The 288,358-nt window shown below is 43.8% G+C and overlaps 2 protein-coding genes and 2 non-coding genes across 6 annotated transcripts; all 4 read right to left on the bottom strand.

The window, feature by feature from the left end:
* Positions 1 to 68,088: 68,088 nt before the first annotated feature.
* LOC144687082 (NUAK family SNF1-like kinase 1) lies at positions 68,089 to 217,152 on the bottom strand. 2 transcript variants are annotated; one of them, XM_078552844.1, is made up of 8 exons: positions 216,945 to 217,152; positions 144,450 to 144,570; positions 134,052 to 134,203; positions 88,009 to 88,074; positions 74,073 to 74,192; positions 72,856 to 72,988; positions 70,144 to 70,222; positions 68,089 to 68,329 (listed from the first exon to the last, which is right to left on the bottom strand). In XM_078552844.1, coding segments are annotated over exons 1-8 (822 nt in total). In that variant the 5' UTR covers positions 217,095 to 217,152; the 3' UTR covers positions 68,089 to 68,328. The 2 variants fall into 2 exon arrangements, with proteins under 2 accessions (XP_078408970.1, XP_078408969.1); XM_078552843.1 differs by lacking the exon at positions 68,089 to 68,329 and having other exon boundaries at positions 69,126 to 70,222.
* A 20,843-nt stretch (positions 217,153 to 237,995) lies between these two features.
* On the bottom strand, positions 237,996 to 252,281 carry LOC144687511 (solute carrier family 25 member 3-like). 2 transcript variants are annotated; one of them, XM_078553743.1, is made up of 7 exons: positions 252,025 to 252,281; positions 251,216 to 251,346; positions 248,937 to 249,116; positions 247,574 to 247,755; positions 242,378 to 242,550; positions 239,293 to 239,403; positions 237,996 to 239,206 (listed from the first exon to the last, which is right to left on the bottom strand). In XM_078553743.1, the coding sequence occupies exons 1-7, from the start codon at positions 252,188 to 252,190 to the stop codon at positions 239,049 to 239,051; spliced, it is 1,101 nt and encodes a 366-aa protein (XP_078409869.1). In that variant the 5' UTR covers positions 252,191 to 252,281; the 3' UTR covers positions 237,996 to 239,048. The 2 variants fall into 2 exon arrangements, with proteins under 2 accessions (XP_078409869.1, XP_078409870.1); XM_078553744.1 differs by lacking the exon at positions 251,216 to 251,346 and adding an exon at positions 250,874 to 250,998 and having other exon boundaries at positions 252,025 to 252,279.
* On the bottom strand, positions 238,338 to 238,587 carry LOC144688162 (small nucleolar RNA SNORA53). The gene has a single exon (XR_013578362.1). It is a non-coding gene; the product is annotated as a small nucleolar RNA SNORA53 (small nucleolar RNA).
* Positions 247,288 to 247,536, bottom strand: LOC144688161 (small nucleolar RNA SNORA53). The gene has a single exon (XR_013578361.1). It is a non-coding gene; the product is annotated as a small nucleolar RNA SNORA53 (small nucleolar RNA).
* Positions 252,282 to 288,358: the final 36,077 nt, after the last annotated feature.

Here is a 288,358-nt window from a genome sequence, read left to right as displayed (position 1 = left end):
AAAAGCAGGATCATGTTATTTGTGTCGCATTCAGATGGATTCTGTATTATTGAAGAGTTTTACTATCAGTTCTTCTACATCATAGAATGATCCTGTACAGGGTTAAAGCTATCCAGCCCATTCTGCCTGTTCTGGTTATTTAAACAAACTGTCCAATGAATTCTACTTTTCCCATAATCCTGCAACTTGATCCTTTTCAATTATTTATCCAGTTCCCTTCCAGTTCCAACATTCTTGCAGAGTATAACAACTCATTAAGTCTAAAATATTTCCAAATTATCCATGAAGAATTATAATTTGCAGAAGTCTTTTTATGAAGAATATATTTTTGTTTAAACAGTGAGTACTGATGACTTTGAGAGAGCTGATTTGGAGAAGTTACTGGACCTGACAGAATGTGAGAGCTGAATTAGCATTCAGAGATGTTGACAGGTATGTTTTTGGCCCAGTTTTTCTCCAGATTTATAGTGTGAGATGCTCCCAGGCTAGTGCCATGGAAAAGGTATCCAGTTAAGAAACCTTGTCTCATTACTCCCCACATTACAACAATGACTACTTTTTAAGATAAAAGTACTTCCTCTCTGAGGCTGTGCATTGATGTATTGTGGCAACAGCTGAATTAATATGCCCGGTGGAAACTACACAGTCAGTGATAAGGTGAATTCAGTGTGTGGGTTTAGTGAGCTCCCTCACGCTGGCTTCTAGGAGTTAGGTCTCCTGATATTAAAGGAATTATTAGTTTTTTAAATACAATGAGCAGCAATGGAGAAAATCAAGGAATATGAAGCAAATCTTAATCCTTAATTCAAGGGTTATTTGTGAAAGATTTACGGAAATAAACAATTACAGAAAGCACAAAGCTAATCATTATGGTGTAATAACTTGGATATTTCAATTTTAAAAAAAGTCCCATATTTAACAGTCATCAATAAGCAGTCAAAAATCAAATGTATCCATCAATGATCAGGATTTCTCTGGGCTGAATCTTCAGTACTCAGAGAATGAAGAAAGTGACGGGAGAGTAGGCATGGAATTGGATGTTGATGACAGGCTCCAGAGTCTTAACAAGCAACAAGGAGCTGGTAAATTGGATGTAAGTTTGAGGGTGGGCTTTTACGAAGTGCAGTGATTATCAACCCTGTGAACCTGTTCCGCCACTTAGTGAGATCATATTTGATCTGCAACCTGACTCCATATACACATGCCTTTGTTCCAGATCTCTTAATACCTTTGGATAACAAAAATGATCAATCTCAGATTTAAAATTAAGAATTGATTGAGCATCAGTTGCTTTTTGTGGAAGACTTCTTACCACAAACTTCTTACCACCCTTTGTGTGTGGAAGTGTTTCCTAATTTCACTCCTGAAAGGCCTGGCTGTAATTTGCAGCCTATTACCCCTTGTCTTAGATTTCCTAACCAGCAGAAACAGTTTCACTTTATCCACCACATCTGTTTCCCCTGATATCTTGAAAACTTTGATCAAATTACGCCCTTGCCTTCTAAATTTCAGGGACTATAACCCTAATCTGTCTAATCGCTCTTTGTACTTTAACTCTTGGAGCCCAGGTATCATTCTAGTAAATGTAGGCTGCACGCTCTCCAAGGCCAATGTATCCTTCATGAGATATAGTGCCTACAGCTGCTCACAGTTACTCCAGGTATGATAGAACCAGGGCTTTGTATAACTGTCAAATGTGTTACAATTATGAGGTTTATGAAATTATTATATTTTGGACTGTAGTTTTAAATTTAGGGTAAATGAAGGGATTATGTGATCTGTTCTGCAGTCTGCTTGACAAGCCTAGGTGGAGTGATTGTTAGAGATTAAAGGAAGGCTTAGAATGCTTTGCTGAGGAGAAGGTGCATCATATTTACGCTTGGAGACAATAACAGCAGTCTGAGTTCACAACAAGTAGATGCTGAGTCTCCCAAAATCCCAGAAAGGTGTTGTTGGTATCAGGTTGTCAACAGTTATGCTGTAAACTCCAATTAATTCTCAGATGAAAGGAAGCTGGAACCATGAATAGCTAATTAGCAAATCTACCTGGATGCAAGGTTAATATATTTCACGTTGTCATGGAGAAGAGGACAGAGGAAGCCATTTTTGAGATCACATTACAGAATTTCCTCAAAACCAATGAATGTCACAGACAGACAACAGAGGTTTTGTGTGGTAATCAGAGAGAGAAGGACGTTTGGCTTTGCAAGCTATTATAGCCAGATGTGGGAGGGAGATAGCCTCCAGTCGAAGAGATGCATCCTGCAGCCATCTAAGAATTCTGGGAGATTCATCCTGCTGTGGCAGGCTAGGGCTGGGGGCTGTAGGGGGAGGAGATCGAGAAAGGAAGGAGAGTCATTGGAATAGGTAGGTTTAAGGTGGTGGGTTTAAGGAACTCTCAGAAAACTGAGGAAAGCACCTGGAGATGGTCACTCGAAGTTACTACTCAGGGAAATAGGGATATGGGAACCCATTGGAAGCTAGGAGCAACTGTGAACTTGCTATAAAGACTGTAATTCCAAGGAGAATGCAATGTGAGATAAATATAAAAGGGGAATGTTCCTCTCTGTAGTTTAAAGCAAACGTTGCCTACACAAAGAAAATTGTGTTTAGTCAATAGAGCTTTTAGTAATTTGTTACAGTAATAGTTTTAGAACATGAAATCTTGTTATATCATTCTTTTAGCTAGTAACTAGAAGTTCAAATCTCTTTTTAAATGTTATTGGTCTCTATGGAGATTGTGACATATGACTTCTACCCCTTGAATTCTATTCCTCTAGATCTAAAGGCCGGCATTCCATTAAGCTTTTTGATTATTTTTTGTACATAATGACTTATGTACATGGACCACCAAGTCCCTTCTGATCTTCGCTGTTTCTAGCTTTTCACCGTTTAGAAAGTATCCTGTGTAAAGTAGATGACCTCATATTTGCCTACATTGAAATCCATTTGCCTCAATTTTGTCCATTCGCTTGATCTATCAATTTTTCTTCATAATTTTATGCTTCCATCTGCACTTGTACAATAATGATTATCTTTGTGTCATCAGCAAATATGGATGTCTGGCTTTCTATCCCATCATCTTAAGTTAATGAATACAGTGAATAACTGAGGCCCCAACACAGATTCTTGTGGTACACCACTTGTCGCATCTTGCCATTTAGAGTGCATGCCTATTATCCCTACTCTCTACCAAAAGCAAAATACTGCGGGTGCTGGGAATCTTAAATAAAAAGAAACAAATACTGTGTGGAGAAAGAAACAGATCAGTTCTGATGAAAAGTCATGACTGAAACATTGGCCTAGATCTTTGCAAAGTTTTCTGCACCCCAACTATATTATGCATTTTCAGCAGGGACTTCCGATCCCAACTGCAGCTACGTGGGCCAGTGCAGCCTCTCCAGGGGAATACCAGCAAGCGTAGAGAAAGACAAATTAAGAGAGGATACACCCACTTTTTACGATAGTAGCTGCTGTATTCAGGTAAGTTTTTAAAGGACTCAAGCCATTAATGAGTGGGTGGACAATGGGGTATTTGGGTCGGGGGGGATCGTCGGGTCGCGCAGGTGGGTAGTTGGCTCGGATTGGCAGGGATAGTCGGGTGGGTGGGTTAGTCGAGTTGCATCAAGGGGGAAGTTAGGTTGGAGGGGGTGGTGGAGAGAGAGTTGGGTTGGGAGGTCGGTTGTGGTGCTCAGTTCCGTTATATGGTTACACTAGAAATTAAACTGTGTAAAGTTTCCAAGATATGTATCTGGGTATCTAGCCCAAATCTCTGATGCTGAAACCAGTATAAGAAACATTCACATAATGTCCTGGGGAGTGCAAGTCAGCCCATCGGAATTTTAAACTTCTCTAGGCAATTACAGTGCTTGTGTGTTCGCCAGGAATTCCAGAGTCCTGATGCACAACCAGACTTGAATCAAGATTTTGCTACACTGGACTCTGGAAGATTTGGGCCATTAACTCCGTTTCTCTCTCCACAGATGCTGCTTGACCTGTTGAGTATTTCCAGCATTTTCTGTTTTTATCCCTATCCTGTCTCCTGCTGCTCAACCAATTTCCAAACCAGGTCAGTAATTTACCGGGACACCCTGGTCCACTCCTCCATCACCCCCTACTCCTCAACCCCCACTTATGGCACCTCCCCATGCCCACGCAGAAGATGCAACACCTGCCCCTTCACTTCCTCTCTCCTCACCGTCCAAGGGCCCAAACACTCCTTTCAAGTGAAGCAGCATTTCACTTGCATTTCCCCTAACTTAGTCTACTGCATTCGTTGCTCCCAATGCGGTCTCCTCTACATTGGAGAGACCAAACGCAAACTGGGTGACCGTTTTGCGGAACACCTGCGGTCTGTCCGCAAGAAAGACCCAAACCTCCCTGTCGCTTGCCATTTTAACACTCCACCCTGTTCTCTTGCCCACATGTCTGTCCTTGGCTTGCTGCATTGTTCCAGTGAAGCCCAACGCAAACTGGAGGAACAGCACCTCATCTTCCGACTAGGCACTTTACAGCCTTCCGGGCTGAATATTGAATTCAACAACTTTAGATCTTAAACTCCCCCTCCCCCCATCCCCACCCTGTTTCTCCTCCCCCCCACCCCCCCCCACCGCCTTTTTTTTCAATAATTTATATAGATTCTTCTTTCCCCACCTATTTCCATTATTTTTAAATCTAAAACTAAAACCTCGTTAGTCTTTCCACCCCACCCCCACTAGAGCTGTACTTTGAATATCCTGTCTTCCATTCTTAATTAGCACTTTTCTTAGACAAATATCACCACCTTCAACACCTCTTTGACCCTTTTGTCTGTGACATCTTTTGATTATCTGCTCATCTCCACAATCACCACACCCTCAATGTCTCTCTCTCTCTCCCCCCCCACCCCACGCCCCACCCACCTTAAACCAGTTTATATTTCTCCCTTCTTCTAACTATGCTTCAGTTCTGCCGAAGGGCCATGAAGGCTCGAAACGTTAACTGATTTCTTCTCCGCCGATGCTGCCAGACCTGCTGAGTTTTTCCAGGTAATTCTGTTTTTGTTTTGGATTTCCAGCATCCGCAGTAGCTTTTAGCTTTTTGTTTTGATGACAGACTTCACCATTTACGCTGTTCAAGGTTGCTTTTTCCCATGTATTGGGATCTAACTTGCAAGCTCTGAGGTTAGCTTTCAGATTGTCATTATATCTAGGTTTGGGACATCTTTTGGTGCAGGTTCCCATGTTCAGCTGGCTGTAGAGTACTGCCTTTGGTGTACGGGAAGTGTACATGCAAACCACATGACCGACCCATCAAAACGGAGCTCTGATGATACCAGATTTGCAGCACTTTGCAAGAACCCCTGTTCTCCCACCTCAAGTAGCAAATAGATCTCAGGCAGCAAAGATGGAATGCTTCTATGTGCTTTGTGATGCTGGTAGGTTGTCCAAGTCTCCCATCCATGCAGAAGTAATGTAAGAACTACTGCCTGGTAGACTTTGATCTTTATTCTAAGACAAACTCTATGTTCTTTCCAAAGTCTGTTAGTGACCCGCCAAACTCTGAGCTTGCTTTTGTTAGGCAATGGTCGATTTTGTCATCTAGCGTTGTGTTATTGGAGAGAATACTACTGAATGGAGGTGTGTATTGTTGATAGTGACTATGGGGTCTTGGAGAATATGGCTGGGGTAGATTGATACAACATCTCTGTTATCTTCAAACTTATAGAACCATAGAAATTTTATGGCACAGAAAGAGACCATTCAGCCCATCATATATGCGCTAGCCAAAAAATAAAGAACTAGCCGCCCATTCTAATCCCACCTTCCAGCACCTGGTCCATATCCTTGCAGATTACAGCACTTCAAGTGCAGATCCAGGTTGAGTTGAGGGTTTCTGTCTCCACCACCAGACCAGGCAGTGAATTCCAAATACCCACCACCCTCCGGGTGAAGAAGTTTTTCCTCATGTCCCCTCTAATCCTTCTACCAATCACCTTAAATCTGTGCCCCCTGGTAATTGACATCTCTGCTAGGGAAACAGGGCATCCTGTCTCCTCTATCTAGGCCCCTCATAAGCTTTTACACTTCAATCAGGTCACCCCTCAGCCTCCTCAGTTCCAAGGCAACTAACCCCAGCCTGCCAAACTTTCCTCATAGCTGAAATTTTCAAGCCCTGGCAACATTTTTGTAAATCTCCTCTGTACTCTCTCCAGAGCAATTACATCCTTCCTGTAATGTGGTGACCAGAACTGTACACAAAATTCCAACTATGGCCTAACCAGCATTTTATACAATTCCATCATTACATCCCTGCTTTTGTATTCTATACCTTGTCCAATAAAGGAAAGCATTCCATATGCTTTCTTTTCCACCTTATCCACCTGTCCTGCCATCTTCAGGGACCTGTGGGCATGCACTCCAAGGTCCCTCACTTCCTCTACCCCTCCCAATGTCCTCCCATTTATTGTGTATTCCCTAGCTTTGTTTGCCCTTCACAATTTAAAAACAAATTATTGTCAGGCCAAAATGTTCTGAGGCCAGAGCAAAGCGATCAACAAGGACATTCAGCTATGTGCTTGAGAGCACACTCAGTAGCTGCTCATTAAACTTTGTGCAAGCCTTGAGCCTTAGCAAGTTGAACAGGTTGCTCTCTGTCCAGAATTGAAAGTGTATTCCTGTGACAAGATATTTGAGTGTGTACTGGAGCATGACCAAGAAGTATATGGCAAACAGAGCTGGGGCCAATACACACCCTTAGTTGCTGCTGTGGGTGACAGAAAAGGCATCCAATGATACCACTTTGCATCACACTGGCCATCATGCCATTGTGGTGCAATGAACAAATGACGTTGATCATCTTTTCAGGGCAACAACTTTTGTACAGAATCTTCCAAGGCCTTTCCGGTTTATTGTATCAAAAGGCTTGGTCAGGTCAACAAGCACCATTTGGAGGCCCTTATTCTGTGGACAGGACTTTTCTTGAATTTGATGTGCTGCAAAGTTTGATGTCCATTGTTCCCCCGTCCTGCATGGAAGCCACATTGTGATTCTAGGTACACGGAGTCAATGAAGTGAGTAACAATCCAATCTTGCACCTTGCAAGAATTTTCCCTGCTGTTGAAAGAAGTGATATTCCACGATGATTTCTGTTTGTAGAGAGAGGTTTCTGAGATATCCTTGTAGCCTTGGGGCACTGCACCCTGGTTTGCAGAAAAGATGAGTGACTTTCCTAACCAGTCTGTACTTGGATATGTTGGATGGGATGCCATCAGCTCCTGGCGACTTGCCCATGGAAAGGTGCCTTATGGCCTTTGTGACTTCCGCCTGAGAAGGATTGAGAGCAAGCTCTTCCAGAGTGCAGCGCTGTGAAAGTGACTCAGTGGCATCGTTGCACACTATGGATTATTGGTTCAGGAGATTGCTGAAGTGCTGTGCACGATAAGAGAGAATCTCATGCATATTTGTTAGGAGCTGATTTCCATCTCCTGGGTGTCACACCATTGGTTTTGGGACCACAGACTGACTGCAGATCATCTTGTAGAGCCTTCAGGTCATTTTATCAACAGCTACTTGAGACTCATCAGCCTTGTTTTCCCACTATCAGTTCTTCATCCCTCAAAGTTGGACCTGCAGCATGTGTTTTGCGTGATGGCATTTGGCGTTCCTTGCTGGTGATTTCTTGTCAGATATGCAAGATCCGTAAGCGTTGTGCACTTTGCCTAGAAACTTGTCAATGTCTTGGTCATTGTCGTCAAACAAGTCTTTTCCAGTGTTTTTATTATGCCAGTGTTTGGATCTGGGGTGTACCTGTGTTGCTTTCAGTTTTTGTGCTTTCCAGAAGATTCTGTCCATGATGGTTAGGTCAAACGTGCTGCACTTGAGAGAAGGAACTGGCCATTGAATTTTGATTTGTCAATACTGTGGTGTCCTACTACTCCTCTCCATGTATTTCAGTCTGAGCTCACTCAGCCATTGAAATTGCTAAGAATAATGAGTTTGTCCTCATGGGTGGTACTCTCATTATCTTGCTGGGGTCATCATAGAATGCTTCTTTAACCTCATCTGTGTTTGTCATTGTTGGAGCGCAGGCACCAATGAGCTGTCCTAGCCAAGCTGTTCCAGTACAGCTATAACACTGGCATCTACCTGACAATGTGGAAAATTGCCCAGGTATGTCCTGTACACAAAAAGCAGGACAAATCCAACCCAGGCAATTACCGCCCTATCAGTCTACTCTCGATCATCAGCGAAAGTGCTATCAAGCGGCACTTGTTCAGAAATTACCTGCTCACTGATGCTCAGTTTGGGTTCTGCTAAGGGCCACTCAGCTCCTGATCCCATTATAGCCTTGGTCCAAACATGGACAAAAGAGCTGAGCTAAGGAGGTGAGGTGGGAGTGACTGCCCTTGACATCAAGGCAGCATTGGACAAAGTGTGGCATCAAGGAGCCCTAGCAAAACTGGAGTCAGTAGAAATTGGGGGTAAAACTCTTTGCTGGTTGGAGTCATACCTAGCACAAAGGAAGATGGTTGTAGTTGTTGGAAGTCCATCATCTCAGTCCCAGCACATCACTTTAAATGTTCCTCAGGGTAGTGTCCTAGGCCTAACCATCTTCAGCTGCTTTCCTTCCCACTGTCAGGGGGCTAAGACCTCCCACACTCTATACTTTTATAATATAGATAAATCCTCGTGGCTAATTCTTAAAATTTAAAAAAGTAGGCAAATACCCTTTTTAAAATGGCTGAAGCAATGTCTGTCTGTGACCCTTAAACAATACTGCCACCTTGTTATCTCTAAAGAGACCCCAAAACCCCCCTGTGGGTTACAGAGACCAAATTCAAAGGGAATTCAAAGGCCATCCACATTCCATAAGCCAGGCCTGGCCAACTGGAGCTGATTCATCTCCTAGGGCAAAGGACCTCTCAACCTCCTGTTCAAGACTTAATGGTTGGAACATTAACAATCTCATGGACCCAGACAAAGGGATACACACCCTTTGTCAAAGCCAGAGTGGAGATGTGGAAGTCATGTAACATGAACCCCTAGCTGACGGAATCCGTAACATTGCCTTGTTGTGGTAAGAAACCTGAGTCTGCCATTTTTCTGTCTATCTAGCAGCAGTAAAGAAAAGGGGGTCTGTTCAAACTGAATACCTGGCCCCACCTACACTGTTATAATTGGAACTTCTGTACCATTGCCTACAAGACTGGGTTTATTGTGGAAGTCAACTCTACTGGAAAACTAAATTATCCAGCATCAGTTCAGCTTGCTGACCTCTTGTGAAGGAATACACCATTGGACTTTAATTCTGGACTCTGGACACAAGTGAAACAATAATTATTTTCTCTGTGGTCTTTGCCCTGTAAATCTTTCTTTCTCTATCCTCCTTTTACTGTATGAGTGCACAGGGGGCTATGTAGTGACACCCCTCCCTCGTTTTTAGTTTGTGAAAATAAACTAACCCTTTGAGTTCATCCTATCTTGAGTTTGCTGTGCAGTTATTAATAGAAAATTGGATCACAGCAAAACTGAAGGGCTGCAAAACACACCACCACTAACAAAGGGGAAAGCAAATCAAAACCCCTTTCTGTTTATGGATGGAGGAGAAATCAGGACTGTTTAAATTAACCTCCGTCCTGTCCGTAACACCTCCATCATAAAGTCAGAAGTGGGGATGTTTGCTGATGATTACACAATGTTCAGCATTTGCGACAACTCTGATACTGAAGCAGTCCGTGTATTTGTTTGTATGTATTTTTGTATATCCATGTGCAGCAAGACCTGGACAACATTCAGGCTTGGGCTGATGAGTGGCAAGTTACATTCACGCAATGTAACAATGGCCACATAATTGCCAGGCAATGACCATCTTGAACAAGAGAGAATCCAATCATTTCACCTTGACATACAATGGCATTACCATCGCTAAATCCCCCACTATCAACATCCTGGGGATTACCATTGACCAGAAACTGAACTCGACCAGTCATATAAGTACAAAAGAGCAGGTCAGAGGCTGGGAATTCTGTGGTGAGTAACTCACCTCCTGACTCCCCAAAGTCTGTCCACCATCTACAAGGCACAAGTCAGGAATGTGATGGAATACTCTCCACTTGCCTGGATAAATGCAGCTCCAGCAACACTCAAGAAGCTCAACACTATCCAGGATAAAGCAACCCACTTTATCGGTACCCTATCCACAAACATTCACTTCTTTCACCACCGATGCACAGTGGCAGCAGCCTGTACCAGCTACAAGATGCACTGCAGCAACTCACCAAGGATACTTCAATAGCACCTTCCAAACCCACAACCTCTACCACCCAGAAGGACAACGGCAGCAGATACATGGGAACACCACCATCAAGCCACACAACACCTTGACCTGGAACTAAATCGCTGCTCCTTCATTGTTACTAGGTTGAAATCCTAGAACTCCCTCCCTAGCAGCATTGTGGGTGTGCCTACACACATGACTGTAGTGGCTCAAGAAGGCAGCTCACCACCACCTTCTCAAGGGCAATTAGGGATGGGCAATAAATGCTGGCCTAGCTAGCGACGCACACACCTGTGAATGAATAATGAAAAAAAATGCTGGTTACTGGCAAGACTTAAACAAAGAACCATGAGTCGATCACTCATTCCCATAGGGAGCGAGTGAAGCTTGTGTGCTAGTTCTATTGAATGACAAAGCCCACGCTTGACTGTGGAAGCTGGTCCTTGGACATGCCAATCCAATAAAATGTGTAGCCTGCACCAACCTCATCAAGTTGAGACTCCTCGGCGTGTCTTGTTTCGCTTAAAGCAGCTATGTTGATGTTGTACCTGTCTAGCATTCTACATATGAGGGCTGTTCTGTGATCTGGTCTTGTATTATTGGCTAGAAATGTTCTGACATTGCATGAGCAAGTTTTATGTGACGACTAGCAGTCTTGTTCTTTCCATTCACCATGGTTGAAATGTATGGGCAGCCAGGAGTGGTAACCTGATGTGCAGGGAGAATGGACTGTGTTTAGGGTTCCTTTTCTTCCGATTCCCCAGATTGGTGAGGGCACTTTAAGCTGACATATATCTTGCTGGTTAACTGATATCTGGGGAGTTTTGAAATCAGAGTTAACTTCTCCTAGGTAGATTGCCAATTAAGACTGATGAGCCCTAAGAACATGGAGCTGTCTGGTTTAAAGGTGCCAAACATCCGTCTTCACATCTCTGCCCACAGTTAAACAGAGATCAGCATATGAAGCCGGGCAGTAGGAGTTTGGTTAGGAATGGCTATTTGAGACGCTGACAATATGGGACTTTTTGTGGATGGAGGCGGTTCAAAGGAGGTTTACTAGATTGATACCTGGAATGAGTGGGTTGCCTTATGAGGAAAGGTTGGACAGACTGCTCTTGTTTCCACTGGAGTTTAGAAGAGTGAGGGGTGATTTGATTGTAGTATACAAGATCCTGAACAGCCTTGACAAGGTGAATGTGGAAAGGATGTTTCCTCTTGTGGGTGAGTCCAGAATTAGGGGGCACTGTTTTAAAATTAGGTGTTGCTCTTTTAGGACAAAGATGAGGAGAAATTTTTTGAGGATGGTGGAGGCGGGGTCATTGAATATTTTTGAGGCAGGGGTAGATAGATTCTTGTTAGGAAAGGGAATCAAAGGTTATCGGGGTTAGATGGGAATGTGGAAATCGAAACACAAGATCAGCCATGATCTTATTGAATGGTGGAGCAGGCTCGAGGGGCTGAATGGTCTACTCCTGTTCCTATTATGTTCTTACTCTCTTTATAATTCCTGTCCTTCGTATTCCTTTGAGCCCCGTTTGAGATGCTCTTCATCCACAAAAAAATGTATGTACATTAATAAGAACATAAAAATAGGAGCAGGGGTAGGCAATTCTGCTCCTGGAGCCCGCTCTGCCAGTCAAAACAATCATGACTGAACTAATTGTGGCCTTAACTCCACTTTCCCGCCTGTCCCTCATAACGTTGTTGTTCAAAAATCTGTCCAACTCAGCCTTGAATATATTCAATGACTCAGCCTCTATTGCTCTCTAGGGAAGAGAATTCCAAAGATTAATAACCTCCTTAGAGAAGAAATAGGAATCCCTTTATTTTTAAACTGTGCCCCCGGTTCGGGATTCCCCCATAAGGGGAAGCATCCTCTCAGCATCTATCCTGCCAAGCCACCTCAGAATCTTGTTTCAATCTCCTCTCGCACTTTTAGGCTCCAATGAGATTAGGTTCAACCTTTCCTTGTAGGACAGGGGGAGATGCTGTTCATGGGATGTGAGCGCCGCTGGCTAGGCCAGCATTTATTGGCCATCCCTACTTGCCCTTGAGAAGGTGGTGGTGAGCTGCCTTCTTGAACTGTGGCAGTCCATGTGATATAGGTTACATTGCTGTTAGGGAAGGAGTTCCAGGATTTTGATCCAGTGACAGTGAAAGAATGGTGATATATTTCCAAGTCAGTATGGTGAATGGTTTGGAGGGGAACATCTAGGTGGTGGTGTTCCCATTTGCCTTCTGTTCTTGTCTTTCTAGATGGTAGTGGTCTTGGGTTTGGAAGGTGCTGTCTAAGGAGCCTTGGTGAGTTCCTGCAGTTACATCTTGCAGATGGTACGCACTGCTGCCATTGTGCGTCAGTGGTGGAGGGAGTGAATGTTTGTGGGTGGAGTGCCAATCAAGCGGGCTGCTTTGTCCTGGATGGTATCAAGCTTCTTGTGTTGTTGGAGCTGCACTAATCTGGGCAATTGGAAAGTATTCCATCACACTCCTGACTTGTACCTTGTAGATGGTAGACAGTCTTTGGGGAGTCAGGAGGTGAGTACCCGCCACACAATTCCTAGCCTCTGACCTGCTGTTGTCGCCACAGTATTTATATGGCTGGTCCAGTTCGGTTTCTGGTCAATGGTAACCCCCCCAGTATGTTGATGGTGGGGGATTCAGCGATGATAATGCCATTGGATGTCAAGGAACGATGGTTAGATTCTCTCTTGTTGAAGATGGTCATTGCCCGGCACTTGTGTGGCGCGAACGTTACTTGTCACTTGTCAGCCTGAGCCTGGATGTTGTCCAGGTCTTGCTGCATTTGGACATGGATTGCTTCAGTATCCGAGGAGTCAAAAATGGTGCTGAATATTGTGCAATCATCAGCAAACATCCTCACTTCTAACCTTATGGCAGGAAGGTCAATGATGTAGCAGCTGGAGATGGTTGGGCCTAGGATATTATCATGAGGAACTCCTGCAGTGATGTTCTGGGACTGAGATGATTGACTTCCAACAACCACAACCATCTTCCTTTGTGTTAGGTATAGCTCTAATGCCAGTATATCTCTCCTTGAGTAAGGAGACCAAAAACGTGCACAGTACTCTAGGTATGGTCTCACCAATATAAAAACAAAAAGCTAAAAGATACTGCGGATGCTGGAAATCCAAAACAAAAACAGAATTACCTGCTGAGTTTTTCCAGGTAATTCTGTTTTTGCTATGGTCTCACCAATGCCTGGTACTGTTATCACAAAACTTCCCAACTTTGATATTCCCAACTCCTTGCAGTAAAGGCCAACATTCCATTTGCCTTTCTAATTGCTTGCTGCACCTGTATGCTAATATTTTGAGATTCATGTACAAGGATCCATAGCCATAGCTTTCTGCAATGTCTCTGCATTTAATTAATATTGTGCTTTTTTATTCTTCTTGTCAAAGTGGATAACCTCACATTTTCCCATATTATACTCCATCTGCCAAAGTTTTGCCCACTCATTTAACCTATCTATATCCCTTTGCAGATTCTTTGTATCCTCCTCACATGCTTTCTTACCCATCTTTGTATTGTCAGCAAATTTGGTTACAATACAGTTAGTCCCTTCATCCAAGTCATTAATATAGATTCTAAATAGTTGAGGCCCCAGCACTGATCCCTGTGGTACTTCATTAGTTACAGTTTGTTATCTTAAAATTACTCATTTATCCTGACTGTCTGTTTCCTGTTAGCAAATTCTCTATCCATGCTAATATATTACCCCCAACACAATGAGCTCTTATATTGTGTGATTCCCTTTTAAGTGGCACCTTGTTGAATGCCTTTTGGAAATCCAATGTCAGGAAGATATAATAATTCTCATAATGTTATTGGAATTTATTGTAAAGTAGCGGTATCTGTGTCTGTATTTTTGTGTGACTTAATTGGAATAAAAGCAGCTGGTCTGAAGGCTTTGATGTGGTAGAAGATGAGCTAGGTTTGAAATGTTAAGTAAGCATAAGTGTCAAAGGAACATTTACATTTTTAAATAAACCAGACTAGATTGTTTTCAAAGGAAGGATTAAATGTGTCACCTAGCCAGGTGAAGTTCAGAAAGTGTGTTTATTTTTCCCAAAGATTACTGGTAAAACTTAGTACTGTGAGAGATTTTTACTATCAGAAAGGTAAAGTCCAAAGACATAGTGAAACAATGGGAATTGGCATTCAAAGGGGAAAATATATATAAAGGAGGGAAGGCTGTGTGTAAGGGTAGGCATTTTGAGATCTAACCAGTGTGAAAAGCCTTCAGCACCTATGCCTCAAGCTGCTGTCTACAAAGAACTGAAGTTAAGGATACTCCCTATGAATTCAATTGGTTTAAGAGTATTATGTGTCACCTTTTAAAATCTATGTGTCTCACTCTTGCCTTAATGAAAGTGTAACTGGGAGTCAGATTAATTAGGGGATTTAGAATTTATTATAGTAGTAATTTTTAGACATATGTATGTGCTTAAAATAATTTCCCTTATTAATAAATGTTTAATCTAGTTTTGTAAAAACCTATAAGACTTGGTGGTCTTATTACTACTGAATTCAAGGTACATATCTCGAAATTTATACAAATTGAAAAACAAATTGTTTCAAGTTTCCCTTTGGGTTTTGAACAACTCAGCATTTACCATCGGCTGTGCCATAATATCCAAATGCATTACACCTACTGGTTCCCCTTTATCCACTTTACTTGTTAATCCTCAAAGAACTCTGATAATTTTGCCAGACACAATGTCCCATTCACAAAGCCATGTTGACTCTGCCTGATTGTATTTTGATTTTCTAACTATCCTGCTACTATCTCCTTAATGGATTTACGCATTTTCCCAATGACAGCTGTTAGACTCACTGGCCTAGAGATTCCTGCTTTATATCTCCCTCCTTTCTTGAATAAAGGTGTTACATTTGCAGTTTTCCAAGCTGCTGCGACCTTTCCAGAATCTAAGGAATTTTGGAATACCACAACCAAAGCATCCACTATCTCTGCAGCCACTTCTTTTAAGACCCTAGGATGCAGCCCATCAGGATCAGGGGACTTGTCGCCTTTGGTCCCATTAGTTTTCCCAGTATCTTTTCTCTAGTGATCGTGATTGTTTTAAGTTCCCCCTCCCTTTTGCCCTTTGATTTTCTACTATTTTTGAGATGCTTTTTTGTGTTTTCTACTGTGAAGACAGATACAAAATATTTGTTCAAGGTCTCTATCATTTCCTTGTTTGCCAGTATTAATTCCCCCATCTCACCCTCAAAGGAGCAAAACTCAATTCAGCAACTCTTCCTTTTTACAAACTTGGAGAAACTTTCAATGCTTGTTTTTTACATTTCATGCTAGTTTTCTCTCATACTCTAATTTCCCTCTCAATTTTTTTATATTCCTTTGCTGGTTTTTAAGTGGAGCAGTTTGATTTTCTGTGTTTTTAAACAATTCTTTCATGGGATGTGGGCTTCGCTGGCTGGGCCAGCATTTATTGCCCATCCCTAATTGCCCTTGAGAAGGTGGTGGTGAGCTACCTTCTAGAACTGCTGCAGTCCATGTGGTGTAGGTGCACTGACAGTGCTGTTAGAAAGGGAGTTCCAGGATTTTGACCCAGCGACAGTGAAGGAATGGCGATATATTTCCAAGTCAAGATGGTGAGTGACTTGGTGGGGAACATCCAGGTGGTGGTGTTCTCATCTATCTGCTGCCCTTGTCCTTCTAGATGGTAGTGGTCGTGGGTTTGGAAGGTGCTGTCTAAGGAACTTTGGTGAATTCCTGCAGTGCAACTTGTAGATGGTACACACTGCTGCTACTGTGCGTTGGTGGTGGAGGGAGTGAATGTTTGTGGATGTGGTGCCAATCAAGTGGGCTACTTTGTCCTGGATGGTGTCAAGCTTCTTGAGTGTTGTGGGAGCTGCACTCATCCAGGCAAGTGGGGATTATTCCATCACACTCCAGACTTTTGATATTACAGACAAAAAGTCGTGACTTAGGTGTAGTCTTCAAGTGAAATAGGATTAAAAGGTTTAGGTAACTTGAGGCAGATTGTGCAGATGTAATTCAGATTTTGAGTGAAGATCAGTCCTAGAGTTACCAAAGGAAGCTTTCAGTCATGCCACTTGCTGCAACTGTCAGCTGTGGCTCAGTTAGTAGCATTTTCACATCTGAGTCACAAGGTCCTGGGTTCAACTGCCACTCCAGGACATGAGCACAAAAATCAAGACTGACACTTCGGTTGAGACATAAAACCAAGGCCGCACCTGCCTGCTTGGGAATGTAAAAGATCCCATGGGATTATTTAGAAGAACTGGGAAGTTCTCTCTGGTGTCATGGTCAACCAACATTAGTATCACATGCTGTTCATGGGAGTTTTCTGTACAAATTGGTTGCTACGTTTCCTACGTTACGACAGTGATGATACTTCAAACAGTGTTTCTTTGTAAAGCACTTTGAGACATCTAGTAGTCGTGAAAAGCACAACATAAATTCAAATCATTTTTAATGCAGACCTGGAGTCTGCTTCTCCACTAGTGGCTGCTAAAATTACGAGTGCTCTTATTTTTTATATCAGGGCTATACCTGACTGCTAATAGAGACATTTAAAACACAGGATGTGCACAAATGCAGCAGGCACATCGTCCCCTTCATTAATTCTAAATTAAAGGCACAACCCCAAAACCACCTTATAAAACCTCACATTTGCAACTCAGGTATGGGTGGCAATGACTTAAGGTGGAGCTGGAAGCCGTGCTCCAGGTGCTCCTCTGCACTCTCTTTAGGAAGCCCTGTTTAGGCTGCTGTAGAACTGGAAACACTAGTTGGAACTTGCACGGCACATGCTCCACCTGGATTTTCACACATTTCACAGAAGGGGCCTAAAATGAGCCTGGATCTTGCCAGTTAGCAACGTCAGCTTTGTTAGGACTGTATTTTTGTTGCTGTGTACAGACCTGAGGTGTAAAAATTTAATTTACATAGTGGGTCTGATTCACCATCCCCCAAGTAATGCCCCAACTGACCTTCACAGTGTGAGTTACCCTGGAGACCCCTTCCTCGAGCCAAAGCAAGGCGAATCTTCCAGCTTTATTTAAACCCTCATGACCATGGTCTCTTCAATCTAAGCTCAAGCTCCCATCTGCATTTTGTGTGGTGAACATGTAGAGACTTGAAACCTATCTCTCTGCTCTCGGATTTTTGCAGACTGACCCTGCCTGTGAGGTTCTGTGATATTTAAGAAAACCTGCAACCTGATCCTACAGTGGGACCTGGCATGCAAAAGTTATTTGGACACACTGGGGTAAAAATAAGTATGATTTCACCCATTTTTTGCCGGAAATTGGCGCAATGTCTGCCAACTTCTGGGTGCAAAGTTGTGCACCTAAGCAGTGCTGGTTCATGGCCATGTTAGTGTTCACAATATTAGGCAATCCTGGTAGTCATTTGAAACCAGCATTTGATCAGCTTAAAAATGCAAAAATGATTCTGTGCCCGCTTTAGACCCTTCCTGTAAAAGACATGAAAATCTAGGTGGAGCATATGCTGGAGAAGTTGAAATTAGTGTTTTCAGTTCTATAGCAGTCTAAAGAGAGTATGGAGGAGCAAATTGCTCCTTTTAGCTCCACAGTATCACCTTAAACCACTGCTACCCAGACATGGGTTATATATGCGGGGTTCTATAAGATTGTTATGCTTTGGGACTGTCCCTTAAATTTAGGGTTAATAGGGGAATAAAGGGGACCAAGTCATCTGTTCTGAATTCTGCTCACAACAAGCCTGGATGTCTTGCTTATTAAAGGTTAAAGGAAGGCCCAGGTTTGCTGCAGGAAGAATGTGCAAGATATTCAACCTGTAAACAATGACCCAAGTAGCTGTGTTGATGGTGAATAGACTGCTAGTCTGAGTCCCAGGGAGGTAATAGGAATGTCAGGTTTTGTAAATAGTTATACTTTAAACTGTCTATTTAATTCCAAGATAGGATGGAGTTGGGGCATCTAAAAGATAGCTAATTAACATTTCTACAAGACCCATGTGATTCATGTTGCAATGGAGATAGGCTTTGAGAGGGGAAGAGTTCATAGGAAGCTATTGTAGGATCGAGTTGCAGATGTTCCTAAATATCCTGAACCTCACAGACGGGGTCAGTCTGCAAAAACCCAAGAGCAGAGAGATAGGCAGCAAGTCTTTATTGTTCACCATGCAAAATGCAGGTGGGAGCTTGTGCTTGGATTGAAGAGACAATGGTCATAAGGGTTTAAGCAAAACTGGAAGATTCGCCTCTCTTTAGCTTGAGGGAGGGATCTCCAGGATAATAGATAAGGTTAGTTGGGAAATTGGGAGTTATCTGACTGGAAAAGTAAAAAGGAGGTAAGAATCACTTAGGACTGGTTCCTGGAGAATGAGGTGTCCACTAAGGGACAGAGTAAAGTATAACCATAAGGGGAGATTTTCAGCCATTTTAAATGTTAAATGGAGGAACTTTTCTGTAGTTTAAAGTATAAGTTGCCAACTGAAATAGTGTTTAGTGAACATTGCTTTTAGTTTGTGTGTTATAATGGAAGCTTTACTACTTGAAATCTTGTCGTATGATCCTTTCAGCCATTCAAAGGAAGGTCAAATTTCTTTTTAACACCTAATCCTCCTGCATCTCATTCCTATTGGTGCTTGTGGTGTAAAATCAGGGCATGTTTTTCCCTATGTTGCGAGAACCTTTCGTCTCCATCCTCTTGTTTTTCATTTGCTCACCAATTGTAACGTTCCTTCACAATTTACCTACGATAATGTCCCCAGGTTTCATCCACCCGATTACTGACAGTTCCTCTCACTGAGTCACTCCCAGTCACCATGTTTCTGCTGCTTCGACTGACTCTGTAGGAGGTGGCGAACCCAATGCCCACCCTATTCCTTTCCTCCATCATCTCGCCCAGCCCTGTGACCTTGCCCACCCCACCCAAATCCCCTGTCATCTTCCTGTCTCTCCACCCCAGCCCCTATTTCCTGACCCCTATTCCCTTCCTTATTTCCCCCTCCCAAACCCCAATCTCCAAATCCTCAATTTCTAATCTCCCTTTCTTCCTCTGTCACCTTTGCCCAAACCCCCAGTCCCCTGACACTTTTTCTCCCTCCACATAATGCCCCAAGCCATTCCTTCATTACCAACACACTAACAGTGTCCATCTCCATCTTCTGAAACACCCCCAAGTGCCCACCTCCTGCCCCCAGCACAACCCTGCACCCATGTCCTCTCCCTTCTCTTTGGCTGTGTATCCTTCATGAGTTGGTTCTATCTGTGATCACCCCTAAACAGGTGCTGACTCTCTGCCAGGGCTGGAGGGTGGATGTTGCCACACAAAACTTAAAAGACACAGTTCTTCCACGCTGGGAGAGGCAGCAACCTGAGATTCATGTCACAGCACACCACAGGCTGGATGAAACTGTTCTGTGGGCTGCAGTCCTGTGCCTGTATTAATAATGAGTGAATAGCTTTTAGCAGCTTATGAAAGAATGAGCCAACATCCTTGTGGCCAGCATCAAGAGATGTTGCCTTCGAGAAATAGCCCCTAACACCGGTGGAGCTTAACTTATTTCTTCTGATTTCTGCCTACCTGTGGCTATAATCTCAACTTCTTTATACTATTTCTGGGCTGCAGTAACCTTGCACTAATCTCCAGACCACGATATTCAGAACCCAACCCATATTTTCAGAACTGTATCTCTATCCAGATGACCCTCTCATCAAAATATTTGTCCCTCTGCTTCCACCTTATGGTCTCAAGTTGCCCAGAAAACCATTGGTAGGGTTAGCAAAGCATAAAAAGCACCTACTTACCAAACAATGTTATTGAGTCTCCATAATAGATAGTGATAATGATTTGCTGGCTCTGTTGAAATGTTAATGCCTTTCTCTCGCCACACACAATGCCTGCACTGTTTCTAGCATTTTCTGCTTTTATCTTATTTCTAGAAATTCAATTTTAGTTTGGATGCACTTGGTGTTAGGAAATAGATAGTTTAAGTAAGTTATATTGGTATTTGTGGATGTTAGGAATGAGTTTTAGCTCTCAAGTTCAAGGTTGATTTGTATTTCTGTATCTGTGTGGTAAGAAAGGTCAAATGGAGTTTTAGTTTCACTTTTTAAAAGGGTGTTTGCATTTCTAATGAGGAGTTTTACAACTCCTATAAAGAGAAGGTGAACATACAAGGATAGAGGGATTGGACTGTTGCCTAGCAACAGGGGGCCAGAGAGGCAGGTCCCTCCCAAGGGAGACACACACAAGAAGAGAAACAACAGTTTGTTTTGGAAACTGTTGGAGTTCAGTTGACTTGAAGACAGATGTGAAGCAGAAACAGACTAGAAGGGACAGATAGTAGTCCCAAGCTAAGAAAAACCCCAAAAATCCAGGTGAGTAGAAGAGAGGAAAGTCCAAAGAAGACCTTCTAGTCAAAGGAAGGACAGGAACCTTGGAAAAGGTTCTGTTAATGAAGGTAAGAGTGAGGGGCAGAGAGAGAGGCTCCAAACTTCAGATGTAAAGAGACAAAAGCTGCAGAAAGCAGATTTAAAGCGAGAACAGCTTCCAAAGAGAAAACTGAAGGTCTGTAACTCTCTGTTATGGGCATGTGAAGCAGTGGTGTACTGTTGATGGCTAAGTCAGAGACAGTATGGAAGACAGCTTGAATGCATGATGTGACTCAGGGAATAGGAATATCAGAAGGAGAGTTTGAAACTCTGGAGGTGAGCCCTTGCGGAAGGCATCTGAGAGAAAGTGTCAGCTTGGGAGAAGATTCCAAGGTGAGGTCTTGGAGAGTGGAGATTAGAAACCCTCGTGTGAAGGACAGAATTCGGTGAGACTGGTTGGCTCACGGCGTGACAAGAGTCTGGGGGTGTGTTGAGGAGAGATCCATAGCAACTGTTTGAGGTGGCAGCTGTCACTTGGTTTCAGAGTGCGGTGTGTCTGACCACAGGGTGCCATAGGTTTACATGGACTGTGTATTTACTGTAACATTAAAGTATAAGAAAGCTTTTGTAACTTGTGCTATCCTTGCAAATCAGTACATATCTGTAAAGGTATAGTTGTGGGTGAAAGGAGTATTGTAATATAGTTAATCTTTTCTTGTTGAATAAATGTTTTATTCTTTTGTTGAAAGTTCATCAGCTGATTCCAGTGACTCTGTTCAGTGGCTACTCTCCACGTGTCTAAACAAACAAATAAAAGTTAGGATTTATCAAGCTAGGTTCCACTCTGGGATCAGGCTTGTCCAGGGGTAACCTCAGCTGGGATAGTAACATTTGGGTCTCATTTTTCATCTCCATCTGTGTTGAGGGAAAAGAGGAGAGGTTAGAATGAACTGCTCAGGAGCAGAGTTTACATGACTTTTCATCATAGGAGTGGCATGAAGGTTTTGTGATCCTGTTTGCTTTTGTTAATGTACAGTTGAATAGGAAAAGGTGAAGAGCAGAAGTCATAATGGACCAATGGAGAAACCCTCGTGTGAAGGACAGAATTCGGTGAGACTTGTTGGCTCATGGCATGAGCTTGGACTGCCTTCTATGTTCCCCGGTGTCTGCAAAGCTCCCTCCTTTTGGAGGTGGCACATCTCTGGTTTGAGGGCCAATTGACTCTCGCCAGTCACGCTTGGCGATTATGGATTGTACTTTAAATAGAATGTAATAAGTGCAAATTATGTTCGGGTACTGAGGGGCAGTAATGGACAGGAAATTATAATTGAATGCTTATAGACAATTAGATTCAATGTGAGATTGCGCTGAGGTTCTGAGTGAGGGAACAATCCATGGCGAAGGCTGGGAAATGTTGGGCAGTGATAGTCAGCAGCATCAAGTACTTTAATGAAAGTGATGGGAGATTACTGCACATTCCAGAAAATTGCAGCTTGAATCCTCTTGGGTTCTCTGCCCTGGTGCCATAGAAATTTACAGTCCAGATGAAGGCCATTCTTGCTTGTACTGGCATATTGAAAGGACAGTCCTGTTTAGCCCCACATCCCGGTTTTTCGTCCATAATCTTATAAACTCTTCCTCCTCAAGTACCTGTTTAACTCCCTTTTAAAAATATTTATAGAATTTGCTTCCATCACCTTTCCAGATCCTATCAAGAAGTGTAAAAAATTCCTCATCTCTCCTCTAGAGTTTTTGCTAAAGATTTTTAATTTATCACCTCTGGTTGTTGACTCACTGTTCGGTAATTCTTGTCTATTTACTAACCCTGGTTATCTTAAGAATCTCTATTAGGTCACTTCTCAACTTTCTCGCTTCTAAGAAGAGCAGTCCTACTTTTCCAAACTGTCTTCAAAAGTGAAGTTCCATATTCTTTGTAACATCCTGGTAAACTGCTTTTTTCAAATTTGTTCATAGGATGAGCACGTCACTGGCAAAGCGAGCATTTATTGCTCATCCCTAATTGTTCTTGAGTGCTTGTCCACAGTATTGTTAGGAAGGGAGTTGTAGGATTTTGACCCAGCGGCAGTGAAGGAATAACGATATAGTTCCTAGTCAGGATGGTGTGTGGCTTGGAGGGAACTTGCAGGTGGTGGTGCTCCCATGCATCTGCTGCCCATGTCCTTCTAGGCTTTAGAAGTCATGGGTTAGCAAGTTGCTGTCAAACGAGGATTGGCAAGTTGCTGCAGCACATTTTGTGGATGGTACACACTGCTGCCAATGTGTGCTAGTGGTTGAGGAAGTGAATGTTTAAGGTGGTGGATGGGGTACTTTGTCCTGGATGCTGTCAAGCTTAGAGCTGCACTCATCCAGGCAAGTGCAGGGTACTCAGTTACACTTCTGATTTGTGACTTGTAGATAGTGGACAGGCTTTTGGGGAGTGAAGTGGTGAGTTGCTCACTGCAGAAGTCCCAGCCTCAGATCTACTCTTGTAGCTGCAACATTTATGTGGCTAGTTCAGTTAAGTTTCTAGTCATCAATAACCCAGGCTGTTGATGGTGGGGTATTCAGCGATGGTAATATAGAAGGGTGATGGTTAGATTCTCTCTTGTTGGAGATGGTAATTGCCTGGCACTTGTATGGCATGAATGTTACTTGCCACATATCAGTCCATGCCTGAATGTTATCCAGGTCTTGCTGCAGGCACACACTTCAGTATCTGAGAAGTCGCAAATGGTATTGAGCACTAGAATCTTCAGTGAATATCCCCACTTGTTACCTTATGGTGAAAGTTATTGGTGAAGCAGCTGAAGATGGTTGGGCCTAGGACACTACCCTGAGGAGCTGCTGCAGCGATGTCCTGGGACTGCGATGATTGACAACCACAACCATCTTAGTTTATGAGAGTTATGACTGCAGTCAGTAATGTTTTCCCCCTGATTCCCGTTGATTTCAAGGGCCCCTTGATACCACATTGGCAGATGCTGCCTTGATGTCAAGGGTAGTCACTATCACCTCATCTCTGGAATTCAGCCATTTTATCCATGTTTGGACCAAGGCTGTAATGAGGCCAGGAGCCAAGTGGACCTGGCGGAACGCAAATTGAACATCAGTGAACAGGTTATTGTTGTGTAAGTGCCACTTGATAGCACAGTCAATCATACCTTCAACACTTTGCTGATGATTGAGAGTAGATTGATGGGGCAGTAATTGGATTTGTCCTGCTTTTTGTGGATAGGACATAGCTGGGGATTTTCCACATTGTTGGGTAGTTGTCAGTATTGTAGTTGCACCCATTCGGAGTTCCAAAAAAGAATCATATTCAACCCGAAACATTAACTTCTCTTTCCACAGATGCTGCCAGCACTTTCTGTTTTTATTTCAGATTTCCAGGATCTGCAGTATTTTGCTTTTAGCTCATATGCTTTTTTAACCTCCTTAACTACTTGCCCTGCCTCCTTTAAGGATTTGTGTAAATGGATACCCAAGTGTCTCTGCTCATTTGCACCTTTCAAAATCGTGTAATTTATAGTATACTAACTTTCTATACTGGTCTTCCCAAAGTTCATCACTTCACATTTCTCTGCATTGAACTTCAACTGTGATGCTTCTACCCATTTCATCATCATGTCTGCCAATCTGGAGTCTACAGCTATCCTCATTACTACTGATTTTGCCAAGTTTTGAATCATCTGCAACCTTTATAATATGGCTACACGTCAGTCTAGGTCATTTATAAAAATTAAAAAGTGTAAATGACTGAAAATTGGGAATGCCACTGCAAACTCACCTCCCAGCCTGAAAAACATCCATCCACCACTCAATTTTGTATCCATACCAGCACTTGCCCATTAGTTCCATGGGTTTCCATTTTCTCAATAAACCTTCTTTGTGGCACTTTGTTAATAGCTTCCAAAAGTCTATATATACATCTAGTTCTACCTTGATCAACCTTCATTGTTATCTCATCGAAGAATTCAATCACGTTAGTCAGACGTGATTTTCCTTAACAAATCCATCTTGGATTTCCTTGATTAACCTATGCCTTTCCAAATGAAATAAAAAAGGAGAAAATGCTGGGAGAAATAGAGTTAACATTTCAGGTCAAAGACATTTCTTCAGAACCTTGACCTGAAACGTTAACTCTGTTTCTCTCCCCACAGGTGCTGTTGAGTATTTCCAGTGTTTTCTGTTTTTATTTCAGCTCCTCAGCATCCACAGTATTTTACTTTTGCCTTTTCAAATTAAAGTATATTTTGTCACATATAATAGTTGCCAATGACTTCCCCACAAGCTGAGTGGTCTGGAGTTTCCTGGTTTATTCCTCTCCCCTTTCGACAATGGTGGTTTAACATTAGCAGCCCTCCAGTCCCTGGCACTGCTGCTGTATCGAATGAGGATTGAAAGGTTGTAACCAATTACTATGCTATTAATACCTTTGCTTCTTTCAGTAACCTAGGACGCATTCCATCTGAATCATGTGACTTATCAACTTCCTGTATTGCTTATCTTTTTAATACATCTTCTTTATCTATTAGTGTCCTATCCATAACTTCCCTCTCTGTAAACATTTTCATGCACTGAACTGTTATGTGTGGGGTCATAGAGTTGACACTGTTCTGGTCACCTCATACAATGACTCCTAAGCTGCTCCCTTTGGGGACATGAGCAGTGTCTCCTTCCTCTGCTTAATCTCATGCAGAAGTCCATCTACAGTTTGAATCTTGGGGCTCTCTGCTCTCCTGTAGACTTTCTGCGCATTAAGTACAAATTTTTTCAAGCTGCTGTAGAGGGGCTGCCTTACATGGGGCAAACTCCCAATAAGAGGTGGCCAAAATGCCAGCAGTGACAGGCAAACCCCATAATGTACATTGGGCCTGTTCACTTCACCATACTTTCATTGTTCGGAGCTGAAAAGTTTAGACTTTATAGCTGGAGTTTATCTTCCCTTTTTTTGTGGACCTGAACTTGCAAATCCTCCACCAAGGCCATTGTTGTATAATTATGGTAATTGCAATGTCAGTATCACTCCATCTGAGATGTAGCATTTTGTTCACTTTGTGTAAAAGTCTTGCTGTCAGAAACTCATGAAACTTTGTTTTTATTTCCTCCATGTGTGTTATTGCGGTGGATAGGCCAGAAGAATCGACATCCGAGGATGAGAAAAGGAGGTACTGCATTATGCTTTTTCTTCACTTGTAACCTAATGCAACATGAGTTATCTGACAGGAATAATTGCTACACAATTAATATCACAAAAATTTAGTATAATCTTCAAGGTGACGGTTGCATTCTGGAGTCAGCACATTAGTGATTCTTCATACATTCAGCTCTGGAATACCAATATAAACTACCATTGGCCTCTTGCATAGAAATTGCCACTCATCCATAAATTTGCATCACTGTGTTGCCATCTTCAGATTTCTTCTCCCCTGCCCAGCCTGATCCCGCAGCACCTTTAACTGAATAAGGCCCTATTCTGAACTGCACAAGTAGTCTCTTTCTGCCTCCTTGGTAGCATGCTTGATGTACTGTTGTCTACACACTTTAGATCAGGAGATGGTCAATACCGTAAGTGTTAAGAGACATGTGTTCTCTCTAGATTGTGGTTGCAAGTTCTTACCTTATCTCTCATCCTAGTCACTGGAATATCCCTCTGGCGGGGCTCTGAACCAAGGGTGAGTACTGTTCCTGCCTGGGAAACAGTGAATCGTAATGAGAAAATAATTTTACAGTGAATTATTTTCAATATAATTTTGCTTAGCATGGCAAAATATGCCAATGTCAGATACTAACAGATTTAAATGTTACTGATGTCTGTTTTAAGTCAAAGAAAACACGAGAGGAAGTCAGTAACTTAGGGTGCCTTCACACTACAGAGTGTTGGTGCAAAATATAAATGGAGCCTGAGTGAAGAACGAGGAGAAAGATTCCTGAGAGGAAATAGTCTTGCTTTGAAATATTTTGGGACAGTTTTTCTAGATTAAACATGCTATATAAATACTAGTTGATGGTTTGCTTCAGTCAGTTTAGACCTTGATGCATAATTTAAACACTCAAGTTCAGCATCTCTGCAAAGCCCAAACTGTTTCACACTGAAACTAAATTGCAGGTTCAACCTGCTTGATTGAGCCTTGATGACCTAGGAGGTTCTATCACCATAATAACAGCTTTGAAAAGATGGCAGCAGCAAGTATGTTGGTACAAGTAAGTTCAGTTATAGCATTTTGACTGTGCATTTTGACCTCATCTTCCGACTCGGCACTTTCCAGCCTTCCGGACTGAATATTGAGTGCAACAATTTTAGATCATGAACTCTCTTCTCCATCCCCACCCCCTTTCTGATTTTTCTCCCTCCCTTTTGTATTTCCCAATAATTTATATAGATTTTTCTTTTCCCACCTATTTCCATTATTTTTAAATGTATTTCCATCCATTGTTTTATCTCTATCTTTTAGCCTTTTTCGATTCCTTCACTCCACCCCACCCCCACTAGGGCTATCTGTACCTTGCTTGTCCTGCTTTCTACCCTTAATTAGCACATTCCTTTAGATAATATCACCACCTTCAACAGCTCTTTGTCCTTTTGTCTTTGACATCTTTTGGTTATCTCTACCTATCTCTGGCCCTCTATCCAGCCCTCTTGTTCCAACTCCCCCCTTAAACCAGCTTATATTTCACCCCTTTTCTATTTTTCCTTAATTCTGTTGAAGAGTCATGTGGACTCGAAACGTTAACTGCGCTCCCTTCCACAGATGCTGCCAGACCTGCTGAGTTTTTCCAGGTATTTTTTTTTTTTCGATTTCCAGCATCCGCAGTTTTTTGCTTTTATCTTAGTGTTTAATTGACTGCCACTTCTCTTCAAGGAATGCCTACCTTGAAGAAGTTTTGTCCATCTCTCCGTCAGGATTTTTGTATCTCTCTTTTGCCTTGTTCACCTTCATTGCTTTCCATTTCTCTCCTGGTGTTTGACAAGGTGTTTACTAAAACCTGCTTTCACAGCCATATTTCCTTTTTCAGTGACTGTCTCCGTCTCCAGCTTACCCCACGTGGATTTCAACTGAAGTTCCATCCCTCATATTTCGAACCCACCCAGGATTACAGGTATCTCCGGGACATACAACGCCACTCGGACTGCTGTTCTCATTGCATTCTGAGATCCACACTTAGTGCCATGCGCCACCATATGAACACACTCGACCTCTCCCTCCAGCAGCACCGCCGCACCCTTTTTCAAAGCTGCGCGTGCCCCAGTTTCATTTTATTCTTCGTCTCATCTGACGCCTCAACAAGAAACTTTGTCTCTTTCTTTCAGGTGCAAAGGAACGCAAGCTCCAACAACTCATCGACACCAACACCCATCCAGGACTCTCCACCCCTGCCTGTCCCTCTGTCACCATCCCATCTTCTAATCCCAGCCCCGGCCATGTATTCACCATACCACCTGACCTTCCCCTCTCCGACACTGAACGTTCAGTACGCAGCAAAGGACTTAGTTTCATACCCTTAGACCCTCATCTCAATGCATTTCGGGCTCGACACGATGCTGAACTCTTCTTCCGCCGCCTTCGCCTCCGTGCTCACTTCGTTGGGCAGCAGTCCTCTCCCCATTCAACGGATCCTTTTACCCACCTCCAATATTCTCCCTCCACCTGGACCCCTCCCTCTGGATTCTTACCTTCTCTTGATCTTTTCATTGAGAACTGTCGGCGTGACATTAGTCGTCTCAATTTCTCTGCTCCTCTCACCCATTCTAACCTGTTTCTCTCTGAACTTGCTGCACTCCATTCTCTCAGGTCCAACCCTGACATTGTCATCAAACCTGCTGACAAGGGTGGTGCTGTTGTTGTCTGCTGCACTGACTTCTACCTCACAGAGGCTGAGCGTCAACTCGCAGACACTTCCTCCTACCTCTCCCTGGACCATGACCCCACTACTGAACATCAAGCCATTGTTTCCAGGACTGTTACTGACCTCATCTCCTCTGGAGATCTTCCTTCCACACCTTCCAACCTCATAGTCGCCCAACCTCGAACAGCCCGCTTCTACCTCCTACCCAAAATCCACAAACAGGACTGTCCCGGCAGACCGATCGTGTCAGCCTGTTCCTGCCCCACGGAACTCATTTCTCGCTATCTTGACTCCATTCTCTCTCCCCTTGTCCAGTCCCTTCCCACCAACATCCATGATTCCTCTGACACCCTACATCATATCAGCAATTTCCAGTTCCCTGGCACCAACCGCCTCCCCTTCACCATGGACGTCCAATCCCTCTACACCTCCATCCCCCACCGGGATTGTCTGATGGCTCTCCGCTTCTTCCTCGAACAGAGGCCCGAACAATCCCCATCCACCACTACTCTCCTCCGTCTGGCTGAACTTGTTCTCACACTGAACAATTTCTCCTTAAACTCCTCTCACTTGCTCCAAATAAAAGGTGTGGCTATGGGTACCCTCATGGACTCCACCTATGCCTGTCTCTTTATGGGGTATGTGGAACATTCCTTGTTCCAGTCCTACTCCGGCCCCCTCCCACAACTCTTTCTCCGGTACATCGATCATTACTTCGGTGCTGCTTCATGCTCTCGTCTGGACCTGGAAAATTTTTATTAATTTTGCTTCCAATCTCCACCCCTCCATCATTTTCACATGGTCTATCTCTGACACTTCCCTTCCCTTCCTTAACCTCTCTGTCTCAATTTCTGGTGATAGACTGTCCACCAATATCCATTACAAGCCTACCGACTCCCACAGCTACCTCGACTACAGCTCCTCACACCCCGCTTCCTGTAAGGACTCCATCCCATTCTCTCAATTCCTTCGCCTCCGTCGCATCAGTTCTGATGATGCCACTTTCAAAAACAATGCCTCTGACGTGTCCTCCTTCTTCGTTAACCGAGGTTTTCTACCCACGGTGGTTGACAGGGCCCTCAACCGTGTCCCACCCGTCTCCCGCTCATCCGCCCTCATACCTTCTTCTCCCTCCCAGAAACATGATAGGGTCCTCCTTGTCCTCACTTATCACCCCACCAGCCTCCGCATTCAAAGGATCATCCTCCGCCATTTCCGCCAACTCCAGCATGATGCCACCACCAAACACATCTTACCTTCACCCCCCCGCCCCGGCGGCATTCCGTAGGGATCGTTCCCTCCGTGATACCCTGGTTCACTCCTCCATCACCCCCTACACCTCAACCCCCTCCCATGGCACCTTCCCATGCAACCGCAGAAGATGCAACACCTGCCCCTTTACTTCCCCTTTCCTCACCGTCCAAGGGCCCAAACACTCCTTTCAAGTGAAGCAGCATTTCACTTGCACTTCCCTGAACTTAGTCTACTGCATTCGTTGCTCCCAATGTGGTTTCCTCTGCATTGGAGAAACCAAACGCAGACTGGGTGACCGCTTTGCAGAACACCTTCGTTCTGTCTGCAAGCATTACCCAGACCTTCCTATCGCTTGCCATTTCAACACTCCACCCTGCTCTCATGCCCACATGTCCGTCCTTGGCCTGCTGCATTGTTCCAGTGAAGCTCAATGCAAACTGGTGGAACAGCACCTCATCTTCCGACTCGGCACTTGACAGCCTTGCGGACTGAATATTGTGTTCAACAATTTTAGATCATGAACTCTCTCCTCCATCCCCACCCCCTTTCCATTTCTTCCCCCACGTTTTTGTTTTTTCCCAATAAATTATATAGATTTTTCTTTTCCCACCTATTTCCATTATTTTTAAATGTATTTCCATCCATTGTTTTATCTCTATCTTTTAGCCTTTTTCGATTCCTTCACTCTACCCCACCCCCACTAGGGCTATCTGAACCTTGCTTGTCCTGCTTTCTACCCTTAATTAGCACATTCCTTTAGATAATATCACCACCTTCAACAGCTCTTTGTCCTTTTGTCTTTGACATCTTTTGGTTATCTCCACCTATCTCTGGCCCTCTATCCAGCTCTGTTGTCCCAACCACCCCCCCCACCCCCCCCCCCCCCCCCCCCCTCCACTTAAACCAGCTTATATTTCACCCCTTTTCTATTTTTCCTTAATTCTGTTGAAGAGTCATGCGGACTCAAAACGTTAACTGTTCTCCCTTCCACAGATGCTGCCAGACCTGCTGAGTTTTTCCAGGTTTTTTTTTTTTCGATTTCCAGCAACCGCAGTTTTTTGCTTTTATCTCAGTTTTATTAAAGTCTGTATATTCACGATCTCACTGGAGACCAGGGCCAATCTTTTTCAGAAATTCAGTAATTTGGTTAATTTCAGATAAATAAACTTTAAACATTTGCTACTGCCCAATGGGGAGCGAGGCCCATGTTGCCCCATTTACTTGATGGGAGCAAGGATCCGAGATAGGCTGCGGGTTCAGTCATTTGCTCAACATTTCATCCAGTGGTGTTTTAAACTGAAACTGTCTGTTTAGAGTGAAAATAGTAGCTGATTTCTGTGCTTTAGCAATAAAGCTTTTTTAAAAAGTTCTCTTCCATTGTGCTGAGGAAAGTTCCACTTAACTGAAGATGATTTATTTTAACAGTGGTTTCAATATAACTGAAGTTGAATCTGATGAAATTTTGCTCCTACAATGTGCTGCCTGGATCTGAAACATATTGTTTTAGAAGTTAAGCCAACACTCTCAAGCTAATGTAAATATTGTATTAACAAATAATGCTTTGTATTATGAGAAATTGTTACAAAGGTCTCCCCCCACCCCCGCCGCTCCCGAACCGAAATGTTTGACTGCCAGATCCTTGCATGCTGGAAATGCTATTTGATCTTTAAAATTCATTCTTGCTTTCTTTCACATGCCTGTGTGTAAATTGATTCTATATAAACATGTAATACTGACTGTTATTAGATATAATTACAGGTGTGTACAGAACCAAATAAAATTGCTTCATTCTTGATAATCACTGAATAAGTTTGTTTTTTAGGGTATGGAGTTATTACTGCATTCATCAAATTAAATTCTTCATCATTGCTCCAATTTCCAACTTTGTTTGAATCATTAGTTTTGAAATTTGTTTCACTTTCAAAATCTTTTTTTGCAAGGTTTTGAAGGCAATTTTTATTTGCCAGTGTAACTAATGTTTGTTAAATCATTCAAATCAAAGGAACCAAAACTGTTTAAACAGTGGATATTAGTTTAGTTTGTAGAATGGTTTCATGACAGTTTCCTGGAACAAAATATTGTGGAACAGATTAGGGATAAAGCTATTTTCATCTAGTATTTGGCAATCAGGCAGGATGGTTAGTATTCTCAAAGTAAAAGATCCGCCTGGAAAAAGTGATAATACAATTAAATCCCCTACTAAGTTTGAAAGTGACATAATCCAGTTGCAAAGAATCTTGAACTTAAACAAAGTCAATTACATAGGTATGAGGGGAAACTGGCTGAGGTTGATTGGGTGACTTTACTGAAAAGTAATGCAGTAAATAAATGTTCATTGTTCATAAAAAACATTCCACTGTAAAACAGAAGCTCAGCAAGAAAGATCCACTCGTGGCTTACAAAGGTAGCAAAGTATTAGATAAAAAGAAGAGGCTTATAATGTTGCAAAGAATACTAGCAAATCTGAGGATTAGGAGTGTTTTAGAAAATAGCAAAGGGCCATCAAAAAGTTGATTAAAAAGGAAAAAATAGAATATGAGAATTAACTAGCCAGAAATATAACAACAGTTTGTAAGGGCCTTTTTTACAAGAAAGGAGAAGTGTAGCTAAAGTAAACATTGGTCTCTTAGAAGCAGAGTCAGGAGAAATTATTATGGGGAATGAGGAATGGCAGAGACATTGAACAAATATTTTGTGTCTGTCTTCACAGTAGAAGGCACAAATTACACATCTGAAATAGAGGGTAACCTTGGGGCTAATATGGAGAAACTTAAGGGACCAAAATCTGACAAATCCCCAGGACCTGATGACCTACATCCTGGGGTTCTAAAAGAGATAGCAGCAGAGATAGTGGATGCACTGATTGATTTTCCAAAATTCACTAGATTCTAGAATGATCCCAACAAGTTAGCAAATGTAACTCGGCTGTTCAAGAAAAGAGGGAGAAAGAAAACAGAGAACTAGAGGCCAGTTAGCCTGACATCAATTGTTGGGAATATGCTGCAATCTCTTATTAAGGAAGTTTTAACAAAGCACTTAGAAAATCACAGTATGATCAGACAAGGTCAACATCGTTTTATGAAAGGGAATTTATGTTTGACAAATTTATTAGAATTTTTTGAGCATGTAACTAGTAGTGTAGATAGAGGGAAACCAGTGGATGTGGAATACTGGGGTTTCCAAAAGCAAATTAATAAAAGCTTACTCAGCAAGATACGGGTTTATGGAGTTGGGGGCGATATATTCACTTGGATAGAGGATTGATTAATGGACAGGAAGCAAAGACTATGGATAAATGGGACATTTTCCAGTTGGCAGGCTATGACTAGGAGTGCTGCAAGGGTCAGTGTTGAGCCTCAGCTATTTACAATTTATATTAATAGTTTTGATGAAGAGGCCAAAAGTAATCTAAGTTTGCTGATAATACAAAGCTAGGTCAGAATGTAAGTTGTGAAGAAGACACACATCGGCAGCTTTTCATCTTGTCAGACAATGATTTGTGCCCTGGTGGTCAACTCTGTATTAAACACATCATCTGTTGTTGTTTAGGAGCCCCACTCTAGCATGGCAGGCTCAGCCGCATTTGCTGCAGATGAAGACCATGGGCGTAAAAGGTGCAAGATTTGCTGGCCTCTCTTTTCTCTGGGCTTCCTTCTCATCCAGCTGAGTTTTCAGTTTTGCCTCTCCTATTCCAATGCCCCTCTAAACAGCCTGCCTCCAGAGGTCATGGCCGTTGGCAACTGTCTTCCAGTTGTCTGTGTCAATGTGCGCTATCTTCATGTCTCAATTGCAGGTGTCCTTGTAACGGAGGTATAGACACCCAGGAGGTCATGGCCAATGGCCAGTTCACCATACAGAAGGTATTTGGGTATACAGCTGTCATCCATCTGATGAATCTGTCTGAGTCAGTGCAGAGATTGTTGGTTTAGGAATGAGTGTTTACTGATAAAATTAGCATGTCCCAGGATCTTCAATTTGATGACTTTGTGCTGTCAGAGATGCTGAGGATACATCTGAGAAAGGGAAGATGGAAACTTTTCACCTGCCTAGCATATATTGTGCAGGCCTTACCTTTGTGGAGGAGTGCGCTGGGGATTCAGGCTTGGTAGATTCGCAGTTTGATGTTCTCAGTCAGGTTGCTGTTGTTTCTCACTCTCTTACTCCGCTTGCATATTACAGCTACAGCTTTTGTGATACGTGTGTTGATTTCAGCGTCAAGTTAACAGATTGCTGGTGACTGTGGAGCCTAGATATGTGAAGCTATCAACAACCTCCATCGTCACACTGTCACTGATTGATGGTGATATGGCAACATCATGGACCATGGCAATTCTTTCTAATGCTGATGGTTAAACCAAACTCTATAGGCTTTAGTGTGTCTGTCCATTTGCCACTCAATGTGTTCCTCAATATGGAATGCTAGTATGGCATCATCAGCGTAGAGCAACACTCTGATGAAGACTTGGGTGCACCTTTGTCTTGGATCTCAGACGGGCAAGGCTGAACAGCTTTCAGTCAGTTCTGGCATGTAAGAAGTTGCCCTCCTGTCGATGAACTAAAAGCATATGACAACAGCAAAGAGATGCATATGCCAAGAAGTGTTGGTGCTAGAACTCTGCTTTGTTTGACCCCACTGCTGATCACAAAGAGTTCCAATGTTACCCCGTTATAGCTGACCTTACCCAACATGGTCATGTTGTCATGGAAAGAGGAGATCACACTAAGCAGCTTCTGCGGGCAGCCAATTTTCTTCAGCTTAAATAGACTGCCTCTGTGCATATGAGTGGGTGAAAGAAGGATCCTGTGGCAGTATCCAACACCTAGAAGAGAGGGCGAAAGGGAGACCCGGGGCGGTAACCACCATCTAAAAGGGTGGGTGAAAATAGGACCCAGAGGCGGTAACCACCACCTAGAAGAGTGGGTGAAAAGAGGACCCAGAGGCAGTAACCACCACCTGGAAGGGCAAGGGGACCCAAAGACAGTAAGCAACATCTAGAAGCGTGGGTGAAAAGTGAACCCAGAGGCAATAACCACCACCTGGAAGAGAGTCCAGTCCAGTCCAGACTCCAGAGCAGGTGCATTCTGAGAGAAATCAAAGTGTGACATCACTGGAAAACAGATAAATGATTGGTTGGTGAATATTTTGCTTGTTTATCTTCAAGAGTCTTGTAATTTATTAGTAATTGTAAGGTTTTATTAGTTGTAGTAAGGTTTACTGGCAGTAGTAAAGGTTATTGGGAGTAGCAGTGTTTATTATAAATTAATTAAGAATATATTAATTAATTAATTAACACATTATAAAAATGGCTTTGCAGGTGATGTGTTACAGTTCCTGGACACTGGACTGATCCAAGGCAAGTATGTCTGTAGTAAGTATCTGCAGCTTGAGAAACTTCGGCTCAGAGTCATTGAGCTGGAGGCCAAGCTGCAGATATTGCGATGCATCAGGGAGTGGGGAAGTTACCATGATACTTTGTACCAGGAGGCAGCCACACTCCTAAGGTCTTCTGATTTGGTCAGTCGTCAGGGATAGGAGGGTGTGACTATGAGTGAGGCAGGTATGGGGACCCAGAAGATAGAAGTGGAGGAACCTCAGCCTTTACAATTTTCCAGCAGGTTCTGCCAGCCTGTAAGGCTGAAAGTGGTGGCTGCAAGGTGGATGAGCAAACTGACCATGGTATGGGAATTCATTCAAGAGAGGGGAGTTAATAGGAATGTAGTTGTAGTTGGGGACAGTATAGTCAGGGAGATTGATGCAGTCCTCTGCAGCCCAGAGAGGGAGTCCAGATGGCTGTGTTGCCTGCCTGGTGCCAGGGTTTGTGACATCTGATAATGTGCAATGAGACAGGATTAATTAACAACCTCATGGTGCAAGTGCCCAGGTAGCAGTGATCATAATATGATTGAATTTCACATTCAGTTTGAAGGAGAGAGGAGTGAATTTAAGACTAGTGTTTTAAACTTAAATAAGGCCAATTACAAGGGCATGAAGACAGAGCTGGCTAGAGTGAACTGGGAAATTAGGTTAAGTGATAGGTCAGTAGAGATGCAGTATGTGGCAGACATTTAAGGAGATATTTCAGGATAAGATACATTCCAGGGAGAAAAAAAAGCTTTAAGGGAAGGATGGACCATCTGTGGCTAACTAAAGAAGTTAAAGATAGTATCAAATTGAAAGAAAAATCATATAATTCCTCAAAGATGAGTGGCAGGTCAGAAGATTGGACAGAATATTAAGAACAGCAAAGAATGACTAAAAGATTAATAAGGAGTGGGAAATTAGAGGATGAGAGAGAGCTAGCTAGAAATATAAAAACAAAGTAAGAGTTTCTATAGATATTTAAAAAGGAAAAAGAGTAAGTAAAGTGAACGTTGGTCCTCTACAGAATGACTCTGTGGAATTAGTAATGGAAAATAAGGAAATGGGGTTGAATTGAACAGATAATTTGTGGCTGTCTTCACTGTAGAGAATACAAATATTTGTGGATCAGGAAGTGAAAGGAAGGGAAGGGCTTAAAACAATTACAATTACCATGGTAAGCACACTGATAAAATTATTAGCTCTAAAAGCTGACAAGTCCCCAGGTCCTGATGGACTTCATGCTAGGGTCTTAAAAGAAGTAGCTACTGAGATAGTAGATGCTTTGGTTTTAATCATCCAAAATTCCCTAGAATATGGAAAGGTCCCAACAGATTAGAGAATAGGAAATGTTATTCCTCTATTCATAATATGAGGGAGACAGAAAGCAGGAAACTACAGGCCAGTTAGCTTAGCATTTGTCGTAGGGAAAATGCATCTATTATTAAGGAGGTTATAGCAGGGCACTTAGAAAATCAAGCCGAGTCAACATGGTTTTGTGAAAGGGAAATCATGTTTGACTAATTTATTGGAGCTCTTTGAGGAAGTAACACACAACATGGATAAAGGAGAACCTGTGAAAGTGCTGAACTTAGATTTCCAGAAGGCATTTACCAAGGTGCCACATCAAAGGTTACTACACAAAATAAGAGTTCATGGTGTAGGGGGTAACATATTAGCCTGGATAGAGGATTGGCTAGCTAACAGGAAGCAGAGAGTAGGGATAAATGGGTCTTTTTTGTTTTGGCAAGATGTGATGAGTGGAGTGCGACAGGGATCAGTGCTGGGGCCTCAACTGTTTACAATTTACATCAATGACTTGGATGAAAGGACCGAATTTATGGTTGCTACTTTCCTGATAACACAAAGATAGGTAGGAAAGTAAGTTATGAAGAGGACAAAAGGAGTCTGCGAAGGGGCACAGATTAATTGAGTGGGCAAAAAAATTGGCAGATGGAGTATAAAGTGGGAAAATATGAACTTGTCCACTTTGGCAGGAAGAATAGAAAAACAACAAATCATTTAAATATAGAGAAATTGCAGAACTCTTCTAATCACTCTAAGTGATTAGAAAGGCAAATGGAAAGTTGTTGTTTATTGCAAGGGGAATGGAATATAAAAATAGGGAGGTTTTGCTACAGTTGTACAGGGCTTTGGTGAGACCACATTTGGAGTACTGTGTAGTTTTGGTTGTCTTATTTAGGAAGGATATAAATGTGTTCGAAGTAGTTTAGAGAAGGTTCACTCAACTGATAGATGAAATGTTATCTTACAAAAAATGTTGGACAGGCTGGGCCTGTATCCATTGGAGTTTAGAAGATTGAGAGGTGATCTTATTGAAAGACATAAGATTCTGAGAGGACTTGACAGGCTGGATGCTGAAAGGATGTCTCCCCTTGTGGGAGAGACTAGAACTAGGGGACACAGTTTAAAAATAAGGGCTCTCCCATTTAAGACAGGGATGAAAATAAATTTTTTTCTGAGGGTTGTGAATCTTTGGACCTATCGTCCCCAGAGAGTGATGGAGGCAGGGTCAATGAATATTTTTAAGGCAGAGGTAGATAGATTCTTGATTAACAAGGGAGTCAAAGGTTATTGGGGGTAGGCAGGATATGGAGTTGAGACCACAATCGGTTCAGCCACAATCTTATTGAATGGTGGAGTAGGCGCGAGGGAACGAATGGCCTACTCCTCCTAATTTGTATGCTTGTATGGTCGATTGCCTTGGTGAGATCAATGAAGGCAACATATAGTGGTCTACAGCATTTCTCTTGCAGTTGCCAGACTGCGAAGATCGTGTCAATTGTGGATCTTCCAGTCCTGAAATCATATTGGGATTCAGGGTAGATGAATTCAGCCACGATCTACAGTCTAGGGCAACACAGGCAAATTCTTTTGCCATGACGCTCAGCAAGGAAATGCCTATATAGTTATTGCAATTGCTGTGGTAGCCCTTGTTCTTGTACAGGATCACAATCTTTGCATCATACATATCCTTGGGCACTGCCCACCCCCCTTCCCTCCAACTGAGACAGAGAATATTGTGCAGATTCTGCAGGAGTACCGGTTTCCTGTGCTTAATGAGTTCAGATGGTACAACACCAGTACCTGGTGCTTTGCTCATGGCAAGCAAGTCAATAGCTTTGCTGAGGTCCTTCACTGTGGTTTTGATATCCAGCTCTGCAATGACAGGCAGGCTCTCTGTGGTGTCCAGAGCTTCCTTGGTGACCATGTTCTCCCTAGAGTACAACTCAAGGTAGTGTTCCACCTATCTGTCCAACTGTCATCGCAGTTGGTGATGACCTCCCTGCCATCTTTCTCAATAGAGCTGTTTTCTTTGCTGATGGGTTTGTTGCCTTTTTGATCCCATCGGAAACCCTATATTCTGGCAAAGTTGTAACCAGTAGTCGTTGGTGCACTGCTTAGTCTGTTGGCCTTTACTTCAAGCAGCTCTTAGTGCATTCAGAGTCTTCTCACTTGGATCTCTCTTGTAATTAATGACAGCGTATTGCTTGACTTCAGTGATAGGTTCCATTACAGTAATGTCAGCATTCTTCTGCTCTGGTTTCCCACATGTGGAGTGTGCAATATTTTAGATGGTGTCTTGAAATATGTTCTATTTTGTTTCTGCATTCTTGGCAGGGAATGTCACAGAGCGCCTGTTCAATCGAGCACAGGAAATGCTGTCTCTTATCTGGTTAGGTAGTATGGATGATGTTGATACAAGGATGGCACTTCTGCTTTGAATAAAAAAACTTCAAGGATTGCATCCTCACCCTAGTGTACACCAGGGAGTGATCTGTATCAGTCACCTCTGTGGTAGCTGTGAGAGTCGAGAATGCTGTTGAGAGAGTTCTGCCTGGTGATGATCATGTCCAGTTGCTGCCAATGTTCTGATCTAGGATACCTTGTGGCATGGTTTGTTCTGAAAGGTGTTAGTTACACAAAGCTCATGGTAGCAGCAAAGCTCAAGTAGCCTCTCTGTCCGTTTTCATTTATCTTTTTCATGCCATGAAATCCAGGGCAGAAGGGCCATGCCTCGTGGTCTGTGCCCTCTCTTGCATTGAAATCCCCCAGTAGGTGAAGATGTTCTGTCTTGGGATTCTGTTGATAGCAGTATCAAGGTCCCTGAAGAACTGGTCTTTCACCTCTGTAGTGGACCACAGCATTTGGAGCAGAGGTACTCATGAAGTTAACTGGCACTGTTTGAGTTGAGAGGCATTCAGAGGGAATACCTTCCAAGCCATTTGGGCGGAGTTCTATCATTGAGATTGGCAAGTTCTTTACCGCAAAGCCTACACCCTGCTCTCACATTTCCTCTGAACCCTTCTGCAGGATGAATGTATAACGTTTTTCCTTCGGTGATCCGCTCTCGCATGCCTCTTCTTGTGCAGGGAGGCTATGTCAATGTTCAGCCTATCAAGTTCCATATCAATCACACCCATCTTGCACATGTTATCAACCATCTGCAAGTCGCTTGTCAGTCCTATGCAGGTGATCCTGATCTCCTAGCTTGCCAGTTGAAGAGTTGGCATCTTTCTTTTTTTGCTGGTGTGATGAATTCGGTCCACTTGTTGAGCAGAGATTCTGAGCTCCAACACTCATTGAAGCAGATGGACCATGGCAGATCACCACCTTACTAGTCAGGGGTCACTGACTTGAGATGGGTGGTGGCTGACCAGTGGGACATAGTGGCCCTTCCCAGTGTCAGAGCCTGTAGCATCCATTCTTTTCACCAATTGAATTGGGTTTATCACTCGTAACTGCTCCCATGTTGTGTTAAAACTCTGCAGCAAAACTGGAGTGTCCTCTCCAGGATGCAAACCTGGGAAAAAATTATGAAGACCTTGGGTTGTCCAAATGTCAGCACCCCCTCTCAATCACCTATTTGGGTCCAAAGGAATCTAAAGCACTATGTTTGACATGATTGTGGCAGTTGCCAGAAAGATGACATATTTAGACATGGGGCTTTTGGGCCCCACTCCAGATTTTATGTCAGCCTTAGCTTAGCTTCCCTTAGCCTTCAACTGCATCAGAGTATCCACAAGGCAGTGGAGCTATTCACCCATAGCTGGGAGTTTGGTTCATGAGCGCCATGGAATATCCACATGCCGGTGGGCCTGCATGCTGCATGTCTGGGGGCTAAACCTTCTCCAAGTTCTTGAGAATCTTTAGCCTGGGGCCACTAGGGACCAATTTCTGTGTGCCACCACAAGGAGGGACAACAGAGTACTTGTTGAAGGAGTGGCTATGTACTGACAGAGGAAGACTTATGTATTTGACACTCCTTTTCACATTGCTGCTAACCAGCAGTGTCGGCTGAACATGAGAAGCAAACTAACACACAAAAAGTGAAAAGCATGCTCATTCTTCACCCACACACTGGACACATCGCAACAACCTGTTGGGCACATGGAAGACTCAAAGAGGCTGAAAAGAGATATAGATGGGTTAAATGAGTTGGCAACAATGTGGCAGATGGAGTATAATGTGGAAATGGGAGGCAATTGACTTTGGTAGTAAGAATAAAAAAAAGAATTATTTAAAAACGTGGAACTTCAATGATCAGAGGGAGCTGTGGGTACTCTTTCAACAAAGTTAGCATGCAGACAGCAAAGAGTTAAGGCAAATGCTATGTTGGCTTGTATAGCCAAGTTATTGAAGTACAAGATATAAGCGAACAGGGCTTTGTTGAGACCACACCTGGAGTAGTGTGTGTAGTTTTGGTCTCTTTGAGAAAGATCTTTAAGAAAGGGTATACTAGCATTGGAGGCAGTACAGTGAATGTTCATTAGATTGGTCCCTAGGTTGAGAAGATTGCCCTCTGATGAGAGGCTAAGTAAATTGGGTGCATATTCTCTAGACTTTAGAAGAATGAGAGGTGATCTCACTGAAATATACAAAATTCTGTAAGGATAACATAAAAGCAAAATACTGTGGATGCTGGAATCCTGAAATAAAAACAAAGTGCTGGAAAAACCCAGCAGCACCTGTGGAAAGAGAAACAGAATTAACGTTTCTACTCCAATGGACTCCTTCAGAACTGAAGAGTAGTAGAAATGTGATGGGTTTTATGCTGTTGGAAAAGGGGGAGGGTCAGGTGGAGCAAAAACGGAAGGTCAGGGATCAGTCCGAGAGCAAGGGACATTAAATTATAAAGATGTCATGGAACAAAAGGCAGAGAGAGTGGGAATGGTAGTAATAAAGGAGCAAAACATTGGTAAAGAGTTGGTGTTAATAGCAGAAATAAAGGTCAGTGCTATCTGAAAGCAAAACATGAGAACAAGATACAGACTGGCACTAGGGAGAAAAAGTGCTGAAGGGACTTGGTAGGGTACGCACTGAGAGGTTGTGTCCCTTGGCTGGGAAATCTATAACATGGGAGCATAGTCCTCGTGATAAGGGGTTGATTATTTAAGACTGAGATGAAGAGATATTTCTTCATTCAAAGTGTTGTGAATCTTTTAGATTCTCTACCCCAGGGTGTTATGAATGTTCCATTGTTGAATATATTTGAGGCTGAGAGAGACAGATGCTTTGTGTCTCAGGTTCAAGGCTTATGGGGGCGTGGGTAGGAAAGTGGAGTTGAGACCAATGATCAGCTATGATTTTATTAGTGGAACGGGCTCAATGAATCATATGGCCTACTCCTCCTATTTCTTATGTTCTTAAATAGACCCTGTACTTGCAACAGTTAAAAGAGTACCCAGATAATCCAAGTCTTTTATTCTTCATTGTAAAGGTATTATTGCTTAATCCATTTAGTCCTGCTTTGAAGATAACCTCTTTGGCATTCTTTTAGCTTTAGCATTGGTATAAATCTCATCTATGTGTTTAGAATTGATTGTTATAGATATGCTACAAAAAAAAAGAGTAACTTCCATTTGTCAGCCTCCTCCACACCTGAAAGATGCTCTCTCAGCCTCTTCCAACATTTATATAGAATGAAAGACGAGGAGAAGCGGTTCAACAAAATAACACCGCATCAAGAGATTATTTATTCATTCATGGGATGTGGGTGTCGCTGGCTAGTAAATCAGGAGTCTAAGATTAGTAAAATTGAAGTTGCTGGGATTAAAGGGCCTGTGGCAGCTTGCATACAAAATTGGTCAAGGGACGGAGAGTAGTGGTACACAGTTGTTTTTCAGACTGGGGGGATGAATATAGTGGTGGTCCCCGGGATCAGCATTAGGACCACTGCTGTTAGAAATGATATCTTTAAGAATGTTACAGAATTATTATAGAATTAACAGGCAAAGTATGTGACCACCTAAAGAAGATTGTTTTTTTTTGGGGAAAGAGACAGAAACAGTTCCTCGCAGCCAGGGATTGAGGTAAAGCAAAGATAGCGACCAAGGAGACTGATGTTCCCAATAGGACCACACAGTGGCCTCAAGAAACTGTAGACATTCCTGAACTGATAGCAAGGAGTCTTGTGGTGGCACCTTGTATACCTTCATCTGTACAAGTGTCTAGCAGAAGTTAACAAATGGAACCCAGAGTGAAAGACGAGGCAAAGTTGATGGACAGGGGAGGTTACACCTTGGATACCTGTCATTTATTGGTCAGATGGGATCGAACAAGGGGTAATCCACCAGCCCCTAGAAATAAAGTAAAAAAATAAAGGTGCTTGGAGGGGAAACAGCCTTCATCAGACAGATGGAGGAGAAGAAGATGAACAACAAGGAAAAGTACTTCCTAACGTTTAAGAGCAGAAGGGGCTGCTGCCACCATCCAACAGCCACAGAGACCAACACTCTGCATCACCTATCTGTTTGGCCTTTAGGATTGAAAAACCACTGTTTTTTCTGCCTATTTAGTTTATGTATTATATGAAATTTGACTTGGGTATATAAGGCACACTTTCAATGTTTGAAAATGACACAAAGCTCAAATGTAGTAAACGTTAAGGAAGATAGTAACAAACTTTCGGAAGACATAGACTGGTGAAGTGGGAAGACACATGATAAATAAAATTTAACAGAAAAATGTGCTGTGATGCAGCTTGATAGAAAGAATAGAGAGGTAATATAAACTAAACTACAATTTGAAAGTGAGTGCAGGAACCAAGAGCCCTAGGAGTGTGCATTCACAAATTGAAGGTGGCAGGATAAGTTGAAAAGACTGTTAAAAATGCATATGGGAGACTAAGCCTCATAAATAAAGGCATTGAGTACAAAAGCCGGGAAGTTATTCTGAACCGTTGTAAAGCTCTGATTATAAAATATAACCCCAGCTAGAATATTGGGCTGAATTTTAAGATCCTTACGTGCTAGAATAGGATTGGGGGGAATCCCATATTGCACAGGAAGCCCAGAAGTAAATGTTGTGCTTTTACCAGTGGTTTTTTTACCCCAGGCACTTCATTACCAAATGGTTCTGCTGCGCTGTAACACTTCAGTGATCCTGTTTACAGGGAGAAGGCAGGAAAATGGCACTAGTGGATAGACTATCTACAAATATTCATTACAAGCCCACCAACACCCACAATTGCCTCAACTAAAGCTCCTCACACCATTTCCTGTAATGACTCCATTCCATTCTTCTAGTTTCTCCGTCTCCGTCACATCAGTTTTGATGACGCTACCTTCCACATCAGCACTTCTGACATGTCTTCCTTTTTCCTCAATTGAGGATTCTTGGTTGACCAAGACAACTGTGCCTGATCCATCTCCCGCACCTCTGCCCTCACCCCTTCCCCTCCCTCCCAGAACCATGATAGAGTTCCCCTTGTCCTCACTTTCCACTACCCCAGCTTCCGCATTCAAAGGATTATCTTCCACCATTTCCGCCAACTCCGGCCTGATGCCACAACCAAACACGTCTTTCCCTCTGTCAGCATTCCGAAGGAACCATTCCCTCTGTGACACCCTGGTCCATTTCTCTAGCATCCCCAACACCTCATCCCCTTTCCATGTAATCGCAGTAGGTGTAACACCTGCCCCTTTACCTCCTCCCTCTCCACTGTCCAAGGCCCCAAACTATCCTTCCAGGGTGAAGCAGTGATTTGCTTATACTTCTTTAAATTTAGCCTACTACATTTGCTGCTCACAAATGTGGTCTTCTCGACACTGGGGAGACTAAACACAAATTGAATGACCGCTTTGCAGAAAACGTCCGTTCAGTCCGCAAGCATGACCTTGATCTTCCAGTTGCTTGCCATTTCAATTCATCACCTTGCTCTCTCGCTCACATTTCTGTCCTTGGCTTGCTGCGCTGTTCCAGTGAAGCCCAAAGCAAGCTTGTAAAACAGTTCCTCATCTTCCAATTAAGTACTTTACAGCCTTCTGGACTCAACATTGACTTCAACAACTTCAGACCATGAACTCTGCCCTCCTATTGCCAGTCTGCATCTTGTTCTCATGTTTTGCTTTCAGACATTGCTGACCTTTATTCTGCTACTAGCACCTACTCTGGACCAATGTAATAATGATAATGCTACCATTATTACTCTCTTTGTCTTTTGTTCCATGACATCTTTGTCATTTTATCTCCTCCACACTCTCACCTATCCCTGACCTTCCCTTTTGTTCCACCTGATGCTCCGCCCTTTATAAACAGCATAAAACCCATCACATCTCTTCAGTTCCAAAGAAGAGTCATATTGGACTCGAAATGTTAACTGTTTCTCTCTCCAGCTGAATTTTTCTGGCATTTTCTGTTTTTATATAAAATCTGAGGTGTTCTGCTCCCACATTCAAATCCAATGAATTGACAGAATGGAGTGCACATGTTCAAAGGCTACACCACATTTCTGTGGGCCCACAGGTAGGTACTTTTTCCTCCTGATGGGAGGAAGAAGCCTCCCAATGAGATCAAGTGTGGCTAGAGGTAGTGGAGGAAGCAAGTGTGTGGTGCCACGCTCGTGGATTCAATGCTGAATGCTGTTTAATGACCTAAGGGTGGTAAAGGTGAGTACAATGGCACATTCAACTACCTCCTGATCTGTGTAACACACTAACCCTTCGTTCTGGTTTCTCACGTCTATTCCAGCACATCACTCCTCACACCAACTTACTTTGTAGGAACACCCATCCTTCTCTGTCTATGCACTTCCTCTCAACCCCATCTGTCCATCCACCACTGACGTCATCCTCATCTTTATGTAATGTTATGCCTCTCCCTTATTGTCACCTTCAATGAATGCTCTCCATCCTCTGCTCAACACATGCAATTCCTCGTACTTATGTGCCTCATAAAACATGAGGGAGGGGCTGAGAACTGGAGCTAGTACTCCAGCCATCTTGCAACTAACAATTGCGGAGGGGTAGATCCTGGATATCACTCGAGTCTTGGTGCGCTTGATTGTTGGAGATGGGGCCTCCTAATGACCTGGTGATGGAATTAAATATCACACAGTCACATGGCATACAACATGTTGATGCCAACTTTTAGAGAAACATAGTCACGTGCGTAATGATTGCTTAAACACTCTTATGTTGGCCGGTCTAATACATGCCTTTAATCTCCCATAGGACCTTCAAGCATCCTGCAAGAGTTGGTGCAGGAGGACGACATTGACTTCTCATGGGAAGTTACTCACTCCAAGGGTGCATTGTCACAGTACTTGTGCAGATCGTGCATCAGCTCAGATACTCACTTCCATGAGGCCTAGTACGGAAAATGGTTGGGTTTTCATTGATGAATTACATAATCATAAGAAAGCAAGTGTTGCCAGTGGAGATAGGGACAGCAATGGAGGGAGCTGGATACTCCAAGCTCTGCTCAGCTGGACCTCAAGAACCATGAACAAAGGGGGTACTTCAGGTGTAGCAGCAAAGAGTGTACAATGTACCGGCAGATGTTCCAACTGCAGTGTTTGCTGGAGTCTGCCTCAAGCTAGAGTGGTATGATGTTGCAGGCCTTTCTGATGATGTCTTTGTCCATGGAATAGGAAATATCAAATGCGACAATCAAACAAGTGCACCCAGGCCAATGCCAATGGCTTGCACAATATGAATGCCACCTTAAATAGGATTCATGATACCCTAACCTTGGCTATTCATTGCCCCACTGATCTGCAGCAAAGTGCTCTCAGGGAAGTGTGGCTGGCACAGGGGTCATGGAAGTGGGAAGTCAGCTCAAAGACTTCCACCTTTCAATTATTGGTCCCACCTCCTCGGTCAGTACCGCACATGCTGCCCTGTACATTAACAGCCAATCCTGCCACTGTCCAGGTGGAGCAGCTTTTGACATGGCCCTGATGGGCTCCAAGACCCAGGGGATGTCAGCCAAGAACATCTTAGCAGTCAGAGCAGGGATATGAGCCCCTATTTACTTGCAGGACTCGTACCACACCAGTGTTCAGTAGAGGCAAACTACATATGAAAAAGGAATTAGGAGCAGTAGGCCACTCGGCCCCTTTAGCCTGCTCTGCCATTCAATAAGATTGTGGCTGATCTGCTGTAACCTCAACTTCACATTCCCACCGACCCCCAATAACCTTTCACCCCCTTGCTTATCAAGAATCTATTTAGCTCTGCCTTAAAAATATTCAAAGACACTCTTCCTCAAAAGGCTTTGGAAGCAGAGATCGTCTGAGAGAAAAATTTTCTTCTCCTCTCTTAAATGGACACAACCCCTTATTTTTAAACAGTGACCCCTAGTTCTAGATTCTCGCACAAGAGGAAACATCCTTTCCACTTGACCCTGTCAAGACCCCACGAGATCTTATATGTTTCCATTAAGTCACCTCTTATTCTTCTAAACTCCAGTGGATACAGATGGGGATCTATTTATACGCCGAGTATAAAAATGAACTGTGGGCTTGGAGGTCACTATCTTTGTCATTCACCACATAGGGTCTGCTCTGTGTGGATGTGTCTTAAACTACCGCACATTTTTGCAACACAGCCCAAATCGCCCGTTCTATCCCTTGTGCTCAGTTGTAAGGTACCGGTAAGTAAAACATCCATTTGAGGATGAAAACATCCATTTGTGGGGTGAAAAATTGAGGCTGACTATGAATGAGACTATTGGATGTCTTGGCTGAAAAGGACATAGACTTATAGGCCAAGCATGTGCAAAAACGTGATTGTTTGGGCCGAAAATATCTTATACACCGGGTTGACTTATATGCTGTGATCTATGGTAATCAATATAAGATAGTCACCAAGAAATCAAATAAGGAATTCTGGAAAAGTTTCATTACCCAGCGAGTGATGAGAATGTGGAACTCACTACCACAGGGAGTGGCTGAGGTGAATAGTATGAGATGCATTTAGGGGGAAGCTGGATAAATAGCACTTAACTTCTGGAAGCTGTTGTAAAAATAGCTTTCATCATCTGATTAAACAATAAACAACCTGTTGTCTCCTTTAAGAGTTGTTGGAGGAAAATTTATTTGGGCATTTATTGCCCATACCTAATTGGCCTTGAGAAGGTGGCGGTGAGCTGTTGCCTTGAACTGCTGCAGTCCCTGTGGTGTAGGTATAGCCACAGTGCTGTTAGGGAGGGAGTTCCAGGATTTTGACCCAGCGACAGTGAAGGAATGGCGATATATTTCCTAGTCAGGAAGGTGAGTGGCTTGGAGGGGAACTTCCAGGTGATGGTGTTCCCATGTATCTGCTTGCACTTGTCCTTCTAGATGGTAGCGGTCATGGGTTTGGAAGGTGCTGCTTAAGGAACCTTGATGAGTTCCTGCAGTGCACCTTGTAGATGGTATACACTGCTGGCATTGTTTGTTTGTTGGTTCAGGGAGTGAATGTTTGTGGAAGCAGTGCCAATCAAGAGGACCGCCTTGTTCTGGATGGTGTCAATTTCCTTGAGTGTTGTTGGAACTGCACTCATCCAGGCAAATAGAGAGTATTCCATCACACTCCTGACTTGTGCTTTGTAGATGGCAGACTGGCTTTGGGGAGTCAGGAGGTGAGTACTCGCCGCAGGATTCCTAGCCTCTGATCTGTTCTTGTAGCCACAGTATTTATATGGCTAGCCCAGTTCAGTTTCTGGTTAATGGTAACCCCCAGGATGTTGACAGTGGGGGGTTCAGTGATGGTAATGTCATTGAATGTCAAGGGGAGATGGTTAGACCCCCTCTTGTTGGAGATGGTCATTGCCTGGCACTTGTGTGGTATAAATGTTACTTGCCACTGGCCAGCCCATGACTGGAGATTTCCCAGGTCTTGCTGCATTTGGACATGGACTGCTTCAGTATCTGAGGAATCGAGAATGGTGCTGAACATTGTGCAATCATGAGCGAACATCCCCACTTCTGACCTTATGATGGAAGGAAGGTCAGAAAGCAGCTGAGATGATTGACCTCCAACAACCACACCCACCTTCCTTTGTGCTAGGCATTACTCAAACCAGCAGAGAGTTTTCCCCCTGATTCCCATTGACTCCAGTTTTGCTAGGGCTCCTTGATGTCACATCCTGTCAAATGCTGCCTTGATGTCAAGAGCAGTCACTCTCACCTCACCTCGGGAGTTCAGCTCTTTTGTGCATGTTTGAACCAAGGCTGTAATGAGGGCAGGAGCTGAGTGGCCCTGGTGGAACCCAAACTGAGCGTCAGTGAGCAGGTTATTGCTAAGCAAGTGCTGCTTGATTGCACGGTTGACGACCCCTTCCATCACTTTACTGATGATTGAGAGTAGACTGATGGGACAGTAATTGGCTGGGTTGGATTTGTCCTGCTCTTTGTGTACAGGACATACCTGGGCAATCTTCCACCTAGCCGGGTAGATGCCAGTGTTGTAGCTGTACTGGAACAAATTGGTTAGGGACGCGGCAAGTTCTAGAGCTCAAGTCTTCAGTATTATTGCCGGAATATTGTCAGGGCCCATAGCCTTTGCAGTATCCATGGCCTTCAGCCGTTTTTTGATATCACGGGGAGTGAATCGAATTGGCTGAAGACTAGCATTTGTGATGGATCATCCAGTCGGCACTTCTGGCTGAAGATTGTTGCTAATGCCTTATTTTTTGCGCTGATGTGCTGGACTCCCCCATCATTGAGAATGGGGATATTTGTGGAGCCTCCTCCACCAGTGAGTTGCTTAATTGTCCACCATCATTCACAATTGGATGTGGCAGGACTGCAGAGCTTAGATCTGATCCCTTGGTTGCGGAATTGTTTAGCTCAGTTGATCACTTGCTGCTTACGCTGTTTGGCACACAAGTAGTCCTGTGTTGTAGCTTCACCAGGTTGATACCTCATTTTTAGGTGTGCCTGGTGCTGCTCCTGGCATGCCCTCCTGCACTCTTCATTGAACCCCTGGCTTGTTGGTGATGGTAGAGTGTGAGATATACCAGCCATGAGGTTACAGGTTGTGGCTGAGTACAATTCTGCTGCTGCTGATGGCCCACAGCGCCTTGTGAATGTCCAGTCTTGAGTTGCTAGATTTTTCGAAATCTATTCCATTTAGCACACGTGGTGGTGCCACACAACACTATGGAAGGTATCCTCAATGTGAAGACGGGACTTTATCTCCAAAAGGACTGTGCGGTGGTCACTCCTTCTGATACCATCATGGGCAGATGCAGGTTGGTGAGGATGAGGTCAAGTATGTTTTTCCCTCTTGTTGGTTCCCTCACCAATTGCCACAGTCCCAGTCTAGCAGCTATGTCCTTTAGGACTCAGCCAGTTCGGTCTGTGGTGATGCTATTGAGCCACTCTTGGTGATGGACCCAGAGTACATTCAGTGCCCTTGCCACCCTCAGTGTTTCCTCCCACGTGGTGTTTGACTTGGAGGAGTACTGATTCATCTGCTAAGGGGGGTGCGGTACATGGTAATCAGCAGAATTGCCCATGTTTGACTATGATGACACTTCATGGGGTCTGGAGTCAATGTTGAGTACTCCCAGGGCAGCTCCCTCCCAACTGTATACCATTGTGCTGCCACTTCTGCTGGGTCTGTCTTGTCCCACCAGCAGGTATGGTGATGGTAGTGTCTGGGACATGATCTGTAAGTATGGCTAGCTCTCCCAATTTTGCCACAAGCCTCCAGATGTTAATAAGGAGGACTTTACAGGGTCGACATGGCTGGGTTTGCCGTTGTCGTTTCCGGTGCCGAGGTTGATCGATCTGGTATCATTCCTTTTTACTTACTATGTAGCAATTTGACACAACTGAGTGCCTTGCTAGGCCATTTCAGAGTCCACCATATTGCTGCAGATCTGGAATCACATGGAGGCCAAATCATGGTGAGGACAGCAGATTTCCTTCTCTAAAGGACATTAGTGAACCAGATGGGATGTTAATGACAATCTACACTAGTTTCATAGTCATCATTAGACTTTTAATTACAGATTTTTACTGAATTCATATTCCACCATCTGCAATGGTGGGATTCAAACCGGGTCTCTGGATTACCAGTCCAGTGACAATACCACTACGCCACCGCCTCCTTCATTGTACTTGAAGGCACCCCACAATGGGCTTATTATATCGAGCCTTAAGCATGCCAGTGACCTACAGCGCTGCTTGGGGTGCAGTGGGCCTTGATGTATTAGACCAGTTCTGGGGTTTTGTGATAGGGTCATGAACATTACCATAGAGGATAGCCCTTGTTCCCAATCAGCCTGTTACAGTGAGATTCATCACTGTCTTAAGACAAAGGAGTTGTGATGACAGGATAATATTACACGAAAGGTTAATGTGTCTGGCATTTCAAATAAGTAGCTCATTAAGGAAGTGAAACCCTCTCATCAAGAGAGAAAAACTGGACAGCTGTGACCTTCCTAAAGCAGAGGCAGGTAACTGATTGGCAGTGACCATTCAGCCTGGAGTAGGTATTAAGTGTCGCAGTGATTATCACTGTATAGATTATCACTGCAACTCAGTTTCCCTCAAATCTGGGTCTGGGGCAGGCAACTGACATGATCCATGATCTCTAAGGCATTGACACCTTGACAAGTGCGGATAGGAGCGGCTGGGTTGGCAGACAGAGTAGCTGAGTTAATAACAGAAAATGCTAGAAACGTTCAGATGCAGCAGTGTCTGTGGAGAGAGAAACAGAGTTAATGTTTCAGATCCATGACCTTTCATCAGAACTAGAAAAAGTTAGAGATGTAACAGATTTTAACCAAGTGCAGAGACGGAAAAGGTGGGGAGGAGGAAAGAACACAAGAGAAGGGCTGTAATAGGGTGAAAGACAGGAGATTTTAAATGACAAAAAGGATGACGGTGCAATGGAAATTAATCAGATAAAGATAGATTCACAGGAGGTGTAAATATAAAAATGCAAAATCATTAGCAAAAGACACTGTTCAAAAACAAAAAAAAAGGAAAGCAGAGATTTGACCTGAAATTGATTAACTTGATACTGAATCTGGAAGACTCTAAAGTGACCAACTGAAAAAGTGGCCTGGGTACCTGTGGGTCAATGTCTATGGTATCTCACCATCATGGCATCTTTCAGTGCTTCCTCCTGATCCTCCTCAAACTGGTAGGGAGAAATGACACAGAGAAAGATTTTTTGAGGGTGAGGCAATCTCCAAAATTGCAGTGAGCAGCCAGCTCCTTCTCAAGTTCACATCAAAATGTTATTGATCAGGAAACAGGAACAAAGAAGCTGAATGTGCGCATGGTTCAGCTCCACTAGTAATGGTGTAATATTTTGGCAATGGGGAGGAATATTAATGGGGAATTCAGTGATACTAATGCAAAAATGTAAAATATTTCTGGACTAGCAAGATTCAGTGCTGATCCTCCCCACCCAATCATCCTTTGTGTAATTTCCAGAAGCTGCCAGGAACAAAGATAAGGGTCTACTTCCTGATGATGCAACCTTCCATACCAGTGCTTCTGAAATGGTTTCTCTTTCCCCTCACCATGGTTAACTGGGCCCTCGACCCTGTCTGTTTCACTTCCCCCAGACCTCCATCCCAGAGCCATGATGGGGTTCCTCTTGGCCTCACCTTCCACCTCACCGACCTCTGTATTCAACAGATCATACCCCACCGTTTCTGCCACCAGTGTGATTCCACCACCAAACAGATCTTCCCAACCCCCCCCTTTAGCAGTCCAAAGGGACTGATCCCTCAGTGACATCATAGTGTACTCCTCGATCATCCCAAACAGCCCCTCCCCTTCCCATAGCACCTTTCCATTAAAGTGCAGGAGATGCAAGATCTGCCCTTTCGCCTCCTCCCTTCTCTTCATCCAGAAGGAACAGTGATTTACGCATATTTCTTTCAAATTAGTTTACTGTATTTGCTGCTCATGGAGTGGTCTCTTCAGTGAGGAGACCAAACGTAGATTGAATGATGAATTTACAGGACAGCTCCATTGTATGATCCAAGCTAATCAGTACTTCTGTTTAACTTATTCATCCATCCTACTATGTTCAAACTTGCTGATAGCCTCTATTCTAATCCTGTGTCCTTCATTTTAGTTACAAGGTCAGGTTGGAAAAGCTGGGCTTGTTCTCCTTGGAGCAAAGGAGATTAGGGGGAGATTTGATAGAAGTGTACAAGATTATGACAGGTTTATAAAGGTAGACAAAGAAAACTTAGCAACATAGGATTTAGGAGCAGGAGTAGGCCATTTAGCCCTTCGAGCCTGCTCCAATATTCAATAAGATCGTGGCTGATCTGGATGTGTTTTCAATGTCACTTTCCTGTCTGCCCCCCCATAACCCTTGAATCCATCTATCAAAAATCTGTTTAACTCTGCCTCGAATAGATTCAATGATCCAGCCTCCACTGCTTCTGGGGAGCAGAATTCCACAGACTAACAACCCTTAGGGGAGGCTTTTCCCCTCGTCGGGCGGGCCCAGGAATGGCCGTGAGACCAACTGCCGCCTATGATCGAGCTCCGACTGCGATTTCACGCAGGCTGGCCAATAAAAGGCCAGCCAGCGTGAAAAGCCGCTAAGAGACTCAGCGCTGCCAGGGTGGAGGCAGAGGAATGCAAGCGCTGACGTGTGCACATGCATGGCGGAGCACGCATTGACAGCTCCCTGAAGGCACAGAGCTGCCTCAGGGAGCTGACAGATTTTAAATACAAAAAAACTTTTTACATATGAGATAAACATTTCCCTACATGTGATTCAGTCACATGAAGAGGGACATGTAAAAAAAATGTCAAAAACATTTTTTTTTAATAAGATTTGGAAATCTCATCCCACCCGTGGATGAGATTTCGTTAAAAATGCAAAGGCCACCTGGCCTGTTCGCCCACCCGCCAACCGAACGGTTGAGTGGGTAGCGAAAAATGTAGCTTAATTAATTACTTAAGGGCCTTAATAGGCCTCTTAATTGTCAGCAGGCATGCTGCCGCCTCTTGCATACCCCCGCCGACCAAAAGATCGTGAGAGTGCGCAATGACGTCGGGTTGCTCGCCTAGGCTTTCTTGAGTCAAAGAAAGAGTAAGTTTATTAGTTACTAAAAACTTTAGAAAAAATAACAAAAATGCAACACACACACATACACATACAGATCAGAAATGAGAAGTTGAGTCCAGAAATAAAAGCTAAAAAAGATATACAAATCTTTCACTTGTCCATGAGGAGTAGATGACAAAATATTGCGGCCTTTAATTTGGGTGATCCTGGTAGAGCTGGCTCTGGCAGTTGAGCAATTGAGCTGAAGGAGTTGTCCTGTTTGCTTTTTGTCTGTGACTTTGTTGACTTGTCTCCAGCCAGAGAGAGACTTTTTTTTTACCTGAAAGCTGCAGGGATGCCTAGTTGATGTTCTTCAGCTGTGACCTTCACAGCGCACACCAGAACTAGTACACACAGACCAGGTTTGCAGCTGGCTTTTTAACCCCTTTTCTTGTGTATTCCTGGAAGGGAAAAAACAAACATGTCTTTCACCCAGAATCTGCTTTCTTTTGACCAAACCATTTCCATATTCTGAGATATAACTCAACAGGAAATGGTTTCTGCTGAGAATAGTATTCAGTCTCCATTGTCTCCACAATCGCAGGAGATTAAAGTTCAGTTTTTTGCATTGCATCTCTCCCTTTCAAGTGTCTCTGTCTGAAATAGGCCTTGACACCTTTTAGGTACAGCATTCCATTCTCTCTGGACTAGTCAGGCAAGTATAATTCACATAGGCATTTTCCAGCAGTGATTACTTTCCATTCTCGGCCAGCTTTTGCTTGTAGGTCATTTTAAAAAACACGTCTTCCTTAAAAAAAAAGTTCAATGCACCCGTAAGTAATTTGGGCTGTGATCTGCTTTCATGCCATTTCCCCCCCGAGCAAGACAAATGAAATGAGATTCATTCTCATTTCATTTCAAAGGCAGGAAAAAAAATTAAATATAAAACAATAAACACTCACTCAGTCACTCACTCATTCATTCATTCATCTAACCTTGGTCAATATTATCTCTTCAGTTCTAACCGGGTCACTTTAAGTTCTGGACAGGGTGTCTGCAATCACATTTGATTTCCTGGCAATGTGGGTGACTTTCAGGTGGTACAGTTGGAGAAACAAACTCCAGTGGAATTACCTGGCATTCTGTGCCTTAAACTTTTCCACAAAGGTTAACGGGTTGTGGTCACGATAGACTGTAGTCTCTCCATATCAATTTAGAACATGTATCTCAAAGTTTTTGAGAGCCAGTAATAAACCGAGGGTTTTCTTCTCCACTGTGGAGCACTGTTTCTGATGTTTGTTTAGTTTTTTGGAGAAGTACCCAGTTGGTGTCTCGATCCCTGATTTGTCTTCCTGGAGCAGGACAGTCCCTACCCCAATGCCATTTGCATCAACAGTTACTTTAAATGCTTGGCTAAAGTTCAGAGTTGCAAGCACAGGCTCGCCTATTAAAATGGCTTTCAGCTTTTCGAAAGCTGTCTGGCACATATCAGCCCATACTACCTTTGCTTTTTTCTGTAGTAGGTCTGTCAGTGGGGTGGCTACTGTGCTGAAGTTTGGGATGAACGTGTGGGAGAACTCGCATATCCCCAAGAACCTCATGATTTCTTGTTTCCTTCTGGGAATGGGGAACCATTCTACAGCTTGTACCTTTGCAGCCTTGGGCAGTAATTGTCTTTGACCCACTACGTGTCCTAGATAGGTCATCTAAGCCTTAGTGAACTCGCTCTTTGTGAGATTGACCACTAGGTCAGCTGACTGTACTTTCTGGAAAAGGGCTTCTAGTTGCTCTAAGTGAGTTTCCCAGGTGATTGCCTCAGTACACTACGCAATTGGATAAGCCCGCCATTACCTGGTTTATCAGCCTTTGAAAGCTGGCTGGGGCATTTCGGAGTCCAAATGGCATGACTTGACACTGGAATAACCCATCCGGAGTTATGAAGGAGGAGATTTCCTTCACTTGGACAGTCAATGGAACCTGCCAGTATCCCTTGTGTAAATCTCTCTTTGTAATGTAGGCTGCTTTACCTACCCTATCTATGCAATCTTCCAGCCGGGGTATCGGGTAGGAGTCGGCTCTGGTCACTGCATTAACTTTTGGTAGTCAATGCAGAACCTTCTGGAGCTGTCCGGCTTGGGCACAAGCACAGCTGGGCAGCTCCAGCTATTGTTACTAGGCTGTATTGGTGCTGCAGCATGTAGTTAATCTCCTCCCGAACCTGGGCCAGCTTTCCTGGGCCTAAACAATAGGGATGTTGCCTTTTGGGAGGGGCCTCGCCCACATCCACTTCATGTAGAACTAGTGTGGTGCAGCCTGGTTTGTCTCTGCATAAGCCTTTAAATGCAGTGAGCAGCCTCGACGAGACTGCTCACTGTTCTACACTTAGGTGGGTGACTAAGGAGTCTAAGTTCACTAGTATCTGTGTTGGTTAGCTGGATAGCAGGAGGTTCAATGTGGTCCTCACCCACGTCTTCCTCCAATTCACCTCCACTGCTACCTGCATCCTCTAGGTCGGTGGCAATGGGCAGACTGTTACCTGCTTGTCCCCTTCTCGGCTGTGATGTTGATTTATCATGTTGACCTAACAGCTGTTGCTTTTTTCCCCAATCTGGGGACTGAATTAGATAGCTTACTTCCCTAAGCGTCTTTGCTACTCTGTATGGGCCACTGAACCGAACTTTTAAGAGTTCACCTGGTATTGGTAGGATAAGGGCAGCAGATAAATGGGAACACCATGATGATAAAGATATACTGGTAGCCCCTTTTTGTTTTGGGCAGTGGCCTCACACAGTCCACTAACAGCTTGCTAAATGGTTCCCCAAAAGCCGGCTCGGGAATCAGAGGTGCAGGTTTTATTGCCACAACCTTGCAGGTGTGGCAGGTTCTGCAAAACCTTACAACATCCCTGTGGATGTGTGGCCAGTAAAAATGCTGGCTGATGCGGGCTTGGGTTTTGCATATACCGACATGGCCAGCCATCAGAATTTTGTAAGCTGGCCGTAATATTTCCCTACAGTACCTCTGTGGCACCACTACCTGGTGGATCACTGTCCACTCCTCATTTGCAGGTCTGTGAGGGGGTCTCCATTTCCTCATTAGCACCTCATTTTTAATGTAGTAGCATTCAGTCTCAGCTTCAGTGTGTGCAATCTGAGCTAATGTTTTTAACAGCTTGCTGGGCCGCTACCAAGGAAGATCTATTTATTATTTATTTATTGGATTGCTCTGCAGAGAACCGGCATGGACTTGATAGGCCAAATGGCCTATTTCTGAGCTGTAATGAATCTGTCTCTAGCTCTCCAGTTCCAATGAAATGTGATTGACCTGAAATAACATAGCTTTTCTCTCCACAGATGCTGTTTCACTTCCTGAGTATTTCCAGTATTTTCTGCTTTTATTTCAGATTTCCAGCATCTGCAGTATTTTGCTTTTGTATTGATGAAAGGTAGGACTGGTTAACTTAGATGGTTAAGAGTTCAATAATACTGCCTGCTTGAATTCAGTTCCTGTTTTGGCTAAGGTAGTTCCTGGGGCCTGCCTTGTTTACTTGCCCAATGTGATATTATGGCATCATTGCGCCTTGATTAGCTTGGACACAGAGGATGACACATGAAGCGATGGAGAGATTCAAGGAAAGTCTAACCCTGTTTGTACTGACCTCCATGAAATTGTCAAACTCCACTAGAATGCAGTGTTCACATTTAATCCTAATGTTAGCACCGCCATCAGTCCAAACCCTCCATCTCTGCATTTTCTATTTGTGTTTAATGTATTTACAACCTTTTGGCAAGTTGCATTGGATATTGTGAATGAAGCCTCCCAAGAATTTATTATAAAATTGTTTATTTGTTTGCTAAACATTCATTTATTAAAATTGTGAAAATATAGATATAGTTATTAAAAGCTCCACCTTATCTTAACTGATGCCCTCAGGCAGTATTACTTCTTCAATGAGTCACTATAAAGTGCTGATAATGTACATGTGCTTCTGTCTATCAGTGCCTCTGGAGTTCAGCACATTAAAGTGCAAACGTCCGGTTCTTTCACCTCTTTGACTCTCCTGTGTGATTAAGACGGCAGGTATGTGTAGAACCAGACCGTGTCTGGAGCCTCTAAAGATTTCTCCAGTCTCTTGGCACGTCAAGGGAGGACTGCAAGCAAATGTGATTGTTCCACCAAGATGGGTCTGTCCTAATACAGTCACGCCTTGTTCGCAGTCCTTTCATTGGGAAACTGCTCCATACCCCTACTCCATGGGGTTATTCTGATTTAAGGCATTGTTATCCTTGTGAATTGGCACAGTCTTAAAGACAGCTAGCAGGCCCCAATAGCTACTTAAAATTTAGAATGCTCCTGGGACATCAACAAGTCCACCTTGACTTTATATAGCACCTTTAACAGAAAAAAAAACTCAAAGCACTTTGCAGAGGCATAATTAAAAAACAGAAACCGAACCAAAGAAGGAAATATTAAAAAGGATGACCAAAATCTTGGTTAAAGAAGTGAGATTTAAGAAGAGAAATGGGTGGTGAAGAGGAGGGGATAATTCCAGAGTGTAGGGCTTGGGTAGCTGAAGGCATAGCTGTCAATAAATCGGGAGGATGCTCAAGAGGCCAGAACTGGAGAAAGTCAGAAATCTCAGAGAATTGAAGGGTATGAGGAGATTACAGAGATCAAGAGGGACAAGGGATGGGGGATTTGAAAACAAGACTGAGAATTTCAAATTTGAAGCTTTGCTGGGCTGGAAGCCAAAGTGAGCACAGGGGTGAATGGTGAATGGGACTTGGTGCGATATAGGTAGCAGAGTTTTGGATCAACTCAGATTTATAGAGAGTGGAAGACAGGATGCCAGTCAGGAGAGCATTGGAATAGTCAAGTCTGGAGGTGAAAGTGGCATTGTTGAAGGCTTCAGCAGCAGATGAGCTGAGGCAGGGGTGGAGATAGACAATGTTATGAAGGTGGAAGGGCAACCTTGGTGATGGACAAAGGATTCAAAGAAAGTAACATAAGGGATATCAAAGGGATCTCAAAGCTAACAGACAAAGATTTTATAAATATTTTAAGAAAAAGAGAGTAGAATGTGGGGCTAATAAAGCCAGATACAGATTATACTGTAAGGCAATGGTAGACCCATTAAATGATTAGTTTGTACCTTTTCTCATGACAGAGGGGGAGGTACAAGGAAACCGGAAAATAAGCCAAGGGAAGGATGTTATGGGATTTAATATATGTTCAAATATGATGATGGAGAAACTAATGAGAGTAAAAACAGACAAATCTCCATGACCTGGGGTTTCCATTCCAGGGTACTCATCAAAACAGGTGAGGAAATTACAAATATGAGCGATGAGGAGGGAGTTAAGAGGCTTCAAGGCAATTTACACAGGTTCAGTGAGTGGGCAAATACATGGCAGATGAAGTATAACGTGGTTTAGTGTGAAAGGGTTTAATTACCTACTCCTCCTATTTTCTATGCTTCTAAATGTGTGTTCATTGTAATTTTCCAAAGAATCAGGAATTGCACTTTGGTAGGAAAAACAGAGTGGCAGAGTATTATTTAAATGGTGATAGATTGGGAAATGTTGATGTACAAATGGACCTGGATGTCCTTGTATACCAATCACTGAAAGCAAGCATGCAGGTACAGCAAGCAGTTAAGGTGACAAATGGTATGTTGGCCTTCATTGTGACAGAATTTGAGTACAGGAGCAAGGATGTCTTACTACAGCTGCACTGGGCTTTGGTGAGTATTGGAGTATTATGTGCAGTTTTGGTCTCCTATCTGAGAAAGGATATACTTGCCATAGAGGGAGTGCAGCGAAGGTTTGCCACACTGATTCCTGGGATGGCAGGATTGTCGTATCAGGAGAGATTAGGATGACTAGGCCTGTATTCACTGGAGTTTAGAAGAATGAGAGGAGATCTCGTTGAAACATACAGAAGTCTGACAGGGATGGACAGACTGGATGCAGGGATGATATTTCCTCTAGTTGAGGAGTATAGAACAAGGAGTCACATTCCCAGGATTATGCGGTAGGCCATTTAGGATTGAGATGAGGAGAAACTTCTTCACTCAAGAGGGTGGTGAACCTATGGAATTCTCTACCACAGAAGGCCATGGAGGCCAAGTCACTGAATATGTTTAAGACAGAAATAGATTTCTGGACTCTAAAGGCATCAAGGGGTATGTGGAGAGCGCAGGAGTACGGCATTGAGACAGAGGATCAGCCATGATCATCCTGAATGGTAGAGCAGGCTGAAAGGGTTTAATTACCTATTCCTCCTATTTTCTATGTTTCTAAATGTGTGTTCATTGTAATTTTCCAAAGAATCAAGAATTGCATCTTTGGGTCAAAAAATTAAAAATCTCGCTCTTGTTTAAGAAAAGAAGGATAAAGAGATAGACTTGCTAGTTTAACTTCAGCTGTGAGGAAATTACTGGAATCTGTCATCAGTGACAGAGTACTTGTGCACTTGGACAATGATTTTTTAAAATTCATTCTCATGATATTCCATCACACTCCTGACTTATAGATAGCGGACAGGCTTTGGGGAGTCAGGAGGTGAGTTCCTCACTGTAGAATTGCCGGCTCTGACCCTTTGTAGCCACAGCATTTACTCTTCTCATTAGAATCATAGAATTATAGAATGGTTACAGTTTAGAAGGGGCCATTCAGTCCATCATGTCAGTACCAGCTCTCTGTAACAGCAGCACAGCTAGTCCCACATTCTGCCCTTTCTCTGTAGTCCTGTATATTGTTTCTCCTCAGGTACTTACCCAATTCCCTTTTGAAAGTCACATCGAATCTGCCTCCATCACACTCTCATTCAGTGCATTCCAGATCACAGCCACTCGCTGCTTAAAAAAACTATCCCTCATGTCGCCATTGGCTCTTTTGCTAATCACTTTAAATCTGCGTCCTCTGGGTTTTAACCTGTCCATGGGAACAGTTTCTCCCTATCTACCCTGTTCAGACCCCTCATGATTTTGAACACCTCTATCAAATTTCCTCTCAACCTTTTCTTTAAGGAGAATAGCCCTAGCTTCCCCAGTCTATCCACATAACTGAAGTCCCTTAACCCTGGAACCATTCTCGTAAATCTTTTCTGTACCATTTCTAAAGCTTCAGATCCTTCCTAAAGTGTGATGCCCAGAATTGAACACACTACTATAGGCCATGAGGCCAGTGTTTTATAGAGGTTCGTCATAACTTCATTGCTTTTGTTCTCTAGGCATCTATTTATAAAGCCCAGGATCCTGTATGCTGCGTTAAATACTTCTTAAACCTGTCCTGTTACCTTCAATGATTTGTGCACATACACTCACAGTTCCCTCTATTCTTGCACCCCCACTTTAGAATTATATCTTTTATTTTATATTGCCTCTCCTCATTCTTCCTACCAAAATGAATCACTTCACACTTCTCTGCGTTGAGTTCCATCTGCCATTTGTCCACCCGTTCCATCAGCCTATCCATGCAGTCCTCAGGTCTATCACTATCACGAGAACACAAAAGATAGGGGAGGGAATAGATCATGCGGCCATCGAGCCTGCTCTGCCATTCAATGTGATCATGGCTGATCTTCTGCCTTCACTCCACTTTCCTGCCTGCTCCCCATATCCCTTGATTCCCTGAGAGACCAAAAGTCTGTCTATCCCAGCCTTAAATGTATTCAATGATGGAGCATCCACAGCCCTCTGGGGTAGAGAATTCTAAAGATTCACAATCCTTTGAGTGAAGAGATTTCGCCTCATCTCAGTCCTAAATGATCGGCCCCTTATCCTGAGACTGTGTGCCACTTGTTCTAGTGGAAACAACCTCTCAATATCTACTCTGTCAAGCCCCCTCAAAATCTTGAATGTTTCAATATCACTCTTCTAAACCCTTCTATCCTCCTCACAGTTCACAATACTTTCAAGATTTGTGTCATATGCAAATTTTGAAATTGTGCCCCGTACACCCAATTCTCAGTCTTTCATATGGATCAAAAAAAGCGGTGGTGGGGGAGTTGGGGGGGGGGGGGGGGGGTGTGTGTGTGTGTGTGTGTTTGTGTGTTTGTGTGTGTGTGTGTGTGTGGTTTGCTAGTGCTGTTGGTGGGGGTTTAAATTAATTTGGTAGGGTGATGGGATATGAAATGGAGGTATAGGGGGCGATTTACAGACATGTATAAAAGAAAAACCAAGTCAGTCTGGAAGGCAGAGCATACACAGTCAGGTTAAGGCACAAGGGAGCATGGCAAGGCTGGATGGCATCTATTTTAATGCAAAAAGTCTTGCGAGTAAGGCAGATGAGCTGAGGATGTTGATTAACAGATGGGAATGAGATATCATTGCTATCACAGAGACATGGTTGAGGGAGGGGCAGGACTGGTAGCTCAATATTCTGGGGTATAGGATCTTCAGGTAAGACAGGGTGGTGGGGGGGGCAATGGCAGGGGGTGTTGTAAAAGAGGAGGTGGTGTTGCAATATTGATCAAGAAGTCAATTACAGCAATAAGGAGAGATGATATCTTAGGAGATTCCTCAAGTGAATTCATATGAGTAGAACATAAAAACAAAAAGGAGGCAATCATGTTGCTGGGAGTGTACTATAGACTCCCAAACAGTCAGGGAGAGACAGAAGGGCAGATACGTAGGCAAATCTCAGAGAAGTGTAAACATAATAGGGTAATAATAGCAAGGGATTTCAACTTCCCTAGTATTAACTGGGATAGACAAAGTGTGAAAGGTTTAGAGGTGGCAGAATTCTTAAAATTTATCCAGGAGAGCTTTTTAAGCCAGCATGCAGAAAGTTCTACAAGAGAGGGGACGGTGCTGGACCTAGTTTTAGGGAACGAAGCCGGGCAAGTAATAAAAGTGTCAGTGGGGGAGCATTTCAGTGATGGTGACCATAACTCAGTAAGATTTAAGGTAGTTATGGGAAAGGACAAAGGTGGCCAGAAATAAAGGTTTTGAATTGGGGGAAGGCTGGTTTTAATATGATAATACAGGATCTGGCCAAAGTGGACTGGGAGCAGTACGAAAATGTATATCAGAGCAGTGGGAGTCATTCAAAAAGGAAATAGAGAGAATGCAGGGCCAACTTGTTCCCATAAAGGTGAAGAGTGGGACCAACAAGTCCAGAGATGTTGAGAAATGTACGTGATTGGATAAGGAAAAAAAGGGAAGCTCATGGTAGATACCGAGGGCTCAAAACAGTGGAAGCCCTAGAGGAGTATAAAAAATGCAGGAGGTTACTTAAAAAAGAAATTAGGAGAGTGAAGATGGAACATGAAAAAACACTGGCGGGTAAAATAAAGGAAAATCCAAAAGTGTTTTATAAGTATAGTAGGGATAAGGGGATGACCAGGGGAAGAGTAGGGCCCATTAGGGACCAAAGTGGCAATCTGTGTGAGGAGCCGGAAGACGTGGTTAGGTTTTAAATGAATACTTTGTAACTGTGTTCACAGATCTATGGAGAAGGATGATGTAAGTATAGAAAGGGAGAAGGACTGTGATATATTTGAACAAATTAGCATTGAGAGGGAGGAGGTATTAGTGGTTTTAGCAGGCTTAAAAGTGGATAAATCCCCAGGTCCCAGGCTGCTATGGGAGGCAAGGGAGGAGATTGCATGGGCCCTGACATTAATTTTCAAATCCTCCCAGGCTACAGGAGAGGTGCCAGAGGACTGGAGGAGAGATAATGTGGTACCATTATTCAAGAAGGGTGGTAGGGATAAACCAGGGACCTAGAGGCCAGTGTGTCTAACATCAGTGGTAGGGAAATTTTTGGAAAAAACTCTGAGGGACAGAATTAATCTCCACTTGGAGAGGCAAAGTTTAATCAAGAATAGTCAGCATGGCTTTGTCAGGGGGCGATCATGTCTAACAAATTTGATTGAATTTTTTGAGGGGATGACTAGGAGTGTAGATGAGGGTAGTGTAGTTGATGTAGTCTACATGGGCTTCAGTAAGGCTTTTGACAAGGTCCCGTTTGAGTGACTGGTCAAGATGGTAAGAGCCCATGGGATCCAGGGCGATTTGGCAAATTTGATCCAAAACTGGCTTAGTGGCAGGAGGCAGAGGGTGAGGGCAGAAAGTTGTTTTTGTGACTGGAAGCCTGTGTCCAGTGGCATACCGCAGAGTTTGGTGCTGGGTCCCTTGCTGTTTGTAGGGTACATTAATGATGTAGACATGAAGGTAGGAGGTATGATCAGAAGATTCGCAGATGACACGAAAATTGGTGCTGTGGTAAACAGTGAGGAGGAAAGCCTTAGATTACAGGACGATATAGATGGGCTGGTAAGATGGGCAGAACAGTCCCAAATGGAATTTAATCCTGAAAAGTGTGAGGTGTTGCATTTTGGGAGGACTAAAAAGGCAAGGGAGTACACGATGAATGGTAGGACCCTAGGAAGTATAAAGGATCAGAGGGTCTTTGGTGTGCTTGCCCATAGATCCTTGAAGGCAGCAGGAGAGGTAGATAAGGTGGTTAAGAAGGCATATGGGACACTTGCCTTTATTAGTCGAGGCATTGAATACAAGGGCCGGGAGGTTATGATGGAGCTGTATAAAGCGTTGGTTAGGCCACATCTGGTGTACTGTGTGCTGCTCTGGTAGCCACACTATAAGAAGGATGTGATTGCACTGGAGAAGGTGCAGAGGAGATTCACCAGGATGTTGCCTGGGCTGGAGTGTTTCAGCTATGGGGAGAGACTAGATAGGGTGGGGTTGTTTTCCTTAGAGCTGAGAAGGCTGAGGAGGGACCTGATTGAGGTGTGCAAAATTATGAAGGGCATAGATAGGAATAAACCTTTCCTCTTAGCGGAGGGGTCAATAACTAGGGGGCATAGGTTTAAGGTAAGGGGCAGGAGGTTTAGAGGGGACTTGTGGAAAAAATATTTCACCCAGAGGGTGGGGAGAGTCTGGAACTCACTACCTGAAAGGGTGGTAAAGGCAGAAACCCTCACAACATTTAAGAAGTATTTAGATGAACACTTGAAATGCCAAAGCGTACAAGGCTACGGGCCAAGTGCTGGAAAATGGGATTAGAGTAGATAGGGGCTTGATGACCAGCACAGACACGAAGGGCCTCTTTCCAGGCTGTAAAACTCTATGGCAAGAATTTTCCCCCACTCGCCGGCGCGGAATGACATCGGGCATAACTCCCGACGTATTTAACTCCATAACTCATTTGCATCTTCAGGTCGGCGGGGGCGCAGCCAAGTCAGCTGCACCAACCTGTTATCGGCCTATTGAGGCCATTCAAAAAACAATTAAAGCGATTAGTGGACCTGCCCGTCCAACCTTAAGGTTGGTGGGCAGGTCGGGAGCGCTGGCGGCCACCTGAAAAAGCAAGAAACCTCATCCATGGGCGGGATGAGGTTTCATGACTGAATTAAAAAAATTAAGATTCACTTTTACTTAAAGTTATGTCCATGTCCCCTCATGTGACAATGTCACGAGTTGGGACATGGATGGTAAATGAAATTTTCGAAAGAATAACTTTTTCACTTTGGGAGCCAATCTCCCTGAGCCAGCGGCCTTAATTGGCCCGCCCATGAAAAATGGCATCTGAGGGCCGCCCACCCACGTCCGCTCCCGCACTTCCCCCACCCTCAACGGGGGAAAATTTTGCCCTATGACTCTATAAACGTTCCCCCAGTCTGAAAATCTATCAGCACAACTTTGTTGTCTAGGCTGTTACTTTCCCTTTTATTCTACAGGCTTCAACTTTGCTATCATGTGGCAATTTATCAAATGCCTTTCTGAAGTCCTTATACACCACATCAACCTCATTTATCCTTTGTTACTTTAGTAAAAGAAAACAAGTTAATTAAACATCATTTGCCCTTATCAAATCCATGCTGGTTTTCCTTAATTAATCTACATTTGTCCAAGTGACTGTTAATTTTGTCCTGGATTATCATCTCTAAAAGCTTTCCCACTACCAACGTTAAACTGACCAGTCTCTTTGTTGAAGGGTTTATCCTTACACCCTTGTTCAAACAAAAAGTGTAACATTTGTAATTCTCCAGTTCTCTAGCACCCCTGTATCTAAGGAAGATTGGAAAATTATGGCCAGTGCTTCTACAATATCAACCTTCCCATTGATGATTGAGCTGATGGCTGAGATTCCATATCAGGTGATCCAGAACTCTCAGGATGTTTAAGAAATATCATTCCCACATTGTTCTGATTGTCCTATTTAGGATGGAAATGATGCAGTGCCTGATTTTACAATGTAGTTGGAAGTGGTTACTGTACAGCTCAGCACTGTAGAAAGCAAATCTACTGAAAAACTTCTACTTATGCATAATTTCAAACAAATAAAATCAGAAATGACTTTATTCAGCTTAATATTTGATTCAAACTTAAATTAATTTAATTAGGCTAGGCAGATAACAGTCTCCTCTGTAACATTCAGAGGAAAGTTTATCAGGCTGAAACGGTAGCCAGGATTTTTTGGCTCCAACGTAGGGATGCGGCGGGCCAGCCAAAGGTTCATTGACATTCGGTGGACCGGAAGATCTTGGCTGTGGGTGGGGATGGAGAATCCTGGCCATTAACTCTGTTTCTCTCCCCACAGATGCTACCAGACTGGCTGAGTATTTCCAGCACTTTCTGTTTTTATTTCAGATTTCCAACATCAGTATTTTGATGCTGTTTCACCAGTTAAATGATGATTGGGATTGGTGTGTTGATTATAGAGTGGAACTATCATATATTTGCTGATGTTCGTACTCCATTTACTGTCCTATCAACAATCGGATGAATGGACATTTGTGGCTCTTGATTTTTTAATCTGTTTTTGGGATGTTAGCATCACTGACTAGGTCAGCATTTGATGTCCGTCCCTAATTGCCCTTGAGAAGATGGTGATGAGTCACTGCCTTGAACCACTGCAGTCCATGTGGTGTAGAATAGGAGGGGAACACTCTACAATTACACCTTCAAACTTCTGAAAGTATTATCAAATGCACATTAGAGGAATGAGATGTAGTCTATTTCTGAGCCAAGTGTAGGCTAGGATGAGGAAAATATCCATGAAAACTCAGCTCCTCATAAAATCTCAACTGGGAAAGGAAGCCCCTATCTTTACCGTGTCTAGATCTAAATGTGACTCAAGTCTCATACTCACAGCAACTAAGCAAGGGTGATAAACATCGCCTTGCTTTTGTCACCCACATCCTGTGAGCAAGTTTAAACAAGTGACCAGTTGATCTGCTCTTTGAGGGTTGATTGAGGGCTAAGTGTTGGCTGTGACATAAGCAAATAACCAGCACCCAGATACAGCAGTACAATGACGAGGATGTTTGTAATTTCTCACTGATATGTTATGGGTATGAGTGTATCATGCTTTACCTCTGTGTCGATGGATTGTAAGGATTAATTAAAGACATAACTCAGAGTTTTGATTGTCCCAGCAAGAACATGACCAAGTAACTAGGCATTCAGGGTTTAAATTGGAGTTGAGGCAATTACTTCCTACAAACTGCTGCCAGAGAATGAGAGCCAAACTCTTCCTCCTATAATGAAATAAAAGTAAAATTCTGTGGATGCTGGAAATCTGACACAAAAACAGAAAATGCTGGAAAAACTCAGCAGGTCTAACGGCATCTGTGGAGAGAAAGACAGAGTTAACGTTTCGAGTCTGTATGACTTTTCAGAGTTAAAAAGCTCTGAAGAAGAGTCACAGGGACTCGAAACGTTAACTGTCTTTCTCTCCACAGATGCTGTTAGACCTGCTGAATTTTTCCAGAATTTTCTGTTTTTGCTCCTGCCCCTTCTACCTTTGTTCAACTGGATGAAAAGTGGTGATTCAGAATGTGTCAAAGTCCAAAACCTGCAATCAGCACTTGGTAACACCTCCTCTGAAAGAAATCTAAATAGTTTTGTTCAGATTTACATCTGTCTAGTGAAAAATAAATGTTTAATCAGATCGACATCAAAGAACTATTACCCTGCTCTCATGCCCACATGTCTGTCCTTGGCCTGCTGCAATGTTCCAGTGAAGTTCAACGCAAACTGGAGGAACAGCACCTCATCTTCCGATTAGGTACTTTACAGCCTTCTGGACTGAATATTGAGTTCAACAACTTTAGATCATGAACTTTCTCCTCCATCCCCACCCCCTTTCTGATCCCCCTTTTCCAATAATTTATATAGATTTTTCTTCTCCCACCTATTTCCATTATTTTTAAATGTATTTCCATCCATTGCTTTATCTCTACCTTTTAGCCTATTTCGATCTCTTCCCCACCCCATCCCCACTAGGGCTATCTGTCCCTTGCTCGTCTTGCTTTCTACCCTTAATGTCCCCATTAGCACATTTCTTAGCTAATATCACCACCGTCAACACTTCTTTGTCCTTTTGTCTGTGACATCTTTTGGCAATCTCCACCTATCACTGGCCCTCTATCCAGCTCTACCTGTCCCACCTCCCCTTAAACCAGTTTATATTTTACCTCTTTCCTATTTTTCCTTAGTTCTGATGAAGAGTCATTCTGACTCGAAACGTTAACTGTGTTCCTCTCTGCAGATTCTGTCAGACCCGCTGAATTTTTCCAGGTATTTTTGATTTTGTTCAACTATTTTCCTGGATTCGAAACATACATATGCCTTTGTCTCGGGGGAATTGTAAATTCATTATTACTCCTGATTTAGTAAAGCACAGATTACAGAGCACAGGGAATGGTCACATGATGAACTGATATCATTTGTTTTGCAAAGGAAACAGACATTGCCTTTCATTCATAACTAGATTTAATGCATTGAAATCGTAAGTGACAGTTCTGGTGTTATTACTTTTCCTTAGTCAATTATAACTGTAGAGACTGAGGCCAGGATTTTCCGGCCCTGTTGTGGGTGGGACCCGCTGTGGGTGAGGCGATGTCCCAGCCAGAAGTCCATTGGCTTGTGGCGGGACCGGAAGATCGTGGCGGCAGGTGGGTGCGGAAAACCCCGCTGAGTGTTTTCCTAGTGACATCCTCTGCAGAAACAGACAAATTAAAGGGATTAGCCACTGTAAACTCTGATTTAGGATTAAAACATTGGCACAGATTTCTCATTTGATACAATATATTACATCTCACAAAAGGCTGAGACACCAATAAATAAAAAGCACACTGAAGCACTTAACATCACATCCAACAGGAATATTATCGAGTCAAGTTTCATATAGGAATAACAAGATATTAATGAGATTCTCCACATGCTGATTCCTGGCTGACTGGTTTCAGTTTATGAATATACACATGAAGTGCCTTGTTCATTCTCTTATTAATTACAATATCTTTAGTCATCTACCAGGAGTTTCACCCTTTTCAAATCTTATTACAGTAGATACATCTATATTGTTCTCCAGTCTTTTGTGGTTTCAGCTGCTCCCAACACTAGAGAGAGCATTTGTTAAAAGAAGAAGTTTATATGAACCATATCCCAATAACCAGTATAACCAGTTGTTGGTTTCAAGAGCATAATTCTGTCAGTCCAATTCTTGTCCAAACCTTGAAGAGTTCCTCACATAACTCAATATTCAAAACACTTCTTTATAATCACCAGACTTTGCTCACATCGACAAATCCACTTGGTTTTCAGATCCTGCTACTGGCATTGATCTTCCAACCTCCTCCCTCCTCACACACATACTGCACAGAATGGACTCTATCAGTGCTGCTGCAGGGATTCTTCGCTACCTCAAATAGAAACACTAACACTGAGAAACCAGTTAATTTAATAGGTCTGATGGTTAACCCATGCACTCAGCTGGCTCTCACACACACTTCTCAGTCCAACTTGCTACTTATTTCTAGAGCTTTCTTGTAGACCTGAGTGAAATTATCCAAGTCTGTGAGCAGTGAGGAGCTGCTGTCCACCAGCTGTTGGTGGAAACACTTCATGTGGCAAATCTGTGGGTGATTCCTGAGATCCTCAAAGTCCTCGAGATGCAACAGGTTTTCTGCAGATACGCAGCTGCGAATCGGCCTGTCCTCTGGTAAATAATGCAGGTGAAACAATTCTTTGGAAAGGAGGCTGCACTCATTTTTTGTGGTGGGTGTGTGGTCGCAACCTTCAGCCCCCATCATCTGCTCTGCTGATTCTGTAAGCCCTGGTGATAAAGTGGTTGACTGAGTGTTAACATCACAAGCTGAAAACCTGCCAGCGTGCTTCAGAATTCCTTTCTTTCGATATGTAATTATGCCAGGGCCCTTCAATTCTGCAACATGTTTAGTTGAGGAGCTGGAGTTGGTACTAGCATCACCAACTTGGTGCAGGAACTCCGAGGATTCACTGTGTTCCGGTGAGGAGTAGTAGCCGGACTCTCTCTGCTGTGTTTTCTTCAGGATTCCCTTTTTCGGCGTCACAATGGAGTGTTCTGCAGCTTGTGTGGACAGAGGAGTTGGTTCAGTCTTCCCACTGGCTCCAGCAGATGGACCATCCCTGTCAAGTTCATGCTCCAACACTCCTACCACAGCCCCTGTACTGTGAGAGCGATAGTCACTGTTAATCTTTAAAATTCCTTTGGGCCTTTTCAAAATGCACTTGGCTGGAGTGTTAGTGGACACTCCTTCATGCAGACTGGATGCAATGTCATTCCCTTTCTTGGATTTCTTCACAGATTGGACTGCTGGCATCCCTTTATATTTATAATGCTTGACTGGGCATTTTACCTTTGACTCTCCCTCTGACTGTAAACAGCGTGAGTGATGTTGCCGATCGATAAACTGAGCGAGGAGTGGAGAGTCCGAGCTTGCAGCTGGATCACAGTCACACACACTCACTTGGTAACCCCAGTTCACCCACCAGTGATTAGCAATGTCCTCGATTGTGGCTCGGTGTTCTGGATTCACCATCAGCATCCACCTGATGAGGCCACGGGCATCTGTCACAGACAAGGAGCAGGTAGTTATTTAGATCATTGTTCTACAGTTTCACTAGTTACAGGGCTGCTCTTGGGTTTTTCTTAATTGGTCACTGTGTATGTCCTACTTTTGTGCTCTGACATTCATCAGTACAAATGGCCTCAGTCACTTTATCCCTTTGATGTGTTAAACACTCCTGTCCTGCCTGAGAGTATAGGTATACAAGGAAGAATAGCCATAGGAAGTTTTTAAAATATAGAGCCATATTGGCTTTGTCAGAGGGAGGTCATGCCTAACAAACTTGATTGAATTTTTTGAGGAGGTGACCACGTGTGTAGATGAGGGTAGTGTAGTTGATGTAGTTTATATGGATTTCAGCAAAGCCTTTGACAAGGTCCCACATGGGAGACTTATAAAGAAGGCAAATGCACATGGGATACAGAGTAATTTGATAAGGTGGATTCAAAATTGGCTTAGTAGTAGGAGGCAGAGGGTGATGACAGAAGGATGCTTTAGTGACTGGAAGCCCGTGTCCAGTAGCGTACCACAGGGCTCAGTCCCCTATTATTTGTCATTTATATAAACAACATAGATGACTATGTGGGGAGTAGGATTAGTAAGTTTGCGGATGACACAAAGATTGGCCGGTGGTTAACAGTGAGGGTGAGTGTCTTGGGCTACAGGGAGATATAGACGGGATGGTCAAATGGGCAGATAAGTGGCAGATGGAATTTAACCCTGAAAAGTGTGAGGTGATACACGTTGGAAGGAGTAATTTGACAAGGAAGTATTCAATGAACAGCATGACACTAGGAAGTTCTGAGGAACAAAGGGACCTTGGCGTGTGTGTCAATAGATCTCTGAAGGCAGAGGGGCACTTTTAGTTAGTGAGGTGGTGAAAAAGGTATATGGGACACTTGCCTTTATCAATCGAGGCTTGAATTACAAAAGTAGGGAGGTCATGTTGGAGTTGTGTAGAACCTTGGTGAGGCCAAGCTGGAGTGTGCAGTTCTGGTCGCCACATTATAGGAAGGATGTGATTGCACTGGAGGGGGTGCAGAGGAGATTCACCAGGATGTTGCCTGGGATGAAACATTTAAGTTATGAAGAGAGGCTGGATAGACTTAGGTTGTTTTCGATGGAGCAGAGAAGACTGAGGGGTGACCTAATCGAGGTGTACAAGATTATGAGGGGCATGGACAGGGTGGATAGGGAGCAGCTGTTCCCCTTAGTTGAAGGGTCAGTCACAAGGGGCCATAAGTTCAAGGTGAGGGGCAAGAGGTTTAGGGGGGATGTGAGGAAAAACTTTTTTACCCAGAGGGTGGAGACGGTCTGGAATGCACTGCCTGGGAGGGTGGTGGAGGTGGGTTGCCTCACATCGTTTAAGAAGTACCTGGATGAGCACTTGGCATGTCATAACATTCAAGGCTATGGGCCAAGTGCTGGTAAATGGGATTAGGTAAGTAGGTCAGGTGTTTCTCACGTGTCAGTGCAGACTCAATGGGCCGAAGGGCCTCTTCTGCACTGTGATTCTGTGATTCTATTCTACAATGGCTTAACAGGCCTGGAGCATGAGAACAAAATCATCTTGGAGGAGAGGTAAGGAGTATCATGAGTGTGTTGTAAATCAGTCAATTGACTGTAGGGAGGCAGCTGCATGAATAAGCTTGTGTTCTGGATGTACTGGGAAGAGGTGAAAAGGAACCCAAACTGGGTCCACCAAGGCCTCTCAGCTCCCCCAGAAGTTCCCGCTTAGACAGGACACAAGTCCCCTTTAAGCTACATGTGTGCGTGGCCTTGTAAAAAAAATTAAAGGGCTCGTCCACTTAAACGAATAGACTGCAAACATCAAAAAAAAATTTGATGGGGTGTTGATCTCAGCCCCAGGACATCGCTGCAGGAGTTCCTCAGAGTAGTGTCTGAGATCCAACCATCTTCAGCTGCTACATCAACGACCTTCCTTCCATCATAAGGTCAGAAGTGGGGATGAATGCACAATGTTCAGCACCATTTGCAACTCCTCACATACTGAAGTCATCCGTGCCCACATGTGGCAAGGTTGGACAAGGTTTGGCCTGACAAGTGGCAAGTAACATTGTGGCACACAAGTGCCAGGCAATGACCATCTCCAACAAGAGAGCATCTAACCATCGCTCCTTGACATTACCATCATTATCTCAAGTCTCTTCTCATAAATATAGTTTTCCATTCCTAGCACTTTAGGAATCCTGAGGGTATGGAAGGAGCTATATAAATGCAATTTCTTTCTCTCTTTTATTTTGATAAATATATATAATAGGAAAAGGGAGCACATTTAAGGGCTAAAGCCATCCCCATACTCCCCCGAAAGACTATTTCTGACCAGCCCCAACCCTGCCATTAATCCCCCTGCCATTTCTGACACCTGTTTACTCTGACTCTGTTTCCTGCACTCTATCTACTCATTACACCAGCGTTTTTCAAAATGGTTTGGTGGTACACCTTTCAGTCACTCTCTGAAAACCCCTGGTCACCAATACTGCATTCTGATTATCCATCCAGTCACCTCCTCAGAAACACTTTAACTCAAATTATGGATTCTAAATGGTTCCACAATTGGCATTAGGCTTAGCAATATAATTTTAATAGCATCTTCATATCAAGACCCCCATACCTGATGGTGGAGTGGGTTCACGGTAATCCCCACTGCTAATCTGCCTGACGAGGTTTCTGTGGTCGCAACCATCAAATGGCATAGTCCCATAAACCAGAGTGTAGAGCAGCACACCAAGGGCCCAGCTGTCTACCTTTGATAGGAAGGGAGAGAAACACACAATTACATACACCATGCAGCTACATATAACAGACTGTGACAGCTTCCACAGACACACAAGCTCACAAACATTTCTAGATTGAAAATCCTGCAGTATTAAGCACATATATAACCAGTGGAGCTCCTGGCTTGTTGTTTGCATTGTAATGGTGCTTTGAGATTGAGCTATTGTCCTGTGTGACTAGTCATTACTGACCTATCTCCCACAAACTCTGTATTGTGGTTCATCTGGCATCTGTCCACCTGAGTCTGATGTTACATTCTTCATGTACAGTTTTTCAATCTAGAGCTTTGGGAACATAGCCTATGCACGTTTATTATAAAAACTGATAAAAAGAAAGATACTTCCATAAATCCCTCACACTAAAGATGCTGTAATACCTTTCTCAAATCAAATCTCAAGGATAATTCAGTAGCACCGCCGTGATTGTGACAACTTCTAACGGTGTTTTCACTGTTGAAAGCTCCAAAATTCCTTCCCATTCACCCCTGTTGGTCAGTTTATTGCTCAATCTGGTGCAGCAGGGTAGAAGTAGGAATCCTCACTACCTCTCTCTACTAGTCTACACAATCCATTTCTTTATCAAATTGTTTGGACTAACTGAATGAGTCACAGTAAACCATTACCTGTTCCATTCGCATGGTTGGTGTTACATTGACTAGACAGGCCTTCCAGCAATACTTAAAATGTAATTACAAAGAATTCCAAAATTATAATTAAAAGACCCTTAAATCAACTGACTGAGAATTAAAAACAAGTGACTGCCAATAAATTAAAAATGTCAAATGTTTCATCAGCGAATATCTATTCCATAAGAACAGAAGGACATTTTTCTTATTCTCTGACACTAACCCGGCAACACACTGGTAAATTCTCCAGCCTCTGGCCCTAACCCAGCAATACACTGGTTAATTCTCCAGCCTCTGGCCCTAACCCGGTAATACACTGGTTAATTCTCCAGCCTCTGGCCCTAACCCGGTAATACACTGGTTAATTCTCCAGCCTCTGGCCCTAACCCGGCAATGCTCTGTTTAATTCTCTAGCTTCTGGCACTAACCTCTGGCCCATGATACGGACGACCATTGACAATTTCTGGTGAAGCATACAGCGGGCTTCCGCAGAATGTTTGCAAAAATTTGTCCTTCTGGTAGAGACTAGAAAGTCCAAAGTCTGCAATCTGTAGACGAATCACATAGGGTCAGAATGTTCATAAACACTAATATATAAAAGCTATGCTGTAATTGCACCACAGAGGAACCCTTTCCTGCAATCAGTACATTTGCTGGTATTGCAACAGATGGTGGAGGTGGTATCGCAGAAGGTGTTGAAGGGGGTATCCCAGGGGGTGTTTTTTTTACTCATGGGATGTGGGCTTTGCTGGCTGGGCCAGCATTTATTGCTTATCCCTAATTGCCCTTGAGAAGGTGGTGGTGAGCTGCCTTCTTGAACCGCTTCAGTCCATGTGGTGTAGGTACACCCACAACGCTGTTAAGAAGGGAGTTCCTGGGATTTTGACCTAGCGACAGTGAAGGAATAGTGATATATTTCCAAGTCAGGATGGTGAGTGACTTGGATTGGAACTTCCAGGTGGTGGTGTTCCCATCTATCTGCTGCCCTAGTCCTTCTGGATGGTAGTGGTCGTGGGTTTGGAATGTGCTGTCGAGGGAGCCTTGGTGACTTCCTGCACCGCATCTTGTCGATCGTATACATTGCTGCTACTATGCGTCGGTGGTGGAGGGAGTGCATGTTTGTGGATGTGGTGCCAATCATGCGGGTTGCTTTTTCTGGATGGTGTCAAGCTTCTTGAGTGTTGTGGGAGCTGCACTCATCCAGGCAAGTGGGCAGTATTCCATCACATTCCTGACGCGTGTCTTGTGGACAGGCTTTGGGGAGTCAGGAGGTGAGTTACTCATTGCATGATTCCTAGCCTCTGACCTGCTCTTATAGCCACAGTATTTAAATGGGTAGTCTAGTTCAGTTTCTGGTCAATGGTAACCCCCAAGATGTTGATGGTGGGGGATTCAGTGATGGTAATGCCATTAAAACATCAAGGGGCGATGGTTGGATTCTCTCTTGTTGGAGATGGTCATTGCCTGACACTTGTGTGGTGTGAATGTTACTTGCCACTTGTTAGCCTAAGCCTGGATATTGTCCAGGTCTTGCTGCATTTGGACATGGACTGCTTCAGTATCTGAGGAATCACGAATGGTGCTGAACATTGTGCAATCATCAGCGAACATCCCCACTTCTGACCTTATGATGGAAGGAAGGTCTTTGATGAAGCAGCTGAAGATGGTTGGACCAAGGACACTCCTGCAGTGATGTCCTGGAGCTGAGATGACTGACCTCCGACATCCACAACCATCTTCCTTTGTGCTAGGTATGACTCCAACTAGCAGAGAGTTTTCCCCCTGATTCCCATTGACTCCAGTTTTGTCTAGGCTCCTTGATGCCACATCTGGTCAAATACTGCCTTGATGTCAAGGGCAGACACTCTCACCTCACCTCGGGAGTTTAGCTCTTTTGTCCATGTTTGAACCAAGGCTGTAATGAGGTCAGGAGCTGAGTGGCCCTGGTGGAACCCAAACTGGGTGCCAGTGAGCAGGTTATTGCTAAGCAAGTGCCACTTGATAGCACTGTTGATGACCCCTTCCATTACTTTACTGATGATCGAGAGTAGACTGATAGGGCGGTAATTGGCCAGGTTGGATTTGTCCTATATTTTGTGATCGGGAAATAGCTGGACAATTTTTCACATAGCTGGGTAGATGCCAGTGTTGTAGCTGTACTGGAGCAGCTTGGCTAGGGGCACGGCAAGTTCTGGAGCACAAGTCTTCAGTACTATTGCCAGAATATTGTCAGGCTCCATAGCCTGTGTAGTATCCAGTGCCTTCTGCTGTTTCTTGATATCACATGGAGTGAAATGATGCTGGAGACCTCCAGAGGAGTTCGAGATGGATCATCCACTCGGTAGTTCTGGCTGAAGATTGTTGCAAATGCTTCAGCCTTATCTTTTGCACTGATGTGCTGGGCTCCTCCATCATTGAAGATGGGATATTTGTGGAGCCTCCTCCTTCAGTGAGTTGTTTAATTGACAACCACCATTCACAACTGGATGTGGCAGGATTGCAGAGCTTAGATCTGATCCTTTGGTTGTGGGATCGCTTAGCCCTGTCTATAACTTGTTGCTTACGCTGTTTGCCACGCAAGTAGTCCTGTGTTGTAGCTTCACCAGATTGACACCTTATTTTTAGGTATGCCCGGTGCTGCTCCTGGCATGCTCTCCTGCACTCTTCATTGAACCAGGGTTGATCCCCTGGCTTGATGGTAATGATGGAGTGGGGGAATACGCTGGGCCATGAGGTTACAGATTGTGTTTGAGTCCAATTCTGCTGCAGCTGATGGCCCACAGTGCCCCATGGATACCCAGCCATGAGTTGCTAGATATGTTCGAAATCTATCCCATTTAGCACAGTGGTAGTGCCACACAACACGATCAAGAGTATCCTCAATGTGAAGCTGGGACTTCGTCTCCACTACGACTATGCGGTGGTCATTCCTACCGATACTGTCATGGACAGATGCATCTGCGGCAGGCAGGTTGGTGAGGGTGACGTCAAGTATGTTTTTCCCTCTTGTTGGTTCCCTCACCACCTGTCACAGACCCAGTCTAGCAGCTATGTCGTTTAGGACTGGACCAGCTTGGTCAATAATGGTGCTACCGAGCCACTCTTGGTGATGGACATTGAAGTCCCCCACCCAGAGTAAATTCTGTTCTGTTCCCTTGCACAGTGCTTCCTCCAACATGTTCAACATGGAGGAGCACTGATTTATCAGCTGAGTGGTAATTAGCAGGAGGTTTCCTTGCCCATGTTTAACCTGATGCCATGAGACTTCATGAGGACTCCCAGGGCAACTCCCTCCCGACTGTATACAACTGTGCCGCCAGAGCACAGTGGTATATAGGGGTACATGGGTATCGCAGAGGGTGTTGGAGGGGGTATCGTAGAGGGTGTTGGAGGGGGTATCACAGAGGGTGTTGGAGGGGGTATCGCAGAGGGTGTTGGAGGGGGTATCGCAGAGGGTGTTGGAGGGGGTATCGCAGAGGGTGTTGGAGGGGGTATCGCAGAGGGTGTTGGAGGGGGTATCGCAGAGGGCGTTGGAGGGGGTATCGCAGAGTGTGTTGGAGGGGGTATCGCAGAGGGCGTTGGAGGAGGTATCGCAGAGAGCGTTGGAGGGGGTATCGCAGAGGGCGTTGGAGGGGGTATCGCAGAGGGCGTTGGAGGGGGTATCGCAGGAGAGGACATATTTTATTACATTTTCATTTTTTATATTAATTTTTTTATATCTCTTCATCTCCCTGAGGCAGCTCTGTGCCTCAGGGAGATTATGCAACATTCACTCGCGCACGTGTGAAGTTCGCGCTCAGCTGGCTTGCACTCACTCCATCCCCCTCCCCCGACCCCGCACAGGCAGCGCTTAATGCTGCCGCTAAATTGCGGTGTGGTGCCGAAATGCGGGCGATGGTCGGCTTTCCGACCGCCCCCACCGAACACCCCCACCAAGGGCAAAATTCTGCCCAGTGTGTTTATTTATTCCAAAGGTTACTGGTAAAACTTAGTGCTATGACAGATTTTTATTATCAGGAAGGTAAAGTTCAAAGACATAGTGAAACAATAAGTATTTGCATTCAAAGGGGAAAATATGTATAAAGGAGCGGGGGCTGTGTATAAGGGAAAGCAGTCTAAGATGCAACAAGTGTGAAATGCCTTCAGCTGGTATGTACCAAACTGCTGCCTCCAGGCACTGAAGTTAAGAGAACTCGCTTTGAATTCGACTGTTCAGGATTTACTTTGCCTGGGTCTTTTAAAACCTATGAGGACGATTTTCTGCTTGTTGGACGGGCGCAGTGGGCGGGTCTGGGAGTGGCCGCGCAACAGTCCGCTGCCTGCGATCGGGCCCCAACCGCGATTTCACGTTGGCTGACCAATTAAGGCCAGCCAGCATGAATCGCGCACTGAAATGCTTGGCACTGCCTGGTTGGGGGGGGAGACGAAGGCGAGTGCGAAAGTCAGCGCAAGCATGCGGGTGCACTCAGTGAAAGCCCCCTGATGGCATAGCTGCTTCAGGGAGCTAAAGATTTCTTAACATTAAAAATAAAGATTTTAAAATTAACGTAAGCATGTCCCCTCATGTGACCCTGTCACATGAGCAGGGACATCTTAAAATTAAGATTTAAAAATTTTTATTTTATTTTCAATTAACATTGGAAACCTCATTCTGCCCATGGATGGGGTTTCCTCAAAGATCCAAAGGCCGCTTGGCCTTTTCCCCAACCCGCCAACCGTAAGGTTGGACTGGCAGGGAAAAATTCACTTTAATTAATGTATTAATAGGCTTAACAGCCATCTTAATTGTCGGCGGGCATGCTGTCCACTCCCGCGCATGCCTGCCTACCGAAATGTCGCACAAGTGCGCGATGACGTCGGGACACTCGCCTGATGTCGTTGTGCATTATTTCATGCTCGTGCATGTCGGATGCACGTCTGCACGCCGAGTTGAAAATCCAGCCCTATGTGTTTTACTGTTGTCTTAACGAAGGCGTAACTGGGAATCAGATTAACTAGGGGATTTAAAAGTTATTGTAGCAGTAATTTGTATACTTTTGTATGTGCTAACAATCTTTTCTTTTATTAATAAATGTTTAATTTAGTTTTATAGAAATCTCTTAAGACTCGGTGGTCTTATTATTACTGATTTCAAAGCCCGCATCTTGAAACATACAAATTGACAATTAGTTGTTACAGTTGTTTCAAGTTGCCCTCTGGGATTTGAACAGCTCAGCATTTACCATCTGCTGTGCCGTAACAATAGTAAAGAAGATATTAACACAGGGAAGAGTGGGGCAGCTTAGACCAAGACACCGGAACCATCGGGCCTATGAGTTAACCATTTCCATGCGATTTATTTTTAACAGACAAGAACCCGCTCTGGTGTCTCCCTGGTGCCAGGGTAAATGATATCACGGAGGGTGTGCAGGATATTCTGCAAGGGGGTAGGGATTGAGCCAGGAGTATGGTACATGTTAATACCAATGAGATGGAGAGAGCAGTAATTGAGGTCCTATAGTCAGATTTTCAGGAACGAGGGAGGAAGTTAAAAAGTAGAAGGTTGAAGGTAGCAATGTATAGATTATTCCTGGTGCCACATGCTAGTGAGTAGAAATAGGAAAATAGGGAGGATCAATGCCTGGCTTGATGCATGGTGCAGGAGGGAAGACTTCAGATTCCTGAAGCATTGGGACCAGTTTTGGGGAAGGAGGTACCTATTCAAAAGGGATGGGTTGCAGGTCAATAGGACTGGGATCAATGTCTTCACAGGGAGATTCACTAATGTGGTTGGGGAGGGTTTGAACTAAATTGGCAGCAGTGTGAGCACCAGCAATATAGATGTAGAACAGAGGAATGAGGTGCATAAAGGAGTGAGTGTGTTGGATCGTACTAGAGAAGGGAGTGGTGCCATAGGAGCGGACTAAGAAGGACTATGAGGAAAAACAAAGACAGGTTTGTAATGCATGTGAGCAAACAGACAAATATTGTAATGGTGGAATAAGGTTGGTGAGCTACAAGCACAAATAATCACGTGGAAACATAATGTTGTGGCAATAACAGAAACATGGTTTAAAATGGTGAAGATTGGGCGCTTAACGTTCAAGGATATAAAATGTTCAAAAAAGATAGAGATGGGAAAAAGGGAGATAGGTGGTAATACTGATTCGGGAGACATTGTAGTGTTGGAAAAAGAGGATGTCTTTGACAGGGCAAGGACAGAGTCCATTTGGTAAGAGTTGAGAAGCAAAAAGGGTATGATCACACAATTGGGAGGATTCTATAGGCTTCCAAATAATGAGAGAGATAGAGAAGTAAATCTATAGGGAAATCACAGAGATTTGCAAGAACTATAGAGTGGTGATACTGGGGACTTGATCTAAATATTGATTGGGATAATGATGCAGTAAAGGGAAAGGATCAGGGTTGCAGCGGGGAGATTGTGCTGAAATGTGTTCAGGATAACTTCCTTAATCAGTATGTTGGTCCAATTAGAAATGAGGGCTTGCTGGATCTGGTCCTGGGGAATGAGGTGGGCCAAGTGGACCAAGTGTCTGTGGGGGAACATTGTGTAAAAGTGTATCCCAAAGTTTAGATTAGAAATGGAGAAGATCAAGGAACAATCCAAAGTGGGACATCTAAATAGGAAGAGGGTTAACTTCAATGGGATGACACAAGATCCAGCAAGGGTAAAAAGGAACCAAAGACTGACAGGAAAAACTGTAACAGAACAATGGTAAAGAGGGTGTTTCAGGTACAGGCTAGGTGCATTCCAATAAGGGTGAAGATAGGGGAACCAAAGCCGGGGCTCCTTGGATGATGAGGGAGATAGAGAATATAATGAAACAAAAAAGAGGTTTTATAATGCACGTCAGGTGAATTTTTCAAGTGAGAACCAGGCCAAATACAATAAGTTGAGAGAGGAAGTGGTGGAAGCAGGTACGATAGTGGTCTTTAAGAGGCAGCTTGACAAGTACATGAATAGGATGGGAATATAGGGATACGGACCCCGGAAGTGCAAAATGTTTTAGTTTGACAGGCAATATGATCGGCGCAGGCTTGGAGGGCCGAAGGGCCTGTTCCTGTGCTGTACTTTTCTTTGTTCTTTGTTCTTTGTTGAAATGAAGAGGAAAATATGACTGGCAGAGAGAGAGTATGCGAATAGAATGGTAGTTAACATGTAAAACACAAAAATCTTCTACCAGCATGTAAATATTAAGTGGATAGTGAAAGGTGGAGTGGGTCCTACTAGGAACAAAGAGGGTGATTTATGTTTAGAGGCTCAGGGCAAGGCTAGAATAATTAATGAGTACTTTGTATCAGTATTTACTAAGGAAGAGGAACGTAACAGAATATCGGTAGGAGCAGAGAGAGTTGAGATAATAGATAGTAGAGTTAAAATTAACAGGCAGGAGGTACTGGAAAGGCTGGCCATGTTTAGAGTGGATAAGTCACCTGATCTAGATGACTTATATCTCAGGTTGCTGAAGGCGTAGACACTTATGTGAAACCCTTATTCAATAAAGGGTGTAAAGCTATTCCTAGTAACTACAGGCCAGTCAGTTTAACATCAATAGTGGGTAAGGTTTTAAAAAAAAGTGTTTGTGTTAAGCAAGAAGAGCCAGCATGGACTTGTAATAGACAGATCCTACTTGACCAGTTTACTTGAATTTTTTGATGAAGTAACAAAGCAGGTTGATGAGGGGAATGTTGTCTGTATGGATTTTAAGAAAGCTTTTAACAAAGTGATAAGATCTGATAAGAACACATGGTGTAGAGGGGGTAACACGTTAGCATGGATAGAGGATTGCTTAGCTAACAGGAAGCAGAGAGTAGGGATAAATAGGTCATTTTTGGGTTGGCAAACTGTAACTAGTGGTGTGCCACAGATGTGCTGGGGCCTCAGCTATTAACTATTTATATCAATGATTTGGCTGAAGGGACCGAATGTATATTTACTAAACTTGCTGATGACACAAAGATCGGTAGGAAAGTAAGTTGTGAAGAGGACATAAGGATGTCCTTAAGGATGCAAAGTGATTTGGATAAGTGGGCAAAAATTTGGTGGATGGAGTATAATGTGGGAAAATGTGAACTTTTCCACTTTGGCAGGAAGAAGAGAAAAGCAGCACATTATTTAAATGCAGAGAGATTGCAAAACTCTGAGGTATAGAAGGATTTGGACAGTTTATACCTGTATCCACTGGAATTCAGAAGAATGAGAGGTGATCTTATTGAAACATTTAAGATCCTGAGGGGACTTGACATGGTGGATGATGAAAGGATGTTTCCCCTAGGACTAGGGGAAAAATAAGGGCTCTCCCATTTAAGATGGAGATGAGGAGAATTTTTTTCTCTAAGGGTCATGAGTCTGTGGAATTCTCTTCCCCAGACAGCGGTGGAGGCTGGGTCAACGAATATGTTTAAGGCTGAAATAGATAGATAGATTCTTGACTGACAAAGGAGTCAAAAGTTATAGGGGGTAGGCAGGAAAGTAGGGTTGAGGCCACAATCAGATCATCCATGATCTTATAAAATGATGGAGCAGGCTCGAAGGGCCAAAAGGCCCATTCCTGCTCCTCATCACATGTTCATATGTAAGCACCATATAAAAGACTGGTTATAAAAAAAGACCCATGGAATGGGAAGGTCAGTGTCAGCTTAGGTTAAAAATTGGCTTAAGGACAGAAAACAGCGAGATGAGGTTAATGGGTTTTTTTTTCAGACTGGAGGAGGACAGTGGTGTTCCCCAAGGGTTGGTGCTAGGACCACTGCTCTTTTTATGTATACAAATAAATATATAAAATTGGAATAGAGTAAAATTTCAAAATCTGCCAATGATTCCAAACTTAGAGGAATGGCAAACAATGAGAATGATACCAATCAACTACAACAGGACATTGATAGGCAAGCAGAGTGGAACAGACAGGTGGCAGATGGAATCTAATATACAGAAGTATTTACCAGAAAGTATAGCAAGAGAAGAAGAAGACTTAATGGAAGAGCTCTAAAGAGTGTGCAGAGGCAGAGGGACTTGGGGGTTCATGTGCATCAATCTTCGATGGTGGCAGGATATGTTGAGAGTGTGATTAGCAAAGCACATGGGATCTTGTGTTTCATAAATAGAGACATTGAGTACAAAAGCCAGTTAGCCTAACATCGGTCATTGAGAAAATGCTAGAATTTAATTATTAAGGAGGTAGTAGTAGGATATTTACAAAATCATACTTCAACCAGGCAAAATCAATATAGTTTTATAAAAGGGAAATCATGTTTGACAAAAAAATGATTAGAGTTCTTTGAGGATGTAGCAAGCAGGGTGGATAAAAGAGAACCAGTAGATGTGGTGAATTTGGATTTCCAAGAGGCAGCCGATAAGGATCCACGTAAGAGGTTATTGCACAAGAAAAGAGCCCATGGGGTTGGGGTGATAAATGAACATAGGTGGAGGATTAGCTAACTAACAGGAAAGAGAGAGCCAGGATAAATGAGTCATTTTCAGGATAACAAACTGTAAATCGTGGAGTGCCACAGGGATCAGTGCCAAGGCCTCAACTATTTACAATCTATGTTAATGACTTGGCTGAATGGACTCAGTGTATTATAGCTGATGATAGGTAGGAAGCAAGTTGTGAGGAGGACACAAAGGGATATAGATAGGTTAAGTGGGTGGGCAAAAAATTGGCAGCATGAGCATAATGTGGTAAAATGTGAGGTTGTCCCTTTTGGTAGTACAGTTCAGTGCTGGTCAGAAGGTCATGGTGAGAAACCAACAAAGCAATAAGGAGAAGTATGTGATTGGAGTTGTTGTAAAGAGACTAGGTGCATTCACATAACTAGTGAAGATTTGAGACTCCGTCAGTGTCATGTCAATCATTTGCTTGAAAGAGAAAATCTGACAAAGGGAGAGCATGATAAACCTCCTGGAGTCAAAATTCTTCCTACAGCCCAAAATGAAAATCTAAAAGAAAGTGAAATTCAAAAAGAACCTAAAAGTTTTCTGATATCACAGAATCCACTGGTGGAGCAAAGTGAATCAGGATCTTTGACTAAACCAAATCAACCAATGTCACGGTCCCAACCACTAAGTGGAGTTGGTAGTCAAAGTCCAGGTTCAGGTTTGACACAGCCAAATGATGATATTTTTGTTAAAGGCATAACAAATGGTGTTAAGGAAAAATAATTAAAAAATATATATATGTAAATCACTCTGGCAGTATCAGTCATATTTGTTTTGGTTGTTATTACAGTAAAAACAAATATGCAACCCAAACTGTCAAGTACTGTTGATAGTAGTTTAGTCATATTGTATTTTGGAAAATTATATGCATGTACCATTTTACATTTTGATGAATAAGTTGTTATTTTTTAAGTGGGGAGGAAGTGTAGTGTAGTCTCTCCTTCCGTCTCTCTTGGGGAAGTGTAAATGAAGTTAGTCAATATTGACTGCCTGCAGTGGAGCATGTGTTAGTCTTACTCAGCAATAGACAACAGACAGATTTTTGATCTACAATGGAGTTGAGGGTTATGGGGGGTTGGGGTGTGGTGTGCAGATAGGAAAGTGGAATTAAGGCCACCATCAGATCAGCCATTATCTTATCAAATGGCAGAGCAGGCTCGAGGGGCCAAATTGCCTAGTCCTGCTCCTAATTCTTACGTTCTTATGTGATTATGTGGGCATTATTAAGGAATGAGGGATCCTGCCGACAAGGGGTTAAAGGAATAAGAGATACTGCACTAATAGTTGGAGACTTGGGCTGTCTGTCAATGGAGGAACTTGGCACCACTTGTGTCCAATCCTGAACTTTTATCTTATGTCAGAGTTGCAGAGTATCACAGAATGACATTGAATTTGGATTAATAAACGAAACGTATTAATAAACTTCACAATGTCCTTCAGGCAGTGGGACTATGGTGTTTAAAGCAGCAGGATTTTATTACCAGCTCTGAGGAAATAACTATTTATATTGCCTCTCCATCTATTCCCCAGAGCCTGCTGATGCTTATTACAACAGGCATTAAACTTGACAAAATAATTCACGGAGAGTCACATGACTTCATGTTCTTGGCACTTCAACATGTGGTTTAATGACATTAATTTAAACACTTCCCAGTGAGGTTTCCTTGCAACCTTTCATCTCGTACTGAGATGTGGACTGACACTCCAGTGCAGTACTGAGGCAGTGCTGCTCTGTCAGAGGTGCTGTATGTTGTAAAGCATTTTGATATTTTGTGTATTTCTGTGATGCTGTAAGGCCTCTCTTTGTTTCTTTTTAAAAGTATTATCTTTATACTTGTGTTAAAATGTAACCAGTTGTGAGGTGGACCAATGTCCTGAGCTCAGAACCCGGAGGTAGGAACATGGAGTGTGAAGGACATCGGATGAAGGGAGAAGATTTTTGACTGAAGACATCAGCCCTGAGGCTTATATGGAACTTTTAAAAACATAATAAGGACTGGGCAAGGATAAACACACACACACACACGCACACACACAGAGACACAGACGTGTCAGGACATGTCACTGGGGCGGTGTCTAACCACCAGACACCCTGATTACAGAAACTGACCTGGACAATGGTCTCTCGGGGACTTCTCCTTTCCTCCTGCCTTGCCAAGATACAGAAACCACATCCATTGCTGACATGTACCTGGAGACACCCCTCTGAGAGCAGGAAATGACCACATGCAGGTTGTCTTTGCATGGCCAGAGTGGGATTGATAATCCCATCAGATGACTCGATTTAAGACATTACCTTACTTGCCGAGAGACCAGGGTCAGAAAGGGGAATAAAGCCAAAGCTCTCAAGGACACTGGGGCTGCAGCTGGGAAGTGTGACTTGGTCAGTCACTGGAAGTCGTGTGGAAGAATTCATTCAGCGGACTGACCACCCGGGGACGAGCTCCTGCACACGGTTCTTACTAAGCAACTGGTGTAAGTATACACTATTGCTTAGTGGGTTAATAAACGTTTTCTACATAAGGTGGAAATTGTTTTGTGTTGTGATACCAAGTACTGGGTGAGGATCTTAGAGGGTAGTGGGACCCCCTGATTAAGAGTCTTGCACTTTCTAATGAGATGTTAAACCAAGGCTCCCTCGAGCCTCTCAGGTGGATGTAATAGATCCTTGAACACTATTTCAAATAAGGGACGGGAAGCTATTCTCTGTGTCCTGACCATATCTCTCAACCGACACCACCAGAATGGATTAGCTGGACATGACCTTATTGCTCTTTTTGGGAGCTTGCTGTGCACTATTTGGGTATCATGTTCCAATGTATCGCACTGAGGACTACACTGAAGTTTCTCCCAGGGATACTGCAATACAAAGAACAAAGAAAAGTACAGCACAGGAACAGGCCCTTCGGCCCTCCAAGCCTGTGCCGATCATATTGCCCATCAGCTAAAATATTTTGCACTTCCGGGTCCATATCCCTCTATTCCCATCCTATTCATGTATTTGTCAAGCTGCCTCTTAAACGCCACTATCGTACCTGCTTCCACCACCTCCTCTGGCAGCGAATTCCAGACACTTACTACCCTCTGCGTAAAAAACTTGCCCCGCACATCTCCTCTATAGTTTTCTCCTCTCACCTTAAATCTATGTCCCCTAGTAATTGACTCTTCCACCCTGGGAAAAAGCTTCTGACTATCTACTCTGTCCATGCCACTCATAATTTTGTAAACGTCTATCAAGTTGCCCCTCAATCTCTGTCGCTCTAGTGAGAACAATCCGAGTTTCTCCAACCTCTCCTCATAGCTAATAACCTCCAGACCGGGCAGTATCCTGGTAAACCTCCTCTGCACCCTCTCCAACGCCTCCATATCCTTCTGGTAATGTGGCGAGCAGAATTGCACGCAATATTCCAAGTGTGGCCTAACCAAGGTTCTATACAGCTGCAGCATGACTTCCCAGCTTTTATACTCAATACCCCTGCCAATGAAGGCAAGCATGCCATATGCCTTCCTGACTACCTTATCCACCTACGTTGCCACTTTCAGTGACCTGTGGACCTGTACACCCAGATCCCTCTGCCTGTCAATGCACTTAAGGGTTCTGCCATTTACTGTATAATTCCTGCCTGTATTAGACCTTCCAAAATGCATTACCTCGCATTTGTCCGGATTAAACTCCATCTGCCATTTCTCCGCCCAAGTCTCCAACCGATCTATATCCCGTTGTATCCTTTGACAATCCTCTTCACTATCTGCAACTCCTCCAACCTTAGTGTCGTCTGCAAACTTACTAATTAGCCCAGTTATATTTTCCTCCAAATCATTTATGTGTACTACAAACAGCAAAGGTCCCAGCACTGATCCCTGCGGAACTCCACTAGTCACAGCTCTCCATTCAGAAAAGCACCCTTCCACTGCTACACTCTGTCTTTTATGACCATGCCAATTCTGTATCCATCTAGCCAGCTCACCTCTGACCCTGTGCAACTTTACCTTCTGTATCAGTCTGCCATGAGGGACTTTGTCAAAGGCCTTACTGAAATCCATGTATATAACATCCACTGCCCTTCCATCGTTGATCATCTTTGTCACTTCCTCGAAAAACTCCATCAAGTTAGTGAGACACGACCTCCCCTTCACAAAACCATGCTGCCTCTCACTAATACGCCTATTTGCTTCCAAATGGTAGTAAATCCTGTCACGAAGAATCTTCTCCAATAATTTCCCTACCACTGTCGTAAGGCTCACCGGCCTGTAATATTTGATGAAAGTCTTGTACAGCAATACCCTCAAAAGGGCAGCATAAAGTGACAAGTAAATCTATTTTCTCATTTATCGACAGTAAAACAGGATCAAATGAAGCCATAGCCTTAGTCTTTCTTTTTGTTAATTTCCCCCCTTTTCTATAATTCCACAGGCCTTGCCCCAAGCAAGCACCTGGCAAGCTGGAGATTGAGCATCAGCAGCTGATGCCATGATGGCAGGTGTCAAATGTCAGCCCACAAGTTCACTGTCAGCAGAACTCACTAGAACAGGTACAAGATGTCTAGCTGAGTGTGACTGCTCTGTCCTAACGCCCCAGCACAGCCCTGGCTGAAATCAACTGATCCAGCTCTAAGCTAGAATCAAACCTGCCTAGGTCTGCCTGCAGACCCCAGCACAACATCAATTCTGAAGCGGTCACTCTGAATTAATGAAGGTTTCTTGATGCAAAAATACATATTCCCTTCATTCTACACTACGAACAGAAAGGATTCTGGAGGTAAAAAAGGGAACAGCAATCAACAGTTCATTGCACTATGTTCAACATTTCAGTTAATATAACTTTCAGCACACAAAGAATATAAGCTGCTTTCAAAATGGCTACTGCAGAATAATAGTTCCAGTGAAATAGTCAGACTTTTGTTGTTGTTTAGAGTAAATCATACCTTAATGTTATAATTTTCATCCAGCAAAATGTTTTCTAATTTCAGATCTCTGTGAACGACTCCATTCTGTAACACAAAGATAGAAAGACCAGTCATCAGTTCAAGTACCATCTACCACCTCCTTCCTCTCAGCACCTCACTGTCCACATACTTACACAACACAGTTCTGTTTCTGTGGTGTACAATCTATGTATTTCTTTGCAGGTAGGGTGCAATACGTTCTTTTTAATTAAGGAAAAAGCAGTGTTATGATGATCTGGGATGCACTGCCTGAAAGGGTGGTGGAAGCAGATTCAATAGTAACTTCCACAAGGGAATTGGATGAATACATAAAAGGAAAAAAAAGAGATCGTGAGGAAAGATTAAAAGAGACTAATTGGATAGCTATAGGATGGGCTGAATGGGCTCCTTCAAGCTGTGCAATTTGCTGAAAGCCTTGACAATTTGTGTCGTGCTTGATTTAAATGGGCTTGTCCAACAGCATTGTGAAACAAGGCTGACTGATTTGGGAAAATTGCGTCTTTGCGAGGAATCAGACCAGTTATACTCTATTCAGAGTGAGGTGAGTGAGGGATTTCTAACTCTGTTTATCTGTGATAGGAGACTGAAAATGGAGGACCTAGTGACATACTTCCTTTAAATTTCTGCAATTTGATGTTAATACTAAAACTGTTATACATAAAAAATTAACTTAGGCTACTTGTGTGGAAATGAAACTATACAGCAGATGTAATTACTGCAAAAGCAATGATGTTATTAGTAGTGCCGCATTTATACATCTGAAACAAAATATCACTAACAAGTGAAAATCAGGCGAAGTGTCTACAGTCAGTCGGGGCTGCAGACTGGGCTCTATGGCAGGTGATTAGTGCAGCCAGATATGAGTGCAGAATGAAGGATACATTTGGTACACTCCTCGTTAAGTACACTCAATTAAGACAATTCTGTTCAGTCCAAAGAGCCTGAAAGAAGGTGAGATTATGTATAGAAAGAGACGTGATTTAATTATCCTTCCGCCGCTTATTACACTAAACAGTAGGGGAAAATTTTCAAAAATACTTTAAAAATGTTGAACATGCTGCAGTGTTCAGAGAGATTGCAGTCGTGTTGCTGTATATCATCGTTCAGAGAGACTGCAGTGTAGTGTTGCTATATATCATTGTTCAGTGAGGTGCAGTGTAGTGTTACTATATATCAGGGTTCAATGTAATCGCAGTGTAGTGTTACTATATATCAGTCTTCAGTGTAATCGCAGTGCATTGTTACTATATATCAGTGTTCAGTGTAATCGCAGTGTAGTGTTATTATATATCAGTGTTCCGCGAAATCGTAGTGTGGTGTTACTATATATCACTATTCAGTGAGAGCGCAGTACAGTGTTACTATATATCAGTGTTCAGAGAGATCGCAGTGTAGTATTAATATATATCAGTGTTCAGTGCGATCACAATGCATTGTTGCATTATATCAGTGTTCAGTGTAATCGCAGTGTAGTGTTATTGTATATCAGTGTTCCGCGAAATCGTAGTGTGGTGTTACTATATATCACTATTCAGTGAGAGCGCAGTACAGTGTTACTATATATCAGTGTTCAGACAGATCGCAGTGTAGTATTAATATATATCAGTGTTCAGTGCGATCACAATGCATTGTTGCATTATATCAGTGTTCAGTGAGATCGCAGTGTAGTGTTATATATTAGTGTTCAGTGAGATCGTAGTGTGGTATTACTATATATCAATGTACAGTGAGATCACTGTGTAGTGTTACTATATATCAGTGTTCACTGAGTGCGCATTGTGGTGTTGCTATATATCAGTGTTCAGTGAGTGCGCAGTGTAGTGTTACTAAATGTAAGCGTTCAGAGAGATCGCAGTATAGTATTACTATATCTCAGTGTTCAGTGCAATCGCAATGCAGTGTTACAGTATATCAGTGTTCAGTGAGTGAGCAGTGTGGTATTACTATATATCAGTGTTCAGTGAGATCACAATGCAGTGTTACAATATATCAGTGTTCAGTGAGATTGCAATGCAGTGTTACAATAAATCAGTGTTCAGTGAGATCGCAATGCAATGTTATAATATATCAGTGTTCAGTGAGTGCGCAGTGTAGTGTTACTATATATCAATGTTCAATGTAATCGCAGTGTAGTATTACTACATATCAGTGTTCAGTGTAATTGCATTATGGTGTTACTATACATCAGTGTTCAGCGTAATCGCAGTGTAGTGTTATTATATATCAGTGTTCAGTGAGATCGTAGTGTGGTGTTAATATATATCAGTGTTCAGTGAGATCGCAGTGTAGTGTTACTATATATAAGCATTCAGAGATATCGCACTGTAGTATTACTATACATCAGTGTTCAGTGCGATTGCAATTCAGTGTTACATTATATCAGTGTTCAGTGAGTGCGCAGTGTGGTATTGCTATATATCAATGTACAGTGAGATCGCAGTGTAGTGTTACTATATATCAGTGTTCAGCATAATCGCAATGCAGTGTTACAATATATCAGTGTTGAGTGAGATCGCAATGCAGTGTTACAATATATCAGTGTTGAGTGAGATCGCAATGTAGTGTTACAATATATCAGTGTTCAGTGAGAGCGCACTGCAGAGTTAAAATATATCAGTGTTCAGTGAGTGCACAGTGCAGTGTTACTATAGATCAGTGTTCAGTGAGATTGCAGCATAGTGTTACTATATATCAGTGTTCACTGAGATCCCAGTGTAGTGTTACTATATCTCAGTGTTCAGTGTAATTGCAGTGTAGTGTTACAATATATCAGTGTTCACTGAGATCGCAGTGTAGTGTTACTATATATCAGTGTTCAGAGAGATTGCAGTGTAGTGTTACTATATATCAATGTTCAATGTAATCGCAGTGTAGTGTTACTTTATATCAGTGTTCAGAGAGATCGCAGTGTAGTGTTACTATATATCAGCGTTCACTGAGATCGCAGTGTAGTGTTACTATATCTCAGTGTTCAGTGTAATTGCAGTGTAGGGTTACTATATATCAGTGTTCAGCGTAATCGCAATGCAGTGTTACTATATCTCAGAGTTCAGTGTAATCGCAGTGTAGTATTACTACATATCACTGTTCAGTGAGATCACAATGCAGTGTTACAATATATCAGTTATCAGTGAGATCGCAATGCAGTGTTATAATATATCAGTGTTCACTGAGATCGCAGTGTAGTGTTACTATATATCAGTGTTCAGAGAGATTGCAGTGTAGTGTTACTATATATCAATGTTCAATGAAATCGCAGTGTAGTGTTACTATATATCAGTGTTCAGTGACATCGTAATGCAGTGTTACAATATATCAGTGTTCAGTGAGCGCGCAGTGTAGTGTGATTATATATCAGTGTTCAGTGAGACTGCAGCATAGTGTTACTACATATCAGTGTTCCCTGAGATCGCAGTGTAGTGTTACTTTATATCAGTGTTCAGTGAGATCGCAGTATAGTGTTACTATATATCAGTGTTACTATATATCAGCGTTCAGAGAGATCGCTGTGTAGTATTAACATATATCTGTTTTCAGTGCGATGACAATGCATTGTTACCTTATATCAGCGTTCAGTGAGATCGCAGTGTAGTATTACTATATATCAGTGTTCAGTGACATCGTAGTGTGGTGTTAATATATATCAGTGTTCAGTTTACTCGCAGTCTAGTGTTATTATATATCAGTGTTCAGTGAGATCGTACTGTGGTGTCACTATATATCAGTATTCAGTGAGTGCAGGGTGTGGTGCTACTATCTATCAGTGTTCAGTGAGATTGCAGTGTAATGTTACGATATATCAGTGTTCTGTGTAATCGAAGTGCAGTGTTACTACATATCTGTGTTCAGTGTAAACGCAATGCAGTGTTACTATATATCAGTGTTCAGTGAGATCGCAATGCAGTGTTACTATATATCAGTGTTCAGTGAGATCGCAGTGTATTGTTACTATATATCAGTGTTCAGTGAAATCGCAGTGTAGTATTATTATGCATCAGTGTTCAGCGAGATCGTAATCTGGTGTTACTAAATATCAGTGTTCAGTGAGATGGCGGTGTAGTGTTACTACATATCAGTGTTCAGTGAACGCGCAGTGTAGTGTTACTATATATCAGTGTTCAGAGAGATCACGGTATAGTATTACTATATATCAGTGTTCAGTGCGATCGCAATGCAATGTTACATTATATCAGAATTCAGTGAGTGCGCAGCGTGGTATTACTATATATCAGTGTACAGTGAGATCGCAGTGTAGTGTTACTATATATGCGTGAACTGTGCAATCGCAATGCAGTGTTAGAATATATCAGTGTTGAGTGAGATCGCAATGCAGTGTTACAATATATCAGTGTTCAGTGATTGCGCAGTGTAGTGTTACTATATATCAGTGTTCAGTTAGATCGCAATGCACTGTTACAATAAATCAGTGTTCACTGAGATCTCAGTGTAGTGTTACTATATATCAGTGTTCAGAGAGATCGCAGGGTAGTTTTACTATATATCAGTGTTCAGTCTAATCGCAATGCAGCGTTACTCTATATCAGCGTTCAGAGAGATCACATTGTTGTGTTACTATATATCAGTGAACTGTGTAATCGCAATGCAGTGTTACAATATATCAGTGTTGAGTGAGATTGCAATGCAGTGTTACAATATATCAGTGTTGAGTTAGATCGCAATGCACTGTTACAATATATCGGTGTTCCGTGAGTATACAGTGTAGTGTTACTAAACATCAGTGTTCAGTGAGATTGCAGCTTAGTGTTACTATATATCAGTGTTCGGTGAAATAGCATTGTAGTGTTACTATATATCAGTGTTCAGTGTATTGGCAGTGTAGTATTACTATGTATCAGTGTTCAGAGAGATCGCACTATAGTATTGCTATATATCAGTGTTCAGTGCGATCGCAATGCAGTGTTACATTATATTAGCATTCAGTGAGTGTGCAGTGTGATATTACGATATATCAGTGTTCAGTGAGATTGCAATGCACTGTTACAATATAACAGTGTTCAGTGAGTGCAAAGTGTAGTGTTCCTATATATCCGTATTCAGTAAACGCAGTGCAGTGTTACTATATATCGGTGTTCAGTGAGATCACAATGCAGTGTTACAATATATCATTGTTCAGTGATTGCGCAGTGTAGTCTTACTATCTATCAGTGTTCAGTGAGATCGCAGTGTATTGTTACAGAGTGCTGTTACTATCTATCAGTGTTCAGTGAAATGGCAGTGTAGTATAATTATATATCAGTTTTCAGCGCGATCGTAGTGTGCTGTTACTATATATCAGTGTTCTGTGTAATCGTAGTGTAGTTTTATTATATATCAGTGTTCAGTGAGATTGCAGTGTAGTGTTACTATATATCAGTGTTCAGTGTAATCGCAGTGTAGTGTTACTATATATCAGTGTTCAGTGTAATCACAGTGTAGTGTTACTATATATCAGTGTTCAGTGTAATCGCAGTGTAGTGTTACTATATATCAGTGTTCAGTGTAATCGCAGTGTAGTGTTACTATATATCAGTGTTCAGTGTAATCGTAGTGTAGTGTTACTATATATCAGTGTTCAGTGTAATCGCAGTGTAGTGTTACTATATATCAGTGTTCAGTGAGATTGCAGTGTAGTGTTACTATATATCAGTGTTCAGTGTAATCGCAGTGTAGTGTTACTATATATCAGTGTTCAGTGTAATCGCAGTGTAGTGTTACTATATATCAGTGTTCAGTGTAATCGCAGTGTAGTGTTACTATATATCAGTGTTCAGTGTAATCGCAGTGTAGTGTTACTATATATCCGTGTTCAGTGTAATCGCAGTGTAGTGTTACTATATATCAGTGTTCAGTGTAATCGCAGTGTAGTGTTACTATATATCAGTGTTCAGTGTAATCGCAGTGTAGTGTTACTATATATCAGTGTTCAGTGTAATCGCAGTGTAGTGTTACTATATATCAGTGTTCAGTGTAATCGCAGTGTAGTGTTACTATATATCCGTGTTCAGTGTAATCGCAGTGTAGTGTTACTATATATCAGTGTTCAGTGTAATCGCAGTGTAGTGTTACTATATATCAGTGTTCAGTGTAATCGCAGTGTAGTGTTACTATATATCAGTGTTCAGTGTAATCGCAGTGTAGTGTTACTATATATCAGTGTTCAGTGTAATCGCAGTGTAGTGTTACTATATATCAGTGTTCAGTGTAATCGCAGTGTAGTGTTACTATATATCAGTGTTCAGTGTAATCGCAGTGTAGTGTTACTATATATCAGTGTTCAGTGTAATCGCAGTGTAGTGTTACTATATATCAGTGTTCAGTGTAATCGCAGTGTAGTGTTACTATATATCCGTGTTCAGTGTAATCGCAGTGTAGTGTTACTATATATCAGTGTTCAGTGTAATCGCAGTATAGTGTTACTATATATCAGTGTTCAATGTAATCGCAGTGTAGTGTTACTATATATCAGTGTTCAGTGTAATCGCAGTGTAGTGTTACTATATATCAGTGTTCTGTGTAATCGTAGTGTAGTTTTATTATATATCAGTGTTCAGTGAGATTGCAGTGTAGTGTTACTATATATCAGTGTTCAGTGTAATCGCAGTGTAGTGTTACTATATATCAGTGTTCAGTGTAATCGCAGTGTAGTGTTACTATATATCAGTGTTCAGTGAGATTGCAGTGTAGTGTTACTATATATCAGTGTTCAGTGTAATCGCAGTGTAGTGTTACTATATATCAGTGTTCAGTGTAATCGCAGTGTAGTGTTACTATATATCAGTGTTCAGTGTAATCGCAGTGTAGTGTTACTATATATCAGTGTTCAGTGTAATCGCAGTGTAGTGTTACTATATATCAGTGTTCAGTGTAATCGCAGTGTAGTGTTACTATATATCAGTGTTCAGTGTAATCGCAGTGTAGTGTTACTATATATCAGTGTTCAGTGTAATCGCAGTGTAGTGTTACTATATATCAGTGTTCAGTGTAATCGCAGTGTAGTGTTACTATATATCAGTGTTCAGTGTAATCGCAGTGTAGTGTTACTATATATCAGTGTTCAGTGTAATCGCAGTGTAGTGTTACTATATATCAGTGTTCAGTGTAATCGCAGTGTAGTGTTACTATATATCAGTGTTCAGTGTAATCGCAGTGTAGTTTTACTTTTTATCAGTGATCAGAGAGATTGCAGTGTGGTGTTACCACATATCAGTGTTCTGTGTAATCGTAGTGTAGTTTTATTATATATCAGTGTTCAGTGAGATTGCAGTGTAGTGTTACTATATATCAGTGTTCAGTGTAATCGCAGTGTAGTGTTACTATATATCAGTGTTCAGTGTAATCGCAGTGTAGTGTTACTATATATCAGTGTTCAGTGTAATCGCAGTGTAGTGTTACTATATATCAGTGTTCAGTGTAATCGCAGTGTAGTGTTACTATATATCCGTGTTCAGTGTAATCGCAGTGTAGTGTTACTATATATCAGTGTTCAGTGTAATCGCAGTGTGGTGTTACTATATATCAGTGTTCAGTGTAATCGCAGTGTAGTGTTACTATATATCAGTGTTCAGTGTAATCGCAGTGTAGTGTTACTATATATCAGTGTTCAGTGTAATCGCAGTATAGTGTTACTATATATCAGTGTTCAGTGCAATCGCAGTGTAGTGTTACTATATATCCGTGTTCAGTGTAATCGCAGTGTAGTGTTACTATATATCAGTGTTCAGTGTAATCGCAGTGTAGTGTTACTATATATCCGTGTTCAGTGTAATCGCAGTGTAGTGTTACTATATATCAGTGTTCAGTGTAATCGTAGTGTAGTGTTACTATATATCAGTGTTCAGTGTAATCGCAGTGTAGTGTTACTATATATCAGTGTTCAGTGAGATTGCAGTGTAGTGTTACTATATATCAGTGTTCAGTGTAATCGCAGTGTAGTGTTACTATATATCAGTGTTCAGTGTAATCGCAGTGTAGTGTTACTATATATCAGTGTTCAGTGTAATCGCAGTGTAGTGTTACTATATATCAGTGTTCAGTGTAATCGCAGTGTAGTGTTACTATATATCCGTGTTCAGTGTAATCGCAGTGTAGTGTTACTATATATCAGTGTTCAGTGTAATCGCAGTATAGTGTTACTATATATCAGTGTTCAATGTAATCGCAGTGTAGTGTTACTATATATCAGTGTTCAGTGTAATCGCAGTGTAGTGTTACTATATATCAGTGTTCAGTGTAATCGCAGTGTAGTGTTACTATATATCCGTGTTCAGTGTAATCGCAGTGTAGTGTTACTATATATCAGTGTTCAGTGTAATCGCAGTGTAGTGTTACTATATATCAGTGTTCAGTGTAATCGCAGTGTAGTGTTACTATATATCAGTGTTCAGTGTAATCGCAGTGTAGTGTTACTATATATCAGTGTTCAGTGTAATCGCAGTGTAGTGTTACTATATATCAGTGTTCAGTGTAATCGCAGTGTAGTGTTACTATATATCAGTGTTCAGTGTAATCGCAGTGTAGTGTTACTATATATCAGTGTTCAGTGTAATCGCAGTGTAGTGTTACTATATATCAGTGTTCAGTGTAATCGCAGTGTAGTGTTACTATATATCAGTGTTCAGTGTAATCGCAGTGTAGTGTTACTATATATCAGTGTTCAGTGTAATCGCAGTGTAGTGTTACTATATATCAGTGTTCAGTGTAATCGCAGTGTAGTGTTACTATATATCAGTGTTCAGTGTAATCGCAGTGTAGTTTTATTATATATCAGTGTTCAGTGTAATCGCAGTGTAGTGTTACTATATATCCGTGTTCAGTGTAATCGCAGTGTAGTGTTACTATATATCAGTGTTCAGTGTAATCGCCGTGTAGTGTTACTATATATCCGTGTTCAGTGTAATCGCAGTGTAGTGTTACTATATATCAGTGTTCAGTGTAATCGCAGTGTAGTGTTACTATATTATCAGTGTTCAGTGTAATCGCAGTGTAGTGTTACTATATATCAGTGTTCAGTGTAATCGCAGTGTAGTGTTACTATATATCAGTGTTCAGTGTAATCGCAGTGTAGTGTTACTATATATCAGTGTTCAGTGTAATCGCAGTGTAGTGTTACTATATATCAGTGTTCAGTGTAATCGCAGTGTAGTGTTACTATATATCCGTGTTCAGTGTAATCGCAGTGTAGTGTTACTATATATCAGTGTTCAGTGTAATCGCAGTATAGTGTTACTATATATCAGTGTTCAATGTAATCGCAGTGTAGTGTTACTATATATCAGTGTTCAGTGTAATCGCAGTGTAGTGTTACTATATATCAGTGTTCTGTGTAATCGTAGTGTAGTTTTATTATATATCAGTGTTCAGTGAGATTGCAGTGTAGTGTTACTATATATCAGTGTTCAGTGTAATCGCAGTGTAGTGTTACTATATATCAGTGTTCAGTGTAATCGCAGTGTAGTGTTACTATATATCAGTGTTCAGTGAGATTGCAGTGTAGTGTTACTATATATCAGTGTTCAGTGTAATCGCAGTGTAGTGTTACTATATATCAGTGTTCAGTGTAATCGCAGTGTAGTGTTACTATATATCAGTGTTCAGTGTAATCGCAGTGTAGTGTTACTATATATCAGTGTTCAGTGTAATCGCAGTGTAGTGTTACTATATATCAGTGTTCAGTGTAATCGCAGTGTAGTGTTACTATATATCAGTGTTCAGTGTAATCGCAGTGTAGTGTTACTATATATCAGTGTTCAGTGTAATCGCAGTGTAGTGTTACTATATATCAGTGTTCAGTGTAATCGCAGTGTAGTGTTACTATATATCAGTGTTCAGTGTAATCGCAGTGTAGTGTTACTATATATCAGTGTTCAGTGTAATCGCAGTGTAGTGTTACTATATATCAGTGTTCAGTGTAATCGCAGTGTAGTGTTACTATATATCAGTGTTCAGTGTAATCGCAGTGTAGTTTTACTTTTTATCAGTGATCAGAGAGATTGCAGTGTGGTGTTACCACATATCAGTGTTCTGTGTAATCGTAGTGTAGTTTTATTATATATCAGTGTTCAGTGAGATTGCAGTGTAGTGTTACTATATATCAGTGTTCAGTGTAATCGCAGTGTAGTGTTACTATATATCAGTGTTCAGTGTAATCGCAGTGTAGTGTTACTATATATCAGTGTTCAGTGTAATCGCAGTGTAGTGTTACTATATATCAGTGTTCAGTGTAATCGCAGTGTAGTGTTACTATATATCCGTGTTCAGTGTAATCGCAGTGTAGTGTTACTATATATCAGTGTTCAGTGTAATCGCAGTGTGGTGTTACTATATATCAGTGTTCAGTGTAATCGCAGTGTAGTGTTACTATATATCAGTGTTCAGTGTAATCGCAGTGTAGTGTTACTATATATCAGTGTTCAGTGTAATCGCAGTGTAGTGTTACTATATATCAGTGTTCAGTGCAATCGCAGTGTAGTGTTACTATATATCCGTGTTCAGTGTAATCGCAGTGTAGTGTTACTATATATCAGTGTTCAGTGTAATCGCAGTGTAGTGTTACTATATATCCGTGTTCAGTGTAATCGCAGTGTAGTGTTACTATATATCAGTGTTCAGTGTAATCGTAGTGTAGTGTTACTATATATCAGTGTTCAGTGTAATCGCAGTGTAGTGTTACTATATATCAGTGTTCAGTGAGATTGCAGTGTAGTGTTACTATATATCAGTGTTCAGTGTAATCGCAGTGTAGTGTTACTATATATCAGTGTTCAGTGTAATCGCAGTGTAGTGTTACTATATATCAGTGTTCAGTGTAATCGCAGTGTAGTGTTACTATATATCAGTGTTCAGTGTAATCGCAGTGTAGTGTTACTATATATCCGTGTTCAGTGTAATCGCAGTGTAGTGTTACTATATATCAGTGTTCAGTGTAATCGCAGTATAGTGTTACTATATATCAGTGTTCAATGTAATCGCAGTGTAGTGTTACTATATATCAGTGTTCAGTGTAATCGCAGTGTAGTGTTACTATATATCAGTGTTCAGTGTAATCGCAGTGTAGTGTTACTATATATCCGTGTTCAGTGTAATCGCAGTGTAGTGTTACTATATATCAGTGTTCAGTGTAATCGCAGTGTAGTGTTACTATATATCAGTGTTCAGTGTAATCGCAGTGTAGTGTTACTATATATCAGTGTTCAGTGTAATCGCAGTGTAGTGTTACTATATATCAGTGTTCAGTGTAATCGCAGTGTAGTGTTACTATATATCAGTGTTCAGTGTAATCACAGTGTAGTGTTACTATATATCAGTGTTCAGTGTAATCGCAGTGTAGTGTTACTATATATCAGTGTTCAGTGTAATCGCAGTGTAGTGTTACTATATATCAGTGTTCAGTGTAATCGCAGTGTAGTGTTACTATATATCAGTGTTCAGTGTAATCGCAGTGTAGTGTTACTATATATCCGTGTTCAGTGTAATCGCAGTGTAGTGTTACTATATATCAGTGTTCAGTGTAATCGCAGTGTAGTGTTACTATATATCAGTGTTCAGTGTAATCGCAGTGTAGTTTTATTATATATCAGTGTTCAGTGTAATCGCAGTGTAGTGTTACTATATATCCGTGTTCAGTGTAATCGCAGTGTAGTGTTACTATATATCAGTGTTCAGTGTAATCGCCGTGTAGTGTTACTATATATCCGTGTTCAGTGTAATCGCAGTGTAGTGTTACTATATATCAGTGTTCAGTGTAATCGCAGTGTAGTGTTACTATATATCAGTGTTCAGTGTAATCGCAGTGTAGTGTTACTATATATCAGTGTTCAGTGTAATCGCAGTGTAGTGTTACTATATATCAGTGTTCAGTGTAATCGCAGTGTAGTGTTACTATATATCAGTGCTCAGTGTAATCGCAGTGTGGTGTTACTATATATCAGTGTTCAGTGTAATCGCAGTGTAGTGTTACTATATATCAGTGTTCAGTGTAATCGCAGTGTAGTGTTACTATATATCAGTGTTCAGTGTAATCGCAGTGTAGTGTTACTATATATCAGTGTTCAGTGTAATCGCAGTGTAGTGTTACTATATATCCGTGTTCAGTGTAATCGCAGTGTAGTGTTACTATATATCCGTGTTCAGTGTAATCGTAGTGTGGTGTCACTACATATCAGTATTCAGCGAGTACAGGGTGTGGTGTTACTATCTATCAGTGTTCAGTGAGATTGCAGTGTAATTTTACGATATATCAGTGTTCTGTGTAATCGCAGTGCAGTGTTAATACATAACAGTGTTCAGTGTAAATGCAATGCAGTGTTACTATATATCAGTGTTCAGTGTAAATGCAATGCAGTGTTACTATATATCAGTGTTCAGTGCGATCGCAATGCAGTGTTACATTATATCAGAATTCAGTGAGTGCGCAGTGTGGTATTACTTTATATCAGTGTACAGTAAGATCGCAGTGTAGTGTTACTATATATGAGTGAACTGTGCAATCGCAATGCAGTGTTATAATATATCAGTGTTGAGTGAGATCGCAATGCAGTGTTACAATATATCAGTGTTCAGTGAGTGTACTGAGTGTACCACACTACAATATCGTTGAACACTGATATATAATAACACCACGCTGCAATCTCACTGAACACTAATATATAGTAACACCACACTACGATCTCACTGAACACTGATATGTAGTAATACTACAATGCGATCTCTCTGAACACTGACATCTCATAACACGACACTGCGATCTCACTGAACACTGATATATAGTAACAATGCACTTCGATCTCGCTGAAAACTGATACATAATTATACTACACAGCCATTTCATTGAACACTGATAGATAGTAAAACCACTCTGTAACAATACACTGCAATCTCACTGAACACTGATAGATAGTAAGACTACACTGTGCAATCACTGAACACTGATATATTGTAACACTGCAATTCGATCGCACTGAACACTGATATATAGTAATACTATACTGCAATCTCTCTGAACACTGATATATAGTAACACTACAATGCTATTTCACTGAACACTGATATATAGTAACGCTACACTGCAATAACAGTGAACACTGATATATAATAACACTAAACTGCAATCTCACTGAACACTGATATATAGTGCGGTATTACTATATATCAACGTTCAGTGAGATCGAAGAGCATTGTTACTACATATCAGTGTTCAGTGTAATTGCAGTGTACTGTTATTATATATCAGTGTTCAACGAGATCGTAGTGTAGTGTTACTATATATCAGTGTTCAGTAAAATCGCATTGTAGTGATACTATATATCAGTGTTCAGAGAGATCGCAGTATAGTATTACTATATATCAGTGTTCAGTGCGATCGCAATGCAGTGTTACATTATATTAGCATTCAGTGAGTGCGCAGTGTGCTATTACTGTGTATCAGTGTTCAGCGAGATCGCGTTGCAGTGTTACAATATATCAGTGTTCAGTGAGTGCGCAATGTGGTGTTATTATACATCAGTGCTCAGTGAGTGCGCAGCGTAGTTTTACCATATATCAGTGTTTAGTGTAATCGCAGTGTAGTATTACTATATATCAGTGTTCATGGTAATCGCAGTGTAGTGTTACTATATATCAGTGTTCAGTGTAATCGCAGTGTAGTTTTATTATATATCAGTGTTCAGTGTAATCGCAGTGTAGTGTTACTATATATCCGTGTTCAGTGTAATCGCAGTGTAGTGTTACTATATATCAGTGTTCAGTGTAATCGCCGTGTAGTGTTACTATATATCCGTGTTCAGTGTAATCGCAGTGTAGTGTTACTATATATCAGTGTTCAGTGTAATCGCAGTGTAGTGTTACTATATATCAGTGTTCAGTGTAATCGCAGTGTAGTGTTACTATATATCAGTGTTCAGTGTAATCGCAGTGTAGTGTTACTATATATCAGTGTTCAGTGTAATCGCAGTGTAGTGTTACTATATATCAGTGCTCAGTGTAATCGCAGTGTGGTGTTACTATATATCAGTGTTCAGTGTAATCGCAGTGTAGTGTTACTATATATCAGTGTTCAGTGTAATCGCAGTGTAGTGTTACTATATATCAGTGTTCAGTGTAATCGCAGTGTAGTGTTACTATATATCAGTGTTCAGTGTAATCGCAGTGTAGTGTTACTATATATCCGTGTTCAGTGTAATCGCAGTGTAGTGTTACTATATATCCGTGTTCAGTGTAATCGTAGTGTGGTGTCACTACATATCAGTATTCAGCGAGTACAGGGTGTGGTGTTACTATCTATCAGTGTTCAGTGAGATTGCAGTGTAATTTTACGATATATCAGTGTTCTGTGTAATCGCAGTGCAGTGTTAATACATAACAGTGTTCAGTGTAAATGCAATGCAGTGTTACTATATATCAGTGTTCAGTGTAAATGCAATGCAGTGTTACTATATATCAGTGTTCAGTGCGATCGCAATGCAGTGTTACATTATATCAGAATTCAGTGAGTGCGCAGTGTGGTATTACTTTATATCAGTGTACAGTAAGATCGCAGTGTAGTGTTACTATATATGAGTGAACTGTGCAATCGCAATGCAGTGTTATAATATATCAGTGTTGAGTGAGATCGCAATGCAGTGTTACAATATATCAGTGTTCAGTGAGTGTACTGAGTGTACCACACTACAATATCGTTGAACACTGATATATAATAACACCACGCTGCAATCTCACTGAACACTAATATATAGTAACACCACACTACGATCTCACTGAACACTGATATGTAGTAATACTACAATGCGATCTCTCTGAACACTGACATCTCATAACACGACACTGCGATCTCACTGAACACTGATATATAGTAACAATGCACTTCGATCTCGCTGAAAACTGATACATAATTATACTACACAGCCATTTCATTGAACACTGATAGATAGTAAAACCACTCTGTAACAATACACTGCAATCTCACTGAACACTGATAGATAGTAAGACTACACTGTGCAATCACTGAACACTGATATATTGTAACACTGCAATTCGATCGCACTGAACACTGATATATAGTAATACTATACTGCAATCTCTCTGAACACTGATATATAGTAACACTACAATGCTATTTCACTGAACACTGATATATAGTAACGCTACACTGCAATAACAGTGAACACTGATATATAATAACACTAAACTGCAATCTCACTGAACACTGATATATAGTGCGGTATTACTATATATCAACGTTCAGTGAGATCGAAGAGCATTGTTACTACATATCAGTGTTCAGTGTAATTGCAGTGTACTGTTATTATATATCAGTGTTCAACGAGATCGTAGTGTAGTGTTACTATATATCAGTGTTCAGTAAAATCGCATTGTAGTGATACTATATATCAGTGTTCAGAGAGATCGCAGTATAGTATTACTATATATCAGTGTTCAGTGCGATCGCAATGCAGTGTTACATTATATTAGCATTCAGTGAGTGCGCAGTGTGCTATTACTGTGTATCAGTGTTCAGCGAGATCGCGTTGCAGTGTTACAATATATCAGTGTTCAGTGAGTGCGCAATGTGGTGTTATTATACATCAGTGCTCAGTGAGTGCGCAGCGTAGTTTTACCATATATCAGTGTTTAGTGTAATCGCAGTGTAGTATTACTATATATCAGTGTTCATGGTAATCGCAGTGTAGTGTTACTATATATCAATGTTCAGTGTAATCGCAATGCAGTGTTACAATATATCAGGGTTCTGCGAGATTGCAGCACAGTGTTACTATATATCAGTGTTCAGTGTAATCGCAGTGCAGTGTTACTATATATCAGTGTTCAGTGATTGCGTAATGCAGTGTTACTATAGATAAAAACAAAAAGCTAAAAGCTACTGCGGATGCTGGAAATCCAAAACAAAAACAGAATTACCTGGAAAAACTCAGCAGGTCTGGCAGCATTGGTGGAGAAGAAATCAGTTAACGTTTTGAGCCTTCACGACCCTTCGGCAGAACTGAAGCATAGTTAGGAGAAGGAGAAATATAAGCTGGTTTAAGGTGGGGGGGCGGGGGGAGAGAGAAGTTGAGGGTGTGGTGATTGTGGAGATAAGCAAGCAGTGATAGGAGCAGATAATCAAAAGATGTCACAGACAAAAGGATCAAAGAGGTGTTGAAGGTGGTGATATTTGTCTAAGAAAAGTGCTAATTAAGAATAGAATCGACACCAACACCCATCTGGGACCCTCCACCCCTGCTTGTCCCTCCGTCCCCACCCCATCTTCCAATCCCAGTCCCAGCCGCGTATTCACTATACCCCCTGACCTTCCCCTCTCCGATGCTGAACGTTCAGTGCTCAGCAAAGGACTTAGTTTCATACCCTTACGCCCTCATCTCAATGAATTTCGGGCTCGGCATGATGCTGAACTCTTCTTCCGCCGTCTTCGTCTCTGTGCTCACTTCTTTGGGCAGGAGTCCTCTCCCCGTTCAACGGATCCTTTTACCCACCTCCAATATTCTCCCTTCACTTGGACCCCTCCCTCTGGATTCTTACCTTCTCTTGATCTTTTCATTGAGAACTGTCGGCGTGACATTAGCCATCTCAATTTCTCTGCTCCTCTCAACCATTCTAATCTGTCTCTCTCTGAACTCACTGCACTCCGTTCTCTCAGGTCCAACCCCAACATTGTCATCAAACCCGCTGACAAGGGTGGTACTGTTGTTGTCTGGCGCATTGACCTCTACCTCGCGGAGGCTGAGCGTCAACTCGCAGACACTTCCTCCTACCTCTCCCTGGACCATGACCCCACCACAGAACATCAAGCCATTGTTTCCAGGACTGTCACTGACCTCATCTCCTCTGGAGATCTTTCTTCCACAGCTTCCAACTTGATAGTCACCCAACCTCGGATGGCCCGCTTCTACCTCCTACCCAAAATCCACAAACAGAACTGTCCTGGCAGACCGATCGTGTCAGCCTGTTCCTGCCCCACGGAACTCATTTCTCGTTATCTTGACTCCCTTCTCTCTCCCCTTGTCCAGTCCCTTCCCACCTACATCCGTGATTCCTCTGACACCTTACGTCACATCAACAATTTCCAGTTCCCTGGCCCCAACCGCTTCCTCTTCACCATGGATGTCCAATCCCTCTACACCTCCATCCCCCACCAGGATGGTCTGAGGGCCCATAGCTTCTTCCTTGAACAGAGGCCCCAACAATCCCCATCCACCACTACTCTCCTCCGTCTGGCTGAACTTGTTCTCACACTGAACAATTTCTCCTTTAACTACTCTCACTTCCTCCAAATAAAAGGTGTGGCTATGGGTACCCGCATGGGCCCCAGCTATGCCTGTCTCTTTATGGGGTATGTGGAACATTCCTTGTTCCATTCCTATTCCGGCCCCCTCCCACAACTCTTTCTCCGGTACATCGATGATTACTTCGGTGCTGCTTCATGCTCTCGTCGGGACCTGGAAAAATTTATTAATTTTGCTTCCAATCTCCACCCCTCCATCATTTTCACATGGTCCATCTCTGACACTTCTCTTCCCTTCCTTGACCTCTCTGTCTCAATTTCTGATGATAGACTGTCCACCAATATCCATTACAAGCCTACCGACTCCCACAGCTACCTCGACTACAGCTCCTCACACCCCGCTTCCTGTAAAGACTCCATCCCATTCTCTCAGTTCCTTCGCCTCCGTCGCATCTGTTCTGATGACGCTACCTTCAAAAACAGCTCCTCTGACATGTCCTCCTTCTTCCTTAACCGAGGTTTTCCATCCACGGTCGTTGACAGGGCCCTCAACCGTGTCCGGCCCATATCCCGCACATCCTCCCTCACGCCTTCTCCTCCTTCCCAGAAACATGATAGGGTCCCCCTTGTCCTCACTTATCACCCCACCAGCCTCCGCATTCAAAGGATCATCCTCCGCCATTTCCGCCAACTCCAGCATGATGCCACCACCAAACACATCTTCCCTTCACCCCCCCTGACGGCATTCTGTAGGGATCGTTCCCTCCGGGACACCCTGGTCCATTCCTCCATCACCCCCTACTCCTCAACCCCCACCTATGGCACCTCCCCATGCCCACGCAGAAGATGCAACACCTTCCCCTTCACTTCCTCTCTCCTCACCGTCCAAGGGCCCCAAACACTCCTTTCAAGTGAAGCAGCATTTCACTTGCATTTCCCCTAACTTAGTCTACTGCATTCGTTGCTCCCAATACGGTCTCCTCTACATTGGGGAGACCAAACACAAACTGAGCGACCGTTTTGCAGAACACCTGCGGTCTGTCCGCAAGAAAGACCCAAACCTCCCTGTCGCTTGCCATTTTAACACTCCACCCTGTTCTCTTGCCCACATGTCTGTCCTTGGCTTGCTGCATTGTTCCAGTGAAGCCCAACGCAAACTGGAGGAACAGCACCTCATCTTCCGACTAGGCACTTTACAGCCTTCCGGGCTGAATATTGAATTCAACAACTTTAGATCTTAAACTCCCCCTCCCCCCATCCCCACCCCGTTTCTCCCCCCTCCCCTTTTTTTTCAATAATTTATATAGATTCTTCTTTCCCCACCTATTTCCATTATTTTTAAATCTAAAACTAAAACCTTGTTAGTCTTTCCACCCCACCCCCACTAGAGCTGTACCTTGAGTATTCTGTCTTCCATTCTTAATTAGCACTTTTCTTAGACAAATATCACCACCTTTCAACACCTCTTTGATCCTTTTGTCTGTGACATCTTTTGATTATCTGCTCCTATCACTGCTTGCTTATCTCCACAATCACCACACCCTCAACTTCTCTCTCCCTCCCCGCCCCCCCACCTTAAACCAGCTTATATTTCTCCTTTCTCCTAACTATGCTTCAGTTCTGCCGAAGGGTCGTGAAGGCTCGAAACGTTAACTGATTTCTTCTCCAACGTTGCTGCCAGACCTGCTGAGTTTTTCCAGGTAATTCTGTTTTTGCAGTGTTACTATATATCATTGTTCAGTGAGATCACAGTGTAGTGTTACTATATATGAGTGTCCAGTGTAATCGCAGTGCCGTGTTACTACAAGTCAGTGTTCAGCGTAAACGCAATGCAGTGTTACTATATATCAGTGTTCAGTGAGATCGCAGTGTAGTATTACAATATATATCAGTGTTCGGTGTAATCGCAATGCAGTGGTATTATATATCAGTGTTCAATGAGATGGCAATGCAGAGTTAGAATGTATCAGTGTTCAGTGAATGCGCAGTGTAGTGTTACTCTATATCAGCATCCAGTGTAATCGCAGTGCAGTGTTACTATATATCCATGTTCAGTGAATGCGCAATGTGGTGTTACTATATAGCAGCGATCAGTGTAATTGCAGTGTGGTTTTACTTTTTTTCAGTGTTCAGTGAGATCGACGTGCATTGTTACTACATATCAGTGTTCAGTGAGATCGCAGTGTCGTGTTACGAGATGTCAGTGTTCAGAGAGATCGCAGTGTAGTATTACTACATATCAGTGTTCAGTGAGATCGTAGTGTGGTGTTACTATATATTAGTGTTCAGTGAAATTGCAGTGCATTGTTACTATATATCAGTGTTCAGTGTTATCGCAGTGTAGTATTACTATATATCAGTGTTCAGTGAGATTGCAGTGTGGTGTTATTATATATCAGTGTTCAACGATATTGTAGTGTCGTGTTACTTTTCATCAGTGTTCAGTGTAATTGCAGTGCGGTATTACTATATATCAGCGTTCAGTGAGATCGAAGAGCATTGTTACTACATATCACTGTTCAGTGTAATCGCAGTGTAGTGTTGTTACATATCAGTGTTCAATGAGATCGTAGTGTGGTGTTACTATATATCAGTGTTCAGTAAAATCACATTGTAGTGTTACTATATATCAGTGTTCAGTGAGATCGTAGTGTGGTGTTACTATATATCAGTGTTCAGTGTAATCGCAGTGTAGTGTTACTATATATCAGTGTTCAGTGTATTGGCAGTGTAGTGTTACTATATATCAGTGTTCAGAGAGATCGCAGTATAGTATTACTATAGATCAGTGTTCAGTGCGATCGGAATGCAGTGTTACATTATATCAGCATTCAGTGAGTGCGCAGTGTAGTGTTACTATATATCAGTGTTCAGTGAGTGCTCAGTGTGGTGTTACTATCTATCAGTGTTCAGTTTAATCGCAGTGTAGTATTATTATGTATCAGTGTACAGTGAGATCGTAGTGTGGTGTTTCTATATATCAGTGTTCAGTGTAATCGTAGTGTAGTTTTATTATATATCAGTGTTCAGTGAGATTGCAGTGTCGTGTTACTACATATCAGTGTTCAGTGGAATTACAGTGTGGTTTTACTATATATCAGTGATCAGAGAGATCGCAGTGTAGTGTTACTATATATCAAGTGTTCAGTGTAATCGCAGTGCAGTATTACTATATATCAGTGTTCAGCGTAAACGCAATGTAGTGTTACTATATATCAGTGTTCAGTCTAATCGCATTATAGTGTTACTATATATCAGTGTTCACCGTAATCACAATTCAGTGTTTCTAAATATCAGTGTTCAGTGAGAACGCAATGCAGTGTTACTATGTATCAGTGTTCAGTGAGATTGCAGCACATTCTTACTATATACCAGTGTTCAGTGTAATCACAGTGTAGTATTATTATATATCAGTGTTCAGTGAGATCATAGTGTGGTGTTACTATATATCAGAGTTCAGTGTAATCGCAGTGTAGTATTATTTTATATCAGTGTTCAGTGAGATCGCCGTGTAGTATTATTATATATCAGTGTTCAGTGAGATCGCAGTGTGGTGTTACTATATATCAGTGTTCAGTGAGATCGTAGTGTGGTGTTACTATATATCAGCGTTCAGTGAAGTCGTAATGTGGTGTTACTATATATCAGTGTTCAGTGTAATTGCAGTGCGGTGTTACAATATTTCAGCATTCAGTGAGATCGAAGAGCATTGTTACTACATATCGGTGTTCAGTATAATTGCAGTGTAGTGTTATTATATATCAGTGTTCAGTGAGATCGCAGTGTAGTATTTCTATGTATCAGTGTTCTGTGTAATCGCAGTGTAGTGCTACTATATATCACTGTTCAGTGAGATCGCAATCCAGTGTTACAATATATTAGTGTTCAGTGAGTGCGCAATGCACTGTTACAATATATCAGTGTTCAGTGGGTGCGCAGTGTAGTGTTACTACATATCAGTGTTCAGTGAGATCGCAATCCAGTGTTACAATATATTAGTGTTCAGTGAGTGCGCAATGCAGTGTTACTATATATCAGTGTTCAGTGAGATCGCAATGCAGTGTTACAATATATCAGTGTTCAGTGGGTGCGGAGTGTAGTGTTACTATATATCAGTGTTCAGTGAGATTGCAGCATAGTGTTACAATATATCAGTGTTCACTGAGATCGCAGTGTAGTGTTACTATATATCAGTGTTCAGTGAGTGCGCAATGTGGTTTTACTATATATCAGTGTTCAGTGAGTGCACAGTGTAGTATTACTATATATCAGTGTTCAGTGTAATCGCTGTGTAGTGTTACTCTATATCAGGGTTCAGTGTAATCGCAATGCAGTGTTACAAACAATCAGTGTTGAGTGAGATCGCAATGCAGTGTTACAATATATCAGTGTTCAGTTAGATCGCAATGCACTGTTGCAATATATCTGTGTTCAGTGAGATAACAGTGTAGTGTTACTATATATCAGTGTTCACTGAGATCGCAGTGTAGTGTTACTATATATCAGTGTTCAGTGAGTGCGCAATGTGGTTTTACTATATATCAGTGTTCAGTGAGTGCACAGTGTAGTGTTACTATATATCAGTGTTCAGTGTAATCGCTGTGTAGTGTTACTCTATATCAGGGTTCAGTGTAATCGCAATGCAGTGTTACAAACAATCAGTGTTGAGTGAGATCGCAATGCAGTGTTACAATATATCAGTGTTCAGTGAGTGCGCAATGTGGTGTCATTATACATCAGTGCTCAGTGACTGCGCAGCGTAGTTTTACCATATATCAGTGTTTAGTGTAATCGCAGTGTAGTATTACTATATATCAGTGTTCATGGTAATCGCAGTGTAGTGTTACTATATATCAATGTTCAGTGTAATCGCAATGCAGTGTTACAATATATCAGAGTTCTGCGAGATTGCAGCACAGTGTTACTATATATCAGTGTTCAGTAAGATCGGAGTGTCTTATTACTATACATCAGTGTTCAGTGTAATCGCAGTGCAGTGTTACTATATATCGGTGTTCAGTGTAATTGCAGTGCTGTGTTACTACATAGCAGTGTTCAGTGTAAACGCAATGCAGTGTTACTATATATCATTGTTCAGTGAGATCGCAGTGTAGTGTTACTATATATGAGTGTCCATTGTAATCGCAGTGCCGTGTTACTACAAGTCAGTGTTCAGCGTAAACGCAATGCAGTGTTACTATATATCAGTGTTCAGTGAGATGGCAATGCAGAGTTAGAATGTATCAGTGTTCAGTGAACGCGCAGTGTAGTGTTACTATATATCAGTGTTCAGTGAGATCGAAGTGCATTGTTACTACATATCAGTGTTCAGTGAGATCGTAGTGTGGTGTTAATATATATTAGTGTTCAGTGAAATTGCAGTGCATTGTTACTATATATCAGTGTTCAGTGTAATCGCAGAGTAGTATTACGATATATCAGTGTTCAATGAGATCGCAGTGTAGTGTTACTATATATCAGTGTCCAGTGTAATCGCAGTGTAGTGTTACTATATATCAGTGTTCAGCGTAAACGCATTGCAGTGTTACTATATATCAGAGTTCAGTGAGATCGCAGTGTAGTATTACTTTTTATCGGTGTTCAGTGAGATCACAATGCAGTGTTATTATATATCAGTGTTCAGTGTAATCACAGTGTAGTATTACTATATATCAGTGTTCAGTGAGATTGCAGTGTGGTGTTATTATATATCAGTGTTCAATGATATTGTAGTGTGGTGTTACTTTTCATCAGTGTTCAGTGTAATTGCAGTGTGGTATTACTATACATCAGCGTTCAGTGCGATCGAAGAGCATTGTTACTACATATCACTGTTCAGTGTAATCGCAGTGTAGTGTTATTACATATCCGTGTTCAATGAGATCGTAGTGTGGTGTTACTATATATCAGTGTTCAGTAAAATCGCATTGTAGTGTTACTATATATCAGTGTTCAGTGAGTGCACAGTGTAGTGTTACTATATATCAGTGTTCAGCATAATTGCAATGCACTGTTACAATATATCAGTGTTCAGTGAGTGCGCAATGTGGTGTTCCTATATATCAGTGTTTTGCGTAATTGCAATGCAGTTTTACTATATATCAGTGTTCAGTGAGATCGCAATGAAGTGTTACAATGTATCAGTGTTCAGTGAGCGTGCAGGTAAGTGTTATTATATATCAGTGTTCATTGAGATTGCAGCACAGTGTTCCTATATATCAGTGTTCAGTAAGATTGCAGTGTAGCATTACTATATATCAGTGTTCAGTGAGATCGTAGTGTGGTGTTACTAGATATCAGTGTTCGGTGAAATCGCAGTATAGTGTTACTATATATCAGTGTTCAGTGTAATCGCAGTGTAGCTTTACTATATATCAGGGATCAGAGTGATCGCAGTGTAATGTTACTATATATCAATGTTCAGTGTAATCGCAGTGTAGTGTTACAATTGATCAGTTTTCAGCGTAAACGCAATGCAGTGTTACTATATATCAGTGTTCAGTGAGATCGCAGTGTAGGATTACTATATATCAGTGTTCAGTGTAATCGCAGTGTAGTGTTACTATATATCGGTATTCAGTGAGATCGCAATGCATTGTTACAATATATCAGTGTTCAGTGATTGCGCAATGCAGTGTTACTATATATCAGTGTTCAGTGAGTGCGCAACGTGGTGTTACTATATATCAGTGTTCAGTGAGTGCGCAGTGTAGTGTTACTATATATCAGTGTTCAGTGAGTGCGCAGTGTAGTGTTACTATATATCAGTGTTCAGTGTATTGGCAGTGTAGTGTTACTATATATCAGTGTTCAGAGAGATCGCAGTATAGTATTACTATAGATCAGTGTTCAGTGCGATCACAATGCAGTGTTACATTTTAATAGCATTCAGTGAGTGCGCAGTGTAGTGTTACTATATATCAGTGTTCAGTGAGTGCGCAATGCAGTGTTACTATACATCAGTGTTCAGTGAGATCGCAATGCAGTGTTACAATATATCAGTGTTCAGTGAGTGCACAGTGTAGTGTTACTATATACCAGTGTTCAGTGAGATTCCAGCAAAGTGTTACTATATATCCGTGTTCACTGAGATCGCAGTGTAGTGTTACTATATATCAGTGTTCAGTGTAATCACATTGTAGTGTTACTATATATCAGTGTTCAGCGTAATCACAATGCAGTGTTACTAATCAGTGTTCAGTGAGAACGCGATGCAGTGTTACTATGTATCAGTGTTCAGTGAGATTGCAGCACAGTCTTACTATATATCAGTGTTCAGAGTAATCACAGTGTAGTATTATTATATATCAGTGTTCAGTGAGATCATAGTGTGGTGTTACTATATATCAGAGTTCAGTGAGATCTCAGTGTAGTGTTACTATACATCAGTGTTCAGAGAGATCGCAGTGTAGTGTTACTCTCTAGCAGGGTTCAGTGTAATCGCAATGCCGTGTTACAATATATCAGTGTTGAGTGAGATCGCAATGCAGTGTTACAATATATCAGTGTTCAGTTAGATGGCAATGCACTGTTACAATATATCAGTGTTCAGTGTGATCTCAGTGTAGTGTTACTATATATCAGTGTTCAGAGAGTTGGCAGTGTGGTGTTACTATACATCAGTGTTCAGTGAGTGCACAGTCTGGTGTTACTATCTATCAGTGTTCAGTGAGATTGCAGCACACTGTTCCTATATATCAGTGTTCAATAAGATTGCAGAGTAGCATTACTATATATCAGTGTTCAGTGAGATCGTAGTGTGGTGTTACTATACATCAGTGTTCAGTGAAATCACAGTGTAGTGTTACTATATATCAGTGTTCAGAGAGATCGCAGTATAGTATTACTATATATCAGTGTTCAGTGCGATCGCAATGCAGTGTTACATTAAATCAGCAGTCAGTGAGTGCGTAGTGTGGTATTACTATATATCAGTGTACAGTGAGATCGCAGTGTAGTCTTACTATATATCAGTGTTGAGTGGGTGGGCAATGTGGTGTTACTATATATCGATGTTCAGTGAGTGTGCAGCGTAGTGTTACTATATATCAGTGTTCAGTGAGTGCACAGTGTGGTGTTACTATCTGTCAATGTTCAGTGTAATCGCAGTGTAGTTTTATTATATATTAGTGTTCCTAGAGATTGCAGTGCAGTATTACTATATATCAGTGTTCATTTTAATCGCAGTGTAGTGTTACTATATATCTGTGTTCAGTGAGATCTCAATGCAGAGTTACAATATATCTGTGTTCAATGATTGCGCAATGTGGTGTTACTATATATCAGTGCTCAGTGTAATCAGTGTGGTGTTACTATATATCAGTGTTCAGTGAGTGTGCAGTGTAGTGTTACTATATATCAGTGTTCAGTGAGATCGCATTGTAGTATTACTATATATCAGTGTTCAGTGTAATCGCAATGCAGTGTTACTATATATCAGTGTTCAGTGAGATCGCATTGTAGTATTACTATATATCAGTTATCAGTGAGATCGCAATGCAGTGTAACTATATATCAGTGTTCAGTGAGTGCGCAGTGTGCTGTTGATATATATCAGTGTTCAATGAGATCGCAATGCATTGTTACTATATATCAGTGTACAGTGAGTGCACAGTGTGTTGTTGCTATATGTCAGCGTTCAGTGAGATCGCAGTGCATTTTTACTATATATCAGTGTTCAGTGTAATCGCACTGTAGTGTTACTATGTATCAGTGTTCAGTGAGATCGCAGTGTAGTGTTACTATATATCAGTGTTCAGTGATATCGAAGTGCAATGTTACTCTATATCAGTGTTCAGTGTAATCGCAGTGTAGCATTATTATATATCAGTTTTCAGTGAGATCGTTGTGTGGTGTTACTATATGTCAGTGTTCAGTGAGATCGTAGTGTGGTGTTACTATATATCAGTGTTCAGTGAGATCGTTGTGTGGTGTTACCATATGTCAGTGTTCAGTGTAATCAGTGCGGTGTTACTATATATCAGTGTTAAGTGAGTGCGCAGTGTAGTGTTACTATATATCCGTGTTCAGTGAGATGGCAGTGTAGTGTTACTATATATCAGTGTTCAGTGAGATCGTTGTGTGGTGTTACCATATGTCAGTGTTCAGTGTAATCAGTGCGGTGTTACTATATATCAGTGTTAAGTGAGTGCGCAGTGTAGTGTTACTATATATCCGTGTTCAGTGAGATGGCAGTGTAGTGTTACTATATATCCGTGTTCAGTGAGATGGCAGTGTAGTGTTACTATATATCAGTGTTCAGTGAGATGGCAGTGTAGTGTTACTATATATCCGTGTTCAGTGAGATGGCAGTGTAGTGTTACTATATATCAGTGTTCAATGAGTGCGCAGTGTAGTGTTACTATATATCAGTGTTCAGTGTAATCACAGTGTGGTGTTACTATATATCAGTGTTCAGTGAGTGCGCAGTGTAGTGTTACGATATATCAGTGTTCAGTGTAATCACAGAGTGGTGTTACTATATATCAGTGTTCAGTGAGTGCGCAGTGTAGTGTTACGATATATCAGTGTTCAGTGTAATCACAGTGTAGTGTTACTATATATCAGTGTTCTGTGTAATCGCAATGCAGTGTTTCTATATATCAGTGTTCAGTGAGATCGCAGTGTAGTATTACTATATATCAGTTTTCAGTGAGATCGCAATGCAGAGTTACTATATATCAGTTTTAAAAACAAAAAGCTACTGCGGATGCTGGAAATCCAAAACAAAAACAGAATTATCTGAAAAAACTCAGCAGGTCTGGCAGCATCTGCGGAGAAGAAAAGAGTTGACATTTCGAGTCCTCATGACCCTTGAACAGAACAGTTCTGTTGAAGGGTCATGAGGACTCGAAACGTCAACTCTTTTCTTCTCCGCCGATGCTGCCAGACCTGCTGAGTTTTTCCAGATAATTCTGTTTTTGATTTACTATATATCAGTGTTCATTGAGTGCGCAGTGTACTGTTACTATATATCAGTGTTCAGTGAGTGCGCAGTGTGGTGTACTATATATCAGTATCAGTGAGATCGCAATGCAGTGTCACAACATCAGAGTTCAGTGAGTGCGCAGTGTAGTGTTACTGTATATCAGTGTTCAGAAAGATCGCAGTGTAATATTACTATATATCAGTGTTCAGTGAGATCGCAATGCAGTGTTACTACATATCAGTGTTCAGTGAGTGCGCAGTGTGGTATTACTATATATCAGTGTACAGTGAGATTGTCGTGTAGTGTTACTATATATCAGTGTTCTGTGTAATCGCAGTGTAGTGTTAATATATATCAGTGTTCAGTGAGATCGCAATCCAGTGTTATAAAATATTAGTGTTCAGTGAGTGCGCAATGCAGTGTTACTATATATCAGTGTTCAGTGAGGTCGTAGTCTGGTTTTACTATATATCAGTGCTCAGTATAATCAGTGTGGTGTTACTATATATCAGTGTTCAGTGTAATCGTAATGCAGTGTTGCTATATATTAGTGTTCAGTGTAATCACAATGCAGTGTTACTATATATCAGTGTTCAGTGAGATCGCATTGTAGTATTATTATATATCAGTGTTCTGTGTAATCGCAGTGTAGTTTTACTTTATATCAGTTTTCAGTGAGACCGCAATGCAGTGTTACTATATATCAGTGTTCAGTGTAATCGCAATGCAGTGTTGCTATATATCAGTGCTCTGTGTAATCGCAGTGTAGTGTTACTATATATCAGTGTTCAGTGAGATTGCAATCCAGTGTTACAATATATTAGTGTTCAGTGAGTGCGCAATGCCGTGTTGCTATATATCAGTGTTCAGTGAGATCGCAATCCAGTGTTACAATATATTAGAGTTCAGTGAGTGCGCAATGCCGTGTTACTATATATCAGTGTTCAGTGAGATTGCAGCATAGTGTTACAATATATCAGTGTTCACTGAGATCGCAGTGTAGTGTTACTATATATCAGTGTTCAGTGATTGCGCAATGTGGTTTTACTATATATCAGTGTTGAGTGAGTGCACAGTGTAGTGTTACTATATATCAGTGTTCAGTGTAATCGCAGTGTAGTGTTACTCTATATCAGGGTTCAGTGTAATCGCAATGCCGTGTTACAATATATCAGTGTTGAGTGAGATCGCAATGCAGTGTTACAATATATCAGTGTTCAGAGAGATCGCAGTATAGTATTACTATATATCAGTGTTCAGTGCGATCACAATGCAGTGTTACATTAAATCAGCATTCAGTGAGTGCGCAGTGTGGTATTACTACATATCAGTGTACAGTGAGAGCGCAGTGTAGTCTTACTATATATCAGTGTTGAGTGAGTGGGCAATGTGGTGTTACTATATATCGATGTTCAGTGAGTGCGCAGCGTAGTGTTACTATATATCATTGTTCAGTGAGTGCATAGTGTGGTGTTACTATCTGTCAATGTTCAGTGTAATCGCAGTGTAGTTTTATTATATATTAGTGTTCCTAGAGGTTGCAGTGCAGTATTACTATATATCAGTGTTCATTTTAATCGCAGTGTAGTGTTACTATATATCTGTGTTCAGTGAGATCTCAATGCAGTGTTACAATATATCTGTGTTCAATGATTGCGCAGTGTAGTGTTACTATATATCAGTGTTCAGTGTAATCACAGTGTGGCGTTACTATATATCAGTGTTCAGTGAGTGCGCAGTGTAGTGTTACGATATATCAGTGTTCAGTGTAATCACAGTGTGGTGTTACTATATATCAGTGATCAGTGTAATCGCAGTGTAGTGTTACTATATATCAGTGTTCTGTGTAATCGCAATGCAGTGTTACTATATATCAGTGTTCAGTGAGATCGCAGTGTAGTATTACTATATATTAGTTTTCAGTAGATCGCAATGCAGTATTACTATATATCAGTTTTAAAAACAAAAAACTACTGCGGATGCTGGAAATCCAAAACAAAAACAGAATTAACTGAAAAAACTCAGCAGGTCTGGCAGCATCGGCGGAGAAGAAAAGAGTTGACATTTCAAGTCCTCATGACCCTTGAACAGAACAGTTCTGTTGAAGGGTCATGAGGACTCGAAACGTCAACTCTTTTCTTCTCCGCCGATGCTGCCAGACCTGCTGAGTTTTTCCAGATAATTCTGTTTTTGATTTACTATATATCAGTGTTCACTGAGTGCGCAGTATACTGTTACTATATATCAGTGTTCAGTGAGTGTGCAGTGTGGTGTTACTATATATCAGTGTCAGTGAGATCGCAAGGCAGTGTCACAACATCAGTGTTCAATGAGTGCGCAGTGTAGTGTTACTGTATATCAGTATTCAGAGAGATCGCAGTGTAATATTACTATATATCAGTGTTCAGTGAGATCGCAATGCGGTGTTACTATATATCCGTGTTCAGTGAGTGCGCAGTGTGGTATTACTATATATCAGTGTACAGTGAGATTGTCGTGTAGTGTTACTATATATCAGTGTTCAGTGTAATAGTAATGCAGTGTTGCTATATATTAGTGTTCAGTGTAATCGCAATGCAGTGTTACTATATATCAGTGTTCAGTGAGATCGCATTGTAGTATTACTATATGTCAGTGTTCTGTGTAATCGCAGTGTAATGTTACTATATATCAGTTTTCAGTGAGGCCACAATACAGTGTTACTATATATCAGTGTTCAGTGTAATCGCAATGCAGTGTTGCTATATATCAGTGCTCTGTGTAATCGCAGTGTAGTGTTACTATATATCAGTGTTCAGTGAGATTGCAATGCAGTGTTACAATATATTAGTGTTCAGCGAGTGTGCAGTGCCGTGTTACTACATATCAGTGTTCAGTGAGCTCGCAATGCAGTGTTACAATATATCAGTGTTCAGTGAGTGCGCAGTGTAGTGTTACTATATATCAGTGTTCAGTGAGATTGCAGCATAGTGTTACAATATATCAGTGTTCACTGAGATCGCAGTGTAGTGTTACTATATATCAGTGTTCAGTGTAATCGCAATGCCGTGTTACAATATATCAGTGTTGAGTGAGATCGCAATGCAGTGTTACAATATATCAGTGTTCAGTTAGATGGCAATGAACTGTTACAATATATCAGTGTTCAGTGAGATAACAGTGTAGTGTTACTATATATCAGTGTTCAATGTGATCTCAGTGTAGTGTTACTATATATCAGTGTTCAGAGAGATTGCAGAGTAGCATTACTATATATCAGTGTTCAGTGAGATCGTAGTGTGGTGTTACTATATGTCAGTGTTCAGAGAGATCGCAGTATAGTATTACTATATATCAGTGTTCAGTGCGATCGCAATGCAGTGTTACATTAAATCAGCAGTCAGTGAGTGCGCAGTGTGGTATTACTATATATCAGTGTACAGTGAGATCGCAGTGTAGTCTTACTATATATCAGTGTTGAGTGAGTGGGCAATGTGGTGTTACTATATATCGATGTTCAGTGAATGCGCAGCGTAGTGTTACTATATATCAGTGTTCAGTGAGTGCATAGTGTGGTGTTACTATCTGTCAATGTTCAGTGTAGTTTTATTATATATTAGTGTTCCTAGAGATTGCAGTGCAGTATTACTATATATCAGTGTTCATTTTAATCGCAGTGTAGTGTTACTATATATCGGTGTTCAGTGAGATCTCAATGCAGTGTTACAATATATCTGTGTTCAATGATTGCACAATGTGGTGTTACTATATATCAGTGTTCAGTGAGTGCGCAGTGTAGTATGACTATATATCAGTGTTCAGTGAGAACGCTGTGCAGTGTTACTATATATCAGTGTTCAGTGTAATCGCAATGCAGTGTTACTATATATCAGTGTTGAGTGAGATTGCAATGCAGTGTTACAATATATCAGTGTTCAGTTAGATCGCAATGCAGTGTTACAATATATCAGTGTTCAGTTAGATTGCAATGCACTGTTACAATATATCAGTGTTCAGTGAGATAATAGTGTAGTGTCACTATATATCAGTGTTCACTGAGATCTCAGTGTAGTGTTCCTATGTATCAGTGTTCAGAGAGATCGCAGTGTAGTGTTACTATATATCAGTGTTCAGTGTAATCGCAGTGTAGAGTTACTAGATATCAGTGTCCACTGTAATCGCAGTGTAGTGCTACTATATATCAGTGTTCGGTGAGTGCGCAATGTGGTGTTACTATATATCAGTGTTCAGTGAGTGTGCGGTGTAGTGTTACTATATATCAGTGTTCACTGTAATCGCAGTGCAGTGTTACTATATATCAGTGTTCAGTGCAATCGCAGTGTAGTGTTAATATATATCGGTGTTTAGTGAGATCGCAATGCAGTGTTACAATAAATCAGTGTTCAGTGAGTGCGCAATGTGGTGTTACTATATATCAGTGCCCAGTGAGTGCACAGTGTAGTGTTACTATATATCAGTGTTCAGTGAGTGGGCAACGTGGTGTTACTATATATCGATGTTCAGCGACTGCGCAGTGTAGTGTTACTATATATCAGTGTTCAGTGTAATTGCAGTGTAGTTTTATTATAATTAGTGTTCAGTGAGATTGCAGTGTAGTGTTACTATATATCAGTGTTCAGTGTAATCGCATTGTAGTTTTACTCTGTATCAGTGATCATTGAGATCGCAGTGTAATTTTAGTATATATCAGTGTTCAGTGTAATCGCAGTGCAGTGTTACTATATATCAGTGTTCATTGTAATCGCAGTGTAGTGTTACTATATATCGGTGTTTAGTGAGATCTCAATGCAGTGTTACAATATATCTGTGTTCAATGATTGCGCAATGTGGTATTACTATATATCAGTGTTCAGTGAGTGTGCAGTGTAATATGACTATATATCAGTGTTCACTGAGATCTCAGTGTAGTGTTTCTATACATCAGTGTTCAGACAGATCGCAGTGTAGTGTTACTATTTATCAGTGTGCAGTGTAATCGCAGTGTAGTGTTACTATATATCAGTGTTCAGCGTAATCGCAACTCAGTGTTACTATATATCAATGTTCAGTGAGATCGCAATGCAGTGTTACAATATATCAGTGTTCAGTGAGTGCGCAATGTGGTGTTCCTATATATCAGTGTTCAGTGAGTGCGCAGTGTAGTATTACTATATATCAGTGTTCAGTGTAATCGCAGTGCAGTGTTACTATATATCAGTGTTCAGTGTAATCACAGTGTAGTGTTAATATATATCAGTGTTTAGTGAGATCGCAATGCAGTGTTACAATATATCAGTGTTCAGTGATTGCGCAATGCAGTGTTACTATATATCAGTATCCAGTATAATTGCAGTGTAGTGTTACTATATATCAGTGTTCAATGAGATTGCAATGCCGTGTTACAATATATCAGTGTTCAGTGAGTGCGCAACGTGGTGTTACTATATATCAGTGTTCAGTGAGTGCGCAGTGTAGTGTTACTATATATCAGTGTTCAGAGAGATCGCAGTATAGTATTACTATAGATCAGTGTTCAGTGCGATCGCAATGCAGTGTTACATTTTAATAGCATTCAGTGAGTGCGCAGTGTAGTGTTACCATATATCAGTGTTCAGTGAGTGCGCAATGCAGTGTTACTATACATCAGTGTTCAGTGAGATCGCAATGCAGTGTTACAATATATCAGTGTTCAGTGAGTGCACAGTGTAGTGTTACTATATATCAGTGTTCAGTGAGTGCGCAACGTGGTGTTACTATATATCAGTGTTCAGTGAGTGCGCAGTGTAGTGTTACTATATATCAGTGTTCAGAGAGATCGCAGTATAGTATTACTATAGATCAGTGTTCAGTGCGATCGCAATGCAGTGTTACATTTTAATAGCATTCAGTGAGTGCGCAGTGTAGTGTTACTATATATCAGTGTTCAGTGAGTGCGCAATGCAGTGTTACTATACATCAGTGTTCAGTCAGATCGCAATGCAGTGTTACAATATATCAGTGTTCAGTGAGTGCGCAGTGTAGTGTTACTATATATCAGTGTTCAGTGAGTGCGCAATGCAGTGTTACTATACATCAGTGTTCAGTGAGATCGCAATGCAGTGTTACAATATATCAGTGTTCAGTGAGTGCACAGTGTAGTGTTACTATATACCAGTGTTCAGTGAGATTCCAGCAAAGTGTTACTATATATCCGTGTTCACTGAGATCGCAGTGTAGTGTTACTATATATCAGTGTTCAGTGTAATCACATTGTAGTGTTACTATATATCAGTGTTCAGCGTAATCACAATGCAGTGTTACTAATCAGTGTTCAGTGAGAACGCGATGCAGTGTTACTATGTATCAGTGTTCAGTGAGATTGCAGCACAGTCTTACTATATATGTGTTCAGAGTAATCACAGTGTAGTATTATTATATATCAGTGTTCAGTGAGATCATAGTGTGGTGTTACTATATATCAGAGTTCAGTGAGATCTCAGTGTAGTGTTACTATACATCAGTGTTCAGAGAGATCGCAGTGTAGTGTTACTCTCTAGCAGGGTTCAGTGTAATCGCAATGCCGTGTTACAATATATCAGTGTTGAGTGAGATCGCAATGCAGTGTTACAATATATCAGTGTTCAGTTAGATGGCAATGCACTGTTACAATATATCAGTGTTCAGTGAGATAACAGTGTAGTGTTACTGTATAACAGTGTTCACTGTGATCTCAGTGTAGTGTTACTATATATCAGTGTTCAGAGAGATCGCAGTGTAGTGTTACTATAGAGCAGTGTTCATTGAGTTGGCAGTGTGGTGTTACTATATATCTGTGTTCAGTGAGGCCACAATACAGTGTTACTATATATCAGTGTTCAGTGTAATCGCAATGCAGTGTTGCTATATATCAGTGCTCTGTGTAATCGCAGTGTAGTGTTACTATATATCAGTGTTCAGTGAGATTGCAATGCAGTGTTACAATATATTAGTGTTCAGCGAGTGCGCAGTGCCGTGTTACTACATATCAGTGTTCAGTGAGATCGCAATGCAGTGTTACAATATATCAGTGTTCAGTGAGTGCGCAGTGTAGTGTTACTATATATCAGTGTTCAGTGCGATCGCAATGCAGTGTTACATTAAATCAGCAGTCAGTGAGTGCGCAGTGTGGTATTACTATATATCAGTGTACAGTGAGATCGCAGTGTAGTCTTACTATATATCAGTGTTGAGTGAGTGGGCAATGTGGTGTTACTATATATCGATGTTCAGTGAATGCGCAGCGTAGTGTTACTATATATCAGTGTTCAGTGAGTGCATAGTGTGGTGTTACTATCTGTCAATGTTCAGTGTAGTTTTATTATATATTAGTGTTCCTAGAGATTGTTGTGCAGTATTACTATATATCAGTGTTCATTTTAATCGCAGTGTAGTGTTACTATATATCGGTGTTCAGTGAGATCTCAATGCAGTGTTACAATATATCTGTGTTCAATGATTGCACAGTGTGGTGTTACTATATATCAGTGTTCAGTGAGTGCGCAGTGTAGTATGACTATATATCAGTGTTCAGTGAGAACGCTGTGCAGTGTTACTATATATCAGTGTTCAGTGTAATCGCAATGCAGTGTTACTATATATCAGTGTTGAGTGAGATTGCAATGCAGTGTTACTATATATCAGTGTTCAGTTAGATCGCAATGCAGTGTTACAATATATCAGTGTTCAGTTAGATCGCAATGCACTGTTACAATATATCAATGTTCAGTGAGATAATAGTGTAGTGTCACTATATATCAGTGTTCACTGAGATCTCAGTGTAGTGTTCCTATATATCAGTGTTCAGAGAGATCGCAGTGTAGTGTTACTATATATCAGTGTTCAGTGTAATCGCAGTGTAGTGTTACTCTATATCAGGGTTCAGTGTAATCGCAATGCCGTGTTACAATATATCAGTGTTGAGTGAGATTGCAATGCAGTGTTACAATATATCAGTGTTCAGTGAGTGCGCAGTGTAGTGTTACTATATATCAGTGTTCAGTGTAATCGCAGTGCAGTGTTACTATATATCAGTGTTCAGTGTAATCGCAGTGTAGTGTTACTCTATATCAGGGTTCAGTGTAATCGCAATGCCGTGTTACAATATATCAGTGTTGAGTGAGATCGCAATGCAGTGTTACAATATATCAGTGTTCAGTGATTGCGCAGTGTAGTGTTACTGTATATCAGTGTTCAGAGAGATCGCAGTGTAATATTACTATATATCAGTGTTCAGTGAGATCGTAATGCAGTGTTACTATATATCAGTGTTCAGTGAGTGCGCAGTGTGGTATTACTATATATCAATGTACAGTGAGATTGTAGTGTAGTGTTACTACATATCAGTGTTGAGGGAGAACGCAGTGTAGCATTACTATATATCAGTGTACAGTGAGATCGCAGTATGGTGTTACTATATATCAGCGTTCAGAGTGATCGCAGTGTAGTATTACTATATATCAGCGTACAGTGAGATCGCAGTGTGGTGTTACTATATATCAGTGTTCAGTGAGATCGCAATGCAGTATTACAACATATCCGTGTTCAGTGTGTGCGCAGTGTAGTGTTACTGTATTTCAGTGTACAGTGAGATTGCAGTGTTGTATTACTATATCAGTGTTCAGTGAGTGCGCAGTGTAGAGTTACTATATATCAGTGTTGAGGGAGATCGCAGTGTCGTATTACTATATATCAGTGTACAGTGAGATCGCAGTGTGGTGTTACTACATACCCGTGTTCCGTGAGATCGCACTGTGGTGTTACTATATATCCATGTTCAGTGAGATCGCATTGTGGTGTTACTATATATCAGTGTTCAGAGAGATCGCAATGCAGTGTTACTATATTTCAGTGTTCAGAGAGATTGCAGTGTAGTGTTAGTATATATCTTTGTGATACAAAGATAATTTTCCATGTCTTTCTGGTCATGAATTCAAAAGTCTTAATTGAAACATTAGGGTATGGTTTGCACATGGGCAGTGAAGTGAGCTGTTGATTTAGATAACCCTTTGGTTGAATATTCTGTTTACATTACCGCTTTGTTTGAAGGATTAATATCAGCACATAATAACAGTTAAAGAAGCTCCCTGGACTGTCTTGCATGCTTATTTCTGAGAAACTAGCTATATATTTAAAGGTGTAATACTTCAGGAAATATGGCATGTCCGCCACAGACTGGGAGAAAAATGGAGAAGAGAAACTACCTGGGGAGCGATTTCAAGTAGTGGCGTTGCTTTCTTCAAACAACAAAGAATACAGGTTGTTAAGGACAAAAGGCAAGCTAGAAAGACAGGGCAGTCCCAACAAAATCAGACAACTCATCCTTGCCTGCACAGTGGAAAGCTATGCAGGTCTGCAATCGGGCACAACAGTGACATTAGAACTCACGGCAGATGACTCCATGCATACAAGTAACAACCATCTTTAATAATGACATCAAATCAAGGACAACCTATGTATTTCCAATCCTATGTTTGATTGTGCTTCCTGTCAACAAAGCTTTATATCCTTTGTCAACTTTCCCATCATAATCAATATGTCAACATTTATAATGGAAACTGCCAATGTAAGTTTGTCACACTTCTGGTGGCACTATGATGCATATGTTTTGCATCTCCTGGATTCTCAGTCTGTACTGCAGAGAACCTCTGACACTAACCAGCTTGACTGTTTTGGTTCCAACCTATTATTTAATAATAAAATAAAATCCAAGTATTAGATTGGAATAAGGATAGAATATAAGACTTTCAAATGAAGACTGCATTATGTGTGTACACCCTGGTCCCCACTCTGTAATCCCTGACCATCACACTTAGTCTGGACTCCCCCTGTATATGCCTTAGGAGATGATAAAGATGTCATCTGTCTATCTCAGGAGATGATGGACTGCATGTGCCCAGAGTGGTGGCACTTCTGGATTGAACATGGCCTATTGTGGTTGTAGAGGCCAATTCATGAGTGGCGTTCCTTCCTCAGCTGGCACAGATGGATAATGCTGATTCATCCCTTCCAGGGAGCACATCCTGCTCTTTGTAGGAACATCAGCCAAAAACAAAAACCCAGGCCAAACACAGCAGAGCACTCACGCACTGCTCAATATCACAACATCTAGATCCGCTCTTGATCAAGTGACATATGTGACCACTCTTATTTAAAACATGTTAACATGTTACCCTTCAGTCGTCCTCCTTGTTCCTGCTCTCTTATCGCCACCCCGAGCTCCAATAATTCTTAGATGAGCCCACAGCTTCCCTCTGTCTCTCTCAGCAGCTCCCGAAGGGTTCAGAATCAGAGAATTGTTACAGCAGAGAAGACTATTCGGACCATCATGTCCATGCTAGCACTCTGAAGGAGCAATTCACCTAGTCACATTCTCCCACCTCATCCCCGTAACCTTACACATTCTTCCTTTTCAAATGATGATCCAATTTCCTTTTGAAAGCCTCACTTGATCATGTCTCTCCCACACTCTCAGACAGCAGATTCCAGATCCTAACCACTCGATTGACCCTGTCTCCACCACACTCTCAGACAGTGCATTCCAGACCCTAACCACTCGATTGACCCTGTCTCCGCCACACTCTCAGGCAGTGCATTCCAGATCCTAACCACTCGATTGACCCTGTCTCCACCACACTCTCAGGCAGTGCATTCCAGATCCTAACCACTCGATTGACCCTGTCTCCACCACACTCTCAGACAGTGCATTCCAGATCCTAACCACTCGATTGACCCTGTCTCCACCACACTCTCAGGCAGTGCATTCCAGATCCTAACCACTCGATTGACCCTGTCTCCACCACACTCTCAGGCAGTGCATTCCAGATCCTAACCACTCAATTGACCCTGTCTCCACCTCACTCTCAAACAGCGGATTCCAGAACCTAACCACTCGATTGACCCAGTCTCCACCACACTTTCAGGCAGTGCATTCCAGACCCTAGCCACTCGATTGACTCTATCTCCACCACACTCTCAGACAGTGCATTCCAGATCCTAACCACTCGATTGACCCTGTCTCCACCACACTCTCAGACAGTGCATTCCAGATCCTAACCACTCGATTGACCCTGTCTCCACCTCACTCTCAGACAGCGGATTCCAGAACCTAACCACTCGATTGACGCAGTCTCCACCACACTTTCAGGCAGTGCATTCCAGACCCTAGCCACTCGATTGACCCTGTCTCCACCACACTCTCAGGCAGTGCATTCCAGATCCTAACCACTCGATTGACTCTGTCTCCACCACAGTCTCAGGCAGTGCATTCCAGACCCTAACCACTCGATTTACCCCGTCTCCACAACACTCTCAGACAGTGCATTCCAGATCCTAATCACTCGATTGACCCTGTCTTCACCACACTCTCAGGCAGTGTATTCCAGGCCCAGTTAGGCCACAGTAAGATCAGCCGTGATCTTATTGAATGGCATGGCAGGCTGGATAGGCTGATGGCCTACTCTTGCTCTTATTGCTTATGATCTCATGATCTTATATATAAATCCCCTTTTTGGTCCATAATCAGCCCCACTCCTCCTTTTACCACCCATTTACTATTTTTATGCCTATAGAGAAAACTTTTGGATTCCTTTTTATGTTCGCTGCCAGTTTCTTGTCATGCTCTCTCTTTGCTTCCTTTTAGCTTTTTTTAACTCCCTTTGAGCCTCCCATATTCAGCCTGGTTCTTAATTGTATTATCCACTTGTCATAAGCACACTTTTTGGTTTTCTTAATCTTTATGTCTTTCATCATCCAGGGAGCACCAGATTTGTATACCCTACCATTTCCCTTCATGGGAATATACCTGGACTGTACCCGAACTCTCTTCTTTAAAGACAGCCCATTGTTCAGTTACAGTCATGCCTGACAATGTTTGATTCTAATTTATCTGGGCTGGGTTCATCCTTACCCCATTGAAATTGTCTTTCTCCTAGTTAATTGTTCTTACTCTGGATTGTTCATTGTCCATTTCCATAGCTAACCTAAACCTTATGATACAATGATCATTGCCCCTAAATGTTTCCCTACAGACACTTGATCCATCTCATTCCCAAGAACCAGGTTCAGCAAATGCCTTCTTTCTCATTGGACAACATACTGAAGAAAATTTTCCTGAACACATGCAAGGAACGCTTCCCCCTCTCTGCCTATTAATATCGTAGTCTATATTTGGATAATTAAAGTCCCCTATTATAACTACTCTTAAAACTTTTTCACACAGTGAGTGGTTCGGGTCTGGAATGCACTACCTGATAGTGTGATGGAGGCAGGCCCAAATGAATAATTCGAAAGGGAATTAGACTTTTATCTGAAAAAGAAGAATGTCCAGGGTTATGGGGAGAAAGTGGGGGAATGGCACGTGGTAAGTTGCTCATTTGGAGAGCTGGTGCAGACACGATGGGCTGAATGGCCTCCTTCTGCACTGTAACAATTCTGTGATAATTCTTGCACTTATCTGTAAATTCCTTGCAGACTTGTTCCTCAACATCCTTCCCACTGGTTGATGGCCTGTAGGCTACACCGAGCAATGTAATTACAACTGTTTTGTTCCTTAGCTCTAGCCAAATAGATTCTGTACTTGATAAAAGCAAAAAACTGCAGATGCTGGAAATCCAAAACAAAAACAAAAGTACCTGGAAAAATTCAGGTCTGGCAGCATCTGCGGAGAGGAACACAGTTAACGTTTCGAGTCCGTATGACTCTTCAACAGAACTAAGGAAAAATAGAAAAAAGGTGAAATATAAGCTGGTTTAAGGGGTGGAGGGTAGAGCTGAATAGAGGGCCAGTGATAGGTGGAGATAACCAAAAGATGTCATAGACAAAAGGACAAAGAGGTGTTGAAAGTGGTGATATTATCTAAGGAATGTGCTAATTAAGGGTAGAAAGCAGGACAAGCAAGGTACAGATAGCCCTAGTGGGGGTGGGGTGGGGTGAAGGAATCAAAATAGGTTAAAAGGTAGAGATAAAACAATGGATGGAAATACGCTTAAAGATAATGGAAATAGGTGAGAAAAGAAAAATCTATATAAATTATTGGGAAAAAAAGGGGGGGGATCGGAAAGGGGGTGGGGATGGAGGAGAGAGTTCATGATCTAAAATTGTTGCACTCAATATTCAGTCCGGAAGGCTGTAAAGTGCCTAGTCGGAAGATGAGGTGCTGTTCCTCCAGTTTGTGTTGAGCTTTACTGGAACAATGCAGCAAGCCAAGGACAGACATGTGGGTATGAGAGCAGGGTGGAATGTTGAAATGGCAAGCGACAGGGAGGTCTGGGTCATGCTTGCGGACAGACCGAAGGTGTTCTGCAAAGCGGTAACCCAGTCTGCATTTGGTCTCTCCAATGTAGAGGAGACCGCATTGGGAGCAGCGAATGCAGTAGACTAAATTGAGGGAACTGCAAGTAAAATGCTGCTTCACTTGAAAGGAGTGTTTGGGCGTCGGACGGTGAGGAGAAGGGAAGTAAAGGGGCAGGTGTTGCACCTTCTGCCGTTGCATGGGAAGGTGCCGTGGGAGGAGATTGAGGTGTAGGGGGTGATGGAGGAGTGGATCAGGGTGTCCCGGAGGGAACGATCCCTACGGAATGCCTCAGGGGGGGTGAAGGGAAGATGTGTTTGGTGGTGGCATCATGCTGGAGTTGGCGGAAATGGCGGAGGATGATCCTTTCAATGCGGAGGCTAGTGGGGTGATAAGTGAGGACAAGGGGTACCCTATCATGTTTCTGGGAGGGAGAGGAAGGTGTGAGGGTGGATGCGTGGGAGATGGGTCGGACACGGTTGAGGGCCCTGTCAACCACTGTGGGTGGAAAACCTTGGTTAAGGAAGAAGGAAGACATGTCAGAGGAACTGTTTTGGAAAGTGGCATCATCAGAACAGATGCGACGGAGGCGAAGGAACTGAGAGAATGGGATGGAGTCCTTACAGGAAGCGGGGTGTGAGGAGCTGTAGTCGAGGTAGCTGTGAGAGTCGGTAGGCTTGTAATGAATACTGGTGGACAGTCTATCACCAGAAATTGAGACAGAGAGGTCTAGGAAGGGAAGAGAAGTGTCAGAGATGGACCATGTGAAAATGATGGAGGGGTGGAGATTGGAAGCAAAATTAATAAATTTTTCCAGGTTCAGATGAGAGCATGAAGCAGCACCGAAGCAATCATCGATGTACCGGAGAAAAAGTTGTGGAAGGGGGCCAGAGTAGGACTGAAACAAGGAATGTTCCACATACCCCATAAAGAGACAGGCATAACTGGGGCCCATGCGGGTACCCATAGCTACACCTTTTATTTGGAGCAAGTGAGAGGAGTTTAAGGAGAAATTGTTCAGTGTGAGAACAAGTTCAGCCAGACGGAGGAGAGTAGTGGTGGATGGGGATTTTTCGGGCCTCTGTTCGAGGAAGAAGCGGAGAGCCACCAGACCATCCCAGTGGGGGATGGAGGTGGAGAGGGTTTGGTCGTCCATGGTGAAGAGGAGGCGGTTGGGGCCAGGGAACTGGAAATTTTTGATATGACGTAGGGTGTCAGAGGAATCACGGATGTAGGTGGGAAGGGACTGGACAAGGGGAGAGAGAATGGAGTCAAGATAGCAAGAAATGAGTTCCGTGGGGCAGGAACAGGCTGACACGATTGGTCTGCCGGGACAGTCCTGTTTGTGGATTTTGGGTATGAGGTAGAAGTGGGCCGTCTGAGGTTGGGAGACTATCAGGTTGGAAGTTGTGGAAGGAAGATCTCCAGAGGAGATGAGGTCAGTAACAGTCCTGGGAACAATGGCTTGATGTTCTGTGGTGGGGTCATGGTCCAGGCGGAGGTAGAAGGAAGTGTCTGTGAGTTGTCGCTCAGTCTCTGTGAGGTAGAGGTCAGTGCACCAGACAACAACAGCACCACCCTTGTCAGCAGGTTTGATGACAATGTCAGGGTTGGACCTGAGAGAACGGAGTGCAGCAAGTTCAGAGAGAGACAGGTTAGAGTGGGTGAGAGGAGCAGAGAAATTGAGACGACTGATGTCACGCCGACAGTTCTCAATGAAAAGATCAAGGGAAGGTAAGAATCCAGAGGGAGGGGTCCAGGTGGAGGGAGAATATTGGTGGCGGGTAAAAGGATCCGTTGATTAGGGAGAGGACTCCTGCCCAAAGAAGTGAGCATAGAGACGAAGGCGGCAGAAGAAGAGTTCAGCATCGTGCCGAGCCCGAAATTCATTGAGATGAGGGCGTAAGGGTATGAAACTAACTCCTTTGCTGAGCACTGAACGTTCAGCATCGGAGAGGGGAAGGTCAGGGGGTATGGTGAATACACGGCCGGGGCTGAGATTGGAAGACGGGATGGGGACGGAGGGACAGGCAGGGGTGGAGGATCCTGGATGTGTGTTGGTGTCGATGAGTTGTTGGAGCTTGCGTTCCTTTGCACCTGAAAGAAAGAGACAAAGTTTCTTGATGCGTCGGATGAGATGAAGAATAAAATGAAACTGAGGGCACGCGCAGCTTAGAAAAAAGGTGCGGCGGTGCTGCTGGAGGGAGAGGTCGAGTTTGTTCATGTGGCGGCGCATGGCACTGAGTGTGAGTCTCAGAATGTGACGAGAACAGCAGTCCGAGGAGCGTTGTATGTCCTGGAGAATACTGTAATCCTGGGTGGGTTCGAAACATGAGGGATGGAACTTCAGTTGAAATCCACGTGGGGTAAGTCGGAGATGGAGACAGTCACTGAGAAAGGAAATATGGCTGAGAAAGCGGGTTTTAGTAAACACCTTGTCAAATACCAGGAGAGAAATGGAAAGAAGGCTGTAAAGTGCCTAGTCGGAAGATGAGGTGCTGTTCCTCCAGTTTGCGTTGAGCTTCACTGGAACCATGCAGCAGGCCAAGGACAGACATGTGGGCATGAGAGCAGGGTGGAATGGCAAGCGACAGGGAAGTCTGGGTCATGCTTGCAGACAGACCGAAGGTGTTCTGCATTTGGTCTGCGTTTGGTCTCTCCAATGTAGGGGAAACCGCATTGGCAGCAACAAAAGCAGTAGACTAAATTGAGGGAAGTGCAAGTGAAATGCTGCTTGTCATTGACCCCTCTGGGACATCCTCTTTTTGCATTACTGCAATGCACTCCTTCATTGATACCACCACCCCTCCCCACTTTCCTTCCTTTCCTATCTTTCCTGAACACATTGTATCCAGGAATATTTAACACCCAGTCCTGCCCTTTTTTGATCCAGGTTTCTGTTATAGGCACAACATCATATTTCCACATGGCAATCTACGCCTGTAACTCCCAAACCCTATTTACTACACTCCATGCACTCACATACATGCACAGTAACCCTGACTTAGACTTTATTACTTTCTCCCTTACCCTGAACGCACATGCCCATATGCAGCAAGATCTGGACAACATTCTGGCTTGGGCTGACAAGTGGCAGATAACATTCATGCCAGGCAATGACCTTCTCCAACAAGAGAGATTCTAACTATCGCCCCTTGACGTTCAATGGCATTACTATTGCTGAATTCCCCACTCTCAACATCCTGTGGGTTACCATTACCCAGAAACGGAAGTGGGCCAATCATATAAACACTGTGGCTACAAAAGCAGGTCAAAGACCAAGAATCCTGCGCTGAGTAACTCACCTCCTGACTCCCCAAAGCCTGTCCACCATCTACAAGGCACAAGTTGGGAGTGTGATGGAATACTCTCCACTTGCCTGGATGAGTGCAGCTCCCACAATATACAAAAAGCTCAACACCATCCAGAACAAAGCAGCCTGCCTGATTGGCACCCCATCCACAAATATTCACTCCCTCCACTACCGACGCACAGTGGCAGCAGTGTGTACCATCTACAAGATGTACTGCAGGAACTCACCAAGGCTCCTTCCAAACCCATGACCACTACCACCTAGAAGGACAAGGGCAGTAGATACATGGGAACACCACCACCTGGAAGTGCTCCTCCAAGCCACTCACCATCCTGACTTGGAAATATATCACTGCTCCTTCAGTGTCGCTGGGTCAAGATCCTGGAACTCCCTCCCTAACAGCACTGTGGGTGTATCTACATCACATGGGCTGCAGAGGTTCAAGAAGGCAGCTCACCACCTTCTCAAGGACAATTAGGCATGGGCAATAAATGTTCGCCTAGCCAGCGAAGCCCACATTCCATGAATGAATTTAAAAAAAGACCAGGAACAGTGTGAAACAGTCAGGAGTGTGAAGCTGACTGGGAGAAGTGATCTCTGCTAACTCAATCAAAAAATTCAATAAAATTAGTTAAATATGATTTGCCCTTAACAAATTTGTGCTGGCTTTCTTTAATTAATTTTTTATTAAGATTATTTAAGGAAATTAATTTATTTATCTAAGTGACTGATTATGTTGTCCTGAATTATCTAAAGCTTTCCCATCAGCAAGGTTAAACTGACTGGCCTGTAGTTGCTGGGTTTATCCTTACATTCTTTTTGAACAATGGTGTAACCATTTACAATTCTCCAGTTCTCTGGAACCACCTCTGTATCTAGGGACGATGGAGGATTATGGTCAGTGCCTCCCCAGTGTCCACCCTCGCTTCTCTCAATAAAGTCTGATGCATCTGATCCGCTCCTGGTGACTCACCAACTTTAAGTACAGTCAACCTTTCTATTATCCCCTCTATCAATTTTAGCTCATCCAGCGTCTTAATTATCCCTCTTTTACTATGAGTTTGGTAGCATCTTCTTGTTGGTAAAGACGGATTCAGTTAGTACCTCGGCCAAGCTCTCTGCCTCCAGGCATAGGTCTTTATTTTGGTCCCTAATCGACCCCACCCCTTCCCTTATTATTTATATGCCTAGGTGAGGTCTTTAGGTTCCCTTTTATGTTAACTGCCAGTCTCTTCTCATACTCTTCTTTGTCCATCTTAGAGTGTCACTCATCAACGATTGCTGATGACACAAAGATAGGCAGCATTGCTGGCAGTGTAGATGGAAGGGAAGCATAAAATTACAACAGGTATTGATAGATTAAGTGAATAGACAAAACTGTGGCAAATAGATTTCAATGTAGGCAGATGTGATGTCATTCACTTTGGACCTAGAAAGGGTAGATCAGGGTAGTTTCAGAATGGTAAAAAGCTAGAAACAGTGGAGGTCATCTATGTAGATCATTAAACTGGCTTGGACAGGTATAAAAAATAATATAATGCTGGCCTTTGTATTTAGAAGGATAGAACACAAAGTGAGTAGCCGTCACTTCTCAGCTATTCAAAGCACTGGTTAAACCACACCTTAATATCTGGACACGACACCATAGAAAGGAAAATGTTGATTTACTGGAATGTTACCTGGACTTCGAGGGTTAAATTACATGGAGATACTACATAAAAGAAGGTTCTGTTCTTTGAAATTCAGAAGAATAAGTGGTGACTTGATCAAAGTTTTCAAGATATTGAGGGAACTGCTGGGCTAGATAGAGGAAATCTAGGACCTCGGAGATATAGAATCATAGAGTGGTTACAGCACAGGAGGAGTCCATTTGGCCCATCCTATCCGTACTGGCTCTCTGCAAGAGCAACATGGCTAGTCCCACTCTCCCACCCTTTCCCTGTAGCCTTGCAAATTTTTCAAGTAATTATGAATTCTCATTTGCAAACCATAGAAAGGCAGAGTTTAAACATTAGAACCGAACCTTCCATGAGGGAAGTTAAGAGAAACCTGTTTGTGCAAACGGATGGTAGGAGATTGGAACTCTCTTCCACAAACATAGTTGATCCTGATCAATTGTTAATTTTAAAAATCAGGTTAATAAGATTTTTGTTAACCAAATGCACTAAAGGACAAAGGTTGGTATATGGAGTTAGGTCATTGAGTGATCAAACAGACTTCTCTAGCTCCTATGGTCCTTATGACTGCAGTTACAATCTCTTACCTTGTGACAGTAGTGAACCGCAGCTACAATCTGCCTGAAGAACATTCTGGTCTCCCTTTCACTTAACTTGCGTCTCTCACTGATGTAATCGTATAACTCGCCTTTGCTTGCACACTCCATGACTATCACGATTTTATCCTTGTTCTCGAAAACTGCTGAGACAAACAGAACAAGATGTACTGGGACCAATAACACTGGTCCAGTTTGAACAAAAACAGATTGGCTTAAAAAGAAGTGTGATATAGGATCAAACACCGAATGCATCATCCAGAAAATTCTGACACAAGTGGGATAACTCTAGGTGGAACAAGTTAGGGTTAAAATGAGTGTAGGTTAGATTAGGATTACAGTTAAGATTAGGGTTAAAGTTACAGAATCAAATAAATTTACAGTACAGAAGGAGGCCATTCAGTCCACCGTGTCTGTGCCGGCCAACAAGTAGCCACCCAGCCTAATCCCATTTTCCAGCTCTAGTGGGTAGCACTTCAAGCATATCCAACGACTTATTAATTGTGATGAGGGTTTCTGCCTCTCCCACCTTTTCAGGCAGCGAGTTCCAGGCCCTCACCACCCTCCGGGTAAAAAAAATCCCCCTCGAATTCCTTGTAAACCTCCTACCTCTTCCCCGAAATCAATGCCTCCTTTTTATGGATTCCTCAACCAATGGGAACAGGGCCTTCCTATCACTCTGTCTAGACCCCTCATTATTTTCTACACTTGAATTAAATCTCCCCTCAGCCTATCCAATCTTTCCCCAGACCTAAAACCCTCCAATCTCCAATCTCAGGAATCTCTCTAGTGCAATCACATCTGTCCTCCAGCACAGTGAGCAGAACTGCACACAGTATTCCAGCTGCGGCACACCCAAGGTTTTATCCAGTTTCAGCTTCACCTCCCTGCTCTTATATTCCATGCCTGGGCAAATAAAGGCAAGTATCCCACATACACCTTCCTGACCACCTTATCTACCTGTACTGCGACCTTTGGGGATCTGTGGACCTACAGTCCAATCTCTCTCTATTCCTCTACACTTCTCAGTATCCTAACATTTATTTTTTCTTGTTTTTCATTTTTAAAATTCATTCACGGGATGTGGGTTTCGCTGGCTGGGCCAGCATGTATTGCCTATCCCTAGTTGCCCTTGAGAAGGTGGTGGTGAGCTGCCTTCTTGAACTGCTGCAGTCCATGTGGTGTAGGTACACCCACAGTGCTGTTAGGAAGGGAGTTCCATGATTTTGACCCAGCAACACTGAAGGAACGGTGATATATTTCCAAGTCAGGATGGTGACTGACTTGGAGGGGAACGTCCAGGTGGTGGTGTTCCCATCTTTCTGCTACCCTTGACCTTCTAAATAGTAGTGGTTGTGGATTTGGGAGATGCTGTCTTAGGAGCCTTGGTGAATTCCTGCAGTGCATCTTGTAGATGGTACACACTGCTGCTACTGTGCATTGGTGGTGGAGGGTGTGAAAGTTTGTGGATCTGGTGCCAATCAAGTCGACTGCTTTGTCCTGGACGGTGTCAAGCTTCTTGAGTGTTGTGGGGGCTGCACTTGTCCAGGCAAGGGGAGAGTATTCCATCACACTCCTGACTTGTGCCTTGTAGACGGTGGACTGGCTTTGGGAGAGGTCAGAAGGTGAGTTACACGTCACAGGATTCCCAGCCTCTGACCTGCTCTTGTATCCACAGTATTTATATGGCTAGCCCAGTTCAGTTTCTGGTCAATGGTAGCCCCCAGGATGTTGATAGTGAGGGATTCAGTGATGGTAATGCCATTGAATGTCATGGGCTGATGGTTAGATTCTCTCTTGTTGGAGATGATCATTGCCTGAAACTTGTGTGGCGTGAATATTACTTGCCACTTATCAGTCCAAGCCTGGATATTGTTGGACACGGACTGCTTCAGTATCTGAGGAGTCGCAAATGGTGCTGAACATTATGCAATCATCAGCGAACATTCCCACCTCTGACCTTATGTTGGAAGGAAGGTCATTGATGAAGCAGCTGAAGATGGTTGGGCTGAGGACACTACCCTGAGGAACTCCTGCTGTGATGTTCTGGAGCTGAGATGACTGACTTTCAACAACCACAACCATCTTCCTTTGTGCTAGGTATGACTTCATCCAATGGAGAGTTTTCCCCCTGATTCCCATTGACTCCAGTTTTGCTAGGGGTCCTTGATGCCACATTCGGTCTAATGAGGCTTTGATGTCAAGGACAGTCACTCTCACCTCACCTTGGGAGTTCAGCTCTTTTGTTCGTGTTTGAACCAAGGCTGTAATGAGGTCAGGAGCTGAGTGACCCTGGCGGAACCCAAACCGGGCGTCAGTGAACAGGTTATTGCTAAGCAAGTGCTGCTTGATAGCACTGTTAATGACCCCTTCCATCACTTTATGATGATGGAGAATAGACTGATGGGGCAGTAATTGGCCGGGTTGGATTTGTCCTTTTTTGTGTACAGGACGTACCTGGGCAATTTTCCACATAGCCGGGTAGAAGTCAGTGTTGTAGCTGAACTGGAACAACTTTGTTAGGGGTGCGGCAATTTCTGGAGCACAAGTCTTCAGTACTATTGTCGGAATATTGTCAGGGCCCATAGCCTTTGCACTATCCAGTACCTTCAGCCATTTCTTGATATCACGTGGAGTGAATTGAGTTGGCGGAAGATTGGCATCTGTGATGTTAGGGTCTCCGGAGGAGGCTGAGATGGATCATCCACTTGGCACGTCTGGCTGAAGTTTGTAGCAAATGCTTCAGCCTTATCTTTTGCACTGATGTGCTGGGCTCTTCCATCATTGAGGAGGGGGATATTTGTGGAGCCTCTTCCTCCGGTGAGTTATTTAATTGCCACTGCCATTCACAACTGGATGTAGCAGGACTGCAGAGATTAGATCTGCTCCATTGGTTATGGGATCGCTTAACTCTGTCTATTGCTTGCTCCTTATGCTGTTGGGCATTAGCGCGGTGGTAGTGCCACACATCACGATGGATAGTATCGTCAATGTGAAGGCGGGACTTCGTCTCCACAATGCCTGTGCGGTGATCGCTCCTATTGATACTGTCATGGACAGATGCATCTGCGGCAGGCAGGTTGGTGAGGATGAGGCCAAGTTTGCTTTTCCCTCTTGTGGTTCTCTCACCATCTGTCGCAGACCCAGTCTAGCAGCTCTGTTCTTTAGGACTTGGCCAGCTGCTCAGTATTGGTGTTACCGAGCCACTCTTGGCGATGGACATTGAAGTCCCCACCCAGAGTACATTCTGTGACCTTGCCACCCCCAGTGCTTCCTCCAAGTGGTGTTCAACATGGAGGAACACTGATTCATCAGCTGAGGGAGGGAGTACTTGGTAATCAGTAGGAAATTTCCTTGCCCGTGTTTGACCTGATGCCCTTGTTACCCTTCCCCAAATGTATTATGCCACATTTCTCCAGATGAAATTACATTAGCTATGTATCTGCCCCCCATCAGTCCATTGATATCTTCCTGCAGTCTACAGCTTTCTTCCTCACTGTCAACCACAAACAATTTTTGTATCATCTGCAAACTTCTTAGTTATATGTCCTAGATGCATGTCCATATCATTGATATAGAGCACAAACAGCAAGGGACCCAGTACTGAGCCCTATGGAACCCGACTGGAAGCAGCCCTCTAGTTACAAAAACACCCTCCCTGCCACTGAGCCAATGTTGGATCCAACTTATCACTTTGCCTTGGATCCCATGGGTTTTTACTTTCATGACATCTGCCATATGGGACCTTATCAATGTTAAGATTAGGCTTTGGTTAAGAGGGTTAGGTTAAGTGGATTGGGTTAAGATGATTAGCATCATCCTTTGCTACATGCATTTGTATCTCGCCAGGAATGAAAGTCACCCACTAAAGCCACAAGTGAATTTGATTTCAAACCAGATAGATATTGCACATAACAGGTGTAAATTCAGTGCAACTTCTGACCATATCAGCAACCTAACTTAGAAAGTATGCTCACAGCTTTGGGAAGAGGAAACGTTACAATGATCATAATCCCCTGATACCTCCCTCTCCTTTCCCCAGGCTTTTTCATTGTGGACCAAAACCCACAGCCTAAAGCTGCCTGGGAGAGGAGCAGCATTTGCATTGGGACCGGACTTGTTCTCGGATCATCAACAGCAGTGACCCAAAAGGGCACAACCCTTCCCCATCCTGTACCCCTCCCAGTGCAGCCTGCACCTTGACCCAGCTTGCATCTGCATCCCCAATCCAGTCTTTGACAAGAACCACCCTCTATCAACCCAGCCTGTGCACCCATCGCCATGACTCAACCTCTAACTCGCCCATACCCAACCTGCGCCCAATCCATCCTAGTCGTCTCTGTCCTAAAACAACTCCTGACCCATCCTGTGCCACCACTTGCTCTGCATTTCCACCCACCTGGACCAGTGCCGACTTACCCCACCCCCCCCTCAATCCAGCCTCCATCCCTATCCACCCTACCAATCCACCCTGAAGAGTGCAGCCAGAGCCAAGTCCAGGGCCCATGGGTGGCTCAATTGCATGGGGGATGGAGGAGGATGAAGATTGCAAAAGCAGCAACTAAAGGGGGATCCTATAGTTAGGGGTACAGACGGGCATTTCTGCTCTCCCAATTTTGGCACAAGTTCCCAGATGTTAGTAAGGAGGACTTTGCTGGATTGACAGGGCTCGGGTTACCATTGTTGTTTCTGGTGCCTAGGTCAATGCTGGGTGGTCCATCCGGTTTCATTCCTTTTAGATGTTTTAGTGGTTTGATAAAACTGAGTGGTTTGCTAGGCCATTTTAGAGGGCATTTAAGAGTCAACCACATTGCTGTGGGTATGGAGTCACCAGGGCCAGATCAGGACAGCAGATTTCCTTCCCTTAAAGACATTAGTGAATCAGATGGGTATGACAATGGTTTCAAGGTCACCATTACTGAGACTAACTCTTAATTCCAGATTTATTAATTGAATTTAAATTTCACCAGTTGCCGTAGAGGGATTTGAACCCGTGGCCCTGAGTGTTAGCCTGGGCCTCTGGATTACTAGTGCAACAGCATTGTCACTATGCCACCACCTCCCCTTAGTTATACATTACAAGCATGTACCCCCTCACCCAATAACCACAGTTTCAGTCTGTTCCCATTTAGAGCTTGGGGTCTAAGAAACTGAAGGCACAGCCACCAATGGTGGTTCAATTAAAGTTGGGATGCTTAAGAGGCCAGAATTAGATGAGCACAGAGATTTCAGAGTGTTATGGGGTGGAGGAAATTACAGAGATAGGGAGGGGATGGAGAGATTTGAAGACAAGTATGAGAATTTTAAAATCGAGATGTTGCTTGACTGGGAGCCAATGAAGATCAGTGAGCACAGGGGTGATAGGGGAATGAGACTTGATGTGAGTTTACACACAGGCAGCAGAGTTTTGGATGATCTCAAATTCACAGAGAATATGGGAGAGCAGCCAGTAGTGCGTTGGAATAGTTGAATCTAGAAGTAACAAAGGAACAAACGAGGGTTGTGGCAGCAGATGAGCTGAGCCAGGGCAAATCTGTGATGTTATGGAGGTGGGAAGAGGTGGTATTAGTGATGGAAGGAGGAGAAGGGAGTGCAAACGCAAGGCAGAGGAACGTTGCAAATTGTGTTACCACACAGTCCTAACAACAAGTATAGGGGTGGGTTCCTGGCTATCAGGTTTAAATATAGAAACAAAAACAGAAAATTCTGGAAAAACTCAGCAGGTCTGGCAGTATCTGTGGAGAGAGAAAAACAAAGTTAACATTTCGAGTCCATATGATTCTTCTTCAGATTTCCAGCATTCACAGTATTTTGCTTTTATCTTAGGTTTAAATATAGAATGCGTTCCAACTCCACAACCAGTATCATGAGCCTGGGGAAACGGATCAAAACTGCCCAGGATTTACAAAACAAAAACAGAAACAGAAATACCTGGAAAAACTCAGCAGGTCTGGCAGCATCGGCGGAGAAGAACACAGTTGACATTTCGAGTCCTCATGACCCTTCAACAGAACTAAGTAAGAATAGGAAAGGGGTGAAATATAAGCTGGTTTTAGCGGGGGGGAGGGGTTTGGGACAAGCAGCCAGTAATAGGTGGAGATAACCAAAAGATGTCACAGACAAAAGGACAAAGAGGTGTTGAAGGTGGTGCTATTATCTAAAGGAATGTGCTAATTAAGAGTAGAAAGCAGGACAGACAAGGTACAGATAGCTCTAGTGGGGGTGGGGTGAAGGAATACTAAAAGGGTTAAAAGGTAGAGATAAACAATGGGTGGAAATACATTTAAAAATAATGGAAATAGGTGGGAAAAGAAAAATCTATATAAATTATTGGAAAAAACAAAAAGGAGGGGGAAGAAACGGAAAGGGAGTGGGGATGGAGGAGAGAGTTCAAGATCTAAAATTGTTGAACTCAATATTCAGTCTGGAAGGCTGGAAAGTGCCTAGTCGGAAGATGAGGTGCTGTTTCTCCAGTTTGCGTTGAGCTTCACTGGAACAATGCAGCAAGCCAAGGACAGACATGTGGGCATGAGAGCAGGGTGGAGTGTTGAAATGGCAAGCGACAGGGAGGTCTGGGTAATTCTTGTGGACAGACCGAAGGTGTTCTGCAAAGCGGTAACCCAGTTTGCGTTTGGTCTCTCCAATGTAGAGGAAACCGCAATGGGAGCAATGAATGCAGTAGACTAAGTTGAGGGAAGTGCAAGTGAAATGCTGCTTCACTTGAAAGGAGTGTTTGGGCCCTTGGACGGTGAGGAGAGAGGAAGTGAAGGGGCAGGTGTTGCATCTTCTGCGTGGGCATGGGAAGGTGCCGTGGGAGGGGGTTGAGGAGTAGGGGGTGATGGAGGAGTGGACCAGGGTGTCCCGGAGAGAACGATCCCTACGGAATGCCGCTGGGGGGGTGAAGGGAAGATGTGTTTGGTGGTGGCATCATGCTGGAGTTGGCGGAAATGGTGGAGGATGATCCTTTGAATGCGGAGGCTGGTGGGGTGATAAGTGAGGACAAGGGGGACCCTATAGTGTTTCTGGGAGGGAGGAGAAGGCGTGAGGGCGGATGCGCAGGAGATGGGCCGGACACGGTTGAGGGCCCTGTCAACCACCGTGGGTGGAAAACCTCAGGTAAGGAAGAAGGAGGACATGTCAGAGGAACTGTTTTTGAAGTTAGCATCATCAGAACAGATGCGACGGAGGTGAAGGAACTGAGAGAATGGGATGGAGTCCTTACAGGAAGCGGGGTGTGAGGAGCTGTAGTCGAGGTAGCTGTGGGAGTCGGTAGGCTTGTAATGGATATTGGTGGACAGTCTATCACCAGAAATTGAGACAGAGAGGTCAAGGAAGGGAAGGGAAGTGTCAGAGATGGACCATGTGAAAATGATGGAGGGGTGGAGATTGGAAGCAAACTTAATAAATTTTTCCAGGTCCCGACGAGAGCATGAAGCAGCACCGAAGTAATCATTGATGTACCGGAGAAAGAGTTGTGGGAGGGGGCCAGAGTAGGACTGGAACAAGGAATGTTCTACATATCCCATAAAGAGACAAGCATATCTGGGGCCCATGCGGGTACCCATAGCTACACCTTTTATTTGGAGCAAGTGAGAGGAGTTTAAGGAGAAATTGTTCAGTGTGAGAACAAGTTCAGCCAGACGGAGGAGAATAGTGGTGGATGGGGATTGTTCAGGCCTCTGTTCGAGGAAGAAGCGGAGAGCCACCAGACCATCCTTGTGGGGGATGGAGGTGCAGAGGGATTGGACATCCATGGTGAAGAGGAGGCCTGTTCCTGCCCCACGGAACTCATTTCTCACTATCTTGACTCCCTTCTGTCTCCCCTTGTCCCGTCCCTTCCCACCTACATCCGTGATTCCTCTGACACCTTACGTCACATCAACAATTTCCAATTCCCTGGCTCCAACTGCCTCCTCCGCAGACTGGGTGACCTCTTTGCAGAACACCTTCGGTCTGTCCGCAAGCATTACCCAGACCTCCCTGTCCCTTGCCATTTCAACACTCCACCCTGCTCTCATGCCCACATGTCTGTCCTTGGCTTGCTGCATTTTTCCAGTGAAGCTCAACGCAAACTGGAGGAACAGCATCTCATCTTCCGACTAGGCACTTCACAGCCTTTCGGACTGAATATTGAGTTCAACAATTTTAGATCTTGGAGTCTCTCCTCCATCCCCACCCCCTTTCCGTTTCTTCCCCCTCCTTTTTGTTTTTCCCAATAATTTATATAGATTTTTCTTTTCCCACCTATTTCCATTATTTTTAAATGTATTTCCACCCATTGTTTATCTCTACCTTTTAGCCCTTTTAGTATTCCTTCACCCCACCTCCACTAGAGCTATCTGTACCTTGTCTGTCCTGCTTTCTACTCTTAATTAGCACATTCCTTTAGATAATATCACCACCTTCAACACCTCCTTGTCCTTTTGTCTGTGACATCTTTTGGTTATCTCCACCTATTACTGGCTGCTTGTCCCCCCCCGCCCCCCACCAACAACCCCACTTAAACCAGCTTATATTTCAGTCCTTTCCTATTTTTACTTAGTTCTGTTGAAGGGTCATGAGGACTCGAAATGTCAACTGTGCTCTTCTCTGCCGATGCTGCCAGACCTGCTGAGTTTTTCCAGGTATTTCTGTTTCTGTTTTTGTTTTGGATTTCCAGCATCCGCAGTTTTATGCTTTTATGCCCAGGATTTACTGCAGGTCTTCTTCAAATTGAGAGTTGTACTGAGTTTGAGTGAGAAGTTGAAAACTTTACACTGGTGCACAAGAGAAGGCTCTTCTCTGGTTGTGACGTAAGATTTATCGTTAGAGTAGAGCAAGCTTTCCCTTGTATCTCACCAAGCTAAACCTGTTCTGGTACTCTGAACACTTTGTGTTGTGTTGAGTGGTTTAATTGTTCTATATTTGATTGGTTAGTCTTGTTCACTGATCCTTGTACCTATTCTTGATGGTTTAAACCTGTAGGTGGAGCTGGACAGTTAAGTACTGACACCAGATTGGGAATGTTCTGGAAAGGATCTGGGATCTAGCAAAGACTGTGTGTGTTAGAAATCTTGTAAGTTCTGAGATGTTCTAAAGTTCTGTAACTAAACGGTTTGGATTTAGAACTAGAGTCATCTTTGCATTGCTCTAAGAAAAATTATGTATGCAGCAACCCGGTGAAAACATAAGTTGCACTGGTGTCCAGTGTATAATCATCGACAATCTGTCAGCACAAATTCACAAAAGAAAATGATAACAATGGGAAAGATTTTTTGGGGTGCAGCAGGTAGATTTTTGTGCAGAGAGAACAGCAAACTGACACCCTGCAAACACACCAAAAATACATTCCAAACAATATTGTAAGAACAAAGGCATTTTTAATTACTGACAGCATACTTTTGCCTCTCTTTGTATCCTACTGCAGTCAGGTGTGAGCCACATGCAACCTACCAATATATGGTATGTTGTTCATATGGGGTTATCGCAGGGTTATTGCAGGGTCATCATAGGGTTATCGCAGGGTTATCACACGGTCATCATAGTGTTATCGTAGGGTTATCACAGGGTCATTAAAGCTGTAAATATGCAATGTTGCACATTGGAAAATGCTGGGAATGAGGTCAATTCAAGAAAAGCTTCTTATGGTGAATTATAATTCACCTACAATCGATGTAGGGGGGAGATGGAAGGTGTTAAAATTTAAACATTGTGCAAATCTATTGTGTACATGCCTGTTGACATTTTAACAGTAGCAGTTGTGAGGTGGGGCTCGAAAGGAACGACACCTCATTATAATATTTAAATCCAACTCCCAGTGTATTTGGATTTAAATTCAATGCTGCCTGGGATTCACTGGGTTTGGGAAATCTGTCAGTGAAATGGAGATGGTGGATCCAGCAGGTTAGTGTATTATATATTCTAGCAATGCTTGTGTGGTAGGGGAAACAGTGCACCTTCACCCGCCTGTCATAAAATTCTGCTGCTGCAATCAGCCAAACCCTCCCAAATCCATGATCCCAAGCCTTCTGCCCCCAATCGCTCCCCTTGCCCCCATATTACCTGACAATTTCTCCCAGTGTCCCCTCTATCACTTGCCCATCACCCCCAATTTCCCCCAGTGCCTCCATCACCACCAATCTCTCCCACTCCTCTCATTGCCTGACATTCTCTCCCACTTCCCCCTCCCTCGTGATTGCCACTCTAACTACCCCCTCCCCCGTGATCTTGCCAGTTTCTGAGGACTATCCCCCAGGGTTTTTTAATGTTGCACAAGAACCAGGCTTCCTATTTCCTTGCAATAGCCATCAGGAGTCTTGGGACCCTTGTTTCTGTAATGAAGGCCCACCATGCCAGTGGAATTGTATCAACTGCCACAGACAGAACAGCAAATTGAATAAAGTCACAAACCTTCATAGATGCTGATGATATGGGGGTGATTTAGAGATGACATGATCTCAATCTCTCGTCTGATGTGTATCATGTCCTGCTCATTCTTAATTCGATCTTTCCGGATTGATTTTATTGCAACCTGTTAAACAAAAAATGGCAGACTAACGTTAATGGCACAGAATCACAGAATCTCACAGTGCAGAAGAGGCCCTTTGGCCCATCGAGTCTGCACCAACACATGAGAAACACCTGACCTACCTACCTAATCCCATTTACCAGCACTTGGCCCATAGCCTTGAATGTTATGATGGCCAAGTGCTCATCCAGGTACTTTTTAAACGATGTGAGGCAACCCACCTCCATCACCCTCCCAGGCAGTGCATTCCAGACCGGCACGATCCTCACATCCCCCCTAAACCTCCTGCCTCTCACCTTGAACTTATGTCCCCTTGTGACTGACCCTTCAACTAAGGGGAATAGCTGCTCCCTATCCACCCTGTCCATGCCCCTCATAATCTTGTACACCTCGATCAAGTCGCCCCTCAGTCTTCTCTGCTCCAATGAAAACAACCCAAGTCTGTCCAACCTTTCTTTATAACTAAAATGTTTTATCCCAGGCAACATCCTGGTGAATATCCTCTGCACCCCCTCCAGTGCAATCACATCCTTCCTATAATGTGGCAACCAGAACTGCACACAGTAATCCAGCTGTGGCCTCACCAAGGTTCTGTACAACTTCAACATGACTTCCCTACTTTTGTAATCTATGCCTCGATTGATAAAGGCAGGTGTCAAAAAATGCCTTTTTCACCATCCCACTAACATGCCCCACCGCTTTCAGAGATCTATGGACACACACACCAAGGTCCCTTTGTTCCTCAGAACTTCCTAGTGCCATGCCATTCATTGAATACTTCCTTGTCAAATTACTCCTTCTAAAGTGTATAACCACACACTTTTCAGGGTTAAATTCCATCTGCCACTTATCTGCTCATTTGACCATCCCATCTATATCTTCCTGTAGCCCAAGACACTCAACCTCACTGTTAACCACCCGGCCAATCTTTGTGTCACCCGTAAGCTTACTAATCCTACCCCCCACATAGTCATCTATGTCGTTTATATAAATGACAAATAATAGGGGACCCAGCACAGATCCCTGTGGTATGCCACTGGACACTAGCTTCCAGTCACTAAAGCATCCCTCTGTCATCACCCTCTGTCTCCTACAACTAAGCCAATTTTGAATCCACCTTATCAAATTACCCTGTATCCCATGTGAATTTGCCTTCTTTATAAGTCTCCCATGTGTGACCTTGTCAAAGGTTTTGCTGAAATCCATATAAACTACATCAACTGCACTACCCTAATCCACACACCTGGTCATCTCCTCAAAAAATTCAATCAAATTTGTTAGGCATGACCTCCCTCTGACAATGCTATCCTGACTATCCCTGATCAAACCTTACCTCTCCAAGTGGAGATAGATTCTCTCCTTCAGAATTTTCTCCAATAGTTTCCCTACCACTGATGTAAGACTCACTGGCCTGTAGTTCCCTGGCTTATCTCTACAACCCTTCTTAAATAGCGGAACCACATTGGCTGTTCTCCAGTCCTCTGGCACCTCCCCCGTGGCCTGAGAGGAAATAAAAATTTGGTTCAGAGCCCCTGCGATCTCCTCCCTTGCCTCCCTCAGCAGTCTGGGACAAAAATCATCCGGACCTGGAGATTTGTCAACTTTTAAGCCTGCCAACACCTCCAATACCCTGTCACTCCCTATATCAATTTGCTTAAGAACCTCACAGACTCTCTCCCTGAGTTCGATACCTTCATCCTCATTCTCTTGGATGAAGACGGATGTGAAGTATTCGTTCAACACTCTAGTGATGTCATCTGGCTCCACCCATAGATTGCACCCATGGTCCCTTATGGGCCCTACTTTTTCTCTGGTTATCCTCTTCCCATTGATATACTAATAGAATATCTTGGGATTTTCCCTACTTTTACCAGCCAGAGATTTCTCATATCCACTCTTTGCTTTCGTAATTGCTTTCTTAAGCTCCACCCTGCACTTTCTGTACTCCACTAATGCCTCCACTGATTTGCTTCCCTTGTACCTGCTAAAAGCCTCTCTTTTCCTTCTCATCGTAACCTGAATATCTCTGGTCATCCATGGTTCTCTGGGCTTGTTACTCCTTCCTAGCACCCGAGAGACATACTAACATAACAGCATACTAATGTTAACGTCATAGAAACGTAACGCACCATATCAACAAGTATCGAAGATGAAAGTAATATACAAAACCCCATTCACTGAAATACACAAAACCCCACTCACTGAAATATACAAAACCCCCTCACTGGAATACACAAAACTCAGAGCACTAAAATATACAAAAGTCCCCTCTCTGAAATATGAAAATCACCTCACCAATGAAAAAAAAGCCCCATCACTAAAATATACAAAACCTCCTCACCGAAATATACAAAACCCCTCACTAAAATATGCAAAAACCCCCTCACTGAAATATATATAGGCGACTCACTGAAATATACAAAACCGCCTCACTGAAATATACAAAAACCCCTCACTGAAGTATATATAGGCCACTCACTGAAATATACAAAACCTCCTCACTGAAATATACAAAACCCCCCTTACTGAAAAATAACCCCACCCTCACTGAAATGTACAAAACCCCTTCACTGAAATGTACAAAAGCCCTTCACTGAAATGTACAAAATGCCTTCACTGAAATGTACAAAACCCCCTCACTGAAATGTACAAAACCCCTCCTGAAATGTACAAAACTCACATCACAGAAATGTACAAAACCCCTCCTGAAATATACAAAACTCACCTCAATGAAATGTACAAAACCTCCACACTGAAATATCCAAAACCCCCCTTACGGAAAAATAACCCCACCCTCAATGAAATGTACAAAGCTCACCTCAATGAAATGTACAAAACCAACTAAATGAAATGCACAAAACCCCCTCACTGAAATGTACAAAACCCACTCAATGAAATGTATAAAACTCAACTCAATGAAATGTACAAAACTCACCTCAATGAAATGTACAAAACCCACTCAATGAAATGTACAAAATTCACTCAGTGAAATATACAAATCCCACTGAATGAAATGTACAAATCTCACTCAATGAAATGTCCACAACTCTCACAATGAAATGTACAAAACTTACCTCAATGAAATGTACAAAAACCACTGAGTAAAATGTACAAAAAACACTCAAGGAAATGTACAAAACTGACTCAATGAAATGTACAATACCCACTCAATGAAATGTACAAAGTTCACCTCAATGAAATGTACAAAACCCACTCAATGAAATGTACAAAAGCCACTGAATGAAATCTACAAAATCTACTCAGTGAAATATACAAAACCCACACGATGAATTCTACAAAACTCAGTCAATGAAATTTACAAAACTCACCTCAATGAAATGTACAAAACCCCTCACTGAAATATACAAAACCCCCATTACTGAAAAATAACCCCACCCTCAATGAAATGTACAAAGCTCACCTCAATGAAATGTACAAAACCCTCTTAATGAAACGTACAAAACACACTCCATGAAATATACAAAACTCACTCAATGAAATGTAGAAAACCCACTCAATGAGATGAACATAACCAACTCAATGAAATGTACAAAAAACAACTCATGAAGCGTACAAAACCCACTCAATAAAATGTACAAAACCCACTCAATGAAATGTACAAAACCCTCTTAATAAAATGTACAAAACACACTCAATGAAATATACAAAACTCACTGAATGAAATGTACAAATCTCACTCAGTGAAACGTACACAACTCTCGCAATGAAATGTACAAAATTTACCTCAACGAAATGTACAAAAACCACTGAGTAAAATGTACAAAAAACACTCAAGCAAATGTACAAAACTGACTCAATGAAATGTACAATACCCACTCAAAGAAATGTACAAAGCCCACTCAATGAAACCCTCTCACTGAAATGTACAAACCCCACGCTCAATGAAATCTACAAAATCTACTCAACGAAATGTATAAAACTCACCTCAATGAAATGTACAAAACCCACTCAATGTAATGTACAAAACCCTCTTAATGAAATATACAAAACTCACTCAATGAAATGTAGAAAACCCACTCAATGAGATGAACATAACCAACTCAATGAAATGTACAAAAAACAACTCATGAAACGTACAAAACCCACTCAATGAAATCTACAAAACTCAGTCACTGAAATGCACAAAACCCCCTGACTGAAATGTAAAAATCCAACTCAATGAAATGTACAAAACCCCCTCAGTGAAATGAACAAAACCGCCTCACTGAAATGTACAAAACTCACCTCAATGAAATGTACAAAACCCACTCAATGAAATTTACAAACTCACCTCAATGAAATGTACAAAACTCTCCTCAATGAAATGTACAAAACCCACTCAATGAAATTTACAAACTCACCTCCATGAAATGTACGAAACTCTCCTCAATGAAATGTACAAAAACCCCTCAATCAAATCTACAAAGCCCACTCAATGAAATGTACAAAACTCACTCAATGAAATGTACAAAACTCCCTCACTAAAATGGATAAAACCCCTCACTGAAATATACAAAACCCCCGATCCTGAATAATAGCCCCACCCTCAATGAAATATACAAAGCTCACCTCAATGAAATGTACAAAATCCACTCAGTGAAATGTACAAAACCCAGTGAATAAAATGTAGAAAAACCACTCAGTGAAATGTACAAAACCCACTCAATGAAATGTACAAAACTCAACCAATGAAATGTACAAAACCCACCCAATAAAATATACAAAACCTACTCAATGAAATGTACAAAACCCACTCAATGAAATTTACAAAATCCACTCAATGAAATGTACAAAACGCTCTCACTGAAATGTACAAACCTCACCTCAATGAAATGTAAAAAACCACCTCATTGAAATATACAAAACCCCCCTTAATGAAAAATAACCCCACCCCCAATGAAATGTACAAAGCTTACCTCCATGAAATGTACAAAACTGACTCAATGAAATGTACAAAAACCCCTCAATCAAATCTACAAAACCCACTCAATTAATTGTACAAAACTCACTCAATGAAATGTACAAAACACCTCACTAAAATGGATAAAACCCCTCACTGAAATATACAAAATCCCCCATCCTGAATAATAGCCCCACCCTCAATGAAATATACAAAGCTCACCTCAATGAAATGTACAAAATCCACTCAGTGAAATGTACAAAACCCACTGAATAAAATGTAGAAAAAACACTCTAGGAAATGTACAAAACCCACTCAATAAAATGTACAAAACTCACCCACTGAAATGTACAAAACGCACCCAATAAAATATACAAAACCTACTCAGTGAAATTTACAAAACCCACTCAATGAAATGTACAAAATCCACTCAGTGAAATCTACAAATCGAACTGAATGAAACGTATGAGTCTCACTCAATCAAAAGTACACAACTCAGGCAATGAAATATACAAAACCCACTCAATGAAATGTACAAAAACCACTGAATAAAATGTACAAAACCCACTGAATAAAATGTACAAAACCCACTCAATGAAATGTACAAAACCCTCTTAAAGAAATGTACAAAACACACTCAATGAAATATAGAAAACTCACTGAATGAAATGTACAAATCTCACACAATGAAACGTACACAACTCTCTCAATGAAATGTACAAAACTTACCTCAATGAAATGTACAAAAACCACTGAGTAAAATGTACAAAAAACACTCAAGCAAATGTACAAAACTGACTCAATGAAATGTACAATACGCACTCAAAGAAATGTACAAAACCCACTCAATGAAATGTACAAAAGCCACTGAATGAAATCTACAAAATCTACTCAATGAAATGTACAAAACCCACACGACGAATTCTACAAAACTCAGTCAATGAAATGTACAAAACTCACCTCAATAAAATGTACAAAACCTCCTCACTGAAATATCCAAAACCTCCCTTACTGAAAAATAACCCCACCCTCAATGAAATGTACAAAACCCACTCAATGAAATATACAAAACCCTCTTAATGAAATGTACAAAACACACTCAATGAAATATACAAAACTCACTCAATGAAATGTAGAAAACCCACTCAATGAGATGAACATAACCAACTCAATGAAATGTACAAAAAAAACTTATGAAACGTACAAAACCCACTCAATGAAATCTACAAAACTCAGTCACTGAAATGCACAAAACCCCCTGACTGAAATGTAAAATACCAACTCAATGAAATGTACAAAACCCCCTCAGTGAAATGAACAAAACCGCCTCACTGAAATGTACAAAACTCTCCTCAATGAAATGTAGCAAAAACCCCTCAATCAAATCTACAAAACCCACTCAATGAAATTTACAAACTCACCTCAATGAAATGTACAAAACTCTCCTCAATGAAATGTACAAAAACCCCTCAATCAAATCTACAAAACCCACTCAATGAAATGTACAAAACTCACTCAATGAAATGTACAAAACTCCCTCACTAAAATGGATAAAACCCCTCACTGAAATATACAAAACCCCCGATCCTGAATAATAGCCCCACCCTCAATGAAATATACAAAGCTCACCTCAATGAAATGTATAAAAACCACTGAATAAAATGTACAAAAACCAATCAAGGAAATGTACAAAACTGACTCAATGAAATGTACAAAACCCACCCAATAAAATATACAAAACCTACTCAATGAAATGTACAAAACCCACTCAATGAAATTTACAAAATCCACTCAATGAAATTTACAAAATCCACTCACTGAAATGTACAAACCTCACCTCAATGAAATGTAAAAAACCACCTCACTGAAATATACAAAACCCCACTTAATGAAAAATAACCCCAACCCCAATGAAATGTACAAAGCTCACCTCCATGAAATGTACAAAACTGACTCAAGGAAATGTACAAAACAGACTCAATGAATTTTACAAAACCCCCTCAATCAAATCTACAAAACCCACTCAATGAAATGTACAAAACTCACTCAATGAAATGTACAAAACCCCCTCACTAAAATCGATAAAACCCCTCACTGAAATATACAACACCCCCCATCCTGAATAATAGCCCCACCCTCAATGAAATATACAAAGCTCACCTCAATGAAATGTACAAAATCCACTCAGTGAAATGTACAAAACCCAATGAATAAAATGTAGAAAAAGCACTCTAGGAAATGTACAAAACCCACCCAATAAAATATACAAAACCTACTCAATGAAATGTACAAAACCCACTCAATGAAATTTACAAAATCCACTCAATGAAATGTACAAAACCCTCTCAGTGGAATGTACAAACCTCATCTCAATGAAATGTAAAAAACCACCTCACTGAAATATACAAAACCCCCTTTAATGAAAAATAACCCCACTGCCCCAATGAAATGTACAAAGCTCATCTCCATTAAATGTACAAAACTGACTCAATGAAGGTACAAAACAGATTCAATGAAATGTACAAAAACCCCTCAATCAAATCTACAAAACCCACTCAATGAAATGTACAAAACTCACTCAATGAAATGTACAAAACCCCCTCACTAAAATGGATAAAACCCCTCACTGAAATATACAAAACCCCCCATCCTGAATAATAGCCCCACCCTCAATGAAATATACAAAGCTCACCTCAATGAAATTTACAAAACCCACTGAATAAAATGTAGAAAAACCACTCTAGGAAATGTACAAAACCCACTCAATAAAATGTACAAAACTCACCCACTGAAATGTACAAAACCCACCCAATAAAATATACAAAACCTACTCAATGAAATGTACAAAACCCACTAAAGGAAATGTACAGAACTTACCTCAATGAAATGTACAATAACCACTGAATAAAATGTACAAAACCCACTGAATAAAATGTACAAAACCCCTCAATGAAATGTACAAAACCCTCGTAATGAAATGTACAAAACACACTCAATGAAATATACAAAACTCGCTGAATGAAATGTACAAATCTCCCTCAAAGAAACGTACACAACTCTCGCAATGAAATGTACAAAACTTACCTCAATGAAATGTACAAAAACCACTGAGTAAAATGTACAAAAAACACTCAAGCAAATGTACAAAACTGACTCAATGAAATGTACAATACGCACTCAAAGAAATGTACAAAGCCCACTCAATGAAATGTATAAAACCCACTCACTGAAATGTACAAACCCCACCCTCAATGAAATGTACAAAGTTCACCTCAATGAAATGTACAAAACCCACTCAATGAAATGAACAAAAGCCACTGAATGAAATCTACAAAATCTACTCAATGAAATGTACAAAACCCACACAACGAATTCTACAAAACTCAGTCAATGAAATGTACAAAACTCACCTCAATGAAATGTACAAATCCTCCTCAATGAAATATCCAAAATCCCAATTACTGAAAAATAACCCCACCCTCAATGAAATGTACAAAGCTCACCTCAATGAAATGTACAAAACCCACTCAATGAAATGTACAAAACCCACTCAATGAAATATACAAAACCCTCTTAATGAAATGTACAAAACACACTCAATGAAATATACAAAACTCACTCAATGAAATGTAGAAATCCCACTCAATGAGATGAACATAATCAACTCAATGAAATGCACAAAACCCACTGACTGAAATGCAAAATACCAACTCAATGAAATGTACAAAACCCCCTCAGTGAAATGAACAAAACCGCCTCACTGAAATGTACAAAACTCACCTCAATGAAATGTACAAAACGCACTCAATGAAATTTACAAACTCACCTCAATGAAATGTATAAAACTCTCCTCAATGAAATGGACAAAACCCACTCAATGAAATTTACAAACTCACCTCAATGAAATGTACAAAACTCTCCTCAATGAAATGTACAAAAACCCCTCAATCAAATCTACAAAACCCACTCAATGAAATGTACAAAACTCACTCAATGAAATGTACAAAACTCCCTCACTAAAATGGATAAAACCCCTCATTGAAATATACAAAACCCCGCATCCTGAATAATAGCTCCACCCTCAATGAAATATACAAAGCTCATCTCAATGAAATATATAAAAACCACTGAATAAAATGTACAAAAACCAATCAAGGAAATGTACAAAACTGACTCAATGAAATGTACAAAACCCACCCAATAAAATATACAAAACCTACTCAATGAAATGTACAAAACCCACTCAATGAAATTTACAAAATCCACTCAATGAAATGTACAAAACGCTCTCACTGAAATGTACAAACCTCACCTCAATGAAATGTAAAAAACCACCTCACTGAAATATACAAAACCCCCCTTAATGAAAAATAACCCCAACCCCAATGAAATGTACAAAGCTCACCTCCATGAAATGTACAAAACTGACACAAGGAAATGTACAAAACAGACTCATTGAAATTTACAAAACCCCCTCAATCAAATCTACAAAACCCACTCAATGAAATGTACAAAACCCCCTCACTAAAATGGATAAAACCCCTCACAGAAATATACAAAACCCCCCATCCTGAATAATAGCCCCACCCTCAATGAAATATACAAAGCTCACCTCAATGAAATGTACAAAATCCACTCAGCGAAATGTACAAAACCCAATGAATAAAATGTAGAAAAACCACTCTACAAACCTCACCTCAATGAAATGTAAAAAACCACCTCACTGAATATACAAAACCCCCCTTAATGAAAAATAACCCCAACCCCAATGAAATGTACAAAGCTCACCTCCATGAAATGTTAAAAACTGACTCAAGGAAATGTACAAAACAGACTCACTGAAATTTACAAAACCCCCTCAATCAAATCTACAAAACCCACTCAATGAAATGTACAAAACCCCCTCACTAAAATGGATAAAACCCCTCACTGAAATATACAAAACCTCCCATCCTGAATAATAGCCCCACCCTCAATGAAATATACGAAGCTCACCTCAATGAAATGTACAAAATCCACTCAGCGAAATGTACAAAACCCACCCAATAAAATATACAAAACCTACTCAATGAAATGTACAAAACCCACTCAATGAAATTTACAAAATCCACTCAATGCAATGTACAAAACCCTCTCAGTGGAATGTACAAACCTCACCTCAATGAAATGTAAAAAACCACCTCACTGAAATATACAAAACCCCCCTTAATGAAAAATAACCCCACGGCCCCAATGAAATGTACAAAGCTCATCTCCATAAAATGTACAAAACTGACTCAATGAAATGTACAAAACCCCCTCAGTGAAATGAACAAAACCGCATCACTTAAATTTACAAAACTCACCTCAATGAAATGTACAAAACCCATTCAATGGAATTTACAAACTCACCTCAATGAAATGTACAAAACTCTCCTCAATGAAATGTACAAAACTCAGTCAACGAAATGTACAAAACCCACTCAAAGAAATGTACAAAACCCAATCAATGAAATATACAAAACCGACTCAAAGAAATGTACAAAACCCAATCAATGAAAAGTACAAAACCCACTCAATGAAATTTACAAAAGTTAGCTCAATGAAATGTACAAAAACCACTGAATAAAATGTACAAAAACCAATCACGGAAATGTACAAAACTGAATCAATGAAATGTACAAAACTGACTCAATGAAATGTACAAAACCCACTAAATGTACTTTACAAAATCCACTCAATGAAATGTACAAAACGCTCTCACTGGAATGTACAAACCTCACCTCAATGAAATGTAAAAAAACCACCTCACTGAAATATACAAAACCCCCCTTAATAAAAAATAACCCCACCCCCAATGAAATGTACAAAGCTCACCTCCATGAAATGTACAAAACAGACTCAATGAAATGTACAAAAACCCCTCAATCAAATCTACAAAACCCACTCAATGAAATGTACAAAACTCACTCAATGAAATGTACAAAACCCCCTCACTAAAATGGATAAAACCTCTCACTGAAATATACAAAACCCCCCATCCTGAATAATAGCCCCACCCTCAATGAAATATACAAAGCTCACCTCAATGAAATGTACAAAATCCACTCAGTGAAATGTACAAAACCCACTGAATAAAATGTAGAAAAACCACTCTAGAAAATGTACAAAACCCACTCAATGAAATGTACAAAACTCAACCAATGAAATGTACAAAACTCCCTCACTAAAATGGATAAAACCCCTCATTGAAATATACAAAATCCCCCAACCTGAATAATAGCCCCACCCTCAATGAAATATACAAAGCTCATCTCAATGAAACATATAAAAACCACTGAATAAAATGTACAATAACCAATCAAGGAAATGTACAAAACTGACTCAATGAAATGTAAAAAACCACCTCACTGAAATATACAAAACCCCCCTTAATGAAAAATAACCCCAACCCCCCAATGAAATGTACAAAGCTCATCTCCATAAAATGTACAAAACTGACTCAATGAAATATACAAAACAGATTCAATGAAATGTACAAAAACCCCACAATCAAATCTACAAAATGCACTCAATGAAATGTACAAAACTCACTCAATGAAATGTACAAAACCCCCTCACTAAAATGGATAAAACCCCTCACTGAAATATACAAAACCCCCCATCCTGAATAATAGCCCCACCCTCAATGAAATATACAAAGCTCACCTCAATGAAATGTACAAAATCCACTCAGTGAAATGTACCAAACCCACTGAATAAAATGTAGAAAAACCACTCTAGGAAATGTACAAAACCCACTCAATGAAATGTACAAAACTCACCCACTGAAATGTACAGAACCCACCCAATAAAATATACAAAACCTACTCAATGAAATGTACAAAACCTACTCAATGAAATGTACAAAATCCACTCAGTGAAATCTACAAATCAAACTGAATGAAACGTACAAATCTCACTCAATGAAAAGTACACAACTCAGGCAATGAAATGTACAAAACCCACTCAATGAAATGTACAGAACTTACCTCAATGAAATGTACAAAAACCATTGAATAAAATGTACAAAAACCACTCAAGGAAATGTACAAAACTGATTCAATTAAATGTACAAAACCCCCTCAGTGAAATGAACAAAACCGCCTCACTTAAATTTACAAAACTCACCTCAATGAAATGTACAAAACCCATTCAATGAAATTTACAAACTGACCTCAATGAAATGTACAAAACTCTCCTCAATGAAATGTACAAAACTCAGTCAATGAAATCTACAAAACCAACTCAAAGAAATGTACAAAACCCAATCAATGAAATATACAAAACCCACTCAATGAAATTTACAAAAGTTAGCTCAATGAAATGTACAAAAACCACTGAATAAAATTTACAAAAACTACTCAAGGAAATGTACAAAACTGACTCAATGAAATGTACAAAATTGACTCAATGAAATGTACAAAACTGAATCAATGAAATGTACAATAACCCCTCAATCAAATCTACAAAACCCACTCAATGAAATGTACAAAACTCACTCAATGAAATGTACAAAACCCCTTCACTAAAATGGATAAAACCCCTCACTGAAATATATAAAAACCCCCATCCTGAATAATAGCCCCACCCTCAATGAAATATACAAAGCTCACCTCAATGAAATGTACAAAATCCACTCATTGAAATGTACAAAACCCACTGAATAAAATGTAGAAAAACCACTCTAGGAAATGTAAAAAAGCCACTCCTGGAAATGTACAAAACTCACCCACTGAAATGTACAAAATGCACCTAATAAAATATACAAAAGCTACTCAATGAAATGTACAAAACCCACTCAATGAAATTTACAAAATCCACTCAATGAAATGTACAAAACGCTCTCACTGAAATGTACAAAACTCTCCTCAATGAAATGTACAAAACTCAGTCAATGAAATGTACAAAACCCACTCAAAGAAATGTACAAAACCCAATCAATGAAATATACAAAACCCACTCAATGAAATTTACAAAAGTTAGCTCAATGAAATGTACAGAAACCACTGAATAAAATGTACAAAAACCACTCAAGAAAATGTACAAAACTGACTCAATGAAATGTACAAAACTGACTCAATGAAATGTACAAAACCCACTAAACGAAATTTACAAAATGCACTCAATGAAATGTACAAAACCCCCTCAATAAAATGGATAAAACCCCTCACTGAAATATACAAAACCCCCCATCCTGAATAATAGCCCCACCCTCAATGAAATATACAAAGCTCACCTCAATGAAATGTACAAAATCCACTCAGTGAAATCTACAAAACCCACTGAATAAAATGTAGAAAAACCACTCTAGGAAATGTACAAAACCCACTCAGTGAAATGTACAAAACCCACTCAATGAAATGTACAAAATCCACTCAATGAAATGTACAAAATCCACTCAGTGAAATCTACAAATCAAACTGAATGAAACGTACAAATCTCACTCAATGAAAAGTATACAACTCAGGCAATGAAATGTACAAAACCCACTCAATGAAATGTACAGAACTTACCTCAATGAAATGTACAAAAACCATTGAATAAAATGTACAAAAACCACTCAAGGAAATGTACAAAAATGATTCAATTAAATGTACAAAACCCCCTCAGTGAAATGAACAAAACCGCCTCACTTAAATTTACAAAACTCACCTCAATGAAATGTACAAAACCCATTCAATGAAATTTACAAAACTCAGTCAATGAAATGTACAAAACCCACTCAAAGAAATGTACAAAACCCAATCAATGAAATATACAAAACCCACTCAATGAAATTTATAAAAGTTAGCTCAATGAAATGTACAAAAACCACTGAATAAAATGTACAAAAACCACTCAAGGAAATGTACAAAACTGACTCAATGAAATGTACAAAACTGACTCAATGAAATGTACAAAACTGACTCAATGAAATGTACAATAACCCCTCAATCAAATCTACAAAACCCACTCAATGAAATGTACAAAACTCACTCAATGAAATGTACAAAACCCCTTCACTAAAATGGATAAAACCCCTCACTGAAATATATAAAAACCCCCATCCTGAATAATAGCCCCACCCTCAATGAAATATACAAAGCTCACCTCAATGAAATGTACAAAATCCACTCATTGAAATGTACAAAACCCACTGAATAAAATGTAGAAAAACCACTCTAGGAAATGTAAAAAAGCCACTCCTGGAAATGTACAAAACTCACCCACTGAAATGTACAAAATGCACCTAATAAAATATACAAAAGCTACTCAATGAAATGTACAAAACCCACTCAATGAAATTTACAAAATCCACTCAATGAAATGTACAAAACGCTCTCACTGAAATGTACAAAACTCTCCTCAATGAAATGTACAAAACTCAGTCAATGAAATGTACAAAACCCACTCAATGAAATTTACAAAAGTTAGCTCAATGAAATGTACAGAAACCACTGAATAAAATGTACAAAAACCACTCAAGAAAATGTACAAAACTGACTCAATGAAATGTACAAAACCCACTAAACGAAATTTACAAAATGCACTCAATGAAATGTACAAAACCCCCTCAATAAAATGGATAAAACCCCTCACTGAAATATACAAAACCCCCCATCCTGAATAATAGCCCCACCCTCAATGAAATATACAAAGCTCACCTCAATGAAATGTACAAAATCCACTCAGTGAAATCTACAAAACCCACTGAATAAAATGTAGAAAAACCACTCTAGGAAATGTACAAAACCCACTCAGTGAAATGTACAAAACCCACTCAATGAAATGTACAAAATCCACTCAATGAAATGTACAAAATCCACTCAGTGAAATCTACAAATCAAACTGAATGAAACGTACAAATCTCACTCAATGAAAAGTATACAACTCAGGCAATGAAATGTACAAAACCCACTCAATGAAATGTACAGAACTTACCTCAATGAAATGTACAAAAACCATTGAATAAAATGTACAAAAACCACTCAAGGAAATGTACAAAAATGATTCAATTAAATGTACAAAACCCCCTCAGTGAAATGAACAAAACCGCCTCACTTAAATTTACAAAACTCACCTCAATGAAATGTACAAAACCCATTCAATGAAATTTACAAAACTCAGTCAATGAAATGTACAAAACCCACTCAAAGAAATGTACAAAACCCAATCAATGAAATATACAAAACCCACTCAATGAAATTTATAAAAGTTAGCTCAATGAAATGTACAAAAACCACTGAATAAAATGTACAAAAACCACTCAAGGAAATGTACAAAACTGACTCAATGAAATGTACAAAACTGACTCAATGAAATGTACAAAACTGACTCAATGAAATGTACAAAACTGACTCAATGAAATGTACAAAAACCCCTCAATCAAATCTACAAAACCCACTCAATGAAATGTACAAAACCCCTTCACTAAAATGGATAAAACCCCTCACTGAAATATACAAAACCCCCCATCCTGAATAATAGCCCCACCCTCAATGAAATATACAAAGCTCACCTCAATGAAATGTACAAAATCCACTCATTGAAATGTACAAAACCCACTGAATAAAATGTAGAAAAACCACTCTAGGAAATGTACAAAGCTCACCCAGTGAAATGTACAAAACCCACCCAATAAAATATACAAAACCTACTCAATGAAATGTAAAAAACCTTCTCAATGAAATGTACAAAATCCACTCATTGAAATGAACAAAACCCACTGAATAAAATGTAGAAAAACCACTCTAGGAAATGTACAAAGTTCACCCAGTGAAATGTACAAAACCCACCCAATAAAATATACAAAACCTACTCAATGAAATGTACAAAACCCACTCAATGAAATGTACAAAACCCACTCAATGAAATGTACAAAAACCACCGAATAAAATGTACAAAAACCACTGAAGGAAATGTACAAAACTGACTCAATGAAATCTACAAAACTGACTCAATGAAATGTACAAAACCCCCTCAGTGAAATGAACAAAACCGCCTCACTGAAATGTACAAAACTCACCTCAATGAAATGTACAAAACCCACTCAATGAAATTTACAAACTCACCTCAATGAAATGTACAAAACTCTCCTCAATGAAATGTACAAAACCCACTCAATGAAATTTACAAACTCACCTCAATGAAATGTACAAAACTCTCCTCAATGAAATGTACAAAAACCCCTCAATCAAATCTACGAAAACCCACTCAATGAAATGTACAAAACTCACTCAATGAAATGTACAAAATTCCCTCACTAAAATGGATAAAACCCCTCACTGAAATATACAAAACCCCCCATCCTGAGTAATAGCCCCACCTCAATGAAATATACAAAGCTCATCTCAATGAAATATATAAAAACCACTGAATAAAATGTACAATAACCAATCAAAGAAATGTACAAAACTGACTCAATGAAATGTACAAAACCCACCCAATAAAATATACAAAACCCACTCAATGAAATTTACAAAATCCACTCAATGAAATGTACAAACCTCACCTCAATGAAATGTAAAAAACCACCTCACTGAAATATACAAAACCCCCCTTAATGAAAAATAACCCCACCCCCCCAATGAAATGTACAAAGCTCATCTCCATAAAATGTACAAAACTGACTCAATGAAATGTACAAAACAGATTCACTGAAATGTACAAAAACCCCTCAATCAAATCTACAAAACGCACTCAATGAAATGTACAAAACTCACTCAATGAAATGTACAAAACCCCCTCACTAAAATGGATAAAACCCCTCACTGAAATATACAAAAACCCCCATCCTGAATAATAGCCCCACCCTCAATGAAATATACAAAGCTCACCTCAATGAAATGTACAAAATCCACTCAGTGAAATGTACAAAACCCACTGAATAAATTGTAGAAAAACCACTCTAGGAAATGTACAAAACCCACTCAATGAAATGTACAAAACAGATTCAATGAAATGTACAAAAACCCCTCAATCAAATCTACAAAACGCACTCAATGAAATGTACAAAACCCAATCAATGAAATGTAGAAAACCCAATCAATGAAATGTACAAAACTCACTCAATGAAATGTAGAAAATTAACCTCAATGAAATGTACAAAACTCAGCTTAATGAAATCTACAAAACCCACACAATGAAATCTACAAATCCCACACAATGAAATCTACAAAACCCACTCAATGAAATGCACAAAACGCACTGAATGAAATGTACAAAACTCACTCAATGAAATATACAAAACACAATTAATGAAATGTACAAATCTCACATCAATGAAATGTATAAAACCCACTAAATGAAATGTACAAAACCCAGTCAATGAAATCTACAAAACCCAGTCAATGAAATCTACAAAACCCAGTCAATGAAATGCACAAAACGCACTGAATGAAATGTACAAAACTCACTCAATGAAATATACAAAACGCAATTAATGAAATGTACAAAACTCACTCAATGAAATATACAAAACGCAATTAATGAAATGTACAAATCTCACATCAATGAAATGTTCAAAACGCACTCAATGAAATGTACAAAATTCACTCAATGAAATGTAGAAAACTAACCTCAATGAAATGTACAACACACACCTCAATTAAATCCACAAAACCTACTCAATGGAATCTATAAACCCCACTCAATGAAATCTACAAAACCCACTCAATGAAATGTACAAAAGCCACTGAATAAAATGTACAAAACTCACTCAATGAAATATACAAAACACAATTAATGAAAAGTACAAAACTCACTCAATGAAATGTACAAAATTAACCTCAATGAAATGTACAAAACTCAGCTTAATGAAATCTACAAAACCCAATCAAAGAAATTTGCAAATCCCACACAATGAAATCTACAAAACCCACTCAATGAAATGCACAAAACGCACTGAATGAAATGTACAAAACTCACTCAATGAAATATACAAAATGCAATTAGTGAAATGTAGAAAAATCACATCAATGAAATGTACAAAACCCACTCAATGAAATGTACAAAACCCTCTTAATGAAATGTACAAAACACACTCCATGAAATGTACTAAACTCACTCAATGAAATGTAGAAAACCCACTCAATGTGATGAACATAACCAACTCAATGAAATGTAGAAAAAACAACTCATGAAACGTATAAGACCCACTCAATAAAATGTACAAAACCCAATCAATGAAATGTACAAAACCCTCTTAATAAAATGTACAAAACACACTCAATAAAATATACAAAACTCAAAGAATGAAATGTACAAATCTCATTCAATGAAATGTACAAAAACCACTGAGTAAAATGTACAAAAAACACTCAAGCAAATGTACAAAACTGACTCAATGAAATGTACAATACCCACTCAAAGAAATGTACAAAGCCCACTCAATGAAATGTATAAAACCCTCTCACTGAAATGTACAAAGCCCACCCTCAATGAAATGTATAAAACCTCCTCACTGAAATATCCAAAACCCCCCTTACTGAAAAATAACCCCACCCTCAATGAAATGTACAAAGCTCACCTCAATGAAATGTACAAAAGCCACTCAATGAAATGTACAAAAGCCACTAAATGAAATGTACAAAACCCTCTTAATGAAATGTACAAAACACACTCAATGAAATATACAAAACTCACTCAATGAAATGTAGAAAACCCACTCAATGAGATGAACATAACCAACTCAATGAAATGTACAAAAAACAACTCATGAAATGTACAAAACCCACTCAATGAAATTTACAAAACTCAGTCACTGAAATGCACAAAACCCCCTGACTGAAATGTAAAAAACCAACTCAATGAAATGTACAAAACCCCCTCAGTGAAATGAACAAAACCCACTCAATGAAATTTACAAACTCACCTCAATGAAATGTACAAAACTCTCCTCAATGAAATGTACAAAACTCAGTCAATGAAATGTACAGAACCCACTCAATGAAATATACAAAACCCACAAAAAGAAATGTACAAAACCCAATCAATGAAATGTACAAAACTCACTCAATGAAATGTACAAAACCCCCTCACTAAAATGGATAAAACCCCTAACTGAAATATACAAAATCCCCATCCTGAATAATAGCCCCACCCTCAATGAAATATACAAAGCTCACCTCAATGAAATGTACAAAATCCACTCAGTGAAATCTACAAAACCCACTGAATAAAATGTAGAAAAACCACTCTAGGAAACGTACAAAACCCACTCAATGAAATGTACAAAACTCACCCAATGAAATGTACAAAACCCACCCAATAAAATATACAAAACCTACTCAATGAAATGTACAAAACCCACTCAATGAAATTTACAAAATCCACTCAATGAAATGTACAAAACGCTCTCACTGAAATGTACAAACCTCACCTCAATGAAATGTAAAAAACCACCTCACTGAAATATACAAAACCCCTCTTAATGAAAAATAACCCCACCCCCAATGAAATGTTCAAAGCTCATCTCCATAAAATGTACAAAACTGACTCAATGAAATGTACAAAACAGACACAATGAAATGTACAAAAACCCCTCAATCAAATCTACAAAACCCACTCAATGAAATGTACAAAAAACAACTCATGAAACGTACAAAACCCACTCAATAAAATGTACAAAACCCACCCAATGAAATGTACAAAAGCCACTCAATGAAATGTACAAAACTCACTCAATGAACAGTAGAAAACCCACTCAATGAGATGAACATAACCAACTCAATGAAATGTACAAAACCCACTCAATGAAATCTACAAAACTCAGTCACTGAAATGCACAAAACCCCCTGACTGAAATGTAAAAAACCAACTCAATGAAATGTACAAAACCCAATCAATGAAATGTACAAAACCCACTCAATGAAATGTACCAAACTCACCCAATGAAATGTACAAAACCCATCCAATAAAATATACAAAACCTACTCAATGAAATGTACAAAACCCACTCAATGAAATTTACAAAATCCACTCAATGAAATGTACAAAACGCTCTCACTGAAATGTACAAACCTCACCTCAATGAAATGTAAAAAACCACCTCACCGAAATATACAAAACCCCCTTTAATGAAAAATAACCCCACCCCCAATGAAATGTTCAAAGCTCATCTACATAAAATGTACAAAACTGACTCAATGAAATCTACAAAACAGACTCAATGAAATGTACAAAAACCCCTCAATCAAATCTACAAAGCCCACTCAATGAAATGTACAAAACTCACTCAATGAAATGTACAAAACCCCCTCACTAAAATGGATAAAACCCCTCACTGAAATGTACAAAACCCCCCATCCTGAATAATAGCCCCACCCTCAATGAAATATACAAAGCTCACCTCAATGAAATGCACAAATTCCACTCAGTGAAATCTACAAAACCCACTGAATAAAATGTAGAAAAACCACTCTAGGAAACGTACAAAACCCATTCAATGAAATGTAGAAAACTCACCCAATGAAATGTACAAAACCCACCCAATAAAATATACAAAACCTACGCAATGAAATGTACGAAACCCACTCAATGAAATTTACAAAATCCACTCAATGAAATGTACAAAACGCTCTCACTGAAATGTACAAACCTCACCTCAATGAAATGTAAAAAACCACCTCACTGAAATATACAAAACCCCCCTTAATGAAACATAACCCCACCCCCAATGAAATGTACAAAGCTCATCTCCATAAAATGTACAAAACTGACTCAATGAAATGTACAAAACCCACTCAATGAAATGTTCAAAAACCCCTCAATCAAATCTACAAAACCCAGTCAATGAAATGTACAAAACTCACTCAATGAAATGTACAAAACCCCCTCACTAAAATGGATAAAACCCCTAAATGAAATATACAAAATCCCCCATCCTGAATAATAGCCCCACCCTCAATGAAATATACAAAGGTCACCTCAATGAAATGTACAAAATCCACTCAGTGAAATGTACAAAACCCACTGAATAAAATGTAGAAAAACCACTCTAGGAAATTTACAAAACCCACTCAATGAAATATACAAAGCTCACCCCAATGAAATGTACAAAATTCACTCGGTGAAATGTACAAAACCCACTGAATAAAATGTAGAAAATCCACTCTAGGAAATGTACAAAACCCACTCAATGAAATGTACAAAACTCACCCAATGAAATCTACAAAACCCTCTCACTGATATGTACTAACCTCACCTCAATGAAATGAACAAAACCACCTCACTGAAATATACATAACCCCTCTTTATGAAAAATATCCCCAACCCCAATGAAATGCATAAAGCTCACCTCCATAAAATGTACTAAACTGACTCAATGAAATGTACAAAAAAGACTCAATGAAATGTACAAAAACCCCTCAATCAAATGTACAAAACCCACTCAATGAAATGTACAAAACTCACTCAATGAAATTTACAAAACCCCCTCACTAAAATGGATAAAACCCCTCACTGAAATATACAAAACCCCCCATCCTGAATAATAGCCCCACCCTCAATGAAATATATAAAGCTCACCTCAATGAAATTTACAAAACCCACTCAAAGAAATGTACAAAACACTCTCAATTAAATTTACAAAACCCACTCAATGAAATATACAAAACTCACTCAATGAAGTGCAGAAATTCCACTCAATGAGATGTACTTAACCCACTCAATGAAATGCACAAATCCCCTCTCTGAAATGTACAAAGCCCAATCAATGAAATGTACAAAACCCACTCAATGAAATGTATAAAACCCTCCCACTGAAATGTACAAACCCCACCCTCAATGAAATGTACAAAACTCACCTCAATGAAATGTACAAAACCCCCTCACTGAAATTTACAAAACCCACTCAATGGAATGTACAAAACCTACTCAATGTAATTTACAAAACCCACTCAATGAAATGTACAAAATCCACTCAGTGAAATGTACAAATCCCATTGACTGAAATGTACAAATCTCACTCAATGAAACGTACACAGCTCTCGCAATGGAATTTATAAAACCCACTGAATAAAATCTACAAAACTACCCTCAATGAAATGTAAAAAACCACTGAGTAAAATGTACAAAAATCACTCAAGGTAATGTACAAAACTGACTCAATGAAATGTACAAAACCCACTCAAAGAAATGTACAAAACACTCTCAATTAAATTTACAAAACCCACTCAATGAAATATACAAAACTCACTCAATGAAGTGTAGAAATTCCACTCAATGAGATCTACTTAACCCACTCAATGAAATGCACAAATCCCCCTCTCTGAAATGTACAAAGCCCAATCAATGAAATGTACAAAAGCCACTCAATGAAATGTATAAAACCCTCCCACTGAAATGTACAAACCCAAACCCTCAATGAAATGTACAAAACACCCTCACTGAAATTTACAAAACCCACTCAATGAAATGTACAAAACTCACTGAATTAAATGTACAAAACCCCCTCACTGAAATGTAAAAAACCCACTCAATGAAATGTACAAAACCACTCAGTGAAATATAGATAACACCCCTTACTGAAAATTAACCCCACCCTAAATGAAATGTACAAACTGACCACAATGAAATGTACAAAACCCACTCAATGAAATGTAAAAAACCCACTCAATGAAATGTACAAAACCCTCTCAATGAAATGTACAATACCCCCTCGCTGTAATGTACAAAACCTACTCAATGAAATGTAGAAAACCCAGCCAATGAAATCTACACAACCCACTCAATGACTTGTATAAAACCCACTCAATGATTTGTATAAAACCCACTCAATGAAATGTACAAAACTCACCTCAATGAAATCTACAAAACCCACTCAATGAGATGAACATAACCAACTCAATGAAATGTACAAAACCCACTCAATGAAATGTACAAAACTCACTCAATGAAATATACAAAATGCAATTAATGAAATGTACAAATCTCACATCATTGAATTCTACAAAACGCACTCAATGAAATGTACAAAACTCACTCAATGAAATGTAGAAACCTAACCTCAATGAAATGTACAACACTCACCTCAATGAAATCAACAAAACCCACTCAATGAAAACTACAAATCCCACTCAATGAAATCTACAAAACCCACTGAATGAAATGTACAAACTCACTCAATGAAATATACAAAACACGATTAATGAAATGTAGAAAACTCACATCAATGAAATGTACAAAACCTACTCAATGAAATGTATAAAACCCAATCAATGAAATGTACAAAACCCTCTCAATGAAAGGATCAAAACTCACACAATCAAATGTAAAAAACTGACCTCAATGAAATATACAAAACTCACTTCAATGAAATGTACAAAACCCCCTCAATGAAATATACAAAACCCCCTCACTGAAATGTACAAAACCCACTCAATGAAATGTATAAAACCCAATTAATGAAATGTACAAAACCCTCTCAATGAAATGATCAAAACTCACACAATCAAATGTAAAAAACTGACCTCAATGAAATATACAAAACTCACTTCAATGAAATGTACAAAACCCCCTCACTGAAATGTACAAAACCCACTCAATGAAATTTACAAAACCCAATCAATGAAATGTACAAAACCCTCTCAATGAAATGATCAAAACTCACACAATCATATGTAAAAAACTGACCTCACTGAAATGTACAAAACACACTCAAGAAATGTACAAAACCCACTCAATAAAATGGACAAAACCCTCTCAATGAAAACAACAAAACCCCTCACTGAAATATACAAAACCCACTCAATGAAATGTACAAGACTATCCTCAATTAAATGTACAAAACCCCCTTACTGAAATGTGCAAACCTCACCTCAATGAAATGTACAAAACCCCCCTCACTGAAATATACAAAACCCCCTCACTGAAATATACAAAACCCCCCTTATTGAAAAATAACTGCACCCTCAATGAAATGTGCAAAACTCACTCAATGAAATGTACAAAACACACTCAATGAAATGTGCAAAACCCACTCAATGAAATGTACAAAACCCAATCAATGAAATGTACAAAACCCTCTCAATGAAATGATCAAAACTCACACAATCAAATGTAATAAACTGACCTCAATGAAGTATACAAATCTCACTTCAATGAAATGTACAAAGCGCCCACACTGAAATGTACAAAACCCTCTCAATGAAATGTACAATACCCCATCGCTGTAATGTACAAAACCTACTCAATGAAATGTTCGAAACCCAGTTAATGAAATATAGAAAACCCAGTCAATGAAATTTACAAAACCCACTCAATGACTTGTATAAAACCCACTCAATGAAATGTACAAAACTCACTCAATGAAATGTACAAAACTCACCTCAATGAAATCTACAAAACCAACTCAATGAAATCTACAAAACCCACTCAATGAAATCTACAAAACCCGCTCAATGAAATGTACAAAACTCACTCAATGAAATGTACAAAACGCACTCAATGAAATGTACAAAACCCTCTCAATGAAATGATCAAAACTCACACAATCAAATGTAAAAAACTGACCTCACTGAAATGTACAAAACACACTCAATGAAATGTACAAAACCCACTCAATGAAATGGACAAAACCCTCGCAATGAAAACAACAAAAGCCCTCACTGAAGTATACAAAACCCACTCAATGAAATGTACAAGACTATCCTCAATTAAATGTACAAAAGCCACTCAATGAAATGCACAAAACCCACTCAATGAAATGTACAAAACCCACTCAATGAAATATTCAAAACCCTATCACAAAAATGTGCAAACCTCACCTCAATGAAATGTACAAAACCCCCTCACTGAAATATACAAAACCCCCTCACTGAAATATACAAACCCCCCTTATTGAAAAATAACTGCACCCTCAATGAAATGTACAAAACTCACTCAATGAAATGTACAAAACACACTCAATGAAATGTGCAAAACCCACTCAATGAAATGTACAAAACCCAATCAATGAAATGTACAACACCCTCTCAATGAAATGATCAAAACTCACACAATCAAATGTAATAAACTGACCTCAATGAAGTATACAAATCTCACTTCAATGAAATGTACAAAGCGCCCACACTGAAATGTACAAAACCCTCTCAATAAAATGTACCATACCCCCTCGCTATAATGTACAAAACCTACTCAATGAAATGTTCAAAACCCAGTTAATGAAATATAGAAAACCCAGTCAATGAAATTTACAAAACCCACTCAATGACTTGTATAAAACCCACTCAATGAAATGTACAAAACTCATTCAATGAAATGTACAAAACTCACTCAATGAAATGTACAAAACTCACTCAATGAAATGTACAAAACTCACTCAATGAAATGTACAAAACGGACCTCAATGAAATGTACAAAACTCACCTCAATGAAATCTACAAAACCAACTCAATGAAATCTACAAAACCCACTCAATGAAATCTACAAAACACGCTCAATGAAATGTACAAAACGCACTCAATGAAATGTACAAAACCCTCTCAATGAAAACCACAAAACCCCTCACTGAAATGTACAAAACTGACCTCAATGAAATGTACAAAACTGACCTCAATGAAATCTAAAAAACCCACTCAATGAAATCTACAAAACCCACTCAATGAAATTTACAAAACCCAGTCAATGAAATATTAAAACCCACTCAATGAAATGTACTGAACCCGCTCAATGAAATCTACAAAACTCACTCAATGAAATGTACAAAACACACTCAATGAAATGTACAAAACCGACTCAATGAAATGTACAAAACCCTCCCAATGAAAACAAAACACCTCACTGAAATGTACAAAACCAGCTCAATGAAATCTCCAAAACCCACTCAATGAAATGTACAAAACTCACTGAATTAAATGTACAAAACCCTCTCACTGAAATTTACAAATCCGCCTCACTGAAATGTACAAAAACCCCTGACTGAAATATACAAAACCCCAGTTAGTGAAAAATAACACCACCATCAATGACATGTACAAAACTCACCGCAATGAAATGTACAAAATTCACACAATGAAATGTAAATAAACTCACTCAATGAAATGTAGAAAACCTACTCAATGAAATATACAAAACCCACTCAATGAAATTTACAAAGCTCACTCAATGAAATGTACAAAACTGACCTCAATGAAATCTACAAAACCCAATCAATGAAATCTACAAAACCCAATCAATGAAATGTACAAAACCCAATCAATGAAATGTACAAAACCCACTCACTGAATTGCACAAAACCCACTGAACGAAAAGTACAAAACTCACTGAATGAAATGTACAAAACCCAATCAATGAAATGTACAAAACCCACTCAATGAAATGTAGAAAACTCAGTCAATGAAATTTACAAAACTCACTCCATGAAATGTACAAAAGCCATTCAATGAAATGTACAAAACTAACCTCAATGAAACGTACAAAACTAACCTCAATGAAATGTACAAAACTCACCTCAATGCAATTTACAAATCCACTGAATGAAATCTCCAAAACCCACTCAATGAAATGTACAAAACTCACTGAATTAAATGTACAAACCCCCCTCACTGAAATTTACAAATCCCCTCACTGAAATGTACAAAACCTACTCCATGAAATATACAAAATCCAGTCAATGAAATGTACAAAACCCTCAATAAAATGTACAAAAATCACGTCAATGAAATGCAGAAATCCCCCTCACTGAAATATATAAAACCCCAGTTAGTGGAAAATTAACCCCACCCTCAATGAAATGTACAAAACTCACTCAATGAAATGTACAAAACCCACTCAATGAAATGTACAAAACAAAACTCAATGAAATGTATAAAACCCACTCAATGAAATGTACAAAACTAAACTCAATGAAATGTACAAAACCCACTCAATGAAATGTACTAAACTCAATGAATAAATGTACAAAACGCCCTCACTAAAATGTACAAAACCCCCTCACTGAAATGTAAAAACCCAACTCAATGAAATGTACAAAACCCACTCAATGAAATGTACAAAAACCACTCAATGAAATGTACAAAACCCTCTCACTGAAATGTACTAACCTCACCTCAATGAAATGTACAAAACCCCCTCACTGAAATATACAAAACACCCCTTACTGAAAAATGACCCCACCCTCAATGAAATGTACAAAGCTCGCCTCAATGAAATGTACAAAACCCACCCAATAAAATGTAACAAAACCCACTCAATAAAATGTACAAAACCCAGTCAATGAAATTTACAAAACCCACTCAATGAAATGTACAAAACCCACTCAATGAAATGTACAAAACTGACCTCAATGAAATGTACAAAACTGACCTCAATGAAATCTACAAAACCCAATCAATGAAATCTACAAAACCCAATCAATGAAATGTACAAAACCCACTCACTGAATTGCACAAAACCCACTGAACGAAATGTACAAAACCCACTGCATGAAATGTACAAAACCCAATCAATGAAATGTACAAAACCCACTCAATGAAATCTACAAAACTCACTCCATGAAATGTACAAAAGCCATTCAATGAAATGTACAAAACTAACCTCAATGAAACGTACAAAACTCACCTCAATGCAATTTACAAACCCACTGAATGAAATCTCCAAAACCCACTCAATGAAATGTACAAAACTCACTGAATTAAATGTACAAACCCCCCTCACTGAAATTTACAAATCCCCTCACTGAAATGTACAAAACCTACTCCATGAAATATACAAAATCCAGTCAATGAAATGTACAAAACCCTCTCAATAAAATGTACAAAAATCACGTCAATGAAATGCAGAAATCCCCCTCACTGAAATATATAAAACCCCAGTTAGTGAAAAATAACCCCACCCTCAATGAAATGTACAAAACTCACTCAATGAAATGTACAAAACCCACTCAATGAAATGTACAAAACAAAACTCAATGAAATGTATAAAACCCACTCAATGAAATGTACAAAACTAAACTCAATGAAATGTGCAAAACCCACTCAATGAAATGTACTAAACTCAATGAATAAATGTACAAAACGCCCCCACTAAAATGTACAAAACCCCCTCACTGAAATGTAAAAACCCAACTCAATGAAATGTACAAAACCCACTCAATGAAATGTACAAAACCCCCTCACTGAAATGTAAAAACCCAACTCAATGAAATGTACAAAACCCACTCAATGAAATGTACAAAACCCCCTCAATGAAATCTAAAAAACCCACTCAATGAAATCTACAAAACCCACTCAATGAAATCTACAAAACCCACTCAATGAAATCTACAAAACCCACTCAATGAAATCTACAAAACCCACTCAATGAAATCTACAAAACCCACTCAATGAAATCTACAAATCCCACTCAATGAAATCTACAAAACCCACTCAATGAAATGTATAAAACCCAATCAATGAAATGTACAAAACCGTCTCAATGAAATGATTAAAACTCACACAATCAAATGTAAAAAACTGACCTCAATGAAATATACAAAACTCACTTCAATGAAATGTACAAAACCCCCTCACTGAAATGTACAATACTCCCTCACTGAAATGTACAAAATCCACTCAATGAAATGTACAAAACCCAATCATTGAAATCTACAAAACCCTCTCAATGAAATTATCAAAACTCACACAAACAAATGTAAAATACTGACCTCAATGAAATATACAAAACTCACTTCAATGAAATGTACAAAATGCCCTCACTGAAATGTACAAAACCCCCTCACTGAAATGTACAAAATACACTCAATGAAATGTACAAAGCCCACTCAATGAAATGGACAACACCCTCGCAATGAAAACAACAAAAGCCCTCACTGAAATATACAAAACCCACTCAATGAAATGTACAAGACTATCCTCAATTAAATGTACAAAAGCCACTCAATGAAATGCACAAAACTCACTGAATTAAATGTACAAAACCCCCTCACTGAAATGTACAAAACCCCCTCACTGAAATGTACAAAACCCCCTCAATGAAATGTACAAAACCCACTCAATGAAATGTACAAAACCCACTCAGTGAAATATTCAGAACCCTATCACAAAAATGTGCAAACCTCACCTCAATGAAATGTACAATAACCCCTCACTGAAATATACAAAACCCCCCTTATTGAAAAATAACTGCACCCGCATTGAAATGCACAAAACTCACTCAATGAAATGTACAAAACCCACTCAATGATATGTGCAAAACCCACTCAATGAAATGTACAAAACCCAATCAATGAAATGTACAAAACCCTCTCAATGAAATGATCAAAACTCACACAATCAAATGTAATAAACTGACCTCAATGAAATATACAAATCTCACTTCAATGAAATGTACAAAACGCCCACACTGAAATGTACAAAACCCTTTCAATGAAATGTACAATACCCCCTCGTTGTAATGTACAAAAGCTACTCAATGAAATGTTCAAAACCCAGTCAATGAAATATAGAAAACCCAGTCAATGAAATTTACAAAACCCACTCAATGACTTGTATAAAACTCACTCAATGAAATGTACAAAACTCACTCAATGAAATCTACAAAACCAACTCAATGAAATCTACAAAACCCACTCAATAAAATCTACAAAACTCACTCAATGAAATGTACAAAACGCACTCAATGAAATGTACAAAACTCACTCAATGAAATGTACAAAATGCACTCAATGAAATGTACAAAACTAACTCAATGAAATGTACAAAACTCACTCAATGAAATGTACAAAACCCACTCAAGGAAATGTACAAAACCCAGTCAATGAAATATTAAAACCCACTCAATGAAATGTACTGAACCCGCTCGATGAAATCTACAAAACTCACTAAATGAAAACAACAAAACAAATCACTGAAATGTACAAAACCAGCTCAATGAAATCTCCAAAACCCACTCAATGAAATGTACAAAACTCACTGAATTAAATGTACAAAACCCCCTCACTGAAATTTACAAATCCGCCTCACTGAAATGTACAAAACCCCCTCACTGAAATATACAAAACCCCAGTTAGTGAAAAATAACCCCACCATCAATGACTTGTATAAAACTCACCGCAATGAAATGTACAAAACTCACACAATGAAATGTAAAAAAACTCACTCAATGAAATGTAGAAAACCTACTCAATGAAATATACAAAACCCACTCAATGAAATTTACAAAGCTCACTCAATGAAATGTACAAAACTGAGCTCAATGAAATCTACAAAACCCACTCAATGAAATCTACAAAACCCAATCAATGAAATGTACAAAACCCACTCACTGAATTGCACAAAACCCACTGAACGAAATGTACAAAACCCACTGAATGAATGTACAAACTCACATCAATGAAATGTACAAAACCCAATCAATGAAATGTACAAAACCCACTCAATGAAATTTACAAAACTAACTGAATTAAATGTACAAAACCCCTTCACTGAAATGTACAAAACCCAGTCAATGAAATATTAAAACCCACTCAATGAAATGTACTGAACCCGCTTGATGATATCTACAAAACTCACTCAATGCAAACAACAAAACAAATCACTGAAATGTACAAAACCAGCTCAATGAAATCTCCAAAACACACTCAATGAAATGTACAAAACTCACTCAATGAAATGTAGAAAACCTACTCAATGAAATATACAAAACCCACTCAATGAAATTTACAAAGCTCACTCAATGAAATGTACAAAACTGACCTCAATGAAATCTACAAAACCCACTCAATGAAATCTACAAAACTCAATCAATGAAATGCACAAAACCCACTCACTGAATTGCACAAAACCCGCTGAACGAAATGTACAAAACCCACTGAATGAATGTACAAAACTCACATCAATGAAATGTACAAAACCCAATCAATGAAATGTACAAAACCCACTCAATGAAATGTAGAAAACTCAGTCAATGATATTTACAAAACTCACTCCATAAAATGTACAAAAGCCATTCAATGAAATGTACAAAACTAACCTCAATGAAACGTACAAAACTCACCTCAATGCAATTTACAAACCCACTGAATGAAATCTCCAAAACCCACTCAATGAAATGTACAAAACCCACTCACTGAAATTTACAAATCCCCCTCACTGAAATGTACAAAACCCACTCTATGAAATATACAAAATCCAGTCAATGAAATGTACAAAAATCACGTCAATGAAATGCAGAAATCCCCTTCACCGAAATATACAAAACCCCAGTTAGTGAAAAATAACACCACCCTCAATGAAATGTACAAAGCTCACTCAATGAAAAGTACAAAACCCACTCAATGAAATGTACAAAACAAAACTCAATGAAATGTATAAAACCCACTCAATGAAATGTACAAAACCCACTCAATGAAATGTACTAAACTCAATGAATAAATGTACAAAACCCCCTCACTAAAATGTACGAAACCCCCTCACTGAAATGTAAAAAAACCACTCAATGAAATGTACAAAATCCACTCAAAGAAATGTAGAAAAAACACTCAATGAAATGTAGAAAAAACACTCAATGAAATCTACAAATCCCACTCAATGAAATCTGCAAATCACACTCTATGAAATGTACAACACCCACTGAATGAAATGTACAAAACTCACTCAATGAAATATACAAAACACATTTAATGAAATGTAAAAAGCTCACATCAATGAAATGTACAAAGCACCCTCAATGAAATGTACAAATCCCGCTCAATGAAATGTACAAAACTCACTCAATGAAATGTACAAAACCCACTCAATGAAATCTACAAAACCCACTGAATGAAATTTACAAAACCCACTGAATGAAATGTACAAAAGACACTCAATGACATGTAAAAAACTCACTCAATGAAATGTAGAAAACTCACTCAATGAAATGTACAAAACTAACATCAATGAAATGTACAAAGCTCACCTCAATCAAATTATAAAAACCCACTCAATGAAATCAACAAATCGCACTCAATTAAATCTGCAAATCCCACTCTATGAAATGTACAAAACCCACTGAATGAAATGTACAAAACTCACATCAATGAAAATGTACAAAACACGCTCAATGAAATTTACAAAACTCATTCAATGAAATGTACAAAACCCTCTCAATGAAAACAACAAAACCCCCTCACTGAAATGTACAAAACACACTCAAGGAAATGTACAAGACTAACCTCAATGAAACACACAAAACCCCCCTCACTGAAATGTACAAAACCCCCTCACAGAAATGTACAAAACCCACTCTCTGAAATGTACAAAATCCACTCTCTGAAATGTACAAAACCCTCTCACTGAAATGAACAAACCTCACGTCAATAAAACGTACAAAACCCGCTCACTGAAATATACAAAATCCCCCTTATTGAAAAATAACCCCACCCTCAATAAAATGTACAAAGCTCACCGCAATGAAATGTACAGAACTCACTCAATGAAATTTACAAAATTCAGTCAATGAAATGTACAAAACCCTCTCAATGAAAACAACAAAACCCCTCACTGAAATGTACAAAACAGACTCAATGAAATGTACAAAACCCCCTCACTGAAATGTACAAAACCCCCTCACTGAAATGTACAAAACCCACTCTATGAAATGTACTAAACTCTCTCACTGAAATGTACAAACCTCACATCAATAAAAGGTACAAAACCCGCTCACTGTATTATACAAAACCCCCCTTACTGAAAATTAACCCCACCCTCAATGAAATGAACAAAGCTCCCCGCAATGAAATGTACAAAACCCACTCAATGAAATGTACAAAACCCGCTCAATGAAATGTACAAAACCCGCTCAATGAAATGTACAAAACCCACTCAATGAAATGTAATAAACCCACTCCGTGAAATGTACAAAACACCCCTTACTGAAAAATAACCCCATCCTCAATGAAATGTACAATGCTCACCACAAAGAAATGTACAAAACCCACTCAAATGAAATCTACAAAGCCCACTCAATGAAATGTACATAGCCCACTAAATGAAATCTACAAAACTGTACAAAATGCACTGAATGAAATGTACAAAACGCCCTTAATGAAATGTACAAACCTTGCATCAGTGAAATGTAAAAAGCCCACTCAATGAAATGTACAAAACTCGCTCAATGAAATGTACAAAACTCAGTCAATGAAATGTACAAAACTCACTGAATGAAATGTACGAAACCCACTCAATGAAATCTACAAAACCCACTCAATGAAATCTACAAAGCTCACTCCATGAAATGTACAAAACACACTCAAAGAATTCTACAAAACCCACTCAATGAAATCTACAAAACTCAGTCAATGAAATGTACAAAACCCACTCAATGAAATGTAGAAAACCCACTCAATGAAATGTACAAAACCCACTGAATGAAATGTACGAAACCCACTGAATGAAATGTAGAAAACCCACTCAATAAAATGTACAAAACCCTCTCAGAGTAATGTGCAAAAATCACTCAATGAAATGTACAAAACGCACTCAATGAAATGTACAAAACCCACTCAATGAAATGTACAAAACCCAAACAATGAAATGTACAAAACCCACTCAAAGAAATCTACAAAACCCACTCAATGAACTCTACAAAACCTACTCAATGAAATGTGCAAAACCCACTGAATGGAATGTAGAAAACCCACTGAATGAAATGTACGAAACCCACTGAATGAAATGTAGAAAACCCACTCAATGAAATGTACAAAACCCTCTCAGAGTAATGTGCAAAAATCACTCAATGAAATGTACAAAACGCACTCAATGAAATGTACAAAACCCACTCAATGAAATGTACAAAACCCAAACAATGAAATGTACAAAACCCATTCAAAGAAATCTACAAAACCCACTCAATGAATTCTACAAAACCTACTCAATGAAATGTGCAAAACCCACTGAATGGAATGTAGAAAACCCACTGAATGAAATGTACAAAACCCACTGAATGAAATGTGCAAAATGCACTGAATGAAATGTACAAAACGCCCTTAAAGAAATGTACAAAACTCGCATCAATGAAATGTAAAAAACCAACTCACTGAAATGTACAAAACCTGCTCAATGAAATGTACAAAACTCAGTCAATGAAATGTACAAAACTCACTGAATGAAATGTACGAAACCCACTCAATGAAATCTACAAAGCCCACTCAATGAAATGTACAAAACTCACTCAATGAAATATACAAAACCCACTCAATGAATTCTACAAAACCCTCTCAGTGTAATGTACAGAAATCACTCAACGAAATGTACAAAACCCACTCAATGAAATTTACAAAACCCACGCAATGAAATGTACAAAGCCCACTCAATGAAATGTACAAAACCCACTCAATGAATTCTACAAAACCCTCTGTGTACTGTACAAAAATCACTCAATGAAATGTACAAAACGCACTCAATGAAATGTACAAAACCCACGCAATGAAATGTACAAAACCCACTCAATGAAATGTACGAAATGCACTGAATGAAATGTACAAAACGCCCTTAATTAAATGTACAAAACTCGCATCAATGAAATGTAAAAAACCCATTCAATGAAATGTACAAAACCCGCTCAATGAAATGTATAAAACTCAGTCAATGAAATGTACAAAACTCACTGAATGAAATGTACGAAACCCACTCAATGAAATGTACAAAACCCACTCAATGAAATTTACAAATCCACACAATGAAATGTACAAAACCCACTGAATGGAATGTAGAGAACCCACTGAATGAAATGTACAAAATGCACTTAATGAAATGTACAAAACTCGCATCAATGAATTGTAAAAAACCCACTCAATGAAATGTACAAAACCCACTGAATGAATTTTACAAAACCCTCTCAGTGTAATGTACAGAAATCACTCAATGAAATGTACAAAACGCACTCAATGAAATGTACAAAACGCTCTCAGTGTAATGTACAAATCTCACTCAATGAAATGTACAAAACTCACTCAATGAAATGTACAAAACCCACTCAATGAAATGTACAAAACCCACTCAATGAAATGTACAAAACCTACTGAATGAAATGTACAAAAGCCACTCAATGAAATGTACAAAACCCACTCAATGAAATCTGCAAAACCTACTCAATGAAATGTGCAAAACCCACTGAATGAAATGTAGAAAACCCACTGAATGAAATGTACGAAACCCACTCAATGAAATATACAAAACTCAGTCAATGAAATGTACAAAACCCACTCAATGAAATGTCGAAAGCCCACTCAATGAATTCTACAAAACCCTCTCAGTGTAATGTACAGAAATCACTCAACGAAATGTACAAAACGCACTCAACGAAATGTACAAAACCCGCTCAATGAAATTTACAAAACCCACGCAATGAAATGTACAAAGCCCACTCAATGAAATGTACAAAACCCACTCAATGAAATTTACAAAACCCACGCAATGAAATGTACAAAACCCACTGAATGAAATGTACAAAATGCACTGAACGAAATGTACAAAACGCCCTAATTAAATGTACAAAACTCGCAACAATGAAATGTAAAAAACCCACTCAATGAAATGTACAAAACCCGCTCAATGAAATGTATAAAACTCAGTCAATGAAATGTACAAAACTCACTGAATGAAATGTACGAAACCCACTCAATGAAATGTACAAAACCCACTCAATGAAATGTAGAAAACCCACTCAATGAAATATACAAAACTCAGTCAATGAAATATACAAAACTCAGTCAATGAAATGTACAAAACCCACTCAATTAAATGTAGAAAACCCACTCAATGAAATGTATAAAACCCACTGAATGAAATGTACAAAACCCACTGAATGAAATGTACAAAACCCACTGAATGAAATGTAGAAAACCCACTCAATGAAATATACAAAACCCACTCAATGAAATGTACAAAACCCACTGAATGAAATGTACAAAACCCACTGAATGAAATGTAGAAAACCCACTCAATGAAATCTACAAAACCTACTCAATGAAATGTGCAAAACCCATTGAATGGAATGTAGAAACCCACTGAATGAAATGTACAAAACCCACTGAATGAACTGTACAAAATGCACTGAATGAAATGTACAAAATGCCCTTAATGAAATGTACAAACCTCGCATCAAGGAAATGTAAAAAACCCACTCAATGAAATGTACAAAACCCGCTCAATGAAATGTACAAAACTCAGTCAATGAAATGTACAAAACTCACTGAATGAAATGTACGAAACCCACTCCATGAAATTTACAAAACCCACTCCATGAAATTTACAAAACCCACTCCATGAAATCTACAAAGCCCACTCCATGAAATCAGCAAAGCCCACTCCATGAAATGTACAAAACCCACTCAAAGAAATCTACAAAACTCAGTCAATGAAATGTACAAAACCCATTCAATGAAATGTAGAAAACCCACTCAATGAAATGTACAAAACCCACTCAATGAAATGTACGAAACCCACTGAATGAAATGTAGAAAACCCACTCAATGAAATGTACAAAACCCTCTCAGAGTAATGTGCAAAAATCACTCAATGAAATGTACAAAACGCACTCAGTGAAATGCACAAAACCTACTCAATGAAATGTACAAAACCCAAACAATGAAATGTACAAAACCCACTCAAAGAAATCTACAAAACCCACTCAATGAATTCTACAAAACCTACTCAATGAAATGTGCAAAACCCACTGAATGGAATGTAGAAACCCACTGAATGAAATGTACAAAACCCACTGAATGAAATGTACAAAACCCACTGAATGAAATGTACAAAACCCACTGAATGAAATGTACAAAATGCACTGAATGAAATGTACAAAACGCCCTTAATGAAATGTACAAAACTCGCATCAATGAAATGTAAAAAACCCACTCACTAAAATGTACAAAACCCGCTCAATGAAATGTACAAAACTCAGTCAATGAAATGTACAAAACTCACTCAATTAAATGTACAAAACCCACACAATGAAATGTACAAAACCCACTCAAAGAAATCTACAAAACCCACTCAATGAATTCTACAAAACCTACTCAATGAAATGTGCAAAACCCACTGAATGGAATGTAGAAACCCACTGAATGAAATGTACAAAACCCACTGAATGAAATGTACAAAACCCACTGAATGAAATGTACAAAATGCACTGAATGAAATGTACAAAACACCCTTAATGAAATGTACAAAACTCGCATCAATGAAATATAAAAAACCCACTCACTAAAATGTACAAAACCCGCTCAATGAAATGTACAAAACTCACTGAATGAAATGTACGAAACCCACACAATGAAATCTACAAAGCCCACTCAATGAAATGTACAAAACTCACTCAATGAAATATACAAAACTCAGTCAATGAAATGTCGAAAACCCACTCAATGAATTCTACAAAACCCTCTCAGTGTAATGTACAAAAATCACTCAATGAAATGTACAAAACCCACTCAATGAAATGTACAAAACCCATGCAATGAAATGTCCAAAACCCACTGAATGAAATGTACGAAATGCACTGAATGAAATGTACAAAACGCCCTTAATTAAATGTACAAAACTCGCATCAATGAAATGTAAAAAACCCACTCAATGAAATGTACAAAACCCGCTCAATGAAATGTATAAAACTCAGTCAATGAAATGTAAAAAACTCACTGAATGAAATGTAAAAAACCCACTCAATGAAATGTACAAAACCCACTCAATGAAATTTACAAAGCCCACTCAATGAAATGTACAAAACTCAGTCAATGAAATGTACAAAACCCACTCAATGAAATGTACAAAACCCACTCAATGAAATTTACAAAACCCACTCAATGAAATGTACAAAACCCACTCAATGAAATTTACAAAACCCACACAATGAAATGTACAAAACCCACTGAATGGAATGTAGAAAGCCCACTGAATGAAATGTACAAAATGCACTTAATGAAATGTACAAAACTCGCATCAATGAATTGTAAAAAACCCACTCAATGAAATTTACAAAACCCACTCAATGAATTCTACAAAACCCTCTCAGCGTAATGTACAAAACTCACTCAATGAAATGTACAAAACACACTCAATGAAATGTACAAAACCCACTCAATGAAATGTACAAAACCCACTCAATGAAATGTACAAAACCCACTCAATGAAATCTGCAAAACCTACTCAATGAAATGTAGAAAACTCACTGAATGAAATGTAGAAAACCCACTGAATGAAATGTACAAAACCCACTGAATGAAATGTACAAAACTAGCATCAATGAAATGTAAAAAACCCACTCAATGAAAAGTACAAAACGCGCTCAATGAAATGTACAAAGCTCAGTCAATGAAATGTACAAAACCCACTCAATTACATGTACAAAACTCACTCAATGAAACGTAGAAAGCTCACTCGATGAAATGTACAAAACTCACTCAATGAAATGTACAAAACTAACCTCAGTGAAATGTACAAAACTCACCTCAATCAAATTATCAAAACCCACTCAATGAAATCTACAAATTGCACTCAATTAAATCTGCAAATCCCACTCTATGAAATGTACAAAACCCACTGAATGAAATGTACAAAACTCACTCAATGAAATATACAAAACGCACTTAATTAAATGTAAAAAACTCACATCAATGAAATGTACAAAACCCACTCAAAGAAATCTACAAAACCCACTCAAAGAAATCTACAAAACCCACTCAATGAAGTCTACAAAACCCACTCAATGAAATGTGCAAAACCCACTGAATGGAATGTAGAAAACCCACTGAATGAAATGTACTAAACCCACTGAATGAAATGTACAAAATGCACTGAATGAAATATACAAAACGCCCTTAATGAAATGTACAAAACTCGCATCAATGAAATGTACAAAACCCACTCAATGAAATGTACAAAACCCACTCAATGAAATTTACAAAACCCACTCAATGAAATGTACAAAACCCACTCAATGAAATTTACAAAACCCACACAATGAAATGTACAAAACCCACTGAATGGAATGTAGAAAACCCACTGAATGAAATGTACAAAATGCACTTAATGAAATGTACAAAACTCGCATCAATGAATTGTAAAAAACCCACTCAATGAAATTTACAAAACCCACTCAATGAATTCTACAAAACCCTCTCAGTGTAATGTACAAAACTCACTCAATGAAATGTACAAAACACACTCAATGAAATGTACAAAACACACTCAATGAAATGTACAAAACCCACTCAATGAAATGTACAAAACCCACTCAATGAAATGTACAAAACCCACTCAATGAAATCTGCAAAACCTACTCAATGAAATGTAGAAAACTCACTGAATGAAATGTAGAAAACCCACTGAATGAAATGTACAAAACCCACTGAATGAAATGTACAAAACTAGCATCAATGAAATGTAAAAAACCCACTCAATGAAAAAAGACGCGCTCAATGAAATGTACAAAGCTCAGTCAATGAAATGTACAAAACCCACTCAATTACATGTACAAAACTCACTCAATGAAACGTAGAAAGCTCACTCGATGAAATGTACAAAACTCACTCAATGAAATGTACAAAACTAACCTCAGTGAAATGTACAAAACTCACCTCAATCAAATTATCAAAACCCACTCAATGAAATCTACAAATCGCACTCAATTAAATCTGCAAATCCCACTCTATGAAATGTACAAAACCCACTGAATGAAATGTACAAAACTCACTCAATGAAATATACAAAACGCACTTAATTAAATGTAAAAAACTCACATCAATGAAATGTACAAAAGCCACTCAATGAAATGTACAAAACTAACCTCAATGAAACGTACAAAACTCAGTCAATGAAATGTACAAAACCCACTGAATGAAATGTAGAAAACCCACTCAATGAAATGTACAAAATCCACTCAATGAATTCTACAAAACCCTCTCAGTGTAATGTACAAAAATCAGTCAATGAAATGTACAAACCCACGCAATGAAATGTACAAAACCTACTCAAAGAAATCTACAAAACCCACTCAAAGAAATCTACAAAACCCACTCAATGAAGTCTACAAAACCCACTCAATGAAATGTGCAAAACCCACTGAATGGAATGTAGAAAACCCACTGAATGAAATGTACTAAACCCACTGAATGAAATGTACAAAATGCACTGAATGAAATATACAAAACGCCCTTAATGAAATGTACAAAACCCGCATCAATGAAATGTACAAAACCCACTCAATGAAATGTACAAAACCCACTCAATGAAATGTACAAAGCCCACTCAATGAAATGTACAAAACTCACTCAATGAAATGTACAAAACCCACTCAATACAGCGAGAGACTGAGAGAAATGGGGCCATTTATAGTGAGAGTGCGAAAGAAACAGCGTGGTCATTAACAGTGAGAGAGAGAGAGAGAAACAACATGGTTATTTACAGCGAGAGAGTGTGAGAGAAACAGTGTGGTTATTAACAATGAGTGAGTGAGAGAAGCAGCGTGGTCACTTACAATGAGAGAGTACGAGTGAAGTGAGGCCATTTATAGCGAGAGAGTGAGAGAAACAGCGTGGGCATTTACAGCATGAAGGCGTGAGAAAAACAGTGTGGTCATTTACAGCGAGAGAGTGTGAGAGAAACAGCATGGTCATTTACACTGAGTATGAGAACACCAACGTGGTCTTTTACAGCAAGAGACTGAGAGAGAAACAACGTGGTCATTTACAGCAAGAGAGTGTGAGAAAAACAGCGTGGTCATTTACAACGAGAGAGTGAGAGAGAAGTGAAGCCATTTACAGTGAGAGAGTGATGGAGAAACAGTGTGGTCACTTACAGCAAGCGAGTGAGAGGCACAGTGGGGCAATTTACAGCAAGAGAGCATGAGAGAAACAGTGTGGTCATTTACAGCGAGAGAGTGAGGGAAACAGTGGGATCAATTAAAGTGAGAGAATGTGAGAGGAATGACGTGGGCATTTACAGCGAGACACTGAGAGGAATGTTGCCATTTATAGCGAGAGTGTGAAAGAAACAGCGTGGTCATTAATAGTGAGTGAGAGAGAGAGAAACAACGTGGTTATTTACAGCGAGAGAGTGAGAGAGAAACAGTGCAGTCATTTACAGTGAGAGAGTGTGAGAGAAGCAGTGTGGTCATTTACAATGAGAGATTGAGAGAAACAGCGTGGTCATTTACAATAAGAGAGTGAGAGAGAAGTGAGGCCATTTACAGCATGAGATTGAGAGAGAAACAGTGTGGTCACTTACAGCGAGCGAGTGAGAGAGGAGTGGGGCCATTTATGGCAATAGAGTGCGAGAGAAACAGCGTGGTCATTTACAGTGAGTATGTGAGAGGGACAGTGAGGTCATTTACTGCAAGAGAGCGTGAGAGAAACAGTGGGGTCAATTAAAGTGAGAGAGTGTGAGAGGAACAATGTGGGCATTTACTGCGAGAGACTGAGAGGAATGGGGCCGTTTATAGTGAGCGTGTGAAAGAAACAGCGTGGTCATTAACAGTGAGAGAGAGAGAGAGAAACAGCAGGACCATTTATAGTGAGAGTGTGAGAGAAACAGCGTGGTCATTAAAATTGACACAGTGAGCGAGAAGCAGCGGGACCATTTAAATTGAGAGTGTATGAGGAGCAACGTGGGCATTTACAGTGAGAGAGTGAGAGAGGAACAGCGGGGTCATTTACAGTGAGTGAGTTTGAGAGAAACAACGTGGTCATTAAGAGTGAGAGAATGTGAAAGGAACAGCTGGTTCAGTTACAGTGAGAGAGTGTGAGAGAAACAGCGTGGTCATTTACAGCAAGAGAGTGAGAGAGAAACAGTGTGGTTATTTACAGTGAGAGAGTGAGAGGGAAACAGTGTGCTTATTTACAGCGAGAGAGTGAGAGGGAAACAGTGTGGTTATTTACAGCGAGAGTGTGAGAGAAACAGCGTGGTCATTTACAGTGAGAGAGTGTGAGAAACAGTGTGGTCATTTACAGCAAGAGAGTGAGAGAGAAACAGTGTGGTTATTTACAGCGAGAGTGTGAGAGAAACAGCGTGGTCATTTACAGTGAGAGAGTGAGAGAGAAACAGTGTGGTTATTTACAGCGAGAGAGTGAGAGGGAAACAGTGTGGTTATTTACAGCGAGAGAGTGTGAGAGAGACAGGGTGGTCATTTATAGTGAGTGTGAGACAGAAACAACGTGGTCACTTACAGCGCGAGAGTATGAGAGAAACAGTGTGGTCATTTAGAGTGACAGATTGAGAGAAACATCGTGGTCATTTACAAGAGAGTGAGAGAGAAGTGAGGCCAGTTACAGTGAGAGAGTGATGGAGAAACAGTGTGGTCACTTACAGCGAGCGAGTGAGGAAAACAGTGTGGTCAATTATACTGAGAGTGTGAGAGGAATGACGTGGGCGTTTACAGGGAGATACTGAGAGGAATGTGGACATTTATAGTGAGACTGTGAAAGAAAAACAGCGGGGCCATTTAAAGTGAGAGAGTGACAGAAACAGCATGGTGATTTACAACGAGAGAGCGAGAGAAAGAGCATGGTCATTTACAGTGAGAGTCTGTGAGAGGAGCAACGTGGGCATTTACAGCGAGAGAGAGAGAGTGAGAAACAGTGGGGTCAATTAAAGTGACAGACTGTGAGAGGAACAACGTGGGCCTTTACAGCGAGACACTGAGAGGAATGGGGCCATTAAAAAAGAGAGTGTGAAAGAAACAGCGTGGTCATTAACAGTGAGTGAGAGAGAGAGAAACAACGTGGTTATTTATAGCGAGAGAGTGAGAGAGAAACAGTGCAGTCATTTACAGTGAGAGAGTGTGAGAGAAACAGTGTGGTCATTTGCAATAAGAGAGTGAGAGAGAAGTGAGGTCATTTACAATGAGAGAGTGTGAGAGAAACAGTGTGGTCACTTACAGCGAGCCAGTGGAGAGGAGTGGGGCCATTTATGGCAATAGAGTGTGAGAGAAACAGCGTGGTCATTTACAGTGAGAATTTGAGAGGGACAGCGGGGCCATTTAGTACAAGAGAGCATGAGAGAAACAGCGTGGTCATTTAAAGCAAGAGAGTGAGAGAAACAGTGGGGTCAATTAAAGTGAGAGAGTGTCAGAGGAACAATGTGGGCATTTACAGTGAGAGACTGAGAGGAATGGGCCCGTTTATAGTGAGAGTGTGAAAGAAACAGCGAGGTCATTAACAGTGAGAGAGTGAGAGAAACAGCGGGGCCATTTACAGTGAGAGTGTATGAGGAGCAACGTGGGCATTTACAGTGAGAGACAGAGAGGAATGGGGCCAATTACAGTGAGAGTGAGAGAGAAACAATGTAGTCATTTACAGTGCGAGAGTGAGAGAGAAACAGTGTGGTTATCTACAGTGAGTGAGTGTGAGAGAAACAACGAGGTAATTAAGAGTGAGAGAATGCGAGAGGAACAGCCGGGTCAGTTACAGTGAGAGAGTGAGAGAGAAACAGTGTGGTTATTTACAGTGAGAGAGTGTGAGAGAAACAACGAGGTAATTAAGAGTGAGAGAATGCGAGAGGAACAGCCGGGTCAGTTACAGTGAGAGAGTGAGAGAGAAACAGTGTGGTTATTTACAGTGAGAGAGTGTGAGAGAAACAACGAGGTAATTAAGAGTGAGAGAATGCGAGAGGAACAGCCGGGTCAGTTACAGCGAGAGAGTGTGAGAGAAACAGTGGGGTCATTTACAGTGAGAGTGTGAGAGGAACAATGTGGTCACTTACAGCGCGAGTGTATGAGAGAAACAGCGTGGTCATTTCGAGTGAGAGATTGAGAGAAACAGCATGGTCATTAAAATTGAGACAGTGAGCGAGAAGCAGCGGGGTCATTTAAAGTGAGAGTGTATGAGGAGCAACGTGGGCATTTACAGTGAGAGACAGAGAGGAATGGGGCCAATTACAGTGAGAGTGAGAGAGAAACAATGTGGTCATTTACAGTGCGAGGATGAGAGAAACAACGTGGTCCTTTACAGTGAGAGAGTGAGAGAGAAACAGTGTGGTTATTTACAGTGAGTGAGTTTGAGAGAAACAACGTGGTCATTAAGAGTGAGAGAATGTGAAAGGAACAGCCGGGTCAGTTACAGTGAGAGAGTGTGAGAGAGACAGCATGGTCAGGTACAGTGAGAGAGTGTGAGAGAAACAGCGTGGTCATTTACAGCATGAGAGTGAGAGAGAAACAGTGTGGTTATTTACAGCGAGAGAGTGAGAGGGAAACAGCGGGGTCATTTACAGTGAGAGTGTGAGAGGAACAACGTGGGCATTTACAGCGAGAGACAGAGAGGAATGGGACCATTTATAGTGAGTGTGAGAGAGAAACAACGTGGTCACTTACAGTGCGAGAGCATGAGAGAAACAGCATGGTCATTTAGAGTGAGAGATTGAGAGAAACAGCATGGTCATTTACAATGACAGAGTGAGAGAGAAGTGAGGTCATTTACAGTGAGAGAAACAGCATAGTCATTTACAGTAAGAGAGTGTGAGAGAAGCAGTGTGGTCATTTACAGTAAGAGAGTGAGAGAAACAGTGTGGTCATTTACAGCAAAAGAGTGAGAGAAACAGTGTGGTCATTTACCGCGAGAGAGTGTGAGAGGAACAATGTGGGCATTTACAGCGAGAGACAGAGAGGAATGGGGCCATTTATTGTGAGTGTGAGAGAGAAACAATAAGGTCACTTACAGCGCGAGAGTATGAGAGAAACAATGTGGTCACTTACAGTGAAAGAATGAGAGAAACAGCGTGGTCATTTACAGTGAGAATGTGAGAAGGACAGTGGGGCCATTTACTACAAGAGAGCGTGAGAGAAGCAGCGTATTCATTTAAAGCAAGAGAGTGAGAGAAACAGTGTGGTCACTTAAAGTGCGAGAACGAGAGAAACAGAGAGGTCATTTACAGCGAGAGAGTGTGAAAGAAACCGTGTGGTTATTTACAACGAGAGTGTGAGAGAGAAGTGAGGCCATTGACAATGAGAGAGTGAGAGAAACAGCGTGGGCATTTAAAGCAAGAGAGCGTGAGAAAAACAGTGTGGTCATTTACAGTGAGAGAGTGTGAGAGAAACAGTGTGGTTATTTAGAATGAGAGAGTGAGAGAAACAGCGTGGTCATTTACAATGAGATAGTGAGAGAGAAGTGAGGCCATTTACCACGAGAGACTGAGAGAGAAAGAGTGTGGTCACTTACAGGGAGAGAGTGTGGGAGAAAAACAGCCGGGCCATTTACAGTGAGAGAGTGCGAGAGAAACAGTGTGCTTAAATAAAGCGAGTGAGTGTGGGAGAAACAATGTGGTCATTTAGAGTGAGAGATTGAGAGAAACAGTGTGGTCATTTACAATAAGAGAGTGAGAGAGAAGTGAGACCGTTTACAGCGAGAGAGTGAGAGAGAAAGAGTGTGGTCACTTACAGGGAGAGAGTGTGGGAGAAACAGCGTGGTCATTTACAGTGAGAGAGTGCGAGAGAAACAGTGTGCTTAAATAAAGCGAGTGAGTGTGGGAGAAACAATGTGGTCATTTAGAGTGAGAGATTGAGAGAAACAGTGTGGTCATTTACAATAAGAGAGTGAGAAAGAAGTGAGACCGTTTACAGCGAGAGAGTGAGAGAGAAACAGTGTGGTCACTTACAACAAGCGAGTGAGAGAGGAGTGGGGCCATTTATGGCAATAGAGTGCAAGAGAAACAGCGTGGTCATTTACAGTGAGTATGTGAGAGGGACAGTGAGGCCATTTACTGCAAAAGAGCGTGAGAGAAACAGTGGGGTCAATTAAAGTGTGAGAGTGTGAGAGGAACAATGTGGCCATTTACTGCGAGAGACTGAGAGGAATGGGGCAGTTTATAGTGAGCGTGTGAAAGAAACAGCATGGTCATTACCAGTGAGAGAGAGAAACAGCAGGACCATTTACAGTGAGAGTGTGAGAGAAACAGCGTGGTCATTAAAATTGACACAGTGAGCGAGAAGCAGCGGGGCCATTTAAGTTGAGAGTGTATGAGGAGCAACGTGGGCATTTACAGTGAGAGACAGAGAGGAATGGGGCCAATTACAGTGAGAGTGAGAGAGAAACAATGTGGTCATTTACAGTGCGAGAGTGAGAGAGAAACAGTGTGGTTATTTACCGTGAGTGAGTTTGAGAGAAACAAGGTGGTCATTAAGAGTGAGAGAATGCGAGAGGAACAGCCGGGTCAATTATAGTGAGAGAATGTGAGAGAAACAGCATGGTCATGTACAGTGAGAGAGTGTGAGAGAAACAGTGTGGTTATTTACAGCGAGAGAGTGAAAGGGAAAAAGTGTGGTTATTTAAAGCGAGAGAGTGTGAGAGAAACAGCGGGGTCATTTACAGTGAGAGTGTGAGAGGAACAATGTGGGCATTTACAGCGAGAGACAGAGAGAAATGGGGCCATTTATAGTGAGTGTGAGAGAGAAACAACATGTTCACTTACAGCGCGAGAGTATGAGAGAAACAACGTGGTCATTTAGAGTGAGACATTGAGAGAAACAGCGTGGTCATTTACAATAAGAGAGTGTGAGATAAGCAGTGTGGTCATTTATAATAAGAGAGTGAGAGAGAAGTGAGGCCATTTACAGCGAGAGAGTGAGAGAGAAACAGTGTAGTCACTTACAGCGAGCGAGTGAGAGAAGAGTGGGGCCATTTATGGCAATAGAGTGCGAGAGAAAGAGCGTGGTCATTTACAGTGAGTATGTGAGAGGGACAGTGAGGCCATTTACTGCAAGAGAGCGTGATAGAAACAGTGGGGTCAATTAAAGTGAGAGAGTGTGAGAGGAACAATGTGGGCATTTACTGCGAGAGACTGAGAGAAATGGGGCCGTTTATAGTGAGCATGTGAAAGAAACAGCGTGGTCATTAACAGTGAGAGAGAGAGAGAGAAACAGCAGGACCATTTACAGTGAGAGTGTCAGAGAAACAGCATGGTCATTAAAATTGAGACAGTGAGCGAGAAGCAGCGGGGCCATTTAAATTGAGAGTGTATGAGGAGCAACGTGGGCATTTGTAGTGAGAGACAGAGAGGAATTGGGCCAATTACAGTGAGAGTGAGCGAGAAACAATGTGGTCATTTACAGTGCGAGAACGAGAGAAACAACGTGGTCATTTACAGCGCGAGAGTATGAAAGAAACAGCGTGGTCATTTTGAGTGAGAGATTGAGAGAAACAGCGTGGTCATTTACAGCGCGAGAGTATGAAAGAAACAGCGTGGTCATTTAGAGTGAGAGATTGAGAGAAACAGCGTGGTCATTTACAGTGCGAGAATGAGAGAACCAACGTGGTCATTTACAGCGCGAGAGTATGAAAGAAACAGCGTGGTCATTTTGAGTGAGAGATTGAGAGAAACAGCATGGTCATTTACAGCGTGAGAGTATGAGAGAAACAGCGTGGTCATTTAGAGTGAGAGATTGAGAGAAACAGCGTGGTCATTTACAACGACGGAGCGAGAGAGAAGTGAGGCCATTTACAGTGAGAGAAACAGCGTAGTCATTTACAGTAAGAGAGTGTGAGAGAAGTGAGGCCATTTACAGCGAGAGAGTGAGAGAGAAACAGTGTGGTCACTTACAGCGAGCGAGTGAGAGAGAAGCAGTGTAGTTATTTACAGCGAGAGAGTGTGAGAGAAACAGTGTGGTAATTTACAGTGCGAGAGTATGACAGAAACAATGTGGTCACTTTCAGTGAGAGAACGAGAGAAACAGCGTGGTAATTTACAGTGCGAGAGTATGAGAGAAACAATGTGGTCACTTTCAGTGAGAGAATGAGAGAAACAGCGTGGTCATTTACAGTGAGAATGTGTGAAAGAAACAGTGTGGTTTTTTACAATGAGAGAGTGAGAGAGAAGTGAGGCCATTTACAGCGAGTGAGTGAGAGAGAAACAGTGTGGTCATTTACCGTGAGAGAGTGTGAGAGGAACAATGTGGGCATTTGGAGCGAGAGACAGAGAGGAATGGGGCCATTTATCGTGAGTGTGAGAGAGAAACAATAAGGTCACTTACAGCGCGAGAGTATGAGAGAAACAATGTGGTCACTTACAGTGAGAGAACGAGAGAAACAGCGTGGTCATTTACAGTGAGAGAATGTGAAAGAAACAGTGTGGTTATTTACAGTGAGAGAGTGTGAAAGAAACAGTGTGGTTATTTACGATGAGAGAGTGAGAGAGAAACAGCATGGTCATTTACAACAAGAGCATGAGAGACAAGTGAGGCGATTTACAGCAAGAGAGAAACAGTGTGGTCACTTAGAGCGAGCGGGTGAGAGTGGAGTGGGGCCATTTATGGCAATAGAGTGCAAGAGAAACAGCATGGTCATTTACAGTGAGAATGTGAGAGGGACAGTGGGGCCATTTACTGCAAGAGAGCGTGAGAGAAGCAGCGTATTCATTTAAAGCAAGAGAGTGAGACAAACAGTGTGGTCACTTAGTGCGAGAACGAGAGAAACAGTGTGGTCATTTACAGCGAGAGAGTGTGAAAGAAACAGTGTGGTTATTTACAATGAGAGAGTGAGAGAAACAGCGTGGTCATTTACAACGAGAGAGTGAGAGAGAAGTGACGCCATTTACAATGAGAGCGTGAGAGAAACAGCGTGGGCATTTAAAGCAAGAGAGCGTGAGAAAAACAGCGTGGTCATTTACAGCGACAGAGTGTGAGAGAAACAGTGTGGTTATATACAATGAGAGAGTGAGAGAAACAGCGTGGTCATTTACAATGAGGTAGTGAGAGAGAAGTGAGGCCATTTACCGCGAGAGACTGAGAGAGAAACAATGTGGTCACTTACAGGGAGAGAGTGTGGAAGAAAAAGAGCTGGGCCATTTACTGTGAGAGGGTGTGAGAGAAACAGCATGGTCAAATACAGTGAGAGAGTGTGAGAGAAACAGCGTGGTCATTTACAGTGAGAGAGTGAGAGGAACAACGTGGGCATTTACAGCACGAGACAGAGAGGAATGGGGCCATTTATAGTGAGTGTGAGAGAGAAACAACGTGTTCACTTACAGCACGAGAGTATGAGAGAAACAGCGTGGTCATTTAGAAAAAGAGATTGAGAGAAACAGCATGGTCATTTACAATGAGAGAGTGAGAGAGAAGTGAGTCCATTTACAGTGAGAGAAACACTGTAGTCATTTACAGTAAGAGAGTGTGAGAGAAGCAGTGTGGTCATGTACAGTGAGAGAGTGTGAGAGAAACAGCGTGGTCATTTACAGCAAGAGAGTGAGAGAGAAACAGCGTGGTTATTTACAGCGAGAGAGTCAGAGGGAAACAGTGCGGACATTTACAGCAAGTGAGTTTGAGAGAAACAGCGTGGTCATTTACAGCGAGAGAGTGAGAGGGAAACAGAGTGGTTATTTACAGTGAGAGTATGAGAGAAACAGCGTGGTCATTTACAGTGAGAGAGTGAGAGGAACAACGTGGGCATTTACAGCGCGAGAAAATGAGAGAAACAATGTGGTCACTTTCAGTGAGAGAACTAGAGAAACAGTGTGGTAATTTACAGTGTGCGAGTGTGAAAGAAACAGTGTGGTTATTTACAATGAGAGAGTGAGAGAGAAGTGAGGCCATTTACAGCGAGAGAGTGTGAGAGAAACAGTGTGGTCACTTACAGCAAGAGAGTGTGAGAGAAACAGTGTGGTCATTTACAGCGAGAGAGTGAGTGAGAAACTGTGATTATTTAGCGCGAGAGAGTGTGAGAGGAACAATGTGGGCATTTACAGTGAGAGACAGAGAAGAATGGGGCCATTTATCATGTGTGTGAGAGAGAAATAATAAGGTCACTTATAGCACGAGAGTATGAGAGAAACAATGTGGTCACTTTCAGTGAGAGAACGAGAGAAACAATGTGGTCATTTACAGTAAGAGAGTGTGAGAGAAGCAGTGTGGTCATTTACAGTGAGAGAGGGTGAAAGAAACAGTGTGGTTATTTACAGTGAGAGAGTGAGAGAGAAACAGTGTGGTTATTTACAGCGAGAGAGTGAGAGGGAAACAGTGTGGTTATTTAAAGCGAGAGAGTGTGAGAGAAACAGCGGGGTCATTTACAGTGAGAGTGTGAGAGGAAAATGTGGGCATTTACAGCGAGAGAAAGAGAGGAATGGGGCCATTTATAGTGAGTGTGAGAGAGAAACAACGTGGTCACTTACAGCGCGAGAGTATGAGAGAAACAGCGTGGTCATTTAGAGTGAGAGATTGAGAGAAACAGCATGGTCATTTACAACGAGAGAGTGAGAGAAAAGTGAGGCCATTTACAGTGGGCGAAAGAGCGTAGTCATTTACAATAAGAGAGTGTGAGAGAAGCAGTGTGGTCACGTACAGTGAGAGAGTGTGAGAGAAAAAGCGTGGTCATTTACAGCAAGAGAGTGAGAGAGAAACAGTGTGGTTATTTACAGCGAGAGAGTCAGAGGGAAACAGTGTGCTTATTTACAGTGAGAGAGTGAGAGAAACAGCATGGTGATTTACAGCGAGAGAGCGAGAGAAAGAGCACGGTCATTTACAGTGAGATTGTGTGAGAGGAGCAACGCGGGCATTTACAGCGAGAGAGTGAGAGAAACAGTGGGGTCAATTAAAGTGAGAGACTGTGGGAGGAACAACGTAGGCATTTACAGCGAGACAGTGAGACAAACAGTGTGGTCATTTACAGTGAGAGGATGAGAGGAACAGTGTGGTCATTTACAGCGAGACGGTGAGAGAGAAAAAGTGTGGTAATTAAGAGAGAGAGTGAGAGTGAAACAGTGTGGTTATTTACAGTGAGTGAGTGTGAGAGAAACAGCGTGGTCATTAAGAGTGAGAGAATGCGAGAGGAACAGCCGGGACATTTACAGTGAGAGAGTGAGAGAGAAACAGCGTGGTCATTTACAGCGAGAGTGTGAGAGGGAAACAGTGTGGTTATTTACAGGGAGAGCGTGTGAGAGAAACAGCGTGGTCATTTACAGTGAGAGTGTGAGAGGAACAACGTGGGAATTTACAGCGCGAGAGTATGAGAGAAACAATGTGCTCACTCACAGTGAGAGAACGAGAGAAACAGTGTGGTTATTTACAATGAGAGAGTGAGAGAGAAGTGAGGCCATTTACAGTGAGAGGGTGAGTGAGAAACAGTGTGGTTATTTACAGTGAGAGAGTGTGAGAGAAACAGTGTAGTCATTTACAGCAAGAGAGTGAGTGGAACAATGTGGGCATTTACAGCGAGAGACAGATAGGAATGGGGTCATTTATAGTGAGTGTGAGAGAGAAACAACAAGGTCACTTACAGCGCGAGAGTATGAGAGAAACAATGTGGTCACTTAAAGTGAGAGAATGAGAGAAACAGCGTGGTCATTTACAGTGATAGAGTGCGAAAGAAACAGTGTGGTTATTTACAATGAGAGAGTGAGAGAAACAGCGTGGTCATTTACAACGAGAGAGTGAGAGAGAAGTGAGGCCATTTACAGTGGGAGAAACAGCGTAGTCATTTACAGTAAGAGAGTGTGAGAGAAGCAGTGTGGTCATTTACAAGGAGAGAGTGAGAGAGAAGTGAGGCCATTTACAGTGAGAGAAACAGCGTAGTCATTTACAGTAAGAGAGTGTGAGAGAAGCAGTGTGGTCATTTACAAGAAGAGAGTGAGAGAAACAGTGTCGTCATTTACAATAAGAGAGTGAGAGAGCAGTGAGGCCACTTCCAGCAAGAGAGTGAGAGAGAAACAGTGTGGTCACTTACAGCGAGCGAGTGAGAGAGGAGTGGGGCCATTTATTGGCAATAGAGTGCGAGAGAAACAGCGTGGTCATTTACAGTGAAAATGTGAGAGGGACAGTGAGGCAATTTACTGCAAGAGAGCGTGAGAGAAACAGCATGGTCATTTAAAGCAAGAGAGTGAGAGAAACAGTGTGGTCACTTACAGTGCGAGAACGAGAGAAACAGCGTGGTCATTTACAAGGAGAGAGTGAGAGAGAAGTTAAGCCATTTACCGCGAGAGAGTGAGAGAGAAACTGTGTGGTCACTTACAGGGAGAGAGTGTGAGAGAAACAGTGTGTCCATTTACAGTGAGAGAGTGTGAGAGAAACAGCATTGTCATTTATAGTGAGTATGAGAACACCAACGTGGTCTTTTACAGCAAAAGAGTGAGAGAGAAACAACGTGGTCATTTACAGCAACAAAGTGTGAGAGAAACAGCGTGGTCATTTACAAGGAGAGAGTGAGAGAGAAGTGAGGCCATTTACAGTGAGAGAAACAGTGTAGGCATTTACAATGAGAGAGTGTGAGAAACAGTGTGGTAATTTACAACAAGAGCGTGAAAGAGAAGTGAGGCCATTTACAGTGAGAGAGTGATGGAGAAACAGCGTGGCCATTTACAGTGAGAGAGTGAGAGAGAAACAGTGTGGTCATGTACAGTGAGAGAGTGTGAGAGAAACAGCGTGGTCATTAAGAGTGAGAGAGTGAGAGAGAAATGGCTGGACCATTTACAGTGAGAGAGTGTGAGAGAAACAGCGTGGCCATTTACAGTGAGAGAGTAAGAGAGAAACAGTATGGTTATTTACAGCGAGTGAGTGTGAGAGAAACTACGTGGTCATTAAGAGTGAGAGAGTGAGAGAGAAAAACAGCCGGGCCATTTACAGGAGAGAGTGTGAGAGAAACAGCATGGTTATTAATAGTGAGAGAGTGTGAGAGAATCAGCGTGGTCATTTTCAATGAGATAGTGAGAGAGAAACAGTGTGCTTATTTACAGCGAGAGAGTGTGAGAGAAACAGCATGGTCATGTACAGTGAGAGAGTGTGAGAGAAACAGCGTGGTCATGTACAGTGAGAGAGTGTGAGAGAAACAGCGTGGTCATTTACAATGAGTGTGTGAGAGAGAAACAGCGTGGTCATTTACAATGAGTGTGTGAGAGAGAAACAGCGTGGTCATTTACAGCGAGAGTGTGAGAGGGAAACAGTGTGGTTATTTACAGTGAGAGAGTGTGAGAGAAACAGTGTAGTCATTTACAGCAAGAGAGTGAGTGGAACAATGTGGGCATTTACAGCGAGAGACAGATAGGAATGGGGCATTTATAGTGAGTGTGAGAGAGAAACAACAAGGTCACTTACAGCGCGAGAGTATGAGAGAAACAATGTGGTCACTTAAAGTGAGAGAATGAGAGAAACAGCGTGGTCATTTTCAGCGAGAGAGTGTGAAAGAAACAGTGTGGTTATTTACAATGAGAGAGTGAGAGAAACAGCGTGGTCATTTACAACGAGAGAGTGAGAGAGAAGTGAGGCCATTTACAGTGGGAGAAACAGCGTAGTCATTTACAGTAAGAGAGTGTGAGAGAAGCAGTGTGGTCATTTACAAGGAGAGAGTGAGAGAGAAGTGAGGCCACTTCCAGCAAGAGAGTGAGAGAGAAACAGTGTAGTCACTTACAGCGAGCGAGTGAGAGAGGAGTGGGGCCATTTATGGCAATAGAGTGCGAGAGAAACAGCGTGGTCATTTACAGTGAAAATGTGAGAGGGACAGTGAGGCAATTTACTGCAAGAGAGCGTGAGAGAAACAGCATGGTCATTTAAAGCAAGAGAGTGAGAGAAACAGTGTGGTCACTTACAGTGCGAGAACGAGAGAAACAGCGTGGTCATTTACAAGGAGAGAGTGAGAGAGAAGTTAAGCCATTTACCGCGAGAGAGTGAGAGAGAAACTGTGTGGTCACTTACAGGGAGAGAGTGTGAGAGAAACAGTGTGTCCATTTACAGTGAGAGAGTGTGAGAGAAACAGCATTGTCATTTATAGTGAGTATGAGAACACCAACGTGGTCTTTTACAGCAAAAGAGTGAGAGAGAAACAACGTGGTCATTTACAGCAACAAAGTGTGAGAGAAACAGCGTGGTCATTTACAAGGAGAGAGTGAGAGAGAAGTGAGGCCATTTACAGTGAGAGAAACAGTGTAGGCATTTACAATGAGAGAGTGTGAGAAACAGTGTGGTAATTTACAACAAGAGCGTGAAAGAGAAGTGAGGCCATTTACAGTGAGAGAGTGATGGAGAAACAGTGTGGTCATTTACAGCGAGCGAGTGAGAGGCACAGTCGGGCCATTTACTGCAAGAGAGCGTGAGAGAAACAGCGTGGTCATTTACAGCAAGAGAGTGAGGGAAACAGTGGGGTCAATTAAACTGAGAGAGTGTGAGAGGAATGACGTGGGCACTTACAGCGAGAGACTGAGAGGAATGTGGACATTTATAGTGAGAGTGTGAAAGAAAAACAGTGGGGCCATTAAAAGTGAGAGAGTGAGAGAAACAGCATGGTGATTTACAGTGAGAGAGCGCAAGAAACAGCATGGTCATTTACAGTGAGAGTGTGTGAGAGGAGCAACGTGGGCATTTACAGCAAGAGAGAGAGAGAAACAGTGGAGTCAATTAAAGTGCGGGACTGTGAGAGGAACAATGTGGGCATTTAAAGCGAGAGACTGAGAGGAATGGGGCCATTTATAGTGAGAGTGAAAGAAACAGCGTGGTCATTAACAGTGAGTGAGAGAGAGAGAAACACTGTGGTTATTTACAGCGAGAGAGTGAGAGAGAAACAGTGCAGTCATTTACAGTGAGAGAGTGTGAGAGAAACAGCGTGGTCATTTACAGTGACAGAGTGAGAGAGAAACGGCTGCACCATTTACAGTGAGAGAGTGTGAGAGAAACAGCGTGGTCATTTACAGTGAGAGAGTGAGAGAGAAACAGTGTGGTTATTTACAGCGAGAGAGTGAGAGGGAAACAGCGTGGTCATTTACAGTGAGAGAGTGTGAGGGAAACAGCGTGGCCATTTACAGTGAGAGAGTAAGAGAGAAACAGTGTGGTTATTTACAGCGAGTGAGTGTGAGAGAAACTACGTGGTCATTAAGAGTGAGAGAGTGAGGGAGAAAAACAGCCGGGCCATTTACAGGAGAGTGTGAGAGAAACAGCATGGTTATTAATAGTGAGAGAGTGTGAGAGAATCAGCGTGGTCATTTTCAACGAGACAGTGAGAGAGAAACAGTGTGCTTATTTACAGCGAGAGAGTGAGAGAGAAACAGCATGGTCATTTACAGTGAGAGAGTGTGAGAGAAACAGCGTGGTCATGTACAGTGAGAGAGTGTAAGAGAAACAGCGTGGTCATTTAAAGCAAGAGAGTGAGAGAAACAGTGTGGTCACTTACAGTGCGAGAACGAGAGAAACAGCGTGGTCATTTACAAGGAGAGAGTGAGAGAGAAGTTAAGCCATTTACCGCGAGAGAGTGAGAGAGAAACTGTGTGGTCACTTACAGGGAGAGAGTGTGAGAGAAACAGTGTGTCCATTTACAGTGAGAGAGTGTGAGAGAAACAGCATTGTCATTTATAGTGAGTATGAGAACACCAATGTGGTCTTTTACAGCAAAAGAGTGAGAGAGAAACAACGTGGTCATTTACAGCAACAAAGTGTGAGAGAAACAGCGTGGTCATTTACAAGGAGAGAGTGAGAGAGAAGTGAGGCCATTTACAGTGAGAGAAACAGTGTAGGCATTTACAATGAGAGAGTGTGAGAAACAGTGTGGTAATTTACAACAAGAGCGTGAAAGAGAAGTGAGGCCATTTACAGTGAGAGAGTGTGAGAGAAACAGCGTGGCCATTTACAGTGAGAGAGTGAGAGAGAAACAGTGTGGTCATGTACAGTGAGAGAGTGTGAGAGAAACAGTGTGGTCATTAAGAGTGAGAGAGTGAGAGAGAAATGGCTGGACCATTTACAGTGAGAGAGTGTGAGAGAAACAGCGTGGCCATTTACAGTGAGAGAGTAAGAGAGAAACAGTATGGTTATTTACAGCGGGTGAGTGTGAGAGAAACTACGTGGTCATTAGGAGTGAGAGAGTGAGAGAGAAAAACAGCCGGGCCATTTACAGGAGAGAGTGTGAGAGAAACAGCATGGTTATTAATAGTGAGAGAGTGTGAGAGAATCAGCGTGGTCATTTTCAACGAGATAGTGAGAGAGAAACAGTGTGCTTATTTACAGCGAGTGAGTGTGAGAGAAACAGCATGGTCATGTACAGTGAGAGAGTGTGAGAGAAACAGCGTGGTCATGTACAGTGAGAGAGTGTGAGAGAAACAGCGTGGTCATTTACAATGAGTGTGTGAGAGAGAAACAGCGTGGTCATTTACAATGAGTGTGTGAGAGAGAAACAGCGTGGTCATTTACAGCGAGAGTGTGAGAGGGAAACAGTGTGGTTATTTACAGTGAGAGAGTGTGAGAGAAACAGTGTAGTCATTTACAGCAAGAGAGTGAGTGGAACAATGTGGGCATTTACAGCGAGAGACAGATAGGAATGGGGCATTTATAGTGAGTGTGAGAGAGAAACAACAAGGTCACTTACAGCGCGAGAGTATGAGAGAAACAATGTGGTCACTTAAAGTGAGAGAATGAGAGAAACAGCGTGGTCATTTTCAGCGAGAGAGTGTGAAAGAAACAGTGTGGTTATTTACAATGAGAGAGTGAGAGAAACAGCGTGGTCATTTACAACGAGAGAGTGAGAGAGAAGTGAGGCCATTTACAGTGGGAGAAACAGCGTAGTCATTTACAGTAAGAGAGTGTGAGAGAAGCAGTGTGGTCATTTACAAGGAGAGAGTGAGAGAGAAGTGAGGCCACTTCCAGCAAGAGAGTGAGAGAGAAACAGTGTAGTCACTTACAGCGAGCGAGTGAGAGAGGAGTGGGGCCATTTATGGCAATAGAGTGCGAGAGAAACAGCGTGGTCATTTACAGTGAGAATGTGAGAGGGACAGTGGGGCCATTTACTGCAAGAGAGCGTGAGAGAAACAGCATGGTCATTTAAAGCAAGAGAGTGAGAGAAACAGTGTGGTCACTTACAGTGCGAGAATGAGAGAAACAGCGTGGTCATTTACAAGGAGAGAGTGAGAGAGAAGTGAGGCCATTTACAGTGAGAGAAACAGTGTAGTCATTTACAGTGAGAGAGTGTGAGAAACAGTGGGGTCATTTACAGCAAGAGAGTGTGAGAGAAACAGTGTGGTTATTTACAATGAGAGAGTGAGAGAAACAGTGTGGTCATTTACAACGAGAGAGTGAGAGAGAAGTTAGGCCATTTACCGCGAGAGAGTGAGAGAGAAACTGTGTGGTCACTTACAGGGAGAGAGTGTGAGAGAAACAGTGTGTCCATTTACAGGGAGAGAGTGTGAGAGAAACAGTGTGTCCATTTACAGTGAGAGAGTGTGAGAGAAACAGCATTGTCATTTATAGTGAGTATGAGAACACCAACGTGGTCTTTTACAGCAAAAGAGTGAGAGAGAAACAACGTGGTCATTTACAGCAACAAAGTGTGAGAGAAACAGCGTGGTCATTTACAGTAAGAGAGTGTGAGAGAAGCAGTGTGGTCATTTACAAGAAGAGAGTGAGAGAAACAGTGTCGTCATTTACAATAAGAGAGTGAGAGAGAAGTGAGGCCACTTCCAGCAAGAGAGTGAGAGAGAAACAGTGTGGTCACTTACAGCGAGCGAGTGAGAGAGGAGTGGGGCCATTTATTGGCAATAGAGTGCGAGAGAAACAGCGTGGTCATTTACAGTGAAAATGTGAGAGGGACAGTGAGGCAATTTACTGCAAGAGAGCGTGAGAGAAACAGCATGGTCATTTAAAGCAAGAGAGTGAGAGAAACAGTGTGGTCACTTACAGTGCGAGAACGAGAGAAACAGCGTGGTCATTTACAAGGAGAGAGTGAGAGAGAAGTTAAGCCATTTACCGCGAGAGAGTGAGAGAGAAACTGTGTGGTCACTTACAGGGAGAGAGTGTGAGAGAAACAGTGTGTCCATTTACAGTGAGAGAGTGTGAGAGAAACAGCATTGTCATTTATAGTGAGTATGAGAACACCAACGTGGTCTTTTACAGCAAAAGAGTGAGAGAGAAACAACGTGGTCATTTACAGCAACAAAGTGTGAGAGAAACAGCGTGGTCATTTACAAGGAGAGAGTGAGAGAGAAGTGAGGCCATTTACAGTGAGAGAAACAGTGTAGGCATTTACAATGAGAGAGTGTGAGAAACAGTGTGGTAATTTACAACAAGAGCGTGAAAGAGAAGTGAGGCCATTTACAGTGAGAGAGTGATGGAGAAACAGTGTGGTCATTTACAGCGAGCGAGTGAGAGGCACAGTCGGGCCATTTACTGCAAGAGAGCGTGAGAGAAACAGCGTGGTCATTTACAGCAAGAGAGTGAGGGAAACAGTGGGGTCAATTAAACTGAGAGAGTGTGAGAGGAATGACGTGGGCACTTACAGCGAGAGACTGAGAGGAATGTGGACATTTATAGTGAGAGTGTGAAAGAAAAACAGTGGGGCCATTAAAAGTGAGAGAGTGAGAGAAACAGCATGGTGATTTACAGTGAGAGAGCGCAAGAAACAGCATGGTCATTTACAGTGAGAGTGTGTGAGAGGAGCAACGTGGGCATTTACAGCAAGAGAGAGAGAGAAACAGTGGAGTCAATTAAAGTGCGGGACTGTGAGAGGAACAATGTGGGCATTTAAAGCGAGAGACTGAGAGGAATGGGGCCATTTATAGTGAGAGTGAAAGAAACAGCGTGGTCATTAACAGTGAGTGAGAGAGAGAGAAACACTGTGGTTATTTACAGCGAGAGAGTGAGAGAGAAACAGTGCAGTCATTTACAGTGAGAGAGTGTGAGAGAAACAGCGTGGTCATTTACAGTGACAGAGTGAGAGAGAAACGGCTGCACCATTTACAGTGAGAGAGTGTGAGAGAAACAGCGTGGTCATTTACAGTGAGAGAGTGAGAGAGAAACAGTGTGGTTATTTACAGCGAGAGAGTGAGAGGGAAACAGCGTGGTCATTTACAGTGAGAGAGTGTGAGGGAAACAGCGTGGCCATTTACAGTGAGAGAGTAAGAGAGAAACAGTGTGGTTATTTACAGCGAGTGAGTGTGAGAGAAACTACGTGGTCATTAAGAGTGAGAGAGTGAGGGAGAAAAACAGCCGGGCCATTTACAGGAGAGTGTGAGAGAAACAGCATGGTTATTAATAGTGAGAGAGTGTGAGAGAATCAGCGTGGTCATTTTCAACGAGACAGTGAGAGAGAAACAGTGTGCTTATTTACAGCGAGAGAGTGAGAGAGAAACAGCATGGTCATTTACAGTGAGAGAGTGTGAGAGAAACAGCGTGGTCATTTACAGTGAGAGAGTGTGAGAGAAACAGCGTAGTCATTTACAGTGAGAGAGTGTAAGAGAAACAGCGTGGTCATGTACAGTGAGAGAGTGTGAGAGAAACAGCGTAGTCATTTACAGTGAGAGAGTGTGAGAGAAAAGGCATGATCATTTACAGCGAGAGAGTGACAAACAACGTGGTCATTTACAGCGAGAGAGTGTGAGAGAAACAGCGTTATCATTTACAGTGAGAGAGTGAGAGTGAAAGAGCATGGTCATTTACAGCGAGAGAGTGTGAGAGAAACAGCATGATCACTTACACGGAGAGTGTGTGAGATAAACAACAGGATCATTGACAGAGAGTGTAAGAGAAAGAACGTGGTCATTTACAGTGAGCGTGTGAAAGGAGTGGGGCCTTTAACAGTGAGAGAGTGAAGAGTGTGAGACCATTAAAGAGCGCAAGGGGGAAAAGAGCACTGAGAGCTGCTGATTGCTGAATAGGATTGGTGAATAATTCTGGTCTTTAAAGTTAAAGTAAGGTCTTTAGTTTCTGTTTAGATCTCTAGTCTTTTTTTCTCTTTTTCTTAAAGATAGCTTGTTAAATATAGGATCGATACTGTTGTGTATAAAAATAATTATAATGAAGTATAAAGCATGGGGATACTAGAGAAATTAATTAATCAGTTGAATAAATTATGATAGTGATGGCAGGATGGGTGATGTTTTGCTGCTGCAGCATGTAGGTTCTGCTGCTCATCAAGGTGATCCGGAACGGACACTTGTACCAAGTGTTTGCAGCTCGAGGAACTTCGGATCTGAGTTAAGGAGTTGGTGTCTGAGCTGCAGACATTGCGTCGCATCAGGGAGGGGGAAAGCCACCTGGACACTTTGCTCCAGGAGGCGGTCACACCCCTCAGATTAGGTAATTCAAATTTGGTCTGTGATCAGGGACAGGAGGTTGTGACTGCAGGTGAAGCAGGTATGGAGGTCCAGGGGGTAATGTTTGAGGAGCCTCGGCCCCTGCAACTGTCCAACAGTTACGAGGTCCTTGCAAGGGAGGATGAGCGAACTGACCACAGCACCGTGGTACAGGGAGACATTCAAGTGAGGGGAGGAAATGGGAGTGTAGTATGGTAGGGGACAGTGTAATTAGGGGGATAGATTCTATTCTCTGCAGCCATGAGCATGAGTTACGAAGGCTGTGTTGCCTGCCTGCTAAGGACATCTTCTCAGGGCTAGAGAGGAACTTGGAGTGCAAGGGGAGGGATCCAGTTGTGGTCATCCACATTGGTACCAACAACATTGATAGGACTAGAAAGGAGATTCTGCTGAGAGAATTTGAACACTTAGGAGCTAAATTAAAAAGCAGAACCTCCAAGGTAATAATCTCAGGATTATTACCTGAGCCACTGGCAAACTGGCATTGGGTAAATAAAGTCAAGCAGTTAAATGCACAGCTCAAAGATTGGTGTGGGATGAATGGGTTTCAGTTCATGGGGCACTGACACCATTACTGGGGTAGAAGGGAGCTGTTCTGGTGGGATGGGCTTCACTTGAACCATGCTGGGACCAGTGTCCCAGCGAATCAAATAACTAGGGCTGTAGAGAGGGCTTTAAACTAAATAGAGGTGGGGAACATTCTGGAGAGGGGATATGTAGGCTTACAAAGCAAAAGGATATGGCAGCTTTGCAGGGCAGCTGCTTAAGTAATGATACCCAGAGTGTGACAGGAAGGGACAGAATGTACAAACATAAAAAAAACAGCAAATGGGGTCAAAGGGGGAAAAAATGGTAAAAAGACAAAATTAATGGCTCTTTACTTAAATGCAAATAGTGCATTGGAACAAGATAAATGAATTAACAGCACAAATAGAGGTTAATGGGCATGATCTTATAGCCGTTACGGAGACGTGGTTACAAGGAGATCAAAGCTGGGAACTAAATATTCAGGGGCATATGACTTTTCAAAAGGACAGGCAGGGAGGAAAGGGTGGTGGGGTAGCTTTGTTAGTACGAGATCGAATAAGTATGATAGCAAGAAATGATCTTGGATCGGAAGATGTAGAATCCATATGGGTGGAAGTAAGAAATAACAAGGGGAAGAAAACACTGGTGGGAGTAGTCAATATGCCCCATAACAGTAGCTATACTGTAGGACAGAGAATAAATCAGAAGGTAATGAAGGCATGTAAAAAAGGAAGTACATTAATCATGGGTGACTTTAATCTTCAGTCTGGGAAAAATCAAACTGGCAGAGTTAGAGATGAGCAAGAATTCATAGAGTGTATTCAGGACAGTTTCCTAGAACAATATGTTGTGGATCCAACCAAGGATCAGGCTATTTAGGATCTGGTAACGTGTAATGAGGCAGGTTTAATAAATGACCTCAGAGTAAAGGATCCCCTAGGAAACAGTGACCATAATATGGTAGAATTTAGCTTTCAGTTTGACAGTGAGAAACCTGGGTCGGAAACAACTGTGCTAAACTTAAATAAGGGTAATTACAAAGGAATAAGAGCAGAGTTGGCTGGACTGAACTAGGAAAGGAGTTTAGCAGAAAAGGCAGTTGATGAACAATGACAGACATTTAAGAAAATAGTTCATGACTCTCAACAAAGATATATCCCAGTGAGGAAGAATGATTCACGGAAGGGGATAAACCAACCATGGTTAACCAAGGAAGTTAAGGACAGTATCAAATAGGAAGAAAAAACATACAATGTGGCAAAGATTAATGGTAAGCCAGGGGATTGGGAACATTTTAAAAACCAACAAAAGATGACCAAAAAAAAGGAGGAAGAAAATAAACTTTGAGGGTAAACTAGCAAGTAATATAAAACGGACAATAGGAGCTTCTTTAAATATGTAAGAAAGAAGAGAGAGGCCAAAGTGAACGTAGGCCCCTTAGAGAAGGAGGCTGGGGAAATAATAATGGAAAACCAGGAAATGGCAGAGGAGTTGAATAAATACTTTGCTTCAGTCTTCACAGTAGAAGATACTAATAGCATTCCAAAAACACTAAATCAAGGGGCAAAAGTGGGGGAGGAAACAAATGTAATAACTATCACCAGAGAAAAAGTACCAGGGAAACTAATGGGGCTAAAGGTCGATAAGTCCCCTGGACCTGATGGGTTGCATCCGAGGATATTAAAGGAAGTATAGCTACAGAGTTAGTGGATGTGCTGGTAGTAATCTTCCAAGAATCCTTAGATTCTTGAAAAGTCCCAAAGGATTGGAGAATGGCCAATGTAACACCCTTATTCAAAAAGGGAGGAAGACAAACAAAAAACAGGTAAGTGTAGGCCAGTTACCTTAACATCTGTCATTGGGAAAATGTTGGAGTCTATTATAAAGGATGTAATAGCAGAGCATTTAGAAATACATAATATAATGAAGTAGAATCAGCATGGCTTCATGAAGGGGAAATCATGCCTAACAAATTTATTAGAATTCTTTGAGGAGGTAACAAGCAGGATAGATAAAGAGGAGCCAGTAGACATAATATATTTGGATTTCCAAAAGGCGTTCGATAAGGTACAGCACGTAAGGCTGCTTAATAAGATAAGAGCCCATCGTTTTGGGGGTAGTACACTAGCATGGATAGAGGACTGGCTAACTAATAGAAGACAGAGATTGGGATAAGGGGGGCATTTTCTGGATGCAACCTGTAACTAGTGCCACGGGGATCAATGCTGGAGACACAATTATTTACAATATATTAATGACTTAGATGAGGGAAGTCAATGTGCTTTGCCAAGTTTGTGGATAACACAAAAATAGGTGGGAAGGCAAGTGGTGAGGATGACACAAGGAGTCTACGGAGGGATATAGACAGGTTAAGTGAGTGGGCAAAAACCTTGGCAGATGGAATATAATATGGGAAATGTGAGGTTATGCACTTTGGCAGGAAGAATAGAGGAGTTGAATATTATTTAAATGAAAGACTGCAGAAGGTTGCAGCACAGAGGGATTTGGGAGTCCTTGTGCATTAATCTTGAAAAGCCAGCATACAAGTTCAGCAGGTAATAGGGAAGGCAAATGGAACGTTGGTCTTTTTTTCAAAGGGAATGGAGCATAAAAATAGGGAAGGCTTGTTAAAACTATACAAGGCACTAGTTAGACCACACGAGAATACTATGAACAATTTTCTTATCCCCTTATCTAAGTAAAGATATACTGGCATTGGAGGCATTTCACTAGTTGGAGGCATTTCACTAGGTTGATCCTGGGTATGGAGGGATTTTCTTATGAGGAGAGGTTGAGTAGGTTGGGCATGTAGTCATTGGAGTTTAGAAGAGTGAGAGACGACCTTATTGAAACATATAAGATTCTTATGGGGATTGACAGGGTAGATGCAGTGAGGTTGTTTCCCCTTGTGGGAGAGCCTAGGACCACAGGGCATAATCTCAGTAAGGGGGCACCCATTTAAAACAGAGATGAGGAGGAATTTCAGAGATGAGGGTAGTGAATCTGTGGAATTCTTTACTGCAGGGGCTGTAGAGGCTGGGTCGTGAAGTATATTCAAGACTGAGATAGACAGATTTTTAATCAGTAAGGGAATCAAGGGTTATGGAGAAAAGGCAGGAAAGTGGAATTGAGGATTTTTTAAAAAATTCATTCACGGGATGTGGGCTTTGCTGGCTGGGCCAGCATTTATTATCCATCCCTAGTTTCCCTTGAGAAGGTGATGGTGAGCTGACTTCTTGAACTGCTGCAGTCCATGTGATGTAGGTACACCCACAGTGCTGTTAGGGAGGGAGTTCCAGGATTTTGACCCAGCAACAGTGATGATCTCATTGAATGGCGGAGCAGACTTTATGGGGCCGAATGGCCTACTTCTGCTCATATGTCTTCTGGCTTTATGGTCTTACGACTGATAGATTACTTGAACTGGGGTTTACTCAACGTTAGTGGGCTAAAACATTAATTTATGTACATTGACAAAAGAACGGTCTGTGTTAATTTACAACCTGAATCTGGCTTATCCTTCATCAAGTTCCTCTGATCAATACAGTCACATTACTCAATGACCTCATCACCTGTAACCATATTAAGGTTCATAAAGTGACACAGCACAATATGGCAACGAAAAATTAACATCCTTAAACTGTAAGATTCTGCAGCACAGACAACTGAGAGTCAGCACCAAATATCAGCAGACAACTCATTCAAAAAGAGACCATTCAAGTATTGTGAAGGTTGCAACTGGAGATTCTATTTACCACAAATTCCTGACACACTGACAGATACAGGAAGAGCAAGAGCTACTTAATCTAAAAGTCAAGTTGTAAAGGTGAGTCTATATAAAGCCTCAGTAGTAAGACCACAGTTGGAGCATCATGTGCAGTATTCGGCTCCACATGACAGGAAAGGTTTGAAGCTTTGGAGAGGATGCAACGCAGACCTACCAAGAATGTTGCCTGGTTTGAGGACATATGAATACAAAAAAGGCTTGTGAAATTGGGGTTCTTTTCATTCAGAGGAGATTATGATTAACATTTCCTTCGTTACAACAATAATAGAGTTTTTGACCGATCATTGCGATCAATCTCTATCAAATAATCCATGACAGACCATAGCAGAATAGAGTGAGGAAATTGAGTGGTGAAGAGCTTTGGGAACCAGAATTGCAAATTCACCACTTCCTTCAAAATATGTTAAAAGTCCTGAACATCATGCCTCAAGTTATTCAGTTTATTCCAGAATATTACAACCTGAAAGAAATCTATCCAACACATTTCCCCCACCCCTTCCCCCGCAAGACTGTTTTACGATTTCTCTTAGTATCAGTTTGCTTTTTATCCTTCTCTTTGAAAATGTGGTGATATTGACCTCTCAGAAAGGTGTCCGTTCGCCCACAACCATTGTACTTATTAACACTTTGTGAAATGATAGAAGACAGCACTGAGTGCATTTGAGTGCTTCAGTTGGAGTTTGCTGAATGAGGGAGTTTTAAGAGTTAATTTAATTTAAGCGTTAATTTCTATCTACAGTCTAGTCTTTCTTTAATTAAGCAATTAATTAAAAGTTGCTTGTTGGATTGGGAGAAGGTGAGTTTTAGTCCAGCTTTAAAACAGGGCTCATTCAGGCTCTGCTTGCAGCTAGTTAATTAGTTAACTGGCTTAAACAGGTTTTCAGAAGCTAGATTTAGTGAGCATAAAAGCAGGCCACCTATAGTGCTGCCTTGTCTGCCTTGGGCTGCATTTGAGTGCTTCAGTTGGACACTAAAGTGTCCAGAAGTGTCCATGGGTATTAAAGGAGGTGGCCATGGAAATAGTGGATGCATTGGTTGCCATCTTCCTAAATTCTGTAGATTCTGGAACAGTCCCGGCAGATTGGAAGGTGGCAAATGTAACCCCACTATTTAAAAAAGGAGGGAGGGAGAAAACAGGAAATTACAGACCGGTTAGCCTAACATCAGTAGTAGGGAAAATGCTATAGTCTATTATAAAGGATGTGATAACAGGACACTCAGAAAATATCAATGGGATTAGACAAAGTCAACATGGATTTATGAAACGGAAATCATGTTTGACAAACCTACTGGAGTTTTTTGAGGGTGTAACTAGCAGAATAGATAAGGGAGAACCAATGGATGTGGTGTATTTGGATTTTCAGAAAGCTTTTGATAAAGTCCCACATTAGAGGTTAGTGTGCAAGATGAAAGCACATGGGACTAGGGGTAATATATTGGCATGGATTGAGAATTGGTTAGTAGATAGGAAACAGAGTATGAATAAATGGGTCTTTTTCAGAATGGCAGGTGGTGACTAGTGGGGTATTGCAGGGATCAGTGCTTGGGCCCCAGCTATTCACAATATATATCAATGATTTGGATGAAGGAACCAAATATAATATTTCCAAGTTTGCTAACAACATGAAACTTGGTGGAAATGTGAGTGATGAGGAGGATAATAAGAGGCTTCAAAGCGATTTAGACAGGTTGAGTGAGTGAGCAAGTGCATGGCAGATGCAGTATAACATGGATAAGTGTGAAGTTATCCACTTTGGTAGGAAAAACAGAATGGCAGAGTATTATTTAATAGGTTGGGAAATGTTGATGTACAAAGGACCTGGGTGTCCTTGTACACCAATCACTGAAAGCAAGTATGCAGGTGCAGCAAGCAGTTAAAAAGGCAAATGATATGTTGGCCTTCATTGTGAGAGGACTTGAGTACAGGAGCAGCTGCAGCTGTACAGGGCCCTTGGTGAGACCACACCTGGAGTATATTGTGTGGAGTTTTGGTCTCCTTATCTTGCCATAGAGGGGAGTGCAGCGAGGGTTCACCAGACTGATTCCTGGGATGGCAGGATTGTCGTATGAGGAGAGATTGGGTCGAGTAGGCCTGTATTCACTGGAGTTTAGAAGAATGAGAGAGGATCTCATTGAAATGTGACAGGGATGGACAGGGATGCAGGGACGATATTTCCTCTGGCTGGGGGTCACAGTCTCAGGATACGGGGTAGACCAGTTTGGACTGAGATGAGGAGAAACATCTTTACTCAGAGGGTGGTGAACCTGTGGAATTCTCGGCCACAGAGGCTGTGGAGGCCAAGTCATTGAATATATTTAAGAAGGAAAAAGATAGATTTCTAGACTCTAAAGGCGTCAAGGGGTACAGGGAGAGAGCGGGAGTATGACATTGAGATAGAGGATCAGCCTTGATCATATTGAATGGTTGAGCAGACTCGAAGGGCCGAATGACTGACTCCTGCTCTAATTTTCTGTGGGCAGAATTTTCTGCCTGTTGGGCAGGTGGAGTGGGTGTGGGTGGGCATGGACCCGATTACTGCCATTTTACGCGGGCGGGCCAATTAAGGCCCGCCCAGCATGAATCGCGGCTCCTGAGGACAGTGGGAGTGGGCGGCCGGCGGTGGGACTGCTATGACTGCTGGGTCCAATGGCGACCCGGCGGCCTGTTTAAAAAAGCTGCTGCAGCCTTTCCAAGGCTGTGAATCATGGCCAGTGGAAGGACTCCCCAGAGCGCTGCTGCTGAGCAGGCCAGGCAGGATGGTAGGGTAGGGGGGCACTGTGCCCCTCGTTTTTCTGATAATTGCCTTGCTGCTGTCCTCGAGAAGGTGGCAGCACGGCGAGAGGTCCTTGTACCACAGAATGGGAGGAGGGGGCCCTCCCACATGACCAAACGTGCCTGGCAGGAGGTTGCGGAGGTGTTGAGCTCCCGCGATGTGGTGTGATGCACCTGGATCCAGTACCGCAAGCGCTTCAACAATCTCTCGTGCTCGGGAAGGGTGAGTACCATGTTGGCATTACCCAGCAGGTAGGCTTTCCCCACTGGGGCCCCCCCTCACCAAGTCTGAATGTAGTGACTGCATTGAATCATTGACGGCATGTGTCTTTTGCTGGGTGGGCCAGCAGATATTGACCATGCCTAGGTCATCCTGAGAGGGTGGTGAAGAGATGGGTTCTGCCCCCACAGCAAATGGTACACTGAGACCCACATTACTGTTTTGAGGGCAACCTGGAGGAGCTGCACCTAGGCGCAGTGCTGGAACTCTAGGACATGTCAAAGTCAGGGTGATGACATGCTGGGAGGGAAGCTTCAAGGTGATGTGGCACCGATCGATCTGCTGTCCTCTGCGCTCCACATGTTTGTGCCTCCTTGCTATGGAAGGTTAGACCGTGTGGTGCCACATGTGATGTAGGCAGCATTTGGCCAAAGGCCTGGCATCTTTGTGAGAGTGGCTGGCAGCAGCAGGGTGAGGAGGCTCTGGAGCCCTGCAATGTCCCACTCTGGTTGGGGTGGGCCATCCGCGAAGAGAGTCCAGGTACAAGTTGCACTAATCAATGCTCTTCTCTCCTTTTCAGGAGAAGAATGCACATAATGCCGCTGAGTGGGTGAGGACTGGTGGAGGGCCGGTCCAGGTGGTGATGCTTACCTGGTTAGAGCAGGAGGCCCTAGGTCTGAAGAGATGCCATGTGCCCAGGTCCACCGGTGTCGGTGAGGCTGGGGTGCCATGGGCAGGTATGTTAGCCCAGCACTGAGGTCACCATTGTTCTCCCAGCAGCCATGGCAGTGCTGAATGTTCATTGATTGAAGTTTGCAACATGGCTTGGCCATTGCTTATCAAAGGATGAACGCATAATGATCCGGGGGACAGGGATGCACATTGACATTGTCTTCACGTTAACTCATCAAATGTCCTTGTTCTTCCTTTCAGCATCAGTGGAGCAGGGCTGGGAGGAGCAGCAGCAGAGGCCCCCTCTAACACCTGAGGGCCCTGAAGTCTCGGACTCACCAGCGTCACACCATCTCTGCCAGGCAGGCACCAGTGCAGATACTAGCACCTCGGTGGGAATTAGAACATCGCCTAGTGTCCCGGGGCACAGTGGTGAGGGCACTTCACAGTCACTGGAGGAGCTGGCAGAGACAGAGTGTGCCCATGGTGCCAGCAGTCGGAGGACTGCAGGGGACCAGGCACATGCTCAGTCGGTGCCTGATGAGGTGCCTCTGGAGTCGTCTGTGATGCAGCAAATGCAGGAAATGCGGCAGGGTGTGCCGGAGCATCTGGGGGAGATACATGAGGCTATGCTTGGCTTGGTGTCCTTGGTGGAGGAGTCTACGCGGACCATCGCCGATGCAATGAGCCTAATGGCTGAACACCATGTCTCCTCCATGGAGAGTGGTGACACTCATGGAGAGGCTCCTCCAGGAGACCAATCAAGGCTTCCTGGGGATGCACTTGGACCAGCAAACCCTCACATAGGCATTGACCTCAGCTGGTCAGTGCCAGCGTGGGAGATGGTCTGGGCACAAAGTTTCCCAGCTCGGTGCCCATCCATCCTCGTGTTGGCACAGCAGCTGCCTATCGTATCTGTGGGCTCCTCTCAGAGCGCTCTGGATGAGGGCGGCTCCTCCTCCCCTCTGCCAGTGACCGTTGCATCCGGTGAGGCTGTGACGATTGGTGAGATGCCAGCTGTGGAACTGGCAGATCCTTCCCAGGCGGGGCCAGCACAGGCTCGACTGGCCAGAGGACAGCTGCCAAGGTCATCGAGGCCAACAGGACATCAGAGTCAGCAGGCTGTCTCAGATGCCACTTCCAGTGATGGGGCAGCACCAAGATGTAGCACCCGAAAGCGTAAACATGAGGCATCTTAGGCACACCACGGGTTTATCACTGGTGCTTTTGTGTTGGCCCACAATGAGGTCTTTATAAGTTGGTGTGATGTTTAACACTTTTGCCATTTTGTTTTCTTAAGTTCCTTTTGTTATACCATTAAATTTAGATATGTCACCATGGCTGAGGGTGCCTCTTTTCTCCTGCAGCTGGATGGGTACCAATAATGTTATGAGTGATTTGTGTGATATTCAGCTTTATTGACAAGGCCCTTAGTTAATGTTCCTATCCAGGCAGATTTAGCACTCAGGTATCGAGTATGGAGCCTGTGACCCAGGCTTGTTCTGGAGGTCCATATGTGGTGTGCTAGCTGAAGGCAAGAGGATTTGAGTTCAGAAGCAAGGATGTCTTACTGCAGTTATACAGGGCCTTGGTGAGACCACACCTGGAGTATTGCGTGCAGTTTTGGTCTCCCTACCTAAGAAAGGATATACATGCCGTAGAGGGAATGCGGTGAAGGTTCACTAGGCTGATACTGGGGATGGCAGGACTGTCCTATGAGGAGAGATTGATTCGACTGGGTCTGTATTCCCTAGAGTTTAGAAGAATGAGAGAGGATCTGATTGAAATATATAAAATCCTAACAGAGCTAGACAGCCTAGATGCAGGGAGGATGTTCACCCTGGTTGGGGAGTCTAGAACCAGGGGCCACAGTCTCAAGATATGGAGCACGCCATTTAGGACTGAGATAAGGAAAAATTCCTTCACTCAGAGAGTGGTCAACCTATGGAATTCTCTACCACAGAAGGCTGTGGAGGCTGGGTCACTGAGTATATTCAAGAAATAAATTGATAAATTTTTGGATATTAGAGACATCAAGGGGTATGGAGAGAAAGCAGGAATATGGCACTGCGATGGAGGATCAGCCATGATCATATTGAATGGCGGAGCAGACTAGAAGGGTCAAATGGCCTATTCCTGCCCCTAGTTTCTATGTTTCTATGTTTCAACAGTGCAGCAAGGCCTGGACAAATTCAGGTTTGGGCTGTACCAAGAAAGTACCGAGGCTCAGAGGTACTTTGGTGTACATGCCCACCTTCCCTTAAGGTAGCAGGTCAGGTAGATAAGGTGGTTAAGAAGGCAAATGGGATACTTGCCTTTATTAGCTGAGGCATAGAATATAAGAGCAGGGAGGTTATGCTGGAACTGTATAAAACGCTGGTTAGGCCACAGCTAGAGTATTGTGTGCAGTTCTGGAATCTGCATTATAGGAAGGATGTGATTGCACCAGAGAGAGTGCAGAGGGGATTTACCAGGATGTTGCCTGGACTGGAGAGTTTTAGTTATCAGGAGAGATTGGAGACTGGGGTTCTTTTTCTTGGAGCAGAGGAGGTTGAGAGGGGACATGATTGAGGTGTATAAAATTATGAGGGGCATAGATAGGGTAGACAGGAAGGAACATTTCCCCTTGGTGGAGGGATCAATAACCAGGGGGCATAGATTTAAGGTAAGGGGCAGGAGGTTTAGAGGGGATGTGAGGAAGAATTTTTTCACCCAGAGGGTGGTGGGAATCTGGAACTCTCTGCCTGAAAGGTTGGTAGAGGCAGAAACCCTCATAACATTTAAGAAGTATTTGGATGTGCACTTGCGATGCCATGGCATACAAGGCTATGAGCCTAGTGCTGGAAAATGGGATTAGAATAGTTAGGTACTTGTTTGAGCGGCGCAGACTTGATGGGCCAAAGGGCCTTTTTCTGTGTTGTAGATCTCTATGATTCTATGACAAGTGACAAGTAACATTCGTGCCACACAAGTGCCAGGCAATGACCATCTCCAACAAGAGAGAATCGAACCATGGGAAAAAGTTGTGAGAATATCAGATTATCAGTGACATCACAGAACAATGAGAGAGAAAACCAGGTAGCCAGGATATGGTTTTGGTGGAAGGATTTTTGCTGGAACAAGATCCTGTCAAAAACTTTGGAACTGTCGAAGACAAGGACAGATTATTCATCAAAATGTTAATGAACAAAGGTCCAACAAGAGGGAATCTAACCATCGCCCCTTGACATTCAATGGCATTACCATCACTGAATCCCCCACCATCAGCATCCTGAGGGTTACCATTGACCAGAAACTGAACTGGGCTAGCCATATGAATACTGTAGCAACATGAGCAGGTCAGAGGCTAGGAATCGTGTGATGAGTAACTCACCTTCTGACTCCCCAAACCCTATCCACCATCTACAAGGCACACGTCAGGAATGCGGTGGAATACTCTCCCATTGCCTGGATGAGTGCAGCTCCTACAACAGTCAAGAAGCTTGACACCATCCAGGACAAAGCAGCCCACTTGATAGGCACCCTATCCACAAACATTCACTCCCTCCAACAGCAACGCACAGTGGCAGCAGTGTCTACCATTTACAAGATTCACTGCAGGAACTCATCAAGGCTCCTTCAACGGCACCTTCCAAACCCATGACTTCCTACATCCAGAAGGACAAGGGCAGCAGGCACATGGGAACACCACCACCTGTAAGTTCCCCTCCAAGCCACTCACCATCCTGACTTGGAAATATATCACTGTTCCTTCACTGTCGCTGGGTCAAAATCCTGAAACTCCCTACCTAACAGCACTGTGGGTGTACCTACACCACATGACTGCGGCGGTTCAAGAAGGCAGCTCTCCACCACCTTCTCAAGGGTAATTAAGGATGGACAATAAATACTGGCCCAGCTAGTGACGCCCACATCCCATGAAAGAAAAAAAATGCCCTTCACCCCACCCAGGGAACATCCGAAACTCAGAAATTTGGTTCCTAGCCCATTACTTGTGATATCCCCAGTAACTCTGGTCAGTTTCCCAGTGCTGTGATATTCCCAGTTCTCTCGGAGTCAGATTCCTAATTTCTCCCTGTGATATTCCAAGTCCCTATGATATTCCCAGTGTCCCAGCCCATTTCCTGATCTCTGTGATATTTCCAATCTCTCCTAGTCCCTGTGACATTCCCAGTCTCCCGGTCCATGTTAGATTCAAGTCCCTATGATATTAACAGTCTCCCAGTCCCTGTGATATTCTCAGTAATTGGGATATTCCCAGTCTCTCCAGGTCTCTGGGATATTCCAGGTCTTCCCAGTCCCTGGGATATTCCTGGTCTCTCCCAGTCCCTTTGATTTTCCCGGTCTCTGGGATATTCCCAGTCTCTGTTATTCCCGGTCTCAGGGATATTCCCAGTCTCCCGGTCTCTGAGATATTCACAGTCTCTGTTATTCCCAGTCTCCCGGTGTCTGGGATATTTCCACTCTCAGATATTCCCAGTCTCTCGGTCTCTGAGATATTCCCAGTCTCCCGGTCTCTATGATATTCCCGGTCTCCAGGTCCTTACCGTTCTGCCGGTTAAACGTTCTGTGGCCGCCTTCACCCGGCCGTAAGTGCCTTTACCCAGAGTCTCCCGCAGTTGGTACCGATGTTTCAGGTTGTGTTGATGCTGATGTCTCCGCACGGCCGGGGCCGGGGCTGGGAACGGAGCCTCCATGGTGAGGAGCCCGGAGCCCGGAGCTCCCCTTCCCTCAGCCCGGGGCTCGGCACCGCCCGAAGGGGCGGGAGCGGGGCGGAGACTCCGTCTCAGTCCCGCCGGGAGAGCGAGGGAGATAAATGAGAATGGGAGGAAGGGGGGTTGAGGAGAGATTGAGGTGGTACTGAGGAGGAGGGGAATGAGCAGGAGGGGGGAGTGAGGATGCGAGATGAAGAGGAGTGGAGAGGGGAGGGATAATGAGGAGGGATGGTGAAGAGAGTAAGGAATGTGGAGGGACAATGAGGAGTTGGGATTGAGGTGAGGAATGAGGAGAGGAAGTGAGGTGGATGGAGTGAAGAGGGGAACGATGACAGCATTTGAGGGGAGTTAGTGAGGAGGACAGGGACTGAGGGATGAATACTTCAGTATGAAGTATAAAATTCCCAGGGATACGTAGGCTTGTATGTGGGTATCAATACTCTGTGTGGGGGGAACAGTAATCTGGTCTATCGATATGAATACTCGAGCGTGTGAATCTCAGTACTCAGGTACTGGATAGCTACAACACTGGCATCTACTCGGCTATGTGGAAAATTGCCCAGGTATGTCCTGTCCAGAAAAAGGACAAGTCCAGAGAACCCTGGATGTTAAAGAACATAAAGGTTAAGATTGATGAAGAAGAGAAGCTTATGGCAGATGCCAAGGGCTCAATACGGTAGAGTCCTTGGAGGAGTATAAAAAGTGCAGGGGGAACTTAAAAAGAAAATTAGGCAAGCTAAAAGAGTGCATTAGAAAGCATCAATGGGTAGGATAAAGGAAAACCCAAAGGGGTTTTTTAAATATATAAAGAGCAAGAGATTAACTAAGGAAAGAGTAGGGCCAATTAGGGACCATAGAGATAATCTGTGTGTGGACCCGAAAGACGTGGGTACAGTCCTCAGTGAGTACTTTGCGTTTGTCTTCACAATGGAAAAGGATGACATCAGGGTGGAGGACTGTGAAATATTAGAGGAAATTAACATAGAGAGAGAGGAGGTACTAGCGGGTTTAACAGCCTTAAACGTGGATAAATCTGCAGGCCCGGATGTGATGTATCCCAGGCTGTTGAGGGAGGCAAGGGAAGAGATATCAGGGGCCCTGGCAGTAATTTTCAAATTCTCTCTGGCCACAGGTGAGGTGCCAGAGGACTGGAGGATTGCTAATGTTGTCCCATTATTAAAAAAGGGAGGAAGGGATAGACTAGGAAATTACAGGCCAGTCAGTCTAACCTCGGTGGTGGGGAAGTTACTAGAAAGAATTCTCAGGGACAGATATATCCACACTTGGAGAGACACGGATTAATCAGGGATAATCAGCATGGATTTGTTAAGGGAAGGTCATGTTTGACAAATTTGCTCGAATTTTTTGAGAAGGTAACCAGCAGTGTTGATGAGGGTAATGAATTTTATGTGGCTTGCATGGACTTTAGCAAGGCATTTGATAAGGTCCCTCATGGCAGACTGGTCAAGAAAGTAAGAGCTCATGGGATCTAAGGCAAAGTGGCATGTTGGATCCAAAATTGGCTGAGAAGCAGGAAGCAGGGGGTAATGGCAGAGGGATGTTTCTGTGACTGGAAGTCTGTTTCTTGCGGGGTTCTGCAGGGCTCAGTGCTGGGGCCCTTACTGTTTGTGGTGTACATGAATGATTTGGACTTAAATGTAGGGGGTATGATCAAGAAGTTTGTGGATGACACAAAAATTGCTAGGGTGGTAAATAGCGAGGACGATAGCTGTAAACTACAGGAGGATATCTGGTCAGGTGGGCAGAGCAGTGGCAAATGGAATTCAACCCGGAAAAGTGTGAGGTAATGCACTTGGGGAGGGCTAACAAGGCAAGGGATTACATTATGAATGGTAGGACCCTGGAAAGTACTGAAGATTAGACGGACCTTGGTGTGCATATCCACAGATGCCTGAAGGTAGCAGGGCAGGTAGAGGTGGTTAAGAAGGCATGTGGGGTATGCTTTTATTAGCCGAGGCACAGAATACAAGATCAAGGAGGTTATGTTGGAAGTGTATAAAATGCTGGTTAGGCCCCAACTGGAGTACTGCGTGCAGTTCTGGTCACCACATTATAGGAAGGATGTGATTGCACTGGAGAGGGTGCAGAGGAGATTTATCAAGATGCTGCATGGGCTGGAGGGCCTGAGCTGTAAGGAAAGATTGGATAGGCTGGGGTTGTTTTCCTTGGAGCAGTGAAGGTTAAGAGGGGACCTGATAGAAGTGTATGGATTATGAGGGGCATAGATAGGGTGGATAGGAAGGCACTTTTTCCATTAGTAGAAGGGTCAATAACCAGGGGGCATAGATTTAAGGTAAGAGGTAGAAGGCAAAGAGGGGAGTTGAGGACAAATTTTTTTCACTCGGGGGTGGTGTGAGTCTGAAAATCGCTGTCTGAAAGAGTGGTTGAGTCAGAAACTCTCGTAATATTTAAGGAGTATTTAGATATTCACTTGCATTGTCATAGCCTCCAGGCCTATGAGCCAAGTGCTGGAAAATGGGATTAATGTAGTCAGATCTTTGTTGACCAGCACGGACATGATGGGCTGAATGGCCTCCTTCTGTGCTGTAAACATCTATTAATTCAACCCAGTCAATTATTGTCTCATCAGTCTACTCTCAATCATCAGCAATGTGATGGAGGGGGTCATCAACAATGTTATCAAATGGCACTTACTCAGCAATAACCTGCTCACTGATTCTCAGTTTGGGTTCTGCCAGAGCCATTCAGCTCTTGGCCTCATTACAGCCTTGATTCAAACATAAGAGCTGCATTCCATAGGTGAGGTGAAAGTAACTGCCCTTGATATCAAGGTAGCATTTTACCAAGTGTGGCATCAAGGAGCCCTAGCAAAACTGGAGTCAATGGGAATCGGAGGAAAACTCTCCGCTGGTTGGAGTCACACCTAGCACAAAGGAAGATGGTTGTGGTTGTTGGAGGTCAATCATCTCAATTCTAGGACATCACTGCAGGAGTTCCTCAGGGTAGTGTCCTAGGTCTAACCATCTTTAGCTGCTTCATCAATGACCTTCCTTCCATCAAAAGGTCAGAAGTTCACTGATGATTGTGCAATGTTCAGCATCATTTGTGACTCCTCAGATACTGAAGCAGTCCGTGTCCAAATGCAGCAAGAACTGAACAGTATCCAGGCTTGGGCTGATAAGTGGCAAGTAGCTTTTGCGCCACACAAGTGCCAGGCAATGACCATCTCCAACAAGAGAAAATCTAACCATCGCCCCTTGAAATTCAATGGCATAACCATCACTGAATCCCCCACTATCAACATCCTGGGGGTTACCATTGACCAGAAACTGAACTGGACTAGCCATGTAAATACTGTGGTTGCAAGAGCAGTTCAGAGGCTGGGAATTCTGTGGCGAGTAACTCACCTCCTGACTCCTCAAAGCCTGTCCACCATCTACCAGACACAAGTCAGGAGTGTGATGGAATACTCCCCACTTGCCTGGATGAGTGTGGCTCCCACAACACTCAGGAAACTCAACACTACCCAGGACAAAGCAGCCCACTTGATTGGCACCACATCTACAAACGTTCACTCCCTCCACCACTGGCGCACAGTAGCAGCAGTGTGTACCATCTACAAGGTGCACTGCAGGAATTCACCAAGGCTCCTTAGACAGCACTTTCCAAACCCATGACCACTACCATATAGAAGGACAAGGGCAGCAGATAGATGGGAACACCACCATCTGGAATTTCCCCTCCAAGTCACTCACCAAACTGACTTGGAAATATATTACCGTTCCTTCACTGTCGCTGGGTCAAAATCCTGGAACACCCTCCCTAATAGCATTGTGGGTGTACCTACACCACAGGGACTGCAGCGGTTCAAGAAGGCAGCTCATTACCATCTTCTCAAGGGCAATTAGGGATGGTGAATAGATGCCCTTGCAAAGATTGCTCACGCCCTTGAACAAATAGAAAATGCAGTACTCCGGTGTATGGATATCAACATATGGATATGTGGGAATCAATACTCTAGAATGTTGACATCAATAGTCTATCTAATAATACGATCTGGTGAATGCTACAGCTTTCTACCATGAGAATGTGCAGTCTGTCTGCGATAACCTTCAGCAGATTTATGTGAACAGTGGACTTCAAGCAAGCTGCCATGATACCTTCACTCTTCCCCTCTCCAACTTGTGAAATGGGCATGGCCAGATTCATAGGCAGCTCCTGGAGGGCAAGACCTACCCCATGAAACTTTCCTCATCAGCCAGAACACTGCAGGGTGTTTCTACCTTGGAACTTGGCAGGTTGGTGAAGAGGACCATCGGGGTCCTTCAAACCCACTTCAGTTGTTCAGATAAATTAGGATGTGCCCTGCATTAGCTCTTGGTCAGGTCCCCATGAGTCCTGAGGTAAGCTCTGGATAGGTCAGGAAGCTGAGGATTATGAAGGTGTGCAGAGCACAGCACAATTTCACAGTGCAACAAGGGCTTACACTGAAGAGGGTGGCGGAGGAGCCACCTCATTGGAGGATCCAATGCTAAACACTTCGGGGTTGAGGGGGGAGGACTTGGCACTTGGAGCTGCCAGGGAACTGCAGCTTGTAACTGGTAGCGCAGATGGTGAGTGAATGGGCTCAATTTCAGAAATTTCCCCCTCTCATCCCAATGCCAAGAATAAACAATGTTAGAAAAAACAGGACTTTTGTTGAAGAAACAATTTGGAACAGTATGCTTTGAGAACCCCCCGACCCCTGCTCCCTGTCCCATACCCCACGGCCTCCGCCCCCTTCCCCCTGGCACCCTCCACATTCTATGGTGTTGTAAACATTTTGTATTTTAGTTTTTTGTGATATAGGGTGGGATCATTAATAAAACATTGGAATCAGTTCTGCTGCTCAATGCTGGTTATGGTGCATTGTAGAGTAAAATCCTCTTTCTGTCAAACCTTTTTAATTATGTTCTGTGCTATAAAACAAATTTCCTCACACTTACTGGGCTGCATCAAATACTCAAAGTGGACAATTTATCAAACTGTTCACATAATTGCAGGAGCATAATGCAACAATCCTAACCAATCATATTGGGTTAGATCTTACTGTTGAGATAACAGTGAGGCTGAATTGTGCTAGTCCTTATTTATACACAAATAGTACTGCAACCCCTCACAAAGGAAACGTGGAAATCCAAAAGTTACTGGTCAAGCTGTGTCACTCCACCGTTAGCTTCACAAAAATGGTGGGTTGGATTTAATCGGCCTGACACAGGGCTCTTCTACTGGTTGAAGAACCGATGGGGAACCCCTGTCAGTTCTATAGAGTGGGCCCCAAGAGTTTCAGGCATTTAAGTGGCCACTGTCATGGTATCCAGGATCCTAGTGGCAGAAGTCAGGCCCACAGAGAACTGCTAGCCAATTAGGGGCCGGCAACTCTCCCTTGCTCCTGAGCACCACCAGGAACAGTGGCAGCTGCTGGCAATGCACCCACCAGAGACACAGAATTACTGAGGGACCCCACCCAGGCCAAAGGCGAGTGATGGCAGGATGGGGATCGCGGGGTGGGGGATGTCGGAGGCAAGGGCAGGGATATGGCTTTCAGTGACTCCCCTTCCCAATGCCAGATCCCTTGCACTGAATGCCCGATGAAGAGGGACATGGCACCCAGGGAGGGCACTGGCAAACCCAGTATTGCTGGGCAGCCTTCAAAAGGTGCAGGGGAACCAGGCAGCTCCCATTTAATCCCTGAGCCATTACTGAATTGTAGTGGGCTCAGGGATGTTGGGTGTCAATTGTTTCACTAGTGCCGCATTGTATGCTTTCTCTTTAGCTTTTATGTTGTCCCTGACTTCCCTTGTCAGCCATGGTTGCCTCGTCCTCCCTTTAGTATGCTTCTTCTTCCTAGGGATGAATTTTTGCTGTGTCTCCCAAATTACTCCCAGAAACTCCTGCCATTGCTGTTCCACTGTCTTTCCTGCTAGGCTCATCTCCCAGTCAATTCTGGCCAGCTCCTCCCTCATGCCTCTGTAGTTGCCTTTATTCAACTGTAATACCGTTACATCTGATTCCAGCTTTTTCCTTTCAAATTGCAGGGTAAATTCTATCATATTATGGTCACTTCCTCCTAAGGGTTCCTTCACCTTAAGCTCCCTTATCAAATCTGCCTCATTACACATCACTAAATCTAGAATTGCCTGTTCCCTAGTGGGCTCCACCACAAGCTGCTCCAAAAAGCCATCTCGTAGACATTCCACAAATTCCTTTTCTTGGGATCCACTACCAACCTGATTTTTCCAGTCTACCTGCATATTGAAATCCCCCATGATCACTGTAACCTTGCCTTTCTTACACACCTTTTCTATCTCCTGGTGTATCTCCTGGTGACTACTGTTCGGAGGCCTGTACATAACTCCGATTATGGTTCTTTTACCTTTGCGATTCCTCAACTCTACCCACACAGATTCTACATCATCTGACCCTACATCATTTCTTGCTATCGATTTAATTTCATTTCTTACTAACAAAACAACCCCACCCTCTCTGCCAACTTGCCTATCTTTTCGATAGGATGTATATCCTTGGATATTTAGCTCCCAGTCCTGATCCCCTTGTAGCCATGTGTCTGTAATGCCCACCACATCATACCTGCCAATTTCAATCTGCGCCACAAGCTCATTTACCTTATTTTGTATACTGCGTGCATTCAGATACAACACCTTCAATCCTGTATTTCCCGTCCGCTTTCTCATTGCCGTCCCCTTATCTGATGTGCTTGAAGTTAGATTCCTAGCCCTTTCCAAACACTCTGTCCTATTTTGTGTTCTGGAGACTTTAATAGCCTCTCCTGGGCTCTCCTTTCTTTTCAGTTTTTTCATAATTTTCCATGAAGTTGAATCCACACCCCCACACGCTAACCTGCTGCTTTGTTTCCCATTAGTCATATTGCTTGGAGTTTTACCCTTCCCTCCCCCCCACTACTTTCTAGTTTAAAGTCCTATAGTACTGAGGGAGTGCTGTATTGTGAGAGTTGATGATCTAGTGCAGTAGTCAGTGTGTGCTTTGTTGTCAGAGTTGATGATCTAGTGCAGCACTGATGGAGTGCTGAATTCTCTGCGTTGATTTTCTAGTGCAGTACTGAGGGAGTGCTGCATTGTTTGAGTTGATGATCCAGTGCAGTACTGAATGAGTGTTGCATTGTCATAGTTGATGTGCAACACAGAGGGAGTGCTGTAATGTAGTTGAAGATCCAGTCCAGTATATGGGAGTGCTCTATTGTCAGAGCTGCTAATCTCGTGCAGTACTGGGGGAGTACCGTATTGTCAGAGTTGATGTTCTAGTTCAGTACTGAGGGAGTGCTGTATTGGCAGAATTGATATTCTGGTGCACAACAAAGGCAGTGCTGTATATTCGGAGTTGATGATTTAGTGCAGTACTGAGGGAGTGCTGTATTGCTGGAGATGTTGATCTAGTGCAGTATGGAGAGAGTGCTGTATTGTTGGAGTTAATGTTCTACTTTGGTACTGAGGGAGGGTTGCATTGTCGGAGTTTATAATCTAGTGCAGTACTGAAGGGGTGTTTTCTTATCGAAGTTGATGTTGTAGTGCAATACTGAGGGTGTGATGTACTATTGGAGGTGATGATTTTGGACACTACTGAAGGTGTGTGGTATTGTTGGTGTTGATGTTCTTTTGCAGTGCTGAGGGAGTGCTGAATTGTCGGAGTTTATGATTTATTGCAGTACGGAGGGAGTGCTGTATTGTAGTTGAAGATCCAGTCCAGTATATGGGAGTGCTGTATTGTCGGAGTTGACGTTGTAGTGCAGTACTGAGGGTGTGCTGTACTGTTGGAGGTGATGATCTAGCACAGTACTGAGGGAGTGCTGTATTGTTGGAGTTGATGTTTTAGGGCAGTACTGAGGGAGTGCTGTATTGTCGGAGTTGACAATCCAGTGCAGTAGTGAGGGAGTCCTGTATTGGCAGAGTTGATATTCTAGTGCACTACAAAGGCAGCACTGTATATTCGGAGTTGATGATTTAGTGCAGTACTGAGGGAGTGCTGTATTGTCGGAGATGTTGATATGGTGCAGTACAGAGTCAGTGCTGTATTGTCAGAGTTGATGTTCTACTGTGGTACTGAGGGAGGGCAGCATTGTCGGAGTTCTTGATCTAGTGCGGTGCTGAGGGAGTGCTGCATTGTTGGAGATGACGATGTAGTGCAGTACTGAAGGGGTGTTTTCTTATCGAAGTTGATGTTGTAGTGCATTATTGAGGGTGTGCTGTACTGTTGGAGGTGATGATCTAGCACAGTACTGAGGGAGTGCTGCATTGTCGGAGTGGATGATCTAGTGCAGTACTGAGGGAGTGATGTATTATCAGAGTTGATGATTCACTGCAGTACTGGGAGAGTGCTATATTGTCGGAGTTGATGATCAAGTGTAGTACTGAGTGAGTGCTGTATTGTGAGAGTTGATGATCTAGTGCAGTAGTGAGCATGTGCTTCGTTGTCGGAGTTGATGATCTAGTGGAGCACTGATGGAGTGCTGTATTATCTGCGTTGATTTTTAGTGCAGTACTGAGGGAGTGCTGCATTGTTTGAGTTGATGATCCAGTGCAGTACTGAGTGAGTGCTGCATTGTCGTAGTTGATGTCTGTGTTGGAGGGAGTGCTGTATTGTAGTTGAAGATCCAGTCCAGTATATGGAGTGCTCTATTGTCAGTGTTGATGATCTAGTGCAGTACTGAGGGAGTGCTAGATTGTAGTTGATGATTCAGTACACCACATGGGACAGCTGTATTGCCAGATTAGATGATCTAGTACAGTACTGAGTGAGTGCTGTATTGTCGGAGTTGAAGTTCTAGGGCAGTACTGAGGGAGTGCTGTATTGTCGGAGTTGATGTTCTAGGGCAGTAGTGAGGGAGTGCTGTATTGTCGGAGTTGATGTTCTAGTGCACTACAAAGGCAGTGCTTTATATTCGGAGTTGATGATTTAGTGCAGTAGAGAGGGAGTGCTGTATTATCCAAGTTGATGATCTAGTGCAGTACTGAGAGAGTGCCTTATTGTCGGAGTTCATGATGTAGTGCAGTACTGAGGGTGTGTTGCATTGTCAGAGTTGATTGGTACAGTACTGAGGGAGTGCTGTTTTGACAGATTTGATGTTCTAGTGCAGTACTGAGGGATTGCTGAATTGTCGGAGTTGATGATTTAGTGGAGTACTGAGGGAGTGCTGCATTGTTCGAGGTGATGTTCTTGTGCAGTTCTGAGAGAGTGTTGTATTGTCAGAGTTGATGATCTAGTGCAGTACTGAGGGAGTGCTACATTGTCGGAGTTGATGAACTAGTGCAGTACTATTGCCAGAGCTCTATTGCCAGAGTCGCTATCTTTCGATTGCTAAACTGAGGCCCATTATGCCACTGCATGTGGATGGGAATGATCCCATGGTGGAATTTTTAAGAAGAGCACGAGGAGCTCTCCCCCATGATCTAGCCAATATTTCTCTCTGAATCGACATCACTGGCTCACCTCTACCATCTCAAGGACAATCTGGGATGTGCAATGAAGGTGTCGTTGCTAATGACGCCATACCCCATGAAGGTAAAAAGCTAAAACAGATTAGCTTGTCATTGTCAGAATGCTGTGTCTGGGATTTTGCTGTGTGCAAATTGGCTCCTGTGTTTCCTACATTACAACAGTGACTCCACTTTAAAAGTACTTCATTGACTTTAAAACACGCTGTGATGTCCTCAGGTCAGAAAAAGCGACCTTCTTTATTGAGCTGTGAGAATATTGGATAAAGAAACAGGGCAGCTCAGCAATTCACATTGAACTAGCCACTCAGTCACTGCACAGAGTGCAACTATCCAGAGGGAGCAGGAGGACGGGGAAGCAGCCAACAGGTGCTCACCTTGATCCTACCAGGATTCACACTTCCGTCTCATGCCAGGAAGTGTCTGCTGCTGCCCGGACAGTTTCATCCGGATCAGGGAGCTAGGAAGGGGAAGGTGGGGGAAGAGATCTCTGTGGGGTGCGGGGGGGTGCAGGGGGACAGGTGTTCACAGAGCTCAGCTTCACAAGAAGTGAAGACCCTATTGGCTGCATTGCTGGTGAGATTTCTGCTGCAGCCGAGTGTGTGGATGTGGACCTGCCAGGATGCAGGGGTATGTGAGCGGGGGTAGGGGGGAGGTGAGAATGTGTGACTTTTTGTGAGGGGTTATGTGCAGGTGATAGAGTTACACAAGGTGCTGCTGTTCTGCCTTTTCAGGTTTGTTCTTGTGGTGTCAATGACACTGGCAAGGCTGACATTTATTGCCCAGTCCTAGTTTCTCTGAGATGATATTGGTGAAGCCTTCTTCTTGAATCGTTATTCCCATGATATTGGGGTTCTTGTCCTTCGAGTTGGTTGCAGGTGAGGGAGATCCTGTCAATGTAACCTTGTTGAGTCACTGCAGCGCCTAGTGTAGATGATGCACACTACAGCCAGTTTGTCACTGTTGGATACTAAGTCCAGTGATGAGAGCGCTCACCAAGCAATCCTACAAGGTATAATGCTGACAGATTGTGACTGCACCCAGGTGCAGGTTATTCCAACACATTCTTGATTTGAACACAGCCGATCAGCCACTCTTCAGAATACCCAGCCTTTACGATGCTCTTGTAGCTACAGTGCATCTCCTATATTGAAGGTACAGTGCCTTAACATAGTCAAACATCCCAAGGCACTTGACCATGAGGGGATAGCAGGGTGTGACCTCCACAAGTTTCAGTCCATTCTGGAATATCATAAAGAACGGCTCGCCATGCACTCGCTGTCTTCCCCACCTCTGGGCGTCTGCTGCTCACCTCCCTCCTTTATTTTCTTTCATCTCTCCTGTTCACCCAGCTGGCTATCCAGAAATTTCCCATTCCTCCCTAAACCTAGCTTTTCCTTTTGTTCTGAAGAAGACCATACGACATAGGAGCAGAAATTAGGCCATTCGGCCCATCGAGTGTGCTGCGCCATTCAATCATGGCTGATAAGTTTCTCAACCCCATTCTCCCGCCTTCTCCCCGTAACCTTTGATCCCCTTACCAATCAAGAACCTATTTATCTCGGTCTTAAATACACTCAATGACCTGGCCTCAACAGCCTTCTGTGGCAATGAATTCCATAGATTCACCACTCTCTGGCTAAAGAAGTTTCTCCTCATCTCTGTTCTAAAAGGTCTTCCCTTTACTCTGAGGCTGTGCCCTCCTACTAATGGAAACATCTTCCCCACGTCCACTCTATCCAGGCCTTTCAGTATTCTGTAAGTTTCAATCAGATCCCCCCTCATCCTTCTAAACGCCATCAAGTATAGACCCAGAGTCCTCAAACGTTCCTCATATGTTAAGCCTTTCATTCCTGGGATCATTCTCGTGAACCTCCTCTGGACCCTCTCCAGGGCCAGCACATCCTTCCTGAGATACGGGGCCTAAAATTGCTCACAATATTCTAAATCTGGTCTGACCAGAGCCTTGTAAAGCTTCAGCAGCACATCCCTGCTTTTATATTCCAGTCCTCTCTAAATAAATGCCAACATTGCATTTGCCTTCCTAACCACCGACTCAAACTGCAAGTTAACCTTAAGAGAATCCTGGACTAGGACTCCCAAGTCCCTTTGCACTCCAGATTTCAGAATTCTCTCCCCATTTAGAAAATAGTCTATGCCTCTATTTTTCCTACCAAAGTGCATGACCTCACACTTCCCCATGTTGTATTCCATCTGCCACTTCTTTGCCCATTCTCCTAACCTGTCCAAATCCTTCTGCAGCCTTCCTGCTTCCTCAGTATAACCTGTCCCTCCACCTATCTTTGTATCATCTGCAAACTTAACCAGGATGCCCCCAGTTCCTTCATCTAGATCATTAATGTATAAAGTGAAAAGCTGTGGTCCCAACACTGACCCCTGTGGAACTCCACTAGTCACCGGCCACCATCCTGAGAAGGACCCCCTTATCCCCACTCTCCGCCTCCTGCCAGACAGCCAATCTTCTATCCATGCTAGTACCTTGCCTCTAACACCATGGGCTCTTATCTTACTGAGCAGCCTCCTGGGCGGCACCTTGTCAAAGGCCCTCTAGAAGTCTAAGTAGATAACATCCATTGGCTCTCCTTTGTCTAACCTACTCATTACCTCCTCAAAGAATTCTAACAGATTTGTCTGGCACGACCTCCCCTTGGTGAAACCATGCTGACTTTGCCCTATTTTACCATGCACTTCCAAGTATTCTGAAATCTCATCCTTAATAATGGACTCTAAAATCTTACCAACGACTGAGGTCAGGCTAATCGGCCTGTAATTTCCCGTCTTTTGCCTCAATCCCTTCTTAAACAGGGGGGTTACATTAGCGAGAAGAATTATACGGACTCAAAACATTAACTCTGTTTTTTCTCTACAGATGATGTTAGACCTGCTGAGTTTTTCCAGTATTTTCTGTTATTGTTTCAGATTTCCAGCAACTGCAGTATTTTGCTTTTATTTTGCCTCTGTTTCATGGAAATTCCATATCACCTGCTCAACTTAGGGTGATAAGCAGAACAGTTTCACATTGAACAGATTTTTTAGTGTCTGTCTTCACTGTAGAAGACTCAAATTGCATCCCAGAAATAGAGGGGAACCAAGGAGTTAATAAGAGTGAGGAAATTAAGTTAATTAGTAGCAGCAGTGAACAGGTATTGGAGAAACCCGAGGTGCTTCTGATTAAAGTAACCGAAAATAATTGACACCAAGCTGTACCCCACATTAGGCCAGGGGACGAAAGGTTTGGCCAAAGAGGTAGATTTTAAGGAGAGGCCTTGAGGAGTAAAAGTGGAGCATAGCGGGGGAAATTCAGAAATTTGTGTCAACAGCTGAAGGGACAGCCAGCAATGGCAGCAAAGTGAGAAGCAGCTGACAAGTATTGGAGGAACATAGAAGGCTGGAGGAGACTGCAGAGATAAGGAGAGGTAGGGCCATGAAGGGATTTCAACATAAAAAATTTAAATTCAAGGTGTTGGTGGATTAAAGCCACCTCAGTCCCAGGGAGTTATGGCTACAGGATTTCCTGGCCCTTTCCCCTCTACTTCAAAGGTTCTGCACATCTTGCCACTTCTTTTACCCATCACCCTTGTTCCTCCTTGTTGTCAGTCCCCTTCACGACCTTCAGGAATTCCAGAGGTGTCACATGGACTGGTTCCAGTAAATGTCGAGATGAGCCAACAATAACAGAGCAGACAGCATTGGTGCATTTAAAGGTAGGTTTGATGCATACATCAAATAGAATGCAATATAGGGATATGGGGGAGGGTGAGAAAATGTAATTCACGTGGGCGGTGGCTCATTGACTGTCCAAACAACAGCAGAGACTAGTTGGGTCTAATGGCATGTTTCTGAGATGTAAACTTTATGGAAATAACTTGCAACTATATAGAGTATGATCAGCCTCTAGTGGCGAGAAAACTATGGGTTGAATTTTTCATTCCGCAGGCTGGAACGGGCCAACCCGAACAAGAGAAAACAGTGCGCGATGACATTGGATGAGCGTCCCGCCGTCATCGCCCACTCTCGCAATCTTTCAGTCAGCAAGCACCCGTGGATGCTGGAGTGGCACCCGCTGTTAATTAACAGGCCACTTAAGGCTCTCAACAATGCAATTATCTGAGATGTTTCCTTGTCTGTGTGATTTTCTGGTTGTCGCACGGGCAAAACGGGCAGGCAGCCAGCCAACATTTTCGAAAACCTCATCCATGGGTGGGATATGAAGGGTCAGCAGCATTGCCAGTGTGAGTAGTGAGGAGTTTGGTAGATAGTTTGCTGCTGGTTGCTTATTGGTAATTGGCAGCTTCATCTCTGTTCATGGCTTCATTGTTAGCATTTCCAGGCTTCATTTCAGGACTCATTGCTGTCTGCCAGGCCCCCGGAGGGGTCAGACCGTGTGGACCCTTCCAGGTATCAGACAGCCTTCCCTTACCCTGGTAATGGGGATTGTGGTTTCTGCTGGAGGCACCTCCTCTGAGGAGGAAGAGAGGGGAAGAAGGGAGAGGAGGCCAGGTGTCCCAATGCAGCTTCCAGGGGAGGGACCTTTGGGAGGAGATTTGCAGGCACAAGGAGCGCTGGGCCAGCAGATAGTCCAAGGTGGAAGGGGCTGCAGAAGGCGCTACTATCCTGCTGCCAGGGTTTACAGGAGGCGATGCAGCTGCCTCAACATGTCCGAGATGCAATGCCGAAGGAGGTTCCGCTTTCAATGGAGACAGTCAACTCTATCTGTCAGAGGATCAGGGCTGAGATCAGCTCTGACTGTGTGGATGGACACCTCATGCCAGTGTCTCTGAAGGTCACAGTTTCCCTCAACTTCTATGTTTCCGGCTCTTTCCAGGGGTCAGTGGGGGATCTGTGTGGAGTCTCCCAATCAGCTATTCACAGTTGCGTCAAGCTGGTGACAGAAGCTCTGTTCAGGCAGGTAATGACATTTATTCATTTCCATATGGATGAAGCCAGCCAGGCTGAGCGAGCCAGAGGCTTTGCAGCGATTGCTGGGTTCCCCCACATCCAGGGTGCCATTGACTGCACGCGTGTGGTCACCAGCGGGTCAGATGGGTGCCTTCGTCAACAGGAAAGGCTTCCACTCCATGAACGTGCAGGTAGGTTGAACGTGACCACAGGATGCAGATTCTGCAAGTCTGTGCAAGGTACCCTGGTAGCTCCCATGACGCTTACATCCTGAGGCACTCCCAGGTGCCGAGGCTCTTCAGTGCTCCAGCCCAACTGGATGGATGGCTGCTGGGTGACAAGGGCTATCCATTGAAAAGGTGGCTCATGACGCCTCTCCGTCACCCAAGAACAGAGGCAAAGCAGCGGTATAATAGGAGTCATGCCTCCACAAGGGCGGTGGCAGAGAGGACCATGGGTCTTCTCAAGTTGTGCTTCCGATGCCTGGACCGTTCAGGGGGTGCACTTCAATACCCCCCAGAGTGGGTGTCACTGACAGTGGTTGCATGCTGCACTCTCCACAATCTGGCACTGGCAAGGGGGGGCCCACTGGAGGAAAAGGATCTTGATGCAGCTCCACAGGCCACAGATGATGAGCCCAGTAGTGAGTCAGAAGAGGAGCATGGTGAGGAGAACGCTGATGGCGTGGAGCCAGACCTCAGTAACCTGCAGGGAGGCAGGGATGCCTTGATCCAATGTTCCTTCAGCTAGGCTGCTAAACATCAGCTTCCACCTCATGCCAGGGCTGTTGTCTCCATCCCAGATGTCTGAAATGACCCTTTCATTTCAACACAAAGAACACCCAGTGCCTGTGCAATAAAGTTCAGAGCCATCACATCCAGCATTACACACAGGCGTACCCCGCACCAATAAAATAAAAAGGTGAAGCATACTCAGGCCATGACGATAAAAACAAAATTTATATCATTTTCACAAATACAGACTACTCACATCGACTTCTCTGGTCTAAAGTCTCAGACCAGTATGCATTAAACATAAATGAACATAAAATCACCTGTGACCAGACTCTCTGTGCTCATGGTGCCTTTAGCTTGCATTTACGGGTATTATGTCTAGGTGCTCCTCCCCTCACTGGTATCAGCATTGAAGACAGCTGCTGACTCTGCTGTCTTGTTGACCTTGGCAGGTGTCCTCTGGCCAGTGGAGTCCTTGCTGGCCCCACCTGGGAGGGAGTGACCAGTGCCACGGCTGGCATCTCCCCAGTCATCGCAGCCTCATCAGATGCCATGGTCACTGGTGGAGGGGCGGAGGAGCTGCTGCCCTCATCCAGAGCGCGCTGGGATGGGCCCACAGAGACGACAGGCAGCTTGTGCACCAACGTGAGGTCATTCTTAGACCTCCCTGCTCACCATTGATGGATGGGCACCTAGCTTCGATGCTGAGTGACCAATCCATCTCCCACTGACCACCTGAAGTCAGTGCCTGTGTGAGGGTTTGCAGGTCCAAGGGCGTCCCCAGGAACCCCTGATTCTGTTCCTGGAGCTGCCTCTCCATGAGAGTTGCCACTCTCTCAATGGAGGAGGCAGTGCACTCGGCGATGAGTGTCAATGCAGTCCGATGCTCTGCATGGACTCCTCCACCAAGGTTGCCCCTTTTATACCATGGTAAATGTGGAGCACAGTGTGAACAGGGATCTGAGTGTTTTACAAACTTGAGTGCTAAAGTCAAGAATTCAGTGCAGCAGGTGCTGCTTTTTATTCTCTTTCTTTTGCTGCCAGTATCTGGTGAGTGGTTTTCCTTTTGTCTCCAAGCCAGGAGCCTGTAATTTGCTATTACTTTACTAAATTAGTAACTAATTAAATAAATTAGATATGGGAGGGATGGTAGTGTGCCCTAACTGCAACACATGGGAATCTGTGGAATGCATTGCAGTCCTGGACAGCCATGTCTCATTTGCACTTGTTGGAAGCAACATACATTCATATACAGGGACCTACTCTATGTAAACAAAAGGAATTTGATCAAGCTTTGTGTATTTTTTGAATTACTTGGGGAGCCTGTAGTTCCATGTTGCTTTCTCCATACCAACACCTCACCTAATCAGAGTCAACTTGCCAGCCAATAAGCACCCTTTTCTCCTGTAGTATAAATTGTTGTGATCATTTGAAATTTGGCATTCTTAGGTTTGTCCTGATGAATGCAAGACGATAAACTTTGGCAACATCTCTTTTCAGCAATATAAAACCATGTCTGTAAGTTTTTTTTTAATTCATTTACAGGATTTGAGCTTCGCTGGCTACACCAGCATTTATTGCCTATCCCTAATTGCTCTTGAGAAGGTGGTGGTGAGCTGCGTTCTTGAACCGCTACAGACAATGTTGTGTAGGTACACCCACAATGCTGTTAGGGAGGGAGTTCCAGGATTTTGACCCAGCAACAGCGAAGGAATGGCGATATATTTCCAAGTCAGGATTGTTAGAATCATACTTCTCAAGGCTGATTTTCCTTTTACAAAATGGAAGAACATGGCATGATCGGGATACTAACCTGGTATTTTTTTAAAAGGTCATAAGTTCACCTTGGAACTGTCAACAAGCAGGCCTCTTCCAAGCAATCACCTGACCTACATGGTACTTGAGAAGGAAGTGTTTGTGTTGAAAAAGCTGGGAGACAAGATGGCAATCACATTGGAGTTAAAAAACTTAAGTTGTGAACCTGCTTGTTTTGAAGGGAGTCTTGTTGGAGAACAACTTTGGCTGTCTCCTTTTTTCTATCTTGCCTAAAATTGTGTGGCTATCAATCTGCAGACAGAGAATCCTCACCTAAGTGTAACTAGTCTACACTTGGACCTACAAAGCTGAGAGTTGGTGAGAACTTCCAGGCATCCACCGGGACCAGTGGCCTGTCTTCACACGAGGGAACTCCAGGCTGACAGCATCGAAACCCTGTGGGCTTTATCCTTTATTTTATAACGTCCATCCTCCAAAGCCCAGCTCTGCAGAGAGACTTTGTCCTTTGGTTGTGTGTGTGTGTGCTGGGGGAATTCTTTAGGAAGAGATAATTATACGTCCTGATTACAATTGTGTAACTTGTTAGAAGTTTTGTTTTAAAATAAATTAATCATTCTGAATTTTGAAAGAAGCCTGGTCAGAGTCTCTTTTCTTCTGGGTAGTAGAGGTACATATACACAATTGGCCATTTTGATGAGAAAATTAAACATTTAAATTAATGGTACTGTCTGAGTAGTGGGGCTTGATAATTCGCGCAATCCTCCCATCCCAGTTGTAACAGGATAGTGTGTGTCTTGGAGGGGAACTTCCAGGTGGTGGTGTTCCCAGGTATCTGCTGCCAGTGTCTTTCTGGATGGTAGTGGTTGTGGGTTTGGAAGGTGCTTTGGTGAGTTTCTGCGGTGCATCTTGTAGATGGTACACACTGCTGCTACTGTGCATCGGTGGTGGAGGGGGTGAATGTTTGTGGATGTGGTGCCAATCAAGTGGGCTGCTTTGTGCTGGATAGTGTCAAGCTTCTTGGGTGTTGTTAGAGCTGCACTCATCCAGGCAAGTGGGGAGTATTCCATCACATTCCTGACTTGTGCCTTGTAGATTTGGGGAGTCAGGAGGTGAGTTACTCATCGTAGGATTCCTAGCCTCTGACCTTCTCTTGTAGCTACAGTATTTATTTGGCTAGTCCAGTTCAGTTTCTGGTAAATGGTAACCCCCCCAGGATGTTGATAGTGGGGGATTCAGTGATGGTAATGCCATTGAATGTCAAGGGGCGATGGTTAGATTCTGTCTTGTTGGAGATGGTCATTGCCTGACACTTGTGTGGTGCAGATGTTACTTGCCACTGGATATTGCCCAGGTCTTGCTGCATTTGGATATGGGAGTTTTAAAAAAAATTCATTCACAGGATGTAGGCATCACTGGCTTGGCATTTATTGCCCATCCCTAATTGCCCTTGTTCAGAGGCCATTTATGAGTCAACTACATTAGTGTGGATCTGGAATCACATGTAGGCCAGACCAGGTAAGGGCAGCAGATTTCCTTCCCTAAAGGACATTGGTGAACCAGATGGGTTTGTACAATACTTTAATGGTTTCATGGTCATTAGACTTTTAATTTCAGATTTTTATTGTATTCAAATTCCACCATCTTCCGTGGTGGGATTCGACTCGGGTCCCTAGAGCATTATCCTGATCCTCGAGAGGAGTTGCAAATGGAGCTGACCATTGCACAATCATCAGCGAACATCCCCACTTCTGACCTTATGATGGAAGGAAGGTCATCGATGAAACAGCTGAAGATGGTTGGGCCTCGGACACTATCCTGAGGAACTCCTATAGTGAAGTCCTGGAGCTGAGATGATTGACCTCCAACAACCACAACCATCTTCCTTTGTGCTAGGTATAACTCCAACCTGCAGAGTGCTTTCCCCGCATTCCCACTGACTCGTTTTGCTAGGGCTCCTTGATGCCACACTCGGTCAAATGCTGCCTTGATGTCAAGGGCAGTGACTCTCACCTCAGTTCTGCAGCATCATGGAGGGGGAAAGAGTTACCTGGACACTTTATTCCAGGATACATTCACACACCATAGATCAGTGGCTTCCAGTCAGTCACTGCAGAAACAGTGAATGGGGTCAAGTGAAGTAAATGGGAAAGTTCGGATGACGGGAAATGCAGAAATCCAAAGAAAAAGGTCAAGGTATCAGAACAGTGTAGGCATGTGGGTAAAGACAAATGTCAGGAGGGGACAGAGAGTTTAATAAAAAATGTGCATCAGAAAATGAGGTCATTGCAGGAAATAGAAGTAAAACAAATGAAATTAAAGGTTATTTATCTGAATGCACAAACCATCTGCAACAAGATAGATGAACTAGTGGCACAAATAGAGGTAAATGTTTAGATCTAATCGTCTCTACAGAGACAGTGATCAAAGTTGGGAAATAAATATTCCAGAGGTCACAATACCTCAGAAAGACAGACCAAATGGTAAAGGTGGAGAGGTAACCCTCATCATAAAGGAAGACATAAGGACATTAGTGAGAAAGGATCTGGCCTCTGAAGGTCATGAAGTAGAATCAGTATGGGTGGAAATTAGAAATAGCAAAAGTCAGAAAAAACAGGTGGGAGTAGTTTATGGGTCCCTTAACAGTAATTATACCATTGGACAGAGCATTAAACAAGAGATTATTGAAGCTTATAACAAAGGAAATGTAACAATTGTGGACTTTAATCTTCATACAGTCTGGGACAATCAAATTGGCAAGAATGGTCAAAAATATAAGTTTGTAGAATGTTTGAGTTTTTTGGAACAGTATGTTGTAAAACAGACTAGGGATAAAGCTATCTTAGATCTGGTATTGCGTAATGAAGCAGGGTTAATTAGTAAAGTCATAGGCTGGGATTTTCTGTGCCCATTTGTGTTGGATGTAAGCAGGCAATATGGCGGGAAGGCCAAGAATCGGTTTCATGAGGTTGTGAAACCAGTTTGTGATCGTCTGCTCAACTCGGCGATGGTGGGGTGCATTCCCCACCATCGGGAACCTCATTGTAATACATCAGCGTATCATTTTAAGGCCAGCCTGTCGAACTCTCCCCACCCCGCCAGATCGTCCGCTCAATTCAGCAGGAAAACATGCCAATGTGTTTCACAACTACATATATAAGACGTGCACTTAGCGGGCTGAACTTTGTTCAGGACTTCAAGGTTTGTTTTCCTACCTTGCCTCAGTCAACACTCGCAGTAATCAGCACCAGGCTTTTTGCTGGAAGAGAAGGCTAAGGGGTGATTTGCTAGCAGTCTTATGGGTTTGATAGGGCTGAGTTCTATTGCAAACAATTCAGCCAATGGGCCTGAGCCATAATTTCACTCAGCTTGTTCCCAGTCCTGCAGAACCTTAGCAGCTCACTCAGTGACTCATTGTGCAAATCTCAATTTGGTCTTCTAGAATTCTGGCTTTTAGACCACATGGGAGAAGGAAGATTATTGTTTGCATGTCTCTGCTATACAGATAAAGCATGCTGGACATTGGGTACATTACCAAATACAAAGCCGTTTTGCTCAGTGGGGAACTCCTACTGCTCTAACTTTCTTCCTCCCACAAGTATTTTTTTGCTCGGTGCCTGACTTTCTAGGACAACTGTAACCACCCTCCTCTCCCTTTACATTGGGAGATGGAAAAACTAACTAGATACAAAGACAAGGAGGGGTATCAAGTCCCATTCCTGACGTGCAGAGTTAGCCAGTCTCAACAGTCAAGATGCTATCATTTACTGCCCTGGGCCAAGGAAGGAATGGTGGTTGGGTGGGTGGGGAGAGAGTCAGGGGAGGAAAAAATCATGAACTCTGCCGCCATTCCAGTAACCTCTGCTTGGAGCATGCTGACATGCAGTCACAAAGACAGCTGCACAAGGTCCAGGAGCAAAACCATTGTAAGAAATATGTGAACACGGAATAAAATGAAAGAAAAATTGATTGTTGCAAATATTCTTTAATGCTTACTGACCCAAATAACCAGAGTGGAACAAACAATCGTCCTAACACATACAAAGGAGTGTCTTGGTTCAAGTTTAATGTCAGTCAGATTAAAACATTTAACACTGAAGTGGCCAATGTAAAAACATTACAGGTAATTGCAATGTTACAGCCATTTTATCAATCAAGGTCTTATGCAGGCATTTTCTGATGCCAGCACTTCTATATCAAAATGGCGAGTTAGCACAACCAGCAACTGTCATGGGGTCACTAAGCAGCCAGAATAGCTTGCGAACATCACTTCATTGCAATATTTAAACCAGATGGATTTTGATAAACATGTCCACACAGCAGCAAAGTCCTGATGGCACCAACAGCCTGGAGTAACAGGTTGTTCACATCAGAACTGAGGGGCTACCGTGCAGGTATATTACTTTAACATGCCAATGACTCAAGCACCTTTGACTGTACAACCACAAGTTGATGAATGTCTCCTGCCAGCCCACTGGAGAACCCAACACCAGGGTGCAGAGATCTACCAGCAAGGCAGAACAGATACACCCCAAAGGTGGATCTAAGGAGCATGTGTTTTCTTTAAAAACTGTCCCAAACAAGTCTCCAACTACTAGCATTTAAATTTACAAACTCAAATAATTTAGGTGCAATTGCTAACATCTATAAGAAGCTTTAAACATTTTGTATTTGCTGATCAGAGTGATAAGGTGTGGTGAAACAAACAGCAGTAAAGGTGTTTAGCTCTTTACCAATAGTGAATTTCAAGAATGAAATGATTTGTTTTAAACTCAACTATGTTTAAATAGTCATGAAATAGACTCTTCAGATAAACCAATTATAAATTACACATCTTAAAACTTGGGTCATTGTTCTTTATTCAGAATTGGAGTTGATGAATAGACTGCACTCTGCCATGGTTCATCAACATGGCATTACAGACATGATACTTTCAGTATTAAATAGCTCTTTTTACATGTCTTATGAAGTGACATTATCTGACTGAGCCAGGGTTAACAAATCAAGTCCATGTAATTTTACTTCAACCCAAGCTGCTTCTTCAGTGACTCTGGCATCTCTGGGGGAGGTGGGCGAGGAAGCCTGAAGTACACCTTCACAGAGTCATAGATAAACCACTGCAAGGCAGTCAGAGTGCCGATCATGATAATACGAGCAAAGAGCCCCTTCCACACTCCTGCAAACAACAGATGTTCAATGTAGTCATCACATACAGGACATGTTTAGAATTTGGAAGTGTTGCACATCTGGAATATGGCTTACCTAAAGGTCCAAGCCTTTTCAGAACCTGTAATGCAGAGCTACCCCTTTCCTTGTTCAGCACTGACACCACAGAGTCAGCAGGGTGAGACACAATAGCGCAAAATACACCAGCTGAAAAAACAAAAACATTGGTCAATTCTACAAAAATAGACGTGTGGCAGGGTAATAACAATTGTCTCATCTGAAATGGTTTAAATGCCATAGAACATGAACTATTTCCAAATATATTTTAATATTTGAAAACAGAACTAAGCTTCTGTCAGAAGCCACAATTGAAGGAGATGGGATCCAAGCCATTACCAGACAATACTGTGAAACTAAATGAACCATTTGAGCAGTGAATTGCAATTAGCCACACCAGGACTCTAAGCAAAGGTTATTCAATGCGTCAAAGCATGAGTTTCAAAATTAAACACACTTCACTGATACCTGATCCTAACTTACAGGAAATGTCCATACCCAAGCTCCACTGACCCAAAGGATCAAGTAGAAGACCAACTGAATTAACTATTAAAACAGAATGACAGCCCAGCAGCTCATCAAATCCATTGTCTGCATTGGCGTTTTGAAGAACATCCAATTGCTCCCATTCTCCTACTCTTTCCTCAACCATACAAATTGAGGTAGTGCATTCCAGATAACGGACAGTGTAAAAGAACTTCTCACTTCTCTGGTTGTTTTGCCAGTTATTTTCTTAACGTCTCTCTTCTGGTTACTATTGATCCACCGGCTAGCAGAAACAGTTCACTTGGACAGATATGGACTGCTGTGAGCCAGCAAGGATTTATAAAGAGCAAGGAGGCAGATGAAGTAAGAGACATCAAAATAGAAGCACGTAGAATTGTTAAGCAGCTACTGACACAGGTAGTTGAGAGAACGAAAACAAGCACACAAGAGCAAATAACGGGCACACTCAAATTTGACCAGTGGTATTCCCTAGGGCCCCATAGCAACTGTTATGCAACCTTGGTGTCATATTTGTTACCTTGTCATATTTGGGGGAATTGATAGCCTATAACCCAGAGACCCAGGGTAATGTTCTGGGCTTCTGTGTTCAAATCCCACCACAGCAGATGGTAACATTTGAATTCAATAAAAGCTGGAATTAAAAGTTGTGATGGCCATGGGTTGATTGTCAGAAAATCCCTTCTGGTTCACTAATATCCTTTAGGAAAGGAAACCTGCTCGTACCACCTGGTCTGGCCTACATGTGACTCCAGGCCCACAGCAATCACATGGAGTGAATTGAATTGGCTGGAGGCTGGCATCTGTGATGCTGAGGACCCTGGAGGCCAAGATGGATCACCCACTTGCAATCCTGGCTGAAGATTGTAGCAAATGCTTCAGCCTTATCTTTTGCACTGATGTGCTGGGCTCCCCCCTCATTAAGGATGGGGATATTTGTGGAGCCTCCTCCAATGAGTTGTTTAATTGCCCACAACCATTCACAAGTGGATGTGGCAGGACTGCAGAGCTTAGATTTGATCTGTTGGTTGTTGAATCGCTTAGCTGCTTATGCTGTTTGACATGTAAGTAGTCCTGAGTTCACCAGGTTGACACCTCATTTTTTAGGTGCTGCTCCTGGCATGCCCTCCTGCACTCTTCATTGCACCAGGGTTGATCCCCTGTAGACTCTTAATGTCTTCTGAAATGGCCTAGCAAGTCACTAATTTGTATCAAACAGCTAAGAAATAAATAAAATCGGATGGACCACCTGGAAACGACAATGGCGAACACAGCCCTGTCAACCCTGCAGTCATCCTTACTAGCATCTGGGGGCCAAAATTGGGAGAGCTGTCTCACAGACTAGTCAAGCAATAGCCTGACAGTCATCCTCTGAATCATACCTTACAGATCATGTCCTAGACACCACCAACACCGTCACTGGTTATGTCGTGTTCCACCAACAGGACAGGCCCAGCACAATGATATAGAGTCAGGAGGGAATTGCGCTGGGAGTCCTCAACATCGACTCCTGACCCCATGGAGTCTCATGGTATCAGGTCAAATGTGGGCAAGGAATCCTGCTGCTGAATGCATTGCACACAGCAAAAGCTATGGACCGTGGCAGCATCCCAGCTATTGTATGAAGACCTGTGTTCCAGAACTAGTTAACCCTAGTCAAGCCGCTCCAGTACAACTACTGGCATTCACCCAACAATGTGGAAAATTATTCAGGTACATCTTGTCTACATAAAAGGACAAAGCCCATCTAGTCAAGTATTGTCTGCTCTCAGAGCAGTGTCATGGAAGGTACTACTGACAGTGCTACCACAATTGACACGAATAATTCCTGGGTTTCAAGGGTTCAACTGAGAGATTACACAAATCAGGATTGTGTTTCTTGGAATTTAGAGGTGTAAGAGTGATTTGATCAAAGTTTAAGACAATAGGAGGAAGATATAGAGATGACAGAAAAACTATTTTTCATCTCAAAGTAAAATTAATAAATACTCCTACACAAATAGTTTTAAAGTTTGGAACTCCCTAAGCGTCAACTGATGTTCACTCATTTGTAAATTTTAAACCCAAGGCAGACTTTTGTTAACTGAAAGATATTAAGGGATATTAAGTAAAGGTGGGTAAATGGGGTTAGGTCATAGCTCAGCCATGATCTCATCAAATGGCAGAACAGATCCAAGAGACGAAAACAGCCTACTCATGTTCCTATGGAATTCTCTCTGCCAAGAGCTACTGAGGTTGACAATTGAAAATTTCAAAACAGACTGATATTTCTTTTTAGGAATACAGAACTAAAACAGGTGAGTGAATGGAGTTAAGATACAGACCAGCAATGATCTAACTGGACATCGCAGCAGGAGATGTTGCTATGGAGAGACTGAAAGTTGTTAACCAGCCTCTGCAATGAGGAAATTGAGATGATTTGCTAATTTTCACAAACTAATCTGCAGAGAAGGCTCAAAATGCTTGAGGCATTTACAAACAATGATGTGGGCAGAGCAGTCATAATAGAGCAACCGTGCACTATACACTAACTTATTTACAAAGCCACAAACATACCGACAGTGCATATATAAAACCAAGGGTACATTCATTCCAGAGACACATCAAATGATTTTCTCACCAATATAACCAGCAACAAAAGTCACCACCAGCTGCTCAGCTTTGGTACAATCAACACGAGGTTTGGGAACCACATATCTGTACAGTGCTTCAACTGTGCGCTCAAAGCAAGCAAACTTCATCATTGTGTAGGGAATCTGTCTCATCCACAGAGGGACAACACCTTTGTAGAATCTGTTGAATTAAGTGAAAAAAGCTGTTAACTTACAGAAGCTCTCATGCCATCCAGGACAAAAACATGTAGTTGGAATAACTTTTTGCAAATTCCACACTCCACTTTAGTCTGCCTGAACAATCTGCTCTTCAGAGTATCTTTCTTAATCTTGGTTAATATCTGTATTTAAAGTGGATAACAAATAGAACTTGACTTTGCCAATTATAGGATTTGCAATTATCCTCCATTAGGCTCTGACCTTCAATAGATAGATCAAATCTCACCAAATGAGGACCTAGCAATGACATTTACAGTACAAGTCTTTATACTAAACTGCGAACTAAATGCTAACCCATACCTCTGCAAATAATGTATACACAGCATTTCTGGACTAACCATATCTCAAAAGTTCAAACAGCTCCTTAAATATCCCCAGATACTGACAGTTCCTGGATTTGAAAAGTGATAGGGTACAATTCTCACAAAACAAACAAGTCCAAGAGACTGCACTTGCACAAAGGTAGTTTAGCAGCCCCTCTAGATTTGCAGATACATTGATTGAACTTGTACAAGTTGGATCAAGTTAACCCTGCAGCAATATTTCTTTCCCCTCAACAATCCTCATGCCAACCAAGGTATTCTGCAAAAGCTGAAGACAGATAGAAGATATTTTTGCCACATTACATCCATAACAAGAATTTTGCTTTTTTCTGGATGTTGAAATGTCCTTCAAAGCTATTGTCCATTTTCAATATTCTGAAATGAAAATTAAAATCTTTAAACTTGATGATATGGCAACAGGACTGGCTGGAGCCTGAACAGGGCTGATTCTACAGCACCAGGCTCTCTCATATCTATGTTTTATAACCAAAGTGTGTTTGTTTTGCTTCAGCCATCACCAGCACTGGCTCCAGAAAAAACAAACTAGTCACTCATTCTAATCCCACTCTCCAGCACCTGGTCCATAGCCTTGTAGGCTACAGCATTTCAGATACAGATCTAGGCATCTTTTAAATGAGTGAAGCGTTTCAGCCTCAACCACCAATTTAGGCAGCGAATTCTAGATGTCCACCACCCTCTGGGTGAAAATATTTTCCCTTATATCCCCTCTAATCCTTCTACCAATCACCTGAAACCTGTGCCCCCTGGTAATTGACCTCTCCACTAGGGGAAACAAGTCTTTCCTGACTACCCTATCTAGACCCCACAGCTTCCTTTGTCTTAAGGAAAACAACCCTAGCCTATCCAATCTCTCTTCATAGCTGCAATTTTCAAGCCCTGGCAACACTCTTGTAAATCTCCTCTGCAATCTCTCCAGAGTAATTATGTCCTTCGTATAATGTGGTGACCAGAACGGTACATAATTCCAGCTGTGCCCTAACCACCATTTTATACTGTTCCAGCATTACATCCCTGCTTTTGTATTTATATGTCATCCAATCAAGGAAAGCACTGCATATGCCTTCTTTACCACCTTCAGGGGCCTGTGGACATGCACTCCAAGATCTCCCATTTCCTCTACCCCTCAATATCCTCCCATTTATAGAGTATTCCCTTACTTTCTTTGCCCTCCCCAAATGCATTACTTCGCTTTTCTGGATTGAATTCCATTTGCCACTTTTCCACCCACTCAACCAAACCATTTGATATAATTCTGGAGACAACAGCATTATTCACTCTTACCAATACTGTCATGGATAGATGCATCCACGGCAGGTAGATTTGGCAAGAACAAAGACAAGTATGTTTATCCCCACTTGTTGGTTCCCTCACCACCTGTCACAGGCCCAGTCTAGCAGTCGTGTCCTTTAGGACTTGGCTAGCTCGGTCAGCAGCGGTGCTACCGAGCCACACTCGGTGATGGACATTAAAGTCCCCCACCCAGAGTACACTCTGTAGATTTGCCGCCCTCAGTGCTTCCTCCAAGTGGTGTTCAACATGGAGTACTAGTGATTTATCAGTTGAGGGGGGAGGGGGAGGGGGGGCAGTACATGGTAATCAACAATCCTTGCCCACATTTGACCTGATTGCATGAGATTTCATGGGGTCCACAGCCAACGTTGAGAACTCCTAAGGCAACTCCCTCCTGACTGTATACCACTGTGCTGCCATCTTTTCTGGGTCTGTCCTGTCAGTGGGACAGGACATACCCAGGAATGATGATGCGTGGGACATGAACTATAGGTATGATTCTGAGAGAATGACAATGCCAGACTGCTGCTTGACAAGTCTGTGGGACAGTTCTCCCAATTTTGGCACAAGCCCCCAGATATTACCAAGGACAACTTGAGGGTCGACACACCTGGGTTTGCTGTTGTTTCCGGTGCCTAGGTCGATGCCAGGTGGTCTGCCCAGTTTCATTCCTTTCTGCAGACTTTGCAGTTTTGATACAACTGAGGCCTGCTAGGCCTTTTAAAAGTCAACTACATTGCTATGGATCTGGAGTCACATGTAGGCCAGACCAGACAGCAGGTTTCATTCCCTAAAGGACAGTAGTGAATCAGATGGATTTTTACGACAATCGACAATGATGTTTTATGGTCACTATTACTGAGACTATATTTTTAATAAATTCCAGATTTATTAATTGAATTTAAATTCCACCAGCTGCCATGATAAGATCTGAAGCCATGCCCCAGATCATTAGCCTAGGCCTCTGGATTATTAGTCCAGTGACATTGCCACACCACCCCTAAAAAAAATGGGGCACTCAGGTTAACTGGCTGTGACTAGTGAAGTACTGCAAGGATCAGTGCTTGGGCTCTTGCTATTCACAATATCAATGATTCAGAGGTGGAGACCAAATTAATATTCCCAAATTTGCCGATGAAATTAGGTGGTAATGGGAGTTGCAAGATACTTCAAGGGGATTTGGATAAGCTAAATGAGTGGGCAAAGAACACAGCAGATGGAACACGTATAAAAATGTGGAGTAGAGCATTTGCTAATTGGTGAGAGATTGGGAGGTGTTGATGTCAAAAGAGACCTGGGTGTCCTTGTTCATGAATCACTGAAAGCTAACATGCAGGTGCAGCAAACAATTAGGAAGGCAAATGGCATGTTGGCCTTTATTACAAGAGAATTTGAGTACAGGAATAAAGTAGTCTTGATGCCATTGTATAGAATCATAGAGACCACACCTGGAGTGTTGTCTAGTTTTGGTCTTCATATCTAAGGAAGGATAAAGAGGAAGTGCAATGGTTCACCAGGCTAATCCCTGAGACTGGAGGATTGCCCCATGAGAAGAGATTGAGGAGGATGGGTCAATATACTCCAGAGTTTAGAAGAATGAGAGGTGATCTCACTGAAGCATTTAAAATTCTTACAGGGCTGAACAGGGTAGATGCAGGAAGGATGTTACCCTTGCTGAGGGCAATGGGGGGGGGGTTCTAGAACCAGGGGCAACAGTCTCAGTGAGAGAGGTAAGCCATTCGAGTGAGATTAGGAGGAATTTCTTCACTCGGGTGTGGTGAATCTTTGGAATTCTGTACCCAGAGGGTTGTGGAGGCTCACTCTCTGATTATGCTCAAGACGGAGATTGATTGGCTTAGTTGTAGGAGGCAGAGGGTGATGACAGAAGGATGCGTTAGTGACTGGAAGCCAGTGTCCGGTGGCATACCACAGGGATCTGTGCTGGGTCCCCTATTATTTGTCATTTATATAAACGACATAGATGACTATGCGGGGGGTAGGATTAGTAAGTTTGCAGATGACACAAAGATTGGCCGGGTGGTTAACAGTGAAGTTGAGTGCCTTGGGCTACAGGAAGATAAAGACGCGATGGTCAAATGGGCAGATGGAATTTAACTCTTAAAAAAGTGTGAGGTGATACACTTTGTAAGGAGTAATTTGACAAGGAAGTATTCAATGAACGGCATGACACTAGGAAGTTCTGAGGAACAAAGGGACCTTGGCGTGTGTGTCCATAGATCTCTGAAGGCAGAGGGGCATGTTAGTGGGGTGGTGAAAAAGGCATATGGGACACCTGCCTTTATCAATTGATGCATAGATTACAAAAGTAGGGAGGTCATGTTGGAGTTGTATAGAACCTTGGTGAGGCCACAGCTGGAGTACTGTGTGCCGTTCTGGTCGCCACATTATAGGAAGGATGTGATTATATTGGAGGGGGTGCAGAGGAGATTCACCAGGATGTTGCCTGGGATGAAACATTTAAGTTATGAAGAGGTTGGATAGACTTGGGTTGTTTTCGTTGGAGCAGAGAAGACTGAGGGGCGGCCTGATCAAGGTGTACAAGATTATGAGGGGCATGGACAGGATGGATAGGGAGCAGTTGTTCCCCTTAGTTGAAGGGTCAGTCACAAGGGGGCATAAATTAAAGGTGAGGGGCAGGAGGAAAAACTTTACCCAGAGGGTGGTGACAGTCTGGAATGCACTGCCTGGGAGGGTGGTGGAGGCGGGTTGCCTCACATCGTTTAAAAAGTACCTGGATGAGCACTTGGCCATCATAACATTCAAGACTATGGGCCAAATGCTGGTAAATGGGATTAGGTAGGTAGTTTTCACGTGACACGTGTTTCTCACGTGTAAGTGCAGACTCGATGGGCCGAAGGGCCTCTTCTGCACTGTGATTCTGTGATTGATTTCTAGACAGTAAAGGCATCAAGGGGTATGTGCAGGAAAATGTTATTGAGGTAGATCAGCAACTATGTCTGATTGAATGGCAGAACAGGCTCGAGGGGCTAAACAACCTACTCCTATCACTCACGTATCCATATAAATAAACAAAAATTAGTTCCGATGTCCGCAAACCAGCCGAGTCCCAATGGCAGAAAACAGCATTCAGAATACAGGCTGTTCACATTGGAACAAATGTGGCTAACATGCAGGTATATTATTCTCACACATCAATGACTCAAGCACCTTTGACTGTACAACCACAGAAGTTGCAGATTATCTGGTAACTATATTGGAGAACCCATGATGCATGAGGTCTGCCAGCACAGCAAAACAGATACATCCCAAAGGCGGATCTAAGGAAATGTGTTGGTCAAGTTTTATTCAATGAATATGATCCATACTTACGCCCAAAGGCCTTCTTCAGCATGCATTTTAGGAAGAGCTTCTCTCAGAGTGTTTGCATAACCAGGTTGGGTCTGAATTCGGACCTTACAAGCCTCCATTGGAGCAAGTGCAATATCAGCAAAGAATTCAGCACTGGCAGATGCAGCAAGATACAGAGATGTGCGCCAGAGGTACGCATTTTCCTATAATGAGAAAGCATTATAACTTTCCTGTTGAATACTTAATCATCGGTTTCTAGTTCTCAAAAGGAAAGTCTTTTCACCTTCAATCTACACTATCTGCTGAGTACTTAAGATTGATCACCAACATGTATTTTCCCATTCCCTTAATTGTCAGGTGAAGAGATGAGCACAACTAGTCACTGCATTACCATTGGCTATAAAACCACAATCTGCTGGCCTGAAATCTGGGAATTCCTTAAAAATGCATTCTAGTGAAATTAAAGTTACCTAATTAAAGAATACAAAATTCCTGAAGCTGCAACGTAAAAAATATAAAATGCTAAAAGGAAAATACTGCTCAGAAATTTAAGTGATCAACAATCATTTTACTAACTTGGTACAATGGCTTACCAAAACCCACAACACATCCAGTTAACCCTCTCAAATTACAGATAAAGCATGCTGAAAAAGCATTACACAAGGAGGGGCAACTCCACATTATCACACCTCTGGGCTGATTCTGAGAGAGTCTGGATAGATGCCAATGTATTAATCAGCATGCAAATCACAGCTAAGCTCAGAAAAAATTGACCTTCAAAACTCAGGTTCATCTTTTAAGTGGCCAGTTTGCCCTGGTTAAATTTTGTTTGTCTGGATATTAGGTAACAGTTGTTTGGAGTTATTCTTCCTTGTTGATAAACCTCAAATCAAAACAAGCTCTGTCTGTATCATCTTGGGATATGTGTAGGGTAATGGAATGTGGAGTTAAACTTGATGCACTACCTCAGATCTATCACATAGATATAAGGTAGTAACTTTATAATCTATCATATAGATTATAGAGTTAATGACACAAGTTTGGATAACCCCAAGTTAAACCACCAGAGGGGTTGAGCTGGGACAGCGATGTATTACAACCAAACTGACACCATGTCAATAATCAAAAAGGTCAGGGCACTGATCAGAGATGGGAAGCTGACTAATTGTCCCTTCTCTAGCCACTGCTCCCTACAGCACATTGTAGAAACCACACTGCCTAAGCCAAGATCAGCTAACATCAAAGAGGAGGTACTGAAACCTCAACGTCATTTGAATTGCAGGGTCACATCAATGCACTGCTACAATTCCAAGCATTCTTCATGACAGTTCAATACAACTAAATCTTTACTAGCAGTTAGGCAGAATATTTGAAAAACACTTACCTCACCCATTAATTGACTGTAAAAGTTCTTGAAAACTTCATAGAAACCAAATTTGCATAGCCCTTGCATTGAATAGCCAATGAAGGTTGGAGCCCATCCTTTTCCCAGACCACGAATACCATCTTCTTTTACAGTGACTGAAAACCCTTTGAAGATGCTCTGGTATTTTCCAGGATCCACCTAGTCACAATAGTGCAAAAAGGCTATTTTATATTAAGACAAAGTCTACTTTCCTCATCCTAGAGCAGAGAACATCAATTACCAAAGGAATGTTTTAAGGTCCACATGCTGTAGAGGCTCTAGATTCCAATAAACCCAATCTGGCAAAACTGCATTAACTGGCATGCACAACACTGATTTCCCAGTCACCAGCCAAATGCCAGCTTGATGCAGTTATATAGCATTTGAATCAATTAAATCTCCTTCCACTTCTCGTGCTGCGGCTGAAACTTGATGCATGGTTTCCATCTGTATCATTGCACCTCATGTTAAGAAACTTTTAAAGATTCTTGAGAATAGCTTAGAAAATATCTGAAGAGAATGGGATAAAGGGAGACAAAGACTGGGCAGGCACATGAGCTTGGGATAACTGGTCATATGTTGGTTAGGCCAAATGGACTGTGCAGTTCTAAAAACAGGTTGCAAGCTGTACTCCATGCCTACAAAACAAGTTTAATAAGCAACAGCTTAGAAATCAGGAGTCATGCATTTATAATAATTAAATCAAGGTAGAGGACCTTAACAGCAACCTTCTGGGCTGTTAATGTCAGCTTGGTTCAAAGTGGACAACCATCTGAGGCAGTAGCTCATGGATTCAAATCCTGCATTGTCTCAATTCTGTGCTCAGTCTGCTGTATTAGACAGAAGGGATGAGATGTTAATAAGTCTTTTCAGGTGGACTGAAGAGGCTTTTATCTTCCCACAAGCCATGGGTCTCTCCCAAGCAAACAATTGTTTTAAAATCAAGGCTATATGCATCAATTGCTGTTTGAGGCACCTTGCTGTGCCTAAAATGCGCACTTGATCACACTTCAAAAACTATTTTATTAGCCATGAATGACTTTGGGACACCATTCAAATGCTAGTTAACTCCTAGTAAATTCTATACAAGGTGAACTGCATAACATCACCCATGAAAAACTGGGGCAGACTCCTACATAAAGCTCAGGATTCTATTAGTTTCCTGTTTTCCTTGTTTTTGGCTAAAAATTATTAACATTTTGGAGGTTTAAACCAAAGGGTTAGCCAAAGAATAGATATCGTTCCTACAAGAAAAGTTTGACAAGCGACTGATTTAACCGCACAGTTACAAGACAGGGAAGCATATTAAAATGAACAGCATAAAGCTCAACAAGAATTGCAGAACACATTACCACCAGGCCTCATACAAAACTTATGCAGGTAGTCAAGCTGCTGGGGAAAATAAAAAATCACATGAGGAGCCTATTTGGTCATCACAAGTGAGTGATAATGTTGTTGCAACAACTACCTGGAATTTAACAAGCCAGCACTCAATTAAATTAGTAAATTTTCCAAAAGTCTCATTGCCAGCACCAGTTATTTGGTCAAGTTATGCTTGGAACGAAGTGGTTACCAAAACAAAACTTGCAATACCGTCATTCTTCTCCCTAAACAAGATGGGCTTCCCAGTCTGAGACCTCATTTACATCACTACTGGAATTCATGATTGAATATGTGGAATTCACTACCTCAAATAGCAGTGGATGCCAGGACGTTGAATAAATTTGAGGAGATAGAGAGATTTTTTAATTAGTAACGGGTTGAAAGGTTATTAGAGGGGGGGCAGAAAATTAGAATTGAGGACAAAATGAGATCAGCCATGATTGTATTGAATGCCTGGACAGGCTCGAGGGGCTGAATTGCCTACTCCTGCTCCTAGTTCTTATGTCCAGCTGATGTTAAAATGAAATACACACCTGGATTCGACACTTCACCAGATCCAAGGGCACAACAGCAGTATGTGTTAGACCACAACTCAGGATACCTCCAAATCCACACAAAGCATAAAACTTGGGAGAGCCATACTCGCAGCTGTGTTCCTCTGCAGTTACAAAATAAAGACACACCATGCAGTTAGTTGTCTGTACATGCAACACAGAGGACTTGGGCTTGTGCCATGGTAAAGCTGTTCAGGCAAGACTGCTACCAGGGGAGGCCCTGAACCCAGTGTCCAGAAGCTGCCAAGGCAGGCAGTCCAGTTCCTCCAGCCTCTCCTCCTGAGGTGCCAGTGCTTGGGGACCATGCACCATACAACAAACCTGAATCCTGCATTTCACCAGATCCAAGGGCACTACGGCCGTGTGTGTTGTACCGCAGCTGATGATCCCACCCAGGCCACATAGGGCATAGAAGCGAGCCGAGCCATATTCACAGCTATATTCTTCCTGCTCTGTGTAGGAAAGGAGAGGGTGAGAGCACAAAGGAGAAGGGTGGGAAGGAAATACGGTGGGAGGAAGGGGTCGGGAAGGAGAGGCCGGGGAGTGGGGTGGGTGTCGGAGGAGAGGCCGGGGAGTGGGGTGGGGGGGGTGTCGGAGAAGGAGAGGCCGGGGAGTGGGGTGGGTGTCGGAGGAGAGGCCGGGGAGTGGGGTGGGGGGGGTGTCGGAGAAGGAGAGGCCGGGGAGTGGGGTGGGTGTCGGAGGAGGAGAGGCCGGGGAGTGGGGTGGTGTCGGAGAAGGAGAGGCCGGGGAGTGGGGTGGGTGTCGGAGAAGGAGAGGCCGGGGAGTGGGGTGGGTGTCGGAGAAGGAGAGGCCGGGGAGTGGGGTGGGTGTCGGAGGAGAGGCCGGGGAGTGGGGTGGGTGTCGGAGAAGGAGAGGCCGGGGAGTGGGGTGGGGGGTTGGAGGAGAGGCCGGGGAAGGAGATGCGGGGTGGGGGGCGTCGGGAAGGAGTTAGGGGGTTCGGGAAGCCACATCCTCGGCCCATGGGCCGGTCGGCGGGAAGAAGCCGGAAGCACCGCAGAGGTCACCGGGCAAGGGCGGCCCGGACCCAAGGCCAAAAATCCGCCCTCGGGGCGTCCCGGGCGCCCATTCCCGGCCAACAGGCCTCAGTCTTCCACGGGTCCAAGACTTACCTTGAGCGGAGGCGGCAGCGAGGAGGCGGCGAGTGGGAGCTGCTGTGAGGTCCTTTGCCTCTGAAGCCTGGGCCCTATGAGCAGCACCGGAGTCTGTGAAGAGCTGGAAGCGGGGCGAGCTGAACGGGTTTGCCGCAGCAACACTCAACACAGCCGGGGAGAACATAGCAGCGGTACCAGCGGCTGCAGAATCCACGGCTAAAATGGCGGCGACTCGGAGGACCCCGCGACCTCCCGCTAATCAATGCGTCCTTCAACACGTCACCATGACGAAGGCCCTGGCCCTCTCTCTGAATGGCTGCCGGGGAGTGCACGTGATCCAGTGGTGGAAAGGGCGGATCGTCTGTTCGCGCAGCTGCGGTGTGTTAGCGGCTTTCGAGCCAAGTTAGAGTGCCGGTACAGGCAGAGAGAGTGCCCAGAGTTAGAGAGTGCGGGTACAGGCAGAGAGTGCTCAGAGACACTGAGTGCCGGTACAGGCAGAGAGTGCTCAGAGACACTGAGTGCCGGTACAGGCATGGAGTGCTCAGAGACACTGAGTGCCGGTACAGGCAGAGAGTGCTCAGAGACACTGAGTGCCGGTACAGGCAGAGAGTGCTCAGAGACACTGAGTGCCGGTACAGGCAGAGAGTGCTCAGAGACACTGAGTGCTGGTACAGGCAGAGAGTGCGGGTAGAGGCAGAGAGAGTGCCCAGAGTCAGAGATTGTGGGTGCAGTCAGAGAGGTTGCCCAGTGTCAGAGAGTGCGGGTACAGGCAGAGAAAGAGCCCAGAGTCAGAGAGTATGGTTACAGGCAGAGTGCCCCCGAGTCAGAGAGTGCGGGTACAGGCAGAGAGAGTGCCCAGAGTCAGAGAGTGCGGGTAGAGGCAGAGAGAGTGCCCAGAGTCAGAGAGTATGGTTACAGGCAGAGTGCCCCGAGTCAGAGAGTGCGGATACAGGTAGAGAGAGAGCCCTGAGTCAGAGAGTGCGGGTAGAGGCAGAGAGAGTGCCCAGAGTCAGAGATTGCGGGTGCAGGCAGAGAGAGTGCCCAGAGTCAGAGATTGCGGGTGCAGGCAGAGAGAGTGCCCAGAGTCAGAGAGTGCGGGTACAGGCAGAGAGAGAGCCAGAGAATACGGGTACAGGCAGAGAGAGAGCCCAGAGTCAGAGAGTGCGGGTAGAGGCAAAGAGAGAGATCCCAGATTCAGACAGTGTGGGCACAGGCAGAGTGCCCAGACTCAGAGAGTGCTGATACAGGCAGAGAGATTGCCCAGAGTCAGAGATTATGGACACGGGCAAAGCGAGAGTACAGGGACCGGATGAGAGGGACTCCAGAGTCAGACAGTGTGGGCACAGGCAGAGTGCCCAGACTCAGAGAGTGCTAACACAGGCAGAGAGCGTGCCCAGGGACAGAGCGTGCGGGTACAGACAGAGCGCCCAGAGTCAGAGATTGTGGACGCAGGCAGAGAGAGAGCCCAGACTCAGAGAGTGCGGGTACAGGCAGAGAGAGAGCCCAGAGTCAGAGAGTGCGGGTACAGACAGAGAGTGCCCATTGACAGAGAGTGCGGGTACAGGCAGAGAGAGTGCCCAGGGTCAGAGAGTGCGGGTACAGGCAGAGAGAGCCCCCAGAGTCAGAGTGTGTGGGTACAGGCAGACAGAGATCCCAGAGTCAGAGACTGTGGACACGGGCAACGGGTGAGTCCAGAGTCAGAGAGTGCAGGGACCGGATGAGAAGGAGCCCAGAGTCAGACAGTGTGGGCTGAGGCAGAGTGCCCAGACTCAGAGAGTGCTGATACAGGTAGAGAGAGTGCCCAGTGTCACAGTGTGTGTACAGAGGCAGAGAGAGAGCCTAGAGTCAGAGAGTACTGGTACAGGCAGAGAGAGTGCCTAGAATCAGAGAGTGCAGGTAGAGGCAGAGAGAGAGCCCAGAGTCAGACAGTGTGGGCACAGGCAGTGTGCCCAGACTCAGGGAGTGCTGATACTGGTAGAGTTCCCAGAGTCAGAGTGTGTGGACACAGGCAGAGAGACCGCCCAGAATCAGAGTGTGTGGACACAGGCAGAGAGAGAGCCCAGAGTAAGAGAGTGCGGGTACAGGCAGAGAGAGATCCCAAAGTCAGAGAATGCGGTTACAATCAGAGAGAGTGCTCAGAGTCAGAGAGTGCGGGTAGAGGCAGAGAGAGTGCCCAAAGTCAGTGTGCGGGTACAGGCAGTGAGAGTTTCATTGTCAGAGCGTGCAGTTACAGGCAGAGTACCCAGAGCCGGAGAGTGTGGGTACAGGCGGAGAGAGAGCCCTGGGTCATAGCCTGTATGTACAGTAAGAGAGTGTGGACGTGGGCAGAGAGAGATCGCACAGTCAGAGAATGCGCGTACAGGCAGAGAGAGTGCCCAGTGTCAGAGAGTGTGGGTACAGGCAGAGAGAGTGCACAGAGTCAGAGAGTGCGGGTACAGGCAGTGAGCGAGCTCAGAGACAGAGACTGTGGACACGGGCAAAGGGTGAGTCCAGAGTCAGAGAGTGCAGGGGATGAGAAGGAGCCCAGAGTCAGACAGTGTGGGCTCAGGCAGTGTGCCCAGACTCAGAGAGTGCTGATACAGGTAAAGAGAGTGCCCAGAGTCACAGTGTGTGGATACAGGCAGAGAAAGGGCCCAGAGTCAGAGAGTGCGGGTACAGGCAGAGAGAGTGCTTGGACACACTGAGTGCTGGTACAGGCAGAGAGAGTGCCCAGAGTCAGAGAGTGTGGGTAGAGGCAGAGAGAGAGCACAGAGTCAGACAGTGTGGGCACAGGCAGAGTGCCCAGACTCAGAGAGTGCTGATACAGGCAGAGAGATTGCCCAGAGTCAGAGTGTGTGGACACAGGCAGAGAGAGTGCTCAGAGTAATAGAGTGCGGGTAGAGGCAGAGAGAGAGCCCAGACTCAGAGAGTGCTGATACAGGCAGAGAGATTGCCCAGAGTCAGAGTGTGTGGACACACACAGAGAGAGCGCTCAGAGTAAGAGAGTGTGGGTAGAGACAGAGGAAGTGCCCAGAGTCAGAGATTGCGGGTACAGTCAGAGACTGTGCCCAGGGTCAGAGATTGTGGACAAGGGCAAAGGGTGAGTCCAGAGTCAGAGAGTGCAGGGACCAGATGAGAGGGAGCCCAGAGTTAGACAGTGTGCACACAGGCAGAGTGCCCGGACTCAGAGAGTGCTGATACAGGCAGAGATAGTGCCCAGAGTCAGAGATTATGGACACGGGCAAAACGTGAGTCCAGAGTCAGAGAGTATAGGGACCGGATGAGAGGGAGCCCAGACTCAGACAATGTGGGCACAGGCAGAGTGCCCAGACTCAGAGAGTGCTAACACAGGCAGAGAGAATGCCCAGAGACAGAGCGTGCGGGTACAGACAGAGAAACTGCCCCGAGTCAGAGAGTGCGGGAGCAGACAAAGAGAGCGCCCAGAGTAAGAGACTATGGTTAGAGGCAAAGAGAGAGCCCAAAGTCAGAGTGTGCGGGTACAGGCAGAGTGCCTAGAGCCAGAGAGTGAGGGTTCAGGCAGAGATCGAGCTGAGAGTCAGAGAGGGCAGGTACAGGCAGAGAGAGTACGCGGAGTCAGAGAGTGTGGCTACAGGCAGAGACTGTGCTCAGAGGCAGTGAGTGCTGGTACAGGCAGAGAGAGTACCCAGAGTCAGAGAGTGTGGGTACAGACAGCGATTTTGCCCAGAGTCAGAGATTGTGGACACGGGCAAAGGGTGAGTCCAGAGTCAGAGAGTGCAGGGACCGGATGAGAGGGAGCCCTGAGTCAGAGAGTGCGGGTAGAGGCAGCGAGAGTGTCCAGAGTCAGACCCTGTGGGTACAGGCCGAGTGCCCAGTGTCAGAGAGTGCGGGTACAGGCAGAGAAAGAGCCCAGCGTCAGAGAATGTGGTTACGGGCAGAGAGAGAGCCCAGCGTCGGAGAGTGTGGGAACAGACAGAGAGAGAGCCCAGAATCAGAGAGTGCGGGTACAGGCTGAGAGAGTGCCCATTGACAGAGCGTGCGGGTACAGGCAGAGAGCCCAGAGTCAGAGAGTGCGGGTACAGGCAGAGAGAGTGCCCAGTGTCAGAGAATGCGAGTACAGGCATAGAAAGAGCCCAGAGTCAGAGTGTGCGGGTAGACAGAGTACACAGAGTCAGAGAGTGTGGACACGGGCAGAGAGAGATCCCAGAAAAAGATACTGCGTGTCGAGGCAGAGTGCCCAGAGTCAGAGAGTTCGTGTACAGGCAGAGAGCATGCCCAGAGACAGAGCGTGCGGGTACAGACAGAGAAACTGCCCCGAGTCAGAGAGTGCGGGAGCAGACAAAGAGAGCGCCCAGAGTAAGAGACTATGGTTAGAGGCAGAGAGAGAGCCCAGAGTCAGAGTGTGCGGGTACAGGCAGAGAGGGTGCCCATTGACAGAACATGCAGGTACAGGCAGAGATCCCAGAGTCAAGACAGTGCGGGTACAGGCAGAGAGAGAGACCAGAGTCAGAGAATGTGGGTACAGGCAGAGAGAGAGCCCAGAGTCAGAGAATGTGGGTACAGGCATAGAGAGAGCCCAGAGGCAGAGAATGCTGGTACAGGCAGAGATAGAGCCCAAAGTCACAGTATGTGGGTAGACACAGAGAGAGACCTCAGAGTCAGAGAGTGCGGGTACAGGCAGAGGGAGTACGCAGAGTCAGAGTGTGTGTGTACAGGTAGACACAGTTCCCAACTTCAGAGTGTGTGTGTACAGGCAGAGAGAGAGCCCAGCATCAGAGTGTGCGGGTACAAGAAGAGAGAATGCCCCATGACATAGCGTGCGGGTACAGGCAGAGAGACCAGAGTCAGAGAGTGCAGGAACAGGCGGAGAGGGTGCCCATTGACAGAGGGTGTGGGTACAGGCAGAGAGCCCAGAGTCAGCCAGTGAGGGTAGAGGCAGAGAGAGTGCCCAGAGTCAGAGAATTGAGGGTACAGGCAGAGAGAGAGCCAAGTCAGAGTATGTGGGTACACACGGAGAGAGACCTCAGAGTTAGAGATGCGGGTACTGGCAGAGGGAGTACCCAGAGTCAGAGAGTGTGTGTACAGGCAGACACAGTTCCCAACTTCAGAGTGTGTGGGTACAGGCAGCGAGAGGTCCCCCTGTCAGAGTGTGCGCGTACACACAGAGAGAGACCCCAGAGTCAGAGAGTGTTTGTTGAGGCAGAGAGAGAGCTCCGAGTCAGAGAGTGCGGGTACAGGCAGAGAGAGTACCCAGAGACAGAGAGCGAGGGTACAGGCAGAGATCGAGCCAAGAATCAGAGAGTGAGGGTACAGGCAGAGAGAGAGAGAGTAGAGTCAGAGAATGCGGGTACAGGCAGAGAGAGAGGCCAGAGTCAGTATGCGGGTACACACGGAGAGAGACCTCAGAGTCAGAGAGTGCGGGTACAGGCAGAGGGAGTACCCAGCGTCAGAGAGTTCAGCTACTGGCAGAGAGAGTGCCCATTGACATAGCGTGTGGGTACAGGCAGAGAGCCCAGTGTCAGAGAGTGCGGGTACAGGCAGAGAGAATGCCCATTAACAGAGCATGCGGGTACAGGCAGAGAGCCCAGAGTCAGACATTGTGGGTACAGGCAGAGAGCCCAGAGTCAGACATTGCGGGTACAGGCAGAGAGAGTGCCCAGAGTCAGAGAATGCGGGCACAGGCAGAGAGAGAGCCCAGAGTCAGAGAATATGGGTACAGGCGGAGATAGAGCCCAGAGTCACAATATGCGGGTACACACGGAGAGAGACCTCAGAGACAGGGAGTGCGGGTACAGGCAGAGGGAGTACCCAGAGTCAGAGAGTGCATGTACAGGCAGACACAGTTCCCAACTTCAGAGTGTGTGGGTACAGGCAGAGAGAGTACCCAGAGACAGAGAGCGAGGGTACAGGCAGAGATCGAGCCAAGAGTCAGAGAGTGAGGGTACAGGCAGAGAGAGTGCCCATTGGCAGAGCGTGCGGCTACAGGCAGAGAGCCCAGAGTCAGACAGTGTGGGTACAGGCAGAGAGAGTGCCCAGAGCCCGAGAATTGAGGGTACAGGCAGAGATCGAGCCAAGAGTCAGAGAGTGAGGGTACAGGCAGAGAGAGAGACCAGAGTCAGTGTATGTGGGTACACACGGAGAGAGAGCGCAGAGTCAGAGAGTGCGGGTACAGGCAGAGAGACAGACCAGAGTTAGAGAATGCGGGTACAGGCAGACACAGTTCCCAACTTCAGAGTGTGTGGGTACAGGCAGACAGAGGGCTCACAGTCAGAGAGTGCGCGTCCACACGGAGAGAGACCCCAGAGCCATAGAGTGTGGGTAGAGGCAGAGTGCCCATTGACAGAGCGTGCGGGTACAGGCAGAGAAAGAGCTCAGAGTCAGTGTGTGTGGATACAGGCAGAGAAACAGCGCAGAGTCAGACATTACGGGTACAGGCAGAGAGAGAGCCCAGCATCAGAGAGTGTGTGTACAGACAGAGAGAGAGCCCAGAGTCTGAGAGTGCGGGTACAGGCAGTGAGAGTGCCCATTGACAGAACGTGCGGGTACAGGCAGAGACAGAGACCAGAGTTAGAGAATGCGCGTACACGAAGAGAGAGTGCCCAGAGTCAGAGAATGTGGGAACAGGCAGAGATCGAGCCGAAAGTCAGAGATTGAGGGTACAGACAGAGAGAGTGCCCGGATTCAGAGAATGCGGGTACAGGCAGAGAGAGAGAGCGCAGAGTCAGACAGTACGGGTACAGAGAAAGAGAGAGCCCAGCATCAGAGAGTGTGAGTACAGACAGAGAGAGAGCCCAGAGTCTGATTATGCGGGTATAGGCAGAGAGAGAGTGCCCATGACAGAGCGTGAGGTACAGGCAGAAAGCCCAGAGTCAGACAGTGCAGTTACAGACAGAGAAAGAGCCCAGCTTCATAGCGTGCAGGTACAGGCTGAGAGGGTGCCCATTGACAGAGCATGCGGGTACAGGCAGAGAGCCCAGAGTCAGACAGTGCGGGTACAGGCAGTGAGAGCGCCCAGAGTCAGAGAATTGAGGGTACAGGCAGAAAGAGAGCCCAGAGTCAGAGAGTGCGGGTACAGGCAGAGTACACAGAGTCAGAGAGTGCGGGTACAGGCAGAGAGAGTGCCCATGACAGAGCGTGTGGGTACAGGCAGAGATCGAGCCGAGAGTCAGAGAGTGAGGGTACAGGCAGAGAGAGAACACAGAGTCAGACATTACGAGTACAGGCAGAGAGTGAGCCCAGCATCAGAGAATGTGTGTGCAGACAGAGAGAGAGACCAGAGTCAGAGAATGCGGGTACAGGCAGAGAGAGAGCCCAGAGTCAGAGTACGCGGGTACTGGCAGAGAGAGAGTGCATATTGACAGAGCGTGAGGCACAAGCAGAGAGCCCAGATGCAGACAGTGCGGGTACAGGCAGAGAGAGAGCCCAGCTTCAGAAAGTGCGGTTACAGGCAGAGAGTGTGCCCATTGACAGAGCATGCGGGTACAGGCAGAGAGCCCAGAGTCAGACAGTGCGGGTGCAGGCAGAGAGAGAGCCCAGAGTCACTGTATGCGGGTACACACGGAGAGAGACCTCAGAGTCAGAGAGTGCGGGTACAGGCAGAGGGAGTACCCAGAGTCAGAGTGTGTGTTTACAGGCAGACACAGTTCCCAACTTCAGAGTGTGTGGGTACAGGCAGAAAGAGGGCTCACAGTCAGAGTGTGCACGTACACACGAATAGAGACCCCAGAGTCAGAGAGTGTTTGTTGAGGCAGAGAGACAGCCCCGAGTCAGAGATGCGGGTACAGGCAGAGAGTGTGGGTACACATGGAGAGAGACCTCAGAGTCATAGAGTGCAGGTACAGGCAGAGAGAGTACCCAGAGACAGAGACTGCATGTAGAGGCAGAGTGCCCAGAGTCAGAGAGTGTGGGTACAGGCAAAGAGAATGCCCAGAGCCAGAAAGCGAGGGTACAGGCAGAGATCGAGCCGAGAGTCAGAGAGAGAGGGTATAGGCAGAGAGAGAGCCCAGATTCAGAGAGTGCAGGTACAGGCAGAGAGAGTGCCCAGAGTTAGAGAATGCGCGAACAGGAAGAGAGAATGCCCAGAGCCAGAGAGCGAGGGTACAGGCAGAGATCAAGCCAATAGTCAGAGAGTGAGGGTACAGGCAGAGAGAGTGCCCGGAGTCAGAAAGTGCGGGTACAGGCAGAGCAAGAGCGCAGAGTCAGACAGTGCGGGTACAGACAGAGAGAGAGCCCAGCATCAGAGAGTGTGGGGACAGACTGCGAGAGAGCCCAGAGTCAGACTGTGCGGGTAGAGGCACAGAAACAGACCAGAGTTAGAGAATGCGGGTACAGGCAGACACAGTTCCCAACTTCAGAGTGTGTGTGTACAGGCAGAGAGAGGGCTCACAGTCAGAGTGTGCGTGTACACACAGAGAGAGACCGCAAAGTCAGAGAGTGCAGGTACAGGCAGAGAGAGAGAGCGCAGAGTCAGAGCATGCGGGTACATGCAGAGAGGCAGAACAGAATTCAGAGAATGCGGGTACAGGCAGACACAGTTCCCAACTACAGAGTGTGTGGGTACAGGCAGAGAGAGGGCTCTCAGTCAGAGTGTGCACGTACACACGGAGAGAGACCCCAGAGTCAGAGTGTTAAGGGTACAGGCAGAGAGAGTGCCCATTAACAGAGTGAGTGGGTACAGGCAGAGATCGAGCCGAGAGTCTGAGAGTGAGAGTACAGGCAGTGAGAGTACTCAGAGTCGGAGTCTGCGGGTACAGGCTGAGAGAGAGCGCAGAGTCAGACATTACGAGTCCAGGCAGAGAGCGAGCCCAGCATCAGAGAATGCGTGTACAGGCAGAGAGAGAGCCCAGAGTCAGAGTATGCAGGTACTGGCAGACAGAGAGTGCCCATTGACAGAGCGTGAGGCACAGGCAGAGAGCCCAGAGTCAGACAGCGCGGGTACAGGCAGAGAGAGAGCCCAGCTTCAGAGAGTGCGGGTACAGGCAGAGAGGGTGCCCATTGACAGAGCATGCGGGTACAGGCAGAGAGCCCAGAGTCAGACAGTGCGGGTGCAGGTAGAGAGAGAGCCCAGAGTCACAGTATGCGGGTACACATGGAGAGAGACCTCAGAGTCAGAGAGTGCGGGTACAGGCAGGGGGAGTACCCAGAGTCAGAGAGTGTGTGTACAGGCAGACACAGTTCCCAACTTCAGAGTGTCTGGGTACAGGCAGAGAGGGGGCTCACAGTCAGAGTGTGCGCATACACACAGAGAGAGACCCCACAGTCAGAGAGGGTTTGTCGAGGCAGAGAGACAGGCCCGAGTCAGAGATGCGGGTACAGGCAGAGAGTGTGGGTACACACGGACAGAGACCTCAGAGTCAGAGAGTGCGGGTACAGGCAGAGAGACTACCCAGAGAAAGAGACTGCATGTAGAGGCAGAGTGCCCAGAGTCAGAGAGTGTGGTTCAGGCAAAGAGAATGCCCAGAGCCAGAGAGTGAGGGAACAGGCAGAGATCGAGTCAAGAGTCAGAGAGTGAGGGTACAGGCAGAGAGAGAGCCCAGATTCAGAGAGTGCAGGTACAGGCAGAGAGAGAGCCCAGAGTTAGAGAATGCGCGAACAGGAAGAGAGAATGCCCAGAGCCAGAGAGTGAGAGTACAGGCAGAGAGAGTGCCCGGAGTAGAAAGTGCGGGTACAGGCAGAGTGAGAGCGCAGAGTCAGACAGTGCGGGTACAGACAGAGAGAGAGCCCAGCATCAGAGAGTGTGGGGACAGACAGCGAGAGAGCCCAGAGTCAGAGCGTGCAGGTACAGGCACAGAGACAGACCAGAATTAGAGAATGCGGGTACAGGCAGACACAGTTCCCAACTTCAGAGTGTGTGGGTACAGGCAGAGAGAGTGCCCATTGACAAAGCGTGCGGGTACAGGCAGAGATCGAGCCCAGCGCCAGAGAGTGAGGGTACAGGCAGAGAGAGTGCTCAGAGTCAGAGTGTGTGTGTACAGACAGAGAGAGAGCCCAGAGTCAGAGAGTGCGGGTACAGGCAGAGAGAGTGCCCATTCACAGAGTGTGCGGGTACAGGTAGAGAGAGAGCCCAGAGTCAGAGAATGCAGGTACAGGCAGAGAGAGAGCCCAGAGTCAGAGAATGCGTGTACAGGCAGAGAGAGAGCTCAGAGTCAGAGTATGTGGGTACAGGCAGAGAGAGAGTGCCCATTGACAAAGTGTGAGGTACAGGCAGAGATCCCAGAGTCAGATAGTGCGAGTACAGGCAGAGAGAGAGCCCAGCATCAGAGAGTGTGTGTACAGACAGAGAGAGAGCCCAGAGTCAGAGAGTGCGGGTACAGGCAGAGATCAAGCCGAAAGTCAGAGATTGAGGGTACAGACAGAGAGAGTGCCCGGATTCAGAGAGTGTGGGTACGGGCAGAGAGAGGGAGCGCAGAGTCAGACAGTGCGGGTACAGACAGAGAGAGAGCCCAGCATCAGAGAGTGTGGGTACAGACAGAGAGACAGAACAGAGTTACAGAATGCGGGTACAGGCAGATACAGTTCCCAACTACAGAGTGTGTGGGTACAGGCAGAGAGAGGGCCCTCAGTCAGAGTGTGCGCGTACACACGGATAGAGACCCCAGAGTCAGATAGTGTTTGTAGAGGCAGAAAGACAGCCCCGAGTCAGAGATGCGGGTATAGGCAGAGAGTGTGGTACACATGGAGAGAGACCTCAGAGTCAGAGAGTGCAGGTACAGGCAGAGGGAGTACCCAGAGTCAGAGATTGTGCGTACAGGCAGAGACAGTACCCAACTTCAGAGTGTGTGGGTACAAGCAGAGAGAAGGCTCACAGTCAGAGGGAGTAACCAGCATCAGAGAGTTCAGCTACAGGCAGAGAGAATGCCCATTGACAGAGCGTGCGTGTACAGGCAGAGAGCCCAGAGTCAGACAGTCTGGGTACAGACAGAGAGAGAGCCCAGAGTCAGAGGATGCAGGTATAGGCAGAGAGAGAGCCCAGAGTCAGAGTGTACGGGTAAAGGCAGAGAGAGAGTGCCCATTGACAGAGCGTGAGGCACAGGCAGAGAGCCCAAAGTCAGACAGTGCGGGTACAGGCAGAGAGAGAGCCCAGCTTCAGAGAGTGTGGGTACAGGCAGAGAGGGTGCCCATTGACAGAACATGCAGGTACAGGCAGAGATCCCAGAGTCAAGACAGTGCGGGTACAGGCAGAGAGAGAGACCAGAGTCAGAGAATGTGGGTACAGGCAGAGAGAGAGCCCAGAGTCAGAGAATGTGGGTACAGGCATAGAGAGAGCCCAGAGGCAGAGAATGCTGGTACAGGCAGAGATAGAGCCCAAAGTCACAGTATGTGGGTAGACACAGAGAGAGACCTCAGAGTCAGAGAGTGCGGGTACAGGCAGAGGGAGTACGCAGAGTCAGAGTGTGTGTGTACAGGTAGACACAGTTCCCAACTTCAGAGTGTGTGTGTACAGGCAGAGAGAGAGCCCAGCATCAGAGTGTGCGGGTACAAGAAGAGAGAATGCCCCATGACATAGCGTGCGGGTACAGGCAGAGAGACCAGAGTCAGAGAGTGCAGGAACAGGCGGAGAGGGTGCCCATTGACAGAGGGTGTGGGTACAGGCAGAGAGCCCAGAGTCAGCCAGTGAGGGTAGAGGCAGAGAGAGTGCCCAGAGTCAGAGAATTGAGGGTACAGGCAGAGAGAGAGCCAAGTCAGAGTATGTGGGTACACACGGAGAGAGACCTCAGAGTTAGAGATGCGGGTACTGGCAGAGGGAGTACCCAGAGTCAGAGAGTGTGTGTACAGGCAGACACAGTTCCCAACTTCAGAGTGTGTGGGTACAGGCAGCGAGAGGTCCCCCTGTCAGAGTGTGCGCGTACACACAGAGAGAGACCCCAGAGTCAGAGAGTGTTTGTTGAGGCAGAGAGAGAGCTCCGAGTCAGAGAGTGCGGGTACAGGCAGAGAGAGTACCCAGAGACAGAGAGCGAGGGTACAGGCAGAGATCGAGCCAAGAATCAGAGAGTGAGGGTACAGGCAGAGAGAGAGAGAGTAGAGTCAGAGAATGCGGGTACAGGCAGAGAGAGAGGCCAGAGTCAGTATGCGGGTACACACGGAGAGAGACCTCAGAGTCAGAGAGTGCGGGTACAGGCAGAGGGAGTACCCAGCGTCAGAGAGTTCAGCTACTGGCAGAGAGAGTGCCCATTGACATAGCGTGTGGGTACAGGCAGAGAGCCCAGTGTCAGAGAGTGCGGGTACAGGCAGAGAGAATGCCCATTAACAGAGCATGCGGGTACAGGCAGAGAGCCCAGAGTCAGACATTGTGGGTACAGGCAGAGAGCCCAGAGTCAGACATTGCGGGTACAGGCAGAGAGAGTGCCCAGAGTCAGAGAATGCGGGCACAGGCAGAGAGAGAGCCCAGAGTCAGAGAATATGGGTACAGGCGGAGATAGAGCCCAGAGTCACAATATGCGGGTACACACGGAGAGAGACCTCAGAGACAGGGAGTGCGGGTACAGGCAGAGGGAGTACCCAGAGTCAGAGAGTGCATGTACAGGCAGACACAGTTCCCAACTTCAGAGTGTGTGGGTACAGGCAGAGAGAGTACCCAGAGACAGAGAGCGAGGGTACAGGCAGAGATCGAGCCAAGAGTCAGAGAGTGAGGGTACAGGCAGAGAGAGTGCCCATTGGCAGAGCGTGCGGCTACAGGCAGAGAGCCCAGAGTCAGACAGTGTGGGTACAGGCAGAGAGAGTGCCCAGAGCCCGAGAATTGAGGGTACAGGCAGAGATCGAGCCAAGAGTCAGAGAGTGAGGGTACAGGCAGAGAGAGAGACCAGAGTCAGTGTATGTGGGTACACACGGAGAGAGAGCGCAGAGTCAGAGAGTGCGGGTACAGGCAGAGAGACAGACCAGAGTTAGAGAATGCGGGTACAGGCAGACACAGTTCCCAACTTCAGAGTGTGTGGGTACAGGCAGACAGAGGGCTCACAGTCAGAGAGTGCGCGTCCACACGGAGAGAGACCCCAGAGCCATAGAGTGTGGGTAGAGGCAGAGTGCCCATTGACAGAGCGTGCGGGTACAGGCAGAGAAAGAGCTCAGAGTCAGTGTGTGTGGATACAGGCAGAGAAACAGCGCAGAGTCAGACATTACGGGTACAGGCAGAGAGAGAGCCCAGCATCAGAGAGTGTGTGTACAGACAGAGAGAGAGCCCAGAGTCTGAGAGTGCGGGTACAGGCAGTGAGAGTGCCCATTGACAGAACGTGCGGGTACAGGCAGAGACAGAGACCAGAGTTAGAGAATGCGCGTACACGAAGAGAGAGTGCCCAGAGTCAGAGAATGTGGGAACAGGCAGAGATCGAGCCGAAAGTCAGAGATTGAGGGTACAGACAGAGAGAGTGCCCGGATTCAGAGAATGCGGGTACAGGCAGAGAGAGAGAGCGCAGAGTCAGACAGTACGGGTACAGAGAAAGAGAGAGCCCAGCATCAGAGAGTGTGAGTACAGACAGAGAGAGAGCCCAGAGTCTGATTATGCGGGTATAGGCAGAGAGAGAGTGCCCATGACAGAGCGTGAGGTACAGGCAGAAAGCCCAGAGTCAGACAGTGCAGTTACAGACAGAGAAAGAGCCCAGCTTCATAGCGTGCAGGTACAGGCTGAGAGGGTGCCCATTGACAGAGCATGCGGGTACAGGCAGAGAGCCCAGAGTCAGACAGTGCGGGTACAGGCAGTGAGAGTGCCCAGAGTCAGAGAATTGAGGGTACAGGCAGAAAGAGAGCCCAGAGTCAGAGAGTGCGGGTACAGGCAGAGTACACAGAGTCAGAGAGTGCGGGTACAGGCAGAGAGAGTGCCCATGACAGAGCGTGTGGGTACAGGCAGAGATCGAGCCGAGAGTCAGAGAGTGAGGGTACAGGCAGAGAGAGAACACAGAGTCAGACATTACGAGTACAGGCAGAGAGTGAGCCCAGCATCAGAGAATGTGTGTGCAGACAGAGAGAGAGACCAGAGTCAGAGAATGCGGGTACAGGCAGAGAGAGAGCCCAGAGTCAGAGTACGCGGGTACTGGCAGAGAGAGAGTGCATATTGACAGAGCGTGAGGCACAAGCAGAGAGCCCAGATGCAGACAGTGCGGGTACAGGCAGAGAGAGAGCCCAGCTTCAGAAAGTGCGGTTACAGGCAGAGAGTGTGCCCATTGACAGAGCATGCGGGTACAGGCAGAGAGCCCAGAGTCAGACAGTGCGGGTGCAGGCAGAGAGAGAGCCCAGAGTCACTGTATGCGGGTACACACGGAGAGAGACCTCAGAGTCAGAGAGTGCGGGTACAGGCAGAGGGAGTACCCAGAGTCAGAGTGTGTGTTTACAGGCAGACACAGTTCCCAACTTCAGAGTGTGTGGGTACAGGCAGAAAGAGGGCTCACAGTCAGAGTGTGCACGTACACACGAATAGAGACCCCAGAGTCAGAGAGTGTTTGTTGAGGCAGAGAGACAGCCCCGAGTCAGAGATGCGGGTACAGGCAGAGAGTGTGGGTACCCATGGAGAGAGACCTCAGAGTCATAGAGTGCAGGTACAGGCAGAGAGAGTACCCAGAGACAGAGACTGCATGTAGAGGCAGAGTGCCCAGAGTCAGAGAGTGTGGGTACAGGCAAAGAGAATGCCCAGAGCCAGAAAGCGAGGGTACAGGCAGAGATCGAGCCGAGAGTCAGAGAGAGAGGGTACAGGCAGAGAGAGAGCCCAGATTCAGAGAGTGCAGGTACAGGCAGACAGAGAGTGCCCATTGACAGAGCGTGAGGCACAGGCAGAGAGCCCAGAGTCAGACAGCGCGGGTACAGGCAGAGAGAGAGCCCAGCTTCAGAGAGTGCGGGTACAGGCAGAGAGGGTGCCCATTGACAGAGCATGCGGGTACAGGCAGAGAGCCCAGAGTCAGACAGTGCGGGTGCAGGTAGAGAGAGAGCCCAGAGTCACAGTATGCGGGTACACATGGAGAGAGACCTCAGAGTCAGAGAGTGCGGGTACAGGCAGGGGGAGTACCCAGAGTCAGAGAGTGTGTGTACAGGCAGACACAGTTCCCAACTTCAGAGTGTCTGGGTACAGGCAGAGAGGGGGCTCACAGTCAGAGTGTGCGCATACACACAGAGAGAGACCCCACAGTCAGAGAGGGTTTGTCGAGGCAGAGAGACAGGCCCGAGTCAGAGATGCGGGTACAGGCAGAGAGTGTGGGTACACACGGACAGAGACCTCAGAGTCAGAGAGTGCGGGTACAGGCAGAGAGACTACCCAGAGAAAGAGACTGCATGTAGAGGCAGAGTGCCCAGAGTCAGAGAGTGTGGTTCAGGCAAAGAGAATGCCCAGAGCCAGAGAGTGAGGGAACAGGCAGAGATCGAGTCAAGAGTCAGAGAGTGAGGGTACAGGCAGAGAGAGAGCCCAGATTCAGAGAGTGCAGGTACAGGCAGAGAGAGAGCCCAGAGTTAGAGAATGCGCGAACAGGAAGAGAGAATGCCCAGAGCCAGAGAGTGAGAGTACAGGCAGAGAGAGTGCCCGGAGTAGAAAGTGCGGGTACAGGCAGAGTGAGAGCGCAGAGTCAGACAGTGCGGGTACAGACAGAGAGAGAGCCCAGCATCAGAGAGTGTGGGGACAGACAGCGAGAGAGCCCAGAGTCAGAGCGTGCAGGTACAGGCACAGAGACAGACCAGAATTAGAGAATGCGGGTACAGGCAGACACAGTTCCCAACTTCAGAGTGTGTGGGTACAGGCAGAGAGAGTGCCCATTGACAAAGCGTGCGGGTACAGGCAGAGATCGAGCCCAGCGCCAGAGAGTGAGGGTACAGGCAGAGAGAGTGCTCAGAGTCAGAGTGTGTGTGTACAGACAGAGAGAGAGCCCAGAGTCAGAGAGTGCGGGTACAGGCAGAGAGAGTGCCCATTCACAGAGTGTGCGGGTACAGGTAGAGAGAGAGCCCAGAGTCAGAGAATGCAGGTACAGGCAGAGAGAGAGCCCAGAGTCAGAGAATGCGTGTACAGGCAGAGAGAGAGCTCAGAGTCAGAGTATGTGGGTACAGGCAGAGAGAGAGTGCCCATTGACAAAGTGTGAGGTACAGGCAGAGATCCCAGAGTCAGATAGTGCGAGTACAGGCAGAGAGAGAGCCCAGCATCAGAGAGTGTGTGTACAGACAGAGAGAGAGCCCAGAGTCAGAGAGTGCGGGTACAGGCAGAGATCAAGCCGAAAGTCAGAGATTGAGGGTACAGACAGAGAGAGTGCCCGGATTCAGAGAGTGTGGGTACGGGCAGAGAGAGGGAGCGCAGAGTCAGACAGTGCGGGTACAGACAGAGAGAGAGCCCAGCATCAGAGAGTGTGGGTACAGACAGAGAGACAGAACAGAGTTACAGAATGCGGGTACAGGCAGATACAGTTCCCAACTACAGAGTGTGTGGGTACAGGCAGAGAGAGGGCCCTCAGTCAGAGTGTGCGCGTACACACGGATAGAGACCCCAGAGTCAGATAGTGTTTGTAGAGGCAGAAAGACAGCCCCGAGTCAGAGATGCGGGTATAGGCAGAGAGTGTGGTACACATGGAGAGAGACCTCAGAGTCAGAGAGTGCAGGTACAGGCAGAGGGAGTACCCAGAGTCAGAGATTGTGCGTACAGGCAGAGACAGTACCCAACTTCAGAGTGTGTGGGTACAAGCAGAGAGAAGGCTCACAGTCAGAGGGAGTAACCAGCATCAGAGAGTTCAGCTACAGGCAGAGAGAATGCCCATTGACAGAGCGTGCGTGTACAGGCAGAGAGCCCAGAGTCAGACAGTCTGGGTACAGACAGAGAGAGAGCCCAGAGTCAGAGGATGCAGGTATAGGCAGAGAGAGAGCCCAGAGTCAGAGTGTACGGGTAAAGGCAGAGAGAGAGTGCCCATTGACAGAGCGTGAGGCACAGGCAGAGAGCCCAAAGTCAGACAGTGCGGGTACAGGCAGAGAGAGAGCCCAGCTTCAGAGAGTGTGGGTACAGGCAGAGAGGGTGCCCATTGACAGAACATGCAGGTACAGGCAGAGATCCCAGAGTCAAGACAGTGCGGGTACAGGCAGAGAGAGAGACCAGAGTCAGAGAATGCGGGTACAGGCAGAGAGAGAGCCCAGAGTCAGAGAATGTGGGTACAGGCAGAGAGAGAGCCCAGAGTCAGAGAATGCGGGTACAGGCAGAGAGAGAGCCCAGCATCAGAGAGTGTGGGTACAGACAGAGAGACAGAACAGAGTTACAGAATGCGGGTACAGGCAGATACAGTTCCCAACTACAGAGTGTGTGGGTACAGGCAGAGAGAGGGCCCTCAGTCAGAGTGTGCGCGTACACACGGATAGAGACCCCAGAGTCAGATAGTGTTTGTAGAGGCAGAAAGACAGCCCCGAGTCAGAGATGCGGGTATAGGCAGAGAGTGTGGTACACATGGAGAGAGACCTCAGAGTCAGAGAGTGCAGGTACAGGCAGAGGGAGTACCCAGAGTCAGAGATTGTGCGTACAGGCAGAGACAGTACCCAACTTCAGAGTGTGTGGGTACAAGCAGAGAGAAGGCTCACAGTCAGAGGGAGTAACCAGCATCAGAGAGTTCAGCTACAGGCAGAGAGAATGCCCATTGACAGAGCGTGCGTGTACAGGCAGAGAGCCCAGAGTCAGACAGTCTGGGTACAGACAGAGAGAGAGCCCAGAGTCAGAGGATGCAGGTATAGGCAGAGAGAGAGCCCAGAGTCAGAGTGTGCGGGTAAAGGCAGAGAGAGAGTGCCCATTGACAGAGCGTGAGGCACAGGCAGAGAGCCCAAAGTCAGACAGTGCGGGTACAGGCAGAGAGAGAGCCCAGCTTCAGAGAGTGTGGGTACAGGCAGAGAGGGTGCCCATTGACAGAACATGCAGGTACAGGCAGAGATCCCAGAGTCAAGACAGTGCGGGTACAGGCAGAGAGAGAGACCAGAGTCAGAGAATGCGGGTACAGGCAGAGAGAGAGCCCAGAGTCAGAGAATGTGGGTACAGGCATAGAGAGAGCCCAGAGGCAGAGAATGCGGGTACAGGCAGAGATAGAGCCCAAAGTCACAGTATGTGGGTAGACACAGAGAGAGACCTCAGAGTCAGAGAGTGCGGGTACAGGCAGAGGGAGTACGCAGAGTCAGAGTGTGTGTGTACAGGTAGACACAGTTCCCAACTTCAGAGTGTGTGTGTACAGGCAGAGAGAGAGCCCAGCATCAGAGTGTGCGGGTACAAGAAGAGAGAATGCCCCATGACATAGCGTGCGGGTACAGGCAGAGAGACCAGAGTCAGAGAGTGCGGGAACAGGCGGAGAGGGTGCCCATTGACAGAGGGTGTGGGTACAGGCAGAGAGCCCAGAGTCAGCCAGTGAGGGTAGAGGCAGAGAGAGTTCCCAGAGTCAGAGAATTGAGGGTACAGGCAGAGAGAGAGCCAAGTCAGAGTATGTGGGTACACACGGAGAGAGACCTCAGAGTTAGAGATGCGGGTACTGGCAGAGGGAGTACCCAGAGTCAGAGAGTGTGTGTACAGGCAGACACAGTTCCCAACTTCAGAGTGTGTGGGTACAGGCAGCGAGAGGTCCCCCTGTCAGAGTGTGCGCGTACACACAGAGAGAGACCCCAGAGTCAGAGAGTGTTTGTTGAGGCAGAGAGAGAGCTCCGAGTCAGAGAGTGCGGGTACAGGCAGAGAGAGTACCCAGAGACAGAGAGCGAGGGTACAGGCAGAGATCGAGCCAAGAATCAGAGAGTGAGGGTACAGGCAGAGAGAGAGAGAGTAGAGTCAGAGAATGCGGGTACAGGCAGAGAGAGAGGCCAGAGTCAGTATGCGGGTACACACGGAGAGAGACCTCAGAGTCAGAGAGTGCGGGTACAGGCAGAGGGAGTACCCAGCGTCAGAGAGTTCAGCTACTGGCAGAGAGAGTGCCCATTGACATAGCGTGTGGGTACAGGCAGAGAGCCCAGTGTCAGAGAGTGCGGGTACAGGCAGAGAAAATGCCCATTAACAGAGCATGCGGGTACAGGCAGAGAGCCCAGAGTCAGACATTGTGGGTACAGGCAGAGAGCCCAGAGTCAGACATTGCGGGTACAGGCAGAGAGAGTGCCCAGAGTCAGAGAATGCGGGCACAGGCAGAGAGAGAGCCCAGAGTCAGAGAATATGGGTACAGGCGGAGATAGAGCCCAGAGTCACAATATGCGGGTACACACGGAGAGAGACCTCAGAGACAGGGAGTGCGGGTACAGGCAGAGGGAGTACCCAGAGTCAGAGAGTGCATGTACAGGCAGACACAGTTCCCAACTTCAGAGTGTGTGGGTACAGGCAGAGAGAGTACCCAGAGACAGAGAGCGAGGGTACAGGCAGAGATCGAGCCAAGAGTCAGAGAGTGAGGGTACAGGCAGAGAGAGTGCCCATTGGCAGAGCGTGCGGCTACAGGCAGAGAGCCCAGAGTCAGACAGTGTGGGTACAGGCAGAGAGAGTGCCCAGAGCCCGAGAATTGAGGGTACAGGCAGAGATCGAGCCAAGAGTCAGAGAGTGAGGGTACAGGCAGAGAGAGAGACCAGAGTCAGTGTATGTGGGTACACACGGAGAGAGACCTCAGAGTCAGAGAGTGTGGGTACAGGCAGAGGGAGTACCCAGAGTCAGAGAGTGCATGTACAGGCAGACACAGTTCCCAACTTCAGACTGTGTGGGTACAGGCAGAGAGAGTGATCACAGTCAGAGTGTGCGCGTACACATGGAGAGAGAACCCAGAGTCAGACAGTGTGCATACAGAGAGATAGAGCCCAGAGTCAGAGTGCGGGTACAGGCAGAGAGAGTGCCCATTGACAGAGCGTGCGGCTACAGGCAGAGAGCCCAGAGTCAGACAGTGTGGGTACAGGCAGAGAGAGTGCCCAGAGCCCGAGAATTGAGGGTACAGGCAGAGAGAGTGCCCAGTGTCAGAGAATTGAGGGTACAGGCAGAGAGAGAGCTCAGAGTCAGACTATGTGGGTACACACGGAGAGAGACCTCAGAGTCAGAGAGTGCGGGTACAGGCAGAGGGAGTACCCAGAGTCAGAGAGTGCGGGTACAGGCAGAGAGAGTGCCCATTGACAGAGCGTGCGGGTACAGTCAGAGAGAGCGACCAGAGTCAGAGAATGTGGGTAGAGGCAGAGGGAGAGCCCAGAGTCAGAGAATGCGGGTATAGGCAGAGAGAGTGCCCAGAGGCAGAGTATGCGGGTACACACGGAGAGTGACCTCAGAGTCAGAGAATGCAGGTACAGGCAGAGGGAGTACCCAGCGTCAGAGAGTTCATTTACTGGTGGAGAGAGTGCCCATTGACATAGCGTGCGGGTACAGGCAGAGAGCCCAGAGTCAGACAGTGTGGGTACAGACAGAGAGAGAGCCCAGAGTCAGAGAGTGCGGTTGCAGGCAGAGAGAGTGCCCATTAAGAGAGCGTGCAGGTACAGGCAGTGACCCCAGAGTCAGACAGAGTGGGTACAGGCAGAGAGTGTGCCCAGAGTCAGCGAAAGCGGGTACAGGCATAGAGAGAGCCCAGAGGCAGAGAATGCGGGTACAGGCAGAGATAGAGCCCAAAGTCACAGTATGTGGGTAGACACAGAGAGAGACCTCAGAGTCAGAGAGTGCGGGTACAGGCAGAGGGAGTACGCAGAGTCAGAGTATGTGTGTACAGGTAGACACAGTTCCCAACTTCAGAGTGTGTGTGTACAGGCAGAGAGAGAGCCCAGCATCAGAGTGTGCGGGTACAAGAAGAGAGAATGCCCCATGACATAGCGTGCGGGTACAGGCAGAGAGACCAGAGTCAGAGAGTGCAGGAACAGGCGGAGAGGGTGCCCATTGACAGAGGGTGTGGGTACAGGCAGAGAGCCCAGAGTCAGCCAGTGAGGGTAGAGGCAGAGAGAGTGCCCAGAGTCAGAGAATTGAGGGTACAGGCAGAGAGAGAGCCAAGTCAGAGTATGTGGGTACACACGGAGAGAGACCTCAGAGTTAGAGATGCGGGTACTGGCAGAGGGAGTACCCAGAGTCAGAGAGTGTGTGTACAGGCAGACACAGTTCCCAACTTCAGAGTGTGTGGGTACAGGCAGCGAGAGGTCCCCCTGTCAGAGTGTGCGCGTACACACAGAGAGAGACCCCAGAGTCAGAGAGTGTTTGTTGAGGCAGAGAGAGAGCTCCGAGTCAGAGAGTGCGGGTACAGGCAGAGAGAGTACCCAGAGACAGAGAGCGAGGGTACAGGCAGAGATCGAGCCAAGAATCAGAGAGTGAGGGTACAGGCAGAGAGAGAGAGAGTAGAGTCAGAGAATGCGGGTACAGGCAGAGAGAGAGGCCAGAGTCAGTATGCGGGTACACACGGAGAGAGACCTCAGAGTCAGAGAGTGCGGGTACAGGCAGAGGGAGTACCCAGCGTCAGAGAGTTCAGCTACTGGCAGAGAGAGTGCCCATTGACATAGCGTGTGGGTACAGGCAGAGAGCCCAGTGTCAGAGAGTGCGGGTACAGGCAGAGAGAATGCCCATTAACAGAGCATGCGGGTACAGGCAGAGAGCCCAGAGTCAGACATTGTGGGTACAGGCAGAGAGCCCAGAGTCAGACATTGCGGGTACAGGCAGAGAGAGTGCCCAGAGTCAGAGAATGCGGGCACAGGCAGAGAGAGAGCCCAGAGTCAGAGAATATGGGTACAGGCGGAGATAGAGCCCAGAGTCACAATATGCGGGTACACACGGAGAGAGACCTCAGAGACAGGGAGTGCGGGTACAGGCAGAGGGAGTACCCAGAGTCAGAGAGTGCATGTACAGGCAGACACAGTTCCCAACTTCAGAGTGTGTGGGTACAGGCAGAGAGAGTACCCAGAGACAGAGAGCGAGGGTACAGGCAGAGATCGAGCCAAGAGTCAGAGAGTGAGGGTACAGGCAGAGAGAGTGCCCATTGGCAGAGCGTGCGGCTACAGGCAGAGAGCCCAGAGTCAGACAGTGTGGGTACAGGCAGAGAGAGTGCCCAGAGCCCGAGAATTGAGGGTACAGGCAGAGATCGAGCCAAGAGTCAGAGAGTGAGGGTACAGGCAGAGAGAGAGACCAGAGTCAGTGTATGTGGGTACACACGGAGAGAGAGCGCAGAGTCAGAGAGTGCGGGTACAGGCAGAGAGACAGACCAGAGTTAGAGAATGCGGGTACAGGCAGACACAGTTCCCAACTTCAGAGTGTGTGGGTACAGGCAGACAGAGGGCTCACAGTCAGAGAGTGCGCGTCCACACGGAGAGAGACCCCAGAGCCATAGAGTGTGGGTAGAGGCAGAGTGCCCATTGACAGAGCGTGCGGGTACAGGCAGAGAAAGAGCTCAGAGTCAGTGTGTGTGGATACAGGCAGAGAAACAGCGCAGAGTCAGACATTACGGGTACAGGCAGAGAGAGAGCCCAGCATCAGAGAGTGTGTGTACAGACAGAGAGAGAGCCCAGAGTCTGAGAGTGCGGGTACAGGCAGTGAGAGTGCCCATTGACAGAACGTGCGGGTACAGGCAGAGACAGAGACCAGAGTTAGAGAATGCGCGTACACGAAGAGAGAGTGCCCAGAGTCAGAGAATGTGGGAACAGGCAGAGATCGAGCCGAAAGTCAGAGATTGAGGGTACAGACAGAGAGAGTGCCCGGATTCAGAGAATGCGGGTACAGGCAGAGAGAGAGAGCGCAGAGTCAGACAGTACGGGTACAGAGAAAGAGAGAGCCCAGCATCAGAGAGTGTGAGTACAGACAGAGAGAGAGCCCAGAGTCTGATTATGCGGGTATAGGCAGAGAGAGAGTGCCCATGACAGAGCGTGAGGTACAGGCAGAAAGCCCAGAGTCAGACAGTGCAGTTACAGACAGAGAAAGAGCCCAGCTTCATAGCGTGCAGGTACAGGCTGAGAGGGTGCCCATTGACAGAGCATGCGGGTACAGGCAGAGAGCCCAGAGTCAGACAGTGCGGGTACAGGCAGTGAGAGTGCCCAGAGTCAGAGAATTGAGGGTACAGGCAGAAAGAGAGCCCAGAGTCAGAGAGTGCGGGTACAGGCAGAGTACACAGAGTCAGAGAGTGCGGGTACAGGCAGAGAGAGTGCCCATGACAGAGCGTGTGGGTACAGGCAGAGATCGAGCCGAGAGTCAGAGAGTGAGGGTACAGGCAGAGAGAGAACACAGAGTCAGACATTACGAGTACAGGCAGAGAGTGAGCCCAGCATCAGAGAATGTGTGTGCAGACAGAGAGAGAGACCAGAGTCAGAGAATGCGGGTACAGGCAGAGAGAGAGCCCAGAGTCAGAGTACGCGGGTACTGGCAGAGAGAGAGTGCATATTGACAGAGCGTGAGGCACAAGCAGAGAGCCCAGATGCAGACAGTGCGGGTACAGGCAGAGAGAGAGCCCAGCTTCAGAAAGTGCGGTTACAGGCAGAGAGTGTGCCCATTGACAGAGCATGCGGGTACAGGCAGAGAGCCCAGAGTCAGACAGTGCGGGTGCAGGCAGAGAGAGAGCCCAGAGTCACTGTATGCGGGTACACACGGAGAGAGACCTCAGAGTCAGAGAGTGCGGGTACAGGCAGAGGGAGTACCCAGAGTCAGAGTGTGTGTTTACAGGCAGACACAGTTCCCAACTTCAGAGTGTGTGGGTACAGGCAGAAAGAGGGCTCACAGTCAGAGTGTGCACGTACACACGAATAGAGACCCCAGAGTCAGAGAGTGTTTGTTGAGGCAGAGAGACAGCCCCGAGTCAGAGATGCGGGTACAGGCAGAGAGTGTGGGTACCCATGGAGAGAGACCTCAGAGTCATAGAGTGCAGGTACAGGCAGAGAGAGTACCCAGAGACAGAGACTGCATGTAGAGGCAGAGTGCCCAGAGTCAGAGAGTGTGGGTACAGGCAAAGAGAATGCCCAGAGCCAGAAAGCGAGGGTACAGGCAGAGATCGAGCCGAGAGTCAGAGAGAGAGGGTACAGGCAGAGAGAGAGCCCAGATTCAGAGAGTGCAGGTACAGGCAGAGAGAGTGCCCAGAGTTAGAGAATGCGCGAACAGGAAGAGAGAATGCCCAGAGCCAGAGAGCGAGGGTACAGGCAGAGATCAAGCCAATAGTCAGAGAGTGAGGGTACAGGCAGAGAGAGTGCCCGGAGTCAGAAAGTGCGGGTACAGGCAGAGCAAGAGCGCAGAGTCAGACAGTGCGGGTACAGACAGAGAGAGAGCCCAGCATCAGAGAGTGTGGGGACAGACAGCGAGAGAGCCCAGAGTCAGACTGTGCGGGTAGAGGCACAGAAACAGACCAGAGTTAGAGAATGCGGGTACAGGCAGACACAGTTCCCAACTTCAGAGTGTGTGTGTACAGGCAGAGAGAGGGCTCACAGTCAGAGTGTGCGTGTACACACAGAGAGAGACCGCAAAGTCAGAGAGTGCAGGTACAGGCAGAGAGAGAGAGCGCAGAGTCAGAGCATGCGGGTACATGCAGAGAGGCAGAACAGAATTCAGAGAATGCGGGTACAGGCAGACACAGTTCCCAACTACAGAGTGTGTGGGTACAGGCAGAGAGAGGGCTCTCAGTCAGAGTGTGCACGTACACACGGAGAGAGACCCCAGAGTCAGAGTGTTAAGGGTACAGGCAGAGAGAGTGCCCATTAACAGAGTGAGTGGGTACAGGCAGAGATCGAGCCGAGAGTCTGAGAGTGAGAGTACAGGCAGTGAGAGTACTCAGAGTCGGAGTCTGCGGGTACAGGCTGAGAGAGAGCGCAGAGTCAGACATTACGAGTCCAGGCAGAGAGCGAGCCCAGCATCAGAGAATGCGTGTACAGGCAGAGAGAGAGCCCAGAGTCAGAGTATGCAGGTACTGGCAGACAGAGAGTGCCCATTGACAGAGCGTGAGGCACAGGCAGAGAGCCCAGAGTCAGACAGCGCGGGTACAGGCAGAGAGAGAGCCCAGCTTCAGAGAGTGCGGGTACAGGCAGAGAGGGTGCCCATTGACAGAGCATGCGGGTACAGGCAGAGAGCCCAGAGTCAGACAGTGCGGGTGCAGGTAGAGAGAGAGCCCAGAGTCACAGTATGCGGGTACACATGGAGAGAGACCTCAGAGTCAGAGAGTGCGGGTACAGGCAGGGGGAGTACCCAGAGTCAGAGAGTGTGTGTACAGGCAGACACAGTTCCCAACTTCAGAGTGTCTGGGTACAGGCAGAGAGGGGGCTCACAGTCAGAGTGTGCGCATACACACAGAGAGAGACCCCACAGTCAGAGAGGGTTTGTCGAGGCAGAGAGACAGGCCCGAGTCAGAGATGCGGGTACAGGCAGAGAGTGTGGGTACACACGGACAGAGACCTCAGAGTCAGAGAGTGCGGGTACAGGCAGAGAGACTACCCAGAGAAAGAGACTGCATGTAGAGGCAGAGTGCCCAGAGTCAGAGAGTGTGGTTCAGGCAAAGAGAATGCCCAGAGCCAGAGAGTGAGGGAACAGGCAGAGATCGAGTCAAGAGTCAGAGAGTGAGGGTACAGGCAGAGAGAGAGCCCAGATTCAGAGAGTGCAGGTACAGGCAGAGAGAGAGCCCAGAGTTAGAGAATGCGCGAACAGGAAGAGAGAATGCCCAGAGCCAGAGAGTGAGAGTACAGGCAGAGAGAGTGCCCGGAGTAGAAAGTGCGGGTACAGGCAGAGTGAGAGCGCAGAGTCAGACAGTGCGGGTACAGACAGAGAGAGAGCCCAGCATCAGAGAGTGTGGGGACAGACAGCGAGAGAGCCCAGAGTCAGAGCGTGCAGGTACAGGCACAGAGACAGACCAGGGGTACAGGCAGAGAGAGTGCCCATTGACTCAAGTGTGTGTACAGACAGAGAGAGAGCCCAGAGTCAGAGAGTGCGGGTACAGGCAGAGAGAGTGCCCATTCACAGAGTGTGCGGGTACAGGTAGAGAGAGAGCCCAGAGTCAGAGAATGCAGGTACAGGCAGAGAAGAGTCAGAGAAGCGAGGTGGGTAGGCAGAACGAGAGTCAGAGATTGAGGGTACAGACAGAGAGAGTGCCCGGATTCAGAGAGTGTGGGTCGGGTCAGACAGTGCGGGTACAGACAGAGAGAGAGCCCACATCAGAGAGTGTGGGTACAGACAGAGAGACAGAACAGAGTTACAGAATGCGGGTACAGGCAGCCAGAAGCGTACACGGATGCCCATTGACAAAGTGTGAGGTACAGGCAGAGATCCCAGAGTCAGATAGTGCGAGTACAGGCAGAGAGAGAGCCCAGCATCAGAGAGTGTGTGTACAGACAGAGAGAGAGCCCAGAGTCAGAGAGTGCGGGTACAGGCAGAGATCAAGCCGAAAGTCAGAGATTGAGGGTACAGACAGAGAGAGTGCCCGGATTCAGAGAGTGTGGGTACGGGCAGAGAGAGGGAGCGCAGAGTCAGACAGTGCGGGTACAGACAGAGAGAGAGCCCAGCATCAGAGAGTGTGGGTACAGACAGAGAGACAGAACAGAGTTACAGAATGCGGGTACAGGCAGATACAGTTCCCAACTACAGAGTGTGTGGGTACAGGCAGAGAGAGGGCCCTCAGTCAGAGTGTGCGCGTACACACGGATAGAGACCCCAGAGTCAGATAGTGTTTGTAGAGGCAGAAAGACAGCCCCGAGTCAGAGATGCGGGTATAGGCAGAGAGTGTGGTACACATGGAGAGAGACCTCAGAGTCAGAGAGTGCAGGTACAGGCAGAGGGAGTACCCAGAGTCAGAGATTGTGCGTACAGGCAGAGACAGTACCCAACTTCAGAGTGTGTGGGTACAAGCAGAGAGAAGGCTCACAGTCAGAGGGAGTAACCAGCATCAGAGAGTTCAGCTACAGGCAGAGAGAATGCCCATTGACAGAGCGTGCGTGTACAGGCAGAGAGCCCAGAGTCAGACAGTCTGGGTACAGACAGAGAGAGAGCCCAGAGTCAGAGGATGCAGGTATAGGCAGAGAGAGAGCCCAGAGTCAGAGTGTACGGGTAAAGGCAGAGAGAGAGTGCCCATTGACAGAGCGTGAGGCACAGGCAGAGAGCCCAAAGTCAGACAGTGCGGGTACAGGCAGAGAGAGAGCCCAGCTTCAGAGAGTGTGGGTACAGGCAGAGAGGGTGCCCATTGACAGAACATGCAGGTACAGGCAGAGATCCCAGAGTCAAGACAGTGCGGGTACAGGCAGAGAGAGAGACCAGAGTCAGAGAATGCGGGTACAGGCAGAGAGAGAGCCCAGAGTCAGAGAATGTGGGTACAGGCAGAGAGAGAGCCCAGAGTCAGAGAATGCGGGTACAGGCAGAGAGAGAGCCCAGCATCAGAGAGTGTGGGTACAGACAGAGAGACAGAACAGAGTTACAGAATGCGGGTACAGGCAGATACAGTTCCCAACTACAGAGTGTGTGGGTACAGGCAGAGAGAGGGCCCTCAGTCAGAGTGTGCGCGTACACACGGATAGAGACCCCAGAGTCAGATAGTGTTTGTAGAGGCAGAAAGACAGCCCCGAGTCAGAGATGCGGGTATAGGCAGAGAGTGTGGTACACATGGAGAGAGACCTCAGAGTCAGAGAGTGCAGGTACAGGCAGAGGGAGTACCCAGAGTCAGAGATTGTGCGTACAGGCAGAGACAGTACCCAACTTCAGAGTGTGTGGGTACAAGCAGAGAGAAGGCTCACAGTCAGAGGGAGTAACCAGCATCAGAGAGTTCAGCTACAGGCAGAGAGAATGCCCATTGACAGAGCGTGCGTGTACAGGCAGAGAGCCCAGAGTCAGACAGTCTGGGTACAGACAGAGAGAGAGCCCAGAGTCAGAGGATGCAGGTATAGGCAGAGAGAGAGCCCAGAGTCAGAGTGTGCGGGTAAAGGCAGAGAGAGAGTGCCCATTGACAGAGCGTGAGGCACAGGCAGAGAGCCCAAAGTCAGACAGTGCGGGTACAGGCAGAGAGAGAGCCCAGCTTCAGAGAGTGTGGGTACAGGCAGAGAGGGTGCCCATTGACAGAACATGCAGGTACAGGCAGAGATCCCAGAGTCAAGACAGTGCGGGTACAGGCAGAGAGAGAGACCAGAGTCAGAGAATGCGGGTACAGGCAGAGAGAGAGCCCAGAGTCAGAGAATGTGGGTACAGGCATAGAGAGAGCCCAGAGGCAGAGAATGCGGGTACAGGCAGAGATAGAGCCCAAAGTCACAGTATGTGGGTAGACACAGAGAGAGACCTCAGAGTCAGAGAGTGCGGGTACAGGCAGAGGGAGTACGCAGAGTCAGAGTGTGTGTGTACAGGTAGACACAGTTCCCAACTTCAGAGTGTGTGTGTACAGGCAGAGAGAGAGCCCAGCATCAGAGTGTGCGGGTACAAGAAGAGAGAATGCCCCATGACATAGCGTGCGGGTACAGGCAGAGAGACCAGAGTCAGAGAGTGCGGGAACAGGCGGAGAGGGTGCCCATTGACAGAGGGTGTGGGTACAGGCAGAGAGCCCAGAGTCAGCCAGTGAGGGTAGAGGCAGAGAGAGTTCCCAGAGTCAGAGAATTGAGGGTACAGGCAGAGAGAGAGCCAAGTCAGAGTATGTGGGTACACACGGAGAGAGACCTCAGAGTTAGAGATGCGGGTACTGGCAGAGGGAGTACCCAGAGTCAGAGAGTGTGTGTACAGGCAGACACAGTTCCCAACTTCAGAGTGTGTGGGTACAGGCAGCGAGAGGTCCCCCTGTCAGAGTGTGCGCGTACACACAGAGAGAGACCCCAGAGTCAGAGAGTGTTTGTTGAGGCAGAGAGAGAGCTCCGAGTCAGAGAGTGCGGGTACAGGCAGAGAGAGTACCCAGAGACAGAGAGCGAGGGTACAGGCAGAGATCGAGCCAAGAATCAGAGAGTGAGGGTACAGGCAGAGAGAGAGAGAGTAGAGTCAGAGAATGCGGGTACAGGCAGAGAGAGAGGCCAGAGTCAGTATGCGGGTACACACGGAGAGAGACCTCAGAGTCAGAGAGTGCGGGTACAGGCAGAGGGAGTACCCAGCGTCAGAGAGTTCAGCTACTGGCAGAGAGAGTGCCCATTGACATAGCGTGTGGGTACAGGCAGAGAGCCCAGTGTCAGAGAGTGCGGGTACAGGCAGAGAAAATGCCCATTAACAGAGCATGCGGGTACAGGCAGAGAGCCCAGAGTCAGACATTGTGGGTACAGGCAGAGAGCCCAGAGTCAGACATTGCGGGTACAGGCAGAGAGAGTGCCCAGAGTCAGAGAATGCGGGCACAGGCAGAGAGAGAGCCCAGAGTCAGAGAATATGGGTACAGGCGGAGATAGAGCCCAGAGTCACAATATGCGGGTACACACGGAGAGAGACCTCAGAGACAGGGAGTGCGGGTACAGGCAGAGGGAGTACCCAGAGTCAGAGAGTGCATGTACAGGCAGACACAGTTCCCAACTTCAGAGTGTGTGGGTACAGGCAGAGAGAGTACCCAGAGACAGAGAGCGAGGGTACAGGCAGAGATCGAGCCAAGAGTCAGAGAGTGAGGGTACAGGCAGAGAGAGTGCCCATTGGCAGAGCGTGCGGCTACAGGCAGAGAGCCCAGAGTCAGACAGTGTGGGTACAGGCAGAGAGAGTGCCCAGAGCCCGAGAATTGAGGGTACAGGCAGAGATCGAGCCAAGAGTCAGAGAGTGAGGGTACAGGCAGAGAGAGAGACCAGAGTCAGTGTATGTGGGTACACACGGAGAGAGACCTCAGAGTCAGAGAGTGTGGGTACAGGCAGAGGGAGTACCCAGAGTCAGAGAGTGCATGTACAGGCAGACACAGTTCCCAACTTCAGACTGTGTGGGTACAGGCAGAGAGAGTGATCACAGTCAGAGTGTGCGCGTACACATGGAGAGAGAACCCAGAGTCAGACAGTGTGCATACAGAGAGATAGAGCCCAGAGTCAGAGTGCGGGTACAGGCAGAGAGAGTGCCCATTGACAGAGCGTGCGGCTACAGGCAGAGAGCCCAGAGTCAGACAGTGTGGGTACAGGCAGAGAGAGTGCCCAGAGCCCGAGAATTGAGGGTACAGGCAGAGAGAGTGCCCAGTGTCAGAGAATTGAGGGTACAGGCAGAGAGAGAGCTCAGAGTCAGACTATGTGGGTACACACGGAGAGAGACCTCAGAGTCAGAGAGTGCGGGTACAGGCAGAGGGAGTACCCAGAGTCAGAGAGTGCGGGTACAGGCAGAGAGAGTGCCCATTGACAGAGCGTGCGGGTACAGTCAGAGAGAGCGACCAGAGTCAGAGAATGTGGGTAGAGGCAGAGGGAGAGCCCAGAGTCAGAGAATGCGGGTATAGGCAGAGAGAGTGCCCAGAGGCAGAGTATGCGGGTACACACGGAGAGTGACCTCAGAGTCAGAGAATGCAGGTACAGGCAGAGGGAGTACCCAGCGTCAGAGAGTTCATTTACTGGTGGAGAGAGTGCCCATTGACATAGCGTGCGGGTACAGGCAGAGAGCCCAGAGTCAGACAGTGTGGGTACAGACAGAGAGAGAGCCCAGAGTCAGAGAGTGCGGTTGCAGGCAGAGAGAGTGCCCATTAAGAGAGCGTGCAGGTACAGGCAGTGACCCCAGAGTCAGACAGAGTGGGTACAGGCAGAGAGTGTGCCCAGAGTCAGCGAAAGCGGGTACAGGCATAGAGAGAGCCCAGAGGCAGAGAATGCGGGTACAGGCAGAGATAGAGCCCAAAGTCACAGTATGTGGGTAGACACAGAGAGAGACCTCAGAGTCAGAGAGTGCGGGTACAGGCAGAGGGAGTACGCAGAGTCAGAGTATGTGTGTACAGGTAGACACAGTTCCCAACTTCAGAGTGTGTGTGTACAGGCAGAGAGAGAGCCCAGCATCAGAGTGTGCGGGTACAAGAAGAGAGAATGCCCCATGACATAGCGTGCGGGTACAGGCAGAGAGACCAGAGTCAGAGAGTGCAGGAACAGGCGGAGAGGGTGCCCATTGACAGAGGGTGTGGGTACAGGCAGAGAGCCCAGAGTCAGCCAGTGAGGGTAGAGGCAGAGAGAGTGCCCAGAGTCAGAGAATTGAGGGTACAGGCAGAGAGAGAGCCAAGTCAGAGTATGTGGGTACACACGGAGAGAGACCTCAGAGTTAGAGATGCGGGTACTGGCAGAGGGAGTACCCAGAGTCAGAGAGTGTGTGTACAGGCAGACACAGTTCCCAACTTCAGAGTGTGTGGGTACAGGCAGCGAGAGGTCCCCCTGTCAGAGTGTGCGCGTACACACAGAGAGAGACCCCAGAGTCAGAGAGTGTTTGTTGAGGCAGAGAGAGAGCTCCGAGTCAGAGAGTGCGGGTACAGGCAGAGAGAGTACCCAGAGACAGAGAGCGAGGGTACAGGCAGAGATCGAGCCAAGAATCAGAGAGTGAGGGTACAGGCAGAGAGAGAGAGAGTAGAGTCAGAGAATGCGGGTACAGGCAGAGAGAGAGGCCAGAGTCAGTATGCGGGTACACACGGAGAGAGACCTCAGAGTCAGAGAGTGCGGGTACAGGCAGAGGGAGTACCCAGCGTCAGAGAGTTCAGCTACTGGCAGAGAGAGTGCCCATTGACATAGCGTGTGGGTACAGGCAGAGAGCCCAGTGTCAGAGAGTGCGGGTACAGGCAGAGAGAATGCCCATTAACAGAGCATGCGGGTACAGGCAGAGAGCCCAGAGTCAGACATTGTGGGTACAGGCAGAGAGCCCAGAGTCAGACATTGCGGGTACAGGCAGAGAGAGAGCCCAGAGTCAGAGAATGCGGGCACAGGCAGAGAGAGAGCCCAGAGTCAGAGAATATGGGTACAGGCGGAGATAGAGCCCAGAGTCACAATATGCGGGTACACACGGAGAGAGACCTCAGAGACAGGGAGTGCGGGTACAGGCAGAGGGAGTACCCAGAGTCAGAGAGTGAATGTACAGGCAGACACAGTTCCCAACTTCAGAGTGTGTGGGTACAGGCAGAGAGAGTACCCAGAGACAGAGAGCGAGGGTACAGGCAGAGATCGAGCCAAGAGTCAGAGAGTGAGGGTACAGGCAGAGAGAGTGCCCATTGGCAGAGCGTGCGGCTACAGGCAGAGAGCCCAGAGTCAGACAGTGTGGGTACAGGCAGAGAGAGTGCCCAGAGCCCGAGAATTGAGGGTACAGGCAGAGATCGAGCCAAGAGTCAGAGAGTGAGGGTACAGGCAGAGAGAGAGACCAGAGTCAGTGTATGTGGGTACACACGGAGAGAGAGCGCAGAGTCAGAGAGTGCGGGTACAGGCAGAGAGACAGACCAGAGTTAGAGAATGCGGGTACAGGCAGACACAGTTCCCAACTTCAGAGTGTGTGGGTACAGGCAGACAGAGGGCTCACAGTCAGAGAGTGCGCGTCCACACGGAGAGAGACCCCAGAGCCATAGAGTGTGGGTAGAGGCAGAGTGCCCATTGACAGAGCGTGCGGGTACAGGCAGAGAAAGAGCTCAGAGTCAGTGTGTGTGGATACAGGCAGAGAAACAGCGCAGAGTCAGACATTACGGGTACAGGCAGAGAGAGAGCCCAGCATCAGAGAGTGTGTGTACAGACAGAGAGAGAGCCCAGAGTCTGAGAGTGCGGGTACAGGCAGTGAGAGTGCCCATTGACAGAACGTGCGGGTACAGGCAGAGACAGAGACCAGAGTTAGAGAATGCGCGTACACGAAGAGAGAGTGCCCAGAGTCAGAGAATGTGGGAACAGGCAGAGATCGAGCCGAAAGTCAGAGATTGAGGGTACAGACAGAGAGAGTGCCCGGATTCAGAGAATGCGGGTACAGGCAGAGAGAGAGAGCGCAGAGTCAGACAGTACGGGTACAGAGAAAGAGAGAGCCCAGCATCAGAGAGTGTGAGTACAGACAGAGAGAGAGCCCAGAGTCTGATTATGCGGGTATAGGCAGAGAGAGAGTGCCCATGACAGAGCGTGAGGTACAGGCAGAAAGCCCAGAGTCAGACAGTGCAGTTACAGACAGAGAAAGAGCCCAGCTTCATAGCGTGCAGGTACAGGCTGAGAGGGTGCCCATTGACAGAGCATGCGGGTACAGGCAGAGAGCCCAGAGTCAGACAGTGCGGGTACAGGCAGTGAGAGCGCCCAGAGTCAGAGAATTGAGGGTACAGGCAGAAAGAGAGCCCAGAGTCAGAGAGTGCGGGTACAGGCAGAGTACACAGAGTCAGAGAGTGCGGGTACAGGCAGAGAGAGTGCCCATGACAGAGCGTGTGGGTACAGGCAGAGATCGAGCCGAGAGTCAGAGAGTGAGGGTACAGGCAGAGAGAGAACACAGAGTCAGACATTACGAGTACAGGCAGAGAGTGAGCCCAGCATCAGAGAATGTGTGTGCAGACAGAGAGAGAGACCAGAGTCAGAGAATGCGGGTACAGGCAGAGAGAGAGCCCAGAGTCAGAGTACGCGGGTACTGGCAGAGAGAGAGTGCATATTGACAGAGCGTGAGGCACAAGCAGAGAGCCCAGATGCAGACAGTGCGGGTACAGGCAGAGAGAGAGCCCAGCTTCAGAAAGTGCGGTTACAGGCAGAGAGTGTGCCCATTGACAGAGCATGCGGGTACAGGCAGAGAGCCCAGAGTCAGACAGTGCGGGTGCAGGCAGAGAGAGAGCCCAGAGTCACTGTATGCGGGTACACACGGAGAGAGACCTCAGAGTCAGAGAGTGCGGGTACAGGCAGAGGGAGTACCCAGAGTCAGAGTGTGTGTTTACAGGCAGACACAGTTCCCAACTTCAGAGTGTGTGGGTACAGGCAGAAAGAGGGCTCACAGTCAGAGTGTGCACGTACACACGAATAGAGACCCCAGAGTCAGAGAGTGTTTGTTGAGGCAGAGAGACAGCCCCGAGTCAGAGATGCGGGTACAGGCAGAGAGTGTGGGTACACATGGAGAGAGACCTCAGAGTCATAGAGTGCAGGTACAGGCAGAGAGAGTACCCAGAGACAGAGACTGCATGTAGAGGCAGAGTGCCCAGAGTCAGAGAGTGTGGGTACAGGCAAAGAGAATGCCCAGAGCCAGAAAGCGAGGGTACAGGCAGAGATCGAGCCGAGAGTCAGAGAGAGAGGGTATAGGCAGAGAGAGAGCCCAGATTCAGAGAGTGCAGGTACAGGCAGAGAGAGTGCCCAGAGTTAGAGAATGCGCGAACAGGAAGAGAGAATGCCCAGAGCCAGAGAGCGAGGGTACAGGCAGAGATCAAGCCAATAGTCAGAGAGTGAGGGTACAGGCAGAGAGAGTGCCCGGAGTCAGAAAGTGCGGGTACAGGCAGAGCAAGAGCGCAGAGTCAGACAGTGCGGGTACAGACAGAGAGAGAGCCCAGCATCAGAGAGTGTGGGGACAGACAGCGAGAGAGCCCAGAGTCAGACTGTGCGGGTAGAGGCACAGAAACAGACCAGAGTTAGAGAATGCGGGTACAGGCAGACACAGTTCCCAACTTCAGAGTGTGTGTGTACAGGCAGAGAGAGGGCTCACAGTCAGAGTGTGCGTGTACACACAGAGAGAGACCGCAAAGTCAGAGAGTGCAGGTACAGGCAGAGAGAGAGAGCGCAGAGTCAGAGCATGCGGGTACATGCAGAGAGGCAGAACAGAATTCAGAGAATGCGGGTACAGGCAGACACAGTTCCCAACTACAGAGTGTGTGGGTACAGGCAGAGAGAGGGCTCTCAGTCAGAGTGTGCACGTACACACGGAGAGAGACCCCAGAGTCAGAGTGTTAAGGGTACAGGCAGAGAGAGTGCCCATTAACAGAGTGAGTGGGTACAGGCAGAGATCGAGCCGAGAGTCTGAGAGTGAGAGTACAGGCAGTGAGAGTACTCAGAGTCGGAGTCTGCGGGTACAGGCTGAGAGAGAGCGCAGAGTCAGACATTACGAGTCCAGGCAGAGAGCGAGCCCAGCATCAGAGAATGCGTGTACAGGCAGAGAGAGAGCCCAGAGTCAGAGTATGCAGGTACTGGCAGACAGAGAGTGCCCATTGACAGAGCGTGAGGCACAGGCAGAGAGCCCAGAGTCAGACAGCGCGGGTACAGGCAGAGAGAGAGCCCAGCTTCAGAGAGTGCGGGTACAGGCAGAGAGGGTGCCCATTGACAGAGCATGCGGGTACAGGCAGAGAGCCCAGAGTCAGACAGTGCGGGTGCAGGTAGAGAGAGAGCCCAGAGTCACAGTATGCGGGTACACATGGAGAGAGACCTCAGAGTCAGAGAGTGCGGGTACAGGCAGGGGGAGTACCCAGAGTCAGAGAGTGTGTGTACAGGCAGACACAGTTCCCAACTTCAGAGTGTCTGGGTACAGGCAGAGAGGGGGCTCACAGTCAGAGTGTGCGCATACACACAGAGAGAGACCCCACAGTCAGAGAGGGTTTGTCGAGGCAGAGAGACAGGCCCGAGTCAGAGATGCGGGTACAGGCAGAGAGTGTGGGTACACACGGACAGAGACCTCAGAGTCAGAGAGTGCGGGTACAGGCAGAGAGACTACCCAGAGAAAGAGACTGCATGTAGAGGCAGAGTGCCCAGAGTCAGAGAGTGTGGTTCAGGCAAAGAGAATGCCCAGAGCCAGAGAGTGAGGGAACAGGCAGAGATCGAGTCAAGAGTCAGAGAGTGAGGGTACAGGCAGAGAGAGAGCCCAGATTCAGAGAGTGCAGGTACAGGCAGAGAGAGAGCCCAGAGTTAGAGAATGCGCGAACAGGAAGAGAGAATGCCCAGAGCCAGAGAGTGAGAGTACAGGCAGAGAGAGTGCCCGGAGTAGAAAGTGCGGGTACAGGCAGAGTGAGAGCGCAGAGTCAGACAGTGCGGGTACAGACAGAGAGAGAGCCCAGCATCAGAGAGTGTGGGGACAGACAGCGAGAGAGCCCAGAGTCAGAGCGTGCAGGTACAGGCACAGAGACAGACCAGAATTAGAGAATGCGGGTACAGGCAGACACAGTTCCCAACTTCAGAGTGTGTGGGTACAGGCAGAGAGAGTGCCCATTGACAAAGCGTGCGGGTACAGGCAGAGATCGAGCCCAGCGCCAGAGAGTGAGGGTACAGGCAGAGAGAGTGCTCAGAGTCAGAGTGTGTGTGTACAGACAGAGAGAGAGCCCAGAGTCAGAGAGTGCGGGTACAGGCAGAGAGAGTGCCCATTCACAGAGTGTGCGGGTACAGGTAGAGAGAGAGCCCAGAGTCAGAGAATGCAGGTACAGGCAGAGAGAGAGCCCAGAGTCAGAGAATGCGTGTACAGGCAGAGAGAGAGCTCAGAGTCAGAGTATGTGGGTACAGGCAGAGAGAGAGTGCCCATTGACAAAGTGTGAGGTACAGGCAGAGAGCCCAGAGTCAGATAGTGCGAGTACAGGCAGAGAGAGAGCCCAGCATCAGAGAGTGTGTGTACAGACAGAGAGAGAGCCCAGAGTCAGAGAGTGCGGGTACAGGCAGAGATCAAGCCGAAAGTCAGAGATTGAGGGTACAGACAGAGAGAGTGCCCGGATTCAGAGAGTGTGGGTACGGGCAGAGAGAGGGAGCGCAGAGTCAGACAGTGCGGGTA

The sequence above is a fragment of the Cetorhinus maximus genome, chromosome 12 (assembly GCF_964194155.1).
Source record: "Cetorhinus maximus chromosome 12, sCetMax3.hap1.1, whole genome shotgun sequence".
In the NCBI taxonomy this organism is placed as follows: Eukaryota; Metazoa; Chordata; class Chondrichthyes; order Lamniformes; family Cetorhinidae; genus Cetorhinus; species Cetorhinus maximus.
Note: the sequence above shows the minus strand (reverse complement) of the source record. Positions and strands in the feature narration are given on the sequence as shown.

What these genes read in the sequence shown, in the direction of transcription:
- LOC144687082 (XM_078552843.1), bottom strand. Translation starts at nt 217,094, where the DNA reads ATGGAGGCTCCGTTCCCAGCCCCGGCCCCGGCCGTGCGGAGACATCAG. An exon ending in TATCATCAGCATCTATGAAG is followed by an intron (nt 134,204 to 144,449) that starts GTTTGTGACTTT and finishes TTGTCTCAGCAG; the next exon opens with TTTTCGAGAACAAGGATAAA. An exon ending in TGAACCCACTCCACCATCAG is followed by an intron (nt 70,223 to 72,855) that starts GTATGGGGGTCT and finishes TGTCTGTGACAG; the next exon opens with ATGCCCGTGGCCTCATCAGG.
- LOC144687511 (XM_078553743.1), bottom strand. Translation starts at nt 252,190, where the DNA reads ATGTTCTCCCCGGCTGTGTTGAGTGTTGCTGCGGCAAACCCGTTCAGC. An exon ending in GCTGAAGAAGGCCTTTGGGC is followed by an intron (nt 242,551 to 247,573) that starts GTAAGTATGGAT and finishes TTAATTCAACAG; the next exon opens with ATTCTACAAAGGTGTTGTCC. An exon ending in GAAAAGGCTTGGACCTTTAG is followed by an intron (nt 239,207 to 239,292) that starts GTAAGCCATATT and finishes TGTTGTTTGCAG; the next exon opens with GAGTGTGGAAGGGGCTCTTT.